Source organism: Scyliorhinus canicula, chromosome 5, assembly GCF_902713615.1.
Source record: "Scyliorhinus canicula chromosome 5, sScyCan1.1, whole genome shotgun sequence".
Lineage (NCBI taxonomy): Eukaryota > Metazoa > Chordata > Chondrichthyes > Carcharhiniformes > Scyliorhinidae > Scyliorhinus > Scyliorhinus canicula.
In genome coordinates this window covers 142,951,230-143,174,581 of record NC_052150.1, presented here as the reverse complement: position 1 = coordinate 143,174,581, position 223,352 = coordinate 142,951,230, and the positions used below count along the sequence as shown (strand labels likewise).

General features: G+C 45.7%; 1 protein-coding gene and 1 non-coding gene across 2 annotated transcripts; both read left to right on the top strand.

Annotated features, from left to right (window-relative positions):
• Positions 1–51,743: 51,743 nt before the first annotated feature.
• LOC119966306 (cullin-1-like) lies at positions 51,744–212,760 on the top strand. Its single transcript, XM_038797782.1, is given in 28 exon segments — positions 51,744–52,112; positions 91,910–92,209; positions 108,262–108,436; positions 118,233–118,400; positions 122,417–122,470; positions 125,745–125,829; positions 125,964–126,044; positions 126,047–126,070; positions 126,073–126,125; positions 135,474–135,636; positions 143,412–143,556; positions 146,741–146,793; positions 146,796–146,813; positions 146,816–146,847; positions 148,584–148,596; positions 148,599–148,663; positions 148,665–148,690; positions 152,276–152,324; positions 158,899–159,030; positions 160,355–160,472; positions 160,891–160,967; positions 161,081–161,212; positions 182,602–182,694; positions 183,008–183,055; positions 183,141–183,223; positions 183,297–183,402; positions 190,465–190,578; positions 212,112–212,760. Coding segments are annotated over 27 exon segments (2,328 nt in total). The 5' UTR covers positions 51,744–52,112; positions 91,910–92,069; the 3' UTR covers positions 212,193–212,760.
• trnaf-gaa lies at positions 205,718–205,788 on the top strand. Its single transcript has one exon. It is a non-coding gene; the product is annotated as a tRNA-Phe (tRNA).
• Positions 212,761–223,352: the final 10,592 nt, after the last annotated feature.

Genomic DNA, 223,352 nt, shown 5'->3' with positions numbered 1-223,352 from the left:
GGGATGTTAGAATCCCATGAGACCCACAGGGACGACCCGATAGATCTCCCAGTAGAGCTTGTGGAATACGAGCCCTCCCACTGAGGGGCGGTGACCCAACAACAGGCTTGTTAATTCCTTGAGATAAAAGCTGGCCCAGGAAGGAGCCGGCATTGCACGATGGTCCCGGCTGGGACTTGGACTGTTGTTTAGTTGCAGTATTTCCTAGTTGGGAGAAGGAAATAAACAAATTTTGACTCACCATTTTGGGATTCTTCATTGACGACAATACAAGTATAGTGCCTGGTCATTAGAAAGGATATACAGTAATATGCCTCACACAACATTTGGAAGATTAAAATCATCCAACACAAGAATAAAAATTGTTCCATTCTTTATTTTTCTTTTAATTAAAACAACAATATTTTCAGAGGGATTCTTGTTAATGCATAAATTTACAGTGAAGGGGAGGATAGAAACTCCTTCAAATAACATAATATATCTGAATCTGCTCCATGATGCTACACTCAATCAGGCAGGCCCAACACGGGCAATTTTAGAAAATCTAGGTGGTGTCTCCCATCCAGCATGGATTATTCTTTACAGGAATTTATTTCAGCGTCGTCGCTTGCAAATGGTGGCACAGGAGCAAAGCCTGGATCCTCACTAGATTTTCCTAAGTTCAGTCACCAATGCTTCCAGGGCCATTATGTGGACAATTAAGGTAGGCTATGAGACACAGGGACAACAGTTCTGGTGCACATTTGTAGCATCGTTCTCTCCCTCCATTTTGCCGGAAGCACCTACTAAAGGTTCAAGTGACATCCAAGGCTTTCAATGGGATACGTATTCTAACTTTTGGAATGCTTCTTCCCCTTTAACACCTTTAATGAGTGCAGTGGAGCTCCTTTCTTAGTAATGAAGATCCTACCAGAAGCCTCCCAGTTGGCTGTGTCTTTCAGTCTTTACCCATGAGGTGCTAATGAAAATTTTAACTGCTTGTTATTCGTTCTGTGGAGTGTCATAGCACATCAATTGTATTGCAAGAAATGCATCATGATATTGTGATCACAATATAGCATAATATGTTCTCGAACCATAATACAAACATATGAACATACAAAATGCGAGCGCAAGTAGGCCATTTTGCCACTCGATTCCGCTCTGCCATTCAATAAGATCATTGCTGATCCTTTTGTGCTGGAATCTACATTCCCATCTACCCCGGTTGACCTGTGATTCCCTTGCCCAACAAGAATCTATTCTACCTTTGCCTTAAAAATATTCAGTGATGCTGCTTCCACCACTTTCTGAGGCAGAATTGCAAAATCGCACAACTCTCTGTGAGAAACAAATTCTCTTAATCTCGGTCCTAGAAGGGCGAATCCTAATTTTGAAACTGTGCCCTCTAGTTCTAGTCTCACCCACAAGAGGAAACATTTTTCCACTTCCACCTTATCAATATTGTTCAGGATCTTATATATTTCACCTAACCTTTTGGACACTAAGGGGCAATTTAGCATAGACAATTCACCTACACATCTTTGGATGCTGGGAGGAACCCGGAGCACAGGGAGGAAACCATTGTCTATTTCTCAGTAATGGGAATTTAAGGGATCAGCGGATGGTGAGGGAAGGATCAGCAGATGGCTCGCCCAGAAGTTGTTGATGGGTTCCATACAAGATGCCATTGTCACCAGGGATCTCCGAATACAGTGGCACCTCACCTGGGCCACCATGAGGAGCTCACAGCAGGTGTATGGCGAGGAATCATGCCTGAGCTTTTAAGTGAAGTACATCCATGGCCAGCATCCCTTAAATTCCCATTACTGAGAAATAGACAATGGTTTACCATCTCAATCAGAAAGGCAAGAACCTTACTTAATCAAAAAAGATGTATCATCAACCTGGGCTTTTCTTGATACATATCAATGGCCTGGACCTTGGTGTAGGAACTTCTGGTTTTGTATCTGATACAGGTGGTAGGGTATAAATGAGATTGACATGCAGAACTACATCTTCAGCCATTTCATGACTAATGGTTTGTATCGGTGCTTTAGATAATGCATCTTCTTTAAATTGTATCTCGTTGGCGAATGGTAGTGCACTAAAATCAGTGAACACATCACTGAATTTGCTGATAATGTTCTCAGAATCGTTGGGATTGTTGATCCAATCCTTTTTGTCAATCTTCACAGGACTGATCAATAATGAATACAAGTCCTCAGATACAATACAGAATGGGATGGAATAAACTGTGTTCTTCACCACCACACTCAGGTCACAAGCACCATAACATTTAACGCTTGAGCCATCATAATCTCTCAGAGATATTTTGTGATTTCTTCTAATCGGCTGAATTTGTAGGTTCTTTTAAATCAGTCATGCTGATTCAATTGGCTTTGGCACCAGTGTCTAACTTCAATTGGACCACTGTACCATTCACTTAAAGTGGTAGCAGCCATTTGTCCTCATCAACCTCATTTATTTTAAATGGAGTATCAGTTTGCATTTTTAAGTGCTGGAAATTTTTTTGATGTCTAAAAAAAATTCTTCTTCTCTGTTATTACTCCAAACAACAATGATGTTTCATCACTGGAGATTGTATCTTCCACTGTGCTGACTGACCTGGGGGTGAGCTTAGAGTAACAATTCTGAACAGTGATTTTCTTTCCTTTGCACCTGCAACAAAACTTGCCAAACGCTAAAGAACAAAGAACATTACAGCACAGGAACAGGCCCTTCGGCCCTCCAAGCCTTTACTAGTCATGATACCACCCTTGGCCAAAACCCTCAGCACTCCCTTGTGCTGTATCCCTCTATACCCATCTTATCCATGTGTTTGTCAAGATGCTTTTTGAATGCTGTTAATGTATCTGCTTCCACAACCTCCCTTGACAACGCATTACAGGCACTCACCACCCTCTGTGTAAAATACCTGCCTCGCACGTCTCCTCTAAACTTTGCCTCATGGACCTTAAACCTATGCCTCCTGGTGACTGCCCCCCTCCACCATGGGAAAGAGTGCCTGCCCATGTACTCTATCCATGCCCTTCATAATCTTGTAGATCTCTATCAAATGACCCCGCAACCTCCATCGTTCCAATGAAAATAGTCTGATTCTATTCAGCCACTCCGCATAACTAACACCCTCCAGGCCAGACAACAGACCTGGTAAACCTCCTCTTCACCCTCTCCAAAGCCTCCACATCCTTCAGATAGTGCGGCAACCAGAATTGTGCGCAATTTTTTCAAGGTTCTATACAACTGTGGCATGACCTGCCAGTATCTATATATTCGATGTCCCGTTCAATGAAGGCAAGCATTCTGTATGCTTTCTTGATGACCTTGTCCAGTTGTGTTGCCACTTTCAAAGATCTGTGGACCTGCATGCCCAGATCTCTGACTTTCTATATTCCTAAGAGTTTTGCCATTTACGGTATATTATTCCTCTATGTTAGACCTACCAAAATTCATTACCTCACAATTGTCTGGATTAAACTCCATTTGCCATTTCTCTGCCCAAGTCTCCAACCTATCTATGTCCTGCTGTTCTCTCTGACGATCCTCAACGCTATCTGCCACTCCACCAGCCTTAGACCAGCTACATTTCCTCCAAATCGTTTATGTATACTACAAGCAACAGAAGCCCCAGCACAGATCCCTGTGGAATACCAAAAGTCACAACTTTCCATTCAGAAAAGCACCCTTATACTGCTATCCTTTGCCTTCTGCGACTGAACCAATTCTGTATCCATCTTATCACCTCACCTCTGATCCCATGTGACTTCACCTTTTGTACCAGTCTGCAATGAAGCACCTTGTCAAAGGCTTTACTGAAGTCCATGTAAACAACATCCACAGCATTCCCATCAACAATCATCTTTGTCACCTCCTCAAAAAACCCGATCAAGTTAGTGAGGTACGACCTCCCCTACATAAAACCATACTGTCTTTATCTAATGAGTCCATTTGTTTCCAAATGGGTATAAATCCTGTCCCTGAGAATTCTATCCAATAATTTACCTATTACTGCTGTGAGGCTCACCAGCCTATAGTTTCCTGGATTATCCCAGCTATCTTTATTAAACAGCGGTACCACAATAGCTATTCTCCAGTCCTCTTGGCTCTCACCTGTCGCCATTGGGGAAATAAAATTGTCAGTTAAGGCCCAGCAATTTCCTCCCTTGCTTCTTTCAGTATTCTGGGGTAAATCCCATCCGGCTCAGGAGACTTATATACCTTAATGTCATAATTTGTGCCTATGACCACATCTTTTACAGAGAAATACTTTGTCCTGATCTTCAACTTGTTTGTTGGTGTGTGAGGAAGTGCAGGAACTTTCCTGCCTTTTTTGGAAGTTTCCCCCCTTTTTCGAAAAAGGGCAGCAACCAGAGTTCTTTCCTCCAAGAAGATACCGCCATTACTGAGAAACATTTGAGACCGCTGTGCTGCTTGCTCATGAGCCTGACAAATCTTAACTGTTTGTTCCAAAGACAGCTCCGATTCCCTCAGCAATCTTTCCCTCAGCTTATTTTCATTCACACCAAACACAATCTGATCCCGAATCATGGATGATTCCACCACAGCAAAATTACAGGTTTTAGCTTTTAACTTTAAATCAGTGATGAAACGATCTATGGACTTTTCTGTCTTCTGTAAACATGATCTAAACACATAGCATTTATAAATGTCATTCTTTCTGGGGCTGCAATGTTCATCAAATCTTTGAATTACTTTGTTAAAAGTTTCTTTATCTTCATGGTTTGCAATTAAACACATATTAAATACAGCAATTGCTTTGGGCCCTGCCACAATTAGGAGCGAATCTGATTGATCTCCTAAATTTACTGCAGTAATAAACAGATTAAATTGTTGTTTAAACACACACCAGTTGCTGTCCACATTACCATGAAATCTGAGACTCATTAGTGACTTCAACGACTTTATGTTGTTAATTCTTGCAGTCTGAAAAATCTTCAAATCTCTGTGGACCTTGTGGCAGGCTGATAGTTTTTTTTCAGTGTTTAATACCATCTAACCCTGGTACCATGTAATATTCTTGTTGGATGACCTGATTTATATTTCAAGAACACTTGGAGCTAAAGCTATAAACAATTTATTAACATAAACTGTGGTTCAACTATATACAAAACAACAGATGAATAACAGTATGGTCATGCACAAGCAACCTCTCTCTTCCAACTCTCCAGTCAGTCTGAGGTCATCTGACGCTAACATTAACTTATATACTAATAAGACTCCTAGTGGTCAGTTGGTGAATTACAACACAACCATGATATCACTACATCAACCTCAGTGGGAAATGTTAGTGGCTTCTGGGGCACAATCTGGTGAGTACCACACTGCTGCAAAAGAACAAAATGTTCATTGTGTGTTTTCTCACTAAGATTGAGTCCTTTTATTGACCTGGTTGAGGGTTGGATCAATTTCATATTGATAGATCCTAATGCAGCAACGTGCATTGAGACATTCATTTGGCACCTTGCAGCTCCGTGAACAGATGTGAATGAGAACAGTACATCAAAATTGCAGCCACCTTCTCATTGCAAGCATGGGTACTCAGTTAACAGACACCTGTGGTCAACTGACCTAAAGTCAAAACCAACCCATATGAGAGGAAACCAATGTGCTTAACTGACTGCAGTCATTTTTGTGTGACAATCAACAAGAGGCAATGTGCCAATGTTATGGTTCAGGATTAGGATATGATGGCTAGAAGAGAAGAGCAGAAATTTTACATCGCCAATTGAGAGTTTGGTGAGAGAACGTAGATCTTTGATGGACTAAGACTTCCAAATTATAGTGGTCAATTCATCTGTGTAAGTCTGCTGAGTGAGCCGTTTGTGTATCTAGCAGTTATTGCCATTGCACCTGCTTCCTATTCATTGTGTGTGGCTAATAGCATCAGCAGCATCCTCTGAGAAACCAGTGATCCTTTCCTGATTGCAAAGATGTAAAGCAGACAAGATGCTACCACAGTTGGTGAGATGCCCGGGGCACATTCTTCAATGTACTCTAGGACATGTCCAAACACCTCGTCCCAATGGTCTGCTCAATTCTTATCTGGTCTAATTCTTGCCTGGGTGTAGGGTGTAGATGCTGCACCCGACACCATCCATCTCAGGCTATGCTTGTCAGCTTTCTATAGGAGCGTGAATCACAGCAGTTGGAGGCATTCCTTCACAGCTACTCATTCAGCTCTTTGACTCTGTTGTTCAATTTGAGCAGAGACATTAGACGGACAACATAGAAAAGCATCAAGACATCCCTCAGTATGTTGTGAAATGGAATGCAAATAGCTGTACCTATGAACAAAAATAAGCTGCAGATTCATATTCATATCACCAGAAAGGCGGACCCCATATTTGTGGCATGCAATGCCACATTTATGTGATCAATAGTGTTGGTAACCCTGGGAATACAGCATTTGTGAAAGGTTTGATGGATCTGGCATTCATCTAATTGGGAGCACAATTAAATTGTATAATATGAGCTGCTCTGGCAATAGAGGTTGTTGATTTATACAGGAGAGCACTGCAAATTGGCTGTTCTGACAAATGTTCCCTGTGACTCCCTGAAATGGGTCTGTAGATGACAGTTGAGTCAAAAGAGTCTTCTGAACTAAAAGGATGCAATGTTCAAAAATGAAATAATTGATTTATGGAGGCTGGAATTTTTAAAAATTTCATCTGGGAAATAATGCCATTGAATGAAATATCTCCAGGTGGATATTACATAACTGAAATGAATTAAATGACCTTTTTATCAAGACATGAAAATACAGCACAACACACAACTCAGGATAATACTGTTTTCCTTATCTCCCAGGGTTTGAACAATCCTTAATTCTATCACTGTTTATACTGATAGATGTGTTGCTAAGCAACTGTGTGCAACTCCTGCCATGGTGTCTATGTGTTTCATTTGTGGAGGATGCTGATTGTGACACTGTTCCTTGCTATTTAAAAACAGAATCTTGCAGTCACCAAGACCCCAAAAATAGCTGCAGACCAGTAAACATCATGTCCCACAAAATTATAGTTTTATTGAAAAACGCATAATTCTTTTAATCCCTGCAAACAAATTATGTGTTTACCTTGAAAGCACAACTACAATTTTTTGATTGCTCCTCGGTAAAACACTGGGATTTCCTTCCATGTTATAGACATATAAATTCATGATCTTTGATAAATCTTTGAGCTTTGACAAAGGGTCACCTGGACTCGAAACGTTAGCTCTTTTCTCTGCCTGCAGATGCTGCCAGACCTGCTGAGATTTTCCAGCATTTTCTCTTTGGTTTCAGATTCCAGCATCCACAGTAATTTGCTTTTATAAATTCATGATGTTGTTGCTGACAACAATTTTATCATTAATCTGCACCCTACACCATCCATCTCAAGCTATGCTTGTCAGCTTTCTATCCATTGCTGGGGTGAGAAGGAATAAAATTGTAATCACCAGCATGGGACATACAGTGTGGGGATGATTGTTTTCCCCGTGCTCCTTGAGAAGTACAAGCTCCCCCACTAGGGGCGGCCTAGCTTGCCCATGCTTGAATGAAAGGTCGGCCTGTCTGGAAATGATCAACAGGAGAGAGTACCTGGTGAGGTTCTACTGGTACTCATGTATATAATTGTTGTAAAATAGATGTTATTTACTTTTGCTTACTTCAGGCTCCCTGAGCTTTATTAAACTGGCAACGAGGTTAAGCCAGGATCTGTTGATGTGCAACCCATTCAGCTGAGCTACCTCCCTGTGTTGATTTTTTCTCTTCTGGATCTCGCTACCAAGTTGAGTGATTGACGATGCCTCAGCTTGGGCATTTTGATGCCTTTGACCCTGGTATGGAAACCTGGAATCAGTACACAGAGCAAATGTGGTATTTCTTAAGAACCAATAATATCACAGAAAAGGAATGCCAGACTGGCTGACAGCCTGTGGAGCTGATAAGTTTGGAGTGATCCGGGGCCTCACATTTCCGGCAGTGCCCGACTCGATAATGTTCAACCCAACCCGTCGATCATTGTTCACCGCCATAGCTTCAATACGGTGGAGATGTCCATTGGGGAGTCAGTTGCAGAATTTGTTTTGTGTTTTCACAAGATCCCCGAATATCGTGAGTATGGCACTGTTATAAGAGATATGCTCCGTGACAGTTTGATCTGTGGGGTAAACTGTAGCCACCGAAGTTGGCCATTCCCTGAATACAAAATGGAGGAACGCAAAGCATATAGGATAAAGTGGACATTGTTTGCAGCGCCAGCAGGCTGCACCTAGCAGGTGTGGATTCTGTCTGCTAAGAAAGCAGACAGCACCGAAACGAACATTCCACATACTAATGAGGCAATCTCCGGGATAGTTTACATGTTAATGGAACGATTCCAGAGACAATGGGCACAAATGGGGAAGCAACTGCAACATTGTAAAGGATACCAGACACTCAGGCACCAGCAAGGTTCGAAAACAAAGAGCCTGAAAGCCCGCCCAGTAGCTAAGGAACAGCCTCAGTATTGGGGGGATTCAAACATATCGATTGGGAAGAGACCCAATCGATTCCAAGCAGGTAAGGGAGTCCGCCCAAAGGGGCGCGGATCCCTGGGACCTATAAAAGACAGGTCCCACACATGGTTCAGTCTTGTCGTCCAGCCCTCCTCTCTCTTTGACCAGCACTCCTCCGTGGACCAGCACCTTGACCAGCTTTTGCCAAGACGACCCTGAAGGAGAGAGAGAGAGGTTCGGACAGCAGCCGCCAGCAAGTAAGTGTCTCACAACGATCGCTACCAGAGATAGACACTCCTGACCCCTTTTAACTTATACCAACCTGAAGTCTGCAGACCAGAGGGGAGCAAGAGGCCTTGTTCCCTGACCCGGCAGTTCCTTCGAGATAAGTATTAGTTTATTTAGCGGTAGGAATAGCTTAATCCTTTTAGCGTGTGCCTGGGTAGTTATTATAATTGTATTAAAATAAACTCAGTTGTTTGAACTTACTAATTGGTGTATTTGTTTTATTGCTTTGAACTTCACCTTGGACTTGTGGCGGTATCTTAACGATACCTGGCGACTCCAGAGCTAAGTAAAAAAACAGAGCCAAATTGAGTGTTAAGCACACTCACCCAGAACGACCAACATTTAGTGGTGACATCCTAGACGGGACTCGATTAGAAGTGGCCCCCCCACTCCGAGAGAACCCAGAAATTTGAATTGGAAATCCAATTGGGAAAAGGAAAAACCACAAGTGTTCAAGGAGTTCAAATCAATAGTCATAATTCGGAAGTGTGTTTTTGCATGCGTAACTAACAGGGTTGTAAGATTAAACCGAGAGATTTTTGTTGCGTCAAACTGTCGGGAGTTTTAAAGTCGGAACATAGCGAAAGCCGTACCCGTATTTAAAAGCATTACCTTATCATCCCTTGTTCTAAATTAAGAGAGCATAGAGAAAGAGAAAATGGCCATGCAGGCAATGTAACGCTACATGAACCCAGAGCAGTTCGTGGTCGCAGCGACCAACAGCAGCAGAGTAGGCCAGTGTCCCGTATGGGAGCTGGAACTCAGGAAGTACCTCAAAGGTAAAGGATGGCCCCTTTGGAGTGAGTTTTGTTTGAATGAGGAGACAGGTCCCGGGAGTATAGGACATACTTGGTGGGAGAACCTATCTCAAATTCATAAAAAGAATTTAAGTAAAGCACGCAAGCCGATGGCAATTGTGTCCTGCTTGGTACAATTGCGAGGCCGTTCGGACGCTACGCGCAGAGTTAGAGGAAAGGAATAGGATGAGCAAAGTGGATGTCAGGGACATCGAAAAGGAAAACCTAGAGTTAAGAAGGAAGCTGGCAGAAAAGGATATAGAGGTGGATGATGCCAAGAGGGCACATCAGTCTTGTCTAGCCCATCTGAGCAGTTCCCAAACCCAGTATGAGAAAGCCTATCAGGATGTGCAGCGAGCAGTTCTGAGAGGGGAAAATTCAGAGAAGCAGGTAGAGGCACTGCAAAGGCAATGCTCTGACCTAAAGACAGCTTTAAGAGCACTCCATGCTGCCACCACTGAGCAAAGGCAAAGCACAGTGGATCACGCTAAGTGTAGGAAGCAGATTGCGCAGCTGCAATCTCTGCTTTCTGTGCAGAATGGGTTCCAAGAGACATTTGGAACCCAGTTAGATGAGGAAAATGCCCCAGATTGGCAAGAATTGAGCGAAACCACGCAGCGCTATGTTCAGGGAACATGTGCGCCAGCAGCGCAACAGAAAAGGAAAGCGCCCCAACCCCCCACAGATCAGATAGCACCCGCACCTATGAACCCAGTCACCACCCAAAGAAAGACAACCACAGACGGTGCACCCGACATCACCTACACCACCCCCTTAACTGTAACACAACTCAGGGACGCGTGTGAGAAAATTACCCCGTTCCTCCCCACTGCACACCCCCACCAATTTGTCACAAAAGTGAAGCAACAGGCTACCATGTACGGCCTGGATGAGCGAGAGCAAGTAAAGCTCACAGTTTTGAGCTTAGACCAATCTGTAGTAGCAGTCCTCCCCGACCCACAGAACGTTGGAGGAGGCACACTAGAGGAAATGCATACATCTATTTTAGACGCGATAGGGTACAACAGAGGAGACCCAGGTGAAGGCCTAAATAAGTGTAGGCAGAAGAGGACAGAGCATCCCACAGCATTCGCAGGAAGGCTGTGGATTCATTTCACTGCCGTTTTTGGCGATTTAGACCGAGCTCATTTAACCCGCGATAATATGGTTAAATGGACCCGCACCATAATCTCCCACACCACAGATGCAGGACAGAATGTCTGCTCCAGTTATGACCCCTCAGAAGAGGCCCATAATGAAAAATGGGTTTTGAAAAGATTGTCCCGCGCTTCTGTCCAAGGCAAAGTAAAGGTAAAGTCCCCAGAAGAAGCTCAGACTGCAGCAGATATTCAGGCAGTAAGAGCGCACCAAAACCCCGCATGGGTAAACGAAGGAAAGAACAGCCACCCACAGAAGTCGCAGGAATGCTACAACTGCGGACAGTTAGGGCATTTCGCAAGGGAATGCAACGGCCCACAGAAATCTCAGAGAGGCTAGCAGACAAGCACTCTGACCAGGCACAAAGCAAAGCCAATCCATAGTATAGAGACTCAGTCAGGACAGACCAATGTGGACGGAACGGACTGACGGTGTTCGGGCTCCCCCACTTGGGTCTGTGACACCCTCTGGGACCGATCCGGAAGACTGGTGGTCACAGCAAGAATTAGAGGGAAGCCCATAGAATTACTTTGGGACACAGGAGGGTCCCGCACAACCATTAACTCATCCACTACAGCACAGGCAGACACGTGGCCCACCACATCCACAATTACACTCAGTGGATTTACAGGTCACTCACAGCAGGGACTCATTACAGCCCCTGTATCAATACAACTAGGGAATATCTCCACCAGACACCCCGTCGTTTTAGTTAGTCTGCCCCGCACAGCAGAACACATACTGGGTATTGATTTTTTGAATGCCCACAGCCTGTCGTTCGATCCAGTCAATCAGTGTGTCTGGAGAATGGCAAAATCTGACAGAGCACCCGCAACTCTCACAGTGGGAGAGTATGTGAACAGGATTAGCGCAGTAGGCGACTATTGTTTCGACCCGACCACGCTTAGCACGGACTAACAGGTTAGGGCAGTTTTGAACCAACACAGGACAGCATTTGCCAGTCACCGGCACGACTGCGGTAGAATGACTGGACAAGTTCAAGTTACTGGACCTGACCCGAGACCACAGCGACAGTGCCGATTTCCCCTCAAAGCAGAGGGAGAAATTGGAAAAGTTATAGAGAGCCTATTAGAGCAGGGTGTACTTAGGACAGTAGCCTCACTGGCACCTATTTGGCTAGTGAGGAAGCCCGACGGATCATGGCGTCTGACCATTGATTATCGGGAACTCAACAAAGTAACTCCAGCAGTAGCCTCCACGGTAGCAACAAGTCCCGAGACCATGCTCAAGCAGGGACTCCACTCCAAATATTTCACGGTATTGGACATTAGCATTGGCTTCTGGTCAATCCCATTGGCAAAAGCGTGCCAGTACAAATTTGCCTTCACATTTAAAGGACAGCAGTATACGTGGACATGCCTCCCACAAGGATTCCACAATTCACCCTCCATTTTCCACCGACAGCTGGCAAATGGAGTAGCAAAATTTTCCCGACCCGAATGTCTGGTACAGTATGTGGACGACCTATTACTGCAGACAGACACCAAGACAGAGCACATCACGCTTCTGTCCGAGCTCCTGGAAATTTTACAAGAGATTGGTTCGATTCCCGGCTGGGTCACTGTCTGTGTGGAGTCTGCACGTCCTCCCCGTGTGTGCGTGGGTTTCCTCCGGGTGCTCCGGTTTCCCCCCACAGTCCAAAGATGTGCGGGTTAGGTGGATTGGCCATGCTAAATTGCCCGTAGTGTAAGGTTAATGGGGGGATTGTTGGGTTACGGGTTACGTGGGTTTAAGTGGGGTGATCATTGCTCGGCACAACATCGAGGGCCGAAGGGCCTGTTCTGTGCTGTACTGTTCTATGTTCTATGTTCTATTGGATGTAAAGTTAACCCCAGGAAGGCCCAGATATTGGAGAATCAAGTGATGTATTTGGGTACAGTCATCACGCACGGCAAACGCGAGATCGAGTTCAAAAGAATTGAATCGATTGTCAAATTGCCCCTTCCCCAGAACGTTTCAGCCCTCTGGTCGTTTTTAGGACTGGTTGGGTATTGTCGGAACCATATCGATGGTTTTGCGACAAAGGCAGCCCCACTCTCAGACCTCCTTCAGAAAGGAGCCCCTTGGGAATGGCTTCCGCAGCATACAGAGGCTGTGGAAGAGTTTAAAAAGGCCCTTAGCGCAGCACCTGCGCTACAAGTTCCACACCAACTCTCCCCCTATGCAATAGAGGTAGCTAGCACCGATCTGACCCTCTCGGCCGTGCTCCTTCAGGAACGGCATGAGCAGCTACGACCAGTGGCTTATGCCTCACGACTTTTAGACTCCGTAGAACAAGGATTTTCAGCCTGCGAGAGGCACCTACTAGCAGTTTTTTGGGCAGTTCAGTACTTCTCGTACATTACCGGACTTAATCCCATCACCATTTTGACCGAGCACACCCCCACACAGTTACTTTTAGACGGTCGACTGAAGGACGGTTCAGTGAGCCAGATAAGAGCAGCTAGGTGGACACTACTGTTACAAGGACGGGACACAACAGTTAAACGGACCAAAACACACACATTTTTAGCGGACAACCTCCAATATCCAGGACAAGCCCATGAATGCGAGATAGTAGCACCCCTACACAACACAGGACCCTTCATTGCCAAAACACCCCCCAGGAAGATAGGGAATTCAAGCCAGAGCCCCCAGCACACAGACACGTGTGCCCCATTGAAAATATATGTGGACGGTTCATCCACAGTTTTAGATGGCGAACGCATCACAGGATACGGGATTTATGTTGAAGATGCGCAGGGCCGCGCACTAGAAGAGATTGCATTAAAATTACCAGGTCACTTAGGCGCGCAGGCAGCAGAGCTCGTGGCCATTGCATATATAGTGGACCACCCAGATTCGTTCTCCAGCCCAGCAGACATATATTCGGACAGTTTATATGTCTGTAACAGCCTGACAGATTTTCTACCCCTGTGGAGGACAAGAGGTTTTGTCTCCACAGACGGGAAGCCCCTTCCATCAGCCCCATTACTCCGCCATATCCTAGAAAAGGCAAAGGATAGGACGTATGGCATTGTCAAAGTTAGAAGTCACCATAGGTCATACCCCCCTGGAAATGTAAAAGCCGACGCACTGACCAAAGCAGGTTCCAGGTGAGGTCACTTTTGGACACCCCCAGCTAACGCACCAGCTAGCGCCCCTGTGAGTGCAGTTCAGGTCTCACAGACAGAGATAGAAGATTTAGTACAGGCACAGAAGCAGGACGAAAATCTCCGGGAGATTTTTAAAGGAAACTTTGTGGCTCAGTACGATAAATTCAAACACGCTTTGACCACACATGAGGGTGTGATCATAAAAGATAAATTGTATGTGGTTCCTGAACAGGACAGGAATCAAATGATTGCCTTATTCCATGACGGTCATGGACACCAAGGGATCGACCCTACCACAAGACACCTTAGACAACTCTGTTGGTGGCCCAACTTACGACAAGATGTAACCCACTACATAGAGAATTGTTTGATTTGTGCACAGAATAACCCGGAGAGGTATTCAAAGAAGGCACAACTCAGCCACACTCACCCCGTTAATGGCCCCTGGACAAACCTCCAGATCGATTTTATAGGACCATTGCCCCCTTGCAGGAATGGCTATAAATATGTTCTGGTGGTCATAGACACCTTTACCAAATGGGTAGAGGCATTCCCTTCACGCACCAACACAGCAAAGACAGCTACAAAGATCCTGACCCACCACATCTTTACGAGATGGGGTCTCCTCAGAAGTATAGAGTCAGATCAGGGATCTCATTTTACAGGAGGGGTCATGAAGAACGTCCTGACTATATTCGAAATAAAACAGAACTTTCACATTGCGTATCACCCCCAGTCAAGCGGGATAGTAGAACGCATGAATCAGACCCTAAAACCGACCCTTAGGAAGATGGTACAGGAGAACAATTCGACTTGGGATTCAGTGCTCCCATTCGCACTAATGTTCATCCGAAATACAGTTTCATTATCTATAGGTTTAACCCCACACACACTCATTTTTAAAAAAAAATAATTTTTATTGAAAAATTTTGAAATTTTTATTGAAAAATTTATACAACAATAACGCACCATAGTAAAATACCAAAAATAACAATAATATATTACAATCATAAACATTCGCCCCACCTCCATGAACAACACAGCATTTTAACAACAACGCAAATTAACACAATATAAAGTTACAGAATAGACAGTACAATAAGGAACACCCCCCCCCCCCCCCCCCCCCCCCCCCCCCCGGGTTGCTGCTGCTATTGACCAAGTTACCTATCTTTGAGCCAGGAAGTCTAGAAAAGGCTGCCACTGTTTATAGAACCCTTGTATTGATCCTCTCAGGGCAAATTTAACCCTTTCCAATTTTATAAATCCCGCCATGTCACTGATCCAGGTCTCCACACTTGGGGGCCTTGCATCCTTCCACTGTAGCAGAATCCTTCATCGGGCTACTAGGGACGCAAAGGCCAGGACACCGGCCTCTTTCGCCTCCTGCACTCCCGGCTCTTCCGCAACTCCAAAAATCACGAGTCCCCACCCTGGTTTGACCCTGGATCCAACCACCCTCGACACCGTCCCCGCCACCCCCTTCCAGAATTCTTCCAGTGCTGGGCATGCCCAGAACATATGGGCATGATTCGCTGGACTCCCCGAACATCTGGTGCACCTGTCCTCACCCCCAAAGAACCTACTCATCCTAGTCCCGGACATGTGGGCCCGGTGCAGCACCTTAAATTGGATGAGACTAAGCCTCGCACATGAGGAGGAAGAGTTGACTCTCTCCAAGGCATCCGCCCAAGTCCCGTCCTCTATCTGCTCCCCAAGTTCCTCCTCCCATTTAGCCTTCAGCTCCTCCACTGACGACTCCTCCACCTCCTGCATTACCTTATAGATGTCAGACACCGTCCCCTCTCCGACCCACACCCCCGAAAGCACTCTGTCCATCGTCCCCCGCGACGGCAGCAGAGGGAATCCCTCTACCTGTCGCCTAGCAAACGCCTTTACCTGCAAGTATCTGAACATGTTCCCTTGGGGAAGGCCAAATTTATCTTCCAGTTCCCCCAGGCCCGCAAACCTCCCGCCAATAAACAGGTCCCTCAATTTGCTGATGCCCGCCCTTTGCCACCCCCTAAATCCCCCATCCTTGTTCCCCGGGATGAACCTATGGTTGCCACCCAGTGGAGCCTCCATCGAGCCCCCTGTTTCCCCCCGATGCCGTCTCCACTGTCCCAAGATTCTTAGGGTCGCCGCCACCACCGGGCTCGTGGTAAACCTCTTAGGGGAGAGCGGCAACGGTGCCGTTACCATGGCACCCAGGCTCTTACCTCTACATGACACCATCTCCATTCTTTTCCACGACGTCCCTCTCCCCTCCATCACCCATTTACGCACCATTGACACATTGGCTGCCCAATAGTACCCCAGAAGGTTGGGCAGCGCCAGCCCGCCTCTATCCCTCCCTCGCTCCAGGAACACCCTCTTCACTCTCGCAGTCCCATGTGCCCACACAAAGCTCAAAATACTGCTAGTCACTCTCCTAAAGAAGGCCCTGGGGATAAAGATGGGCAGACACTGAAAGAGGAACAAGAACCTCGGAAGCACCGTCATTTTGACGGACTGTACCCTCCCCGCCAACGATAATGGCAGCATGTCCCACCTCTTGAACTCCTCCTCCATCTGATCTACAAGTCTGGTGAAGTTATGCTTGTGAAGAGTCCCCCAGTCCCTGGCCACCTGCACCCCCAGGTACCTAAAGCTCTCCCCTGCCCACCTAAGTGGGAGCCTACCAATTCCTTCCTCCTGGTCTCCAGGGTGCACCACAAACACCTCGCTCTTGCCTAAATTTAATTTATAACCTGAAAAGGTCCCAAGCTCAGCTAGCAACTCCATCACTCCCGGCATCCCTCCCACCGGGTCTGCCACATCCAGTAACAGGTCATCGGCATACAACGACACCCTATGTTCCTCTCCACCTCGCACCAAGCCTCTCCACCTCTCTGAATCCCTCAACGCCATCGCCAGCAGCTCAATTGCCAGTGCATACAACAAGGGGGACAGGGGGCAACCCTGCCTGGTCCCTCGGTAAAGCCGGAAGTACTCCGACCTCCTCCTATTCATGGCTACGCACGCCATTGGGGCCTCATATAGTAGCCTTACCCATCTAATGAACCCTTCACAAAATCCAAACCTCCCCAACACCTCCCATAGGTACCCCCACTCCACTCTATCGAAGGCCTTCTCCGCATCCAGCGCCACCACTATCTCTGCCTCCCCCTCAATCGCCGGCATCATGATGACATTCAACAATCTCCGCACATTCGTGTTCAGCTGCCTTCCCTTCACGAAACCTGTCTGGTCCTCGTGCACAACCCCTGGCACACAGTTCTCTATCCTGGTGGCCAGGATTTTTGCCAGGACCTTAGCATCCACGTTGAGGGGAGATATGGGCCTGTATGAACCACACTGCTGGGGGTCCTTGTCCATCTTTAAAATTAACGAGATCAGCGCCCGCGACATCGTCGGGGGCAAAGTCCCCCCTTCCCACGCTTCATTGAGTGTCCGCACCAGCAAGGGGCCCACTAGGTCCACAAACTTTTTATAAAATTCCACCGGGAACCCATTCGGCCCCGGTGCCTTCCCTGACTGCATCTGCCCGATCCCCTTATCTAGCTCCTCCAGCTCAATCGGCGCACCCACCCCTCCACCTTCTCCTCCTGCACCTTCGGGAAAGAAAGCCCATCAAGGAACCTCTCCATTCCCCTCCTCTCCCCCGTTGGCTCCGACCGGTACAGTTCCCCGTAAAGTCCTTGAAGACCTCATTCACCTCTACCCCCTTCCGCACCACATTCCCACTCTTGTCTCTCACTCCAGCAATTTCCTTAGCCGCATCCCGCTTGCGGAGCTGATGAGCCAGCATCCTACTCGCCTTTTCACCATGTTCATACACTGCCCCTTGTGCCTTCCTCCACTGTGCCTCCGCCTTTCTAGTGGTCAGCAAATCAAATTCAGCCTGCAGGCTGCGCCTCTCCCCCAACAGTCCCTCCTCTGGTGCCTCTGCATACCTCCTGTCCACCTCCAGCATCTTTCCCACCAGTCTATCCCTCTCACTCCTCTCGCTCCTCTCCCTGTGTGCCCGGATGGATATCAGCTCCCCACGAATCACTGCCTTCAGGGCTTCCCAGACCATCCCCACCTGAACCTCCCCCGTATCATTCACCTCGAGATACCCCTCAATACTTGCCCGGACCCTCCTACACACCTCCTCCTCCGCCAACAACCCCACATCCAACCGCCACAACGGACGTTGGTCCCGCACCTCCCCCATCTCCAACTTTATCCAATGCGGAGCGTGGTCGGAGATTGCAATGGCTGAATACTCGGCCTCCTCCACTCTCGGAATCAGTCCCCTACTCACCACGAAGAAATCTATCCGAGGGTAGACTCTATATACGTGGGAGAAGAAAGAGTACTCGCGTGCCCTCGGCCTCACAAACCTCCATGGATCCACCCCACCCATCTGATCCATAAACCCTCTCAGTACCTTGGCCGCTGCCGGCCTCCTACCCGTCCTAGAGCTGGACCGATCCAGTGAAGGATCCAACACCGTATTAAAGTCCCCCCCCCCCATGATCAGACCCGTCCCAACATACGCCTCATAAAGCCCGCATCGTCCCAATTTGGGGCATACACACTAGCCAGTACCACCTTCTCTCCTTGTAGCCTGCCCATAACCATAACATACCTACCCCCCTTATCCGCCACCACCTCCGATGCCTCAAACAACACATTTTTCCCCACCAGAATCGCCACTCCCCGGTTCTTCACATCCAACCCAGAGTGGAAAACCTGCCCCACCCATCCCTTCCTCAGGCGGACCTGGTCCGCCAACTTCAGATGGGTCTCCTGAAGCATTGCCACATCTGCCTTTAGCCCCTTCAGGTGAGCCAGAACCCTCGACCGCTTCACCGGCCCATTCAACCCTCTCGCATTCCAGGTGACCAACCGGATCAGAGGGCGTCCCGCTCCCCCGTTGACTAGCCATAGCCCGTCGACTGCCCGCCCCAGGCCAGCACCCCCTGCCCGACCCAGTCCCCAAAGCGACAACACCTCTCCTCTGTCCCACCAGCCCCCACCAGCTCCTTCCTGACCCTACCAGCAGCAACCCGGTATTCCCCTTTCCCCCCCTCCCTTCCCACCCAGGCTAGGAGCCCTCCCAGCCGCGTACCGTCCTCCATTGTACTTCCGTGGGTCAGTTAACTTCTGCTGACCCCGGAAACTCCCGCCAATAACCCGACCTCTCCCAAAGTGGGATCATCCCCCAATCTATCCCTCCCCGTCACCGTCTCTGCCCCCCAACCCCGCAGCGCGGGAAACCAGAAGAAAGCCCGCGCTTTCGCACTGCCCCACCACACCCTTCTGACGCAGCTCCCAAATAACAGCCCCACTCCATACCCCCAACCCGACATAGAATACAACAAACCCCCCAGACCCTCCCCGCAAGATACACAACTCAACCAATGCCCCACAGCAGAAAAAAACAGCAGAACAACACCCCCATAAATAACCATATCAAAATTGCAAAAGTACAAAAAAAAAGAACATAGCAACAGCAGAATCCAGCGCTAAGATATTACAACCGACCCCGCAACCCCAAACCCCTAGTTCAAGTCCAGTTTCTCCGTCCGCACGAAGGCCCACGCCTCCTCCGGGGAATCGAAATAATAATGCCGGTCCGAATAAGTTACCCACAGGCGCGCGGGCTGCAACATTCCAAACTTTATCTTTTGCCTGTAAAGCACCTCCTTCATCCGATTAAATCCGGACCGCCGCTTAGCCACCTCCGCACTCCAATCCTGGTAGATCCGTACTACCCCATTCTCCCAGTTGCTGCTCTTCACCTTCTTGGCCCAGCGCAGCACAGACTCCCGATCACTGAACCGGTGGAACCTCACCAGCACCGCACGCGGGGGTTCATTGTCCTTAGGCCTCCTGGCCAGTACTCTGTGTGCTCCCTCCAGCTCCAAGGGCAGATGGAAAGACCCGGCCCCCACTAGCGAGTTCAGCATTATAGCCACATAGGTTGTCAGGTCCGACCCCTCCAGCCCCTCCGCAAGGCCCAAGATCCGCAGGTTTTTCCGCCTCATGCGGTGATCAAGCTCCTTGAAGCGTTCCTGCCACTTCTTGTGGAGTGCCTAATGCCCCTCCACCTTACTCACGAGGACCACGGCCTCCTCCTCTCGTTCAGTGGCCTGCGACTGCAACTCCTTAATGGCAGCACCCTGGGTGGTCTGAATCTCCGACAGCCTTCTGTTTGTTTCCTGCAGAGAGCTCAGTACCTCAGCCTTGAAGTCTGCGAAGCAGCGCAGGAGAGTAGCTAGTTGCTCCTGGGCCCACTGTTTCTACTCCTCTGGAGCTCTGCCGGTGGCCATCTTGGATCCCTGCCCCTGTTTTTTCTGGGGAGCTGCTGCTGCTTTTTCCCCCTTTCCACTCCGAGTTCGAGTCATGGACTGCGGGGAAAGTCGTTCAGCACACCTTCCCCCACCGGGAGACGTCGAAAAATTTCCATTTTGGGCTCTAAAAAGAGCCGAAAAGTCCTTTTAAAATGGGAGCTCCCAAATGTGTGGCTTCCTACTTCATCACAGCCACCGGAAGTCCCCCACACACACTCATGACCGGACGCCCTATGAAAGGATCAGAATTCCTTTTAGGACTGGACATGACCAGCCCAGAAGTGACGGCCCTCACACACAAGAAAGCAGTAGAAGAATTAGTTGAGACTGTGAGGCACAGTTAGCAGCCGCAGTAAAATTGGGAAAAAGACGGAAACAGAGCAGGGCCTGTTTCAACAAGAATGTACACCCCACAGATTTTCAGGTTGGGCAACAGGTTATGCTATCTGTTTATAATCCCAGCACATTTTTGGCTCCTAAATTTTCAGGCCCGTACTCAATTTCGGACAAAATCAGCTCCTCAGTATACAGAATAAAATACCCAAACGGTAAGACTGCGTGGTTTCATATTAACCAGCTAAAGGCTTATGGAACACAGTTAAACCACTCGCACCATGTCCTACTCGATGCAGCAGAACACCTCGCCCCGCCCACAAGAGACACATTTCCACCCTCCCCCTCACAGACCAGTTCCTCATCGGACTCGACCTCGACTCCGCCCACTGACTTCAGACCACGCCCCGGAACGCCCACAAGCTGCCACAGCAGAGACAGTGACAGTGGCTATGAGACTGAGGACAGCCCCAGCACTCCACCCTACAGCCCCCACTTCAGCGACTACGACCCCGACTCCAGTGACCCCATGGAGATCATCTACATTAAAAACCCAACACCCAACACTGACGACCCCAACAACGCCCCTTCAATTCTAGACTCCACGATTTGGCACAGGGACAATTCATGGAGACTTGTCCGTAATGACGAGAGTGACCCCCGGTCACACAATGCAAAGATTGCATGCCTGATCCATACAAGGGTATGGGATCCGGGAGAAGAGAATGACATGATGTCTGACTCCCGACACGGCAACCCCTTTGCGACCCTGTTCGCACAGAATGAGGAGAAGTGAGGTGTCCAGATGATGTAAAAAGAGGAACCGCTTGAGAGAAGCGCTGACCTTTCTGATGGAACCTGCACGTATGTTTGTTTGTATGTATGTTAAATGTTTGATTTGGAGATTGGCCACTTACTTTTCAGCTGAAAAGCTTGTGACCACCTCACATGCACATCTGAAATGTCTGGAGTCCAGCTCAACTCTTCACAAGGAGCATCTTGGCTCCTCCCCTTTTTTTTTAGGTGCCCCTCTATTCTGGGAATAGAGACGGCAATTCCACAATGCCTACATTCTTGCCCGTTCATTTCAGGTTGCTCAGGCAGTGGAGAAACGGCATTAAGGACCCGCCCTGTCTGAGGACCCCCCTCTGGTCAGCTAAGCTTGGGTACAGCACAGCACGCCCTACCCGGGGATCCCATACAACTCACACCCGTCGCGGCCCATACGCAACTCATTAGACCTTTTATTTCCAAACCTTGGTTTCATTTTTGTTTAAGGTAGCCCTTCGGCCGCCACTCCATATGCTATTTACATCCAAGAACATTTTGGGATGGTAAATTTCAACACTCTGCGAGACGGCTCGCACTGGTTTAAGATAAGTATATGTCTGGTCCTAAATCCGTTTTTGAAAAAAGAAATGAGGGAGTCACATGGAGGTGACTATCATAAAGGGAAACTTGGAACAAGAGGACAGATATACTTAAAGTTGAGATATTAAGCTGAACACTAACAGATAATATGCTTGATCCCCTTAGCTTTCGGACGTTCAGGAAAGGAACCGAAGCAACAGCACAGCAAGATCCCAGAAGAGAAGAGAAGAGAAGGGAAGAGAAGAGAAGATGAAGAGCACTCGAATTGCTATGGTTTTAGCTATTGTGGCATCTGTGTGGTTGCACATGGACGCGGGCCCCCTTTCGCACAGTACAACGTTTGCTAACTTCTCCCAAACCCAGACCACCCCCAGCCCAATCAATGGTAACAGTACCCTGACCTGGTGTACCAAATTTCTGACATGGTACTCCTTGTCATATGTAATAGAATCACTCTTGGTGATTGCAGTCCGATGTATCATAGTCCAGACCCTTAGGATGAGGAAATGGAGGAGAGCCCACCGCTCGCGGGCCTCAACAGTGTACAGAGTACAATCCCCCATTTTCAGATTCCACCAATCCCCCCAACCCCTTGATGTATAATAAAGGATTTAATTTTGATACGATCTGTAAATAAAGATTATTGCAGATGTATTATAATATTCTGCGCTCGACTGCCGAGTCAGAAAAAGAAATGTAAAGATGCTGTGGTATGAATGAGTAAGGGTTTAGAATGTTATAGAATGTTTTAAATGTGAGATGAGAATAGTTTATTGAGATAGTTAGAGGTTCCCGATTCGAATTGGTAATGCATGTCCCCTTTGACATAGTGCCAATCAGAAACTGTTAGTTAAAATTTTTTTTGCCATAGTTGAGGATCGATAGAAGCAATGGAACTCGCTGAGGTCAGGGGACCCAAAGACACCATAGTTAGATGATCCTTCATGATTTCTCATGAGGATCACAAGGAGGGAGTGTGGCCACCGAAGTTGGCCATTCCCTGAATACAAAATGGAGGAACGCAAAGCATATAGGGTAAAATGGACAATGTTTGCAGCGCCAGCAGGCTGCACCTAGCAGGTGTGGATTCTGTCTGCTAAGAAAGCAGACAGCACCGAAACGAACATTCTGCATACTAATGAGGCAATCTCCAGGATAGTTTACATGTTAATGGAACGATTCCAGAGACAATGGACACAAATGGGGAAGCAACTGCAACATTGTAAAGGATACCAGACACTCAGGCACCAGCAAGGTTCGAAAACAAAGAGCCTGAAAGCCCGCCCAGTAGCTAAGGAAGAGCCTCAGTATTGGGGGGATTCAAACATATCGATTGGGAAGAGACCCAATCGATTCCAAGCAGGTAAGGGAGTCCGCCCAAAGGGGCGCGGATCCCTGGGACCTATAAAAGACACGTCCCGCACATGGTTCAGACTTCTTGTCCAGCCCTCCTCTCTCTTTGACCAGCACTCCTCCGTGGACCAGCACCTCGACCAGCTTTTGCCAAGAAGACCCTGAAGGAGAGAGAGAGAGGTTCGTATAGCAGCTGCCAGCAATAACTTAATCCTTTTAGCGTGTGCATGGGTAGTTATTATAATTGTATTAAAATAAACTCAGTTGTTTGAACTTACTAATTGGTGTATGGTTTTATTGCTTTGAACTTCACCTTGAACTTGTGGCGGTATCTTAACGATACCTGGCGACTCCAGAGCTAAGTAAAGAAACAGAGCCAAATTGAGTGTTAAGCACACTCACCCAGAACGACCAACAAAACAACAATGAAACTCTGAAGAAACCTCTGAGTGAAAGTTCCCTCACCTTTCAACAAGCGCTACAAATCTCTCTTTCTGAAGAAACGCGGAAAGGTGTGTTCAAGAGTTACAGGGAATGGAAGCGAATGTTGTCCGGTTCCAGCCCCCACGTGGTTCCACTATGGCTCAGAAAGAGTGCCACGGCAATACCAGGCTTTGGTCACAGGACCAGTCGCTGCGCTGCACGCAGTCCCAGGACTCCGCTGACAGCGATTCCATCCCATGTGTGAAGTGCAGACATCGGGCCAGACATAGCCGATTGCGGCAGGGGAGCCGACACCCCAGAAGCTCTGGTTGTGGTAGTAATTGAACCCATGATAAGGCATTGTGCTTGGACGACCTGGAAGAGACTGAGGATGTGACCGAAATGGATCTCAATTGTGTCGGCGCCCTGTAAAGCCCTGATCTGTATTCTGATGCAGGTCAATGGACATTTGCTCTCGATGGAATTGGACATAGGAGCAACTGTTTAGGTAGTGGTGCAATACACCTTTGACCAGATCAAGCAGGGAGTGAGTACCTTGTCACTAATGGGCACGGCAGCTCGATTGGTCACGTATGTGGGTGAGCATTTACAGATAGTGGGGTCTACATTCTCTCCAGTGGTTTACGGAGGTCCGTCTCTGTGCCTTCCCCTCATCATGGTCAAGGCAATGTTCCTAGCTTCTTGGGCCACTTGAAGATCGATTGGCAATATGTTTATCAAGTAGGGACAGGGGGGCTTAGGCTCGGTGCTGAACAAGTTTTCTGAATTTATTGGTGCGTGGCTACTATCCAGGTGGACCCTGAAACCCAACGCCGATATTTTCAGGCCTTCCAAGTCCCTTACGCCATCGTCGAGAAGGTCACGCCTGAGCCTCGATGATTGTAAAGTTTGGGGATCATTCGGCCGGTGCGTTTCGCTGACTGTGCAGCGCTGGCAATTTCGGTGCGAAGCTGGGTCAGATGGTTCCCCTTTGTGGCGATTACAAATTAGCAGTGAACAGGGCTTCTCGGTTAGACCATTACCCATTGCCCAAGATAGAGGATCGATACGCTACATTGGCTGGTGGATTAACGTTTACAAATATTTGGGAAAGGGCTCGAGGAAGTATGTGACTATTAATACACAGAAGGGTCTGTACAAATACACCCGGCTTCCGTTTGGCGTATTCTCAGCATGTGCTATGTGTCAGCGTGTGATGGCAGGCATTTTGCATGGCTTGCCATGCTGTTGCCATCTATCTTGATGATGCTTTAATCATGGGGGCCATGGAGAAGGAGGCTCTGTGGAAACTTGAGGCAGTGCTACAGAGGTTCTCCGAGTATGACGTTCACCAACGCAGGGAAAAATACGTCTTTCACGCCAAGGAGGTTGGGAATTTGGGATACCGGGTCGATCGCAAAGGGTTATACCCGGTAGCAGAGAAAGTACAGGCAATTAAGATGGCCCCAGCACCATGAGACGTCATGGAGCTCCATTCTTTTTTAGATCTCATAAATTATTACAGGTGTTTCTTTCCAAATCAGGCTACCATCCTAGCCCGCCTTCATTTGCTGTTTAAGAAGTCCCACCCCTGGGTTTGGGGTGCGACCCAGACAGCGGCCGTTTAAGAGGTAAAGCACCACTTATCCTCTGTGAAACTGCTGACTCATTGCAACTTGTCCAAACTGCTGTTTATGACATGTGACGCCTCGCCATATGGCATAGGAGCTGTCCTGTCCCATCGTATGGGTGACGGCCTTGACTGTCCAATCATGTTTGCCTCCCAGACATTGACAGCTGCCGAGAACAACTATGCACATATTGAGAAGGAGGGCTTGGCTGTGGTTGTTGGCGTCTAACGTTTTCATCAATACATCAAAGGTCACCATTTTACCATCATAACTGACCATAAGCCTCTACTTGGTCTCTTGCATGAGGACAAGGCGGTCCCACTGATAGTGTCTGCATGGATCCAGTGATTGGCTTTGCTGAAAGCTGCATATGAGTACTCTTTTGAATACGGTCCAGGGACACAAATTGCGAATGTGGTCGCATTGAGTCGTCTTTCCCTGCCAGTGGTAGCCACTGACCCACCCACGACAGACAAAGTCGTCACACTCCTCAACTTTATGGATTCTTTTCTGTGACTGCTTCTTGTGTCCGGAGTGGAAGCGGACCAACCTTGTGCTGGCTAAGGTGCATCTGCTGCTGTTATACGGGAGCAGTGACACCAGCTTCCAGGAGAGTTGAAGGCGTTTTCTTCCAAGTTCTCAGAACTAACCGTCCAGAACAGTATCTTCCTATGGGGCACAAGGGTCATCATCCCTGCAAAAGGACAGGCTTTGTTATTGAAGGACCTTCAGACGGGGCATCATGTAGTATCCAAGATGAAGATGTTGGCTAAAAGCTAAGTTTGCTGACCAGGGCTAGATGTGGCTACCAAGGCGTTGACCCAGAACTGCCCCATTTGTCAAGAACATCAAAACTCCCTGCGGCGGCGCTGTTACATCCCTGGGACTGGCCTGGTCACCCTTGGCCTCGTGTTCATGCAGATTTTGTTGGTTCTTTTTTGGGCACGATGCTTTTAATCAAGGTGGACGCCCACTCAAAGTGACTAGAGGGCTACAGAATGATGTCCATCATATCTCAAGTGACCATAGAGCATCTACGTACTTTGTTTTCGGTCCATGGCATACCCGAAGTGCTCATTACTGATAATGGAGTCTCGTTTACGGGCGAAGAGTTTGCCACTTTTGCAAAGCGCAATGGGATTCTCCATGTCCGCACTGCCCCTTATCATCCGGTATTGAATGATTTAGCTGAGAGAGCCATGCACACAGTGAAAAGGGGGCTGAAGAAGCAGGCTGTGGGCTCAATGGATATCAGGTTGGCACAATTCCAGATTTCGTACAGGACTACTTCTCACCTCACCTGGAGACTGGGGTGGCCCTTGCCGAGCTGTTAATGGATTAACGGCTTCGGACACAACTGTGTTTGCGAATGCTGGACATTGGCATGAAGATGCGCCATCGCCAAGAATCACTAGGGCGTGGCCCAGCTCAACATCGACCTCTTTGATCCTTCGTATCTGAAGACGCTGGGATGGTCGCCTGTCAATCGGATCCTTTGCCTTACCAGGTCCATGTTTGTGGACAACCTATGCGGTGCCACTTGGATTGTATCCGTTCCCAGCAGTCTCTTTTTCATCAGATGTCGCAAAAGAGCTCTTCCTCGGATCCTCCGTTTCCATAGCCGGTACGTGCTGCTGTGACATCTTTGTTCCCACTACGCAGACTTCAACATGGAGACTCAAATATCTGAGTCGTGGTTCCGCTGCCCTCAGCCAATGATCAGCCCAGGCATTCTAGCCATAACCGTCGTTCGCCAACAAAGTATCGATGACCTGCTGGAGCCAAAACAACTTTGTCATCCGACTGATGCGAGTGCTGCACGGATTTCTTCTTCTTCTTCATCAACGGATTTTGCAACTTTGTCATCTTCTCCTCATCATCATCCTTCAAGGGGGTCTTTGGACTTTGGGTGGGAGGTGTGTAATAACCTGCACAGGAAATATGGTGTGGGGATGATTGTTTTCCCCGTGGACCTTGATGAGTACGAGCTCCCCGGCTAGGGGCGGGTAGCTTACCAATACATGTAAAAGGTCGGCCATACTGGAAACAACCGACAGGAGAGAGTACCTGATGAGGTTCTACCGTTACTCATATATATAGCTGTTGTAAAATAAATGCCGTTTACTTTGGATTCCTGAGGCTTATTTGAAAAATCTTTAACAGTCTTATGGCCCTCAAGCAAGTGAAGAGGCTGGCAGACTGACATTTGGAAAGGAAAATGGGAAGTTGGATTATTTAACTTATTCACCCTCTTCCGTAATTCTTATATCTCAGAACATCAAAATTAAGGGGCGGGATTCTCCGTTTCGCCAGACCTTTCCTTCCGGAGCGATGCACCCCGCCGGTAGGGGGATCCTCCATTCCTGCAGCCGGCTATTGGGGTTCTCCATTATGGCCATCCCATGCTGCCTGGAAACCCCCGGGCGTAGGCACTGCCGGCGAAACAGAGGATCCCGCCAACGGAGAATCCCGCAAGAGGTTTCTCATCCACAAGAAGTTGGGGAGGAGGGCAGAGAGAAGAAAGACATCACAAAGAAATTTGAGGTCCAGATCGGGTGTAGAGACTAGTGTTAGTGGAGTGTAGATTGTAGATTACTAGATTATCGCTTGCTATAGGAGTAAGTGGTCAAGCTTTAATAAGTAGTGTAATAACTGTTAGCTTTGTTATTGAAGTTAGCTTCTGTGGTCTTTGCGAACACTATAAAATCCATCCTGATAATATGAATTACAAAGAACACCACAGAGGCTATGGGCTCGCAGGGGGAGGATGTGACTCCCACAGGGGAGGTGCCAAACACAGCAGCACCTTGGACTCCCGCCCCTCCTGTCCCTAGTGCATCTGGTGGGATGTGGGTGAGAGTGAGATGCAGTGTCCGTGCCGCTGGCCAGTGGCCCCCCCACCCAGTTGGTGAACCTGGAGGCAATCAGAGCATCCCATGTGCGTTAGCCCTGGCGCCATGTCCTGCCCATCTTCGCCCTTCCCCGCATCATCCTCGGCAGACGAGGACGGGTGTTCTGCCTCCAACACATGGCTGCTCTGCTGCGCGATGTTGTGGAGGACACAGAAGGCCACCATGATGCGAGCGACCCTCTCAACGTCAGACTGGAGGGCCTCTCCAAAGCAGTTCAGCAACCATCAGTCCAGGGTGCTGAAGCACTGCTTGATCACACCGCAGGTCGCTGTATGGGTGTTGTTGTAGCGAGTCTCCACGCCAATCAGTGGCCTTCAGATAGGCGTCATCAGCCACGACTGTAGTGGATAACCCTTGTCACCAAGGAGCCAACCCCCGAGCCAGGGATGCGCCTCGAAGAAGCCGGGAATCGTCGAGTGTGCTAGGATGAAGGCGCCATATACAGTGCCTGGGAATCGGGCACAGATGTGCATGATGCGCATCTAAACGTCACACACTAGCTGCATGTTCATCAAGTGGAACCCCTTTCAGTTTGTGTAGAGCGGCTTGTCATCTGCAGGTGCACATAGGGTGACATGCATCCCATCGATCACAGCTTGGAGCATGTCGGCGATGGCGGCGAACCCCGCTGCCCAGGTGGGCTCGGTCCACATTGAAATGGATGCATAGTGCTGACTGGACATATAGGGCCACCGTGATGGCACGTATACACCCAAAATCCTGACAGGTCCGCATTCGATGCCTGTGAGGAACCCATGGCATAATGTTCAGGGCGACTGTCACCTTGATGGCCCCCGGAAGCTGGCAGCCTGAGTCTTGCACGGCATGCCCGGTCTGGCAGGTCCTCGAATGACAGGCACTGCCGGTACACATGAGGCCTCATGCAGCACCTGCTTTGCACCTCCTCCTCCTCCTCAGCCAGTTGGGCGGCTGGCTCTTCATCCTCACAAACCGAAGGGTGGAGGGGTTTGCCTCCTCATCAACTACCCCTGGTGCTCGGATGTGGCGACCCTGGCTAACCGGACTTGGAATACCTGACTGTGAAGTGCCGCTCATACTACCTTCCACGGGAGTTTACTTCAGCCATTATCACAGCAGTCTACAACTCACCCCAGGCAGAAGTGAAGAAGGCCCTTGACGAATTGTACACTGCTATAAATAACAACGTCACAGAGCAGCCAGAGGCCTTGTTCATTGTGGCCGGGGACTTCAACAAAGCCAACCTCAAGATTGTGCTGCCGAAATTCTACCAACACATCTTCTGACCATCAGGGACGCCAACATTCTTGACCACTGCTACAAAGAAATCAAGGGCGCCTTCCAAATCATCCCAAGACAGCACTTTGGAAAATCGGACCATAAGTCAGTGTTCCTTCTCCCGGCATTCCATCAGAAACTTCAGCAGGAGGATCCGGTTAAGAAGGTCGTGCAATGGTGGTCCGAGGCAACAGAAAAGCTCTTACATGACTGCCTGGAATCAGTGGACTGGTCCATATTTAAGAACTCAGCAACCAACCTAAACATGTATGTCACCACCGTTACAGACTTTATCAGCAAATGTGTGGATGGCTGCATGCCAAAGAATGTAGTACGTACATTTCCCAACAGGAGACCATGGGTTAAACGGGAGATTGATTCCCTACTGAAGGCCAGTTCTGAGGCGTTGAAGACAGGCGATCCTGATCTACACAAGAAATCCAGGTAAGACCTCCGTAAAGTCATCAGGAATGCCAAGAGACTATCGTCAATGACTACCATCTGGTGGCCTTGACATTGATCATTATGAAGTGCTTTGAAAGGTTGGTCATAAGGCACATCAACTCCATATTTCCAGAATGCTGAGATCCACTGCAATTTGCTTACCACCACAGGAGCAGCACGGTAGCATTGTGGATAGCACAAATGCTTCACAGCTCCAGGGTCCCAGGTTCGATTCCGGCTTGGGTCACTGTCTGTGCGGAGTCTGCACATCCTCCTCGTGCCTGCGTGGTTTTCCTCCGGGTGCTCCGGTTTCCTCCCTCAGTCCAAAGATGTGCAGGTTAGCTGGATTGGCCATGGTAAATTGCCCTTAGTGTCCAAAATTGCCCTCAGTGTTGGGTGGGGTTACTGGGTTATGGGGATAGGGTGGAGGTGTTGACCTTGGGTAGGGTACTCTTTCCAAGAGCCGGTGCAGACTCGATGGGCCGAATGGCCTCCTTCTATACTGTAAATTCAATGAAAAATCAAAAACCGATCCACAGCAGATGCTCCATGGCCCTACACTCATCCCTGGAGCATCTCGACAACAAGGACTCCTACGTCAGACACCTATTAATTGACTACAGCTCCGCCTTCAACACCATAATCCCAGCCAAGCTCATATCAAAGCTCCAAAAGCTAGGACCTGGCTCCTCACTCTGCAACTAGATACTTGGCTTCCTGACCCATAGACCACAACCAGTAAGGATAAACAACAACAGCTGCTCCACAATAGTCCTGAATACCGGAGCCCTGCAAGGCTGCGTACTTAGCCCCCTACTATACACACTAAAGTAAGGAAATTCAGCATGTGCACATTGAATCTTCCAATTTTTACAGATGCACATAGAAAGCATCCTATCTGGCTGCATCACAGCCTGGTATGGCAACTGCTCGGCCAAGACTGTAAGAAACTACAAAGAGTCGTGAACACAGCCCAGTCCATCATGCGAACCTGTCTCACATCCATTGACTTTGTCTACACCCACTTGTACACGCCTTGGGAAAGCGGGCAGCATAATCAAAGACCTCTCCCACTTGGCTTATTGACTCTTCCAACCTCTTCTTCCGGGAAAAAGTCTGAAAATACGCATGAACAGATTCAAGAACAGCTTCTTCCCCGCTGTTACGACTCCCAAATGACAGTCTTATGGACTGAACTGATCTCTTCGCACATCTTCTCCATTGTGTAGTACTCCACTCCTGTATGCTTCAACCAATGCCTTTGTCTATGTATTTGCATTGCATGTTTATGTATGCCCTATGATCTGTCTGGACTGTACGCAAAACAATACTTTTCACTGTACCTCGGTACACGTGACAATAAACAAATCCAATCCAATCGTCATCAGCTGCCTCCTGTTCCGCTGCTGCATGCTCAGTTGCTGCAGTTTCCTCCTCCATGAGCAACTCTGGCTCGTGCAGCTGCAGGCCACCCCCCAGGACTAGTTGTATTCCAATATCCATTGTCTGCAGGAGGTGAAGGACCGACATGTTAGCATGGTGCATAACTCCATGTCCAACCAGGTCCAACGGGCTACATGGTGACCCAGTTGGCACTGCGGATTCTGCCCCCGCATGCCCCCACCCCCCCCCCCCCTTCTTCGCACCCCAGGCCCTGTTGGTGCCCGGCACCATGGGGGCCTGTGGTCCTGGTGATCGTCCCTGCTGCTAGGATTTCCATCAGCAGGCACTGCCCATGCCAGCTGTGTGCTTCACGGCCCATATCCGGTACCGCCCCTGTCGGAGCTACTGTGGCCGTTGCCCTGCACGGGCCGCGTAATTCCCTGCTGGTGGGTGCTGGCCGGTTGGGGGCTGGTGTGATAGAGTGTGGGGTGTGAGGTTGGTGGGGGCACCCAGAAGGCAGGTGGCACTCTGCAGAACCTGGATCCAAGGTAGGTGGTCAGTGAGGTGCACAGCAAGATGGTTCCCTTGCCAGCCATTGCAATGAGGTCCGTGCCTGGACACCACCCATGCCCGTGAGAGGTCACCCTGGCCCCCTGGTCCCCCGGCCCTTCCCCCCAATACCCACTGGCCCTGGTAGGGCCCGGACCCCAGCCAGCCCAGCCAGTGTTAGGACCGGCAGCCCATGGTCACGCCTCTCTGTGTCCGACCTCATCTCTCCCTCATCAGCCACGGCGCCTGTTTTACGATTTTTAAAAGCACAAGTCGACCTCGCTGACGGGAATTTGTCCTGGTGGAGAGTTGTGGGATGTATGTGGCAAGGAATAAAGTGCCTAATAGCTTTAATACAACCAGAGCAAAGCCCAGAGATACAAGGTGGGTCTTCTAAACCAACCAGCCTCGACACCCACTCTGTCTCCTTGGCCACCTCCAAACTGCCTCCGGAGGCAACAGGCCTGACTCCAACCCCCCCCCCGAATGAAAATATGGGCATGGAAGGGCCCTTTTAAAAACATTTTTCCAATTAAGGGGCAATTTAGCATGGCTAATCCACTTACTCAGCACTTATTCAGGTTGTGGGGGTGAGACCACGCAGACACGGGGAGAATGTGCAAACTTCACACAGACAGTGACCCGATGCCAGGATAGATGGTGTGAGATTGAGAGTGGCGTGGGGTGAGAAGGTGGTGTGGGGGTGAGGGTAGTGTAGGTATGAGGGTAATGTGAGGGTGGTGTGGTGTTGAGGGTAGTGTAGGTATGAGGGTAATGTGAGGGTGGTGTGGGGTTGAGGGTGGTGTACGGGGGGTTGACACACGTGTCATGGGGAACCACAACTCAGTGGGGTCTCACTTCCTCGCCCGACGCCGATCTCTAACCCAGTGACTGCCCTTTCCTCGGGCCCACCGACCATGCCCAGTGCCCTCTGTTCTGCCATGTTGAGGGGCTGCAAGGCCAGCAGTCCCCCTCCAGTATTTTCCCTCTCCGGCGGTTATGGGCAGCCTTCTCCGGCGGGGAGGGGGGAACAGAAAATGCACAGTGTTAGACAGTCCGACGCATGCACACAGGGGGTCAGGGGGTGGGTAGCTGGTGGCTTCAGTGGGACACATACAGCATGAGAATTTAATCAAGGACTTGATCCTGGCCGCCTGCTAGCCCTTAAAAACAGCCGTGATTAAGGTCCAGGCTCATCGGACAATTGAGAATTATGCGCAGCAAGGTAATAGTTGGGCTAATCAGACAGTGAAAGACATAGTAGAGCAGGAATGGGTGGGGATGCAAACTCCAGGAATAGCAGCAGTGAAGGCCGCTGTAAATGTTATGAGAGATACCAAGGGGATGAGTGTTTTTTATTATGACGGGACTCAGGATGTATGCACAAACGGGACTTTATACGTCCCATGGGGCAGTTTATACAAATGACTTGCAATTCCCAAATACCTAGGCCCTGTATCAGTTGGGAACCCAGGATCAAGGGGATATGGAAAGCTGGGACACAGGACCTTTGTCCCCAGGCAAGATGACATTGTTTTATAAATTGACTTATCAGAAATCGCCCAATTATGAAATATAAAGTTATAGGGGACCATCTGGAGATTCACTGTATAGATCCCTGCCAGCCACCTAACCGTACTAAAGATCATGAGATGATATGTGATAGATTAACAGTTTTGTATCAGGGAAGTGAGGCAGGCAGCCAGTCAGCACAGGAGCCCGAGAATCAGTTGGGATATTGTAGGAGGCAAGGACCCCACCAGATAAGGGTGGGGACCAGACAGAAGCCTACCACATCACTAGCCGCACTATGGGTTTAGTTCTGACCTCCACTGATTAATCAGTGATGATAGTACCAGGATATGAACATGTAAAAGTTATGATCAATCTCACCAGCCTACACTGACCAGCCTATTGCTATTGTCAAGGATTGTTTGTAGCCTTGGAGAGGGAGATTTTGGATGGGAGTGGATTGAAAACACGTAAGTGACAACAGAGAGACATAGTGGAACTGGCGGTTGGGGTTTATGGGGCACGAGTTTCGACTGTCAACACCCTAACATTGCTGAGATAAGTGAGGAGATTGAGATCATGAAAGGGCAAATAAGAGTGGCAGTTAGGGTTCCAGACATTGTAGTAACAGCTACAGACCTTAGCCAGCTCGTGTGGATGGAGCTTAAACAGTTGCAGCCATATCAGACAACAATTAATGAGCTACGTCGTATAACAACTATACCAAACGAGGCATTGTGTATGAATTGCTTGGGCATAATGTTGTTCTAGCCATTTTAACTGAGTCTATTACCATTGATCATCCTGAACTGACTCCATACAGGGATGTGTCGATCGTGGAAGAAGATGACCTCGAGTGAACTGACGATGGCCAATCGATTCACCGATACGTCCAGAAGGGACTTACACACACCTTGCACTTGTGGGCCGACTGGGAAGGACTTAAGAAGGAGGCCATGCAGATTGGCCACCTCTAGAACAAGGAGTGGGAGCTCATTAAGACTCACACTGAGAAGGCTGAGGAACTATTTAAATCACAGAACTGTTTCTCTAAAATATGGAATTAGGGACTGAGTACCAATATCCATCCATGGATACGTATTATATCGCACATTGTTGTAATTCTGCAGCTGTTTATATTGCTCGTCTTTTTGTATTACGCTCTGTTGCCTCAGACGCCGCTTTAGGGAATGGCAGAAAGACGGTCGCCCCCCAAGATGAAAAGGAATTGTTACAGCTCTTACCTGTTGACCATTTCACACCTAGGCCTGACTCCAACAAGTTCAGTATATCTATTTAATAGCCTATTCTTGGGCTAGCCAAGGGCCAAAAGGGGGGATTGAAGGGGATGTCCAGCGATGAGACCTCTTGAAACTGAATAGCTAGGATGCCACTAGAGTAGTTCTACATAAATTAGTTTATTAAGGATTGAGATTAATTATAGAAAGTATGCCCAGTAATCATTATTAACCATTAAACCTGTATTTTAGGAAATAGCAGTGATAATCATGTAGGCTCTGGCTTCGAGCAATGGCCAAAATGCATGATGGTATTTAGACTAGCTAACTTGCCCATGTTTTTGAGACACACGAGATGTGTGGCCAGCAGATTGCATAGTGGACGTAAACTAGTTTTACCAGTGGCCCCCAATACCTTCTGAAACAATCCATGGAGTAAAGAGGAAGCCAGTTCTGACATCCTGTCCCTCATGAACAATGGGTGGACAGGATCTGACTGCAATATTTGGATGGGAAAAACAACTTAAAATGGACACAGAGCCTTGGTAAACAACAGGTGGGGTTAAATCATAGGTTGGTCACAATTTTATTGGATAGTTTGAATATGACAGCTTCAGGGATTGGATCAAGTCCAACTGGGGTGGACTATTGATTTTTGGAAATCGGATAATTGATGTGTTTTTTCAGTGTTCAGCAGATCGATCCAGGTCCATCTCTCGTGTACACAAAACCAAGCTTGGGTTAATAAAGCCATCTTAACCAAGTTGTGTGGCTGCTCTGTTTATTAAGCTAAGGACTAACAAGGAGGAAGGAACCCCGCGTAAAGGCTGGGTTAATATTCAGTCCTTGGAAACACTCCTTCAGGTACCAGGGCCGGGATTCTCCTCTACCCGGCGGGGCGGGGGGTCCCAGTGGGACGGAGTGGTGTGAACCACTCCGGCGTCAGGCCTCCCCAAAGGTGCGGAATTCTCCACACCTTTAGGGGCTAGGCCCGTGCCGAAGTGGCCCCCGCTCCGCCGGCTGGCGCGAATGGCCTTTGCCGCCCAGCCAGGGCCGAAAGGCCTTCGCTGGCTGGCGGAAGTCCGTGCATGCGCCGTGCATCAGCGGCTGCTGACGTCATACCAGCGCATGCGCAGGGGAGGGGATCTCTTCCCCTGCCATGGTGAAGGCCATGGCGGGGCGGAAGAAAAAGAGTGCCCCCACGGCACAGGCCCGCCTGCCGATCGGTGGGCCTCGATCGCGGGCCAGGCCACCTTGGGGGCACCCCCCAGGGCCAGATCGCCCCGTGCCCTCCCCAGGACCCCGGCGCCCGCCCGCGCCACCAATCCCGCCGGCACCAGACCAGTGCTTTGATTCCCGCCGGGTGGCGGAGAATTCAGGCCACGGCGGGGGCAGGATTGAAGCCGGCCCCGGGCGATTCTCCGACCCCCCGAAGACAGATGGAAAATTCCAGTGATGCTGAATGCCACATTGATAAAATGCAAGCTTGACACGGGAGCGAGGGCCAACCTCCTCAGTCTGTCTGATTTGAACTGGCTGCAAGTTAAACTGAAAGTCGTCAATCAAACAAGCCTACTGAAAGACGACAATGGGAATTAGATTGAGGCGCTGGGTTCATGTGAACTCGAAGCATGGGTACACAACAGAAATCACATTGTTCCATTTCCATTGTGGACATAGAACGCGAGTCCATCATAGGTGTGGACGCGTGTGAGGCCCTGAACCTCGTTGAGCGGCTGTACATTCCAGACAGCGCTCCGATGGAGGATCATTACAGCTGGCAATGAGATATAACGGCGCTGTTATCCGATGAGATACAAGCAAAAGTTAAAGTGGAGGATGACGTACCAGATGAAGAGATGGAGGAGCCAAAGGGAATTCCAGAATTCTGGTTAACAGTCTTCAAGAATGTGAATTTGCTCAGTGGCATGATACAGGAGCATGATAAACCTATCTTAAAGCATCTACAAGATGTGAATGTAAAATGTTCATACTTTACAGAAGCTATTCCAGATGATGATAATGACTTCGATGATGATTAAGATGATGACAATTATGACGACCATGATTATGATGAGGAAAGTGGAGACTCAGATGATGAACCCGAAGAGGACAACTATGAAACACTATTGAGGTGGTTTTGCTCGCCAGCAAAAGATGAATCATATCAAGTAAGGATGAGCCACAAATTGGGGTCAAACACAAAATGAAGAAGAAATGCCTAACATTGAGGACATTGATCCAGCCAAGACACCAGAGTGCGAGGGTTTGAAGATTGTTCCTGCAGTTGCAGTCTACACAGCAGACGATCCAAAAACAGTTGCAATGACAAAAGCACCTCATTAGTCCCATGGTGGAGTCCAGCAGCAAGAAGGATGCCATTAAAGTCAAAAGGAAAAGGAGATGCAGTCAGAGGATCACTCCCATGAGAAAGAAGGGGAAGAAAAGAAGAGTTGAGGATACAGTGGGCCGATTGGGTAGCACCCTCGACACTGAAGAGGATGGCATCAGCAATGTGGCTGACAGGCAAGAAAGCACACGAACAAAGAATAGGAAGCATCGCATTGGAAAATTGAAAAAGTTCATGATGCAGAGAAGACTAGCAAGAAAACCAATCTTCAGGATGCATCGCATCAAAAAGCGATACAAAAAAGACCAGCAAGAAAACCAGTCTTCCGGAAGCTGAAGCGATATCGAGTAGCCGATCAAAGTACAGAAGACCAACGGGAAGAGAAGGCCCCAAACTCTTCCAGGAGCTTCCTGATTTCATTCAAGCCATTCTGTGGGTCCGAGACGTAGAGGAGCAGATCATCAGCATAGAGTGAGATTTTGTGCTCTCTGCCACCTCTTTGGATACCCTTCTAACCTCTCGCATCTCGCAGGGCGATTGCCAGGAGTTCAATTGCCAGTGCAAACAGAAGCGGGGACAGTGGGCATTCCTGTCTGGGGCCTCTGTACAACTGGAAGTATTCAGAGATGGTGCTGTTGGTCCGAACGCTCGCCTTGGGGGCGTCGTACAGGAGTTTCACTCATGAGGTGAACCCCGTCCCTAGCCCAATCCGCTCCAGTACTTCAATGAGGTACTTCCATTCGACTCTGTCGAAGTCCTTTTCTGCACCCAGGGAGACGATCACCTCTGGTGTTCTCTCCCCAGATGGGGTCAGTGTCACATTCAGCAGTTGTCTGATGTTCGCAATTAGCTGTCTACCCTTGACAATGCCCGTCTGGTCCTCTGTGACCACTGCAGTTCTCCAATATCTTGGCCAGGACTTTCCTGAGTATTTTTGCATCTACATTAGGAGATGCCCCTTGCTAGCGGGTCTGCGAACATATCCCGTAGATGTGGGGCAAGAGCTGGTGCAAATTTTTTGTAGAAGTCTGCCAGGAACCCATCCGGTCCCCTGATGTTCCAGGTGATAACCCTGGGGGTTTTTTGTCGCTCTCCCTTTCCTGCGGGATCAACCATGCTTACCTGATGGACACACCCCTGCACTCCAAGGTTTCCCTTTGTTAAGGCATTGTCCAAAATGGCCGCAGTCACCATTCTCACCATAAGGACCAGGCTCCTGCGCTCCAGGATTTCCTTTTGTCCAGGGGGCACACAACATTGTCTCCAACTGTGTGTACGCCACATGGGTGCGCCCCTGCGCGCCGGGGTTTCCCTTTGTTCAGGGACCCTCCAAAGTGGCTGTTTGTGGTGCCATCTTGTTCCCTCAACCTGTATCTTACTTGCTGAAGCCAATCTGAAACCCATCCCTGTCTTATCCTTGTATGCTCCTTGTGGTCCCCCTACCCCTCTCTGTCCCCCTCCCTCCTCTGTGTCCCCCCTCCCTATTTCCCCCTTACATTCACCATCACTGCCCCTGTGGTTCTCCCCCCGCCCCTCCTGCCAGGAGATGTGCCGCGGTCCCCTTGCTTTCATGCTTTCTAGTGCTAGCTTTCCCCACTAGCTTAGCGGACCCCTCCCGGGGCTGATCTTACCCCTTTCTTATGCCTGCTAGATAGATGTTCCTCTCTGTCTCCTCTTCACCCTCTCCTGCACACCGCTGCCCTTGCCCATTCCTGCAATCTGTGTGTTTTTGCTCAAAGCGAGGCAGTACTGTCCTGTGCAAACATTGTACAAGCCCATCAAACTTCTTTTCTCTTTTCTTCCTCTGTTTTGTCCTCAATGCTGTCTTGTCTGTCCCTTGTCCAGGCCATTTGTCCACACAAACGCATCTGCCTTTGCCGGGTTTGGAATTGGGCTTCGGTCGGAGCGTTCTGTGTGCACTGTCGATCTCTGGCGGCTTGTGGAAGCTGTCCCTCCCGACAAGGTTGCCCAGCATTGGGCCACATAGTTGGGTCCCTGCACTCGATCCCCTCTGTCAGGCCTACAATCTGGATATCTTGCGCTGAGACCGGTTCTCCTGGTCCTCGACCTTCCCCTTCAGGCACACCTGGGTCACCACCAACTTTTTATTTCGGCCTCCAGAGCAACAATTCTGGTGCTCTGGTCCATCGACGCCTTTTCAAGCTCCAGGATCATCTTCCCCTGAACTTCCAGTTTCCTCCCCATTCCGCCTATCACTGTCTGCATGGCGACCAACGTCACCTCCATCTCCAGTGTCTTCCCTATTTCGCCTATCATCGTCTGCATGGCGACCAACGCCTCCGTCACCTCCATCGTGGTCTCCTTTAAACCCCTCTCTTATTGTCATCAATTCCTTTGTCAGGAATGTCTTCCACCCAACTCCAGGCTGGGGGGGAGGGGGGCATTGTTCGAATCGTCAGTTTCGCTCTCTCCAGGATGGCTGGGGACCCCTCACTTCGTGGTCCGCCGACTTGCTCACCCACTGCTCTTGACCTTTTCCTCAGCTTCTACCTTCGCTGCGGTCTTTCGAGCTACCATTCGCTGGCATACTCCACCTATTCTCTCCCTTTCTTACTTGTGGGTGAAGTCTGTCTTTTAGGGCCAAACTTGTTTAAGAGTTGTATTCTGGAGGATAGCCACCTGATGTGCGACTGCTCAGCGCATCACCGTCATCAATAGTCCAATCAATCTTTAAACCTTTGAATTCTTGATGGTGTCGTTGCAAGCTCTTTCATATTCAATAGTGTGACTTAAGGTTTATGGTCCATTTCTGATGCACTGACCAAGTAACCAAGAAACCTGATTGTTGGCTGCGAAAACTCGCAATTACTGTTGAGTGTCAATTTTGCCTCTTGTCGTCTTCTCAGCACTGCTCCCATTCCCATGTCAGGCTCAGTTTTAGGGGACCCAATAAATCAACACATCATCCATATGGCAATCAACTCTGTGTAAGCCCTCTAAAAGATTTGATTTTGTTCTTTGAAAGATCGCTGTTAAAACAGAATCGTACAAATGGTGTCAAGAAAGTTGTGAGCTGGGATTCCTCTTCTAGTGGCATTTGCCAGAATCTGCTGTTCATGTCTACCATTGGCTGGAGTTGTCGTTTCACAGCTTTATTGAGTTGCATGTGACCAACAGATATTCTTATGGAACTGGTACCATCCCTGAGCACCAACCCGTTCACTCTTTTACAGATTAAATGATTCCCTGTCTTATCATTGAGTGGATCTGTTTCTTTACCTTTGGAAGCGAAGGGTGCGGAACCTTTCTGGTTGTATATACTCGTTTCACTTCTGGATTTAGGTTACACGGTACATTGGTCGGGATTCTCCCAACGGGAGACCAAGGGCGCGATTCTCCACACTCACGACGGGGCGGAGAATAGCGGGCGGCGCAAATTTTTACGGCGACGCTGGTCCGACGCCCTCCCGCTATTCTCCCCCCCCTCCACGCCCGCCCCCCGACACGAATCGCTGCTTGCCTTTTTTTTACGGCGAGCAGCGATTCTCCCCTGGCCGATGGGCCAATTTCCAAGGTCTTTACGGCCGTTTTCACGAATTTGAATACACCTGCTATACAAGTTCGTGAAAACGGCGCCATGTGCCATTCTGCACAACCATGCCACCGATTGGCACGGCCGCACCAAGGGTTGCATGGGCCCGCGATCGGTGGGCACCGATCGCGGGCAGCGGGTACTTACCCCGCGCACTCTTTCTCCCTCCGCCGCCCCGCAGGATCAGTCCGCGGGGCGGCTGAGGGGCATTACGGACCGCGCATGCGCGGGTCTGACGCAAATGCGCGATGACGTCATCCGCGCATGCGCGGGTTGGAGCTGTCCAACCCGCGCATGTACGGCTGACGTCATCGTGCGCGTCAGCCGCCGTGAGTCTTGGCGGCCGGGTTTAGTGAACGTTCGCTAAGCCCGCGCTGCCGTTCTTCCCGGGGCCGCGATGCTAGCCCCGACCGGGGGGGGGGGGGGGGGGGTGAATCGGGTCCCGGGAACGGGCGTTAAGGCTGCCGTGAAACATGGCCGGTTTCACGGCAGTCTTTACGACACTTTGCATTTGTGGAGAATCGCGCCCCAAGTGCCGACGCCGGAGTGAAAACCGGAGTGCTTCACTCCAGTGTTGGAGGCCACTCCTCGCCCCCTATTCTCCCACCCCTGGGGGGCTAGGTGCGGCACTGCACCATTTACGCGTGCTGAGCCTTGGTGCCGCGTAAATTACGTGGCCGGCGCCGCGTAAATGACATCACCCGCGCATGCGCAGGTTGGCCGTCCTCCCCACGGGTGCCCCGCAAGAAATGTCGGAGTGATCTTGCGGGACGGCGGAGGAAAGGAGTGCGTCTTGCAGAGAGGCCGGCCCGCTGATCGGTGGGCACCGATCGCAGGCCAGACCTCTTTTGAGCGCTCCCCCCCCGGTTCTCGATCCCCCCCTCCACCCCACAGGCCGCCCCCGCAGCGTTCTTGCGCTGTTCATGCCGGCAGCGACCAGGTGTGGTCGGCGCCGGTGGGAACACGTCGTATTGGGCAGGCCGCTTGGACCATCTGGGCCGGAGAATCGCCGCTCGCCCGTTAGAAGCGGCGAGCGGCGATTCTCCGAGCGGCCAGCCGTAAATCTCGGCACGCCAGTTTGGGAGGGGGGGTGGGAGAATTGCGTGGGGGTGCCGGGGCGGCGTGGTGAGACTCGCCCGGCCCCCCCGCGATTCTCCCACCCAGCGTGGTGGGGGGGGGGGGGGGGGGGGGGGGGGGGGGGGGGAGAATTGCGCCCATTGTTTTTAGCTTTCTGAGTCCAGTAAATAACTTTGGGAATTCTGTTTCGAAGTCTGCTGATTAACCTTCACCATTCTTTATTTATTTTATTCTGTGAATTGGATCCAATGAATCAGATCCAATTCCAATTCCATAAATGTCTTCCTATTTTAAGGCTCAACAATTCTAAGCTTGAATTAAGTGTAATACTTCAGTAATTACTTTCTGCCTGTGCTTTAGTGTAGTTTTTAATTCTCCCAGAATGTCAGCTGTTCCTCCTGGTGTATGCAGCTTTTTGTAGGGTGTTTGAAGAACTCTCTTCAAAGAGGGGCTGGTTTAGCACAGGGCTAAAGAGCTGGCTTTCAAAGCAACCAAGGCAGGCCAGCAGCACGGCTTTTCACAGTAACTTCATTTGAAGCCTACTTGTGACAATAAGCGATTTTCATTTCATTACATGTTTAACCATGGCTCAGCATCTGAGCTGAAACTGCTGATCCAGTATCTAATTTAAAGTGTATCCTGTGTTCTTCTACCAGGATCGCTGGACTCCAATATCCATTTACTTCTTTAATCTCTCTCTAAAAAGGGTGTCTCATTGTCTTGTTAATCTTCAATTTCATGGACTCTGCTTCCTTTTAAAACATTTTCTTTCTAATTGTCCTGTCTGGTTTTTTTGCTGTGACATACTGGTTGAAGATGCCTTTTACTTTTGCACCAATGGTATTGCTCGTCTTTGACAGGACAATTGTCAACAATTGTCAGGACAGCTGCCTTCTTGAAAGTGAATCCGCGGAAAGCGACGGACCCCGACGGAGTCCCTGGGCGAGCACTCAGAGCCTCGCAGTTACCGAGTGTATTCGCAGATATCTTGACCATCTCATTCCTCCGCTCTGAGGTCCCCACCTCCTTCAAGAAGACCATCATAATACCAGTACCAAAGAAGAACAAGTTAGCCTGTCTCAACGACTGCCGACCGGTGGCCCTGACGTCTAGTATCATGAAATGCTTCAAGCGGCTAGTCATGAGACGGATCACTGCCAGCCTCCCAGACGGACTTGATCCACTGCAGTTTGCGTATCAACGCAACCAGTCCACAGCAGATGCTATCTCCCTGGCTCTACAATCAACACTCGAACACCTCAACAATAAGGATGCCTATGTAGGACTGCTGTTCATCGACTACAGCTCCGCCTTCAACGACAGTATCCTGACAAGGCTAATAACCAAACTCTGCAATCTTGCACTTGACCCCTCCCTGTGCAGCTGGATCCTTGACTTCCTCATTAACAGACTGCAATCTGTCAGGAAAGGCAACAGCACCTCCTCCACAATAGTCTTCAACACCGGGGCCCGCAAGGATGTGGGCTTAGTCCTTTACTGTATTCCATATACACACACGACTGTGTGGCAAGATTTAACTCCAACTCAATCTACAAGTTTGCGGATGATACAACTGTGGTGGGCTGTATCTCAAACAACGACAAATCAGACGACAGGAGGGAGATAAATCACTTGATTGTATGGTGCACCGTAAATAACCTCTCTCTAAATGTCGGAAAGACCAAGGAACTGATCATCGACTTGAGGAAGCGTAGCACGACACACACTTCCTTCTGCATCAATGGCTCCGAAGTGGAGATGGTCGAAAGCTTTAAGTTCCTGGGGGTCACCATCACCAACAGTCTGTTCTGGTCCACCCATGTTGATGCAACAGTCAAGAAAACCCAACAACGTCTCTACTTATAGAGAAATACAGCACAGAACAGGCCCTTTGGCCCATGATGTTGTACCGAACTTTTGTCCTAGGTTAATCATAGAATTTTGGACACTAAGGGCAATTTATCATGGCCAATCCACCCAACCTGCACATCTTTGGACTGTGGGAGGAAACCGGAGTTCCCGGACGAAACCCATGCACACATGGGGAGGATGTGCAGACTCCACACAGACAGTTACCCAAGTCGAAATCGAACTTGGGACCCTGGAGCTGTGAAGCAATTGTGCTATCCACAATGCTACCGTGCTGCCCTTAAGAAGAAATTAATCTACACTCCATTATTCTACCCTAATCCATGTACCTATCCAATAGCCGCTTGAAGGTCCCTAACATTTCCGACTGAACTACTTCCACAGGCAGTGCATTCCATGCCCCCACCACTCTCTGGGTAAAGAACCTACCTCTGACATCACCCCTATATCTTCCACCATTTACCTTAAATTTATGTCCCTTTGTAATGGTTTGTTCCACCCGGGGAAAAAGTCTCTGACTGTCTACTCTATCTATTCCCCTGATTATCTTATAAACCTCTATCAAGTCGCCCCTCATCCTTCTCCGTTCTAATGAGAAAAGGCCTAGCACCCTCAACCTTTCCTCGTAAGACCTACTCTCTATTCCAGGCAACATTCTGGTAAATCTCCTTTGCACCTTTTCCAAAGCTTCCACATCCTTCCTAAAATGAGGTGACCAGAACCGTACACAGTACTCCAAATGTGGCCTGACCAAGGTTTTGTCCAGCTACATCTTCACCTCATGGCTCTTAAACTCAATCCCTCTGCTAATGAACGCTAGCACACCATAGCACCATAGGCCTTCTTCACAGCTCTATCCACTTGAGTGGCAACTTTCAAAGATCTATGAACATAGACCCCAAGATCTCTCTGCTCCTCTACATTGCCAAGAACCCTACCGTTAACCCTGCATTCCGCATTCATATTTGTCCTTCCAAAATGGGCAACCTTACACTTGTCAGGGTTAAACTCCATCTGCCACTTCTCAGCCCAGCTCTGCATCCTATCTATGTCTCTTTGAAGCCGACAACAGCCCTCCTCACTAGCCACAACTCCACCAATCTTCATATCATCTGCAAATTTACTGACCCACCCTTCAACTCCCTCATCAAAGTCGTTAATGAAAATCACAAACAGCAGAGGACCCAGAACTGATCCCTGCGGTACACCACTGGTAACTGGGCTCCAGGCTGAATATTTGCCATCCACCACCACTCTCTGACTTCTATCGGTTAGCCAGTTCGTTATCCAACTGGCCAAATTTCCCACTATCCTATGCCTCCGTATTTTCTGCATAAGCCTACCATGGGGAACCTTATCAAATGCCTTACTAAAATCCATGTACACTATATCCACTGCTTTACCTTCATCCACATGCTTGGTCACCTCCTCAAATAAGTCAATAAGACTTGTAAGGCAAGACCTACCCCTCACAAATCCGTGCTGACTATCCCTAATCAAGCAGTGTCTTTCCAGATGCTCAGAAATCCTATCCTTCAGTACCCTTTCCATTACTTTGCCTACCACCGAAGTAAGACTAACTGGCCTGTAATTCCCAGGGTTATCCCTATTCCCTTTTTTGAACAGGGGCACGGCATTCGCCACTCTCCAATCCTCTGGTACCACCCCTGTTGACAGTGAGGACGAAAAGATCATTGCCAACGGCTCTGCAATTTCATTTCTTGCTTCCCATAGAATCCTTGGATATATCCCGTCAGGATTGGGGCTTGTCTATCCTCAAGTTTTTCAAAACGCCCAACACATCTTCCTTCCTAACAAGTATCTCCTCGAGTTTACCAGTCTGTTTCACACTGTCCTCTCCACCAATATGGCCCCTCTCGTTTGTAAATACTGAAGAAAAATACTTGTTCAAGACCTCTCCTACCTCGTCAGACTCAATACACAATCTCCCGCTACTGTCCTTGATCGGACGTACCCTCGCTTTAGTCATTCTCATATTTCTCACATATGTGTAAAAGGCCTTGGGGTTTTCCTTGATCCTACCCGCCAAAGATTTTTCATGCCTTCTCTTAGCTCTCCTAATCCCTTTCTTCAGTTCCCTCCTGGCTGTCTTGTATTCCTCCAGCGCCCTGTCTGAACCTTGTTTCCTCAGCCTTACATAAGTCTCCTTCTTCCTCTTAACAAGACATTCAACCTCTCTTGTCAACCATGGTTCCCTCACTCAACCATCTCTTCCCTGCCTGACAGGGACATACATATCAAAAACACGCAGTACCTGTTCCTTGAACAAGTTCCACATTTCACTTGTGTCCTTCCCTGACAGCCTATGTTCCCAACTTATGCACTTCAATTCTTGTCTGACAGCATTGCATTTACCCTTCCCCCAATTGTAAACCTTGCCCTGTTGCACGCGCCTATCCCTCTCCATTACTAAAGTGAAAGTCACAGAATTGTGGTCACTACCTCCAAAATGCTCCCCCACTAACAAATCTATCACTTGCCCTGGTTCATTACCAAGTACCAAATCCAATATGGCCTCCCCTCTGGTCGGACAATCTACATACTGTGTTAGAAAAGCTTCCTGGACACACTGCACAAACACTACCCCATCCAAACTATTTGATCTAAAGAGTTTCCACTCAATATTTGGGAAGTTGAAGTCACCCATGACTACTACCCTGTGACTTCTGCACCTTTCCAAAATCTGTTTCCCAATCTGTTCTCCACATCTCTGCTGCTATTGGGGGGCCTACAGAAAATTCCCAACAAGGTGACTGCTCCTTTCCTATTTCTGACTTCAACCCATATTACCTCAGTAGGCAGATCTCCCTTGAACTGCCTTTCTGCAGCTGTTATACTATCTTTAATTAACAATGCCACCCCCCCCCCCCACCTCTTTTACCATCCTCCCTAATCTTGTTGAAACATCTATAACCAGGGACCTCCAACAACCATTTCTGCCCCTCTTCTATCCAAGTTTCCGTGATGGCCACCACATTGTAGTCCCAAGTACCGATCCATGCTTTAAGTTCACCCACCTTATTCCTGATGCTTCTTGCATTGAAGTATACACACTTCAACCCATCTCTTGCCTGCAAGTACTCTCCTTTGTCAGTATTACCTTCCCCACTGTATCAGTACGTGCTTTGGCATTCTGAATATCGGCTTCCTTAGTTGCAGGACTACAAATCCAGTTCCCATTCCCCTGCCAAATTAGTTTAAACCCTCCCGAAGACTACTAGAAAACCTCCCCCCCCAGGATATTGGTGCCCCTCTGGTTCAGATGCAACCCGTCCTGCTTGTACAGGTCCCACATTCCCCAGAATGCGCTCCAATTATCCAAATACCTGAAGCCCTCTCTCCTACATCATTCCTGCAGCCACGTGTTCAACTGCACTCTCTCCCTATTCCTAGCCTTGCTATCACGTGGCACCGACAACAAACCAGAGATGACAACTCTGTCTGTCCTGGCCTTTAACTTCCAGCCTAACTCCCTAAACTTGTTTATTACCTCCACACCCCTTGCCCTACCTACGTCGTTGGTACCAACAACTTCTGGCTGCTCACCCACCCCCTTCAGGATCCTGAAGACACGATCCGAGAGATCCCTGGCCCTGGCACCCGGGAGGCAACATACCTTCCGGGATTCTCGTTCGCGACCACAGAATCTCCTATCTATTGCCCTAACCATTGAATCTCCTATTACTATTGCTTTTCTATGCTCCCCCCTTCCCTTCTGAGTCCCAGAGCCAGACTCAGTGCCAGAGACCTGGCCGCTAGGGCCTTCCCCCGGTAGGTCATCCCCCCAACAGCATCCAAAACAGTATACTTGTTTTGAAGGGGAACGGCCACGAGGGATCCCTGCATTGTCTATTAGTTTTCCTTTCCCTGACTGTAACCCAACAACTCTTGTTCAGTACCTTGGGTGTGGCTACCTCCCTGTAACTCTTCTCGATAACCCCCTCTGCCTCCTGGATGATTCGAAGTTCATCCAGCTCCAGCTCCAGTTCCCTAACACGGTCTCTGAGGAGCTGGAGTTGGGTGCACTTCTCGCAGGTATAGTCAGCGGGGACACCAGTGGTATCCCTCACCACCCAGATCCTACAGGAGGAGCATGCAACTGCCCTAGCCTCCATCCCCTCTTACTTTACAGAATTAGGTGCCCCGTAGACCAACTGGACCTCCGCCCTCCGACTCTTCTTCCAGTCAGCTGTACTCTAAACTCCTGGCTCCCTTCACACTCTGTGATAAATATAGGAAATGAATTGTAAGGAGCACCTTACTCCCTCCTCACCTAACTCCCTCAGTCACCAACTCTCACTGTAGCACTCAAATGCCACAAGCTCAGCACTCCCTCAGTCAACAAACTCTCACTGTAGCACTCAAATGCACCAAGTTCAGCACTCCCTCAGTCACCAAACTCTCACTGTAGCACTCAAATGCAACCAGTTCAGAACTCCCTCAGTCAACAAACTCTCACTGTAGCACTCAAATGCACCAAGTTCAGCACTCCCTCAGTCACCAAACTCTCACTGTAGCACTCAAATGCAACCAGTTCAGCACTCCAGTGCAAACAAAGTCTGCACTGCAACTAGCTCAGATTTATACTGTGACTCTAGCCTCTGAAAACTGGCCTAATCCAATTAACTAATTAACAAGCCCCAGCTGCAAGTACCGACAAGTAGAACCTTGTTTAAAGCTGATTCAAAATTCACCTTCTTATAGACCAAACAGCTCCCTACGGAAGCTAAAGAAATTTGGCATGTCTGCAATGATTCTCACAAACTTCCATAGATGTGCCATAGAGAGCATCCTATCTGACTGCATCACAGCCTGGTATGGCAACTGCTCGGTCCAAGATCGCAAGAAACTGCAGAGTGTGGTGAATTCAGCCCAACGCATCACACAAGCTTGCCACCCTCACATTGATTCTGTCTACACCTCCCGCTGCCTCAGGAAAGCAGACAGTATTATCAGAGACCCCTCCCACCCAGGAATTGGCTCCTTCCAGAGCCTTCTATCAGGCAGAACGTACAGAAATCTGAAGACCTGCACATCCAGACATAGGAACAGCTTCTTCCCCACAGCTATAAGACTCAACGACTCACCCTCAGACTGATCTGTTCCCTGTAAGAACACTATTCACAACACCCTATGCTGCTCTTGCTCATGTATTTGCTTTGTTTGGCTCCTTGTTCTGCACTGTAACCAATCACTATTTGTCTGTACCATTTGTCAATGTTCTTTGTTGATTTTTTTTTGTCTACTGTGTTCATACTGTGTACCTTCCCTTGGCTGCAGAAAAATAATTTTCTCTGTACTTCGGTACATGTGACAATAAATCAAATCAAATCAAATCAATTACTGTGCCCCTGCCTTTCTGTGAAGATTGAAATATGCCTCCCATGCATAGATGGCTTTCGCGTCATCGATTCCCAGGATAATTAGAATGTCAACCATTACATACAATCATCTCAGGTCAATCATCTCAGCTCCAGGACATCCACTGCAGGAGTTCCCCAGGGCAGTGTCTTAGGCCCAACCACCTTCAGCTGCTTCATCAATGATCTCCCTTCCATCATAAGGTCAGAAGTGGGGAAATTTGCAGATGACTTCACAAAGCATCATTTACAACTCCTCAGAAAATGAAGCAGTCCATGTCCAAATGCAGTAAGACCTGGACAATATGCAGGCTTGGCCTGACACGTGGCAAGTTACATTCGCGCCACACAATTGCCAGATAACGATTGTCTCCAACAAGACAGGATCTAACCATCGCCCCTTGATATTACCATTGCTGAATCCCCCACAATCAACAACCAGGGGGTTACCATAGATCAGAAACCGATCTGGACTAGCCATATTGATACTGTGGCTACCAGAGCAGGTCAAAGGCTAGGAATTCTACCATGAATAACTCACCTCCTGACCCCCCAAAGCCTGTCCACCACCTACAAGACACAAGTCAGGAATGCAATGGAATACTCTCCACTTGCCTGGATGAGTGCAGTTCCAACCGCACTGTTGAGTTTCATAGAAAATAATTTATAGTGCAGAAGGAGGCCATTCAGCACATCGAGTCTGCACCAGCCCTTGGAAAGAGCATCCTACCCAAGGCCACACCTCCAGTGACTCCACCTATCCTTTTTGGACACTAAGGGCAATTTAGCATGGCCAATCCACCTAACCTGCACATTTTTTGCACTGTGGGAGGAAACCGGAGCACCCGGCGGAAACCTGTGCAGACACGGAGAAAAAGTGCAAACTCCACACAGACAGTGACCCAAGCCAGGAATCGAACCTGAGACCCTGGAGCTGTGAAGCAACTGTGCTACCACTGTGCCCCCAGTGGTAGCATGGTGGTAACACAGTTGCTTTACACTCCAGTTTCTTGAATGTTGTTCCAGCTGCACTCAGCCAGGCAAGTGGAGAGTATTCCATCACACTCCTGACTTGTGCCTTGCAGACGATGGACAGACCTGGGACAGTCAGGTGAGTTATTCACCCCGTGTTTGTATGACTAGTCCAGTTAATGTTCTGGCCCATGGTAACCCCCAGGATGAGGGCAATGCAGTTGATGTAGTCTACATGGACTTCAGTAAGGCTTTTGACCATGTGGGGAGTATGTGAATGTGGGGAGTATGATCAGTAAGTTTGCAGATGACACAAATATTGGTGGTGTGGCAAATAGCGAGAAGGAAAGCCTTAGATTACGGGGTGATATGGACAGGCTGGTCAGAACAATAACACATGGAATTTAACCTTGAAAAGTGTGAAGTGGCAGGGGCCTCATCAAGGTGTACAAAATTATGTGGGATTATAGATAGGAAGAAACATGGGCAGCACGGTAGCACTGTTGCTTCACAGCTCAAAGGTTCCAGGTTCGATTCCTGGCTTGGGTCACTGTTGGAGTCTGCACGTTCTCCCCGTGTCTGCGTGGGTTTCCTCCGGGTGCTCTGGTTCCCTCCCACAAATCCCGAAAGACGTGCTGTTAGGTGATTGGGACAGCCTGAATTCTCCCTCTGTGTACCTGAACAAACGCTGGAATGTGGCAACTAGGGGTTTTTCACAGTAACTTCATTGCAGTGTTAATGTAAGCCTACTTGTGACAATAAAGATTATTAGTGTTCCCCTTAGTAGATGGGTCATGGGCTTAAGGCAAGGAGCAGGCAATTTAGAGGGGATTTGAGGAAAAACCTTTTCACCCAGAGAGATTTGGGAATCTGGAATTCAGTGCCTAAAAAGCTGGAGGCAGGAACCCTGACAACATTTAAGGTGTGGAGATGCTGGTGTTGGACTGGGATGGGCACAGTAAGAAGTATTACACCAGGTTAAAGTCCAACAGTTTGTTTCGAATCACAAGCTTTCGGAGCGCAGCTCCTTAATCAGGACAGCATTTAGATGAGCACTTGAAATGCCATAGTATACAAGGCCAAGGACCAAGAGCTGGAAAATGGGATTAGAATAGATAGGTGTTTGAGAGCCGGCACAGACATGATGGGCCTCTTTCTGTGCTGTAAAACTCGATGACAGTGGGGGAATACAGTGTGGGTAATGCTTATAATGGTGGGAATTCAGAACAGGGAGCATAGAATCCCTAGTGCAGAAGGAAGCCATTCGGCCCATTGTGTCTGCACCGACCCTTCAAATCATCTTTTAAAATTACAGCTCTGGCAGCTAGAGGTGGTGAAATCAGGAAAACCAATAGGTAATGGGAAATCTCTTCCAAAAATCTGTGAATGCTGGGTTCATTGAAGTAATCAACACATATAGATTTGTTTTGTTAGCTAAGGGTTCCAAGTGGATCACATGTGAGTAAATGGAGTTGAAGTACAGATCAGTTGAAATCTAAAAATGGTGGAATAGGTTTGAGGACCACTGCCTTATTGGGAAGATGACCGCGTGGTAAAACTGCCTTCGGGTTATTTTAAAGTCACAAATAAGAAGTCGAAAATTTCTGCCTATATTTGTTATGAAGAGAGAACACATTGACTGTTTGTGGGGTATGATGTCAGACCCTGAGGCCGATATTCATTTAACATTCACAATTTTGTTGCTTGAATCCTTGAGTTGGTATTGAGTCTCATCTCGCAGATAAGATCAAATGGATCCAAACGGGTTAGAGTTGGCACCTTGCAGAGTCAAAGCAAAGGTTGAAAATATTTCTGTCATTTTTTGCATTCAATTTAAATATAGGGTTGAAAATTTGATTTTTTTAAAAATCAACCAGCCGAGCGCAATAATTGTCAGATTAGCGTTGTTGGATTGAAGCCAACGATTGGCGCTTCTCAAAATAAAACAGTCGCAATCGAGATTTCCCGGAGAGCCCGGCAGCTGCAGGTCGATTCTCCTCCGAATAAACAAACAATCCGTTCTGCAAATTTTTTTTGTCTGTGTCGGGGAAGAACGACACGTGTTTGGTTCCTCGTCATTTTAGTAAAAACAAACAGTTGGGGAAATAAACCAAGTGGCGGCGGTGGAGGAGGGAGAGAGCGGCTGGATTGTGGGCGACCAGCGGAACTGTTGTGTGAGGAATTAGTTGCAGGCGGCGGGGCGGAACCTGCGGAGCGGAGGCGCCGGCGAGTCGGTTGGAAAATTAAATCGGAAGAAAAGAGGCGAAGCGGAGGGAGCGGCAGTGACGGGGCGGCCATGGTGAGTGAAGCAGAGGCGGCGGGAGGAGACGGAGACGAGCTGGAGGGGAGCTCGATCGGGCCTCCAATCCTTCTGACTCACCGTGACTCGGGCCATTTGCCAGAGGCCGGAACCGCCGCCATGTTGTTGTCGGCAGAGCCCGAGGCCCAGCTCTCCCTCCCCGGCTTCTACCCCGCGGTCTGAACTGAAGCCATCGGAGATATGGGGCCCGGGAGGGTCGACGTTGTGAAGCGGGCTCTGACTCAGGGCTCCCGGCTTTGCTTTTCGCTGATTAAAGATGTGAGAGTCCGGGCTGTTATTCTGGGCCCAGTTTGGGGCGAGGGAGCCGGGCCGGGCCCTGGGATTCCTCGTGTTTGTGGCGCATTAACGATCAGTGTCCGTGGACAAACCTTTGCCATCCCCTCTGCCCTGTTGCTAGCCCCCTCTGGGTCTCCGGGAGCCAGCCCTTGGCCTCGCATTGCATTTGACTTTGTGTGCGGGATTAGCGGCGGCTGTTCGGGATCCGACCGGATCCTGATCCTCGGCCGTAAATAATCCGGTGCATTGATACCTGGTGAGTTTTTAAAATTGCATGGATCCGGGTTTCCACATGGAACCAACATTTTGGTGCTTTCTTTTTTTAAATGGTCACGGAACGTCGCACGGTCGCCGCTTAGATCGTCACCTTTCCAGTTCTAAGACCATGTCTATTCCAATAAAACTAATTTGTATTTGTACGATTTGCGTTGCATCAAGAAATCACTTACAATAGTTCAACCAAGCCGTTCTGCTTTGTCGAACTTTGTTTTGTACAATGACGCACTGTAATATTTGCTTCAACTCTTAACTATAATGGTATAATGAGTGCAAATAAAACGAGTGATCTCTTTATAACTTGATCTTTCCAGCGCGGAATAGTTTTAGTCGCTAGGATGTGTGAAGTGTTATTACTTCATAATTTTGTGGTACTTCCAAGAACTGTGTGATCTGTACTTTTAAAAAGGACGCCAGAGCAACAGTGTAAGCACTTTATGTTTACAGTTATTTAGATTAACCAAGAGCTGGTATTTTTTAAATAGCAGTTGAACAAAGTCAATCCCAGTCCTCCCTCAGGAAAGGGTAGGAAGGCTTGGGATCGAGCGGAAGCCAGTGTTTCATATGGTGGCTATATTTGGTTAAACCTGTACAGATTTGGGATATCTTGGCATATGTCAACCTGTGCTTAAGTTCTCTGAGCAGATAAGTGGATGTGCTGCCTGATCAGGATGTAGAAACTTCCGTGTGACAATTTTTGCTTAAGTTAGGAGCATGATGGTGTGTTTCTTTGGGTGTTAATTCTATTCTGTGGCTCAGATGGTAATTTGTATTTATTTTTATTCTTACATAGGATGTGGGTATTCCTGGGAAGGTCAACATTTATTGCTCATTCTTAATTCCACTTGAACTGTGGCTTGCTAGGTCATTTCCAGAGGGTAGTTAACAGACACGCTTCTGTGGATCTCGAGTCACATGTAGGCCAGAGGTACAAACTAAGAAGCAGGAGTAGGCCACTCGGCCCCTTGTGCCTGCAAGATAGATAGCTTGGAAACAGGCCCTTTGGACAAGCTTGTCCATGCCACCCAGTTTCTATAACTAAACTAGTCTCGCTTGCCCGCATTTGGTCCATATCCCAGCTCATGTAACTGTTTTTTAAAGGAAAGAATTGTACCCGCCTCTACCACTGCTCTGGCAGCTCGTTCCGGGTGCTCACCACCCTCTGTGTGAAATTTTTTTCCCTCTGGTCTCTTTTGTATATTTCTCCTCTCAGCTTAAACCTATGCCCTCTAGTTCTAGACTCCTCTACCTTTGGGGAAAGATGTAGACTATCTACCTTATCGATGCCCCTCATTATTTTATAGACCTCTATAAGATCACCTCTAAGCCTCCTGCGCTCCAGGGAATAAAGTTCCAGTCTATCCAGCCCCTCCTTATAATTCCGACCATGAAGTCCTGGTAGCATCCTCGTAAATCTCTTCTGCACTCTTTCTAGTTTAACAATATCCTTCCTATAATAGGGTGACCAGAACTGAACACAGTATTCCATGTTTGGTCTTGCCAAAGTCTTGTACAACTTCAACAGGACGTCCCAACTCCTGTTTTCAATATTCTGACCAATAAAACATAGCATGCAGAATGCCTTCTTCAACACCCTGTCCACCTGCGGCACCACCTTCAAGGAGCTATGAACCTGTACCCTTGGATCTCTTTGTTCTGTAACTCTCCCCAACTCCCTACCATTAACTGAGTAGGTCCTGCCCTGATTTGATCGACTAAAATGCATCACCTCATGTTTATCCAAATTAAACTCCATGTGCCATCCATCGGCCCAATTGGTCAAGATCCTGTTGCAATCTTGTATAACCTTCTTCACTATCCACTGTGCCACCAATCTTGGTGTCATCTGCAAACTTACTATTCATGCCTCCTACTTCGGCCACCAAGCCAATTTTGTATCCAATTGGCTACCTCACCCTGGATTCCGTGAGATTTAACCGTTTGCAACAACCTACCGTGCGGTACCTTGTCAAAGGCCATGCTAAAGTCTACGTAGACAATGTTGACTGCACTTCCCTCATCTACCTTCTTGGTTACCCCTTCAAAAAAACTCAAATCAAATTTGTGAGACATGACTTTCCCCATACAAAGCCTTGCTGACTTTCTCTTATTAGCCCTTGCCTGTCTAAATGCCTTTAGAACCTGTCCCTCAGAAGACTTTCTAACAATTTAGCCACTACAGAAGTAATGCTAACCGGTCTGTCATTCGAGAAGATCATGGTGGATCTGATTGTAACCTCACCCCCATACGCCTGCCTACAAATTATCAAAAATGTTGATAGGCTAAGAGTAACAGATTACCTTCTCTAAAGTGAACCAGGTGGTGGTTTATGGTATTTTGATGGTCACAAGCTTTGAATTCCAGATTTTATTAATTGAATTTAAATTCCAGTTGCTGTGGTGGGATTTGAACCTGTGTCCCCAGAGCACTGGCCTAGGCCTAGTGATTATTTGTCTCCCCTTCTGGTAGTAATACCTGTATTACAATATGTTGCATGTGATTTTAAGATGGTGTGTGACATGTAGTGTAACCTGCTGGTGAGGAGAGGTTGAAGGTTCAGGAGATGCTAATACAGAAACCTTGGTGAGTTGCTGCAGTTGATCTTGTAGGTAGTACATGCTACAGCCATGATGTCCTGTTGGTAGAGGGAGTGATTGTTTAAATTGGTGGATGGGGTGTTAGTCAAGTGGGCTGCTTTCTCCTGGATGGTGTTGAGATTTTTGAGTATTCGAGATGCATTCATCCAAGCAAGAGGGGGCAGTAATGTAGTGGTATTGACTCGTAATCCTGACATCCAGGATTACCCTCTTGAGGACCCAAGTTTAAATCCCACCACAGCAGATGGTGACATTTGATTTAATTAAAAGTCTAATGACCAGATCACCATTGTCAATTGTTGTACTGTATAAACAAATCTCATTCACTAATGGGAAGGAAATCTGCTGTCCTTAGCTTGTCTGGCCTACATGTAACTCCAGATCCACAGCAATGTGGTTGACTCTTATGGGCAATTAGGGATGGGCAATAAATGCTGGCCCTGTTAGTGATGCCCACATCCCATGAAAGAATAAAAAAAAAGTCTTAACACTGATTATGACTTGCATGGCGTGGAAAGATGTTGGAGTTCGGAGCTGAGTCACCGTCTACAGAATTCCCAGTCATGAACAGCCACTGTATGTATATGGCTGGCCCAGGTGGAAGCTTTTCCCTTTAGTCCCATTGGCTTGAATTTTGCTAGTACTCCTTTCCCAAATGTTGTTTTGATGTCAACGGCAGGTACAATTGATTCACCTATATAATTCAGCCCCTTTGTCCATGTTTGGATCGACGTTGTAATGAAATTTGGAGTCAAGTGAGCCAGGTGGACCCCAAATTGAGCATAGGAGTAAGCCATGCAGACCCTTGGGTACCTGCTCACCATTCAATGAGATTCATGGCTGATCTGGCCTAACTTCATATACCTGCCGTTGATCCATATCCCTTAATACCAATCTCCGATTTAAAATTAACAACTGATCTAGCATCAATTGCCGTATATGGAAGAGAGTTCCAAACCTCTACCACCCTTTGTGCGTAGAAGTGCTACCTAACGTCTCTCCTGAATGTTCTGGCCCTAATCTTTGACTGTGCCCCTTAATTCTCGAATCTCCAACCAGTGGAAACAATCTTTTATCTACTCTTGTCTTTTCCTGTTCATATTTTAAATACTTTGATCAGATCAACCCGTAGCCCTCTAAATTCGAGAGAAAATTTCTCCTCCCAATTTAACCCAATCCAGGTTATTGATAAGTAACTGGTGCTTGATAGTACTACCACCAACACTTTCAGCACTGATTGAATGGTCTGATGGGGCAGTAATTGGCTAGATTTGATTTATTCTGGTTTGTGTCTCTGGTGGCACATAAGCCAGGTTTCCTTTCCTTAAAGCATATTAGTGGAATTTGGCAGTTTCACGGTCACCGTTACTGATCGGTTCAGAAATTATTTATTTTTGTGCATAGAAAGTTTTGTTTAGTCATTCATGAAGGTGGATTAAAAAATATGCTGATATGATTTCCTGGTTCATTGTGGGGATGATGGATGGGGAGCAGTTGGGGTGATCTATTTCTACTGTCCCAAGTTAAATTGAGCAGCCTTGTAGATGCTGTAATTGTATTGTAAACGTTTTTTGTAAAAAGATTGGATGATTTGTGACTTTTGCATTCATTTATTAGACTTGGACCAGGAAGCTGCTAAACTATGAACAGTGTGTTGTGCTACACCTTATTAATGCGCTATTCCTTTATTAATGTATTACAGCTCTCCCTGCAAATAGAAATGGAAAGTCATGAAGCACGTTGTGTGTCTAAAAAGATGGATTAATACCCGGTGTGTGTGTGTGCCAGCATTTTTTAACATTTCTGATACTTGTTCTTTTTGCTTATGCTAGTTTTAGAAAGGAACAAGAAGGATGTTCAATAATTAAAAATATATTTTTATTCAAACAAAATTTTCAATTTACAAAATTAACCCCAACACAACACAGCCTATCCCAACCTACCAAGACTACCCCCCCACACAAAGAAGACCCTAACCCTCTCTTTTCCCCCCCCCCCCAATAGCTGACAGTAACCAGCTCCCTGAAAAAGGCAATGAATGACTGCCACATTGAGTAAAATCCATCCACCGACCCCCTCATCGCATACTTGATTTTCTCAACGTTCAGAAATTTCAATAGGTCCCATAACCAGGCCGAAGCATTACGCCACACCACTTCTACCCAAGCAAGACTCTGCTCCAGGTTGTTAGTGAGGCACGGTAGCACAGTGGTTAGCAGCTCCAGGGTCCTAGGTTCGATTCCTGGCTTGGGTCACTGTCTGTGTGGAGTCTGCACGTTCTCCCCGTGTCTGCGTGAGTTTACGGATGCTCCGGTTTCCTCCCACAGTCCAAAGATGTGAAGGTTAGGTGGATTGACCATGCTAAATTGCCCTACGGTTAGGTGGGATTACTGGGTTCTGGGGATGGGGTGGAGGTGTGGGCTTAAGTGGGTGCTCTTTCCAAGAGCCGGTGCAGACGCGACGGGCCGAATGGCCACCTTCTGCACTGTAAATTCTTTTTTTTTTTTTTTTTTTTTTAAATTTAGAGTAGCCAATTATTTTTTCCAATTAAGGGGCAATTTAGCCTGGCCAATCCACCTACTCCGCACATTTTTGGGTTGTGGGGGCGAAACCCACGCAGACACGGGGAGAATGTGCAAACTCCACACGGACAGTGACCCAGAGCCGGGATCGAACCTGGGACCTCAGCGCCGTGAGGCGCTTGTGCTAACCACTAGGCCACCGTGCTGCCCTTTGCACTGTAAATTCTATGATTCTGTAAAGGCCAAGACATCTGTCTTTGTCCCCACTGGCGAGTCCGACACTCCAAAAATATCCACCCATGGGCACGGCTCCAGTTTAACACCTCGAGTCCTTGACATCGTTTCAAAGGAGACCCAACAATTAACAAACTTGGGGACAGCCTCACTGCTCACATGTCCTCCACCCCTGCGAAGAAGCACTCATACCCGCCTTGATCAGGTGTGTCCTGGGGCAGCACGGTGGGCCAGTGGTTAGCACTGCAGTCTCGCGGTGCCCAGGTTCGATCCTGGCTCTGGGTCACTGTCCATGTGGAGTTTGCAAATTCTTCCTGTGTTTGCATGGGTTTTGCCCCTGCAAGACACAGGTGCAAGGTAGGTGGATTGGGCACACTAAATTGCCCCTTAATTGGAAAAAAATGAATTGGTACTCTAAATTTACTTTATAAAAAGTGTGTCCTGTGCACCATTGTGACTGTATTAGACTTAACCTTGCACACAAGAAGGTAAAGTTAACCCTATGAAGTGCTTCACTCCACACGCCCCTCTCTAAGACCAAACCCAGCTCGTTCTCCCGTTTCTTCTTTACTCCTTCCAATGATGCCTCCTCCATCGCCAGCAACTGCCGATAAGTGTCTGATATTCTTCCCTCCCATAGTTTGTCCAAGGACAGGACCTCAGTAACTTCATTGCAGTGTTAATGTAAGCCTACTTGTGCCAATATTAAAGATTATATGATTATTATCCATAAGCGAGAGAACTGGCACCAGAGGGCATAAAGGAAGCTCCTTGCGTATAAAATCACACATCTGAAAGTATCCCAATGTGTTTCCTCTCGGCAGCTGGAACTTCTTCAGAATCTCATCTAGACCGGCAAATCTATGCTCCAGAAACATATTCTTAAACCTCCAACCCCTCCCTCTCCCATGCCCTGAATGTTGAATCTAAACCAGATGGCACAAACCTATGGTTCCTACAAATCAACAACATAGAGCCTAATTTAAAATGCCTAAATTCATTCCAAATGTTTAAAGAGGCTATTACCACTGGACTCAATGAAAGTTTTACCAGAGAGAGAACAGGAGTGGAGCTGTAACGAGGGCCTTGATTCTATACCCAAAGCCTCCTCCAACCGCCCCTATATAGAGTCCGGATCTTAAACCACCCCTGCATTGTCTCCATGTTTGCTGTCCAGTAATAACACAGCAGATTAGATAGTGCCCACCCCAATTGTCTTATCCCTTTTCAGAAATTCCCAGCGAACCCGAGGGGTCTTACCCATCCAAACAAAAGTAAATATTAGCTTATTGACCCTACAAAGAAAGCCTTAGAAAGAAAGAAAGACTAGGAGACACTGGAACAGAAACAAAAAATGTGGGAAAATATTCATCTTCACTATCTGTATTCTTCCTGCCAAATTCAGAAGAAGGACATTCCACCTCTTCAAATCAGCCTTCTCTGTCCACCAGACTAGCCAAGTTAAGTTTATGGAGCAAGGCCCAATCATGGGCACCTGAATTCCCAGATACCGGAAACTAATTCTGGCTGGATAAACAGTAGCCTCCCCAGATATGCTCCCCTCCCCAGGGAGTTCACCGGAAAACATGCATCTTGCCCAGGTTTAGCTTGTACCCTGAAAAGGAGCCAAACTTTCTGAACACTTTCATTATCTTACCCACATTGGAGAGGAATCTTGATGTATAATGGCAGATCATCTGCATATAAAGACGACACCCTATGTTCCCTCTCTCCAAGCTCTATCCCTTTCACAATGGCTCAATCGCTAAGGCAAACAACAACGGAGATAATGGGCACTCCTGTCTTGTACCCCTGTTCTGTTGAAGGTGCTCCGAGCTCAGAGCATTAGTATGGACACTTGGAGTGGAAGAGTCTATTATGAGGGGACATAGGTTTAAAGTGTGAGTGTCAAAATTTAGAGATGTGCGAGGGACGTATTTTTACACAGAGGGTAGTGGGTGCCTGGAACTCGCTGCCGGAGGAAGTGGTGTAAGCAGGTGCGATAGAAGCATCTTGACAAATGCCTGAATAGGATGGGAATAGAGGCATAAGGGCCCTGGAAGTGTACAAGGCTTTAGGTTCGACAGCATGGTCGGCACAGGCTTGGAAAGCCGTTGGGCCTGTTTCTGTGCTGTACTGTTCTTTGTTAATCTTGTCAAATGCCTTTTCCGCGTCCACCAAATAATAACCTTTGGCTCGGTCACTGAGGAGGGTGACAATATCGTGTTTAACAAGGGACAGATTGTCACGAACATATCTCGTAGAAGTGGAAAGAACAGACCAGCAAACTATTCATAAAATTTAATATGGAATCTGTCCGGACTCGGTGCTTTGCCCATCTGCATTAAACAAATGCAATTCAAGATCTCCTGTCCAATCAACGCCTCCAGCTCCTGCCTTCTCTCCTGTTCCACCACCTGAAGGTCAACCTATCCAAAAATTGTAACATTATCGAATCCTCCTCTGGAGACTCAGACTGATCTAGCCCACCGTAAAAGGCCTCAAACACCTGATTAACCATCTCTGGGGCAGAAACTAACCTGCCACCTAAGTCCCTAACCTGAACTATCTCTTGGGAGGCAGCTGGCACCTCAGCTGGTGAGCTAACGTGGATGGCCATTCTAAAATGTCCCCCACAAGCGATGCAGCTAGCCCACTGTCTTCCCCATGGTGTCAACTTGATATCCATCTGCAACATTCTTCTCTCTGCCCAAAGCTCCGTGCTGGGGTAACCGAGTATTGGCGGTCCACTCGAGGATGGAAACCACAGCCACTGCCTCTCTTTCCTCCTAGATTTATCCCTATAATAAAAATAATCTTTATTGTCACAAGTAGGCTTACATTAATAATAATCTTTATTGTCACAAGTAGACATTCATTTACACTGTATTGAAGTTTTGTCAGTAAATGAGCTGGCGCAGCGGGCTAATTTGGGGGGGGGGGGGGGGTGCCATTTACGATAGCAAGGGATTTAGGTATTTGGCAATGCAGGTAGCGAGGGAATAGACGGGGCTCCATAAGTGGAACTTAACGAAGGTGGTGGAGGAGGCTAGGGAGGGTCTTAAGAGATGGGATACACTGCACTTAACGCTGGCGGGGAGGGTCTAAGTGGTGAAAATGAATATTCTGCCGAGGTTCTTGTTTATCTTTCAATCTCTCCCGATCTTTATACCAAAGGCCTTTTTTTTTTTGGAAAGTGGATACAATTGTGTCTGACTTTGTATGGGCGGGGAAGGTGACGAGGGTGGGGAGGACCCTGCTTCAGAGGCAGCAGTAGGGGTTGACTTAGTCAAACATCCTTCATTATTATTGGGCGGCAAATGTGGACAAGGGGCGGCGGTGGTGGGAAGGAAAAGGGGTAGAGTGGGTTAGGATGGAGGAGGAATCTTGTAAGGGGTCTAGTTTGAGGGCTATGGTGACGGCAGCATTGCCAATGGCTCAGTAGGTATTCAAGGAGCCCCGTGGTGCAGTCCACAGTGAAGATATGGAATCAGTTTTAGGGTGGCAGGGATGTCAGTGCTAATGCCACTGTGTAAGAATAATGGGTTTGAGCTTGGGGGTGGATAGTGTATACAGGAAATGGAGGGACGTGGGGCTGGTCAAGGTGAGGGATCTGTATTTGGAGGAAGGGTTCGCCAGTCTGGAGGAGCTAAGGGAGAGGGTAGAGCTGCCATGGGGTAGTGAGTTCAGGTATCTGCAGGTTAGGGACTTTGTGCAAAACATCTAGAGGAGATTCTCTACTGCCGGGATATACCCTGCTGGAGCGACTGCTGCTTCTGGATGTGGAAGGGGTGGGAAGAATTGGGGATATATACAAGTGGCTGGGGGAGCAGGGAGGCGAGCGGGTGGTGATGGATCAAGGAAAACTGGGAAGCGGAGTTGGGAGGGGAGATCAATTGGGGATTATGGAGTGAAGCACTGCGTAGGGTAAACGGGACCTCTTGTGCAAGGATGAGCCTGATACAGTTTAAGGTGGTGCACAGGGTGTATATGACTCTGGTGAGAATGAATGGGTTCTTTCAGGGGGTAGCAGATGAGTGTGAGGTGTGGACAGGGGCCAGCGAATCACGCACAGGTTTTGGGGTTGTGAAAAATTGGGAAGATTCTGGGCGGGAGTGTTTGCGGTCTCAGCCAGGATAGTGGAGGAGGAGGTGGGCCCGTACCCTTTGGTGGCGATATTTGGGGTGTCAGAGAAGCCGGAGCTCTTGGAGAGGAGGAAGGCTGATGTCTTGGCCTTCGGCTCTCTGATTGGACGGCGATGAATTTTGCTGGAGTGGCGGTTGGCCTTGCCACAGGAATAGCGGCTTGGTTGGGTGACCTGTACGACTTCCTGCGATTAGAAAAGATAAAGTATGAGTTTGAGTTAAGGGGCTCTTCAGGAGGGTTTGAGGAAAGGTGGGGGATGTTTGTGACCATGTTTGAGTGGCTGTTCACCGGGGTGGAGGGGGTGTGCAGAAAAGGAGAATAATCTGTACAGACTGTATAGTTGATTGTTGGGAAGTATGTTTCCAAGGGTGTTTATTTGCTGTAACCTGTTTTGATACATGTTTGTAATACTGTGAAAAGCCCCTAGTTGCAACATTCCGGCGCCTGTTCGGGTACACGGAAGGGGTTTTTCAGCATGTCCAATTCACCTAACAAGCACATCTTTCATAACTTGTTGGAGGAAACCAGAGAAAACCCACTCAGACACTGGGAATGTGCAGACTCCGCACAGACAGTGACCCAAGCCAGGAATTGCACCTGGGTCCCTGGCACTGTGAAACAACAGTGCTAACCACTGTGCTATCGTGCCGCCCCTATACGCCTTATAAGAATTGAGATTTCTCCTAATAATTGCCTTCGGTGCTTCCCAGAGCTTGGAAGACAAAACCATCTCGTTCTTATAAATTCTACATACTCCCCAGTAGTGGAGGATACATGCTCACAAAATCCCTTATCAGTGTGCACCGTCGTGCCCAGCTTCCATAGGGGATCGCTGAGGGCGGCCGAGCACCAGGAACAGGTCTTCATAATATGGGGCATGATCTGATATATTGATCACTGAGCCCCCCCGCCCCATTCCCTTCCCCCAATCTCTGGGAGTAGAGACCTACCCACCACGATTAGATTTATTGTGTACCGTGAAAAGTATTGTTCTGCGTACAGTCCAGGCAGATCGTTCCATGCATGAAGAAACACAGGACATATGATAAATACACAATGTAAATACATAGACATCGGATGAAACATAATAATTTAAGAATAATTTTTATTGTCACAAGTAGGCTTACATTAGTACTGCAATGAAGTTACTGTGAAAAGCTCCTCGTCACCACATTTTGGCACCTGTTCGGGTACACAGGAAGAATTCAGAATGTCTAAATTACCTAATACAGAGTATAGTGCTAACAACAGTAGAGAAGATGCGTGGAGAGATCAGTTCAGTCCATAAGAGGGGAAGAGGCTGCTTTTGAATCTGTTGGTGCATATCCTCATACCGTTGTATCTTCTGTCTGATGGAAGAGAAAATAACCAGGGTGGGAGTGGTCTATGATTATGCTGCCCGCTTTCCCAAAGCAGCGGGAGGGGCAGACAGAGTCAATGGATGGGAGGCAGGTTTGCGTCATGGTCTGGGTTGTGTTCACGACTCTCAAGAGTTTCATTTGGCCTTGGGTGGAGCAGTTGCCAAACCAGGCTTTGAAGCATCCAGATAGGATACTTTCTATGGTGCATCTGTAAAAATTGGAAATGCCGAATTTCTTAGCTTCCTGAGGAAGTATAGGGGCTGTTGTACTTTCTTGGTTGTAGTTATGACATGGGTGGATTTGAAAAATGAAAATCACTTATTGTCACGAGTAGGCTTCAATGAAGTTACTGTGAAAAGCCCCTAGTCGCCACATTCCGGCGCCTGTCCGGGGAGGCTGGTACGGGAATAGAACCGTGCTGCTGGTCTGCTTTAAAAGCCAACGATTTAGCCCAGTGAGCTAAACCAGCCCCTAATTTGGACAATCCAGAACAGATTGTTGGTGATGTGTACACCTAGGACTTTGAAGCTGTCAACCATCTCCCCCTCGGCACCATTGATTCTCTTCCAACCCCCCCCCCCCCCAAAATTCTGTCAACCCAATTTGGTGTGTACATGTTGACCATAACCACCGGTGTGCCTGCTAACACCCCACTGACAGTTACATACCTTCCTCCCGAATCTGATACAATGTTAACCTCAGAAAAAGCCACCCTCTTGTTAATCAGCAACGCAGCCTCCCGTGTCCTAACATCAAAACTTGAGTGATGCACTTGCCCCACCCATCATTTCCGCAGCTTTGTTTGATCTTGGACTCTCCGATGAGTCTCCTGTTTATAAAAAACACATCTGCTTTCAACGTTTAGGTGAGAAAACACCCAGGACCTTTTTAACTGGGCCATTTAACCCGTCACATTCCGTAACCAACTGGACAGGGGACTCTAAACCATACCATATCCTCCCCCCCCCCCCCCCCCCCCCCCAAATGAGGCAATCCAGCAGGGCCCCAACCTGCGCCAGCCCCAGGCCCATCCAAGATGGCTGCCATTAGCCCCATCAAGTTCAAGAAAACAAGAACCATCCCGCCGCCACCATATCACCTCCCTCAGCACCAAACAACCCACCGAGAACAAAAAACCCTGCCCCAAACAAAAAACCTAAGCTTGTTACCTTGAGAAAGAGAACAACACCAAATCCCCCCCCCCCCCCCCCCCCCCCGCACAGCTCCAACAGTACAATAAACACTTAATTTCATCCAGATACATGCCCCATAACAACACCGTGCCCTCCCCCACTTCACAACATTCCCACACAAAAATATGGAAGAATTTTACAATGAAAAAACAGCAAAGACCATAGTCCTCAAGCACTTCAGTCCGTCCCCCACCCCTGCCAATATGTGTCTATTAACAAAGTCACTTGATTTCCCCCAGCGCATCAAAATAATATTCTCTGTCCTCGTAGGTGATCCGAAGATTAGTTGGGTGCATCATCCCAAACAGCACATTGCTCTTATAGAGCGCAGCCTGAGCCTTATTTTTATTTTTAAAAAAAATTTAGATAACCCAATTATTTTTTCCAATTAAGGGGCAATTTAGTGTGGCCAATTCACCTACTCTGCACATTTGTGGGTTGTGGGGGCAAAACCCACGCAGACACGGGGAGAATGTGCAAACTCCACACGGACAGTGACCCAGAGCCGGCATCGAACCTGGGACCTCAGCGCTGTGAGGCAGCTGTGCTAACCCGTGCTGCCCAGCCTGAGCCGTATTAAATTCCGCATACCGCCTTGCCACCTCTGCCCACCGTCCTGGTATATTCTGATGGCATGGCCTCCTATCTATCATCTCGGCGGTCCTTTGCCTATTTCGGGACCCGCTCCTTGTCCAGGTACCTATGGAATCTGACTATGATCACTAGTGGTGGATCCCCTGATCTGGGCTTCTACCTCAACGATCGATGGGCCTGGTCCAAATCAGCAAGGGTCGGAAAGATCCCCTTCCCCACCAACTTTCCACACATCTTAGAGATGCAATCCATGGTGTATCTTCCACACCCTCCCGCAGCCCAACAATTCTTAAATTCTGCCGTCTGGAGTGAATGCTACCTCTACTTTCTTGATCTTCGCCCCATGTACCGCTACCCACTTATCGATCCTGTCCAAGGATACAAAAAAAAGGTCATGGCCCCCTCAATTGCCTTCACCAGATTCTCAGCGACCGCTTGTTGCTGCTTCTTAAATTCGCTTGTTAAGAAGTACACCAACTTCTCTGAAGGGCCATCGCCACAGAGACCTCTGCCATTTTTTCCCCTTCTGAAGCTCTAGGACCTTCTGAATCCGATGAAGATCCCTTGCTCAAATTCAGCCATGCATCTACGAGACATCACTCGCAAGAGGGGATCTTATTCTATTATAATGCACTAATTTCTTCCCATAACTGGGCAGAAGGGCCAAAAAAAAAACAAATCTCCAGGCAGGAGTCGTAGCTTGTGCAACAGTTCACCTCATAATTACCACCAGAAATCGAAAGATGCTGAATTTTGTTCGGAGCTCTTTAATATATTTCCTGTCCGAAAGTCTGATGTGTGAGCATTTGTATATCATTCAAGTATAGGATAGCTAGGGTAGCACGGTGGCGCAGTGGATTAGCCCTGCAGCCTCACGGCGCCGAAGTCCCAGGTTCGATTCCGGCTCTGGGTCACTGTCCGTGTGGAGTTTGCACATTCTCCCCGTGTTTGCGTGGATTTCACAACCCAAAGATGTGCAGGGTAGGTGGATTGAACACGCTAAATTGCCCCTTAATTGGAAAAAAAATGAATTGGGTATACTAAATTTATTTTTAAAAAGTATAGGATAGCTGATGTATGTTTGGAGGCTTTATTATTAATTTATAACATGTGGACATTGGCCAGGTCAGCAATTATTGCCCTCGAGAAGGTGGTGGTCAGTTGCCTTCTTGACCCTCTGCAGTTCATGTATTGTAGGTACACCCACAGTGCTGATAGGGAGGGAGTTCTGGGATTTTGATCCAGTGAAGAAAAGGCAATGTAGTTCCAAGTCAGGCTGGTGAGTGACCATCCTGACTCAGTGCTGGTTGGCTGAGTGAGTGTGCTTTTGAAGTTGGGTGGAAACGGGGAGTTCCAAGTGGTGAGTTATAAGGAGGTAAGTAGTAATTAAACTTGCTTTCAGGGTTAGCTATATTAGCTAGTTAGTTCTTTAATTGGGTAATTAAAAGCTGCACTTTGGTTAGTTGGATTCCTGAAAGGGGTCAGCTGAGCAGCAGTAGCCAACTTCATTGCGACGGTTGTTTCTGCTGCAGAGGGGAGGAATAAAAAGTGAGAATGCACTAGTTATCGGGGATTCAATTGTAAGGGGAACAGATGGGCATTTCTGTGGCCGCAAACAAGACTCTAGAATGGTTTGTTGCCACCCTGGTGCGAGGGTTAAGGATGTCTTGGAAGGGCAGCATGGTGGCGCAGTGGTTAGCATTGCTGGTTCACAGCTCCAAGGTCCCAGGTTCAATACCGGCTCTGGGTCACTGTCCATGTGGAGTTTGCACATTTTCCCCGTGTTTGTGTGGGTTTCGCCCCCACAACCCAAAGATGTGCAGGGCTAGGTGGATTGGCCATTCTAAAATTGCCCCTTAATTGGAAAAAATGAATTGGGTACTCTAAATTTAAATTTAAAAAAAAAAGGATGTCTTGGAGCAGTTACAGGACATTCTGGAGGAGGAGAGTGAATAGCCAGTGGTCGTGATACACGTCGGCATCACGGATAAAAAAAAAAAGCAGATTATAGGGAGTTAGGGAGAAAGTTGAGAAGTCGGACCTCCTAAGGTAGTGAACTCAGGATTACTACCAGTGCCACATGCTAGTCAGAGAAGAAATAGCAGGATATATTGGATAAATACATGGCTGAAGAGGTTGTGTGAGGGGGGAAGGTTTCCGATTCCTTGGACATTGGGACTGGTTCTGGGCGAGGTGGGACCAGTACAAACTGGACAGGTTGCACCTGGGCACGATCGGGACTGATGTCCCGGGGGAGTATTTGCTAGAGTGGTCGGAGAGGGGTTTAAACTAATATGGCAGGGGGATGGGGACCTACGCAAGGAGTCAGGAGGAGGAAATATGGACAGAAACAAAAAACGGAAAGGGGAATAAGAAAAGTGATAGGCAGAGAAACCAAAAGCCATATTCAAACAGGGGCCACAGTGAATAATATTGGGAGCGGGACTAGTAATGTTAAAAAGACAAGCTTCATGGCTTTGTGCCGTAACGCGTGGCGCATTCGCAATAAAGTGGATGAACTAATCACACAAATAGACGTGAACGCATATGATATAGTTGGGATTACGGCAACATGGCTGCAGGGTGACCAGGGATGGGAACTGAATGTCCAGGGGTACTCAGTATTTAGGAAAGACAGCCAAAAAGGAAAAGGCAGTGGGATTGCATTGTTGGTTAAGGAGAAAACTAACACAATAGTTTTAAAAAAAATTTAGAGTACCCAATTCATTTTTTCAAATTATGGGGCAATTTAACATGGCCAATCCACCTACCCTGCACATCTTTTTGGGTTGTGGGGGCGAAACCCACGCAAACACGGGGAGAATTTGCAAACTCCACACGGACAGTGACCCAAAGCCGGGATCGAACCTGGGACCTTGGTGACGTGAGGCAGCAGTGCGAATGACTACACCACCGTGCTGCCCTAAATTAACACAATAGTGAGGGAGGATATTAGTTCTGAAAATACAGAATCTTTATGGGTAAAGTTGAGAAACGATACGGGCAAAAACGTTAATGGGCGTCATATGTAGACCCCCAAATTGCAGTTTTATTGCTGGGAATGGAATTAAACAGGAAATTAGAGGTGCATGTGATAAAGGAACAACTGTAATGGGTGATTTTTAATATGCATATAGATTGGGGAAAATCAAATTAGCCACAATACCATAGAGAAGGAATTCCTGGAGTGTATGCGGGATGGTTTTCTGGATCAATATGTTGAGGAGCCAATTAGAGAACAGGCCATAACTAGATTGGGTACTGTGTAATGAGAACGGAATTTTTAGCAATCTAGTTGTGCGCGACCCCTTGGGAATGAGCGACCATAATATGACACAATTTATCATCAAAATGGAGAGAGCAGTAGTTGATTCTGATACAACGGTCCTGAATTTTAACCAAGAAAACTACGATAAAATGAGGCGTGAATTGGATATGATCGATTGGGGAATGTCACTTAAAGGGATGACAGTGGATAGGCAATAGCAAACATTCAAAGAGGCATGGAGGAACTGCAACAATTGTTTATTCCTGTTTGGCACAAAAAGAAAAGGTGGTCAATCCATGGCTTACAAGGGAAATTAGGGGTTGTATTCGATCCATGGAAGTAGCATATAAATTGCCCAAGAAAAACAACAGGTTTGAGGTTTGGGAGCTGTTTAGAATTCACCAACGAAGGACCATGGGATTGATTTACTGTGGCAAATAGAGTACAAAAGTTAGCTTGCAGGGAACCAGCAAACTGATTGTAAAAGTTTCTATAGGTACGTGAAAAGAAAAAGATTGGTGAAGACAAATGTAAGTCCCTTGCAGTGAGAAATGGGGAAATGTATTACAGGGGACAAAGAAGTGGCTGAGCACCTAAATACATACTTTGGCCCTGTCTTCACAAATAAGATACCAGGAATGTTGGGGAATGCAGTGTTTAGTTAGAAGGAGGAACTGAAGGTGATCAATATCAGTAGAGAAATGGTGTTGGGGGAATTGATGGGATTAAAGATTGACAAATCCCCAGGGCCTGATAATCTCCATCCCAGGGTACTGAAGGAGGTGGCTCTAGAAATAGTGGATGCATTTGTGGTCATCTTTCAGGATTCTAACAACTGCGGAACAGTTCCTGCAGATTGGAGGGTGGCTAATGTAACTCCACTATTTTAAAGGAGATCGAGAGAAAACGGAGAATTATAGACCAGTAAGCCTGGCTTCAGTAGTGGGGAAAATTCTAGAATCCATTATCAAAGATTTTGCAGCACTGCACTTAGAAAACAGTAACAGCATCGGGCAGAGTCGGCATGGATTTATGTAGGGGAAATCATGCTTGACAAATCCATGGAATTCTTCGAGTACAATTGATTAAGGGGAACCAGTGGATGTGGTGTATTTCGACTTTCAGAAGGCTTTTGACAAAGCCCAGAATAAAAGATTAGCATGTAAAATTAAAACGCATGGAATTGGGGGTAGTGCATTGAGATGGATAGAAAACTGGTTGGCAGACGGGAAACCAAGAGTAGGAATCAACAGGTCTTTTTCAAATTGGGAGCCAGTGACTAGTGGGGTACCGCAGGGATTGGTGATAGGACCCCAGCTATTCACAATATAAATGATTTAGATGAGGGAACAAAGTGGCATATCTCCAAATTTGCAGTTGACACCAAGGTTGGGTGGGAGGGTGAGCTGTCAGGAGGATGCAGAGATCCTTCAGTGTGATTTGGACAAGTTGAGTGACCAGGCAAATGCATGGCCGATGTCGTGTGGATACATGTGAGATTATTCACTTTGGTAGTAAAAGCAGGACAGCAGATTATTATCTGAATAGCTATAGATTCTGAGGGAAATGTGCAACGAGACCTGGCGACCTTGTAAACCTGCAGGCTGTAAAGAAGGCAAATGGCATAGTGGCCTTCATAGTGAGAGGTTTCAAATACATGACGAGGCATGTCTCACCAAGTCCCTGTATAATTGCAGCAAGACCATACCTGGATTATTGTGAGCAGTTTTGGTTTCCTCATCTGTGGAAGGATGCTCTTGCTAGAGAAGGAGTGCGGTGAATGTTTACCAGACTGATTGCTGGGATGACAGAACTGATGTCTGAGGAGATTGAGTCAGTTGGGATTATATTTTCTGGAGTTCAGAAGATGGCAGGGGAGTCCAGAAACAGGGCTTACAGTTTGAGGATACAGGGTAAACCATTTAGGACTGGGGTGAGGAGAAATTTCTTTACCCAGAGATTGGTGTGTCTGTGGAATACGCTACCACAGGAAGCAGTTGGGGCAAAAAACATTGTATGTTTTCAAGAAAACGTATGTTTTCAAGAAGAAGTTAAATTTGCTCTTGGGGCTAAAGAGTATGTGTGGGGAGGGGGTGGGGCGCTGGCAAAAGTGGGAACTGGTTACTGAGTTGGGTGATCAGCCATGGTCAGACTGAATGGTGGATCTGGCTTGAAGGGCAAAATGGCTTACCATGCTCCTATTTTCTATGGTTCTATTCCATTTGCCTTCCTAATCATTTTCTGTACCTGTATTCTATCTTTGTGATTCATGTCCCAGGATACCCAGAACCCTCAATCACTGAGTTCTAATTAAATAATATGCTGCTTTATAAATTCTTGTCAACAAGTTCACATTTTCTTACATTATACTGCATCTGCCAAATTTTTGCCCACTTGCTTAACCTATCCATTTGCAGACTCCTTATGTCCTCTTCACAACTTAATTCCTTACCTATCTTGTTTCATCAACAAATTTATCAACCATACATTTGATCCTTTCATCCAAGTCATTCATATAAATTGTAAATAGTTGAGGCCCTAGCATTGATCTAAGTGACCCACTACTCCCATCTTTTCAATCCGAAAAGGACTAATTTATCCCTACTTTTGCCTTCCTGTTAGCTAACCAATCCACTATCCATACTAATAAGCTACTCCCTACACCAGGAGCTTTTATTTTGCATAGTAACCGTTGATGTGGCACCTTGTCAAATGCTTTTTGGGATTAAGTACAGCACACGCACAGGTTCCCCTTTGGCCACATTGCCTCAGAGAACTCAGTAAATTAGTCAAACATGATTTACCTTTCGCAAAACTATGTTGACTGGGCTTCACACTTCTTTACATTAAATTTAATCGACCATTTATCAGGTTGACGCTACCACCAAGAAGCGCTTTTCTTCCTAGGGAAACTAAGGAAATTCGGCATGTCCACATTAACTCTTACCAACTTTTACAGATGCACCATAGAAAGCAACCTATCTGGTTGGATCACAGCCTGGCATGGCAACTACTCGGCCCAAGACTGCAAGAAATTTTAGAGAGTCGTGAACACAGCCCAATCCATCACACAAACCCATCTGCCATCCATTGACTCTATCTACACCTCCCGCTGCCTTGGGAAAGCGGGCAGCATAATCAAAGACCCCTCCCACCCGGCTTACTCGCTCTTCCAACTTCTTCCATTGGGCAGGAGCTACAAAGGTCTGCAAACACGCACAAACAGATTCAAAAAACAGTTTCTTCCCTGCTGTTACCAGACTCCTAAATGACCCTCTTATGGACTGACCTGATTAATACTACACTCCTGTATGCTTCACTCGATGCCGATGTCTTTATATTTACATTGTGTACCTTGTGTTGCCTCATTATGTATTTTCTTTTCATGTACTAAATGATCTGTTGGAGCTGCTTGCAGAAAAATAGTTTTCATTGTACCTCGGTACACGTGACAATAAACAAACTCAAATCTTAAATGCAAAAACTGATGTTTTTGAAAGGACCCTAACACGAGTTGACACAACATTTTGCGTGGGAAGTCTTTTGACATGAAGCCAAATGAATCTTGATGACCAAACCCGACTTGTTTTTTTTTTAACTATAATTTTCATTGAAATTTTTACAAAATATAAACATCTCAACTCTATTAACAAAACAACCACAGTAACACCCCCAGAACAATACCCACCCAACTTCAAAAGCAACTACAAACAAAAGAAAAAAACAAAAGAACACCCAAACAACAAAAGGGAAAGAGATAACACCCGCCACATCCCACAAACCAATGTACACAGTTCTCCCTCCCACCGATCCAAACCCCCCTGGGGTTGCTGCTGCTGCCGGCCTATTTCCCTACCGTTCCGCCAATAAGTCCAGGAAAGGCTGCCACCGCCTAAAGAACCCTTGTACTGATCCCCTTGGGGCAAATTTCACCTTCTCCAATTTAATGAACCCTGCCATATCATTGATCCAGGTCTCCACGCTTGGGGGCCTCGCATCCTTCCACTGGAGCAAGATCCTCCGCCGGGCTACTAGGGACGCAAAGGCCAGAACACCGACCTCTTTCGCCTCCTGCTCTCTCGGCTCCACTGCAACCCCAAAAATTGCGAGTCCCCAGCCTGGCTTGACCCTGGATCCCACCACCCTCGACACCGTCCTTGCTACCCCCTTCCAAAACTCCCCCAGCGCTGGGCATGCCCAAAACATATGGGCATGTTTCGCTGGGCTCCCCGAGCATCTAGCACACCTGTCTTCGCCCCTGAAAAACCTACTCATCCTCGTCCCAGTCATGTGGGCCCTATGCAGCACCTTGAACTGTATGAGGCTAAGTCTCGCACAAGAAGAGGAGGAATTCACTCTCTCCAAGGCATCCGCCCACGCCCCCTCCTCAATCTACTCGCCGAGCTCCTCTTCCCATTTACCCTTCAGTTCCTCCACCGAGGCCTCATCTACCTCCTGCATCACCCGGTATATGTCCGAAATCCTCCCTCCTCCAACCCACACCCCCGGGAGCACCCTATCTCGCACCCCCCGTGGGCAGCAAGGGGAACCCCTCCACCTGCTGCCTGGCAAACGCCCTCGCCTGCATGTACCCCGGGGGAGCCCAAATTTCCCCTCTAGCTCCCCCAATCTCGCGAACCTCCCCTCTGCAAACAGGTCCCTCAACCTCCTAACCCCTGCCCTGTGCCAGCCCAGAAATCCGCCATCAATGCTCCCTGGGACAAACCGATGGTTTCCCCCGTATCGGGGCCTCCATCGAGCCCCCCACTTCTCCCCTATGCCGTCTCTACTGCCCCCACATTTTGAGAGTAGCCGCCACCACCGGGCTCGTGGTATACCTCGTTGGAGGGAGCGGCAACGGCGCCGTTACCAGCGCCTCCAGGCTCGTGCCCACACATGACGCCGCCTCCATCCTCCCCCTTCCTCGTCCATTACCCACTTACGCACCATCGCTGCGTTGGCAGCCCAATAGTACCCACAGAGGTTGGGCAACGCCAGCCCCCCCCCTATCCCTGCCCCGTTCCAGGAACACCCTTCTCACCCTCAGAGTCCCATGTGCCCACACAAACCCCGTGATGCTCCTGTTGACCCACCTAAAAAAGGCCTTTGGGATAAGGATGGGGAGGCACTGGAACAGGAACAAAAACCTCGGGAGCACCGTCATCTAAACGGACTGCACCCTTCCCGCCAGTGACAGCGGTAACATATCCCACCTCTTAAACTCCTCCTCCATCTGCTCCACCAACCTTGTGAGGTTGAGCTTGTGCAGGGCCCCCCAACTCCCAGCCACCTGGACCCCTAGGTACCTGAAGCTCTTTCCTGCCTGCTTCAGTGGGAGCCTACCAATCCCCTCCCCTTGATCCCCCGGATGCACCACAAACAACTCACTCTTGCCCAGGTTCAACTTATACCCCGAGAAACCCCCGAATTCACTAAAAATCCTCATCACCTCCGGCATCCTCCCCACCGGGTCCGCCACATACAGCAACAGGTCGTCCGCATAAAGCGACACTCTATGCTCCTCCCCACCCCGCACCAGGCCCCTCCGGTTCCCTGACTCCCTCAATGCCATGGCCAGGGGCTCAATCGCCAACGCGAAGAGCAAGGGGGACAGGGGGCACCCCCTGTCTCGTCCTGCGGTACAGCCGAAAGTACTCCGACCTCCTCCTATTTGTGGCTACACTCGCCATCGGGGCCTCGTAGAGCAGCCTCACCCACTGGATAAACCCCTCCCCAAACCCAAACCTCTCCAACACCTCCCACAGGTACTCCCACTCAACCCTATCAAAGGCCTTCTCCGCATCCAATGCCACCACTGTCTCCGCATCCCCTTCCACGGCCGGCATCATAATGACATTGAGGAGCCTTCGCACGTTCGTATTCAACTGCCTTCCCTTCACAAACCCCGTCTGGTCCTCATGAATGACCCCGGGCACGCAATCCTCTATTCTGGTGGCCAGGATCTTTGCCAGCAGTTTAGCGTCGGTGTTTAGTAGCGAAATCTGCCTGTATGACCCGCACTGCAGAGGGTCCTTGTCCCGCTTCAGGATCAAGGAAATCAGCGCCCGTGACATAGTTGGGGGCAAAGCCCCCCCCCCCACTCCCTTGCCTCGTTAAAGGTCCGGACCAACAGGGGGCCCAACAGGTCCACATACCTTTTATAGAATTCCGCTGGAAACCCGTCCGGCCCCGGCGCCTTCCCCGACTGCATGCTCCCTATCCCTTTGACCACCTCCTCCAGCTCGATCGGCGCCCCCAGTCCCTCCACCTGCTCCTCCTCCATCCTCGGGAATCTCAGCTTGTCCAAGAAGCTCCCCATTCCACCCCCCTCCACCGGGGGTTCCGATCGGTACAGTTCCCCATAGAAGTCCCTTTAAGACCCCATTAACATCTACCCCCCTCCGCACCACTTCCCAGCTTTATCCGTCACTCCCCCAATCTCCCTGGCCGCGTCCCGCTTTCGGAGCTGGTGTGCCAGCATCCTGCTCGCCTTCTCCCCATACTCGTACACCGCCCCCTGTGCTTTCCTCCACTGAGCCTCCGCCTTTCTGGTAGTCAATAGGTCGAATCTGGCCTGAAGGCTACGCCTCTCCCCCAGCAATCCCTCCTCTGGAGCCTCTGCATGTCTCCTATCCACCCTCACCATCTCCCCTATCAGTCTCTCCCTCTGCTCCTCCCTCTCCCTATGGGTTCGGATGGAGATCAATTCCCCCCTTGTCACCGCCATCAATGCCTCCCAGACCGTCCCCACTCGGACCTCCCCGTTGTCATTGGCCTCAAGGTACCTCTCGATACACCCCCGAACCCTCTCGGCCACCTCCTCGTCTGCCAGCAGCCCCACCTCCAAACGCCAGAGCGGACGTTGGTCCCTCTCTTTCCCCCAGCCTGAGGTCCACCCAATGCGGGGCATGATCTGAGATGGCAATGGCGGAGTATTCCACATCCTCCACCCTCGAAACCAACCCCCTGCTCAGGACAAAAACATCAATCCTCGAGTAGGCCTTATGCACGTGGGAGAAAAACGAGTACTCCCTGGCCCTTGGCCTCGCAAACCTCCAGGGATCCTCCCCCCCCCCCCCCCCCCCCCCCCCCCCCCCATAAATCCCCTCAACACCTTAGCCGCCACCGGCCTCCTACCCATCCGGGACTTGGATTTATCCAATGGGGGATCCAGTACCGTGTTGAAGCCCCCCCCCCAACTTGCTCTGCCAGTTCCCCACGGCGGCAACTCTTCCCCCACCCCGCCCGGCTAGGACCCTCCTAGCCGCGCTCCTTCCTCCACAGCACTCCCGTGAGCCAGCTAACTTCCGCTGACCCCGGCGTCTCCCACCCTACCTCCGACTCCTCCCCACGTGGGACTACCCCATCTCCATCGTGCCCGTCAATGGGTCTCCCCACCCCGCTCTTGCGCGGGAAAAGAAAAAAGCCAGCAACGACCCGCACTTCTCAGCCCCGACCCCACCATCTCCCAGCGCGGGAAACCCGCAGAAAGCCCGCGCTTTCGCCCTGCCCGACCCCGCCTCCTCTAGGGCAACTCCCATTGCAGTCCCCCCTCCCCCCCCCACCAGCTCCCTGAACTCTCCGTTCACCCCCCTGCCCGAACCCGTCCACCAGACCCCTACAGAAAAACCCATACAGAAAAGACAATAACCCAAGCAAATACAAATACAGTATTATACAGCATTCCCCATCTTAGACTCTCAGTTTGAGTCCAATTTCTCGGCCTGCACAAAGGCCCACGCCTCCTCCGTGGACTCAAAATAATGGTGCCGATCCTTATAGGTGACCCACAGACGCGCCGGCTGCAACATGCTGAACATCACACTCCGTCTGTGGAGTTCCGCCTTCGTCCGGTTAAACCCGCCCTCCGCCTCGCCACCTCCGCACTCCAGTCCTGGAAGATCCGCACCTCCGTGTTCTCCCACTTGCTGCTCTGCTCCTTCTTGGCCCACCGGAGCACACATTCACGGTCCACAGAACCGATGAAACCGCACCAACACCGCCCGCGGCGGCTCGTTCGTCTTGGGCCTCCTAGCCAGAATTCTTTGGGCCCCCTCTAACTCCAGGGGCCCCTGGAAGGACCCAGCCCCCATCAGCAAGTTTAACATAACCACCGCATAGGCCGCCAGGTCCGATCCCTCCAGCCCCCCCGTGAGGTCCAGGATCCGCAAATTCTTCCTCCTCGGCCGGTTGTCCAGCTCCTCGAACCGCTCCTGCCATCTTTTATGGAGCGCCTCGTGCATCTCCACCTTCCCCGCGACGGCCACGGCCTCATCCTCCCTTTCGGAGGCCTGCTTCTGCAGCTCCCGGATCGCAGCCCCCTGGGCTGTCTGGGTCTCTATCAGCTCCCTGGTGGTTACCTTCAACGACTCCAGCAGCTCCAACTTAAGCTCCTGGAAGCAGCGCAGCAGTGTCGCCTGCTGCTCCTGAGCCCACTGCCTCCAGTCCTCCGGATCTCCGCTGGCTGCCATTTTGTCTTCCTTCCCCCTCTTTTTCAGGGATGCTTTCTCCGTTTTCCTCCTTACCCCACTCCTGGTCCGGACCATAGGACCGTAGGGGTCGACTCCTGTCCTCTTCCCACATCGGGATTTGCCGACACAGCTCCGTTGGGGGCCCTGAAAAGAGCCCCATAGTCCGTTTTCAGCGGGAGCTGCTGAATAGGGGCTGGTTTAGCTCACTCGGCTAAATCACTGGCTTTTAAAGCAGACCAAGCAGGCTAGCAGCACGGTTCGATTCCCGTACCAGCCTCCCCGGACAGGAGTTGCGGCAGCACATTCATTTTAACCGCCGTCCCGCCAGTGACAGAGGAAGACCATCCCACCCTGCCAAATTGGCTTTCATCCTCATCAAACTGCAAATGTTGTATCTATGGAGCCCCCCCAATCCCAAGCAACCTACACCCAGGTATCTGAAGTGAATCCATGCCCTATTAACGGGCAATTTTAGCATGGCCACTTAACTACCATGCACATCTTTTTGCATTGTGGGGGTGAGACTAACGCAGACACGGGGAGAAGGTGCAAACTCCACATTGTTAAGCTATTCATGTTCAATGCTTTTTCTTGTTAAAAGTAATTAGAGGTCCTGTGACGCTTCCTCTACGTTTTATATTTTAAAAAGTTAAACTTTTGAGCCAAAGGTTCCATTCTGGGATCTTCCCATCCACAAAAAATCCTTTTGCTTGCAATGTGGATATCTTAGTGACAGAACACCTCTTTCAGATGATGAGGTGAATGTTGCTCGATGACGATTTGATAAGTGCCAAATAAATCAGTTTTGCACTTCAATCTTCATCTTTTGTGTTCGTGGTGAATTGATGAGCTTTGTGGCATCATCATCGCTGGATTTAAGTAACTTTGATTTGCTGGCTTTTATTCCTGAAATTGAAAAACCTCTCAACTAAGATCTCTAACTATACTAGGCATCCCTGTTACTGCGAGGTTCTAGTGAAGTGCTTTATTGAAGCATTACTGGGCACGACTGTCAAAACCTAGTGTTTTAAAAAAAATAAATAAAAAAATTCATTTACGGGATGTGGGTGTCGCTGGTTAGGCCAGCATTTATTGCCCTTCAGAAGGCGGTGGCGAGTTGCTTTCTGGAACCACTGCAGTCGTTCAGGAACCATTGCAGTCCTTCAGGTGTAGGTGCATGCGTTATGCTGTTGGGGAAGGAGTTCCAGGATTTTGACCTGTGACTTGGAGTGGAACCTCCAGGTGGTGGGGTTCCCAGGTATCTGCTGCTCTTGTCCTACTAGATCAGGGGTGAGCAAACTTTTCCGTGCAAGGGCCACATTCAGAAATTCACAATTTTAAAGGGCCGCATAGTATATTAAGTAAAATAATTACTTCACCCGGTTATGATTCTGGGCGCCTCATATAGAACATAGAACAGTACAGCACAGAACAGGCCCTTCGGCCCTCGACGTTGTGCCGAGCAATAATCACCCTACTCAAGTCAATGTATCCACCCTATACCAGTAAGTAACCCAGCAGCCCCCCCCCCCCCCCATTAACCTTAAAAAAAATAATAAAAAATTAAAAAAAATTTTTTTTTTTTTAATGACTTGGTGGGCCGCATAAAGACCTTTGGCGGGCCGCATGCGGCCTGTGGGCCGTAGTTTGCCCACCCCTGTACTAGATGTAGTGGTTGTGGGGTTGCAAGGTGCTGCCTAAGGAACCTTGGTGAGTTATTGCAGTGCATCTTGCAGGTGGTACACAAGGCATCATTGGTGATGGAGGGTTTGAATGTTTGTGGAAGGAGGAGAAATCAAACAGGGTGTTTTGTCCTGGAAAGTGTCAAGCTTCTTGAGTGTTGTTGGAGCTGCAGTCATCCAGGCAAGTGTAGAGTATTGCTGCCTTGATGTCAAGGGCACTCACTCTCACCTCACCTCTGGCATTCAGCTCTTTTGTCCATGTTTGAACCAAGGCTCCAATGAGTCAGGAGCTGAGTTACCCTGGCAGAACCCAAACTGAGCATCCATGAGCAGGTTATTGCTGAGTAAGTACCCTTGATAGCACTGTTGATGACTCCTTCCATCACTTTGCTGATATGGTGGTAATTAGTTGGGTTGGAGTTGTCCTATTTCCTGTGCACAGGACACACCTAGGCATTTTCCACATTGCCGGGTAGATGCCAGTGTTGTAGCTGTACTGGAACAGATTGGCTAAGGGTGCGGCATGTTCTGGAGCATAAATCTTCAGAACTATTGCCGGAATATTATCAGGACCCATAGCCGTTGCAGTATTCACTGCCTTCAGCCGTTTCTTGATATCATGTGGAATGAATTGTATTGGCTGAAAATTGGTGTGTGCTTCTTCCCTTGAGAAGCTTGTGGTGAGCCTCTGCCGTGACTCACTGCAGTCCATGTGGTATGATTGCACCACAGTGCTGCTTGGGAGTTTCAGAATTTGACATGGCGACAGGGAAGGAATGGCAATATAGTTTCAAGTTAGGATGATGTGTGACTTGGAGGTGGACTTGCATGTCTGCTAACCTTGTTCTAGGTGGTAGAAGTCATGGGTTTGGAAGGTGCTGTTGTGAGTTGCTTTAATCATTTTGTAGATAGCACACACTGTTGCCACTGTGCGTCGGTGGCAGTTGGGGAGTTGATAAAACGTTTTGCTTTACTTGGGTGGTGTTGAGTGAGTGTAGTTGGAACTGCATTTATTCTGGTAAGTGGAGAGTTTTACATCGTCCTTCTGATATGTGTCTTGTAATGGTGAACTGGCTTTGGTGAGTTGAGAAGTGAGTTACTCACCTCCAACTTCCCTGCATCTGATTTGCTCTTGTATCTGCAGTTTTTACATGGCTGGCCTATTCAGTTCCTGGTCAATGGTAACCCCCAATATATTGATGGTGTGGAATTCAGCGAGGATGATGCCATTGAATGTCATGGGAGATGGTTGGAGGGGAAGTCATTATGAAGCAGCTTAAGATGGTTGGGTCTAGGAAATTGCCCTGAGGACTTCCTGCAGCAATGTACTGAAGCTGAGATGATGCCAAGGACAGTCCCATGCTTCTCAGTTCTGGAATTTGGCTATTTTTTCTATCTTTGGGCAAGGCAGTAATGAGGTCTAAAGTTGAAAGGCTGAGTCCATTGCTGAACAGGTTATTGTGGAGTTAGTGCAGCTTGATGGCACTGTGAGCAATACTTTCCATCACTGAGAATAGGCTGATAGCATGTCAATTATGATAATTGATGGGATTGGAGTTGATCAGCTTTTTAGGCCGGAATTGAGCCCTGGTCCCTGGCACTGTGAGGCAGCAGTGCCTGTCACCGTGTCACCCAGCTTGTCTTCCGCTGATTCTTGATATTATGTGGAGTGAACCAATTTGCTGAACACTGGCATCTTTGATATTTGCCTTGGATAAAGGGATTGAATGTATGGTTGCTAAATTTGCTGATGATACAAATATAGGTGGGAATGTAAGTTGTGAAGATGGTGCAAGGAAACTGCAAAGGGATATACATAGATTAATGGAGTACAATGTGGGAAAATGTGAAATTGTTCAGTTTGGTAGGATTGGAGAAGCTTGGGATTGGGCCTGTGTTTGTGACATAGGTGAAATTGTTATATAAAGATTCAATGACGTGTGCGAACAAATGGTATGAATTCAGGGGTACTTTCTGCTGCATTGGCGAACAAGACCGGAATGCTCCCCCCCCATCTCCTCCTCTGTTTGCACTGGTGATTGAGTCCTTGGCCATTGCATTGAAGCGCTCAAATTTATGGTAGGATAGTGGTGGTTGGGGGTGGGGACAGGAAGAGACCACAGGGTATCTCTCTGTTCGCAGATGATCTATTATATATTTCGGACCCGAGCTCTGTGACATAATGGGTCTGCTTAAGGAGTTTTGGGGTGTTTTTGGGATACAAGCTGAATTTGGGGAAAAGCGAGTATTTTGTGGTGTCTTCTCCGGGGGTGGCCATTTCGGGTGCAGCAGTCCATTTCAGGCATTTGGGAGTGCAGGTGGCCCGGGATTGGGTGCGGCTTCATAAACTGGGCTTCTGGTTGGGATGGTGAAAGTGGATTTATTGAGGTGGGACAGTCTTCCCATGTCGCTGGTAGGGTGCAGGCAGTTAAGATGAATTTTTGCACCTGTTTTATACTTATTTTCAGTGCCTGCCAGTCTTTTTGCTAAAGTCATGTTTTTAAGGGGGTGGACAGGTTGGTTTTGTTTGTTTGGATGGGAGGGTGGCGAGGGTAAGGAAGGTGGCACTTAGGCCATTGGAACTTGCTGGATTATTACTGGGCGGTGAACGAGGAGAAGGTGCGGGGCTGGAGGAGGCAGGTGGAGGCTTTATGGGTGTGGATGGAGGCGGGTTCTTGTAGGAGGTCCAAATCATTCAGTGACTTCATGAATATTATGGGCATGGTAGCACAGTGATTGGCACTGTTGTTTCTCAGCGTTGTGAGGATGTAAGTCTACTTGTGACGCTAATAAAGGTTATTCTTATTGTGGGCATTGGCGATGGCATTGCTTCTGTTTTCCCCACGGAAGTATTCGGGAAGTCCTGTGGTGGGTGCCATGTTGAAGATTTGGAGGCAATTTCGGCAGCACTTTAAGTTGGGAGCGGGGTAAAGGCTGATGCCAGTCCGGGGTAATCATGGATTTGAGCTGGGGTGTATGAATGCAAGGTTCGGGGGTGGGAAGAACATGGTGAAGCAGATGAGGGATTTTTAGAGGGACGGTTCGTAAGCTTGGAGGAGTTGAGCGGGAAGATTAGGTTTCGGCCTGAGGAGGATTTTTGGAAATGCAGATGCGGGATTTTGCTAGAAAGGTTTTTCCAACCTTTCCATTAACATCTGCCTCTTCATTGTTGGAAGAGGTGCTGTCTGTAATGGGGTTGGAGGGTGAGGTGGATGAGGTGGTCTCGGTGATCTATGGGAGGATTTTGGAAGAGGATAAGGTGTCTATGGAAGGGGTTAACGCCAAGTGGGAGGAGGAGGGCCTGTGGTGTGAGGTGCTGTGGGGGGGGGGGGGGGGGGGGGGGGGGGGGGGGGGTTGTGTGAATGCCTCCACGTCGTGCGCGAGTCTGGAGTTGATACAGTTGAAGGTGGTGCACATGGCGCATTTGACAAAGCCAAGTTGAGCTGGCTGTTTGAAGGGGTAGAGGATACTTGCGAACAGTATGGCAGGAGCCCGGCTAATCATGTTCTGGTCCTGCCTGAAGCTGGAGAAATTTTGGGAGTCATTTTCAGCACCATGTCGGCGATCCTGCATGTGGATTTGGAGCCAGGTCCCCTTGGGGCCATATTTGGGGTGTTGGACCTGCTGGAGTTGCAGACTGGAGCGGGGGCAGATAGAACATACAGTGCAGAAGGAGGCCATTCAGCCCATCGAGTCTGCACCGACCTACTTAAACCCTCACTTCCACCCTATCCCCGTAACCCAATAACCCTTCCTAACCTTTTGGTCACTAAGGACAATTTATCATGGCCAATCCACCTAACCTGCACGTCTTTGGACTGTGGGAGGAAACCGGAGCACCCGGAGGAAACCCATGCATACACAGGGAGAACGTGCAAACTCCGCACAGACAGTGACCCAGCAGGGTCCACTTGTGCTACCATGCTGCCCTGTTTTATTTGATTTTTTTTTGTCACGCTTACCGAGATACAGTGAATAGTATTGTTCTGTGTACAGTCGAACCAGATCGTTCCGTACATGAAAAACATAAATATACAATGTAAATACATAGATGCAGGTTTCGGGTGAAGCATACGGGATGTAGTATTAGAGAAGATGTGTGAAGAAATCAGTTCAGTCCATAAGAAGCTTCAGGAGCTTGGTAACAGAGGGAAAGAAGCTGTTTTTTGAACCTATTAGTGCGTGTTCTCAGATATTTGTTCCACCTGCCCAATGAAAGGTTGGAAGAGAGAATAACTCAAATGGAAGGGGCCTTTAATTAAGCTGCTCGCTTTCTCAAGGCAGCGGGAGGTGGCAACAGAATCAATGGACGTGAGGTGGTTTTGCATAATGGACAGGCTGTATTCACGGCTGTCTGTAGTTTCTTGCACCTTGGGCCGAGCAGTTGCCAGACAAGGCTGTAAAAATTGTTAAGAGTCAATGTGGACATGATGAATCTCCATAGTTTTCTGAGGAAGTAAAGGCGCTGTTGTGCTTTCTTGGTCGTAGCGTTAACGTGGGTGGCCCAGGACAGATTACTGGTGATGTGTACACCTAGGAATTTGAAGCTGTCAGCCATCTCCACCTCTGCACCATTGATGCAGACAGGGGTATGTATGATACTTTGCTTCCTGAAGTCAATGACCAGCTCCTTAGTTTAGCTGATGTTGAGGAATAGATTGTTGTTGTTATACCATGCCACTAGGTTCTCTGTCTCCCTCCTGTACTCTGACTCATTGTTCGAGATCTTACTACGGCCGTGTTATCAACAAACTTGTAGATGAAGTTGGAGCCAAATTTTGCCCTACAGTCATGTGTGTACAGAGAGTATAGTAGTTTTAGCCTTGGATCACTCACAGGTGGGCTCTGTTGGGGTAGAGGTCAGCTTCTCCACCCTGTGCCTCTGTGTGGAGTTCATCTTGAGAAGGTGAAATTTGCCCTGAGCAATTTGCATTAATTTTGCATTTCAAAACAATTTACTGTCAGCTGTTCGGGGGGGAGGGCAGGGGCGTAGTTGTGGGAGGGGGGGGGGGGGGATTGCGGTGGTGGGACTGAGTTTTGGGGGTGTTGGTGCAGGGTTTATTGTATTTGATGGTGTAATGTTTTTGTTTTGTGAAATGTTAAAATGCTAAAATTTTGAATAAAGATACTTTTCTATAAAAAGCCAGCATTCCATTTGCTTTCCCCATTACTGTCTGCACCTGTTTGCTAGCTTTCTGGGTTTCATAAACAAAACAACCCCAGTCCCTTTGTGCTACAGGTTTCTGCAGTCTCTCCATTTAAGTAATTTGCATTTTCATTCTTCCAAAATGAACAATCTTGCATTTTCCCACATTGAATTCCAGTTGGCAATTTTCTGCCCACTTAACTTGTTAATATCTCTTTAAGCTATATCCTCCTTACAACCTGCCTCCCTTCCACCTTTGTATCATTTGCAAATTTGGCTACAGTACACTCTGTTCCTTCCTCCAAATAATTTATATATATTGTGAAGAGCTGTGGTCCTAGCACTGATCCCTGTGGTACTCCACTGGTTACTGTCCTCCAATCTGAGAAAGACCCTATTATTGCTATTGGCTGCTTGCAGCTAATTATCCAATCCTCTTTCTAAACCCATCTCTGGATAATAGAGCCACTGTTTGTTTTTGCCTTTTATTCCCATGTCTTCCTCCTTTGCTTTCACTTTTTCTGTCTTGTTTGTCATCCAGTTCCCATCTCCTCAAACTCCCTGCTTCAGTACCCATCCCCCACCATACTAGTTTCTAGCCTAAAAACCCCTGCAAGGATATTGGTCCCATTCCAGCTGGGGTGTAACCCATCCAGTTTGTACAGGACCCAATTTTTCCAATACCTCAGGAATCTGAAACTCATCCTCGTACGGTATCCCTACCTATCATCTTATTTCTACTCTCACCAGTGCACTGGAAATAATCCTGAGATTACTACCTTCGAGGTCCTGCTTCTTAATTTATCACCAACTCCCTGTATCCTGCTTTCAGGACTTCATCCCTTTTTAAACTCGTCATTGGTACCAATGTGTACCACGATACTGCCCTCTTAAATGTTCTTCAGCTGCTCTGTGACATCTTGGACCCTAGCACCAGGGAGGCAACATACCATCCAGGGATCACTTCTGTGGTCACAGAAATGCCTATCTGTTCCCTAATTAAATCCCCCATCAGTATAGACGGACCCCTCTTTTTCCATCTCAAATCGTAGAAGATTTTATGATTCAATTGGAATGGTTTTGTCTAAATTTTAGTGATAACGACGGCAAAACCCAACGTTTGCAGTCATAGAACATAGAACATACAGTGCCGAAGGAGGCCATTCACCCATCGAGTCTGCACCGAACCACTTAAGCCCTCAATTCCACCCTATCCCCATAACCCTTCCTAACCTTCTTTTGGTCACTAAGGGCAATTTATCATGGCCAATCCACTTAACCTGCACATCTTTGGACTGTGGGAGCACTTGGAGGAAACCCATGCAGATACAGGGAGAACGTGCAGACTCTGCACAGTGACCCAGCGGGGAATCGAACCTGGGACCCTGGCGCTGTGAAGCCACAGTGCTATCCACTTGTGCTACCGTGCAGTGCTGTGAAGCCACAGTCCTATCCACTTGTGCTACCGTACTCCACTGAAACTGACAGCAATATCTGGAGTTGCTTGTATGCAGAATAACGTGGAAACCAGCAGATGTTGTCAATGATTCCTCAGGGTGTGCTGTTGTGGTAAGAGCAGACCGCAATCAATGAATTGAGAACTTCCAGTATTCAGTTAGTGCCACTGTAAAAGCAAATCCTTGGAAAAGTTACCCTCTTGCTGAATGAGATCTTGTGAAATTGTAGATTTAAACTGTCATGGGAAAGGGGAAAACCACGTCAGGTTGCTGGATCTTTGTGGACCGCTTTCTTCAAGGGCCATTAATGCTGTACTCATTTATTACTATAAATGGTATAATTATTTCTGAAGCTGGTTTGCCCATTTCTAATGATGTTTCCGTAGGTATTCTACATTGTTATACTCTTGTATGTTGGAACAATAATTTTTTTGTAACCTTATTGTCTGAGTTTATATTTTCTATTCCTCTCTTGTGGCCCATTGGCTCTGTATCACAAAACTGGGTATTTTACAGAATTTTTCTTTCACATGGTCATTTGCATCATAAAGGCTATCCTGCTGTCTGTCATTCCTGTCACGTCATGTTACATACTCATCAACCTAAGGTAAATTTTGGCATACAATCTTAGTTCATAACCTAACTCAGGTTGTAACATGCCTTATTCCAATTATTATCTGTGTAACAGAGGATATAATCAATGAGCCATATGATACATGTCACCTGATAAATGACCAGCAATGAACTGAGTGGATTGATATCTCATCGTTACCCCATATCTTGGGTAGGTATTTTAATGTAACTCTTAAATGGGGGCAGTGCCATGCGGTCTGTTTCTCATGACATCACTAAACCAATGCTCTGTCTTTCTAATTATGACATCATTATGAAATGTGCTCAAAGGTACCGGACACAATGATGTGTTATGAAAAGTCTTGGGCATGGTCAATAATTTGGATTTGTTAATGTCCAAGAGTGAAGTTCATATGATTAAATTGTAACACTACTGCTTATAGTAGGTCCAGTAAGAATTTGGCTTCCTTAATTGAGTCTTTATTTTTAAAAAAAAATTTAGATGACCCAATTTGTTTTTTCCAATTTAGGGGCAATTAGCATGGCCAATCCACCTGCCCTGCACATCTTTTGGTTGTGGGGGCTAAATCCACGCAAACATAGGGAGAATGTGCAAACTCCACACAGACAGTGGCCCAGAGCCGGGATCGAACCTGGGACCTTGGCGCCGTGAGGCAGCAGTGCTAACCACTGCACCACCATGCTGCCCAATTCAGTCTTTATGATTAGTGACTATTATATCAATGTGACAGAGATAACTGCCTTTATGATACAAGTATATGGCAAGTTGGTATTGTAACCAAGTTTGTTATCGTGTAGAATTGCAAGAGAAGAGCAGATTTAAAAAAAAATCTAATGTTTTGTATATCTATTTTACAAGTATTAATTCCCAATGTGGAGCTTTGTCCCGAGTTCACACTGGAATATTGCGGGTATGTTGCCCATGATGTTTGTCATTTTGGGAGATCAACCTTGATTTCCTAATATGTGCTTACGATCGATGAAGCTCCATGTTTAGCACACATATTCATAAAATTGTCCCAATAATTTACATAATGCACACCTAAGATTCCCTTGCTGAGGTTATGTTCCGGCCCGTGACACACTTCTGTAACTTTTTATGTATCTGACTTTTTTGTTAATAAAAATATTTACCCAAATGGAAAACTGAGTTTCTGATAGAAACATGACCAGAACAATACAGCACAGGAACAGGCCCTTTGGCCCTCCAAGCCTGTGCCGGTCATAATACCAACCGTGGCCAAAACCCTCAGCACATCCTTGTGCTGTATCCCTCTGTACCCATCCTATCCATGTATTTGTCAAGATGTCTTCTGTTTCCGCAACATCGCCAGGCAACGCGTTCCAGGCACTCATCACCCTCTGCATAAAAAAAACAGCCTTGTACATCTCCTCTAAACTTTGCCCCACGGACCTTAAACCTCTGCCCCCTGGTGACTGACTCCTCCACTCTGGGAAAGAGTGCTTGCCAATCATTATCTTGTAGACATCTATAAGGTCACCCCTCAACACCTAGGAAGTGATTTAGAATTTGCAGAACATAGTGGTTTTGCAATAGTTGGATCACTTTTGTGTGGTTTTGGAAATGACCAGAGGAAGGATATTCAAATCATGGAAAGGTACCGTGACGGTATTAAAATGACCCTAGGTATGAGGGGTTACCGTTATGAAGAAAGGTTGGGAAACTTGGGCAACTTTCAATTGAATGGAGTAGGTTTGGAGGAGAACTAATGAAAGTTTTCGTAAAACTGAGAGGCTGGTTGGCGTTTTACTGCTTTGTGAATTGGTAAACAGGCATACATTGAGGATTGTTGTGAAATACAAAATTATTTGTGAAACTTGGTATGCTTGACAAGTGGCTACTTGGGTACAGACTATAAAATTTTTTAAAAGTTAATTGGATACGTATTTGTAAATGAAGAGTATGCATCAAAAGGGGATATCTCCAAGTTCAGTGAGGTAGCATAAAATGTTTTAACGCGATTCTAATAAGCTTTCTAACCAGCATTACCTTTGTATTAGCAACTGTTGGTGGAAGTTGGGTGGGCACCAAGCAAGACGAGGAGATGAAATGTTTTCACTAAATTCTTAGAACAATCTGCCATCAAACGTTTGAGTGGTCAGTGTTGCATTTGTTTTTTCTTCATTTGCCTGAATAGGATATGCAAACATGCCATGAAAGTTGGTACAATTGGGGATGTATCAAAACTGGGGCTGTTCTCGGACCATTGGGAATAAATACTGATCGGTCAGTACTGTACGAGGATACATACTTTGAGGGATCCTAGGCTTTAGCACTGGGGAAGGGTGAATTAGGGAGAGATCTTTGGACTCCGCCAAAAGTTCCATTCCCTGACCGTTGAACCTGGTGTTGCGTTCAAGACTCTGGTGAGGCCCTGACCACTTATCGAAACCATCATCAATACTGATGTGGAGATGCCGGCGTTGGACTGGGGTGAGCACAGTAAGAAGTCTTACAACACCAGGTTAAAGTCCAACATGTTTGTTTCAAACACTAGCTTTCGGAGCACTGCTCCTTCCTCAGGCGAATTACATACCTCTTCTTTCATCAAATCCTGTTGCATCATGTCACTCGTTGGGCCAAATGGTCTCCTTCTGCACTGTAGGGATTCTATGGTTCACTCTACCGCTGTTTCAGCTTGTCTACTGCTGAAACCATAGAATTCCTAGAGGCCGTTTGGCCCATCGAATCTACACTGCCCCTTTGAATGAGCACCTTACCTAGGCTAATCCACCCTAATCTGCACATTTTGGATATGAAGAGGCAATTTAGCCTGGCCAATCCACCGAGCCTGCACATCTTTGGACTGTGGGAAGAAACCCACACGCGCATGAGGAGAAAGTGCAAGCACCATGCACACAGTAACCCAAGGCCGGAATTGAACCCGGGTTCCCTGACGCTGTGAGGCAGCAGTGCTAACCGCTGTACCGCTGTGCCACCCCAGTCCTAATCAATGCTTTTGTTAACTCGAAAATTGACTATTCCAATGCTTCTCTGGCTGGCCACCCATCTTTCACTTTACATAATCCGTAGGCATTCCAAAACTCTGAGGGCCCTTCCTTAACTCCAATCTAGTCTTATCCATCTATTGACCCTGTGTTTGCTGACCTGCATTGACTCTCAGTCTGACTACACCTCAATTTTAAAGTCCCTGTGCTTGTTTAGTATATCTCCTCCCTCCTCTGATTTTAATTGCTGTATCGGTCAGGACAGTGTCCCCTAGAATCACGACAGTGTAGAAGGAGCCATCTGGCCCATCGGCTCTGCACAAACCCTCCGAAAGAGCACTCAACCTTGATAACATTGTGGCCAATCCTCCTAACCTGCACATCTTTGGACCGTGGGAGGAAACCGGAGCACCCGGAGGAAATCCACGCAGACACTGGGATAATGTGAAAACTCCAAACAGGCAGTCACCCGAGGCTGGAATTGAACCCGGATCCCTGGCCCTGTGAAGCAGCAGTGGCAACCACTGTGCCACCATGTTTTCAGTGCCTTAGCCTGCACCTCTGAAATTCCCTATCTAAACTTCTGCCCTTCTGCTTCTCTCCTCCTCCAAAGTGCTCCTTAATATGCACCTCGTTGGCCAAGCTTTTGTTCATCTGGTTCTCTTTGTGGCTCTGTGCCTGTGTTTTTAATAGCAATATTCTTACTAAATGTGTTTTGCAATGCTAGTGGCGCTAAAGTAATGCAGATTGTTGATAGGCTAAATGGTATGTTTTTGTGTTTTAATTGCAATATTCCTGTATCTAATTTTCCCTCTTTTTATGTGACAAAGATAATCTGGTTTAAAAATCATATTTTCTACTATACTATATTAAAACTGAGAGTCAGAACTTTCACTGGTTTTCTTTGTTTAAAATGTAAACTTATCCAGATAATAAGACTGTTGAGGCAATCTATGCTCAGAAGCCCTGTTTTGGGTCTCCCACTGGCTGTTCAATTCAGCGTGTATCTTTTTATTGGTTTTTGACAAATGTGCAGTCATTTGAATTTGTCATTTGATTTCCAATTTTGGCCGCAAAGATAGTCCCTTTTGCTGTAGTCCTGTCTCCGCCACTCACTGTGGTATCAGCAAATTTTACAAACTTGCATTTTATTTCAAATTCAAACCTTCAGTGTAAATTGGAACATGCAGGGACTCCACTTCTCATCTGCCCTGCCTCCCATGGCTTCGTCCATTCAGATCTGAAATTATGCCATATCAATTATTATATAGTTCACATTTCCTACTCTAAATTCATACAGATTGAATTTGTTTCGAAGAGTACAAAAATGTTCCCACCTGCCTATAAAATGTTTAAATTCATGAAGTATGTCAGACAGAAAGAGCTTTTTTAGTTGGTGTTGGCGGTAAGTTAGTTCTTTCAGCCTAGCTTTTAAAATAGTTGCAATTACTTTATGGTTAACTTTATCGATGGACTGATGTGTCATTAAAAATATGATTTCCTGTATATGCATTGATTTCTCTTGATAAACAGGCAGAATTGATGCTTGATTCACAGTGCTTAATATGAAATTGGCTGAGACTTATGATAGATATTTAGTTAGGAGTGTAATTCCTGAATGACCAATTATGGCCAATTTCAGAAGTAGGTCTTGCTGCTTGCATCTTTGAAAGTTGAAAGTTTATGCTCAGCTCAATTTTGGGGCACAAATTTATGGAAGTGTAAGTCAATAATGACATGATGAGGTCAATGAGACATCTGGGAACATGGTGAATGATGGCACCAACAGTCATTGTAACCAATGTGATTTAAGAACACAAAGAAACAAAGAAGGTGATAGGAAAATTTAGTCAAACGAGAAACAGCAGGGGCGGCACAGTGGTTAGCACTGGGACTGCGGCGCTGAGAATCCGGATTCGAATCCCGGTCCTGGGTCACTGTCCCTGTGGAGTTTGTGCATTCTCCCCATGTCTGCATGGGTTTCACCCCCACAACCCAGAGATGTGCAGGCCACACTAAATTACCCCTAAATTGGAAAAAAAATAATTGGGTACTCTAAAATTTATTTTAAAAAACGTAGAAACAGTAGACTATATAAAGGCGAAGGACATTCTGGAATAAGAGAGGAAAGAAAGAGAAAAAGGATTTACTCCCTGCAGCAATAAGATTCCACAATTTCATTTATTCTCTTTCTCTGCCTCGGAGATTGAATAACATTGCAGAAACCTAAAACATGTCTTTGCAGAAACTTAGGGTTGGTATTTAATAGTTGAACGAGTGAGAATAGTTTTAACAGTGCAGGTGTAGCAACTTCTTGTCATTCTTCAGTGGACTGAAGGCAAGGTTCAGTTTTTCTGAGGTTGATGGCAGAGCTGTGCGAATCACCCAGCAACACATGGCAATTCGCAACTCACACACATCTTCATTTACATTTGTTGCTTTCCTAGAAATTTGTGACTATATTTAACAATCCTTTTGAACGATTAAGTACCACTTCAAATTCCCAATATTAACACTGGCAAAATTAAATGTGTTACAGTTTATGGATTTTGTTTTATTTAAAATATTCTCCCAGTTGTATTGATGCCATACATTTGTTCAAAATTGTACTTTTAAGTATTTAATATGTGGCATTATTTTGTTAGCACCACAGGGACCTAATATGATGTCATCAAATAGCATCAATGATTGATGACAGCATGGACTGAACAAACTTTGCAGGGCTAGCTATAAACTGAGATAAGATTAACCTGTTAGCTATGGTGCTTATATTTTAAAACTTGCTAGTTGCTGCTAGCTGGCATCAATTTGGTTCACAAAATGTTACAAATTTCATATTTTGAATGCACAATATTGCCATCATAAGCAGGTATAAAAATTCTGTCTTCTAAAAGAATAGAATAGAATTGAGAAAAATATACCGTTGTAATCTGAAATATACAAACATTCAGATATTTTTCTTACTTAAAACTGTTATTTTTGTTACAGGTTGGATGAGGTACTGTCCGTCTGATCAATTCTGGAGGAAGTAAAATTCATTGGCAATTAACAGCAGAAAGTTGAAAGGTGTCGATACTGCTACATCTCATGGAGGCATAGCTTGATTACTTGTGAACTTTGCTGTCAAAAACTAAAAGGAAAACAGAAAATGTCATCAAACAAGAGCCAAAACCCCCATGGGCTTAAGCAGATAGGCCTGGATCAAATATGGGATGATCTTCGAGCAGGAATTCAACAGGTTTACACCAGACAAAGCATGGCAAAATCAAGATACATGGAACTATACACGTATCCTGCAACATGTTCAGCATTTTTGATAGCTGGCATCAGTTTATAACCTACTGCTTGCTTATTGTCCCAAGAGGTCAAGTGTAAGCAGCAGATTGCCTTGAGGTAGAGTACTGAAAATATCTTGATTAGTAGAGTTCAGGAATCCATTTGTATAATAGAAAACCTACTAGTGAAGTAAGAGGTTTTAGTCTAAGTTTCATAGTCATTAAAAATACAATAATATGTGGTTTTGAGTATTGCTGAAAGAAGAGAATGCTGTTGCAGCTTTTCATCTCGCACTCATCAGGATCGATGCAGGAACATTTCAAAAGCAGCAACTGTTTGTACCGCATGAGGATAAAGTTGCTGTTTGGTTGAGGCGTTGACATGGAAAGTGCACTGGGGAACTATGATTCCCCCATGCTTTTGTTTAATTTAGAAGAGGGGCTATGTGCCTCCATGACAATGTCTCAACCAATTTGTCTTGCCAGCTAATCATCATCCTTTTTCTTATGTGGCATAAACAGTTCCATTCCTTTGAATTGTGGCTTACTTACAACTATTGTGACGAGTGCAAGATGAATGCTTCAGCATTATGTCTATTTTATTTATCAGCAATGTGTGGATGGTTTGGTAGGAAACAAAGACTAACAGCAGCTTTCCAGAGCTGTTCTTCAGTTTATTTTATGCAAGAAAATGGCTTTCTTTGGTTCTCAGAAATGTGCAAATGTCACCTTTTCTTGAATCGGGCTGATGGTGGTGGTGGTTGGGGTGCATATTACAGGTTGGGAAATTTTATACTGCTAACCTGGATTGGGGTTACTATGAGCTTTAAAGAGTACTCGAGAGTACTATAGTGTCATGGGCCTTGCTGTTTACTTTGGAGTTACATGGAACTTTTCTCTGAGATCAGTGAATTGGTTTACATTTCTGTAATTTTAAAGTGCTTGAAGCTAGAAGTTCATTGTGAAATTGGAGAATATTTTGAACAAAAGAAATTGCCCTTGTCTGACTTGCCCTCTTTTAAGTATAGTTTAAAAACTGTAATGTCACTCTTATTAAGAAAATCTGTTCCAGGTTGTTAAAGGTTAAAAGTTTATAATATTTTAAGAAGTTGAACTAAAAGTATAATGCCGAAAATCTGGTGATCCGAAAACCGGATATTTTCTGAAGCCGGCATTATAAACTTGAATTACTATTAATGAGTAAAATGGTACTGAATGGATCAACTGGATGTTGCATTGGTATGGTGGCATACCGTCCCGTTGTTGCCTTTGTGTGGTTGTCTTCTACCATGTTCCAAGTGGTTTAACCAATCCGAAAACCATCAAGATCCAAAATTCGCCATGCAGTTCTTTCTGAGGTTGCCAGTTTTTGAGACATTGCACTGGGAAATTGTCAATTCCATTTTATCATTATGATTGAAAGCAGACATCAAAGAATAACAAAGTGAGTTGTGCTCACACATCCTTTAATCCTAACCTCTGAAGCAAATACTGCGTTGATGTGGCATTTTCAATATTTGATTTTGGCTATCCTTTTTACCAGCTGAAATTGGCAGTTCAAAAGGGGATCACATGAGCGGCACAGTAGCACAACGGTTAACACTGCTGCCTAATAGCGCAAGGGACCTGGGTTTGATTTTTTGCCTTTGGTGACTGTCGGTGTGGAGTTTGCATTTTTCCTCAAATCCGCGTGGGTTTCCTCCCACAGTCCAAAGATGCATTGGCTATGCTAAAAATGTCCTTTGGTGCCCAAAGCTGTGTAGGTTAGTTGGGGTTGCGGGAATGGGGCGTGGGAGTAGGCCTAGGTAGGGTACTCGATGGGTCGAATGGCCTCCTGTGCTGTAGGGATTCTATGGATTTGACCTATGAACATTGTTCATCCCATTTCCTTGTAGGTGTGGTGTGGATGCAAGTCGCATCAGAAGTTACACCCAACAATGCAGATGTAACCTCAACCACTTTCTTTTGAGCATCAACTAGTCATATGATCAACTTGTTGGAAATTGGTAATCTTCCCCTGACCATTAGGATAGCTGCCATGGGAAATGGACATTATTCTAGTGCAATTATAATAATCTTTATTAGTGTCACAAGTAAGCTTTTATTAACACTGCAATGAAGTTACTGTGAAAAGCCCCTAGTTGCCACATTCCGGCACCTGTTCGGGGAGGCTGGTACAGGAATTGAACCGTGCTGCTGGCCTGCCTTGGTCTGCTTTCAAAGCCAGCGATTTAGCCCTGTGCTAAACCAGCCCCATATGTTATAATCATTCTGAAGTATTCAGTTAAATATATTTCTCATTATTTATATTTTATTGTTTATTGTTATCTCCCTGCAATTTCTTGTCATTCTGTTAATATTGTTTCTCTTGTAACCTCTATGAAAGTTGTTTTCTATCCTATTAGGGGCTGGTTTAGCTCACTCAGCTAAATCGCTGGCTTTTAAAGCAGACTATGCAGGCCAGCAGCACGGTTCGATTCCCGTACCAGCCTCCCCAGACAGGTGCCGGAATGTGGTGACTAGGGGCTTTTCACAGTAACTTCATTGAAGCCTACTCGTGACAATAAACGATTTTCATTTTTCATTTGCATCTTGATTGTGAATTTGCTACCTCTCCTAAAGACACTGACTGATGTTTTGTTTACTCATTCTTTCCTCCAATTCTACCTTCAATGATACTGATAAAAATATCACTCAATTAATTGCTTTACTGTATTTTGCCATTATGACTCAGTCTTATCCCTGTCTTAATAATCCTTCACTCCAATAAGACCTAGCTCTAATCATATCTCTTGTATCTTGCATAAATAAATCCAGTGTATGATCCCTGGCTCTCAAAAAAACAAGTTGATTTCAGAAAGCATCACAGCTCAGCATAAATCAGTCTTTCCACAAACATTTCAGTAGGGAGTATTACATTCTGATAGCTCATATAATATAAATGGCTATTGTCAAAATATAACGTGTAATTTTAGTTTTGGAAAAATGCAATGTAATTTGAGCAGTCTTGTTTCTTTTTGGGGAGGATGGTTTATGGGGTTCTGTGAACCTACACTTTAATGGTAAGTTATTACTTCACGTACTTAAGTGTTGAAAGTCGGTTTTGTCATTGAATTTTTATTTGGTAGTTTAACTGACCATTATGTTGCCAATTATGTGCACATATTGATGTCTTAATTCAAGTACAATTTATTTAATGTCCAATTTTCCAAGTTTTTGTTGTGTAGGTTTGTTCAATGTTTGCATGTTCAGAGTTAATATTAAGACTAAAATTTGCATAGCATAAGTAAGTTTACGGTGTCGAATGCATGGCTCAAAGATTGATGTGGGCGAAATGGAGTTGATTCATGGGACGTTGGCAGCAGTACTGGAGAGAAAGTGGGAGGTGGGGTACTGTTGGGATGGTCTTTACCTGAACCATGATGGGACCAGTGTTCTGCTGAGTCACACGAGTGGGATGGTAGTGAGGCCAAGGGATCAAATGTGGGAGGATGTGATTAGAACAGAATCAAATCACAGAATCGCTACAGTGTAGAAGGAGGTCATTCAACCCATCGAGTCTGCACTTACCTTCTGACAGAGCACCCTACCTAGGCCCAGTCCCCCACCCTATCCCTGTAACCCCACCTACCGGGCAGCACGGTAGCATTGTGGATAGCACAAATGCTTCACAGCTCCAGGGTCCCAGGTTCAATTCCGGCTTGGGTCACTGTCTGTGCGGAGTCTGCACATCCTCCCCGTGTGTGCGTGGGTTTCCTCCGGGTGCTCCGGTTTCCTCCCACAGTCCAAAGATGTGCAGGTTAGGTGGATTGGCCATGATAAATTGCCCTTAGCGTCCAAAATTGCCCTTAGTGTTGGGTGGGGTTACTGGGTTATGGGGATAGGGTGGAGGTGTTGACCTTGGGTAGGGTGCTCTTTCCAAGAGCCGGTGCAGACTCAATGGGCCGAATGGCCTCCTTCTGCACTGTAAATTCTATGATAAATTCTAACCGTTGGACACTAAGGGGCAATTTAGCATGGCCAATCTACCTAACCTGCACATCTTTGGAGGAAAGAGGGCAAGAAAATAAGATAGTAATAGGGAAGTGATAATCAGAGTGTGGCAGGAAGGGAGAGAGCGTACAAACTTGAGGGTTGACAGAAGATAAAGCTAGAGGTTACAAAAGTAATAAAGAGACAGAACTAAATGCTCCGTGTCAGAATGCTGGCAGCATTCATAACAAAACAATGAATTCACAGCTGAAATAGAAGTAAATGTGTATGACTTGATTGCCATTAGAGAAGCCTGTGTGCAGTATGACAAAGGATGGGACTTTAATATTCTAGAATGCATGAAATTTCAGGACAGGAAGCTAAGAAAGGATGGACGTTGGCTTTGTTAATTAAGCGTGACCATTAATACAATAGAACGAGATGACCTAAGGATCAAGATGTAGAAACAGTTTGGGTAAAAATAAGAAATAGGAAAGGTAGGAAGTCTGTTGAGGGAGTAGTTTGCAGGCCCCTGACAGTAACCAACTGTCGGGAGGAGTTTACAATAAGTAATAATTGGGGTCTTGTGAGAACGGTACTGCAGTAGTCATGAGTTCTTTTAATCTACTATAGATTGGGTGAGTCTGGGGAATTAATAATGAAAAATAAGGACATGGATGTGAATTGAACAAATCTTGTGTCTGTGTTCATTGTAAACAATACAAATATCCGAGAACTATTTGTGCAAGAGGTGAATGGGAGGGAGTACTTAAGACCATTACAATCTCCCGAGAAAGAGTACTTGAGAAAATGTTTGGGTTAGCAAGATGTAATGAGTACCACAGGGATCAGTGCTGGCCATGAACTATTTGCAATCTGTATCATGCCTTGGATGATGGGATCAAATGTGTTGGTAAATTTTGCTGATGACACGAAGATAGGTGGGAAAGTAAGTTGTGCAGAGGACATGAGTCTGCAAAGGTAGAAAATTTGGCAGGGAGAATATAATGTGAGGAAGAGGTGAACGTGTTCACTTTGGCAGGAAGAATAGAAAAGCAGAATATTTATTTAAATGGGGCGAGATTGCAGAACTCAACCGTACAGAAAGATGTGGGTGTTCTGATACATGAATCACAAAGTTAGTATAATCTTTATTGTCACAAGTAGGCTTACATTAACACTGCAATGAAGTTACTGTGAAAAGCCCCGAGTTGCCACATTCCGGCACCTGTTCGGGTACATGGAGGGAGAATTCAGAATGTCCAGATTACCTAATCGCATCTTTCGGGACTTGTGGGAGGAAACCGGAGCACTAGGAGGAAACCCACGCGGACACTGAGAACGTGCAGACTCCCCACAGGAGGTGACCCAAGCCAGTAATCGAACCTGGGACCCTGGCGCTGTGAAGCCATAGTGCTAACCACTATGCTACGATGCTGACCACGGCAGGTACATGTATGCAGCTCCAGCAGTGATTCAAAGGCAAATGGAATGTTTTTTTGAAACATACAAAATCCTGAGGGAACTTAACAGAATGGACGATGAGAGGGTGTTTCTCCTTGTAGGCAATACTTAAAACTCGGGGACACAGTTTTAAAAAAAAAGGGTGTTTTCCATTTAAGTTGAAGGTGAGGAGAAAGGTCAAGTCTGTGGGCAGAGAGGGGTGGTGGTGGAATAGTGGTAATGTCACTGGACTAGTAGACCAGAGACCCAGAGTAACGCTCCGGAGATCAAGGTTCAAATCCCGTCACTGCACATGGTGAAATTTGAATTTGATAAAAAGAATCTGGAATTAAAAGTCTAATGATGACCATTAAATCACTGTCGGGTTTTGTAAAAACACATCACTAATGTCCTTTTGGGAAGGAAAGTTGCCGTCCTTACCTTCATGTTACTCTAGATCCGCAGCAATGTGGGTGACTTTTCACTGCCCTCTCAAGCCCATTTAGGAATGGGCAATAAATGTCGGCACAGCCTGCAATGCTCATGTCCCATGAACTAATTTTTTTTAAAAAGCAGTGGAGGCAGCGTTATTGAATATTTTAAAGGTGGAGTTTGTTTCTTTACACGGGAATCAAAGGGTATCAGTCAGGGGTAGGATGGAAAGTGGAGGGAGGCCACAATCAGATCAGCCATTATTGTATTGAATGGTAGAGCAGGCTTGCGGAGCTGAATGGTTTACTCCTGCTCCTCATTGATATGAGTATATGAATATATGAGAGTTTCAGGGAAGAAAAGTTGATACTTTAGTGAGCAAGGTTGACATTGTTCTTTAATTATAGCTACTGTAACTGCCAACCTCAAGGATAAAATCATAATTTAAGAACGACTTTTCAGGAAAGGTCTCCACCCAAAACTTTTATTCATTTATTTTGGGCCTACTGTGCGTTTTCAGAATTTTTTGCTTTTATTTGAGGCAAATGGTATTCCTTCTTTTGGCAATTCCTGAGGTTGAGGATGATTCTTGTGGATGGCTTGGTAGAAGGGAGATCTCAGTGTTGGCTGTGGATTCGCAGATTAACCCTATCTTAGCCTTGCAGGTGGATTGTTGGCATGAGCAGTTGCCCTCTCTGTTTTATTCTCTCTTCTCTCTCAGTGGCTATTCTCTCTCGGTGGCTTTTCTTGTTGTTTGGAAGGTCCAGACATTTTTGAGGATGAATCTCCATTTTGGTTGGGATTTGGTATCTGCTTTCCATGTGTTGATGTGAATAGAAGACCTTCATTGAAGCTTCCAGATTGTCATTGAAATGTTGCTTTAGCACCTTGTTGAAGTTCTGGGTAAATCATTTGGTTTGGGCAATCATGAGTCTGTCACCTCCCTGCCCATCTCAGTTGATGTGAGATTATCAGGACCTCCATAACTGGCATGCAGGTGTGTTGGATATTGATCTTTGTCCTCCCACTTTATGCTCAAGACCGTTCTAAGATGCTGTTCCAGGACCTTGATATCCTATCCATATGTTTTCCAAGCTTCTGCACCACTGTGTGTGGACTTTGAGTATAGTATTCAGTCTGATATCACAATTCTTGAACTTGAGTAAGCATTTACCGTAGACTGAGCTGGCATATTGGGTTCAGTGGTGTAAGCCTCATTGTTGTTAGCTTTTTGGGATCGATAGCTTCCAAGATATCGGAAGTGAGGGACATTTTCCAATACCTCACCATGAATCTCAATTTGAATGCATTGGATTTGATATATTTGGTGTAAATTGGTAGAGAACTTTGGTCTTGATGCTCAGGGCAAATTACATGATTTCATGGATTTTGGTTCATACTTTGGCTGGGAACTTATTGAATGTGTGGTGAACTTTCAGACATTTGCTGTTGTTTATTTAAATATAAATTTGGAGTACCCAATTCTTTTTTTCCAATTAAGGGGCAACGTAAAGTGGCCAATCCACCTACTCTGCATCTTTGGGTTGTGAGGGTGAAACCCACGTAAACACTGGGAGAATGTACAAACTCCACACGGACAGTGACCTGGGCTGAGATCGAACCCGGGTCCTCGGTGCCGTGAGGCAGCAGTGCTAACCACTGTTCCTCCGTGCCACTTGACATTTACTGCTGTAGACCGTTGGGCCAGAGAAATTCCTGAAACACAATTCCTGAAGCATGCGTATCCATGCTCCTTAACCTGGGAATTTCAAACTTCTAATGGTGTACGATAGGTTGACTGGAAATCAGCATGGATGCATCTGACATTGACTCTGCCATTGTGGACTTGGACCCAATACCCTGAACTTTCCCAGAAATGTACTCCAGGATACTTGTCCTATTAGTCATAATGTGGAGATGCCGGCATTGGACTGGGGTGAGCACCGTAAGAAGTCTTACAGAACCAGGTTAAAGACCCCGCTACTTGCCATCAAACAACCGCGGAACCTCAAACAAACCATTGTTTGCAGCAAACTACCCAGTTTTCAGAACAGCGACCACGACACCACGCAACCCTGCCAGGGCAATCTCTGCAAGACGTGCCAGATCATCGACATGGGTATCACCATTACATGTGAGAACACCATCCACCAGGTACAGGTACATGCACGTGCGACTCAACCAACGTTGTTTACCTCATACGCTGCAGGAAAGAATGTCCTGAAGCGTGGTACATTGGCGAGACCATGCAGACGCTGCGACAATGGATGAACAGGCATCACGCGACAATCGCTAGTCAGGAATGTTCCCTTCCAGTTGGGAAACACTTCAGCAGTCAAGGGCATTCAGCCTCTGATCTCTAGGTAAGCATTCTCCAAGGCGGCCTTCAGGATGCGCGACAATGCAGAATCGCCGAGCAGAAATTTTATAGCCAAGTTCCGCACACGTGAGCACGGCCTCAACCGGGACATTGGATTCATGTCACATTACATTCACTCCCCATCTGGCCTGGGCTTGCGAAATCCTACCAACTGTCCTGGTTTGAGACAATTCACACCTCTTTAATCTGGGATTACCCCTCTGGATCTGGAAAGACTTAATTACCTGCAAATGCTCGCATTCAAATAGTGATTTGAAACAAACCAGTTGGACTTTAACCTGGTGTTTAAGACTTCTTACTTTAATCATAGACATAGGACTTGGGCTGAAAGTGATGAACAGCAGAAGCTATTTCAGGAAGACCTCAAATGCATTTAAAAGTAAATGTTGAACAATCTACCACCAATATCACTCCACCCATCTGTCTTAAACACTCTACCCCACTTGTAAACAGCCTTGCCCACTGCTGATCCATCCCTCGTGTCTATCAATGCACTCAAGTCCTAATAATTTTGGGAATAGCATTGTCCACTTCCAATCTATAGGATAAACTTCTTTTTTTTTTAAATGCGCTTGGAGACTTATAATGTTTTTAAGAGCAGCTGTGTCCATTTATATTTCATAGGCTAAACAATGAGATATTTTAACAAATCAATGCAAAATATTTCAGCAAAATGTAACTCAATTCAAAACTTTTCCATGTTTACTTAAAAGGCTACACAATCACAGCATCACCGCTGGCTGAAAGATCTGAACTATCAGCTGCTGTTGCACCTCTTCTTCAGAGTCCGCAGTGATTTCTGCATTTGCAACATACTGTAGTTCTATTGCAGAAGTAGTTGTCATCTTGTAGTTTTATTTGTGCAATAATTTTGCACTGCACCTTTGTGGAGCCTTTCAGTAGCAAGTTGCAGTATTGCTGCGGAAAGATTAAGAATCCTGTTGGTGCAATGTCACACCTGTTTCCTTCTTTTAATAGAGAAGGGGTATATATTGGAATCATTGCTTAGTACTGTTCATTGTATGTTGTACGGAGATGGCTGATGTTTGTAAGCTTAACTGATCATCCATATCACTAGTATATTCCAAAAGGTGGATCAACTCCCCAAGATGAAGGCTTTTGTGAAATAGGCCATGTACAAATTGTTGTCCTGCTCTCTGCGCTTTTCTTGAAGTTGGCATGCTGTGAAAGTCATGAGAGTTGTTGGAAGTCACATTGTGAATCTGGAAGGACTTCCTTTGCAACTAGGTAGGCAGTTATGAAGTAACCTAGCTAAGACTTTGCAACAGCTGACAGCTTGACTTGTCACCTTTCTTGAAAATTGTGATCACCATGGTGTGCCGAAGGTAATTTAGAATTTCTTCATTCTGTTAAAACTTCACAATAGGGCAGGTATCTGAAAGATATGTGTTTCAGTACTTCTGCAGGAATATTGTCGGGACAAGAAGCTTTGTTGTTTTTCATCTGGTTGATAGCAGTTATGACCTTTAACTTTTTGGATTATCATAACGCTCGTTTATTGCACATTACTCCAACAGATGCATTACTCATCCAACAGATGCATATCCACCATGGAATTCTGAGTAGTTTCCTAGTGCTCTTTCCAGTGGACATTGGTACTTTTCCATTTCTTCGAAAAGAGTTTTGCCATCTTTGGTATTACAATCAAGAGATTTATAAGATTGTTTTGGGACAGTCTCTGTGAGATAAAATGAAAGTCATGTGACCTGACAGCAAGCCTGGGTGGTTTGTTTGCTGGGGACTAAAGGGGGCCCAGATTTACTGGGAATTAGGTACAAGGTGTTTATGCTGGGAGACGATAGCATGAGCATGTGCTACAGTGAATTGGCTAAATCTTCTAAATCAGAGAAAAGTGTTGAGAAAGTTGGTAAACATCTGTGTTATTTGCTGTCCATTTACTTCCATGGGGTACACAATTTGGGGTCTAAAGGGTAAGTAATGAGCATTTCCATATGGATACAAGGCCCATGTGATTTATGTTGTCATGGAATTGGGCTTTGGGAAGAGAAGTGTTTCTTAAAAGAACCTGAAAACTCTGACTTAATCTACCCTGGCCTGGGAGGGAGGAAGAGAGATGCTGAAAGTCTTTATGGTTCACCATGCATTAATGCAAGTGGGAGCGTGCACTCTGGACAGACCAAAATCGTGGGGAGTTAAAACGGGAAGATTTGCCTAGCTTTGGCTAGAGTCCACAGGAAAATTTGCATTGCGAAAGATAGTTTGGGAGGTGGAAGTTTCTAGACTGGGAAAGTAAACGATCAGAAGTAAACCCCCAGAAGCCAAGAAACATTTTAGATTAATTCTTGGAGAACTGAATGTCGACTTAAGGGGCAGTGTAAGGTGTAGTGTGAAGTGTGTTTTTTGAGTTGCGCTAAAAGTAAAAAGGGAAAAGTTTTGATCTGTGGTTTAAATTATACGCTGGCTACAAAAAAAATCATGTTTAGCCAATAGTGCTTTTATTCTGGTGTCACAATAAAAGTCTTTGAAAAGCGATATTTTGTGTTATCCTTTTAGCCATCAAGTGGAAATTCAAATTTCTTTAAAAAAAAAAAATTATCAGCCTCTGTGGATTGTAGCATTGGATCTTTTCTTAATTTGTATTTGTTGCCTTGAAAAATACGCATGTCATGCACGTCAGCATAGCGTTCATTTTCCTCAGCCTTTTCTGATCACCATTTGTTCTTCAAATCAAGGGTTCTTCTTGGAACTTCAACTTTGCAAGTGTAGTGAGTGAATTTTTCTGTGGAGTTTGTGTCTTCTTGCTAGGTTTGGGATAGAGTCTGCTTATGATCGATGAGTTTGTATATCTATGATGCAGTGGAGTTGTTGGAGTTGCACTCATCCAGGCAACTGGAGAGTATTCGATTACACTCCTGATTTATGCTATGCAAATGGTGGACAGGCTTGGGGGAAGCAGGAGGTGAGTTACATGCTGCAGGATTCCTAGCTGTTGACCTGCTCTGGTAGCCACGATATTTATATGGCTGGTCCAGTTCAGTTTCTGGTCAATGGTAACCCCCAAGATGTTGATAGTGGGGGAATTCAACAATGGTAATGCCATTGAATGTCATGGGGCAATGGTTCGATCCTCTCTTGATGGTCATTGCCTGGCGCCTGCGTGGCATAAATGTTATTTGTCACTTGTCAAATTGTCCAGGTCTTGCTGCATTTGGACATGGATTGCTTTCAGTATGAGTGGTGAATTATACTGAACACTGTGCAGTCAACAGCCAACATCCTCACTTCTGAGCTCATGGTGGAAGGGAGGTAATTGATGAAGCAGCTGAAGATGGGTGGGCCTAGGACACTACCCTGAGGAACTCTTGCGGTGATGGCCTGGACCTGAAATGATCAACCTCCAACAACCGCAACCATCTTCCTTTGTGTCAGGCTGTAAGAGGCCAGGAGCTGAGTGGCCCTGGTGAGACCCAAACTGAGTGTCCGTGAGCAGATTATTGCTGAGTAAATATGTTTGATACTGCTTCCATCACTTTACTGATGATTGCGACTGGAGTGATGGGATGGTACTTGGCCGAGTTGGATTTGTCCTGCTTGTTTGCATGATATACCTGGGCAATTTTCCACATTGCTGGGTTGATGCCAGGATTGGGTGAACGCCTGGTAAATGGTGTTTAATATTGGGAGGTAGGAGGAATCAAAAGTCGATTATTATCTAAATGGAGAGAGACTGCAGGTGAGTGAGGTGCAGAGGGATCTAGGTGTTCTAGTGCATGAATCACAAAAAGCTAATAGGCTAACTGTTGAACAAGCAGTTAAGAAGCAAACTGCATTTTGGCCTTTATTGCAAAGGGGTTAGAATTTAAAGATAGGAATGTTTTGTTCGAATTGTGCAGGGTGAGGCATCACATTGAATACTGCATACAGTTTTGGTCCCCTTACCTAAAAAAGGATATTGTAACATTGAACCATAGAATCCCTACAGTGCAGGAAGAGACCATCCAGCCCATTGAGTCTGTAATCTTTGAAAGGGAACACTACCCAGGCCCACTCCTGTCTTATCCCCGTAACCCTACCTAACCTCCACATCCCTGGACACTTCAGGGGCAATTTTATCTTGGCCAATCCACCTAACCTGCACATCTTTGGACTATGGGAGGAGACCAGAACACGTGGAGGAACCCCACGCAGACATGAGGAGAACATGCAAACTACACAGACCAAAGGAGATTGACCAGGCTAATTCAAGAGAGACTAAATAGTCTTGATCTGTACTCCTTGGAGTTTCAAGTGAGGAGTGAGCTTATTCACACATCTAAGTTCCAGAGGGGGCTTGACAGGGTAGATGGTGAGAACAAAGGGGTATAGCTACAAGATAAAGGACTGGTCATTCAAAACTCGTGTGCGTAGAAAGTTCTTCTTGCTGAGGGTGGTGAATCTCTGGAATTCTCTTCCCCAGAGGGTGGAGGAGGCTGGCTCATTAGAAGTATTTAAAGCGGAGGTGGATCAATATTTGATTGATCGAGGAGGAAATAGCACAGAAAAGGAGTTGAGGCCGGCATAGATCAGCCATGATGGTATTTGGTGGCCCACTCTTGCTTCTATTTTGTGTGCTCTTGTGAAAAGCTTGGCTAGGGGCACGGCAAGTTCTGGAGCACAAGTCTTCAGTACTATTGCTGGAATATTGTCGGGGCCTATAGCCGTTGCAGTATTGCTTGCTGAGCTCAGTCTATTACTTGCTGCTTATGCTGTTTGGCACACGAGTAGTCTTGTGTTGTAACCTAATTTTTAGGTTTGCCTGATGATGTTACTAGCATGCTCTCCTGCGCTTTCATGAAACCGGGTTGATCCGCTAGCTTGGTGGTAATGATAGTGTGTGGGATATGGCGGGCAAAGAGGTTACAGATAGTGTACATTCATCCCACAGGTCTTTTTGTTCTTGCACCTGCTTTAGAAACTCTATTTTATTTTACCCCTCGTTCTCTGACCAGAATGTTTCACTTCATGATTTCCTGCATTAAATTTCACCTGCCATGTATCTGCCCATTCCACCAGCCTGTCTATGTTCTCTTGAAGTCTGCCACAATCATTGTTTCCTATACTTCCAAGTTCTGTGTCGTCTGCAAATTTTGAAATTGTGCCCTGTATGAGTTATTCATATAGGTCAAGAAAAGCAATGGTCCTAGTATTGACCCATTGACAGCCCTACTGATTATATGGGTGGCATGTTAGCACAGTGGTTAGCCCTGTTCTTTCACAGCTGCAGGGTCCCAGGTTCGACTTGGGTCACTGTCTGTGTGGAGTCCGTACGTTCTCCCCATGTCTACGTGGGTTTCCTCCGGGTGCTTCGGTTTCCTCCCAAAGTCCAAAACTGCAGGTTAGGTGGATTGGCCATGTTAAATTGCCCTTAGTGTCCAAAAAGGTTAGTTGGAGCCACGGGCTTAAGTCAGGTGCTCTTTCCAAGGGCTGGTGCAACTCAATGGGCGGAATGTCCTCCTGCACTGTAAATTCTATGATTCTATATCTTCCTCTGTCCAAAACGACCAATCAGTCACCGAACCCTAAACCTTCCCCAAGCACTATACCTATCACATCTGTAACAGTTTTCTATTTCTGAGGAAAGGTCAGCCTGAAATGTTAAATCATGTGGCAATGATGAAGAAAATATCGTTGTTAATTGTAATTCCTCCACTGAAACTGATTTCGGGAGTTCAGATACGACCAAAATCCAGTGATGTAGAAATTGCTGTTAGTGAGCCTATGCATCTCCATAGGGTGTGCTTTGGAGGTGTTCTACAATTATGAGTTGATAAGAACTTCACTCTGTTAATGTTAGTCTTGCTGCAAAAGCCGTTTGAATAAAATTGCACCTTTGTAGGTATAACTAGGTGTTGAATAGCTTAGTAACTTCATGATCACTGCCAATCCATCTTACTGTATCTATAATATATTTATTGAATATCAAATTTATTTAGTTTTTAAAATTCACATTTTCTTTTACAAAAGTAAATTTATTTTGGCTTTGCTATCTGGAAAATTAAATTAAAAGTCAAAGATTTTATTTGCTTTTAATGTCCTGGTTTGTTGTGTGTGAATATTTCAATTTGCTTAGTTTTCTACCTGCATGGTGCACAACTCAAATTGACGCACCTGCTGGGGGGTGGGGAATGAAGAAGCAGGAAGCCCCTGGTAATACCCACTCCTGCCCCTGTAAAAAATTGGACTGAGATGAATAAGCATTCCAAATTAATAATCCAAATACAAAGATTGTAAAAAGGAATATCTTTAAAAAGGCAACTTGAGAAAGGATCGAATCTCTGTGAATTGAGGTTAAAATGATACTAATTGACCTACTTTATTGGAAGCTTAAACCACTCGTTTTGTGACTCTACATGTCCAAACATTAATTTTCTCTTTCAGTTTAGGTTACATCTGTGAACGAATTGCATTGTTCCATGAATGTTTTAGGACTCATTGAAATCACATGTACAATATTAAATGTAATTTGCAAAGCTAAAATAGGAAGGTTGTGAAATAAGCAGAAGAGTTTAGTGGCTGTTTAAAAGACTTAACATAATTGAAAGACCCGATGCGGTTTTTCTTTGGAGCTTATTTTGGTTTTGTAGTAAACACTTATATTCCTATAATTGAATAGGAACTGTGTCCTCAGTGGTCAAGAGCAAAGGGTGTTTTTAATATAAACTACTTTAAAAGATGCCTTAATCAAAGGAAAGAAAAAAAACAAAAATTGATGTAGGTCTTGGACATCGACTTGTTTGGAAGAGGTATCCATCATATGTGGCTGTTGGATGGTGTTCGCCTGAGCAAATTTTGAACATTTGTTGTGGTCAAATACATTACTTGCACTGACAAATGCATTCACTCATAGACCTTGTTTTAGTAGTAAATTACAAGTTAAATATGCTGTTGAATATCAAGAAAGGAATTTTAAATACAAACTTCTGTGAATGGAGTATTTCAAACTATAAAAGCAAATTACTACGGATGCTGGAACCTGAAACAAAAACAGAAAATACTGGACAATCTCAGTAGGTCTGACAGCATCTATGGAGAAAGGAGGGATTTTTCAAATTGTGATTACTCGGTGTTACATATGTAAACCATTTGTTTTCAGTGTATTGTTCAGATCAATATTCATTTGTGTGGTTAATATAAAGTAAATAGCAGTTTAATTTTCCATATTATTTAATCTGTACTGAATTTGTGTTTAGCCAACCCAAGGGAGTGTAACAGGGTAGTACTTCGCAGAGAAAACCTCCAGTGTTGCAATGCTGAAAACTCTCAGCAGATTAGTCAACCATATTTGAGCCTTTCTTTAGAACTGAAGAATGAAGTAGAATTAAATTAATAGAATCAGGAAAAAATGAAAGGAAAAGGGAAAAAAAACCCAACAAGGGAGTATTGGTAAATTGCAAAAGTTCATTTCAGTCAACCAAGGAAAAGAAAAGAATGTTTAAGGGACTAACAGACACAAAACGGGAGAAATCCAAACTGGAGAAATCTGCAGGTCTGAGACAAAATAGTAACAAACCAGATACTGGCACTCTTTGGGATAGTTAAATATGCTGGCTGGGTTTTTGCACTTGTGTGTGCCTTGAGTTCCATGTCTATGCCCAAGTGAAAGAGACGATCTGATATTTACACATTCCAAGCTTTGTCAGCCATAATCTATGAATATATATTTAGTATAAGATTATTAAGTAATAAAAGATTAAACTGGAATGAATGCAGCTATACACAAATAAAACTATAGGGGGTCAATCTTGGCGGGTTAACGTTTTATTTATTAATAAGATGTAACCACTTCACTTGTTCAATTCCCTTAACTTCTGCTACAGTCACGTTTATAACTACTGTACCAGTGTCCACCAGTCAAATCAAGCGCGAGGAGGAGGAACAGCTGCTGCCAAAAAACAGAAGGGTCAAACCCCAGGTGGAGCCCAGTTTGTAGGGCTGGAACTCTACAAACGCCTAAAAGAGTTTCTGAAAAATTATTTGACAAATCTTCTTAAGGTAAGACTACTGTTTTCTGTGAAAATCTATTTTAAAAGAAAAGTTCATGCAATTAATTTGTAATTATATCCTTTTTTTTAACCGAATGTTCAAAACCATATTTTTTAAACCAAACCCAAATTTATAGATGGGGCTCCTTCATTTATTTTTAATCCTGTAGTGAATTTGGGAGGGTGCTCCAGCTTTTTTTGATTTGATTTATTATTGTCACATGTATTAGTATACAGTGAAAAGTATTGTTTCTTGCATGCTGTGCAAACAATGCATACAGTACATAAGGAAGGAGAGACTGCAGAATATAATGTTACAGTTATAGCAAGGTGTGGGGAAAAGATCAACTTAATATGAGGTAGGTCCGTTCAAAGGTCTGATGGCAGTAGGGAAGAAGCTGTTCTTGAGTCGGTTGGTACGTGATCTCAAGCTTTGGTATCTTTTTCCTGATGAAACAAGGTGGAAGAGAGTAGGGCAGCACGGTAGCATGGTGGTTAGCATAAATGCTTCACAGCTCCAGGATCCCAGGTTCGATTCCCGGCTAGGTCACTGTCTGTGCGGAGTCTGCACGTCCTCCCTGTGTGTGCGTGGGTTTCCTCCGGGTGCTCCGGTTTCCTCCCACAGTCCAAAGATGTGCGGGTTAGGTGGATTGGCCATGCTAAATTGCCCGTAGTGTCCTAAAAAGTAAGGTGGGGGGGGGTTGTTGGGTTACGGGTATAGGGTGGATATGTGGGTTTGAGTAGGGTGATCATTGCTCGGCACAACATCGAGGGCCGAAGGGCCTGTTCTGTGCGGTACTGTTCTGTGTTCTATATTCTATGTCCGGAGTGCGTGGGGTCCTTAATTATGCTGGCTGCCTTTCTGAGGCAGCGGGAATTCTAGATAGAGTCAATGGATGGGAGGCTGGTTTGCGTGATGGATTGGGCTACATTCACAACCTTTTGTAATTTCCTGCGGTCTTGGGCAGAGCAGGATCCATACCAAGCTGTGATAAAACCAGAAAGAATGGTTTCTATGGTGCATCTGTAGAAGTTGCTGAGAGTCGTAGGTGACATGCCAAATTTCCTTAGCCTTCTGAGAAAGTAAAGTAGTTGGTGGGCTTTCTTAACTATAGTGTCGTCATGGGGGACCAGGACAGGTTGTTGGTGATCTGGACACCTAAGAACTTGAAGCTCTCGACCCTTTCTACTTCGTTCCCATTGATGTAGACGGGGGCATATTCTCGCCTACGCTTCCTGAAATCGATGACATCTCCTTCATTTTGTTCACATTGAGAGAGAGATTATTGTCATTGCACCAGTTCACCAGATTCTCTATCTCGTTCCTGTACTCTGTCTCATCATTGTTTGAAATCCGACCCACTACTGTGGTGTCATCAGCAAATTTGAAAATCGAATTGGAGGGGAATTTGGCCACACAGTCATAGGTGTATAAGGAGTATAGTAGGGGGCTGAGAACACAGCCTTGTGGGGCACCGGTGTTGAGAATGATCATGGAGGAGGTGTTGTTGCCTATCTTTACTGATTGTGGCCTGTGGGTTAGAAAGTTCAGAGTCCAGTCCCAGAGGGAGGAGCCAAGGCCATGGAGTTTGGAGATGGGTTTCGTAGGAAGGCTGAGCTGTAGTCGATAAATAGGAGTCTGACATAGGTGTCTTCGTTATCTAGGTGTTCCAGGGTAGAGTGCAGGGCCATGGAGATGGCGTCTGTGGACCTGTTGCAGCGGTAGGCGAACTGTAGTGGATCAAGGCAATCTGGGAGGCTGGAGTTGGTTCGTGCCATGACTAACCTTTCGAAGCACTTCATGATGATGGATGTCAGAGCCACTGGACGATAGTCATTAAGGCACGCTGCTTGGCTTTTCTTTTTGGTACAGGGATGATGGTTGTCTTCTTGAGTCAGATAGGGACCTCAGATTGTTGTAAAGAGAGGTTGAAGATGTCTGCGAATACCCCTGCCAGCTGATCCGCGCAAGACCTGAGTGCCCATCCGGGTACACCATCCGGGCCAGTGGCTTTCCGAGGGTTGACCTTCAAGAAGGCTGCTCTGACATCTGCAATGGTGATCCCAGATACAAGTTCATCCGAGGCTTCTGGGGTGGAGGGTTTGCTCTCGCTGACCTCTTGTTCAAAGCGTGCATAGAATGCAGGGAGCTCATCAGGGAGGGGTGCATTGGAGCCGGTGATTTTACATGCCTTCATCTTGTAGCCTGTTATGTCTTGCAGACCGTGCTGTAGTCGGTGGGGGTCCCTGTGGGACTTGAGCTTTGTCCGGCACTGTCTTTTGGCATCTTTAATAGATCTCGTTAGATCATATCTGGTTTTCTTGTATATGTCAGGGTCGCCTGACTTGAACGCCTCAGACCTAGACTTCAAGCAGTGCTGTTCATCCTGTTCATCCAGGGTTTCCGGTTGGGAAACACGCAGATTTTTTTCTTTGGCACACAGTCTTCTACGCACTTACTAATTAAGTCAGTTACTGTGGTGGCGTACTCGTTCAGACTGGTCGCAGAGTTTTTAAATATTGACCAGAAGTTTTGGAAGTTCTTACTGACTAATGAGGCTGTTGCATGCAGCTTATTTTGTAATGTTACAACAATTATAAGGAGCAATTGCACTTGTATAGCACTTCTAACATAATTAAACATCCCAAAGATGTAAAAACCAAAACTTGATAATGAACCACATAAGGCGATATTAGTTCACATAGCCAGACCAAAGTGGCGGGTTTTAAGGAACGACTTAAAAGAGGAAATAAAGGTTTCGGAGGGAATTCCAGAACTTGCAGCTGAAGGTACGACTACAGTGGTGGAGTGCTTAAAACCAGGGATACTCAAAACAGGCTAGAATAAGAGGAGCACAAATATCTTGGGTCGTCAGACTGGAGAAGATTGTAGAGTGGGGAGTCTGCCGAGTCATGGAGGAATTTGAAAACACAAATTGGGAGCTTTAAAATTGGTTCATGGTAAAGCATGCCTCAAAGTAGGGCAGCATCTACAGGGGTGATGGCTGCATGGGATTTGATGTGAGTAATTAGGGTAGGTAGTGGTGCAGTGGTATTGTTGCTGGACTAGTAATCCAGAGTAAGATCTGGGGACCCATGTTCAAATGCCGCCATGGCAGATGGCGAAATTTGAATTCAATAAAAAGCTGAAATTAAAAGTCTAATGGTGACCATCAAATCATTGTCGATGGTTGTAAAAACCAACCTTGGTTCACTAATGTCCTAATAGCTGGTCTGGTCTACATGTGACTCCAGGTCCATAGTAACGCCCTCTGAAATGGAGGGCAGTTGGGGACGGGGAATAAATACTGGTCCAGATAGTGACGCTCATGTCCCATAAAATGAATTTTTTTCCAGAAGTTGCAGAGAGTTTATGTGGGAGGCTGGTTTAGGAGTACATTGGAGTAGTCCAGTCTTGAAGTAACAGAGAGGCCTGGATGAGGATTTCAGCAGTATATGAACTGAAGCTTCGGTTTTCCTGATATTGAGAAGAGATTTTAGCTCATCCAGTATAAGATCTTGGGCAAACAGTCTGATCATTTAGCAGCTGAGATGCCATCAGAGTACATGTAAAAACTGAAGCTATTGTTCAACAATGTCACCAGTATGTAGCTGGTGATACCCTGGCTGCGATTGGATAAAAGTGTGGTCCCTCATAACTGGTTGAAGGTAGAACGACTTTGGAGGAGGATGGTGTGTGATCAATCCAGTTAAAAGGCTACAGAAAGGGATAAGGGGTAATTGGCCTTTGTCACAGTTGCATAGGATGCCATTTGCAACTTAAAGCCATTTTAGTGCATGGGCAGGGCAGCAAGGAGAGATTCAAACATGGTGAGTTCCAAGAAAGGTGGCCATAGATTTGGAGCTGACAACACCTTCAAGACCGTTGGACGTCAGTGATCACCAAAATCTGCAAGGAGTCATGAGAGTCCTTTTCAGAGTCTTGGGTTTGAAGCTGCGCTGCAGGCATAACAGGAATGAGTGGCTGTGATAAGTATTGTGTTAAACCAAGAATTGTATTGAATAATGATGGTCCTAATTGAATAAAGGGGCAGCACAGTAGCATTGTGGAAAGCACAATCGCTTCACAGCTCCAGGGTCCCAGGTTCGATTCCGTCTTGGGTCACTGTCTGTGCGGAGTCTGCACATCCCTCCCCGTGTGTGCGTGGGTTTCCTCCGGGTGCTCCGGTTTCCTCCCACAGTCCAAAGATGTGCGGGTTAGGTGGATTGGCCATGATAAATTGCCCTTAGTGTCCAAAATTGCCCTTAGTGTTGGCTGGGGTTACTGAGTTATGGGGATAGGGTGGAGGTGTTGACCTTGGGTAGGGGGTAGGGTGCTCTTTCCAAGAGCCGGTGCAGACACGATGGGCCGAATGGCCTCCTTCTGCACTGTAAATTCTATGTAACTATTATATGACCATTATCATTGATAATGTATATGAAAATATAGGAAAGATATGTATCAAAAGGAAGAAAGATAATTTATTGAAAGGACAAAGCACTTATACTCTTCAGATATTTACACAGCTGTTTGTTTAAAGACAAACAGTAACCCCCTAATTTAGTCTATTCCCTCCAAATTGATGTACATGTTACCATCCCCATGGTACAAATATTACCAAATGGCTAAGTAACTCCAATGGGTGGGCAGTTAGGCCAGTACAACGTTCCTGGCCCTTCCAGCCAACATCTGTGATTGGCTGCTGCAGTCCCGAGTCCCGCAAGCAATAAACTGAATTTCTACCTGCATTTCAGCCTCTATAAGCATGGTACACTGGTCTTTCCCGAAACAAATCTCAACTCTTATCAGTCTTGCCCCAGGGACCACAAGGCTCAGCAGACTTTGCAATATTTGGGTTGTTTACATAGTTCTCGACGGTGTCTTCTCATCTGCAATCGGGCATTATGTCCATCAATTAATGTTCATCTTCTAATGCTTCAGATGACCACATTAGGTATGGTTACTCAGTGACTTGGTCTGTAGTCTAAGCGTCACAGAATGCAGTAGAATAGTACCTCTGACACAAAAACAACTTGTTTTAGTAGTCTAGCTTGAGAAAGTGGAAAAACAAAAGATTTTGTCTCAACACCAGCTGTGTTGGTCTAGGAAAGCGGGTCATTACTAATTATTATTGATTATTTAATGCACAGCCATAGCTGGGTTTTAAGATCAATAATCTTTACCATGTCACAAGTAGACTTACATTCACACTGCGGTGAATTTACTGTGAAAATCTCGTCGATCAATGTCTACCAAGTGAGAAAATGCAAAATTACTTTAAATTCTTACTAAAGTTTTAAAACTAAAGTAAAGCAGAAATAAAATGCAAATTACAAATTGAAAAATTGGTGGCTGCAGGTCTCTGGTCTACAGAGAGGAAAGGGAGGTTGGAGATGGGGTATTTTGCAAGAATGGTGGTTTGACCTTTTGGTTTTTGAGTAGAGGGGTAATGGCTGATTTGGAGGAGAAAATGATGCTTGGGAACTAACGTTGAAGAAAACAAGAAAAGTAAAGGACGTTTGTAGTGCTACGATGAGTGGAAGCCCGTTAAAACTATTTTTGGGAGTTGGATTTTCTTGGCTTGCCTATTATTGCCTCTTCCTATTCAGGCGTTCAATTGGAGCAGCAATAGAGGAAGCTATAATAAAAATAGAAAATGGTACCTAATACCTTGCCCAAAACACTGGAGAGAGAGAGAGAAACAAACAAAACAATTTAGCTCAGTGATCTGAAAGATGGAGGCAGAGAAAGGAAACCAGGAATGAATAAAAAGGAAGGTCTGTGACCGGCTGAAAGGTAGTGGTAATCTGTTCAAGGGTATGTTCTCCCCTCCCATTTGTCTACCTTGCAGGCCTGCACTTACCTCTTTAGTTGCGAGTAAAAGCATCCTATTTTTAACATTGAGCAATATGACCTGCAGAAAGAATACATGAGATGGTTTCCCATCGCCTTCCTCATTTGGCACAGTGGTTAGCACTGCTAATCCAACGATCTGGCCCAACATCTTTCTGTGGTCGAGAATTCCACAAATTCATAATTCAGAAGAAGTTCTTCCTCTTCTCAGTTCTTCATGGTTTGCCCCTTATTCTTAGGCTGTGACCCCGAGTTCTGGATGTTCCCATCATCGGGAACATTCTTCCCACATATAGCCTGTCCAGTCCCATCAGGACTTTATATGTTTCGATGACATCCCCTCTCAAGTGAGTACAAGCCCAGTCGATCAGTCTTTCTTCATGTCAGTCCTGCCATCCCAGAAATTAGTCTGGTGAACCTTCGCTGGAAACCCTCAAGAGCAAGAATGTCATCCCTCGAACTGGGAGCTCAAAACTGCACACACTACTCCAGCTGTGGCCTCACCAAGGCCCTGTATAACTGCACCAAGACATCCCTACTCCTATACTCAAATACCCTCGCTATGAAGGTGAGCATGCCATTAGCTTTCCACACTGCCTGTTGTACCTGCATGCCAACCTTCAGTGACTGTTCCACCATGACACCCAGGTCTCATTGCAGTTCCCCGTTTCCTAAACTGTCAACACTGATAAGCTGCTTTCCTGTTTTTTCCACCAAAGTGGATAGACTCATATTTATCCACATTTTATTGTATTTGCCCACTCAGCCAGCCTGTCTAAGTCATGCTGCAGCCTCTTTGTATTCTCCTCACAGCACACACTGTCAGTCAGCTTTGTGTCGTCTGCAAATTTGGAGATATTGCATGTGCCAGGTGATGGAAGAGTTGGCACCATATGGGCTGGGAGGCCCTTAAATCATGCTGCTCTGAATGTCTATGCCAGCAGCTTGTTTCAAGGCAGCATTGGTGACCTGTGGTCAGCCGTGCGCAACATGCATAAGGGAGGTCACAGATGTGCTATTTGTGAGCGCCCACATGTACATCAACATGGACTGGTTTCAGATGAGCCAGGATGCCAGGGCCATCAGGTTCACCCAGATTGGCATACCCCAAGCATAGGGTGTCATCGACTCACCCATGTGGTTCTGCGGTCTCCATGGTGGCATGGGACACCATTTGTGTACTCAATGTCCACTGGTCTGTGACAACTTCATGTGCATCATGCAGGTTTGTGCCCATTTCCTGGGGATCATCCATGATAGTTACATCTTAGGGGCAGCACGGTGATGCAGTGGTTTGCACTGCTGCCTCACTGCACTGAGGACCCGGGTTCAATCCTGGCCTCGGGTCACTGTCCGTGTGGAATTTGTACATTCTCCACAGGTCTCTCCCCCGAAACCCAAAGATTGCAAGGTAGACGATTTGAACACACTAAATTGCCCCTTAATTGGAATTGAAAAAAAAGATAGTTATATCTTACCATGCTTGCAGATCTCAGCCATCTTTGAGGGAGAGCAGCAGCTGGAGCAATGGCTCCTTGGGGACAAAGGGATGCTCCTCTCCTCCTCAGCTCTATGTCTGACTCCTGCCTGACAGAGAGCTGAATCAGCAGGTTCAGAGATGCTGGATGATGAATCTCAGCTATTGCTACCCCTTCCATGAGGTGGGCAGGCTCTCGACACTTTTTCTGTCTTTGACATTGTCATCATTAGAGAAGTGCCTCGGGTCACACGTGCTTATGAGGTGACTCTGGTTTCTTACTCTTTTCTCACCCTCCTACATCTAGATGTATCCCTCGGATCCACAGCTAAGGCTGAGGTGGCCTGCTGCCTTCCACGTCTTTGCCTGAGACTGCCTTGTGGTTGTCCTCTGGAGGACCTCGACCTTGAGGATCCGGGTCTACCTTTGGGCTGCACTGATGTTACAATGCTGCCTTCCTCAGTAGGTGGGCTGGAGGTGTCAATCACTGGGCGGGGGGGTGTCTGATGGAGCAGCAATCGATCCAGCACGATATACGCTGGCAGCTTGGGAAACCCGCTCCATTCCTTCTGCGCAAAGTCCCTCACTTGCAAAAACCTTAATTTGCTTCCCTTCGGCAGCTCCACCTTCTCGCGCAGCTCTTCCAGACCTGCAAATCTCTCTTCCAGGTACAAATCCCTCGCTCTCACCAGCCCCATCTGCCTCCACTTCCTATACATGCCATCTATCTCCCCCAGCTTAAACCCATGATTCCCACACAACAGTGTCAGCACTGATATCCCTCCATCCTAGAGTGTCTCCTCAACTGGTTCCACACCCTAATCGTGGACTGAACCACCAGGCTCAACGTGTACCTCCCTGGCGCATGTGGAAGCAAAGTCGTCACCATGGCCCTCAGGCTGGACCCTCTACAGGACTCCTCAATCCTTTTTTAAAAAATAAATTTTGAGTACCCAATTAATTTAGCATGGCCAATCCACCTATCCTGCACATCTTTGGGTTGTGGGGGCGAAACCCACCCAACACGGGGAGAATGTGAAAATTCCACACGGACAGTGACCCGGGGCAGGGATTGAACCTGGAACCGTGGCGCCGTGAGGCAGCAGAACCACTGCACCACCTTGCTGCCCTAGAACTCCTCCAACCTAACCGGCTCTCACCCGTCTTCCCACCACCGTCTCACCTTCTCTGCAGGGAGGGAAACAGAATCAAGAGCACATCAAGTCATATTGAATGTGAAGTATTAACTCTGTTTTTTCACAAATGCTGCTGTTGAGTTTTCCCAGCAATTTTTTATTTAAAATCTCTAGCATCTACAGTATTTTGCTTCTATTATGCCAGTTTTGAAATGTGGAAAGGACCACACTTATTCAATCTATTCAATCTCAGAAACTAAAAGTAGATTATCTTTATTTGATTTTGGTAAACTTTAGTTTGAAAGGAATGAAAGGCTGTGATACCAACTCACCTGTCTTACCTTCTCTTTGGTCAGCATCTTCTCTTTGGTCAGCACCTTGATATTAGAGTAAGCTTGCAATGCTTTTAGATTTGTGGAGAAGAATATTGACTCTCATTGTTTAGCATAAATACCATGCAATAATATTCAGTATCTCTGGAGCACTTCCAAAGGCACGATATCTTCATTGCAAGATTGACATCTAGTGATTTCATAGAATTTACAGTGCAGAAGGAGGCCATTCGGCCCATCGAGTCTGCACGGGCTCGTGGAGAGAGCACCCTACCCAAGCCCATACCTCCACCCTATCCCCGTAACCCCATCTAACACTGAGGGCAAGTTAGCCTGGCCAATTCACCTAACCTGCACATCTTTGGACTGTGGGAAGAAACCGGAGCACCCGGAGGAAACACGCACACACTGGGAGAACGTGCAGACTCCACACAGACAGTGACCCAAGCCGGGATTTGAACCTGGGACCCTGGAGCTGTGAAGCATTTATGCTACCCACTATGCTACCGTGCTGCCTTATCAATGGCCTTATCATTATTTACATTTGCATCTTATTGCAAAGTTAGTGGGGACCTCAGGAAAATGTTCTTCACCTCAGCATCTATGACCAAAACTATGCTCTCTTCTAACACCACCTCCATCTGGCCATCGTACCGGAGTTATTATACAAGTGCTTATTCTATATCATTATTTACTTGCGTGATAATGATGAAAAAATAACATTTTAATTGATACTTGCTAAAATGAAGTTGTTTAAAGTGTTAGGAAAGGTGCGATAGGTATTTCAGATGGAATAAGCAATTTCATTTTTTTTTGCCCTGATGTAGTTTATGAAAGTATTAAAAATTATCAACTGAATAAGGTTACAGACTTCGTTTTCTGTGAGATGCAGCAATGTGATCTAAAAAATGTAATTTGTAAAAAAAATTTCTCTTTGATACATTTTTCCTGACTGAATCATGTGGCAGATGGTTTACAAAAGAGAAAATGTTGTTTTTCTCCTATAGGATGGTGAAGATTTGATGGACGAGAGTGTATTGAAATTTTATACCCAGCAGTGGGAAGATTACAGGTTTTCTAGTAAGGTATTAAATGGAATCTGCGCCTACCTCAATCGACACTGGGTCCGACGTGAATGCGATGAAGGACGTAAAGGAATTTACGAAATATATTCAGTAAGAAACCATTCTTGTTCCATTTTTGAGGGCATTTATTATTGATGAACAGGTTGTATTGCTTTTGTCTATTGCCATAAGTCTTGAAATAAGTAGTTGTGATATTGTAATGGCATTGTCCTTGTAGATAGTGTTGAACCTAAGACTTTATCTGTTAGGGCACTCTCGAGCATTGTGAAAATGTGCTGTAGCCTTGCACTCCCTTTTCTTTCAGAAACCCAGAAGTGCAGTTTATCCCTGTTTAATATAAAACTTTTCTCTAATATTCTTGGATGCTCTCTAACGAGCATAAATAAACTTAATTGCACCAGCAGGAATCAGAAATCTGTGATGTCCTTGAATTTAGCTTTCTGCTTCAAATTGCTCCAAGGCCGTCACACCTTTCTAATGTGCTCGGGTTTAAAAAGTAATTCTACCAGAGAATTTTGTGCATGGTAAGAAAAAGTACTATGTTGCTCTTGCAACATGGTACTTTTTTCTTGCCCCACCATGCACAAAATAGGATAACATAGTTTGTCCCTTGAAATCTAAGCTCTCTCCCTTTGTGGATAACTTCTGCCCTTCTCCCTCCCCCATCAGTGAGCATTTTCTGGTGGTTCGTACAATAGCCATTTCCCTCTCCACCTGCTATACTGTATTTGGGGCTGGGTCCATGTCAGCATTACCACCAATGATTAAATAAAATACACTTGACTGTATGCTCTCTCCAAGTGTGCTTTATTAAACTAGAAATATCAAAAGAATTTGAAGGTTAGGGATATGAAAAGATCTTTCCCCATACATTTTAGAAGTGCTAAGTGTTAAACTATATGTTGTTACGAAACTCCGCTGATATGTGTAAGTGTTTGTGGTAGACCGTATTATATGTATTACGATACCTGTGTTGGAGGCACTACTATATAAGAGATACGTGGGTAAATCCCTGTCTGCTGGCTCCGCCCAGTGGATGGTATAAAGAGATGTTCATCCCCGGCTGCAGCCATTTTCTGTTACGAGCTGCTGGGGAACACATCTTGTCTAATAAAGCCTTAGATTATTCTCTAATCTCGCTTTCGCAATAATTGATTGTACATCAGTGTTCCAACCTGAAACACTGGTTTTGCGTGGTGTATTTCTTTTGGATATTAATGCGAAACATCTGCGGAAACGGTGAGAACTCAAACCTCTCATCAAACGACAATAAAAGTATTCATTAAAGTAGAAGGAAGATAATGAAACGCTGCAAAGAACAATCTTGTACTTTGGCGCATTAACACTAAGCACATAGTCCCTCAGAGACTGCAAACCCAAATGCATCCGTTCCCACACAATCCTAAACTACTAAGATCTCTCCGTTTCCCAACAACCAGTCAAATCTAACCAGTGACTACCTCACTGTACGGCCAGGACTTGGGAATGGTCTTTGGTTTAGTGAAGAAAATGATCTTTTGCACTAAATTGCTTTTGTCTTCAGCACTTCATCTCTAGTTGAGCTGTTTCCTGAGGTGTGTCTGTCTGTCTCTCTCTCGATATTGTTTCAGCAGCTCATTTGTGACGCTGGTTTCCTGGCTCACAGCACTCTGACTACTATATGTGTCAATTGCAAAGAACACCCTGTGCCCTATTCATTCCTGTGCCCTATTCTTTCTTTCTCTCGCTGTCCAGACATAGCTTGATTTTACTTGTGCAAAAGATAATATATTCATTTTAATAACATACTACCATCTTGTGACAATGTTTTAACATTGCTATAGAGCAGGTAGACTAAAGAAGTAATTCTTTATATATAATAGCTTGTATGTATTTCCCTTTTTGCGGAATTGAGTGAAATTGATTTTTAGTCATTTTGGCAAGATTCCTCATCATTGACATGGGATTTCTCGAGAATCCCCAGGCATAGATAGGAAATTTCTACCTGAATTGGGAACATTAGAGTTATTTGCTTTGTGTAAGGGTTGTCATAATATCGCTGTGTGATTTCCGTGGTTTTCCAATGTAATGCCTGGCATTTGAATCTTGGGCATGGTGGCCTTCCATGGAAGATTGCAAGGTCTGTAAAGGGGCTGCTAACTCTTAATTAGACACACCAAACCTGATGGACATCATTCTTGATTTTGAGGGACCGCTAATAAACATCTTCAGATGGGTAAGTTTTAAATTGTAATGGGGCCAGCGAAGAGTAGCAGTGGAATGGGTGCCCATCTGATCATTCATGGCAGAAAGCACTAAAGATTGTGGGAATTAAATACCTCCATAGTGGAACCACTTCCCACTCAGATACTGGGTATCTATTCTTGAAGAAAATTCATGCATGTGCGACAGCACTGGATTGCAATGGAATGTTTTCACTTTTTACTGTTGCAGAATGTAGTAATTTAGATTTTCTGTGCTGATGCTCATTCTGAGAGTATTGGGCAGTATACATCACCATAGAGTTCTTGCGAATTCATGGAGTGCACTTAACAGGTGGCAAGTATAAGTGAAATGTAATACAGAATTTGAATGAATCGTCATTGGGTTAACCCATGAGCTTCTTCAGCTCTGAAGTAATGGGCAGGCTACAAATTTTATTTTTGCATCTTTCTTTCTCCTGTTACTCAGAAGTATCTTTTGATGCCTGAGACAGGGTAGATGCAGGAAGGATGTTCCCGATGGTGGGTGTGTCCCGAACTAGGGGTCACAGCCTGAGGATACGAGGTAGACCATTTAGGACAGAGGCGAGGAGAAATTTCTTCACCTAGAGTGGTGAGCATGTGTTGTAGCTTCACCAGGTTAACACCTCATGTTTAGGTGTGCCTGGTTATGTTCTTGGCATGTCCTCCTGACCTCTTCATTTGACCAGCCTTCATTGCTATATTGATTTGTCAAATAATTTTGCATCACACACAAGCCCAATTGCCTTATTGTACCTATATTTTACTTCCATTCACCGGGGCTTTCCACAAAAGCCTCAACTCAATTTTTCGATATTTTTTTAGAAGCCAATGTGTTTCTGCTACTCTTTTGGGTAGGCATCTAAAGTCTTCTCCATTTAAAAAAAATCTTCTGCCTCACCTTTTTTCTTGTGCTAATTTTTCAATGTTCTCAAGATATGAACTTGCCACCGTGGAAATGAAGAAATTCTAACAAATCTAGAGTATCTCTAAGATTTTGACTTAAACCTTTGCTCTAATGGAAAAATTAATCCTCATAACTAAGATCTTATTCCTCGTGTTGTAGTGAATCTCTTCTGAAACCTAAGGCACAATTCAGTGGCCTTGTCGCACCTGTATGAGGCTGTTGAATCTCGCGAGAGGCCCCTTACAAGATTCGCAACTATCAACATTGTGAGATTCCATTGAATCTCATGAGATGTTGCGATCTGGTGGCGAGATGTAGATAAGCACATTATGGCTTATTTAAATTGTGTTTGCTGAATTTTCCTGGCGCCCAGGATTCACTGGCTATGTCTGGAAGACCTCACTGAGGCTCTGCCAGACTGCCATGTCAGGGGTCGGGCCCCCTGAAGCGGTAAGTTGTGTGAATTGGGCGGGGGCTGTCCGGGGAGGCTCTGGTGGAACCACTGGAGGAGGAGGAGGAGGAGGGGGGGGGGAGGAAAGAGAATCAAAGATCAGGGGCTGTCTTTAAAAATGGCGCCCTGATCGACGAGTAGAAATGACTAAAGTGTGGCCTCGGCGGGGTGTTCCTCACCGAGGCCAAAAAAAATGGCAAAGTGTCATTTAATAGCCGGTGTCTAGCGCTGAGAAACACCTTCTAAACGTGGCCCAAAACCGGACATAGGAAATGTTTTATTTGAATAACGTTCCCACTTTCAATTTTCAGCCTCTCAAGACTGCCGTTGGGTACTAAAACCTTTATTAATGGAGGTTTAAAAAAAAATATTGTAAATCTGTGGTCTTCAATGAATAAATATTAAACCGATCATTGTTTCTAGTTTTGGGATATTTTCAGATTAGGTTTTTTACCATTTAGTGATCATAATTAATCCATTTATAGTATTCAATATTTACATTAAACCTCGTTTAAAATTCTTACAGCTTGCTTTGGTGACATGGCGCGATTGCTTGTTTCGACCGTTAATAAACAGGCAAGTATTTTCCTTGGCTATTTTAAAATGATAAAAATTCATTATTTTGGGGCTGCACAGTGGCGCAGTGGTTAGTACCACTGCCTCACAATGCGAAGGGCCAGGCCCTGAGTCACTGTCTGTGTGGAGTTTGCACATTCTCCCCTTGTCTACATGGGTCTCACCCCCACAACTAAAGATGTGCAGGGTAGGTAGATTGGCCTTGCTAAATTTCCCCTTCATTGGGGGGGAAAAAAAGAATTGGATACTCTAAATTTATTTTTAAAATTTCATTATTTTGTTCATAAGTGTTTTATCAAGGTGTGCCTTAATTGTAAATTTACTTCAAATTTAAAACAGGACTTCAATTGTTTGTATTTAACACCTGATTTTGCAGCATTTTTGCAGCCACAGAAGTGTTCTGTGACCTAACTCCATATATTGGTCTTTTTTCTAATCCCGCAGTACCTTAGACTAATAGGAATCTATCAATCTGGGATCTAAAATTAACAATTGATCCAGCATCCGTTTGCCAATTGTTTCCAAACTTCTACCACATTGTGTAGAAGTATTTCCTAATTTCATTTCTGTAAAGTCTGGCTCTAAACTTTACAGCTGCCCTCTGGTTCTCTATCTTATCTATCCTCTTCTGTTCTCCTTAATGTTTTGAAAATCAAATTACTCTTTGCAACCATCTAATTTCAGAATAGCAGCCTAATTTGCATAATCACTCTTCATTTAAGCTTAGTCCAAACCTATTCAGCACTCCCTCCAAGGTCAATTTATTCTTCCCAAGTACTCACTGTCCAAGACTGCTCACAGTACTTCAGGTGTGGTTTAAGTAAGGCATTATATAACTGAAGTATGATATCTCCAGATATAAAGGCCAGCATTCCATTAATAATCATTCTGCATTTATTCACAACGTTTAATAATTATGTACATGGACCCTCCAAGTGTCTTTGAACTTCCATTATTTCTAACTTTTACCATTTAAAAGTACTTTCTGGAAGTAGGAGGCTATATAGGGAGGGATTTGCAATAGTATTCAGATGGCACACCCCATTGGTGTGAGTGCTGCTGGGGAAAAGGAAGACTCGGGTGTACCAAAATGGAGATGGTTAGAAAGATGGCAAAACAACATCAGGATGGAGGTTGACCTTCAAGAACCCCTATGGCCACTCCTGAACTCCTGTGATAACTGGCACTCCTTGATGCTGCCAATTAATTTGGCCACCCATGACCTGTGGAACCTCCCAGTGAGAGGCTGTCCCTGAACTATTGCCAGCCTTCCAACATATGAGCATGTAGGTAGGAAAATTGGGAGAAAATGGCCCATGATTCGGGCCACCGAATTAGCTTTCCGCTTGTCCATTTCTGTGGAGCGGGTACAATTCCAATTGATGGCCCAGCCCTGGAAAATTCGTCCAGAGGTGGAACACGTTGGGGAGGTGTCCTGACAGGCTTTCCCAACCACCACTCCCAACCAAGTTTGCTTCCAAAGGGTCAGTAAAATTCATGCTGCGAACTGTGTTTTTCTGCTTCTATCTGCACTCATTACAGTACTGCCCATCTTTGTTAAAGTTGTGTATGTGGGCTTTCTATCCCAGCACTGAGGTCATTGATAAATACAACATGAATAATTCTGGTCCAAAACCATTCCTTGCAGATATCACTAGCTGCGTCCTGCCTTCTCTGATCAGCTGAAAATTTTCAAGGTGTTCAGTCACCTTATCCTTAATTGTAGTCTCTAGTAATTTCTTGACAGCTGATACTGGGCTAACTGATCTATAATTCCCTGGTTTCCCTCTAACCTTTCTTAAATAGTGACATGATGTTTAGTTTTCCAATCTGAAGGAGTGGTGCCTAAATCTACAGAGCGGTGGAAGATACAGTTAGAAGCATCTGCAATTTATTTTAAAACGTGGGATGGAAACTGTCTGGTCTTTAAGATATTTGTCTGTCCCTGATTCAACATAGTTTTGAGGATTTTAATTCTAATAATCAAATAAATTGGAATTGAAAGCTAGTCTCAGACCATGAGAAATTATCAATGATGTTGTAAATCCCATCTAGTTCACTGATGTCCTTTAGGAAAGGAAATGTGACATCTTTGCTTGGTGTGGCCTATGCATGACTTCAGACCAACAACAATATGGTTGACTCCTAACTGTCCTCTGAAATGGCCTGGCAAATCACTAATTTGAAGGAGAAATTAGGGTGGGCAACGAATGCTGATCTGTGGCCTACTCCATATACCTGCTTTTGGCTCATTTTGCTTATTATCTTTGCTTAACAAAACTCCATCTATCTCCGATTTAAAATGAACAACTGTTCCAGCTTCAACCACTGCTTATGAGAGAGCGTTCGAAACCTCTACCACCCTTTGCGTGGAGAAGTGCATCCTAGCCCCTCTCTTGAACAGTGTGGCCCTAATTTTTAAGACTATACCTCTTAGTTTTAGAATCTCCAATCGGTGGAAATGGTTTATCTTTATCTGCCCTGTCTTTCCCTGTTAATATCTTGAATTATTCCATCAAAGAATTGTAAAAACATCATTACCTGTTTTCAAGGGGCCCACATTGCATCTTGCCAACCCTCTTTTTTTTCCCCAATACAAAACATGTCTGTTAATTTTTATATCCTTTTGGAAGTTTCCTTTCTTATTGTTTTTGTAACTCTGTTACCCGTTTGCTGTTTTGTATCTTTCCCATTTGCTTAGATTTGTGCTTTTTCCCATGTTTGTATGCTTTTTGTTTAAAGCTATGTAGTCCTCTTACCTCTTTAGTTGTCCGTGTTCTCTGTCTTGGCAAGTAAAGTTCTTATTCCTTGTGGGTATAAACTGATTCTGTACTGTTTATCCATTAACAGATTTGCCCAGTTAACTGAGCTGTTTTTGCAACAGGTGCAAGAGCATGTATTGCTTCTAGTTTGCATACTTGCATCTGACTATTTTATGTTCAAGCACTTCATTTAATGTCACTTTAGTAATGTTTTGTCATTGTATAATGGAATAGCCCTATGCACCAAGGAGCTCATACTCTCTAACTGCTGTCAAGTTTCTGGATTTCAGCTGGGGAAATTGGCTTGAACTAAGGATGGCTAAAGATTTGAGTTTGTGTTTCTAATTTCTTTAAGCAGACGTCAGCCAGCTCTGATGAGCATGTCAAGTGGCTCTTGTTACAGTCTGCATGTGTATAAGTGAATCTGCACAACTAGAGTTTATAAGAGAGCAGTAATATTACATTAATGAATTATTGATATTGCGTAACCAACATACCGTTTTTCTTTCCTGTCAGGTTACAAATGCAGTTTTGAAACTCATTGAAAAGGAGCGAAATGGTGAAACCATCAACACCAGGCTGATCCGGGTGTGGTTCAGTCGTAGGTAATTTGAAGTTCTTGTACTTCCTTAAATGTAATACTCTGATATTTGTGGTCAGGTGTATCAGATGAACCGTCGACTGAAAATTTATCAAGCTGTGTGTTTTTGTTCATTGCTTTTATTTTGCTCACAGTGGAACTTGGGCTGAATGAAGATGATGCTTTGCAAAGGGGACCCACATTAACCGTGTATAAAGAATCATTTGAGTCACAATTTTGGCTGACACAGAGAGATTTTACACAAGGAAAGCACTGAATTTCTGCAGCAAAACCCTGTAACAGAATACATGAAAAAGGTAAGTAACTGCAGATTTGCATAAGTGGATAGTATATAGTAAAAAGGAATAAGGGGGGAGAAGATGAAATATGAGTGTAAGCTAGCTAGTAATATAAAAGAAGATAGGCAGAGTTTTTTTTCAATATATAAAAAGTAAGAGAGGGACTTCCGGGGTGCATTATGGAGGTAGTGTGCACACAGAGGCAGCTCCTGCCTAATATTGCAGAAAAGAGCTCTTTTTTGGGCAGCACGGGTTGGAATTTCGATGAAAAGGCGTGGGTGAAGGTTCAAGGAGTATTTTCCCCCAGGAATAGGATGTTTCTTGGTTATCAGACCCTTGGAAACAGTGCAGGATTTGTCTGAACAGCAACAACAAAAGCAAGCATGCTAGCGGGGGAAGGGCCAGCTTATGGTCTCAAGCTGACCTGAGGGCCTTTATGAAAGCTGAATTCCAGCAGCAGAGGGAAGAACTGTGAAAAGATCTCACCAAGGCCATTGAAGAAGCGGAGACGGACTTCCGGTAGTGGTGATGCGGAGCTAAGCGCACGTTCAGGTGGCTCCCACTATTTTCGGACTTTGGGGCTCTTTTAAGGGCTCGCAGTGGTGCTGTTTGGGCTTTTCCCCGTGTGGGAACACTCCTTCTCAGATTCTCCACCGGTGGATGGCCTGGACTAGGAGTGGAGCGGTCAGAAAATCGGCTTTGTAGGTGCGGCACCGCAGCTCCCGCTACTTAAGGACTTTTGGGCCGATTTGAGGGCCTCAAACGGCGCTGTCTCAACGAATCCCGGTGGGGGAAGGTGTCTAGAGGCGCATTCCCCATAATTTATGGTGCTCACCCGGAGTGGGGCAAAGGAAAAAGCTGCAGCAGCTCCCCAAGAAAAGCGGAGGAAGCAGGACAAAATGGCGGCCGGCGGAACACCCGAGGACTGGTGGAAGTGGGCGCAGGAGCAGCAGGCCTCTCTTCTGCGCTGTTTTGCGGAGCTGAAGGCTGAGTTGCTGGACTCCCTGAATGCGACTACCAACAAGCTGCTTGGGACCCAGGCGGCCCAGGAGGTGTCTATTCGAGAATTGCAGCAGCAAGCCGCTGAGCGGGAGGAGGAGGCCGTGGTCCTCGTGGGAAGTGGAGTGCACGACGGCACTTCACAAAAGTGGCAAGACCGCTTGGAGGAGCTGGACGTTCGCACGAGGCGAAAGAATTTGAGGATCCTGGGCCTGGCAGAGGGGCTGGAAGGGTCGGAATCTCCCGTCGTACGTGACCACGATGTTGAGCTTCGTTGATGGGGAGGCGGGTCCTTCCATTTGCCCCTGGAGCTGGAGGGAGCTCACAGAGTGCTGGCCAGGAGGCCTAAGGCAAATGAACCCCCGCGGGCGGTGCTGGTGCGGTTCCATCGATTTAGTGACCGGGAGTGTGTGCTGCGCTGGGCCAAGAAAGAGAGGAGCAGCAAGTGGGAGAATTCGATAGTGCGAATCTACCAGGACTGGAGTGCGGAGGTGGCAAAGCGGCGGGCCGGGTTCAACCGGACGAAGGCTGTGCTGCATGCCAAGCAGGTCAGATTTGGAATGCTGCAGCCTGCGCGTCTGTGGGTGACATATAAGGACCGGCACCACTACTTCGAGTCCCCGGAGGAGGCGTGGGCCTTTGTACAGGCGGAGAAGCTGGACTCGAACTAGGGTCTGGGGACACGCTATGGCCGTTGCTGTTTTTGCTGTTGCTGTTCTTCAATTTTGACACGTGTTTTTTTTATGCTGGTTTTCTTTTTGCTCTGTTTCCGGGTGGGTTTGTCTGTTGGGTATGGGTGTGGGGTAAGTGGGGAACGTTGGGGGCATGTGCTTTATATGTTCTCTTCGGTACGGGGCTGGGGGTTGGGGTGAAACTGGATTTTGAGGAGCTGCGTCAGAAGGGTGGGGTGTGGCAGTGTGAAAGCGCGGGCTTTCCTCTGGTTGTCCGCGCTGCGGGGCAGGGGGGGCGGAGCTGGAGGTGGGGGCGTGGCCTCTACTGGTTTTCTTTCCCACGTTGAAGCGGGGCCAAGGAGGTGTGGCAAGAGGGGGATGACCCCATGCTGGGAGGAGATGGGTTTTGGCAGGAGCAGCCGGGTCAGCAGAAGTCAGCTGACTCACGGAAGTACCATGGAGGGTGCGTCGCGGCTAGGAGGGGTCCTAGCCTGGGGGGGTGGGGGGGGATACCGGGTTGCTGCTGGAATGGCCAAGAAGGAGCTGGCATGGGCCGGGGGGGTAGAGGAGAGGCGTTATCGCCATGGGGAACGGGTCAGGCGGGGCGAGCTGGCCTGGGGCGAGCAGTCGATAAGCTATGGCTAGCCGGCGGGGGAGAGGGGCGGGTTGCCGTCTGATTACCTGGAACGTGAGGGGGCTGAATGGGCCGGTTAAGAGAACTAGGGTAATTTCTCATCTGAAGGGGCTGAAGGCGGACGTGGCTATGCTCCAGGAGACCCACTTGAAGGTGGCGGACCAGGTTCGTCTGAGGAAGGGGTGGGTGGGGCAGGTTTTTCACTCAGGATTGGACGCGAAGAACCGGGGGGGTGGCGATTCTGGTGGGGAAGAGGGTGGCGTTCGAGGCGGCTGAGGTGGTGTCGGACAAGGAGGGCAGATATATTATGGTGAAGGGTAGGCTGCAGGGAGAGAAGGTGGTGCTGGTTAATGTATATGCCCCGAATTGGGATGATGCCGGCTTCATGAGGCGCTTGTTGGGCCGCATTCCGGACCTAGAGGCAGGGGGCCTGATCATGGGGGGGAGACTTTAACACAGTGCTGGATCCCCCACTGGACCGGTCCAGTTCAAGGACGGGTAGGAGACCGGCGGCGGCCAAAGTAATGAGGGGGTTTATGGACCAGATGGGAGGGGTGGATCCCTGGAGGTTTGGGAGGCCGAGAGCGCGGGAGTATTCCTTTTTCTCCCATGTCCATAGGGTCTATTCCCAAATAGATTTCTTCATCCTGAGCAGGGGATTGATCCCGAAGGTGCAGGATGCAGAGTATTCGGCCATAGCAATTTCAGACCATGCTCCGCACTGGGTTGATCTGGAGATGGGGGAGGCGTGGGACCAGCGCCCGCTCTGGCGACTGGATGTGGGGCTGCTGGCTGATGAGGAGGTGTGTAGGAGGGTCCGGGGAAGTATTGAGGGGTATCTTGATACCAACGACACGGGGGAGGTCCGGGTGGGGATGGTCTGGGAGGCTCTGAAAGCAGTGATCCGGGGGGAGCTGATCTCCATACGGACCCATAGGGAAAGGAGGGAGAGGAAGGAGAGGGAGAGACTGGTGGGGGAGCTCCTGGATGTGGATAGGAGATACGCGGAGGCACCGGAGGAGGGGTTGCTGGGGGAACGGCGTAGTTTGCAGGCCAAATTTGACTTGTTGACCACCAGAAAGGCAGAGACACAGTGGAGGAGGTCGCAGGGCGCGGTATATGAGTATGGGGAGAAGGCGAGCAGGATGTTGGCGCATCAGCTCCGCAGGCGGGATGCGGCTAGGGAAATTGGTGGAGTGACGGATAGGGGTGGGAATGTAATGCAGAAGGGGACAGAAGTAAATGGGGTCTTTAGGGACTTCTACGAGGAACTGTACCGGTCAGAACCTCCGATGGGGAGAGGGGGGATGGAGAGCTTCATGAACAGGCTATGCTTCCCAAGGGTTCAAGAGGAGCTGGTAGAGGGGCTGGGGGCGCCGATAGAGTTGGAGGAGCTAGTCAGGGGGATCGGGCAAATGCAGTCAGGTAAGGCGCCGGGGCCGGACGGGTTCCCGGTGGAATTTTATAAAAAGTATGCGGATCTGGTGGGCCCCCTGTTGGTGCGAGCCTTCAATGAGGCATGGGAGGGGGGGGCTTTGCCCCCGACGATGTCGCGGGCACTGATCTCTCTGATCCTGAAGCGGGATAAGGACCCCTTGCAGTGTGGATCATACAGGCCTATCTCGCTCCTCAATGTTGACGCTAAGTTGCTGGCGAAGATCCTGGCCACCAGGATAGAGGACTGTGTGCCAGGGGTGATACATGAGGATCAGACAGGATTTGTCAAGGGACGGCAGCTCAACACGAATGTGCGGAGATTACTAAATGTTATTATGATGCCGGCAGTGGAGGGGGAGGCTGAGATAGTGGTGGCGCTGGATGCGGAGAAAGCATTTGATAGAGTTGAGTGGGGGTACCTGTGGGAGGTGCTGGAGCGGTTCGGATTCGGGGAGGGATTCATCAAATGGGTGAGGCTGCTCTACGCGGCTCCGATGGCGAGTGTAGTTACCAATGGAAGGAGATCGGAGTACTTTAGGCTCTACCGTGGGACCAGGCAGGGGTGCCCTCTGTCCCCCTTGCTCTTTGCACTGGCGATTGAACCTTTGGCTATGGCGTTGAGGGAGTCAGGGAGATGGAGGGGTCTGGTGCGGGGTGGGGAGGAACATCGTGTATCGCTGTATGCGGACGACCTGCTGTTGTATGTGGCGGATCCAGAAGGGGGAATGCCGGGGGTGATGGAGCTGTTAGCGGAATTTGGGGGCTTCTCGGGCTATAAGTTAAATTTAGGCAAGAGTGAGGTATTTGTAGTACACCCGGGTGATCAGGAGGAGGGAATCGGGAGACTCCCATTTAAGAGGGCAGTGAAGAGTTTCAGATACCTGGGGGTGCAGGTGGCCAGGAGTTGGGGGACTCTCCATAAGCTTAATTTTACCAGGCTGGTGGAGCAGATGGAAGAGGAATTTAAAAGGTGGGACATGGTGCCGCTATCGTTGGCGGGTAGAGTGCAGTCCGTCAAAATGACGGTTCTCCCGAGGTTCTTGTTCCTTTTTCAGTGTTTGCCCATCTTTATCCCTAGGGCCTTTTTTAGAAGGGTGACTAGCAGCATCATGAGCTTTGTTTGGGCGCATGGGACCCCGAGGGTGAAGAGGGTCTTCTTGGAGCGGGGTAGAGATGGTGGGGGGCTGGCGTTACCCAATCTCTCGGGGTATTATTGGGCGGCCAATGTGTCGATGGTGCGCAAGTGGGTAATGGAGGGGGAGGGGGCAGCATGGAAACGGATGGAGAGGGCGTCCTGTGGCGATACAAGCCTGGGGGCCCTGGTAACGGCGCCGTGGCCGTTCCCTCCTACGAGGTATACCACGAGTCCGGTGGTGGCGGCTACCCTCAAGATTTGGGGGCAGTGGAGGCGACATAGGGGAGAAGTGGGGGGCTCGATGGAGGCTCCGTTAAGGGGGAACCATAGGTTCGTCCCGGGGAACATTGATGGGGGATTTCAGGGTTGGCACAGAGCGGGCATCAGACAGCTGAGGGACCTGTTTATTGATGGGAGGTTTGCGAGCCTGGGGGAGTTGGAGGAGAAATTTGGGCTCCCCCCGGGGAACATGTTCAGGTATCTGCAGGTAAAGGCATTTGCTAGGCGGCAGGTGGAGGGATTCCCTTCGCTTCCCGCGAGGGGGGTGAGCGACAGGGTGCTTTCGGGGGTCTGGGTCGGAGAGGGGAAGATATCTGATATCTACAAGGTTATGCAGGAGGCGGAGGAGGCGTCAGTAGAGGAGCTGAAAACGAAGTGGGAGGGGGAACTGGGGGAACAGATCGAAGACGGGACATGGGCTGATGCCCTGGAGATGGTTAATTCTTCCTCCTCGTGTGCGCGGCTTAGCCTCATCCAATTCAAGGTGCTGCACCGGGCCCACATGACTGGGACGAGGATGAGTAGGTTCTTTGGGGGTGAGGACAGGTGTGTCAGGTGCTCGGGGAGTCCAGCGAACCATGCCCATATGTTCTGGGCATGCCCGGCACTGGAGGAGTTCTGGAAGGGGTGGCGAGGACGGTATCGAGGGTGGTGGGATCCAGGGTAAAGCCAGGATGGGGACTCGCGATTTTTGGGGTTGGGGTGGAGCCGGGAGTGCAGGAGGCGAAAGAGGCCGGTGTGCTGGCCTTTGCGTCCCTAGTAGCCCGGCGAAGGATCTTGCTACAATGGAAGGATGCGAGGCCCCCAAGCGTGGAGACCTGGATCAATGACATGGCGGGTTTCATTAAGCTAGAGAAGGTCAAATTCGCCCTGAGAGGGTCGGTACAAGGGTTCTTTAGGCGGTGGCAGCCTTTTCTCGACTTTCTGGCTCAACGATAGGGTACGGGGACAGCAGCAGCAGCAACCCGGGGAGGGAAAAGGGGAGGGAAAGGGGGGGGGGGGGGGGGGGGGGGGGGCGACAATGACTATGTTTGTTATTTAATTTTAATATTTTTTAAGTTCTTTTGTTGTTCATTAGGGTTGGGGGGGTGGGGGGATGTGATACATGCGCCGATACGGTCTGGGGGTGTCACAGTTATTATGGGTTATTGTGTTGCATTTCATTGTTTGTCGTTATGTTTTATATTTTCTGTAAAAAATTCCAATAAAAATTATATAAAAAGTAAGAGAGGCAAAAAAAAAAAAATAGACACTGGACACTGGAAAATGAGGCTGGAGAAGTAATAATTGGGAAACAAAGAAATGGCAGAGGAACTGAACAGTTACTTTGCATCAGTCTTCACGGTGGAAGACACCAGTGGGATGCCAGAGCTCCAGGTGAATCAGGGGGCACATGTGAGTGTAGTGGCCATCACAGAAGTAGAAGGGTCTAGGGAAACTGAAAGGTCTGAAGGTGGATAAATCACCTGGAGCGGATGAACCAAACCCCAGGGTTCTAAAGGAGATAGCTGAGGAGATTGTGGCGGCATTGATGGTGATCTTTCAGGAATCACTGGAAGCAGGGAGGGTCCCAGAGGACTGGAAAGTGGCTAATGTAACACCGCTGTTTAAGAAGGGAGAGAGGCAGAAGATGGGAAATTATAGGCCGGTCAGCCTGATATTGGTCATTGGTAAGATTTTAGAGTCCATTATTAGAGATGAGACCACGTTGGAAGTGCATGATAAAATAGGACTGAGTCAGCATGGCTTCGTCAAGGAGTGGTCATGTCTCTCAAATCTGTTAAGAGTTCTTTGAGGAGGTAACAAGAAAGTTAGAAAAAGGAGAACCAGTGGGCATGATTTCAGTTGATTTCCAGAAGGTCTTTGACAAGGTGACGTATAGGAGACTGTTAAATAAATTGAGAGCCCATGGTGTTGAGGGTAAGATCTTGACATGGATAGAGGATTGGCTGACTGGCAGAAGGCAGAGAGTGGGCAGCACAGTAGTGCAGTGCTTAGCACTGATGCTTCTCAGCGCCAGGGTCTCAGGTTCTATTCCAGACTTGGGTCACTGTCTATGTGGAGTCTGCACGTTCTCCCTGTGTCTGCATGGGTTTCCTCCGGGTGCTCCGGTTTCCTCCCATAAGTCCCGAAACACGTGCTGTTAGGTAATTTGGGCATTCTGAATTCACTCTCCATGTACCAAACAGGCACCGGGATGTGGCGACTTGGGGCTTTTTGCATTAACTTCATTGCAGTGTTAATGTAAGCCTACTTGTGACAATAAAGATTAAATTAAAGGAGTCTTTTTCAGGATGGCAGCCGGTGACTATTGGTGTGCCTCTGGGGTCGGTGCTGGGACCACAACTTTTCACAATATGCATTAACGATCTTAAAGAAGGGACTGAAGGCAGTGTTGCTAAGTTTTCAGATGATACAAAGAGATGTAGAGGGACAGGTAGTATTGAGGAAACAGAGGATCTGCAGAATGTCTTGGAAAGGCTAGGAGAGTGGGCAAAGATGTAGCAGATGGAATGCAATGTGGAAAAGTGAGATTATGCACTTTGGAAGGAGGAATAGAGGCATAGACTATTTTCTAAATGGGAAAATGCTTAGGAAATCAGAAGCATAAAGGGACCTGGGAGTCCTTGTTCAAGATTCTCTTAAGGTTAACGTGCAGGTTCAGTCGGCAGTTAGGAAGGCAACTGCATGTTAGCATTCGTGTTGCAAGGGCTAGAATACAAGAGCAGGGATGTTCTCCTGAGGCTGTATAAGGCTCTGGTCATACCCCATTTTGAGTATTATGAGCAGTTTTGGGCCCCATTTTAAGGAAGGGTGTGCTGGCTTTGGAAAGGTTTCAGAGGAGGTTCACAAGAATGATCCCTGGAATGAAGAGCTTGTTGTATGAGGAATGGTTGAGGACTCTGGGTCTGTACTCAAGAGTTTAGATGGATGAGGGAGGATGTTATTGAAACTTACAGGATACTTCGAGGCCTGGATAGAATGGACATGGAGTGGATGTTTCCACTTGTAGGAAAAACTAGAACTAGAGGACATAATCTCAAACTAAAGGGACAATCCTTTAAAACTGAGAATGAGGAATTTCTTCAGCCAGAGGGTGGTGAATCTGTGGAACTCTTTGCCACAAAGGGAAGCACGGTAGCATTGTGGACAGCACAATTGCTTTACAGCTCCAGGTTCGATTCCGGCTTGGGTCACTGTCTGTGCGGAGTTTGCACATCCTCCCCGTGTGTGCGTGGGTTTCCTCCGGGTGTTCCGGTTTCCTCCCACAGTCTAAAGATGTGCAGGTTAGGTGGATTGGCCATGATAAGTTGCCCATAGTGTCCAAAATTGCCCTTGGTGTTGGGTGGGGTTACTGGGTTATGGGGATAGGGTGGAGGTGTTGACCGTGGGTAGGGTGCTCTTTCCAAGAGCCGGTGCATACTCGATGGGCCGAATGGCCGCCTCCTGCACTGTAAATTCTATACAAATTCTATGAGAAGGCTGGGGAGGCCAAATCACTGAGTGTTTTAAGACAGTGATAGATAGGTTCTTGAATAATAAGGGGATTAGGGGTTAACGGGAGAAGGCAGGAGAATGGGGATGAGAAAATATCAGCCATGATTGAATGGCGAAGCAGACTCGATGGGCTGAGTGGCCTAATTCTGCTCTTATGGGGTCTCTCTTTTAAACAGTTATTGATTTGAACATTTACAAGCTTAGCTGTTTGGAAATCCCTTTTTTTTAAACAAAAAAAATTTAAAAAATTATTTTTTTTTTAGAGTATCCAATTAATTTTTTCCAATTAAGGGGCAATTTAGCATGGCCAATCCACCTACTCTGCACATCTTTGGGTTGTGGGGATGAGACCCACGCAGACACTGGGAGAACATGCAAACTCCCCACGGACAGTGACCCAGAGCCGGGAGTCGAACCCGGGTTATCGGCGCCGTATGCAGCAGTGCTAACCACTGCACCACCGTGCAGCCCCTAGGAAATCTCTTTTTAGAAGATGCTCTGCTATAAATTATTTTCCCGGAAAGGGGGGGGTTTGCGCACTTTCTCTCAATATTACTGTTCCCCCTCCCAATATTGGTCTTGCCCCTCCCCACACACACATGTGTATATATATGATTCCAGGTACTTATTTTGTCAGCTGACTGAGCCCGTTGAAATTTGTAGATCAAAAGTTGTTGGAAGCATTCTTGCGGATGACAGATTTTGTTTTGCAGGCGGAAGCTCGGCTGCTAGAGGAACAACGCCGCGTACAGGTTTATCTTCATGAAAGTACACAAGATGAGCTGGCTCGTAAATGTGAACAAGTACTTATTGAAAAACATTTAGAAATTTTTCATACGGAGTTCCAGAACTTATTAGATGCTGATAAAAATGAAGGTAAGGCTCTTGTTTATTTGTATAATGAGGGGCATCTATGAGACTGACTGGAATACCATTCATCTTTGCCTAGTATCTACCCTTGTAGAACAAAAGTATGAGCCCAGTTCCAGGTAACTGGTAATTACTGACAGCAGTAATTGGAATTTTTGCTAGTATGACTGCAGGAGGCTTTTGCTAACACATGGCATAAGTAGCATGGAATCCAGTTCTACAGAGTGCTGCACTTGGGGAATTTTATGAAAAAACAAGAAGCAAGAGGAGAGGGAATGGGAGATGATGGGAGTCCAAAATGTGTTGCCTGCCTGGTGTCAGGATTAAAGTCATCCCCTCGGTCTAAAGAGGAACTAGAGTGGGAGGGAAAGGATCCAGTTATCGTGATTCATGTGAGTACCAACAATATGGGTAAAACAGATATTACGCTGAGGGAGTATGAGCAGCTGGGGGCTAAATTAAAAAAGTATAGTCACAAATTTAATAATCTCTGGAATACTACCCGAGTCAGGAGCACATAGATTTGAGTAAAATATCATAGACGGTGGATTGGTGGGGGAGAAATGGGTTTCAATTCATGGTACACTGGCACCAGCACGGAGAAAGATGGAACTGTGCCAGGCCACAACCACCCTCTGTGTAAACAAAAAAGAAACTCCCCCTTGTAATTTTCAATTCCACCCTGGGAAATAGCCTCTAACTGTTCATCCTTCACCCCTATCTATACCTTTAATAATTTTATAAACTTAGGGGCAGCACGGTGGCACAGTGGTTAGCATTGCTGCCTCACGGTGCTGAGGTCCCATGTTCGATCCTGGCTCTAGGTCACTGTCTGTGTGGAGTTTGCACAGTCTCCCAGTGTTTGCATGGATTTCGCCCCCACAACCCAAAGATGTGCAGGGTAGGTGGATTGGCCACGCTAAATTGCCCCATAATTGGGAAAAAATTAATTGGGTACTCTAAATTTATTTTAAAAAGTAATAATTTTATAAACTTCTATCAGGTCGCCCCTCGGCCTCTGTCTTTCTAGGGAGAAACATCCCAGTTTATTCAATCTCCTCATAGTTATTTCCGAGGCTACTGAAGAAGGTCATTGAGAAGATAGCAGATGCTCTAAGGCTGATTTTCCGATCCTCGCTAGACACGGGGGAGGTACTGGAGAAATGTAAACATGGTACCATTGTTTAAAAAGGGATCGAAGGAAATGCCCTTCAATTATAGGCCAGTTACTCTTGCATCAGTGGTGGGGAAATTAGTAGAATCAGTTCCGAGAGATATGATTAACTGTCACATAGAAAGGCATGGATTAGTCGGGGATAGTCAGCATGGACTTGTTAAAGGAAGGTCTTGCCTGACAAATTTGATCAAATCCTTTGAGGAAGTGACAAGAAAGGTTGATGAAGGTCATGCAGTGAATGTTCATGAATTTTAACAAGGCTTTTGACAAAGCCCCACATGACAGATTGGTCAAGAAAATGAAAGCCCATGAGATTCAGTGCAATGTGGCAAACTGGATAAAAAGTTGGCGTAGTAACAGGAAACAAAGGGTAATGGTCAATGGTTCCTCTTGTAAGTGGAAAGTTGTTTTAAGTGCTGTTCCACAGGGCTCGGTGTTGGTGAAGTGACAGACAACAGTCGATTGAAAGTAAAGGCAGTGAATGTTGTCCACATGGTTTAAGAAAGTCTTGATGAAATAGCACAGAAAATGCAGTTTTAAAGAAAAAGATTTCAATTGGATGTAGATGGTGCCGGACAGACCAGCATTTATTGCCCATTCCTAATGTGGTGGCCACTGCTTTAAATGACTTGGATATTACAGTACAAAGCAAAATTTACTGTTTAAACCAAACTTCAGAGGTGATGCAAACAGTGCGGATGATATCAATCGACTGCAATAAGACATCGCTAGCCGAATAGGTAGATAAGTGGCAGATGTAAAGTGATTGGAGAAGTGAAAGGTGATACATTTGGGCAGAAGGGCTGGGGGAGACATTGTATACTTAATGGCACCATTTTAATCTTGTGCAGGTAGAGACCTGGAGGTCATGTATATGGATCTTTCAAGGTGTGGGACATATTGAGAGTACTAAACGCGTGTTCATCTAGGGCTTCATAAACCTAGAATTGAATATAAAACTTATACAGCTCTGGTTGAGACCACGATGACAGTATTGTGGGTCTGTTCTGGTCACTACACTTTAGGAAAGATGTGAAGGTCCTTGAGAGGAAACCGGAGAATGTACCAGAAGGGTCTAGTTGAGGGAATTTAGTTGGGACATAGGTTGAGAAACTGGAGTTGGTCTCCTTCGAACAAGGAGATGCGGGGAGATATGATAGAAGTGTACAAGATAATTGGTTTTAGCTAGGTAGACAAAGGACGACTGCTCCCATTAGATGATGGTTCAAGGTTTGGGGATACTGATTTAATGTTTAGGCCAGAGGTATTTAAGGTTTTAGGCTAGATAAACTAAAACGCACGGAAGTCTCTGTGAGGAATCACCAACAGAAAATGTTTGTAAAGAAACTAAGCATTGAGTAGTATGAAGTGCTATTGCAGAGAAAGAGTGGAGCAAGTAATAAAGGAAACTGTAGATGAGGTTTGTAAATGTAAATAATTGGAGACTTGGGAGTTGAGGCATAGATTTCCAAAGAGCATAGTGATGGGGTGAATAGGTTTTGCTGTAGAATAAGATGTATGCAATGGACTTTAGGATGAGTAGAAAGTTTGTGGAAGGGGAAACACACTTCCTGTGACTACCTTTGTTGAGCCCTGTAAGAATTTCATGTTATTAATATATTTCCTTGGGTAAGGAGACCAAACCTGCGAAACATATTCCAGGTGCAGTCACACCAAATCATATACAATTGCAGAAGAAGCATTGTTACTCAAAAGTCCCTATAAAGTTCAGCTCTTCACAATTTTTAAAATACCCTGTAGTTCTGTTTTCCTACTTAAGACTATAATCTCATATTTCTCCACATTGTGAGGATTATTATCAGAATTCTCTTTGCCCACTCGTGTAGCCTCTCCAAAATCCCCTTTAAAAAGTGGTGTGCGTTCCTCCACACAAATCACCTGTTCATCTAGTTTTGAGTCATCTGCAACATGGAATATTACCGTTTTATCCCGATAGCCACATCATTTATATCGGTTGTGAATAGCTGGGGCCACAGCATGTTCCTTGCTCTACCCCAGTAGTCACGACCTGCCAACCTGAAAATGACCCATTTATTTATTACTGTTTTCCGTCTGTTAACTAGTTCTTCCATGCCAATGTATTCCACTCTGGAATGTTATCAAAAACTTACTGAAAATCTAAATATACCACATCCACCATTTCCCCCTTCTGTATTTTGCTAGTTACATCCTCATAAAATTTCAGATTTGTCAAAATTGATATCCATGTTGACCGTGCCATTTTGCTATTTATTTTCTGAATGCCATCTCATCGCACCCCTTATAGATTGTAGCATTTTCCCTACTATTGATGTCAGGCTGGCAGGTGCCCTGTTTCTCTGAATACTGGGGTTCTATTTTGCCACCTTCCAATCTGAAGGAACCATTCCAGACTTTTATAGAGTTTTTTAAAGATGGCACCCAATTTATCTATTATGCACGCGGCAACAGTGGTTAGCGTTCTACTCAGTCCAAAGATGTGTAGGTTAGGTGGACTGGCCATGCTGCATTTCCCCTTAGTGTCCAAAAGGTTAGGTGGGGTTACTGGGTTACAGGGATAGGGCTGGAGTGTGGGACTCGGTAGTCCCAGTCTCTCTCCAAGGGTCAGTGCAGACTCGATGGGCCAAATGGCCTCCTTCTGCACTTCAGAGATTCTATGATTCCACCTTTTTCAAAAACCTCCAGGGAATTTTCGTCCCGTTTTTTGGAACTAATGACTCTCCGTTCCACATTAGCACTAGTCCCTTGATTCTCCATTAGTTCCTGGAGGTTTAGTATTTTCTTCCATGAAGAAATGCAAATATTTGTTTAGCTTCTCTGCCCATTTCCTTATTCCCCATTATAAATTCTCCTTACACCACTTGTAATGCACACACATTTGTTTCTGCTAATCTATTTGTCTTTCCATACCCTAATAGAGGTTTTTTACAGTCTATTTTCTATATTCTCAGCTATTTCACTAGTGTCCTACTTTCCCTTCTTAATATTTTTCTTCCTCCTTCTTTTTTTTTTTCTTCTTTTTTTTTTTAAATTTTAGAGTACCCAATTATTTTTTTCCAATTAAGGGGCAATTAGTTGTGACCAATCCGTCTAACCTGCACACATTTTTGGGTTGTGGGGGCGAACCACGCAGGAAACGGGGAGAATGTGTAAACTCCACACGGACAGTGACTAGAGTCGGGATCGAACCTGGGACCTCAGCGCCGTGAGGCAGCTGTGCTAACCACTAGGCCACCGTGCTGCCCTTTCTTCATCCTTCTTTATAGAATCTAAAATGCTCCCAATTCTCAGGTTAACATTACTTTGGGCAACTTTATAGGCCTTTTCCTTTGATGTAATATAATCATTGGTTATTTTGTTAGCCACAGACTTCCCTTTCTGGGATTTTATGCATTAAAGGGATGTATTTTTGTTGTAAAATATGTATTAGCTCATTAAATGTCAGCTATTTCTGGTCTACTGCCATACCTTTTAACATGGTTTCCCTGTCAACCATAACCAATTTTTTCCCTCATAGGTTTCTTCGTTTAGGCTTAAGACCCTAGTCTCTGATTGAACTACATCACTTTCAAAGTTAATCTAAAATTCGATTATCATATGGTCACTCTTTCCTAAAGGCTCCTTCAGATTATTAATATTAAGATGATTAATTAGCCCTTTTTCATTGTACAGTACTAAATCTAAATAGCCCGTTCCTGAGTTGGTTCATCGACGTACTGCTCCAGAAAACCATCTATATGCATTCCAAGAGTTTGTCCTCCACAGCATTAGTACTAATTAGGCATACCCAGTCGATATGTGGGTTGAAATCCCCTATAATTACTGTAATACCTTTGTTACTGGCACCTCTATTTTCCTGATTTGTATTGTGATTTGCATTAATACTGCTTATAAACAGCTCCCACCAATAGTTTTTGACCATTACTGTTTCTAATTCCACTCAAATTGATTTATGTCTCTATCTTTAGAACTAAGATTGAGTGGGATTCTCCAGCTGCGTCGCCCAGCAACTGGAGAATTCCACTGGAGGTCAAGTGGGATTCTCGAGCTGTGTTGCCCAGCGACTGGAGAATCCTGCTGGAGTTCAATGGACTTCTCCATTGCCTCACCCCTTGGAGTTCTTGTGGCGGTCAGGGCCAGAAGAATCCAGCCCTATCTCTCACTACATTACCTTTTTAAAAATTTAAAGTACTCAACTCATTTTTCCAATTAAAGGGCAATTTAGCGTGGCAATGCATCTACCCTGCACATTTTTTTTGGATTGTGGGGAAAGCCCCATGCAAACACTGGGAGAATGTGCAAACTCCACACGGGCAGTGACCCAGAGCCGGGATCGAACCTGGGACCTCGGCGCGTGAGGCCACAGCGCAAACCACTGCGCCACCGTGCTGCCCTACTCTAACTACATTACTAATGTCCTCTTTCATAACAGAGCTATCCCACAACCTTTTCCAGCTGCCTGTCTTTTCCTGACTGTCTCCTATCCTTGGATATTCAGGGTCCCCAGCGTTGGTTTCTTTGTAGCTACATTTCTGTAATGGCTATATAGGTCATGCATATGAATATTTATTTGAGCTGAGTGTTCATCTGTTTTATTGCGAATGCTGCGAGCATTTAGGTGGCCCTATCCACTGGAACATATTTGTGTTTACAATCACTATTTGTGTGTACCATTCTCTGATTATCAGTATCATTACTGCAGCCATGATCTCTTGTCTTGTCATTTTCCTTTGATTTACTCAATCTCCCCATTTTTTACTTAGTTTAAAGCCCTCTCTACTTCCCTAGTTGTATGACCTTGTTAGAACACAGGTGCCAGCACAGTTCAGGTGAACAGTACAACTCCCACTTTCCCCAGTACTGGTGCCAGTGTCCCACAAACTAGAACCCACTACCCCACACTAGTCTTTGAGCCATGCATTCATCTCTCTAATCTTATTTACTTTATGTCAATGTTTCTGTCAACTGCTACCGAGTTGGAAATATAACACCGTTCCTTCACCGTTCTTGGGTCAAAATCCTGGAACTCCCTCCCTAACAGCACTGGGTGTAGCTACACCTGAGGGACTACAGTGGTTCAAGAAGGCAACTCACCACCACTATCTTAAGGGCATCTACGGATTGGCAATACCTTCTGGCCTAACCAGCCCACATCCTGCAAATTAATTAAAGAAAAACTTACTGTCCCCTACTGCTACGACATTCTTTTAACTCCCTCCACTTGAATGGCTTCCAGTACCATGTGCCATGGTCAACATGCTGATCTACACTTTGACCCTCACTCTTGTTTGTAAAAGCTGTGAGACCCTCAAACTTATTGCTCAGTTATAAGAATTGAGTCTTCTCCACTCTCTCCTTTTTCAATCCCCTGACCTGCCTGACTCACAGTAGCATCTTCTTGATCCTGACCACTGACCAAGTCACACAAAGCTAACCTAAAGGTGTCACTGCCTTCTGGAACAAAGCTCCGAGGAAACTTCCTGCCTCATTTTTGCATTGCCTCTAACTCTGTATCTCTGACCTGAAACTCAAACTGCAAACAATTACTCCAGATGTAGTTGCCACGGACTGCAGTGGCTCCAGAAGCTCCCACGTGACCTGCTAGTTTTATTGCATTGATTTAATTTATTTTCTTAATTTATAGTTCCTGTCTTCACCTAACTGTCTCACTCACCAAACTCCCAGCTTGATATTCTTGTGACATTTTATGAAGAACAGAAAGGTACAATTAAGAATGATAAATTAGATCTGTGTTCATTTGGTTCAGTTTATAGCGCACTCGCCTCTTGAGTCACTCCAGGGCTTGAACACAAATCAAGACTGCCACTCTAGTGTGTTACTGAGGGGGTGCTGTACTTTTGGAGGTGTCTTTGTATGATATTTGAAAGTGAAGCCATTTCAGCCCCCCTCAGATGGACACAAAATCCAATGGCATTATTTTGAAGAAGAACAGGTAGTTTATCCCCGGTACCCTCGCCAATATTTAGCCCTAAATGAACATCACAGAAATCAATCATTTGGTCAATATCACATTACTGTTTGTTGGAATTTGCTGTGAACAAATTGACTGCCACCTTTCCTATGGGTAACACTGACTGCATTTCTTCAAAAAACTTAATTAAATGTAGAGCATTTTAACATTCTAATGTTGTGAAAGGCGGAAATCTTATTTGCCTTCTAACTTTCAAGCATGGTATCCAAATATTACCATTGTTGGTTAAATTATTTAACAGATATTGAATTTAAAGCTGAGCCACTCCACAATGGAGAAACCAGCATTGTAGAAAACATTATTTTCTCCATAACTAGATGCTGTGAAATATAGTTAAAGGTCAGTTCTTTTAACTATTTGGTATGCATTTTTCTGAGCTTACTATTTGTTTTCTAATATTTGCACCCATTCCTGATGTATAATTTTCTTAAGGATAGCTAGTGGCCAATGCATGATTGCAGATTCTGGTGTGTATTTTTCTTTTGAGACACAATGATTTTTATTTATTTTTCTGAAGAGTCAAATAACATGTCCCAGATTTTGGAATAATGGAATATGAAGTCTAATTTTTTTTTTGACATTTTGATCATATTTGTCTTTTCGATTTGGCAGATCTGGGTAGGATGTACAACCTAGTTTCTCGAATCCAAGATGGTCTTGGGGAGCTGAAGAAGCTTCTGGAAACGCACATTCACAACCAGGGTTTGGCTGCCATTGAGAAGTGTGGAGAAGCTGCTTTAAATGTGAGTTATAAAATGTTAACTGCAATCCCCTTGTTACTTGGCCCTCTGGACCACTATCTTGTGTTTACAAATATTGCTGACATCTGATAACTTATACCTTTCATGCTTTTTAGAAGCGCATTACTTTGTAAGTTCCCTCGTTTTCCTCCCCCTCTAGCCCCATGCACCCCTCTCACTACGATATCATCCTTTCTGGGGACGGTGAGGATTTTGGTTCTTAGACAATCTGTAATAATGTGGGTGGGAAGAAAAGAGCACCAAAATGTATAGTTTCAAATGGTGGCAATGTTTATAATTATTTTGGTGGTGATTGGATTGTGTTTTGAAACTCAAAAAATTCTTCAAATTTATGGTGCTTGCTGAATGAGTTCCTTTTCTTGTGATTGTAAGCTTTTTCTTTTGCTCCATTTTTTGAGGAGCAACTCAATTATTACTGTCATGAATCTGAACAGTTTCCATCAGATTCTTTCTGGTGAGAGACAGAAGATGATGGACCCTTCCAAAATTCTGGGTGTAGCACTGAAGACTAGCTGCACTGATATGCATGCCATTCCAGTACAGTTGCAACCGTCCGACAAGGATAATTGATAATGTTGTTCTGGCGACAAAAGCAGGACAAATTAATCCAGCCAATGACAGCCCCATCAGCCTACTCTCAATCATCACCAAAGTGATGAAATGTGTTTTGACATTGCTGTCAAGTGGCATTTACTTGTCTAACTACTTATTGATGCTCATTTTTGTGTCCTGCCAGGGCTGCTCCGCTCACACTTCAATTTAGCCTTGTCCAAACATGGAAAAAAAAGCGCATTGTGTGACCTGCCCTTGACATCAAGGTAGCATTTGACTGAGTGAGGTCAGGGTCCTAACAAAACCAAATTGATGGATATTGTGGCGAATACTGTAAGTGGTTGGAGTTGTGCATAGCAACAAAGGAAGATGGTGGTGGTATTGGAGGTCAATCATTTCAGCCCAGAATCCTCGCTGTGGGAGTTCCTCAGGGTTTAGTGTTCTCGGCCCAACCATCTTCAGATGCTTATCAATCACCTTCTTGCTATAAAGTCAGAGTGTAGATGGTTTGCTGATGATTGCCTTATTCAGCCGGATACTGAAGCAGTCGTACCCATATGCAGCAAGACCTGGACAGCATTCAAACATGTGTTAATAATAGCAAGTAACATTTATGCTATACAAGTGCCAAACAATGCCCATCTCCAACAAGGGCAAATCTAACCATTTCCCCGTGACATTCAAAGGCATTACCATTTGATGAACATCTAGGGGTTGCAATTTACCAAAAAATTAACTGGACCAGCTATGTAAGTACTGTGGCTACAAGAGCAAGTAAAGGTTGTGAATTCTGCAGCGAGTAATTCACCACCTGATTCTCCCAAGGTCTGTACTATATCCACAAGGCACTTTGTTGGTCGAAGAAGGAAACTCACCACCCTCTCGTGGGCAATTATGCATGGACAACAAATGTTGGCCTTGTCAACAACATTTATCCCATGGAATTCTGAATAAGTTGGATGTGTGATTCAACTTGCCTGGATGAGTGTCCACTCAAGAAGCTTGATAACACCCAGGTCAAAGTATCCGCTTGATCGGCACCCCATCCGTCACCTTAAGCATTCACTCCTTTACTAGCAGCACACAGTGACAGCAGTTTCACCCAAAGGGTTGTGAATCTGTGGAATTTCCTGCTCAGTGAAGCAGTTGACGCTACCTTGTTGAATGTTTTTGAGGCAAGATAGATAGATTTTGACACATTAAAGGAATTAAGTGAGCAGGCGGGTAAGTGGAGCTGAAGCCACAAAGATAAGCCATGGTCTTCTTCCTGGCGGAGCAGGCTCTTGGGGCCAGAAAGCCTACTCCTCCTAATTCTTATGTTCTTATGGTTGGTATATGTTCTATGTGATACGGATGCACTGCAACAAACCGCCAAGCCTCCTTCAACTGAATTTGCCAAACTCAAATCCTTGATCATCTGGAAGGACAAGAGCAGTAAAAATGTAAACGCCACCACCTGCAAGTTCCCCTCCCAAGTCTCTTGACATGGAACTATACCATCGTTTCTGCACTTTTGCTGGAACAGAATCCCTTATCTTTACCACATGGTTTGCTTGCAGCAGTTCACCACCTAAGGGCAATTAGGATTGGGCAACAAATGTTGGCATTAGCAGTGCTGCTCACAATCCAAGAACAAATAAAAAAGACAATTAATTAATACAAACTAAATTTCTGTAATTTCGTTTTGAATTGTTGGAGAAAGTCTGCCTGCAAAATAACCAAATTTAGGTTTGCTTGGCATAAATTATGAACAATGTGAATGTTAAAGATTTTGCTGGTTAATTACGGATCCTTGGTCTTGTTATCACAGTTCAACAACATGTTTACGCATGCAGCATGACCATTATGTTCATACTACCAAATTGACGTTAAGGGAGCCATTGCAGTTTAGCACTTATGATCTTAAAATATAGGGATTAACTTTACAGGACTTGGGTTTGCAAGATCCCTATTCGGTGGAGTAAACTAAATAATTTAGATCCTTGGTAATTGTCCTATATAATTTTAATTTGAAAATTAAACATTTTCAGTCCAGTTATGTTTCAGTATGAGTCACAAAGCAATAGCAATTTTAATTAAAATGTCCTAAACCTTAAGCTGCAAGTGTAGTTGGCATGTATCACCATACTGATGCTGCCAAACGTCTTTAGCAGCCAGGTTAAAGAAGTGCGGATTCAATGGTGGAAATGTGTTTCACAAGTGGTAACGTTTTTGCACACATCTGCATTAATCTGCTCATTCGTGTTAATTGTGTTTTGTGCGCAGTGGCAACAGCGCATGGAACTATCACTGTATATTAAAAACAATTTCCCATTCTTTGGGGCGACTAGAAAGTGGGACTGGGCCAGGAGCAGGGTGAGTGTGCTCTCCCAGACGTGAGCTGCAATACCACTCACTGACAATGACTTCTGTGTAAGGCGATGTGCTGCCAACCTCCCACCCCAACCTGCCCACTTTCAATCTCCCAGCAGTGACCTAGGCTTCTAGACTTGTACATGGGTATGTCTTGAGTCCATCCAAATAAACTTGAGGTTGTTTTAATGCTGTTATTAATTATTAAGTTTCAACCTTCACATCTATACAATAAATGTGTTTAGTGTATTCATATCTGTTGTTGTTTTGACCCAGGATCCCAAAAATGTATGTACAGACAATTCTGGATGTTCATAAGAAGTATAATGCATAGTCATGTCAGCATTTAACACGATGCTGGTTTTGTGGCTGCATTGGATAAGGTAAGGTGTTGCTTTGTAGCAGTTGATCTAACTGTTAATGCTTTCTATTCACAATTACCGCGCAGAAAGGAAATAAATGCAATGCTTGGGGGGTGCGTGCGTGTGTGTGGAGGGGGCATGCTGATCTGCACTGATCAGCAAGTAATTAAGTTTAAAACTGAAAATTAAATAGCTGGATGCTGTATTTCCTTTGTCCCAGCTTCTAGACCCCTAGATAAGTTGAAGAGAGTCCGATAATACTGGGTTTTAACTGATGTAACAATGCAATTATTTTGATCCAGCTAGGTTTACTTGATTTTTTTTTCATTCCTCAACTTTACAAATTGAAACCAATGACATTCTTGTATCGGGGAACAGGTTTGTAGGGGTTAAACAACTTCACGGTGCTATCCTGTCAAAAGTCTCCAGAGGCAAAAGATCAAAAACTCTCAAGCTCAGGAGCCACTCCATCGGATAATTGATAATTATTGACTAATTTTCAAATTAAATCAAGTTGATGGGAAGAGACTGATGATTTTAGTCCACTGAATTCTGGGCACTTGGTCACTGGTGGAAGCTATGCTGTATAACAATTTCATTCTTTCAGAGAAAAAGTTTATGATGCTGTTGCTCCTTGCAAACAATAGCAGTTCATGTGCTTGAAACAGCTATGCAATGCAAAATGTCTGATGTGTAGTGCCTATGTGATGATTGTAAGGAGCAGTGGCATGAAAGCTTCCTGCCATGGTAACCTTCACTTAAGAACAATCATTCCTTTCCAGATATTGTTTGCAGGTTGCGCTTAGCAGATGGTTACAACTCTGACAACATTTCCTTGTGAAATAGTGACAGCCAAGGCAGGTCTCTAGTGACATGTCCAGGTAGGTTTGGTGGGATCTTTAAGCAGGCCCTGATGTAGGATAGTTGACCAAGTGCTGCATTGTACTTGAATTAGTCCATTTTTGTTTTCCCATGACAGCACTTTTATGCAAAGGTAGTGGAAATCTGGAACTTGCATGTTTAAAAGGTCATGGAAGCAGCGACAACTGAAATTTTCAAGACTGTGATTAATAGAATTTTGTTACGTAAGGTTATTGAAGGATAGGAACGAATGTAGTTAAATGCAGTTGAGGTACATGACGTAGCTGAATGGTGGAGCAGGCTCAAGGGGCTGAAAGGCTGTTCCTGCATTAGCCTGAACAGCAAAGTCTGTTGGGTAGCTTAAGAGGCTGTTAAAACATTTATTAATAGATAATAAAAACAGAAAACGCTGGATAAACTCAGCAGGTCTGGCAACATCTGTGGAGAGAGAAACAGTTTTGGATCTAAAAGATCCTACAGAACTGTCCTGTAGAAGGGTCATTTAGATCCGAAATATTAACTCTGTTTCTCTCCACAGATGCTGCCAGACTTGCTGAGTTTATCCAGTGTTTTCTGTTTATTACTCTTAATAGGTAGAGGAGTTTTCTCATTATTCATGATTCTATTCAAATTAATTAATGAATTAGAATAGAATTAGCATCAAAATCACTGTACAAGGATGGGAATTCTATATTTGTAATTTTAGTATCAACTATTTTCAGAGACTTGTTAAATTGTGGAAAGCGTGTACTAGCAGCAATTGATTAGAATTCAGATAAAAATTATGAATGTCAAGATTTAAAATTGTTGACTATCACTTGTAATGCCCAATTGAAAGTGTGAATACCTAACAGCCTTTTTTATAGTACTGAAAAATGTTGCTTGCTTTTATGCAGGCTTGTGGCCGTTTCTAATAATAATTGCAGTGACAAAAATGGCTCAATCGTCAAGTAAATCCCAGAACTTTTTGGCACGACTACTGTGACTCGTTACTAAAGAAAAGGTAGGATCTATGTACAAGTGCAGCATCCTTTCCAAGTTGGAAATGTTATTCATTATTGCCCACAAGTTGAACAGTTAATAAACAGTAGAAACCTACAGCAGGGCAGACAGCATCTGTGGAGAGACGCAAAGGTGGCTATTTCATGTTGATGACCATCATCAGAACTGGTTCAGTCAGCCTTGTTTCCCCTGCTCTATCCTCTAGCCCATCATGTTAATTTCCCTCCAGTGTCTCCCAAATTTCCTTTAAATTGACTGATCGTCTCCACTTTCACCATCCTGTAGATCATTAACTTCCATGTCCTTCTCATTTGCTGCATAAAAGAGAAAAGTTCTCCCTCGCACTCCTGTGCCTCTGCCGAAAACCTTAAATCTCTATTCCCTAGCCCATAAACCATCAGCTAATGGGAAAATTATCTTTTTATTATGTAAACCGTTCATCATCTTAATCAACTATGTAACTGATCACCCATTCGATCTCCTTTGCGCAAAGATCATCCTAGCTTCTCCAACCTAATCCTGTAAATACCCTAATTTCTGGAACCATTCTGGTATATCACGTTTGTACCCTCCTAAAGAACCTTCACATCCTTTCCTAAACTGTGGTGTCAGAACTCAGCGCAATATTCTAGCTGTAGCCTAACTAAAGCTTGATAAAAATTCAGCATAGGTTCCCTACATTTGTACTTGATGCCTTTTTTAATAAAACTCGAGATCCTATAAGCTTTGCTAATTACTCTCATGTCCAGTCGCCTTTGAAGATCTGCATTCTGGAACCTGTAGGCTGTCTGTCCCTGTCCATTTTTTAGAACTGTGCTATTAAGTCTATATTGCCTTTGCCACATGTATTACCTCGCATGTCTCTGTATAACATTCCAGCTTCCTCTTGTCTACCCATTCTGCTGGCCTTTCAAGGTCCTGGTGCAGTCGATTGACCTTTCATGGAAAATAACACCATAAACCTGAAAGGTTAACTCTGTACACTCTGACCTGTTGGATGTTACCTACAGTTTCTGATTTTAATTTTGGATTTTCCAGCATTTGCATTATTTTGCTTTGATATCATCCTCAATTGTTGTAACGTCTCCAAGTTGGAGGTTTGCAAATTTTGAAATGGTACCCTGTATTCCAACGTCCAAGACATTACTTGTATCTTTTCAGGCAATGCTTTCTAGATTACGACTTCACATTTCTTAAAAACAAAGAATCCTTGGCTGCCAGCTGGCATTTTGCCAGTCATCTTAAATCTTTCTCCTTTTGCTACCTGACCTCTTGCCAGTGGAATGAGTTTATCCCTGTCTACTGTGATCATGTGAATTATTAAATCTCTGCCTAAACTCCTATGCTCTCATGTTGACGATGCCAGCTTTGCCAATCTTGCCAAATACCTGCAGTCCCCTCATGTCTGATGTCTGTCAAACCTCTGCACCCACACCAAGACCTTGACATCCTTCCCAAAGTGCGGTGCCCAAGAATTGGACTTCTCTTAACAATACAGTGATTATGACCCATAGTTTATAATATCTAAGTACATCTTCCTTGCTTTTATACTCTTTGCCTGTTTATAAAGCCAATGATCGCTTGTATTGTTTCTCTGCATCGTGCCATTGGATCTCTTTATATCTATCGGAATTTAACAACCTCTACAACGACTTACAAACACATAATCCAGGTTAACGAGGCATGTTGAGTTCAATAGATCTGAATTCCAGCCTGAGAGATGACAATGCTTGGGGTGTCTATTTAGTTGTAAACAACATTATAAACAAGGTTATGTAAACAACATTATAAACAAGGTTATGTCAGCCTGAAAAGGAGCAGGATGGCAAAATGAAGGATTAGTGGTTTTTGATGATTCTTCATAGATTTTCACTGGGTAAAATTGATATTGCAATGTGGTAAGAACATTGTTATTTTATTAACAATTCGTAGCCTTTATAGCCTTTATGCTCCTTGGGAAGGCAAGAAGGCAGTGTGTTATGACACACTGGGCTAGTGTGTGGTCAGTTGCAGCCCCACTTGACCAGGAGTCACAACACCAGTAAAATTAGATATATTTAAATACCTGAAAATTTGGTTGAGTCCAATAAACTACAGTCACCAGGTTTGTAACTTTACAACAAGACTAACCTATTATGTACCTTTAATTAAACAGACAGAAAATATAGCTGGCTGTCTACTACCCCATTCTCATGGGCAATCCACCTACCCTGCACATCTTTGGGTTGAGTGGGTGAAACCCACGCAAACACGGGGAGAATGTGCAAACTCCACACGGACAGTGACCCAGAGCTGGGATCGAACCTGGGACCTCGGCGCCGTGAGGCAGTAGTGTTAACACTGTGCCACCTTGCTGTCCTCGTTCTTTATACACATATACATAGATAAAATACATATAGGGGAAAGAATGGTGAAAAGAGAAAGAAAATATTAATTAAATAAATAAAAATATGTGCAGGCAAGGTTGGTTACCTTCCCTGCAGATTCAGCATAATTTCAGGTTCACAGCAAAGGATACTGGTAGACATTTACTGCTTTCAAAACAGTAGTTAAGACCAGAAGACCTAGAAGCTGATTTAGGGGTAGCACAAGTGGATAGCACGGTGGCATCACAGCTCCAGGGTCCCAGGTTCGATTCCCCACTGGGATGTTGCGGAGTCTGCACGTTCTCCCCGTGTCTGCGTGGGTTTCCTCCGGGTGTCCCGGTTTCCTCCCACAGTCCAAAGATGTGCAGGTTAGGTGGATTGTCCATGATAAAATTGCCCTTCGTGACCAAATAGGTTCTCTCTCTCTCTCTCTCTCTCTCTGGGGCCTTAAACTTCCCTTTGTGCTTCTGATTTCCTAAGCATTCCCCATTTAGAAAATAGTCTATTGCCTTCATTCCTCCTTCCAAAGTACATAACCTCACCACTTTTCAGCAATGTATTCCATCTGCCACTTCTTTGCCCATTCTCCTAGCCTGTCGAAGTCATTCTGCAGCTCCCTGCTTCCTCAATTCTACCTGCTCCTCTGCATATCTTTGTATCATCTGCAAACTTAGCAACGGTGCCCTCCGTTCCTTCTTCCAGATCATTAATGTATATTGTGAAAAGTTGTGGTCCCAGCAGCGACCCCTGAGGCACACTGGCTGCTGACCTGATTAAAATAAAGATTATTATTGCTTCACCCGATGCCGGTGTCTATGTATTTACGTTGTGTACCCTATGTTGCTCTATTATGTATTTTCTTTTAATTTTCTTTTTCTTTACTTTTCACTGTACTTCGGTACATGTGACAATGAACAAATCCAACCCTGAAAAATACCCCATTTTTCCTCGGTCCTTTTAGCAACAAATTGCTGGTTTTGATACACTTAAATCTTCAGCTTTAGGCATTTCCCAATTATTGATCCACAAAACAAAATAAAAGAAATAGGAGCAAATTAAATAGACAAAAATTACTCTTCCAAGTGCATCGTTGATTCTTGCAGTATTTCTAGAGTACTAATTTCTGTTTAGTTGAACATACTTTAATACTGCCCCAATGTTACATAAAATGGATAAGTGTTGTGTATGGTTTAACAAACATTTTAATTTGTGTCCTATAGTTCCAAGAATCCTGAGGAGGCTGAGCTTGAAGATACACTTAATCAAGTGGTGAGTATTGCTAAACAGTCGCTACGTTTCAAAAGACTTGTTTATCCTTGATGGGTTTGGAAAGTTTTGCTATTTTCCTCAGAGATTGCTTTATTTTCGGAAGCGGTGCAGCAATTTGAAACTATCCATACAACTTGTAAGGAAAATCGGTGTTAAAAATCTTCATTATCCCCTCTTACCCAATCTGATCAATCAGTGTTAATTGTTTCGGATACCTGACCTGCATGCAGCAGGATGTAATTAATGTCTTGATTGGACCGACAAGTGGCAAACAACAATTGCACCACAAAGAATGCTAGGTAGTGACCTAACCAGGCAGAGCATATAACCATCCTCCCTTGATCTTCAATGGCCTGCTATCATGAATCCCCATTCTGGATGTCACCATTGATTAGAAACTCGGCTAAACCAAACGCACAAATGCAGTAGCTACAAGAACAGGTCGGATACTGTATTCTGCAGGCTCTCAACCGACTCTCCCAAGCCTCTCTACCATCTAAAACCACAAGTTAGGAGTGTGATGGTATTTTTTTCCAATTACCTGAATAGGTGTGGCTGTAACCACCCTCAAAAAGTGTGGCACCATCCAAGACAAAGTAGTCCTTTGATTTGCGCTTGTGGTACATAGAAGCATATATAGAAAAGAGGCAGGAGAAGGCCATTAAGCCCTTCAATCCTGCTCTGTCATTCATTATGATCATGGCTGATCATCAAGTTCAATACCTTGATTCCCTTTAGCCCAGGAACTATATCTAATTCCTTATTGAGATTACACAACGTTTTGGCCTCAACAGCTTTCTGTGGTAGTGAATTCCACAAATTCACCACTCTGGGTAAAGAAATTTCTCCTCCCCTTCGTCCTGAAGGTTTACCCCTTATCCTCAAACTATGACCCTAGTTTTGGACTACCCCTCTTAATTTTTTTTTGTGGACCCCCATAGCCATTCCACAGAAAAAAAGCTTCTTATATACGTGGTAAACTAATCCTGATATTTTGTCCGATGACTAAAGTCCATCTACCTTACCGCGAGGGTTGGAAACGGATTAGCGGTATTTTCGTACGTTGCCAAACTTATTCTAATATGAAAAGTAATGAAAAAAACTTTTTACTGACTAAATTGAATTAAATTACTCTAAAAATAACCAATTCATATCAAATATACACAGTTTCTAGTGATTACTGTTATAAATCATTCATTAAACTTGTCAAGGAGAAACGATGGGTGATTTTCACCTCCGTTTGTTCTAGGTAACTTTAAATTTACGACACTGTCAAATGTAATGTTTTTTTCTTCTACTTGATTGCCATAAAATTCATAGCTACATGAATATTTCTACTTTTAGTATTTTAATATGGCGTAGATTACTGTAAAAAATTTAATTCTCAGTAATAACAGTTGTTCTGAAGTAGAATTGCTCTATGGACCACTAAAATATCACCGTGGACCCCCAATTCGGTATTTTTTTTTGTGTGGACCCCCAGTAATGTTACATGGACCCCAGGGTCCATGTGGATCCCGGTTGAGAACCTCTGCCCTATACAATTACAGTAAGACATCTCTATTCATATACTCATCCTCTCGCTATGCAGGCAAACATACCATTTGCCTTCTTCACTGCCTGCTGTACCTGCGCGCTTACTTTCAGCGACTGATGCATGACCCATTCAGATAACAACCTGCCTTCCTATTTTTGCTACCGATGCGGATAACCTCACATTTATCCACCTGATACTGCATCTGTTATGCATATGCCCACTCCCGCTGAAGCATCTCTGCATCCTCCTCACAGCTCACGCTCCCACCCAACTTTGTATCATCTGCAAATTTGGAGGTAATACATTTAGTTCTCTTGTCCAATTCATTACTATATCATGTGAACATTTGGGGTCCTAGCTCCGATCCCTGTGGGTACCCTACTAGTCATTGCTTGCTAATCAGAAAAAGACCCATTTATTCCAATTTTTTTTCTTCCGTTTGCTAACCAGCTTTTTATCTATCTCGAGACACTACCCATAATTCTATGCGCTTTAACTTTACATGGTAATCTGCTATATGAGACCTTATAAACACGGGCATCGGGTGAAGCATACGGGAGTGTAGTGTTACTTGGTAGAGAAGATGTGTGATGAGATTAGATCAGCTCATAAAAGGGTCATTCAGGAGTCTGGTAACAGCAGGGAAAAAGCTGTTTTTGAATCTGTTCGTATGTGTTCTCAGACTTTTGTATATCCTTCCCAATGGAAGAAGTTGTGAGAGTGAATAAGCCGGGTGGGAGAGGTCTTTGATTATGCTGTCTGCTTTCCCAAGGCAGCGGGAGGTGTAGACAGTCGATGGATGAGAGGCAGGTTTGTTTGATGGACTGGGTGATGTTCATGACTCTCTAGTTTCTTACTGTCTGGGCCGAGCAGTTGCCATACCAAGCTGTGATGCAGCCAGATGGGATGCTTTATACGGTGCATCTGTAAAAGTTGGGAAGAGTAAATGTGGACATGCTGAATTTCCTTAGTTTCCTGAGGCAGTATAGGCTTTGTTGTGCTTTCTTGGTCGTAGAATTGATGTGGGTGGACCAGGGCAGATTTTTTGTGATGTGTACACCTAGGAATTTGAAGCTGTCAACCATCTCCACCTCGGCCCCATTGATGCAGGCATGGGCGTATATGATACTTTGCTTCCTGAAGTCAATGACCAGCTCTTTAGTTTTTAGTCCTATTTTTGTTGAATTTCCACAGCTGCATATCTTCTATGTATTATCTGAAACTTTAGCTGTCTGAGTCATGGCATAGACAGATATGATCTGTGTGCCTGTGAACAATTCACATTGTTCAATTTCACTACCAAAGATACTCTACCATTTTGGTTGAGAATTACTCCAGGTAAGGGTGGCACAATGGTGCAGTGGTTAGCACTGCCGCCTATGGCGCTGAGGACCTGGGTTGGCTCCTGCCCCGGGTCACCATCTGTGTGGAGTTTGCACATTTTCCCTATGTCTGTGTGGGTTTCACCCCACAACCCAAAAGACCTGCAGGTTAGGTGGATTGGCCACGCTAAATTGTCCCGTAATTGGAGAAAACTAATTGGGTACTCTAAATTTATTTTAAAAAAGAATAACTCCAGGTAGCCAATGCTGGTTACTACCAAAATTCCTGATATAAACACAATCATTCGGGTTAAAATATCTCTCCTTAGCATGATAATCATGTCTCTCCTGATTTTCTTGTCTCATCCCCACTTTTGCTTTGACATCTGGATGTAGTGGATCCAGGTCTTTGGTCTTCTACCCATCAATAATTCAGCTGGTGCGAGTCCGGTAGTTGTTAGTAGTAAGTAGTTGTTAGTGGTTGTGATACAATAGCGAAATACGAACCTCAAGAGCTTAGTCTCTAAAGTATCACCTGCCATCCCCTTCAATCCTTCCTTCAATCTCTGAACAGCTCGTTCTGCCAGACAAACCATTTGAAGCAGATGAAAAGGCGCTGTACACAATTCCTTTGCATAAACTCTTGGAACAACTTGATCATAAACGTTGTACCATTATCAGAACCGAAAAAATCCGGTAACCCATGAGTTGCAAAGACTTGGCGTATCTTCTCTATGATATTGGGAGCTGTAAAGCTGCTCATGATGTATACTAACTACTTAGAATCTATTCTTGCAGAGGCCATGGCAGGAATACATTTCGACCACTGAAAAGGCTTATCGATGGCTTGTGGTCAGCACATTTGGTGAATGAAAGATTGTAGAGGCACTGATGGAATCTTTTAACTGAAAAATAGTAGCTAGACCATTTTTGTCCAACTGTGAATGTCCCCTTTCTGCCTTTGTCAGTGTTTTGGATGCAAAGCCAATGGGTCTTTTCAGATCTGTCCTCCATTACGTGAGGAAGTCATCGCCGATCGCTCCCATAATAGGACGATGCACACACGACAGAATAAGTTCCTTGTCTGGATGAAAATTGGCTAGCAGATTTTTCGATTGCAGTAGGTTTTTTTCTATGCAGACACTTCCCATTTTGTTTCTTTGTGCAGAAGTAGGTATAGCAGAGCTAATACTAGACAGGCCTGGCATAAACTTTCCATAATAATTTATCAGACCTCCAAATGACCTGAGCTTGACCATGTTCCTGGGCTCCAGAGCTCCCTTAATCACTCAGACCTTTTCTTCCAATGGAGATGAGCCTTGTGCAGTGATTCTGTGGCCTAGATACTGCATGCTCAGTACCTGAAAAATGCTCTTGTTCCATTTCAGACACAGTCGTGCCTCTGAAAACCTTTTATAACCTTGATCCATGTTGCTGAGATGCTCCTCAGTCTTATCCAAAATTAAAATGTCATTTAAGTCGACTAGCATGAGAAGTGCCTAGTAACAGGTTATTCATTATCCTTTAAAGATCCCTAGACTGGAGGATACGTCAAAAACCAAATTATTATACTTGAACAGCCCTTTATGCATGTTGCTTGTCACATACTGCTTCACGTTGTCCACCAGCAAGAGTTACTGATGGGTCTGGTTCATGTCCAGTTTTGAAAACATCTTGCCTCCTGCAAGGGTTGAAAAATCTTCTATCCTCAACAATGGGTAAGCGTCCAGCTTGGAAACCTGATGAATGATAAGTTTGTAATCCCTACAAGACCATTTAACCACCCAACGTGAAAGCTGACTGGGCTCAATGATTCCTGGCCTTTGCAGCTACTCCAACTCCTCCACTTTGCATTTCATTGCGTAGAGCACTGTCCTCCGTTTGAAAAAGCAAGAAGTAGCTTGAGGATCTAAGAACCATTTAACTGTAATGCCCCGCATTGTACCCAGTTTATCTTTGAAAACCTCAGGATACTTCTGAATGACATCCTCTCACATTTGTGTTCTTTATCTCACCCCAGTTCAACTGAATTTTCCTGAGTCAGTCACTAGTCCCATGCTCTTTTACTATCAGGAGCCGTTCTCTTGCTTCTTGGTTGTTATATGCAATGTCCCCCTCTTAACGGGCCACGTATTTGGCATAGTTTCGCCGCTGTAAGTCCAAAGGTTGATTCCTGGCTAAGTGAGGGCTGGTGCCTGCTTAGAGCCCCCTTCCCCCAGCTGCCAGGTTGGCATTTTCACAGTGTCCAGGGAGAGTGCCAGGGCGCTATCCAACCAAGTGGTTGAGTACCTGGAGTTACAAAGGCCTCCAAGCCCCTCTGGTGTGGTCATCCCATTTATCCAGTGCTTTCAACAGTGGCTTGAAGAAGGGTCTCATTGAGGAACCATTGCAAGTCAATATCTGAGTGTTGCCAGCTGCTTCTATGGTAGAAAAGTGCAGGCATGCTGTTCAGGTATCAGAGGTTGAAAAAGAACCAATCTAAAAAAAGCTGTCCGATTACACACCACTTTTTAGAAAGCACTCCATGTGGAAAAAAAAAACCACAATGTGCGGAGATAAAGAAGTCCAAGAGAGCACGTGTCTTTCTAGGAAGGCCTTCAGAACAGACCAGCAGATAAAAAAAGCAGACAGAGAGCCTGGTCTTTCTCAGAAGGACTTCAGAATAGAGGACCATGATCATGCCAGCTGGAGTGGGCGAGAAGAATGGGAAACTGATTTGCGCTCGGTGGAAATTCTGTTTTGGCACTCTCCCACAATTCTCCCAACATAGCAGGATTTGTGCCGGGTATGTAACGTGGCTGGAGAATTGCCCCCCAGGAGTGGAACACTGGCTAATGCTCAAAGCTGGAGAAAGTGCCAGATGAAAAGGAAGACATGCAAATGAGTGAACAGCCATATCACCACCATGGTGATCTTAGTGGGAAAAGTGGTAGAAGATGTGATTTGGTGGGGAAGTATTATTAGAATAATAATCGCTTATTGTCACAAGTAGGCTTCAATGAAGTTACTGCAAAAAGCCCCGAATTGCCACATTCGGGCACCTGTTCGGGGAGGCTGGTATGGGAATTGAACCGGTGCTGCTGGCATTACAAGCCAGCTGTTTAGCCCACTGTGCTAAACCAGCCCCTCAAGGTCAATGACCCACAGCCAAATGTTAATGCTATCATCCACAAAAAGGTCATGAATGGAAAGGGTCTTGTTCACAAGTGATCAGATATTCTGGAGGGAGATGGGGAGAGGGGCAGTTCTGTTGTCACGATTCACGGTGAGTTTTTCAGGAAGGAGATTGGCAAGATCAGAACCCAGGAGGTGTGCTGAGCAGACATTCAGCAAGAAAATAAGGTGAGTCTTGGATTACTGCTCTTAATGAGGCAGTGCAAATTGCCTCAATTAACTCTTCTGAGGATGCCAAAACAAAACACAGATGGAGGCCATTGACTTAGCTTGGAGGGAGTCAAGGGAGTTTGACTTGGCTGTACCATTGTTGTATTGTATCAATATTTTGGCCCCAAGTTCTTTTTAGAAGGGAGATAATTGGCAGTGTTTAATGTCATATGACCTTCTTGCAACATTATTGGAGAACTGCCTCTCCATCTGTGTAATTTTTTTTCCTGCTATTTGTTATCTCTGCTTTTGTACTTACTTTATACCTGCTGTGATAAATTTCCATCCGTTTGTAATATTTTAAACGTTGATTGGATTGTTTGATTTTCAGATGGTGGTCTTTAAGTATATTGAAGACAAAGATGTATTCCAGAAGTTCTATGCCAAGATGTTAGCAAAGAGACTGGTTCATCAGAACAGTGCTAGTGATGATGCCGAAGCCAGTATGATCTCCAAGCTAAAGGTCGGTAGGAGTTAATTTAAATTTGGCTTGTAGTTTTGTTTTCCATTAATAGATCCTGCCACGCAGGAGGCATGTGGCGCAGTGGATAACATTGGGACTGCAGCGCTGAGGACCCGGGTTTGAATCCCGCCCCTGGGTCACTGTCCGAGTGGAGTTTGCACGTTCTCCCCATGTCTGTGTGGGTTTCATCCCCACAACCCAAAGATGTGCGGGTTAGGTGGATTGGCCACGCTAAATTGCCCCTTAATTGGGGAAAAAAAAATAATTGGGTACTCTAAATTTATAATAAAAAAAATAGATCCTGCCACTCTGGTTTAGATTGGCCAACTCTGCAAAGATCAGAGGGTAATCTGGATTTTCTTTGTTTGTTTGGCTCATTTTCCTAGGAGGTGCTTAATTTACTAATTGAGACATTACAAGAATCTAGACTTCTTCAGCATTTTTAAAAGTCATTTAGTAATGATGCAAGTGGTGGGACATTGCTGAGCTGAGTATGGGTGTGTGAAGCTCTTATTTTATAATATAATCTTTTGTCACAAGTAGGCTTACATTAACACTGCAATGTAGTTACTGTGAAAAGCCCCTAGTCGCCACATTCCGGCGCCTGTTCGGGTACACGGAGGGAGAATTCAGAATGTTCAAATTACCTAATAGCACGTCTTTTGGGCCATGTGGGAGGAAACCAGAGCACCCGGAGGAAACCCAGGCAGACACTAGAAGAACATGCAGACTCTGCACAGACAGTAACCCAAGCCGGTAACCGAACCTGGGACCCTGGCGCTGTGAAGTCCTATTGCTAACCAGTATGCTAATGTGCTGCCCCTTGCCCTCAACTTCGAGAGGGCAGGCTATCGGTGACTATCTGGTTTCTGTTTTTGCATTGCTCTGAAAATCGAATCCGTGTTACAGTTTGTGTGCTCTATAAAGTGACAGTGAGTCAAAATAAAGGCTTGCAGTTATATAGCTCATTGTTTCGTGAGCAGCCAAAACAATTTTCAAACTGGGAATTTCTTTGAAATATTAAGGCAAACTTTGTAACTTTCCACACATGAATGGCAGTGGGATGACATTTGTTCTTTACTGCTGCGCAATGACTTGGCTGAGAGATTCCTCCATGCTGCTGTCCATCACAATTCCACTCTATTTGCCTCCTTTGTTTTCCAGGCTGCATACTTAATTGGGATAAATAAGAATTTAATTGAGCTTAAGTGCTAACAGTTTCTACAGAATATGCAGATTTGCCCAGAAAGCATTTTTATTCATCGTTAATCAAAACACTAAGCTGAATTTCAATTTCCTGATTAGTTTTTTCTTCATATTTCAGCAAGCCTGTGGCTTTGAGTATACCTCCAAACTCCAACGTATGTTTCAAGATATTGGTGTGAGCAAAGACTTGAATGAACAATTCAAAAAGCATTTGTCTAATTCTGAGCCTCTTGACTGTAAGTATAAATTATGAATAGTCTATCAAGTTGAAGGGATGTATATAGCATTTTCCTGGTAATGACAGGTTATTTAGATATCAGCACTACGTTAAATATCTACCATAAACTAAGTATCTACCATGTGATTTCTGGATATGTCTGATCCTCACAGCATAGGCTATATAGTAAAAGGGTTAACCCATTCATTGTGGGTGGATTGCTGTTTCTGTTATAATGGAGGAGGAATTCCAGTCAAGTATAACTGTACATTAACATACCACCAGCAAAATTTCAGGGCCTGCATACTCCTATTTTTCCTTCATAATTTGACTTGTTTATTTTCAACCATGATGTGGTTTGATGTTTTGATTCAACAAATGTATGATAAAAATAGGATTACATTTTGAAAAGGGCTTCTTTTTCCCCTTCTCCCTAGTGGATTTCAGTATTCAGGTTTTGAGTTCCGGTTCTTGGCCTTTTCAGCAGTCCTGCACATTTGCACTCCCATCTGAGGTAAATTTGATATATGTTTCCTATTTATTTTGCATACTATTACAAATGATTCATAAGTAGTAATAGAAGTTAATAAAATTCATTGAATAAACATCAGCTTTGTATTACTTCAGTTGGAACGTAGTTACCAGAGATTCACAGCATTCTATGCTAGTCGACACAGTGGTCGGAAATTGACATGGCTCTATCAGTTGTCCAAAGGAGAGTTAGTTACAAACTGCTTCAAGAACAGATATACTTTACAGGTGAGATGTGTAACAATTTTAAAATAATCAATTTTCAATAGCTGTCATGTTTTAAACCGAGGAAAGAAAATAAGATTAATTTATTCAAATAAGGTGCAGAAAGGACATTAAAATCATAGAATTTACAGTGCAGAAAGAGGCCATTCGGCCCATCGAGTCTGCATTGGCTCTTGGAAAGAGCACCCTACCCAAGCCCATACCTCCACCCTGTCCCCGTAACCCAGTAACCCCACCCAACACGAAGGGCAATTTTGGACACTAAGGGCAATTTAGCATGGCCGATCCCCACTTTATCGTTGATTAAAGTCCGGAAAGTTCTTAAGTTTTGAATTGAGACAAAGGTTGACACAGCAATCTCCTTTTTATATCATCAAATTAACTTCATAATTGATGTCAGTGTGATAAATTTTAAATTGTGACAGTTTAAAAAAAATATTTAGTGTACCCAATTCATTTTTTTCCAATTAAGGGGCAATTTTAGCATGTTCAATCTACCTACCCTGCACATCTTTGGATTGTGGGGGTGAAACCCACGCAAACACGGGGAGAATGTGCAAACTCCACACAGACAGTGACCCAGAGCCAGGATCGAACCTGGGACCTCGGCGCTGTGAGGCAACAGGGCTAACCTACTGCGCCACTGTGCTGCCCTAAATTGTGACAGTTAACAGTGACATTTATAAGATAGAAATTATTTGTATGTATGAACCGAAGACAGAATGGTATACTTTCTCATGCAAACTGTTATTCATATGCAACACAGCATGCAAATGTACTTGTGTTGCACAAGTAATATGACGTACCAGTAGTCTTTTTAAAAAATGAATAATGCATAATTTTGCCATCAGCAACTTTTCAATCATTGTGTTCCTTTGTATAAATGTTGTACATTAGGACTTAAACTTAATTTGCTCTTATGGAGGTAAGCTTGCTCTGATATATATTGCGCCTTTAAAACATGGCTTATTTACCTCCTTCATCAGCATCCGAGGAACGCTAAGTATTGGTTGGACTAAAGTGATGACTTTAATTACTTTGGATAATGGTAAATTGTCATACACTTACATCTGCAAACCCATATAAAAGAAATTATTTGTATTACAGAAAATAATGACTGCTTTATTGTCGAGCATTGTAAACAATATCATCAATTGGCATCACCAGAATTAAAGCAACGACAATATATTTCCAAGTCAAGGTGGTGAGTGACTTTGAGAGGAACGCCCAGGAAATGGGGTTCCCAGGTATCAGCTGCTTTTGTCCTTCTAGATGGTAGTGGTCGTGTGTTTGGAAGGTGCTGCCAAGGGAACCTTGGCGAGTTCCTGCAGTGCATCTTCTACATGGTACACATGGCTGCTACAGTTCGTCAGTGGTGGAGGGTTTGAATATTTGTGGAAGGGGTAGAAATCAAGCGGGCAATTTTGTCCTGCATGGTGTCGAGCTTCTGGAGTCTTGTTGGAGCTGCACTCATCCAGGCAAGTGGAGAGTATTCCATTAAACTCCTGACTTGTGCCTTGTAGATGATGGATAGGCTTTGGGGTGGGGAGGGTCAGGAGGTGATTTACTCTCTGTAGGACCTTGGACCTGCTTTGGTAACCACTGTATTAATATGGTTAGTCAAGTTCAGTTCCTGATCAGTGGTAACTCCATGATGTTGATTGTGGGCGATTCAGCTCTGGTAATGCCATTGAAGGCTAAAGAGCAATGGTTGGATCCCTTCTTGTAGGAGATGATCATTGCCTGGTACTTTGGCATGTAACTTGCCACTTGTCAGCCTAAGCCTGGATATTGTCCAGATCTCGCTGGATTTGGACGTGGACTGCTTCATTATCTAAGGAGTCTCGAATGGTGCTGAACATTGCTCAGTCATCTGAAAAAAAATCCCCATTTCAGACCTTATGGTGGAAGAGAGGTCATTGCTGAAGCAGCTGAAGATGGTTGGACCTTGGACACTATCCTGAGGAACTCCTGCAGTGATGTCCTGAAGCTGAGATGATTGACCTCCAACCACCACAACCATCTTCCTTTGTGCCAGGTATGACTCCAACCAGCGAAAGAATTTTCCCCGAGTCCCTTGATTCTAGTTTTGCTAAGGCTCCTTGATGCCATAATCGGTCAAATGCTGCCAAGATGTCGAGGGCAGTCACTCTCACCTCATTCTGGCATTCAGTTCTTTTGTCCATGTTTGAACCAAGGCTGGAATGAAGTCAGGAGCGGAGTGATCCTGGTGGAACCCAAACTGAGTGTCCGTGACCAAGTTATTGCTGAGTAAGTGCCGTTGGATAGCACTGTTGATGATTCCTTCCATCACTTTACTGATGGAGAGTAGGCTGATGGGGTGGTAATTGGCTGGGTTGAATTTGTTCTGTTTTTTTATGTACAGGACACACGTGGACAATTTTTCACATTGCCGGGAGATGCCAGTGTTGCAGCTGTATTGGCTAGGGGTGCGGCAAGTTCTGGAGCACAAATCTTATAATAATAATAATCACTTATTGTCACAAGTAGGCTTCAATGAAGTTACTGTGAAAAGCCCCTAGTCGCCACATTCCGGCGTCTGTTCAGGGATGCCGGTACGGGAATTGAACCCGCGCTGCTGGCATTGTTCTGCATTGCAAGCCAGCTATTTAGCCCACTGTGCTAAACCAGCCCCATGTTCTTCAGTACTATGGCGCGAATATTCTCGGGGCCCATTGCCGTTGCAGTATCCAGTGCTTTGGCTGTTTCTTGATATCCCGTGGAGTGAATCGTATTGATTGAAGACTGACATTATGATGCTGGGGACCTCTGGAGGAGACCGAGATGGATCATCCACTCGGCACCTCTGGCTGAAGATTGTTGTAAATGCTTCACTCTTGTCTTTTGCACAAGAGGTGCTGGACTCCTCCATCATTGAAGATGGGGATATTTGTGGAGCCTCCTTCTCCAGTGAATTGTTTAACATCCACATGGCTGGATGTGGCAGAACTGCAGAGCTTGGATCAAATGCATTTGTTGCGGAATCACTTGCATGTCTATTACTTGCAGCTTATGCTGTTTGGCACATAAGTAGTCCTGTGTTGTAGCTGCACCAGGTTGACGCCTCAATTTTAAGTACACCGGGCGTTGCTCCTGGCATGCTTTCCTACACTCTTTATTGAACCAAGGTTGATCCCCTGGCTTAATGGTAATGGTAAAGTGTGGAATGTGCCAGGCGATGAGGTTGAAGATCGTGGTTGAGTACAATTCTGGCCCACAGCACCTCATGGATGTCTAGTCTTGAGTTGCTTGACCTGCCAGTCCAGTGACAATACCACTACGCAACCGCCGCCTCTTGTCAGAAAATCAAAATTAAAAGAGATCAGGGTCCCTGGATTGTTTTATGTTCAGTAATCTTGAATCTTAAATTATCTGTGAAAAGGAATAAAAGCATTAAAACGGGCAAACGTAGAGTGGATTTTCATGTGCCACAATATTTTTTATATCCATCAGTTTGCTCAACCCCTTCCTAATGAGACTTTTCGCAGTAACTTCATAGTGTTAATGTCAGCCTAATATTTTTTTTAAAAAAATAATGCTTACTCTTGCCCTTGTCCCCAGCAAAACCATTAATGCTAACATGGAACCAGTTGGAACAAATATCTTGTTCTGTTGTAATTTCTATGCATCTATGAAGAAAATGTGAGGAACTCATGGATTTCTTTGTCACTAACATTGAGATAATCTATTCAGCTATCTATGCTACTGCTTCCTCATCAGCCCCATGTATCCCCCTCCCTCAGATTAGCTAGGGATTGAATAGGACACCAAAGATGCAAACAAGAGATGAAATTGTGTAGGTGGATTGATAAATCATCATTGGAGCAATGCCAAAGAAATTACAATAAACATTTTAAATGAAACAAGTAGAACATGCTTTAGTGCACTTTAAATAAGCCTATTGTGGAAACAGGGCAGAGTATGTATTTGCAACCCAACTAATGGTTCAGATATGCTTTTAACAGTTATGGGGCAATATCCTAAAATTATGATGCTGTCAAAGCAATGTAACTTAATGTTATCTCCTTGTTTTTCTTCTGTGACAAGCTCTGTTCACTGCTGTAGTACGTGGAAGGTGTTCTTTGAAAATGACCCATCAAACCTTGTCAAAGGTTCACAGGTGCCATTCTGTACCCTTTGAAGGGCTTAAGGAATTGTGCAGAAATATTAATGCTGGCTTAGTTTCATTTGGATGGCAATTCTGCAAACTACCCAGTTTGAGTGATGGGCTCAATTTAGAAATCAGGTATTTGGTGTGGGCTACATTTAACAGAAGTTATTTGGATACACTGGAGTTTAAATTATTCTGTTTTGTCTCTTTTTGGTGGTAAAGTGGGCACAGAGCGCATCAGTTTCTGGCACAAGTGCCTGCATCACTTCTATACAATGGGAAATTAAATCTAATTTGTACAAAAACCTTGGTCTTTGCTGTGTTTAGACATAATTGCTAACTGTCTAAATTCATTGTTGGATCAATAGAGTGTGTGAAGAGCTAGAAGCATTGCTGAGAAAGCGACATACTGTTTAAGCTTCAGTGGGGGGGGGGGGAAGGAGGAAAGAGAGAAAGAGGGGAGAAGGGGCGGACACCAGCATGTCAAACTTGAAAGGGAGTAATAGTTTAAACTGCAGGAGAGAAGGGTGTTAATTTGTTGCCAGGTCGATTCTGGTTATGGCATTGCATAGAGAATGCACAAGGGAACTGTTGCTCTTTAACGCTTTGTTTAATTCAAAAATGGCATAAATGCCTGGACATGATACTTTGGTCTGCAGTGGACAAGTCTCTGCACATGAACATGTGTACCTTCCAGCAAGTGTAAATGAGCCACATTGCGAACCCAACTGATCATGTTGAATTGGTTGTTAGTGTAATTCCTAGCACATTTGGGAATGTTCAGTAAATGCTGTCTGGTTGTAGAATCACATCTAACAAGAGAGTTTTGCAAGCACAGGTTGGTGAAGGGAGATCATTATTTGCCTAGTGTGAATGGCCAAAGGGGCATCCTATTTGATATGAAAACCCCCCACCCCAAAGTCTGGAGCCTACATACCTGGCATCACACTGGCCCAAAAATTCAGACACCCATATTACTGTTTTGTGTGGTTGGTAGAATGTCTTTCTTAGCTTGATGACCTGTTAATGGACAATATGTAGTAGCAGGTCGCTTTACCTGTTGCTCAAAATTTTGAGATACTTTGAGTTGCATCCTCCGTTCAGATTCACCTTTTGTAATGGAGCAGTCTAACAATCTCCTGTTCCTCAACATGCTTGTTCATAACTCACACTAATGGGTTATCTAATATTGCCTACTGCAATCCATTTTCACTGGTTAATATATGCACTGGGATTTCTACAGCTTCACATGGCCGTATCAGCAGTCTCATCAGTTGACCCTGAGCTATTTGCTCACTGCAAGCTAGACACAAAAATGGGATGTTTCAGAGCGGTCCTGAAGGATAATGGCTCCCCTAATCATTTCATTGCTTGCTGTATACCATGAATGGGCCCAGGACTGCCATTTTCGGACCAAAAAGTCCCTAGTATACCACAAATTATTCTGGAAGGGTAAGGTATCTGAAAAATCTGAGCAACAGGTGAAGCTACCAGTTTCATGCTGCTACTATACAGTAGTATCATGAGTGGTATTTTCCCCTTACAGGATTCTGCTATCAAGCCAAACAGTTATTCTGCCCACTGATGTGGACTAACTTCAGTACTGTATGTAGGCCATAATGTCCCAACAACTGCCGATCGTATCAAACGTCTTGTTCCTCCAGCTTTCCGCAACAGGCAGAGTATTGACTGTACTCAACCACCCCCTGCAAAACTCAAACATTGCTAGATGTGATTTTGCGATTGGACAGCACTTGCTGAACAATCCCAAATGTGGTACGACTTGCACTTCTTGTCAGTCGGGCTTGCTAAGTGGCACACATACGCTTGCTAGAAGCTACGTATATTCATAAATAGGTTGTCCTCTGCAGGCAAAAGTACTGTGTCCAGGCATTACATTGTATTTTTGATTTAAACAAAGTTGGGGGGAGGCAATACTTTGGGGGCATTCTCCAGAGCAATGCTGGGATCTATTGGCATCAACTTGCCAAATAATCAGCATCCTTTTCTCCTGCAGTATAAGTTTTCCCTCTTTGAAATGTTGCCATTCCTGCATCTGTCCTAAGGAGTGCAAGATAAAAAAACTTCAGCATATCGCTTTCCAGCAGTATTCAGTGCAGGTACTATCAAAAGATGATTAGAAGCATGTGCCATAAAAGCTTGACTAATTTAAGGAACTCTGGAGATGACTGAAGAAACGGGAGACAAAGCTTTTTTTAAAACTCCTCCGGAGCATGGAGGAGCAGCAATGTTCTTCTTCCATCGCACTGTGGTGAGCTGTTACTGGACCATACTCGGCCCTCCCGCATATCAGTCCTCCAAAGAGAAAAGGAGGTATGATGTTTGCATTATCACTTCTTACAAGTAAAATCGGAAGTCTTTAGTTATCCAATGCCTGTCAGGGCAGCACGGTGGCGCAGTGGTAGCACTGCAGTCTCACGGCGCTGAGGTGCCAGGTTCGATCCCGGCTCTGGGTCACTGTCCGTGTGGAGTTTGCACATTCTCCCCGTGTTTGCGTGGGTTTCGCCCCCACAACCCAAAGATGTGCAGGGTAGGTGGATTGAACACACTAAATTGCCCCTTAATTGGAAAAAATGAATTGGGTACTCTAAATTTAAAAAAAATAAATTAAAAAAATCCAATGCCTGCCATTTGGATAGTGATTAAGGTTTTGACTTTCAGAGTTTTTAGATAAAATCTACAAGAAAGTCGATCTATTAAATCCCCGTGGGCATGTTCAAACTTCGATAGATTTCAGTAAACATATGGGAATAATATAGAAGAATGTATCATGGATGTACAAAAGGTTGGTGAAATTAACTTGCAGATCCTTGGATCATTTTTAGCATTGCAGTTGCTTGATTGTGTAATGGATAGGCTGCTTTTAACTGATCTGCTATCTTACAAAGTCCTGGTGGAACAGTCATTTTCTTAAACCTTCATGGAGCAAGTAAGGCATTCCACTGTGATTGAAAGAAGAGACGGCTCAATGATTTCCATACTTCAGGGTGGACCACATATTGGATGCAAGTGCCAATACAGTAATGGTTAAAGATAGGCAGAGTAGGCGGCACGGTGGCACAGTGATTAGCATTGCTGCCTACGGCGCTGAGGACCCGGGTTCGAATCCCGGCCCTGGGTCACTGTCTGTGAGGAGTTTGCACATTCTCCCAGTGTCTGCGTGGGTTTCACCCCCACAACCCAAAGATGTGCAGGGTACGTGGATTGGCCACGTTAAATTGCCCCTTAATTGGAAAAAATGAATTGGATATTCTAAAAAAATTTTTTAAAATAGGCAGAGTGAGAATGAAAGCATCTTTAGCAGATCTGGCAATTGCAGCAGTGAACAGAACTGGAACAGCAATAATAGATAAATTAATCCTAGGAATGTACAAGGAACAGTCGATAGCTGCTTCAAGTGTGACAAAGTATTGTATGTGATGTGTAAAGTAGAGACTCAGATCCTCAACATGATGCAGAGAATTCTGAGGAAAAGGATGAAAGTAATAATGAACCTTAACAAATGGTGTGGATAAGGAGTTTTAGTATTGTCAGGGATGTGTTAATCACAGACTTGCTTAACTGCAAAGTGCTTGCATTTGCGAAAATATGTGCAACACATTGGCTAAAATGTTACTTTGGTTCACTGAGTCGTCAACGCAAGCTTGTGGAATACAGAAGTAATACTTGCTTTAGGTTTAGTGATGACAATGCATTGACGTTACTAAGGAGAGTTGTAATTGTATGCAAGCAACTTGGAGTAAGTCATTTTATCAATCCTGATGTAACCTCTAACGAGATACCTATGTTGTTGATTAAAGTTTTGAGAAGGGCACAAATAAAACATGACATTGAGCTTCATTCGCTTTGGAAAGTCCTTCTGCAATTTGCTGCAATTATTGTATTCCCGTAACAAAACTGGATGTTTCTTGTTAGAGTGTGACATCAGGTGATAACAATAGGAACAGACAGAAAATTTTCTTATGTTGTATCAATAATTTGTTCATGTTGCTGGAGGTTAAAAATCCTGTTCAAGGGGCAGCAATGTGGCGCAGTGGGTTAGCCCTGTAGCCTCACGGTGACGAGGTCCCAGGTTCGATCCCGGTTCTGGGTCACTGTCTGTGTGGAGTCTGCACATTCTCTACGTGTTTGTGTGGGTTTCGCTCCCACAACCCAAAGATGTGCAGGCTAGGTGAATTGGCCATGCTAAATAGCTGCTTAATTAGAAAACATTAATTGGGTACAGTAAATTTATATATTTTTTAAAAATCCTGTTCGAGTGGGGTTGATTGACTATAAATGGCTAATTGGTGAAGTGTAAAATTTGTAAAGAGAGTGGCCACATTTTATTGTAAGCCTTCCAACGGCATGTCACTTCAGCGGTCGAGAGGAGCAGTGCAAGGGGGGGGCGAGGGGATCAGCGCAGGAGGGGGCGAGGGGAGCAGCACAAGCAGGGACGAGGGGAGCAACACAAGCGGGGGCGAAGGGAGCAGGGCAAGTGGGGGCGAAGGGAGCAGGGCAAGTGGGGGCGAAGGGAGCAGGGCAAGTGGGGGCGAAGGGAGCAGGGCAAGTGGGGGCGAAGGGAGCAGGGCAAGTGGGGGCGAAGGGAGCAGGGCAAGTGGGGGCGAAGGGAGCAGGGCAAGTGGGGGCGAAGGGAGCAGGGCAAGTGGGGGCGAAGGGAGCAGGGCAAGTGGGGGCGAAGGGAGCAGGGCAAGTGGGGGCGAAGGGAGCAGGGCAAGTGGGGGCGAAGGGAGCAGGGCAAGTGGGGGCGAAGGGAGCAGGGCAAGTGGGGGCGAAGGGAGCAGGGCAAGTGGGGGCGAAGGGAGCAGGGCAAGTGGGGGCGAAGGGAGCAGGGCAAGTGGGGGCGAAGGGAGCAGGGCAAGTGGGGGCGAAGGGAGCAGGGCAAGTGGGGGCGAAGGGAGCAGGGCAAGTGGGGGCGAAGGGAGCAGGGCAAGTGGGGGCGAAGGGAGCAGGGCAAGTGGGGGCGAAGGGAGCAGGGCAAGTGGGGGCGAAGGGAGCAGGGCAAGTGGGGGCGAAGGGAGCAGGGCAAGTGGGGGCGAAGGGAGCAGGGCAAGTGGGGGCGAAGGGAGCAGGGCAAGTGGGGGCGAAGGGAGCAGGGCAAGTGGGGGCGAAGGGAGCAGGGCAAGTGGGGGCGAAGGGAGCAGGGCAAGTGGGGGCGAAGGGAGCAGGGCAAGTGGGGGCGAAGGGAGCAGGGCAAGAGGGGGGCGAAGGGAGCAGGGCAAGCGGGGGCGAAGGGAGCAGGGCAAGCGGGGGCGAAGGGAGCAGGGCAAGCGGGGGCGAAGGGAGCAGGGCAAGCGGGGGCGAAGGGAGCAGGGCAAGCGGGGGCGAAGGGAGCAGGGCAAGCGGGGGCGAAGGGAGCAGGGCAAGCGGGGGCGAAGGGAGCAGGGCAAGCGGGGGCGAAGGGAGCAGGGCAAGCGGGGGCGAAGGGAGCAGGGCAAGCGGGGGCGAAGGGAGCAGGGCAAGCGGGGGCGAAGGGAGCAGGGCAAGCGGGGGCGAAGGGAGCAGGGCAAGCGGGGGCGAAGGGAGCAGGGCAAGCGGGGGCGAAGGGAGCAGGGCAAGCGGGGGCGAAGGGAGCAGGGCAAGCGGGGGCGAAGGGAGCAGGGCAAGCGGGGGCGAAGGGAGCAGGGCAAGCGGGGGCGAAGGGAGCAGGGCAAGCGGGGGCGAAGGGAGCAGGGCAAGCGGGGGCGAAGGGAGCAGGGCAAGCGGGGGCGAAGGGAGCAGGGCAAGCGGGGGCGAAGGGAGCAGGGCAAGCGGGGGCGAAGGGAGCAGGGCAAGCGGGGGCGAAGGGAGCAGGGCAAGCGGGGGCGAAGGGAGCAGGGCAAGCGGGGGCGAAGGGAGCAGGGCAAGCGGGGGCGAAGGGAGCAGGGCAAGCGGGGGCGAAGGGAGCAGGGCAAGTGGGGGCGAAGGGAGCAGGGCAAGTGGGGGCGAAGGGAGCAGGGCAAGTGGGGGCGAAGGGAGCAGGGCAAGTGGGGGCGAAGGGAGCAGGGCAAGTGGGGGCGAAGGGAGCAGGGCAAGTGGGGGCGAAGGGAGCAGGGCAAGTGGGGGCGAAGGGAGCAGGGCAAGTGGGGGCGAAGGGAGCAGGGCAAGTGGGGGCGAAGGGAGCAGGGCAAGTGGGGGCGAAGGGAGCAGGGCAAGTGGGGGCGAAGGGAGCAGGGCAAGTGGGGGCGAAGGGAGCAGGGCAAGTGGGGGCGAAGGGAGCAGGGCAAGTGGGGGCGAAGGGAGCAGGGCAAGTGGGGGCGAAGGGAGCAGGGCAAGTGGGGGCGAAGGGAGCAGGGCAAGTGGGGGCGAAGGGAGCAGGGCAAGTGGGGGCGAAGGGAGCAGGGCAAGTGGGGGCGAAGGGAGCAGGGCAAGTGGGGGCGAAGGGAGCAGGGCAAGTGGGGGCGAAGGGAGCAGGGCAAGTGGGGGCGAAGGGAGCAGGGCAAGTGGGGGCGAAGGGAGCAGGGCAAGTGGGGGCGAAGGGAGCAGGGCAAGTGGGGGCGAAGGGAGCAGGGCAAGGAGGGGGCGAAGGGAGCAGGGCAAGGAGGGGGCGAAGGGAGCAGGGCAAGGAGGGGGCGAAACGAGCAGCGCAAGGAGGGGGCGAAACGAGCAGCGCAAGCGGGGGGTGAAAGGAGCAGCACAAGGGGTGGGCAATGGGAGCAGTGCAAGCGGGGACGAGGGGAGCACCGCAAGAGGGGGGGTGAGAGGAGAAGTGGCGGCGGGGGGGGCGCGGGGAGCAGCAAGGGCTGGTGGGGGCGAGTGGATAAGCGGGGCCGGGGGGAGCAGAGGTGAGGCTGCAAGACATGAGTGAAAATGACATCACCCGTTAAAAGTGACGCCACTGTCAGGCAGGCAGATGAGCGGAGGATGATGAGTTTGTGTTACTCCCCATCCTACAGCAAAGCTTGTTAGCCAGTGGTCTTGGATTTCCCTGATGTGGAGATGCCGGCATTGGACTGGGGTGAGCACAGTAAGAAGTCTTACAACACCAGGTTAAAGTCCAACAGGTTTGTTTCAAACACGAGCTTTCGGAGCACTGCTCCTTCCTCGTGTGAATGGAGAGGTATGTTGGATTTCCCTGCCACTGGGCCAAGACCTCGCTCCGCTGGGACCGTATGGTGGTTGGTGTGCAACATAGAACTTGCCTGAGCTGGAGCAGCTGGAGACCCTCCTACACTCATGACGTGAAATGTCCTGATATTCTCACATGGCACAGGAATTGTAAGCAACAGCTCACAGATGCCCATTGACGATCAAAAAAAAATCCAAGTAAGTATCCTTGTACGAAGAAATAACATTCCAGTTGTCCATTAGAACATAGAAGAGTACAGCACAGAACAGGCCCTTCGGCCCTCAATGTTGTGCCGAGCCATGATCACCCTACTGAAACCCACGTATCCACCCTATACCCGTAACCCAACAACCCCCCCCTTAACCTTACTTTTATTAGGACACTACGGGCAATTTAGCATGGCCAATCCACCTAACCCGCACATCTTTGGACTGTGGGAGGAAACCGGAGCACCCGGAGGAAACCCACGCACACAGGGGAGGACGTGCAGACTCCACACAGACAGTGATCCAGCCGGGAATCGAACCTGGGACCCTGGAGCTGTGAAGCATTTATGCTAACCACCATGCTACCCTGCTGCCCCTACTACCCTGCTGCCCCGATCACCCAATGTTAAAAGAATCAATGCACAGGCATCTTCCATCCCCCAACCAAATGAATTTTGGGACCTGGACCGTTAAGACCCTTATGGACAACACCAATATCAACAGACCTGAACTTCGCACCGCTATCATAGTCCAGGAACTCCGACGTCACAACATTGACATAGCTGCCCTGAGCGAGACACAACTGGCAGGAGTCGGCCAGCTTAAAGAATGAGGTGGCGAGTACACCTTCTTCTGGAAAGGAAAACCAGAAGAATGCTGACTCTACGCGGTCGGATTCGCCATAAAATGTGAATTCGTCGGATGTCTCAACGAACCCCCTACACCATGAGCAAATGGCTCATGACTGTACGGCTCACCCTGTCCCAGAAGCAGCACATCAGGCATCAGCGGCTCTGCCCCATCCCTAGCTGCAACGGACAAGGGAAAAGAGGCATTTGCTCCAGCCGCGACCAATCGCTGTTCCACATCCCAAAGGCAGCAAGCTGATTCTCAGCTGGAGTCAGGAAGGACAGAAACCTTTGGAAAAGCGTGTTCGGCAGGGAAGGCGTGGGAAAGCAAACGACAACGGAGTCGTCTTCCTGACAAAATGTTTAGAACATCACCTGGTCATCATGAACACCCTGTTCTGCCAGGGGGACGAGCAGAAAACCTCATGGCAACACCCCCACTCCAAGAACAGGCAGCTAATAGACTATATCGTTGTCCAAGCAAGGGACCGGAAAGATGTCAGTATCACCCATGCCGTGACTGGAGCCGACGACTGCTGGACTGACACTGACTAATTCGCACTACCATCTCCATCACCCTAGCACAGTAGCATTGTGGATAGCACAATTGCTTCACCGCTCCAGGGTCCCAGGTTCGATTCCGTCTAGGGTCACTGTCTGTCAGAGTCTGCACATCCTCCCTGTGTGTGTGCGTGGGTTTCCTCTGGGTGCTTCGGTTTCCTCCCACAGTCCAAAGATGTGCAGGTTAGGTGGATTGGCCAAGATAAATTGCCCTTAGTGTCCAAAATTGCCCTTAGTGTTGGGTGGGGTTACTGGGTTATGGGGCTAGGGTGGAGGCGTTGACCTTGGGTAGGGTGCTCTTTCCAAGAGCCGGTGCAGACTCGATGGGCCGAATGGCCTCCTTCTGCACTGTAAATTCTATGAAACCCTGGCCCCCAAACCGGCACAAACAGGCAGGAGACTCGATGTCGCTGGACTCGATCTGGAGAAGAAAGCGCGACTCAGTTGGTGCCTCACAGTTAACCTGCCGATGACCAACGAGCCAGGGCCATAGAATGCCCACAGTGCCTGGTCCGTCTTAATAGCCACTACAGTCAGCACCTGCAAGGAGGCGCTCGTGCTCTTGACCAGGAAGCACCAACCCTGGTTCGACGAGAACCATCAGGGGGACCAGGATCTCCCTTGACCAAAAATGCAAGGCATTCCTGATCTGGCAGCTCCACCAAAACTCAAGTCAGAGGAAACAAGCCTACAGACAACTGAAGGCCGAGGTGCAACAAAGAACTTGCGACTTAAAGAACAGATGGTGGGTGGAAAGAATAAAGGAGACTTGGGAACCCACTGACGAACACTGTGCGTGGCTTCATCATCTTAATTAAAACCATCTGTGGTCTGACTACCCAGGGGCTCGCCTCACTGAGAGCCAAAAGCAGGAAGGCGCTCATCAATGATAGAGAGGCAGTCGATAGCCACTGGAGACAGCAGTTTGAATGCTCCTCAACGAAGAGACAGCCTTCAATGCAAGTGCCCTCGATACTGTCCCACAACACCTTACCTGCCATTATCTCAGTGCATCCCCAGCTTGCCGTGAGGTCAAAGTCCATCCGACAACTGAGAAACCTTAAGGTCTCTGGCGCAGATGGAATCCCCACAGAAATATTAAAATGCGGCAGACAGGAACTCTTGAGAAGAATCCACAACCTCCATCACCCTTCTGGAAGAGAGCATGCTCGGTGATCTCAGAGATGCCTCCAATCCAGCACCACGCTCATGGTCTACAGCGCAGCCATGGTCCCCGCCCTCCTGTTTGCATCAGAAACATTGACAGTATATAGCAGACATCTCAAATCCCTGGAGAGATATCACTAACGATGCCTCCGCAAAATTCTGCAAATCTACTGGCTGGATAGTGGTACCAACGTGAACTTCTTTGCCCAGGCCAATGTCCTAGTATTGAGGCACTGGTCATGCTTGGCCAACTGCAATGGTCAGGCCCCATTGTCTGCATGTGACTCCCAAAACAAATGCTCTACTCCAAGCTCCGCAATGGCAAGCGATCACTAGGAGGGCAGAGGAAACGCTACACAGACACTTAAAAGCCTCCCTAAATAGCATGTGGGAATCATGTTTGTCTTGGAACGCACAAACTGGAGAAGAAGCATCCGTGCAGATGCCAATCACCTCGAGCATCGCCGGTGGAGCACGCAGAAGCCAAATGTAAACAGCAGAAAAACCGAACAGAATCCAGAGTGTCCCGCCCACAGAGTGTCAAACACAACCTGCCAAACTTGTGGCACAGTCTGCGGATATGGGACTAGACAGGATCGATAGGGAGCAACTGTTTCCCTTAGTTGAAGGGTCAGTTATGAGGAGACACAAGTTCAAGGTGAGGGGCAGGAGGTTTATGGGGGATTTGAGGAAAAACTATTTTACCCAGAGGGTGATAACGGTCTAGAATACACTGCCTGGGAGGGTGGTAGAAGCGGGTTGCCTTACATCTGTTAAAATTTACCTAGATGAGCACTTGTCATGACATAATATTCAAGGTTATGGGCCAAGTGCTGACAAATGGGATTAGGTGGGCAGGTCAGGTGTTTTTCATGTGTTGATGCAGACTCAAAGGGCATCTTCTGCACTGTATTATTCTTTGACAATTGAGTGACCACAGTACCCACCTCCCTGGAGTGGAGGCAAGTCATCCTCGACCCTGAGGGACTACCCAAGAGAAGAGACTGAAGTGAGATAGTTGCCATGGATCTAATGATCTGGGGCAAATAAATATTTTAATTCTACATTTAATAGACCTGAAAACTAGATTTGATCTTTCTGTCAAAGTTGCTTGTTTAATGGTTATCCAAAGAAGCAGCCAATCCATCTTTCATCCTGGTTGCAAGGTGACCAAAGCTGAGAAGTGAATATTCGGAGGCACTTGATATTTCGGATGAGTAGGCAGAAAAAAGAGGAGGCAGGGAACCTCTGTTAATCAGGAATGAGATCAGTACGGTAGTGATAAATGATGGGTCATAATCAACATGAAGAATTAACTCTGATTTTTGCTACAGATGCTACCTATGCTGAGTATTCTCAATATTTCCTGACTGAAACTGGTATTTGGGTTAGGAGATATGCATATAATATGTAACTGTAAATAAATATGGAAGTGTGTATGTGGGGGAGGTAGGAAAGCGGGTGGTGTGAAGCGCTCTCGGGAACGAATTCATCTCCGTTGATGACCGTGCGCACTGCCTCTAGATGGGGTGGGTGGAGGTCCACATGTGGCATGGGCACTTTGCAAGTGATCGGTTGGGCATGTTCCCCATAACAACAATGGAATCCAATATTGTGGGAGGCTGGAGAACAGCAGGAGGCAATTCTACATTTACATAGCGAGGCTCCAGGTAAACCTCAGGCACATGGACGGTGAGGGAGGGTGTGTCGAATTCTTTCTTGAAGTAGAGGTCTGGAAGCACCATTTTGTGGTCCCGCAGTAATGGCGTTTGCTGAAAGCTAAGGTATCAGTGATTCTGTCTGCGAAGGGTACAAGGCAGTGTGGAAGGAGCACTCTGATGGTCCAAGTTGGGATGCTCCATAACATGGTGCACCAAGATTGGACAGGATTCGGGTTGGCTATAAATGTGAAAGCCTTGTCCAGAAGCAACTGGTAGCCAATCCTTTCATTTGGGCGGTTGAAAGGATATATCTAATTCACTGACTTAACATTACCGACGTATTATCGAAAGACTACAAGGTAGGAATGCAGTCTTGGTCATTGCAGGCAATAGTGTATGGGGCACAGCTTCCATTAGAGAAGATCAGTCACGAGTTCACCATAAATGCCATTCTTAACTGGCCATATGGCTTCCATTCATTGACGATGAGCAACTGATAGGTCATTGGTATGACATTTCAGAGAATGGAATGAAGGATTACTTTGGATTGCTCACTTTAATCAACGTCAGTGTGTACTTGTGTCTCGGGGCAAGACTGCATCAGCCACCATGCAAGGAAGGCAGCAAAAGCTGTACAGCCTTGTATTTGCCATAGGTTTCTAATCCATAGTTTCACTTTCTGAACCGTTAGTCATTCTTGTCGTCAATGTTTCACTTCAAAGTGAAGGCAGACGACAGATGAATTCAGGGCTCAAGCTGCGTTTGTCAGTGCTATTGCAATGGAGGAGGTGAAGGAAGGAGAGGTGTTCCCGAGTACCGCTCCAACAGGAGGCACCACCTAGGGTATATGGTCAAGGAAAGCTGGAGTATGAAAGTAGGATGAGGGGAAGAGATCCAGACAATGGAGGCAATTTGCCAAACAGAAGCTTTATCATCGAAAAGTATCCTGTTTACAAATGAGTGAGAGGCAGTGCCGGGTATGCTCGCAGTTGTGCTGAGATCTGGTACATCACATATGCCACATTCTTCAGAAAGACCTGATGCCATGTGGGGTTGGAGGCTTACCCTGCTCGTGACTTTGAATGTGGCCGCAGCACTCTATTTCTTTGTCTCTGGGTCTGTTCCGGGATCAACAGGGGACCTCGCTCGGTATGTAACACAAAGATGCATAAAGGAGGTCGCTGATTGCCTGTTACAGGAAGGCCCATCATTATGTCAGATATAGATAGCCAGGCTGCGAGATTCAAAGGGTCATCTGGACTCAAAACGTTAGCTCTTTTCTCTCCCTTCAGATGCTGCCAGACCTGAGATTTTCCAGCATTTTCTCTTTTGGTTTCAGATTCCAGCATCCGCATTAATTTGCTTTTATTTATGTGAGATTCACTTGCTTTGCCGCCATTGGAAAGCTTCCCAAGAGTGCAGGGTACAATAAACTGCACCCATGTGACTATTCCTGCTCCATGGCAGCAGCCCCTAATTTTTATAAATGCAAAGGCTACAATTCCATCATTGTAAAATTGGGGTGTGATCATCGGAAGCAGATCCTGCAAGTACGGTACCCCGCCATGACTCCTGTATCCTGAATCACACAGGTGCCTGAGATTTTCAAGGGGCCAGAACATTTGCAAGGATGGCTGCTTTGGGATAAAGGGTTTCCACTGAAACACTGGTTAATAATTCCGGTGTGTCGCCCTCGCAGCCGTGCTGAGGTGAGGTACAATAACGTTCAGTTTCACACGCTCCTTTTCAGAACACGCTATAGGACTTCTTAAGATGCTTGGACCGCTCAGCTGGCTCACGCAATAGGGTTTCCTCACAATTGGTGTGTATTGTGCTCTTGACAGCCTGGCTATACAAAGAGGCGAGGCCTATCCAGATGGTGAACTGGAGAATGATGGGAGCTCATCTGGAAATGAAGAGGCCCAGGTAGCTCAAGAGGTTTTTGAGAGTCGATATTAGTGTGGTGATGCTGTGGAGGAAGTGCCCATGCTATTTTAATTGTTGACAGATTCCAGGAAGAATGAAGTTAAATGAGGTAATATGGTTACATCTGTCCGAGCCCAAGCCATTCCCTGTCACCTCTGTCAATGTCTAACCAATCACTGAGAGAACAAATCCTGCCATCACAATTATGCGTTCTGGCATGGTGACTTATTAGGGCAAGATTGGGATGCTGCCCTGTGAATGTGTTCACTCTGTGAACTTTAAAGTCCACAGAGCAACAAGAGCGATGTGAAAGAAGACCTCATCCTTTTGCAACCATCTAATGATGAAAACACTGTTGCAACTGAGATGAAGACCTGCTTCAGGATCTCATCCCAAAGTGCATGCCCTGTGGCCAGGCACTACCACTGTGGAACATTGCTTCTATTGTATCAGTGATGATGAGCTGCCCTCTCTCAATGGTGTTCCTGGATGTAGAAGGGTTAGAAATGGTTCCATTGTACACTTCTAATGAAGATCTAAACACCTCTTCCTGACAACACCCCAGGATACAGAGACTTGTTTGACTGAGGTTGACATCACTTCGATATTGATCTCAGTGAGGCACTATCATTGAGTGAGAGGATGGCTAAACCTCGACCGAACAGGATTGCAACTTCAGATTCAGAATGTCTTTAGTTGACCTGAACATTCAAATACCCATCAAATGATTTCAAAAAAGAGTAATTTATTTAGTGATAGCATACCATTAACCAGAGGGGACAGCAAATGTTTTTTTTTTACCTTAAAACCTATTGCTCCACCTAGCTAAAGCCCTACTATTCGCAGCAGAGGTGGGGTCAGTCTGCTGACTGCTACATTCTGATGCCTGTGATAACCTTTGTTAACGTCCTCCGGTGGCCTGAGGCTAGAGGGCCCCAGCCCGGTGAGCATCCCTAGCTTGGGCAGAAGCACCATCGGTGGCCTGCATTGGTGCGGCCATAGGCAAAGGTAATGTGAGCAGCTTCACACTTGAGTCCTGAGAGCAGGCTCTCAGGGTGTCTAACTGATGGCCATCCTCCCTGTGGGTGCCTAAGGGTCTGGGCCTAACTCCTGAAGGAATTGGTGCAGCTGGAGGGAGTTCAAGGTTTCTCATCCCCAGGTCGCCTGCTCCCTGAAGATGTTCACCAGGGAGTGCAAATCCGGCAAGACCTGCTGGACCAAGGTCTCTATGGTGGTCAGCAACCTTCCCATGGTAACCTTGAGGTGTTTGCATGGCCGGGACTCCTGCATTGTTCGCTCTAGTCTGCTGAGTAACTGCTGGATCCTGACGTTCCACTGCCAGTCATTGCATATCCAGCATCGAGTTAGCAGCCTCTTCCAGAGGCTCTTCATCTGACTCTGACTAAGCAGGTGGATGCTTCCCCGCAACCCTCCATGTGCTGGAGACCTGCGTTGCCCCTGCTTCCGACTGCTGTGGGGATGGGTCAATGAGGTGTTCTTCAGACAGTCGGCATAATGACACAGTGGTTACTGTTGCCATCTCACAGCATCAGCGACCCGGGTTCAATTCTGATCTTGGGTGACTGTGTGGCGTTTGCACATTACTCCCCGTGTTGAGTATGTTTCCTCCGGATGCTACAGTTTCCTCTCTCAGTCCAAAGATATACAGATTCGGTGGGGGTTCAGGAATAGGGCAGTGGTAGGCCTAGGTAGGGTGCTCTTTGGGAGGGTCAGAGCAGATTTGATAGGCTGAATGGCCTCCTTCTGCACTGTAGAGATTCTGATTCCAAAGTGCCCCTGAGTGCAATCTAGAGCTGTATCTCTAGGTATGCATCTCTGCTATGATGGAGGGTGCAGGTGAGTGCTGTGACGGTGCTCTGTGAGCTTCCTCGTCCGCTGACATGGTCTGGGGACTTGGAGTGCTGCTGAGTTACGAGGAGGGCCTTGATCTGCTGGTGCCCATAAAATAGAGTCTTGATTGCTGAGTATAAGCTATGTGTCTGCACCATGACTCGGTGGTTGTCAATATTTGATGAAGTAATGGAGCTGTGATCCGTACTATGTTGTTGGGAGGAGGCCGATCTCCCCTTCCCCACAGGAGCAAGTCCTGTCAGTCAGCTTAACTGCAGACTCCTCAAGTTCACGGAGGGCAATGATATCCACTGTCTTCTCTCTCTCTTCTCTCTCTCCCGCCCTTCGATCGGGGCACTACCCTGCTTGTGTGCCAGCTTGGTGTGTATGGAGACAAAAGAAAGGCATGTGATCAGAGGGGATGGAGCAGAGATTGGATGAAATGTATGTCACCAATGTGTGGTTAGCAATCCCCAGAAGGGTCCATTGGATGGAATGTGAGCAACACGATAGATGGGATGATGGTGATGTAATGTTGTCCAAGAGAGAATATGTTTCTCCCACTCATGGATGTGTAAGATCTGTGAAGAGTGCAGCAGAGTGTATGATGAAAATTTGATATTGGAGAGAGTTGAAGGATGACCTACCTTGACCGAGCGGGAGGTATCATTCGTCCGCTTCAGGTGCGGTTGCCAATCATGCTGATCTCCTGGGTCATGGTTTCCCAGATGAGAGGTGAGGCTGCGGTGCTTCTTTGAGCTATCCCTTAGGTAGAGGACATGCTTGCGTGCCCACACTCCTTGGATCAAGGCCTTGAGGGCCTGGTGGCTGAATATGAGTGCAGCTGCCGCCTTTAAGCTGCTAGTCTTGTTCTTCTGGCTTCCTGAAATGAAAAATGAAATGAAAATCGCTTATTGTCACAAGTAGGCTTCAAATGAAGTTTACTGTGAAAAGCCACTAGTCGCCACATTCCGACACCTGTTTGGGGAGGCTGGTACGCAAATTGAACAGTGCTACTGGCCTGCCTTGGTCTGCTTTAAAAGCCATCTATTTAGCCCTGTGCTGAACCAGCTCCCGATATCTTGCACAGTTTTGTGACGACGGGTGTGCTGGAAAAAAAGTGAGATTGAGGTTGCCTAGACCTTTGAACTCACCAGCTGATGGAGGGCAGATGAATTAGTTCCTAACCTGCCAGATGGCCCAGAACACAACCGTGCATAATTAATGAGCTTCGAAGCGTGGAATAGGGTGCTCATTTCCACCATTCCAGCCAGCGGTAAGGGCATCGCCAGAATGCCCGCCATCGCACATAGTCACAAAAATGTAAAATTCTGCATAATGTACCTATTTCTGACTGTGTATGCTGAAATTCTTTGTAGGAGTTAATACTCCATCCCACTGCACAATTTTCAGCACGTTTTTGCTGGAATTGTGGCAACCAGAAAGATGTCTGCCAAATTTAAAGAGTTTGTTTTGTAGGTTTGTTGGTTTTATTCACTCAACAGAATTTGATTGGCTGCCATGGAGTTATTTTCTTTTACAGCTGCTCTTTTAAAAATGTTCTTGCTATTAGTCATTAAGTTGTCCGTTTCTAGGGAGGCAGTGAAAATAACACCGGGGCTGGTTTAGCACAGGGCTAAATCCCTGGCTTGGAAAGCAGGCCAAGGCAGGCCAGCAGCACGGTTCAATTCCCATACCAGCCTCCCCGAACAGGCGCCGGAATGTGGCGACTGGGGGCTTTTCACAGTGGGCAGCACGGTAGCATTGTGGATAGCACAATCGCTTCACAGCTCCAGGGTCCCAGGTTCGATTCTGGCTTGGGTCACTGTCTGTGCAGAGTCTGCACATCCTCCCCGTGTGTGCGTGGGTTTCCTCCGGGTGCTCCGGTTTCCTCCCACAGTCCAAAGATGTGCAGGTTAGGTGGATTGGCCATGATAAATTGCCCTTAGTGTTGAAAATTGCCCTTAGTGTTGGGTGGGGTTGCTGGGTTATGGGGATGGTGTTGACCTTGGGTAGGGTGCTCTTTCCAAGAGCCAGTGCAGACTCGATGGGCCGAATGGCCTCCTTCTGCACTGTAAATTCTATGATACATTTGTGCCTCCCTCATCATTATGCAATATGTACGGCAGTAGTTTGTCAGGCCCTCAAAATAAATAATCAGGATGTCATTGACTACTTTTCTTTTCAAAGGCATCCACTTTCCAGATGGCAATCCTACTTCAGTATAACACCGAGGATGCCTACACTGTTCAACAGTTAACAGACAGCACTCAAATCAAAATGGTAAGAGCAGGAGTATGACAAAATAGCTATCCTTAATAACCTTTATGTATGATCCAACAAGAACGGGGAGTTTTAATGGCACTGCACTTTGACAAACAGAAAATTGTGATGATTTTGAGATAATGCTAGAAAAGAAAAGTCCTAAGGTATTGTAGTTAAGCAAATTGCTTCTTGATAGTTTCAGCAGCAGGCATAATTACTTAAATTTCATATCTCTCTAGCTGCTTTTGTATGCGTTATTTTGTTCAAAATATGTCAAGGTGTTTGACCGCAAACTTGAAATTGGAGTAATTTTCATTATTATTAATTGCAGGACATATTGGTGCAGGTTTTACAGATATTGTTGAAGTCCAAACTGCTGGTTGGTGATAATTTATTATTCAAAGGCAATATTCATTGAATAATCAAATATAACCTGTCTTAATCAGTTTCTTTTTTTAAATTAGGTTTTGGAAGATGAAAGTGCAAATGTGGATGAAGTAGAGATGAAGCCCGACACATTAATCAAACTGTACTTGGGGTACAAAAAGTAAGTCAGTAATAAACATAGCTGTTGAGCACATGTTTGGATCATGATTCCTAAACTGAACTTTTTTTTATAGTAAAAAGCTGAGGGTGAACATTAATGTGCCGATGAAAACTGAACAAAAACAAGAGCAAGAGACCACACACAAAAACATAGAAGAAGATAGGAAGCTGTTGATTCAGGTAGGCCCTTTTTGAGATAAATATATTGATTCATAACTTTTTCTTCTTGGCCATTACCTGATAACCTGTAACCCACATTGCCAAGGCCATTTCAAAATTATTTTTTTAGAAAAGATTAGCAATGAGCAATTTAATCAACTTACAGGATTTCTTTGGTGGTTAGTTTCTATCACAACATTGCAGTATAAGAACAGTCATTTTGATAAGACCATAGCCTCAATCTTTCCATTTCTTATTCTTTGTGTACTTCTGTGATAGTTACAAACCTTGTTAACTTACAATATTTTCACTCGTCTTATTGCTGCCATTTGTACAGTATTAGTGTTAGTAGATGGGTTGAAGATTTCATTTGAAATTTCCATCCAAATGTTTGTTTTACATGTTCTTTGAAACAAATCCCAGTTTTATTGCATCAGCAATAAGATGGCCTGTACCATTTAATAGTAATTCTATCAGGATTGCATAAAGGTTTTGAAGAAGCCTTTAAACGTTTGACAAATTATCCTATCTTGTATGGCCACAGTTAAGGTTTTCAGTTTTTTTAAAAAATCACCATTTGGATACCCAATTAAACGTGGAGAAGTACTGAGAAGATTGTTCATCCATGGCTCTGAATGGAATTGTTTTTGATCTATAGCTCTTCCATTAACAAAAGCTAAAATAGCTGACGTTGATGTGTATATGCTGGGAGGGCTACATGAGGAAGGAGGCAATTTGAAAGTTCCTTGGGATGTCATTAGACAGGAGGACATAGTGTGGCTATATTATTGGCTAGCAAATATGTTGGATTAGGATGGAATATCTAAGTAAAACCAGGATTATTCCTGTAGGCGCCATACAAAACTTGCATCTCAATGTATAACAAGGACATGTAGTGTGATATTTCGATGTATATCAACACACCTATATTTAAAACAATAAGCAGTGGGGGATAAAAAGATGTGTGCAGCTCCGAAGAATTTCACAACTTGTCATCCAAATTTTTAAAAGTAGAATTCTGCTCCATGAAAGCTTTTGAATTTTAGCCAATTAAAAACCTAGATTGATCAGTGTTACAAAAAGTGGGCCTTCTATAATGTTATCTTTAGTTGGTGTGCACTTGATCTTTTCCTTGGGGGAATTTGCATCCATCACAGTTGGGAGTTTACTTTAACTACTCTGGACATCGAGAGTGTTGGCCTAACCTTGGGAGTGGGGGGTGAAACAACATTATGTGAACTAAACATAGTAATCCTTACACATGGACTTTAATCTTTTGAACAACAGATGAACCAATGCCTTAGACCAGACACAATTTGTTAAGACCAGTTTTACAATCACCGAATGACTGTTGGGGCTACAGCAAATCTCGCATTAATATTAAGTTAATTTCAATTTGTCCCTATAATTATTGTTTTTAAAAAGGATGCCTTTTTATTGGAGTCCAAATAAACCACTTGTGCAAAGCAAAATACTGGATGGTAGAAATCTGAAATTAAAACAGGAAATGCTACTGGATGGTAGAAATCTGAAATTAAAACAGGAAATGCTGAAAATGCATGATGAAAGGTCACAGACCTGAAACGTTAATTTGGTTTCTCTTTCTATCAGTCCTGGTTTAGTTCTAGTATTTTCTGTTTTATTTAAATTTTCTTGGACTTCTTCAATACCCTGTACTCTGCTACTTTGGTGCTAAAACCCTCGGTAACAATTTTATTGCTGTTAGACATTTACTGTCCTGTTTTCCTGGCTGGCCTCCACCCTCCAACACGCTACCTCAATAACTTCAAACTCCTCCAAAGTTCTCTGTCCACATACTAACTTGTCATAGAGGGAGTGCAACAAAGGTTCACTAGACCGAGCCCTGGGTTTTATGCTGGAGGAGAGATTGAGACTACTTGGTCTGCATTCTCTGGTTCAGAAGAATGAGAGTTGATCTCATTGAAGCACACAAAATTCTTAAGGTAGATGCAGGAAGGATGTTTCCCTTGGCTGGGAGGCTGAGAACCAGGGGTCACAGTCTCAGAATAAGAGGTAGGTCATTTAGGACTGAGATGAGTTTGAATTTCTTTACTCAAAAGGGTGAATGTTTGGAATTCTCTATCCCAGAGGTCTGTGGAGGTTCAGTCAGAGGTTGACGGATTTTTAGATATTAAGGATATCAAAGGATACGGAAATATTCGACCATATGAATTAGGAGCAGGAATCATAGAATTCAGCCTGTTGAGTCTGTACCGACCCTCCGAAAGAGCACCCTAACCCTGCCGTAACCCCACCTAACCTGCACGTCTTTAGGCAATGGGAGGAAACCAAAGCACCTGGAAGAAATTCACGCAGATACGGGGCGAACATACAAATTCCACATAGACGGTCGCCCAACGTCCGAATTGAACCTGAAGTGCTAACCATTGTGCCACCCTGCTGCCACTCGGACTTTCGAGACCCTGCTCCTCCATTCAATAAGATCATTGCTAATCTGATTGCAGCCTTCATTCCTGCCAACCCTTGATAGCCCCTCCCGCTCCTCATGCTTACCAAGAATCTGTCTACCTCTGCCTTCTCCTGACTTTTGGAAAGACTCACGACCCTCTGGGAGAAAAGAATTTCTCCTCATCTCTGTCCTAAATGGGCAACGCCATATTTTTTAAAACTATGGTCCCTTGTTGTAGCTTCTCCCACAAGAGGAGACATTCTCCTTGCATAAATGCTTCACAGCTCCAGGGTCCCAGGTTCGGTTCCCGGTTGGGTCACTGTCTGTGCGGAGTCTGCACGTCCTCCCCGTGTGTGCGTGTGTTTCCTCCGGGTGCTCCGGTTTCCTCCCACAGTCCAAAGATGTGCGGGTTAGGTGGATTGGCCATGCTAAATTGCCCGTAGTGTCCTAAAAAGTAAGGTTAAGGCCCGGGGGGGGGGGGGTTGTTGGGTTACGGGTATATGGTGGATACGTGGGTTTGAGTAGGGTGATCATTGCTCGGCACAACGTCGAGGGCCGAAGGGCCTGCTCTGTGCTGTACTGTTCTATGTTCTAAGACCCCCCAAGATCTTGTATGTTTCAATCAAGTCGCTTCTTACTCTTTTTTTAAACTCCAGCCGATACAAACCCCGAGCCTATCCAACCATTAACCATCAACGTTAAGACAATTAACCCATTCCTGGCATTAGTTTGATAAACGTTTTCTGACCTTCCAATACATTTGCATCCTTCCTTAAATAAGGAAACCAATACTGTACACAGTACTCCCAAGTATGTCTCACCAATACCCGGTACAACTGAAGTTTAATCTCTGACGTTCATATTCACTTCCCCTCACAATAAACAATATCACTTGTATTAGCTTTCCTAATTAATTGCTGTACTTGTATATTAGCCTTCTGTGATTTATGCATTAGGTCACCCAGATCCCTCTAAACCTCTGGTCTGCAATCTCTCACAATTTTGATTGTACTTTTATATTCTTCCTGCCAAAATGGACATTTTCACATTTGCTCATGTTATACTTCCATTTGCTTGATCTTTGCACACGTACTATCTATTTCCCTTTGTAAAAGTATAAATTTTGCCAGAGGATCGTTGGCTGTTCTCCCCTTGAGAGCTGGCTGTGGGTGATTTAACCTGAGGGTCACCGCTCCTTGGGCTAAAAGGAAGTCTAAAAGAAGTCTAAAAGTCTAAAGGAGAAGGGGGGGGGGGGGGGGGGGGCCTTCATGAATAACCTCAGCCAGTGCGGCAAATGAACCTGCACTGGTAGGGTGGCTCCGCATCACTAACCAGTCATTTAGCCAACTGAGATAACCGACCCCCATGTCCTTTTGTAGCCTGCTTATGTCCTCTTCGCAACTGGCTTTCCTATCTATCTTGGTATCAACAGTTTTAACAACCATAATCCAAGTAATTTATATTAATTGTGAAAAGTTGAGGCCCCAGTACTGATCCCTGTGGCACACCACTCATTACATCCTACTAAAGAGAAAAAGACCCATTTGCTACTTTTGTGGTCAGACTTTTTCAGTCCAAATATTGATTAAAATCCCCATGATTATCGTTGTTAATGACATGCTCCCGTTATCTCCTTATACTCTGTCATACCATGTAGTTACAGTTCGGGGCCTGTACACTGCTCCCACACATGACTTCTTGCCATTATCATTTCTCGTCTCAACCCAAACTTTTTCTACTTCTCTAGTTAATGCAGCTCAGTTCAGGCGCAGACAGTTTCAACAGTAGAGCCCTGACTTCCCCAATACTGCTGCCAGTGCCCCACAAACTCAAACCCACTTCTCTCAGAACCAGTCTTTGAGCCACGTATTCAAATCTCTAATTTTATGTACCTTGTGACAATTTGCATGTTATTTAGGTAATAATCCAGAGATTGTTACTGTAGAGGTTCTGCTTTTTGAATTTGCTACCCAGCTCCTCAAACTCCCGAAACAAATCTTTCCTAGTTTTACCTATGTCCTGCGTACCAACGTGGAACAATGGGTCCATCCCCTCCCACTACAAGTTCCTCTCTAGCTCTGAGCAAATACCCCAAACCCTGGCTCTTGGAAGACAACACAGCCTTTTGGACATTCACTCTTCGCTGTGGTCAATCCTCTTCATTATAATACTGTCCCCTGCTACCACTACATTTCTTTTTGCTCCCCCTAGTTGAATGGCTGCCTGTTCCATAATGCCATGGTCAGTTTGCTCATCCACCCTGCAGCCACCACACTCATCCAGATAAGTTGATAGAATCTCCGATCTATTGGACAATTGCAAAGGCTCCTGCCCTTCTGGGTCCCCTTAACCTGCCTCTCTCTCAGTTGCAATCTCATGCCCCCTGATCATTGACAAAATCAAAATCGTAAGTGATGTGACTGTCTCCTGGTACAAAGCATCCGGTAAATTTCCCCTCCCTGATATGTTGTAGTGCCTCTGTTAGGAATCATTCCCGTAAAAATAATTTCATCAGTATCAGCCAAATCAGATTCACTACCATTGCCATTTGATATGTGATTGATGTCTTTCAACATTTCTTTCTTTGAGTCACTTGCTGCCCAATGGGTTTTCTTAACTCTCAACATGCGCTACCGTTGGCATCTCATATGCGATCTGCAGTACTTTTCTCGGACTCTCTGTAATCATGGCTGAAGCTACAGCCTTCACTCTGCCAAATCATTCCCCTGAATGAAGTCTACTCTGGCCGCTGTGAATTCCTTAATCACTCTGACAACTACTGGACTTGACACTAAATCTCATTTCAATTGGATTGGTTTATTGTCATGTGTACCGAGGTACAGTGAAAAGTATTGTTCCGCCTGCAGCTCAAACGGGTCATTCTGTACGTGAAAAGAAAATACATAATGGGGCAAACATAAAATACTCAATGTAAATACATAAACACAGGCATCGGGTGAAGACGTGTGAAGAGATCAGATCAGTCCATAAGCCCATAAGAGGGTTATTTAGGAGTTTGGTAACAGCAGGGAAGAAGCTGTTTTTGAATCTGTTAGTGCATGTTCGGATACTTCTGTATCTCCTGCCCGATGGAAGAAGTTGGAAGAGCGAGTAAGCCGGGTGGGAGGTATCTTTGATAATGCTGCCCGCTTTCCCATGGGAATGGGAACGGAATTGTATATTATACAATGGAGCTGGGATATAATCTTCATCTATCCCCATCACTAATACCTCCGCTCTCTGGAGGGCAAACCAAATCCTTCTCAAGTATGAGAGATTGAGTAGCACCTGTGTCCCTTAGGATCAGTTGAGGAAAATGTGGTGATCCCCCCCCCCCCCCCCCCCCCCCACCCCCTCGGCACAAACCTGCCATACCTCTCATTTACCTCATTTCCCACACCTCCCAGTGTTTAACTCTGATCTCCTAAGTCCAGTTAAAGCTACAGTCTGCTCTGTTGTATTCTCCACTTCTTTTGTTCCCTTTTCAGAATCCTCCTTAGGAACTCCCACAAGTCCCATGGGCTTTCCTTGCAACTGCCAACACACTGAATGAACTGGTCCCTTAGTCCTGATCTGAGAAAGAGATCGCGGAGCACTTACAGCTATCCATTCTCTACCTTGGCTACGTGCCTTCCTTTCACTCTCCCACTTCCTATCCTTTTCAAAAGAATCCACCTAACCTGCACATCTTTGGACTGTGGGAGGAAACCGGAGCACCCGGAGGAAACCCACGCACACACGGGGAGAATGTGCAGACTCCACACAGACAATGGCCCAAGCGGGATTCGAACCTGGGACCCTGGAGCTGTGAAACATTTGTGCTAACCACTATGCTACCGTGCTGCCACGTTTAAAATTCTTAGATGGCTTGACAGGATAAGTGGCTGGAAAGTCTAGAACATGAGGTCATGTTCTTAGGATAAAGGCTCAGCCATTTAGATGAGAAATGTTTTCTCTCCGCTGTGGGTGTTAGTCGTTAAGTATATTCATGAGCGATTCATAACAACTTGGAAATGGGGTATGGCAAGAAACAAAAGGTTGGTTGATGTAGATCAGCCATGATCTTATTGAACAGCAGAGCAGTCTACTGACGATGTTCCTTCTGCATAGCAACCTGAATGTCCCCATACAGGCTGGGTGCAAGTTGGCTGCTTTAAATTACCATTACCATGCAAAAAAAACTTAAAGGGGCCATGCTCTGAAATCAATTGTCTATGAACTCCAGAAAAAAAATAGGGGGAGCATTGTCTACTGCTGCTTTTGTAAATTATGAAGGACTTTAATGGAATCAATAAATGGGAGGTGGATCAGTAACCAGAGGGCACATTATTTAGAGCAATTGGCAAAAGAAACGGGTAAATTGAACAGACACTTTTTTGTATGTACACTGAGTTATGATCTGGAATGTACTTCCTGAAAGGGTGATGGAAGCAGCTTTAGTAATAACTTTCAAAAGGAAGTTGAATAAATAGCCAAAGGAAAGAGCTAGCAGGGCCTTAAGGAAAAGGGAGGGCACAGGGATTTCTGTTCAAAGAGCGGGCACGGCAACATTGGGCTAAATAACCACCTCCTGTGCCATAGCATTCTATGATTCCAATCTGCTGTTAAACGAGTGGTGTAATCTTCCATTCCCTGATCTTTCTATTTCCAAGGCTGCAATTGTACGAATAATGAAGATGAGAAAAGTTTTGAAACATCAGCAGTTACTGGCAGAGGTACTGAATCAGCTCTCTTCAAGATTCAAGCCTAGAGTCCCAGTCATTAAGGTAGGTTCATCAGATAAATACATTTCCTTGTATACTAACTATTCCTTAATCAAGGTATTTAAATATGTGCACGGGCAGTGGAGATGGACAGTTGCAACCAATTTCTCTTCTTCCCAGCTCAATCCCTCCACTTTTAATACAGTCTTTGCAGTCTTCTTCCTTGGAAGCAAAATATGAATGGTTATTGATGACTTCTATGGAAAACAAAATTTAAACTACATTTTTTAATGGCTTCCATTAAGTTTTAAACTCTCAAAGTTCTTAGATTCCTTGGATTGGATTATTTAGAGACTTCAAAAATAGGTTGTGTAGTTGTTTGCAGCACTATTTAAAAAGTAAAATTAGTGGGTCATGTGATGTGAGTGTGGGTTCAGTGCTCCGACACTACTCGTCTTATAATCCGTCATTTCATCCTGGTGCATAATTCACACATGTTTTTTATTGGGGTATGTGGCATGTTGGAAGTTTCTGATTGGTCTTTTTGCAAGAAAGAGTCGAGATAAAAATTTTAAAATGTTGTTTGTTCGTGGCGGTCGGAGTTGGCTGGAGTGCGACCCAGCTTGTAGTGTGCACAGTTGCTGCTGAATGAGCTCTCACCTTGGCGATGCTGTGTGCATCATATGATGCCACCATTGAAGAAGTTGCCTTGATTGAAAATTTTGGCTCTTGTGGTGCAGGTCGTGAGAGCTCACTTCAAGGTACTTCAGGAGACCTTGAATTGCATGAGAGGATTCTTGCACTCTAAAGAGCACTGTCCCTGATGTGGCCACCTTTGTGTCATTGAAATCCTGCTGCATTGTGTGTCATCTTTCCTGACGAGTTTGGGAGATGGGGCCTCTGTGGGATGTCCGCCTGAGTCCGGTCCCTGGTGAGAGATGGGAAATGAATTCCCAATTGAGTTTTGAGAATTGGCTGCCATGTTTTGGTAATCTTGATTTGGATGCTGGATGCATCAGATTTGATGGAGAACTAGCTGTCTAACCTAGCCAAAAGGTTGGGAATTTTATTCACTTGCAGATGTTCCTGAAGCCAAGCTTTCATGTATGGTAACAACTAATATCCATAGCTTTTGTCAGCTCTGAAGATACCCTCTTGTTGCTTGAGTGGCTTGTTCTCCTTTCGCAGATGGGTGATGGCATCTGGTGGGGTAGCTCTGGGAGGATTTTTTTCCGCTCTACTTTTCATCCTTTCATCCTTTTCTACTTTGGCAGGCCCTGAGGGCTTGACCATAGTCTGAACATGATATTATTGCTGCCGCTCCTCTCTCCCTCTGCGCTCTCTCTCTCTCTGCGTAATTGTGGTTCTGCCCTGGGCCTGTTTTGGGGGGCTCTTGTTTCATTATGCAATTTGTATGTAACTCCCCATCCCATAGATCTGGGATTTCCGTGTATTTTCTTTTGATTTTACAAGAGTGGATATGACACATCTGCTCTGGCTCCTGCATGGGTGCAGATAGTCTAGAATCCAGAAACTGAGGGCTATGTTGGGTCATTGGTGCCGTTGGCACTGCTCGAGTTGAGGGGGATATAGGTTATGGCATGGGCAGTTTACTGTGGTGTCAGAGGGTGTGCGCCATTTTATCTTGTTTTCATTAACCTATCCTGTTTCTCCCTCGGACACTGATGTGGCGATATGAGTATCTAGTTCTGATTAATGATGGTAGTAAGCTAATTGCGATGTTGTTCTCCTGTTCCATGCTGTGTTCATGTAGGTTAAGTGGTTTCTGATTTTTATCTTTCCGTCCTTGCTTATGGCGATGTATTATTTTGTAACTTTGTGTTTTTTTTGTAAAATGTAAAACCTCACTAAGCATACTGTTTTTAAAAAGTAAAATATTTTTTGCAAATTTGGTATCTTCAGAGCTGACAAAAGCTATGGATATTAGTTGTTACCATACATGAAAGCTTGGCTTCAGGAACATCTGCAAGTGAATAAAATTCCCAACCTTTTGGCTAGGTTAGACAGCTAGCTGCCACAAATAAGGCAGTGCCTGAAAGTAATAATGAAGCTGTCTTTAAATTAGATTTGGATTTAATACAAAAGTGATACCCTGCAATTATTATTGGGGTTCTGCAGTAAATAAGGTTAAATTACATCCCGTGAGATTCAAAGCATCCTGTGTTGACCAAAGGACTTTGCTCTTTGTAATATGCTTGGAATCTATTTCATCCTTTGCAAGTGTTGCAAATTCCACATTCGTAGGACTGTCCATCATTTAAAGTACTGGTTCCCAACCTTTTTTTGCAAGACTTCTTACTAACCTTTTTATGTCATGACACACCTTAATGCTGTAAAACGTTTGTGACAGACCTCCTATTTTCTCCAACTGAGCAGCTCTCTAGCAAAAGCCCTTTATCTAAAACCTTCTTTAAAAAAAGGAAAGGCAAACTACAATAATACAATTTTCAATCGTTTAAGAATTTTACAATGAAAGCCTTATCACCAGTTGAATGTCAAATACAATATTTGTTATTGAAAATTTACACAATTTAAAATTGTTTTCTATGAAACGTCAAAAGTCTGCGTTTCTGGGGACATGGCATGTAGGGAGTAGTTGCACACGAGGTGGCTCCCGCCTGGGCACTTTATTTGTAGCCCTCTTCGCCCAGTTTTTGGAGAGTGTTTGGGTTAAAACTTAACGAACTTGATGGGTTAAGGTTTCCATGCAGGAGAAATGCCCAGAAGGTCAAGGTCAAAGAAGCTAACAAGTAAAGAGTTGTCGATGGATTCGGAAGCCTCTCGAGGCTCTTCCGCTGAGAAAATGGAGCAACTCGGGTCACTCCACGGACGACCGAGATGCTTGCAGGCGTCTTGGCAGAGGAATTTAAGAAACAACGGCAGGCTATCTCAGAGGATTCCATGGTCCTGGCTCTCATTCGATCGACACTGGCGATTGCAAAGGCACATTGGCGCGGTTCTATTGGTGGGGCAGTTTCGGTTAATGAAAGGGTCCCTTTTTCAGCTGTTGAGATTCTAATGGACCCGAATGGGAGACATGTGATTTTCGGTGGGTCTTTCGCGGATGCCTAGGTGGTCCTAGTTAATGTGTATGCTCCAAATTGGGATGATATGGCATTCATTAACAAGTTACTGGGTTCTACTCTTGACTTGGATTCACACCAGCTATTTCGAGGGGGGGGGGGGTGAGGACTTGTGTTTTAGACCCTTGATTGGACCATCAGGGGTGGCAAAAGCATTATTGGCTTTTATGGAGCAGGCTGGGGTGGGGGGGGGGGGGGGGGGGGGGGGGGCAGATCTATGGTGTTTCTTGCATCCGAGCCTTGGGGATTTTTCTTTTTTTTTTGCCCCATGTCCTTCAGGTTTAACCTCAGATTGACATTTTTGTGGTGGATAAGATTTATTCTCGGATTGACGTTTTTGTAGTGGGTAGTTCTCCCCTTCCTGGAGTGAAGAGGGAGGGAGACACGACAATTGTTTTCTCAGATCATGCCCCACATTTTGTGGATTTGGTGTTGGAGCCGGGTTCTTCTCGATGCTGTCATGGAGATTGGACACAGCGTTGTTGGGAGACAAAGGATTTTGTGAACACATATCCTCTACCATTGTGGAGGACGTTACATTTAACAAGAGCGAGGCTGTCTTGCCTTCTATGTTATTGGAAGGCCCTAAAACCGGTCATTAGAGGAGAGGGAATTTCCTACAAGTCGCACAAGGAGAGGAGAGTGAGGGTAGAGTGGTAGCAACTGCTGGATTTCATCCCAGAGGTGAACCGCCAGTACTCGCTTGCCCTTTCACCAGAGTTGCTGGCGAGTAGGAAAAAATTGCCATTGTGGTGAGCCAGCTGTGACACTTGAGGGGAACATTCCATGAACATGGGGAGAAGGCCAGCCATCTTTTAACACATCAGCTGAGGTGGCAGGCTGCATTCTGGGCGATTGTGCAGGTAAGGGACTCGGGTGGCAGATTGGTTTCTGCCCATTGAAGATTAATGCTACATTTGAAACGTTTTATCGAAGTCTGTACAAGTTGGAGTCCCCAGAGGATAAGGGTAAGGGCCCTAGCTATTCAGCTCTCATCTCTTCACCCAGAATAGTAAACGAACACGATTTCAGAGGATGTGATTTCACATAATTCACTGCTTTCACTGTTTGGTCTAACAGTGCAATTAGCTCAGATGGTACTGTTTTGGCAACAGTTGGGATACTATTCTTCTGCCTTACTCACAGATTCATTGACTTTTCCTGTCATGGAAATGGATGCTATTGCACTTGGTCCAGAGTTTTTGGAAGGGTTGTCCTTCCCGTGGTGAAGAGGGAGAGAAGGGAGGAGTTGGAATCCCCGTTAGGCCCTGATGGGGTTATGAAATATTATTGGCTTAATGTAGTTTAGTACAGCTCTGAGCCCAGATGGATTTCCCATCGAGTTCTATAAGAAATTCGTGGGGCAGTTGATCCCACTACGATTGGACATGTTTAATGATTCCTTATCGTGGGGGTTATTGCCGGTTACATTGACGCAGGCATCTATTTCACTGATTTTAATAAAGGGTAAGGGCCCTAGAGAATGTGGGTTGTATTGGCCTATCCCATTGTTGAATGCTGAGGCTAAATTGCTGGCTAAAGTTTTGGAAATGCGATTGGAGCCCTTCCTTCCAGGGATGATTTTGGAAGAACAGACTGGTTTTGTCATGGGTCGGTAGTTGTCGGCCAATATACGTTTATTGTCCTATTTCCCCTCTTTTGTGCGAAATTGTATGGGTACTGCTGTAGTGCGATCTGAAATAGATGGATATTCTTGTCTCCTAAATAACCAAAATGTGTCTAGAGGCATCTCTGGCAGCTTTGCTTACGATCCATCCTGAGCTCTGCGAATTCCTCTTGTTCTTTTGATGCCAATTTCTTTGCTGATTCCAGAGAAAGTGAACTCAATGGATCACATACTCAGTCAAAGCCATCATACTCGTGGAGAGGAACTAACATTCAAACTTGTAGCGTTTGATATGTGTGGAGAGGACGTTTACGGCTTTGCCAGTATGATTTGTTGGTGCCAGCTTGAACATGCCAGTCAACCCACTTGCTACTTTTTCCTGCCAAAGGACCAGTTAGTTTTAATTTATCAGTGGCAGTCAGAATGTTCTTGTTTATCCCCTGCATTTAACATTCAGCACATTCAGGTGGCTGAATATATCTGGAAGATATGCAAGCTTAGCACACAAAGAGCCATCACATATTAAATCTTTGTGTGTCAATTTGTACAGAGATGAAAAATTAGTCTGTTAAATAAGCACGAGAGGACATTTCCCCGAGACAGCAATCACACTTCTGTATACATGAGTAAACCCTGCTATTCAGCTCTCATCTCTTCACCCAGAATAGTAAACGAACACGATTTCAGAGGTTGTGATTTCACATAATTCACTACTTTCACTGTTTGGTCTAACAGTGCAATTAACTCAGATGGTACTGTTTTGGCAACAGTTGGGATACTATTCTTCTGTCTTACTCACAGATTCATTGACTTTTCCTGTCATGGAAATGGATGCTATTGCACTTGGTCCAGTTAGGATTGTTTCCCTCCAGAGAAGCAGTTGTGACAGAAAAGATTTCTCCAGTCACATGACCAGGTAATTCTTAGAAAAGGAGGAATTATTTGATAGAATTCCCATCAACAAACCTGACGTTGGCTAAGAGTTGGCAGTGTCTGCTAATATCTGTGGAGTCATCAATCTGCAGGGCACATTTTCCATTCATTTCTACTGAAATACCTGTTGAGTATCAACAGACATTTTGTCAATATGCTGTTTGATTTTATTATCAAAAAGAGGAACTTTGTCGATTTCTTTGGCAGCATCAGCTCCCAACATTAACCTCCTAATTCTTTTGTATGCCGATGAATTAGGGTTTCAGCAATGGTGTGTGGCTTCTTTGATTTCACCAGGAGCTCAGCTACCAGGTAACTTTCCTCCTGCACATTATCTAAATCTTGCAGACACTCCATCATACATTGGTTTGGCTTTGTTTTGTTCTCTCAGGCATTTGAAATCCTCTACATCCTTAAGGGAGACTGAACGGTGTTTTGTGTTGAAATGGTGCTTCAACTTACCGTGTTTAAAAGTTTCTCTCTACAAATCCTGGGATAAGGCAAGAGGCATTACCAGTGCATGAAAATCCAAAGGCCAAGTTGCTGTGGTCTGTGCATGAACTCACTTTTTTCTCTTGAGGTTCTGTTCTTTCAGCCACATCTGAATCTGAGCAGGATTCTTCACTTCTCTCCATGGTGAACTGTGGTCAAAAACACCACACTATATAATAAATACCTTCAAGCATCAACTTACAAGCACAATTTCAGCCCTTCGGCCACGCCAAGCTGAAAACTAATTGGGGGTGACAGAAGCCATGGCTTAATGTTTCTCTTCATTTACAGGTTTTTTTTTTTTACTCATAATTTGTAAAAGCTGTCCTTTGGCTGTTGTCACCTACTCACCTTGATAGTTGTCGGCAGTATCCTCGGAAGTGGCAAAAAGCTGAGTTTTATCCTTTTGATTTTTTTTCTCTTTAAAAATAATTCTTGAATCAGTACCATGTAAATCATTTTGATGTTTCTTTTGAAAAGACAATAATTGTTGCTGAAGTATTGACATTTATTGTCCATGTAATGCTTTTAGAAAATAGTGTTCACCAAATTTTGAATGAACCAAACTTGGGTAGACAATTTTGATTCTGTTAGTTAATCAATATTTTACATAGGAACATAAGACTGGGGTGCAAGAAGGCCCTTTGACCATTAGACAAGGGTCTATACATTATTTGTCAGGAATATTTGAGATCCCCGCCAGCTACTGATTTCCAACTTTGCATCAAAATCCTTTTTGCAGGTGACTTAAACTACATGCTGTACTCCAGGATTACTCTTCCTGTAATTATTAGAATTTTGACTGGTACCTGATTTAGACTATTAATGAAACCTGCCAAACGTGAAGATTTTATCACTCCCAAGACCTTGCGCTTTTCAGTCTCATTTATATTACTCATTTGTTCCAATATGTATGCTGTACGCTTATCCAAATTTGAATCCCTATTAGACATATTTCACCTACCATAACTCAACATATTTACATATAGGTCCAGTTCTCAAGATAATAAATGTTTATCACCTGCCCATTCAACTTTTTGGCATTGCTGACATTAAACGACAGGTGGCTAGTTTCTTTTTTTTTTAAAATTATTTCTTTTAAAGCTTTTTCCAACCAGGATTTTTACATAACAAAAAGAAAAACAATAAACACAAAATATTTAACAAAACGTGGTGGCTGCTATCATTATACAAAATGAAAATACATGTTATATCAACAAGTCCTCCCACCTGAGCCCCCCCCCCCCCCCCCCCCCCCCCCCCCCGGTTGCTGCTGCTGCTGACACTTTACTGCTCCCCTAGAAAGTCAAGTAAAGGTTGCCACCGCCGGGAGAACCCCATCAAGGACCCTCTCAAGGCAAACTTTATTCGCTCAAGGCTGAGAAACCCAGCTATATCGCTAACCTAGGTCTCCACGCTCGGGGGTTTCGAGTCCCTCCATATTAACAGGATCCACCTCCGGGCTACCAGGGAGGCAAAGGCCAAAACCTCGGCCTCTTTCACTTCCTGCACTCCCGGATCCTCCCGACGCTCCAAATATCGTTATTGTTGGACTCTACTTCACCCGCGTGTCCAGACTCCTGGACATAGCCCTCGCAAAGCCCTGCCAGAATTCTTTAAGCGCCGGGCATGCCCAGAATATATGGGCATGGTTCGTTGGACTCCCTGCACATCTCGTGCACCTGTCCTCTACCCCAAAAAACGTGCTCATTCTTGCTGTCGTCATGTGCACCACCTTAAATTGAATCAAACTGAGCCTGGCGTATGATGCGGACGAATTCACCCTGGCCAGGGCATCAGCCCACAGGCCCTCATCTAGCTCCTTGCCCAGCTCCTCCTCCCACTTGCCCTTCAGCTCCTCCACTGAGGCTTCCTCCGCCACCTGCAGCTCCTGATATATGTCTTGACACTTTTCCCTCTCCTATATATTTCGCGGGGGTAACAGCGGAAATGTCCCCACCTGTTTCTTGAGAAAGTCCCGAACCTAGAGATATCTGAAAGCATTTCCCGGGGGCAGGCTGAACTTCTCCTCCAGCGCCTGCACTCTGGGCGCAGTCCCATCTATAAACAGGTCCCCCATGCTTCTAATGTCTGCCCTATAAGAGGGAAAATCGACCGTGGATATCTAAGGAAATAAGGGAGAGTATCAAATTGAAGAAAAAAGCATACAAAGTGGCAAAGATTGGTGGGAGACTGGAGGACTGGGAAATCTTTAGGGGAAAACAGAAAGCTACTAAAAAAGCTATATAGAAGAGTAAGATAGAGTATGAGAGTAAACTTGCTCAGAATATAAAAACAGACAGTAAAAGTTTTTACAAATATATAAAACAAAAAAGAGTGGCTAAGGTAAATATTGGTCCTTTAGAGGATGAGAAGGGAGTTTTAATAATGGGAGATGAGGAAATGGCTGAGGAACTGAACAGGTTTTTTGGGTCGGTCTTCACAGTGGAAGACACAAATAACATGCCAGTGATTGATAGAAATGAGGCTATGACAGGTGAGGACCTTGAAAGGATTGTTATCACTAAGGAGGTAGTGATGGGCAAGCTAATGGGGCTAAAGGTAGACAAGTCTCCTGGCCCTGATGGAATGCATCCCAGAGTGCTAAAAGAGATGGCTAGGGAAATTGCAGATGCACTAGTGATGATTTACCAAAATTCACTAGACTCTGGGGTGGTCCCGGTGGATTGGAAATTAGCAAACGTGACACCACTGTTTAAAAAAGGAGGTAGGCAGAGAGCAGGAAATTATAGGCCAGTGAGCTTAACTTCGGTAGTAGGGAAGATACTGGAATCTATCATCAAGGAAGAAATAGCGAGGCATCTGGATAGAAATTGTCCCATTGTGCAGACGCAGCATGGGTTCATAAAGGGCAGGACGTGCCTAACTAATTTAGTGGAATTTTTTGAGGACATTACCAGTGCGGTAGATAACGGGGAGCCAATGGATGTGGTATATCTGGATTTCCAGAAAGCCTTTGACAAGGTGCCACACAAAAGGCTGCTGCATAAGATAAAGATGCATGGCATTAAGGGTAAAGTAGTAGCATGGATAGAGGATTGGTTAATTAATAGAAAGCAAAGAGTGGGGATTAATGGGTTTTTCTCTGGTTGGCAATCAGTAGCTAGTGGTGTCCCTCAGGGATCCGTGTTGGGCCCACAATTGTTCACAATTTACATAGATGATTTGGAGTTGGGGACCAAGGGCAATGTGTCCAAGTTTGCAGATGGCACTAAGATGAGTGGTAAAGCGAAAAGTGCAGAGGATACTGGAAGTCTGCCGAGAGATTTGGATAGGTTAACTGAATGGGCTAGGGTCTGGCAGATGGAATACAATGTTGACAAATATGAGGTTGTCCATTTTGGTAGGAATAACAGCAAACGGGATTATTATTTAAACGATAAAATATTAAAGCATGCAGAGAGACCTGGGTGTGCTAGTGCATGAGTCACAGAAAGTTGGTTTACAGGTGCAACAGGTGATTAAGAAGGCAAATGGAATTTTGTCCTTCATTGCTCGAGGGATGGAGTTTAAGACTAGGGAGGTTATGTTGCAATTGTATAAGGTGTTAGTGAGGCCACGCCTGGAGTATTGTGTTCAGTTTTGGTCTCCATACTTGAGACGTACTGGCACTGGATGGTGTGCAGAGGAGATTGACTAGGTTAATCCCAGAGCTGAAGGGGTTGGATTATGAGGAGAGGTTGAGTAGACTGGGACTGTACTCATTGGAATTTAGAAGGATGAGGGGGGGATCTTATAGAAACATTAAAAATTATGAAGGGAATAGATAGGATAGATGCGGGCAGGTTGTTTCCACTGGCGGGTGAAAGCAGAACTAGGGGTCATAGCCTCAAAATAAGGGGAAGTAGATTTAGGACTGAGTTTAGGAGGAACTTCTTCACCCAAAGGGTTGTGAATCTATGGAATTCCTTGCCCAGTGAAGCAGTTGAGGCTCCTTCATTAAATGTTTTTAAGGTAAAGATAGATAGTTTTTTGAAGAATAAAGGGATTAAGGGTTATGGTGTTCGGGCCGGAAAGTGGAGCTGAGTTCACAAAAGATCAGCCATGATCTCATTGAATGGCGGAGCAGGCTCAAGGGGCCAGGTGGCCTACTCCTGCTCCTAGTTCTTATGTTCTTATGTTCTTATATCAGCCTTGGAACCCCCCCATCTATCCTGCCCGGAGCAGATCTGTGGTTGTTCCGTATCGGGGTGCAAACTGAGGCCAGACGAATCCCGTGATAATCCTGTTTACCCGCTTGAAAAAAGGATTTGGGGAAGAAAATGGGGAGGCACTGAAAAACGAACAACAATCTGGGAAGAACCATCATCTTCACAGTTTGCACTCTTCCCGCCAGTGAAAGCGGGAGCATGTCCCACCTTTTGACGTCTCCCTCCATCTGCTTGACCAGCCGAGACAAGTTGAGCCTGTATATATCATCCCAGCTCCTAGCCACCTGTATACCTAAATATTGAAAGCTCCTCTCCACTATCTTGAGTGGGAGCTCACCCAGTCTCTCCTCCTGGCCCCTGGCGTGGATTACAAACTGCTCACTTTTCCCCAAGTTCAGCTTGAACCCCGAGAAGCTCTCAAAGTCCCCCAGTATCCGCATGACCTCCCCCATCCCCTCTAGCGGGTCCGAAATATACAACAGCAGTCGTCCGCGTAGATGGAAACCCGGTGTTTCTCCCCCCCCCCCCCCCCCCCCGAACCAGCCCCCTCCAGTTCCTTGCAGTCCTCCCACTCCACCCTGTCAAACTCCTTCTCCGCATCCATTGCAGCCGCTACTTCTACGTCGTGCCCCCCCACCCCCGAGTGCATCATAATATTCAGGAGCCTCCTCACATTCATGTTCAGTTGCCTGCCCTTAATGGAACCTGTCTGGTCCTCCTCAATCACTCCCGGAAAACAGTCCTCTATTCTGGTGGTCAGAATTTTTGCCAGCAATTTGGCATCTACATTCAGTAGCGATATCGGCCTGTAGGACCCACACTGAAGCGGATTCTTCTCCTTCTTCAAAATGAGCGAGATCAATGCCTGCGACATCGTCGAGGGGGAGGGCTCCTCTCTCCTTCGCCTTGTTAAAGGTTCTGAGCAGGAGTGGGCTCAGTAGCTCTGAGAACTTCTTACAAAATTCTACAGGGAAGCCGTCCGGACCCAGGGCCTTGCCCGACTGCATACTTGCCAGCCCCTTAACTACCTCCTCCAACTCAATCGGGGCCCCCATCCCTCCACCCGCTCCTCATCCACCCTTGGGAACCTCAGCCGATCCATAAATTGCTTCATCCTTTCCCTCCCCTCGGGGGTTCTGACTTGTGTAGCTTCCCGTAGAACTCCTTGAAGACTTCATTGATCCTCTCTGGGCTCAACACTGTGTTCCCTTCCTTATCCCGCACTCCCCCCGATCTCCCTGGCTGCCTCCCTCCTGCGCAGTTGGTGCCCCAGCATCCTACTCGCCTTCTCCCCATACTCGTAGACTGCCCCTTTCACTTTCCTCAACTGTGCCTCCGCCTTCCCCGTGGTCAGCAAATCGAACTCCGCCTGTAATTTCCAGCGCTCCTTTAGCAGCCCTCCCTCGGGGTCCTCCACATACTTCCTGTCCACTCTAAGTATCTCTCCCATCAACCTCTCCCTCTTCTCTCTGTGGGACCTAATAGAGATTAAACCCCCCCCCCCCCCCCCCCCCCCCCCCATGATGACCGCCTTCATAGCTGGTGGCTAGTTTCATTTGCCATTCAGAAGAATGCAGAACACGGAGGATACTTTCTCCAGCAAAACCTCTTCTACTTTTCACCACCTTCTGTGAAATCAGTTCATGATATTTAGATAAGTTTCATTAATCCAATAAGATATATCCTTTACTAGTTTAGTGGTTATATTTCAACACTCACTCCTTGATAAGTTTTGTGTATCAACCGTGTAGACTATTCTATCCATCACTATCCAACTTTTAATTACCTAACGGCTAAAGCCACTGTCTGTGTACTGAGTTGGTGCTGTTCAGCTGTTTTTCATGCTTTTACACTTGGTGCTACTGATAAGAAAACAAAGGTAGATTTAAGAGATTTATATTTGTATTGGTAACTGTAGGATCTCTTATTTTTCTCCCAAATAAGGTAAACAGTCCGGTTGATTGAAGGTGTCCAAAACACGATTTTATTGCTAAATATTTATTTAATACACTTGCATAAGAACTGAAGTGGGCAGCACGGTAGCATTGTGGATAGCACAATCTCTTCACAGCTCCAGGGTCCCAGGTTCGATTCCGGCTTGGATCACTGTCTGTGCGGAGTCTGCACATCCTCCCCGTGTGTGCTTGGGTTTCCTTCGGGTGCTCCGGTTTCCTCCCACAGTCCAAAGATGTGCAAGTTAGGTGGATTGGCCAAGATAAATTGCCCTTAGTGTCCAAAATTGCCCTTGGTGTTGGGTGGGGTTACTGGGTTATGGGGATAGGGTGGAGGTGTTAACCTTGGGTAGGGTGCTCTTTCCAGGAGCCGGTGCAGACTCGATGGGCCGAATGGCCTCCTTCTGCACTGTAAATTCTATGATCTATGAATCAAAATTTAGATCAAAATAATACATAAACTTGTCAAGACATAGTAAAAAAGTGTTAAAACATAAACACAAGAAAAATGTAAATAAGTTACTTTGAAAATAGAAGTAATTTAACAGATGCTTCAAGAATTCCGGAAAGCTAGAATTCTGCAAATAAATTAATTATATGATCTTATTCTTGAAAAAATCCTTATCTACGGTTTAGCCCCTTGTTCATTTTTCATTGGTTTGTAACTCCCAGCTGAGATTCCCTCATTCGTTCAAAAAGGTATCAATCACTTAACAGGTGGTTAGTTAATTAAATATTAATCACTTACTCAAGATTAATTAATATTTCCCTGGCACAATCTTTCTCATGGCTAAAGTCTTTGTCATGACTAGCCACGAGCCTTGTTATAGTTACTTGTTTGTTTCAATTTGTTAAGTGTGCCTTCAATGCAATGGTATATCCATATTTTTCTTTAGGTAAACCTTGCATGGAACATTTGCAGAAATGACCTGAAGAGTTCAACAGTTCATTCATTATCCAGAACAAATAACTTTTTGCAGACTTTGTATTTCTAAATCTCATTTTAGTTCTCAGTATATATTTAGTTAATTTCTTAAAAGACCCCAAACAATTAATAAAACCAACAGTAACATTAGAAATAAGGTATAGTTTTAATTGTTTAATTTAATATTTTTGTGCCTGGAAGGGTAAAACCTATAGTTTGATGCGTGGTTACGTTCCCACTGTGTTTCTATTGTGCTTAGAGAGGACTATGGTATGAAGAATAAATAGAGGTAAGTCGGTACTTAGCAACAAGAGGCCGGATGGGGCGTTCCTTTGTTCTTAGAAACAAGAACAGTTGGAGACAGAACACTGAGGACTGAACAGCTTTCAACTCTGCCAGGAGAAGCTGGAAGGGCAAGGTAGTTGCAAAGATGCAGGCTTCCTTAGGAACAAGAGACAGTCCAGAGAATTGGGTCGGAAAGCAGTCTGGAGTTGAGTGAACAGAGACCAAGGTATTCAGAAGAGCTCAACAGTGTTCTAGGTTAAAGAGTCAATAGCGGTAACTAGATTTAAAATAAGAGCAGAATTTAAAGGCAAATGAAAAATTTGATGTCATTTTAATACAATTTGGGAATTGAGAGTGAAAGCAACTGTGAACAATTTGCACAGCAGTGAAGACCAAGGAATCCTAAAGGGGTTGGTGTGAATTCCTGGATTGGATTCACTGTTAAAAGTGGAGCAGAAGCTTTGTTTGAAAATGTCATTTGTAAAACCTGTACTGCATTTTGGAATGTAAACCACCAAGGGAAAGCATTTATTATGAGAGGATTTTAAAGTCTGCTTTGGGGAGTGTGATTTGGACACCTTCATGTGCCGATCATCTGGGGGGATTCTGAGGAGAAATTCATACAGACTAACTTGGGTTCAGAGTAGAATGTGTGCGTTTGAGCACAGTCATCTTATGTTCTTAAAAGGGACTTTTTGTGTTAATGAGGCCATTGTAGCTTAAGATGTACTTTGTAACCATGTTGATCCTAAAACCTGCATGCAACTGTTAAGTAAAGGGGAGAGTAAAAACGTATTGTATCATAATCCAGTACTTTCATGCTTAATGCATGTTTTCATGTTAAAACTAATTAGTGGTCCTGTTCCTCTACGCTTTATAAAAACAAAAGTTGTGGTCTTTTGAGCCAGGGTTCCATTCTGGGATCTCCCATCCAGTAATAACATAAACTGAGATAGTAACAGCAATGCCAGAGTAAAAAGTGGGATGGGGAAATTTAACTGAACAAGCTGGGAGTTCAAAGGGATATAGGCACAAAAAACAACCAAGACCCCTAATGTTTCACAGGCTATATTGGTGTCAGTGATTGGGCCTTAAGAGCACACTGGATTCGGCCACAATCACAGGCCAAAAAACAAAACTATGCACATTTAGAGTCTCACAGCCAGGCCTAGGGCTGTCCAATCAGAGTCTCTGCTCCACAGCTACCATTTCTACCTTGAAGCTTGCGACCCAGATTGTTCACACTGCAACCCAACTGGGAATCGTAACCCAAAAGTTGGGAATTCCTGTACTAAGGTCTGAGTATTTGGTTACAATTTCAGTTTGGATAGTGTTAAAGACACTTCTATTGTGGCGGCATACGGAGCAGTGGTTAGCACTGGGTCTGCGGCGCTGAGGACCCAGGTTTGAATCCTGGCCCTGGGTCACTGTCTGTGTGGAGCTTGCACTTTCTCCCCGTGTCTGCGTGGGTTTCACCCCCACAACCCAAAGATGTGCAGGGTGGGTGGATTGGCCATGCTAAATTGCCCCTTAAAAAGAAAAATAATTGGCTACTCTAAATTTATTTTAAACAAAAAGATACTTCTATTGCCTTCAATGTGAATAGACTAAGGAGAGGTTTAAAGGTTCTGACTTTAGGTTTCTGCAGGTAAGATTGCATGAATATTTGGTGCAAGTCAGAATTTGGTTTGGCTGCATTGAAAAAAAGACCAGCTGAAATAGCTCAGTTGGGAGTGTTAGACTGAAAATCTAAAGGTCCCTGGTTCAATCCCGGGTTTCGGCATCGCAGTGAGTGCTGTGTTTCCTTGCTGTCTGTCAAGTTGCACTGCTTTTCATGGTCTTTTCACGGCTTCATGAAAACTGGCAATTTGGACCTGAAAATGTACACCCCAGTGAGTAGAAGAGAGAACATTAATGAGTATTGATCCCTTAAATGCCATAGTAGATATCAAAAATAATCTCGTACATGGTCCTTTGAACCCTGATGTGAGATCATAGCCTTTCAATTGTTCCCAATTAGCCGCTGTTCTGAAATGCTGCTCAATTATTTCAGATATAAGCGAATCACTGCAGATGCTGGAATCTGAAACAAAAACAGAAATTGTTGGACAATCTCAGCAGGTCTGACAGCATTTGAAATTAAAATGAAAATCGCTTTGTCACGAGTAGGCTTCAATGAAGTTACTATGAAAAGCCCCTAGTTGCCACATTCCGGCGCCTGTCTGGGGAGGCTGGTGTGGAGAGAGAACAGAGCTAATGTTTCAAGTCTGGATGACTCTTTGTCAAATTTAATTTAAAATGAAAGAGTAAATTACATTTAAAATAACCTTTAGAAAGTATGCAATAAAGTGTTGACATAGAACGTACAGTGTAGAAGGAGGCCATTTGGCCCATCGAGACTGCACAGACCCACTTAAGCCCCCCCTTCCACCCCTATCCCCGTAACCCGAGCACGACCAATCCACCTACCTGCACTTCTTTGGACTGTGGGAGGAAACCGGAGCACCCAGAGGAAACCCACGCTGACACGGGGAGAACGTGCAGACTCCGCACACAGGGACCCAGCAGGGAATAGAACCTGGGACCCTGGCGCTGTGAAGCAACAGTGCTAGCCACTTGTGCTACTGTGCCTCCAGAGGGAGATACGTGCTGCCAGAATTCTACAATAGGGAATTTCTTCTGAGTGATTTCCTTCTGGATATGTCCTTTGCTCTTGCATTCATGCAGTTTTTAATTTTAAATTCAGTTTTATATTTGGTGTGGCAGCTGTTGGGTACTTTTGCAGTATGTTAGAGTAACATTCAGGTTGTATGCAGCCCAAGGCATCTTGTTTCTCAAGGTCTACAATGCTTGCATAGAAAAGTAAATCTAATATGGAGTGTAAAAATGGTTGTGATTCACCATCACTCACCCATTTTGCTGTGTTGCCCAAGATAAACCAGTGTGCTAATTGAAGTAAATTTCACAACGGATTGCAATTTTTATCTCCAGTTAAGTCAGTTCATGAGTAAAAACTGAAGTCCAACTGGAGATGAATATTTATCTTGTCTAGTTAGAATCCAGAATAAATACAATTTTTAAATGCTTAAGAATAATTCATAATACAGTATTTCTCTTCAGGACTGATAACCATATTTGCTGACCACAGTTAGTCACTGAGCTATAATATGTATTTCCTCTTGTGTTGCTGCCAAAATTTTTTAATCTTCCCTGTGTCAGCTCAGCAATATTTGAATATTCCAGAAGTTGATTGTCATAGGTTTCATATAGATTTCGCTTGTGTTCAGGATTTGTAAATCAGTTGATACTTGATGATTTTAGTGATGGTTGGACTTGTTGATTAGTTGAGGCTTTGAGTCCTCGAATCTTCTAACACCTGGAGCAAATCAGCTATTCAAGTGATTAATAATTTAAAATGAGCTGTCATTGAGATAGGGTGGCATGGTAGCACAATGGTTAGCACTGTTGCTTCACAGCACCAGGGTCCCAGGTTCGATTCCTGCTTGGGTCACTTGCACGTTCTCCCTGTGTCTGCGTGGGTTTCCTCCGGGTACTCCTGTTTCGTCCCACAAGTCCCGAAAGACGTGCTTGTTAGGACATTCTGAATTCTCCCTCTGTGTACCCGAACAGAGTGGCGACTAGGGGATTTTCACAATAATTTCATTGCAGTGTTAATGTAAGCCTACTTGTGACAGTAATAAAGATTAAATTGTATTATACATGTGATTAATTAATGACCTTCCAAAGGAGCCCCGAGGCAACAATGATCATAACATGATAAAATTTCACATTCAGTTTCAGGGTAATGAATAGGAGTCAGATTTGTGTCTTAAATAACAAGGTTATGAAGACTAAGTTGGCTACAGTGACCTAGGAAAGCTGGTTAAAACTTAGGACAGCAGAGAACTAGTGGAAAACATTTAAGGGGTATTTCCTAACCTGTATAACATTGAGAAAGAAAGACTCAGTGAGAAAAACGTCCATCCTTGATGGTAATAAATTGGGGAAAAAAGGAAAAATCTTGGCTGTCCTGTCTTGAGACATTGGGTGCATACCGGTGGATTGCAGATTGGTTTGGCAGTCTGGTTCTTTCTTTGAGGTGTCGTCTCATGTCTTGCCAGCTACTTTGTCTCTTTTCTTCATCTCTTTCCATTCCCTCCTTCACTGCTGTACACCAGCTCTGGCGATCGCGGGCAACATGCTCCCAATGGTTGTGGTCCATGTCACAGGACTTCATGCCATCGTTTCAGATGCCTTTGAAGCGAAGGGAGGGGAGGAAAGTGAGTCTGGTGCCGTTGACATGTTTGCTGCATAATATGTCCTTGGGAATCCTGCTATCCTCCATCCGGCTCACTTGTACAAGCTATTTTGAGCGGCGTTGGCTCAGTATGGTGTACATGGTGGTGATGTTAGCTACCTCGAATACTTCGATGTTGGAGATGTGGTTCTGCCACTGATGTCAAGGATTCGTCAGAGGGAATGAACAGAGAATACGTTGATACATCGTTCTTGGCTGGCATACATTGTCCAGGCCGCCACTGCTGTAAAACAGGATACTGAGGACGCAGGCTTGAAACATTCAATCTATTGTGTTCCGTGTGCCATTTTCCCACATCCTCTTGGTCAGTCTGTACATAGCAGGAAATGCCTTTCTGATACGCCTGTTGATTTCTGTCGAGAGAGAGAGAGAGCTGGTAATGGCTGAGCTTAGGTCGTTAAAATTCTTGGACCACTTCCGGTGTGTGGTCACCAATGTTGATGGATGGGCATTTCTAACATCCGGTGCCATGATGTTCACTTTCTTGAGACCGATGGTTAAGCCAAATTCATTACAAGCAGTCAAGCCTGTCGATACATCTCTGCAGATATGCTTCCATGCGGGATGTTAATGTAACTTTGTCAGCATAAGGAGTCTTTGATGTGAACTTTTCATACTTTTGTCTTGGTTCTAAGAAGGGCAAGGTTGAACAGGCTGCCATCTGGTCTTGTGTGAAGGAAAATTCCTTCTTCTGGAGGCTTAAACACGTGAGGGAAGCAGTGAGATGAAAATCCCAAACTGTGGGTGAGAGTACATAGCCCTGTTTCATGCCGCTCAAGATGAGATGGGGGGGCTGATCAGGCACGATTGTACTGGACTATGCCTTTCATACAGGCATGGAATGAGAATGCTTAGTAACTTTGGTGGACATCTGATCAATTCTAATAAATTGAAGAGACCACGTTTGCTGACTATGTCGGTGGTAAGATTTATGAAGGTGATGTAGAGGCGCAACCTGTTGTTCACAGCATTTCTCCTGTAGCTGGTGAAGGGAGATGACTGGCGTGTCAATAATGGATCTGTCTGTATGAAAGTCACACTGTGCCTCAGAGTAGACATGATCAGCCAGCTTCTGAAGTCTGTTTAAAACAACTTTGGCGTAGGCTTTCTCTACTGTGCTATGCAGGGAGATTCCATGGTAGTTGTTGCAATCACCGCAGTCACCCTTGTTCTTATAGAGGGTGATGATATTGGCATTGTATGTGTCCTGTGGTACTGTTCCCTCATCCCAGCACAGGCAAAGCTGTTTGTGGAGTTTTGAGAGTGTAGGTGGTTTGGCACACTTGACTATTTCAAAGGTAATGCAATCCTTTCCAGGCACCTTCCTGCTGGCTAGACAATCAATGACGTTGCTGAGCTCCAGTTTTAGTGGCTGTTCACCTAACTTGTCCATAATTGGCAGAGGCTGAACTGCAATCAGGGTGACATCAGTAATGATGTTTTTTCTGGTGTACGGTTCTCGGTAGTGCTGCACCCAGTGGTTCATTGCTTTGGTCAGTGATTATATCCCCTAATTTAGACTTGAGAGGTTAGGTTTTCTTGCTGGTTGGCACAAAAGTTTCCTTGATACTGTCATATGTTTCCGGTATCAGAGGGCAGCTGAATAGGACTGCATAGATGTTGCCGGTAGTCATTTGAACAGTGCTTCTAGCTGCTTTAAGTATTTCCTCGCTGGGGGCTTGCTTATAGTTAAGCAGTGCGGTATACTTGGCGACTATGACTGGTTCCATCTCTTCAAAGTGGGCCCGCAAGCAACTGCTTGCATTTGCCAACAGTAATCATTGCTGTGTTATGAATGACATTTCTAATGTGAGTCCACTTGGTCTCTGCATCCCTTACAGGGGTATTTTGAAGGGCTTATTCAAGGGAATCGAGAAACTCCTTTAACAGTGGTGAGAGAGAAATTCTGGTCATGTGATGTACAGGTGACCATTTTGCTTAAAATGATGTACCTTCTTTGATTGGAGTCTAACTTTGCAAACCAGGCAGTGGTCAGTGTGACATTCCGCGCTGTGGAAGCTGCGTCTGATTGGAACACTGTTTAAAGGCACTCCTGGTGATAATGAGATACCTCCATGTCATAAACACACCTGGCGGCAGGGTTTTGTTTGAAAGAACCAGTTGCTCATGCAGAGGCTGTGATAATCACACTGGTCTCTGTCTGTTCTCGTTCATCCTTCCAATGTCATGTTGCCCGAAGCAGGGGGGCCATGAGTCATGGTCGACTCCAACCCTGGCGTAGGTCCCCAGGAGGAACAGATGTTCGGTGTTAGAGATGTTGCTGATTTATGATGTTGTGGAGTTCCTTGTAGAACTGGTCTTTAACTTCAGGTGAGGAACAAAGTGTTGGGGCCGAGATGCTAAGCAAGTGTATTTCTACGGGCGGCATGCAATTGGATGGACAGTATGTGTTCCAAACCATTTGTGGATGGCTGTATCATACTGAGCAAGGAGTTTCTGATAGCAAAGCCCATGCTGTTTTGGATCTCTACCCTGCCAGCAGTAATATGAAGGTTATTGGTAGGTCAGAAGATTAGGTAGATTTTAGAAACCAACAAAGAATGACTGGAAAAATTAGGGCAAAATTAGAGTGCGCGAGAAAGCTAGCTAGAAATATAAAAACGGATGGTAAGAGTTTCTACTAATATTTAAAAATAAAATTAGTGAGTATTTCTCCAAAAATTTAAAAAGAAAACAAGTGAATGTTGGTCCTTTAAGAGGGTGAGATTGGGGAATAAATAATGGGAAACAAGATAATTACAGAAGTGTTGAACAGGTATTTTGTGTCTGCCTTCACTATAGAAGACTCAAAAGAATTTGCCAGAAATACTTATTAATCAAGAGGTAAAGGGGAGGGAGGAACTTAAAACAATTCCAGACACTCTTAACTGAAGGCTGACAAGTCGCCTGTCCTTCATTCTAAGGTTTTAAAGATGTGGCTGCAGAGAAAGTAGATGCATTGGTTATGACCTTCCAAATAATCACAAATGTAACCACGTCTATTCTTCAGAGAGGAAAAGTTCAGAAAGCAGGAAACTGCTAGCACAACATGTCATGGGAAAATACTCGAATCAATTATTAAGGAGTTAATAGCAAGATGTTACAATCAGGCAGAGTCCGGATGGTTTTGTGAAGTGGTATTGTGTTCTTTTGAGGAAGTAATAAGCAAGATTAATATAGGAAAGCCTGTGGATGTGATATTCTTGGATTTAATTAAGTGCACATCAAAATAAGAAACAGAAAATACTGGAAGTACTCATCTGGTAAGGGCAGCATCTGTGAACGGAAAAACCGTTGCATTGCAGGTCTGTGACCTTTCATCAGAACCTTAAACGTTAACTCTGTTTTTTTCTTCGCAGATGCTGCCAGACCTGCTGAGTATTTCCAGTATTTTGTTTTTATTCTAGATTTTCAGCTTCTCCAATAATTAGATTTTGTAAAACTGAGTGGTTGAACTCCCTACGATTATATGACAACAAGGTATTTCATAAATCTACTTGCATTCACACACACGTATTAGGAGTTCCAATATTTGCTCAGCTGTGCTCTGTGCCAGTCAGATGTGGATTATTGCTTTTATTAAAATTATCTGCAAATGTGAATGTGGTACTTGGTAAGAGTTGTAACTGTAAGTCCCTATCCTTCGAGGTTTTTGATTAGAATATTGAGTTAGAATCTCTGCGCATGTTCCTGTGGTCAGACACCTGCCTGTTCAATGTTTAAAATCTGTATATAAAGGAAACATTATATTTGCATTGTACTGAATTGTCCTAATTTTTCCTTTGCAGAAATGTATCGACATACTGATAGAAAAGGAGTATTTGGAGCGTGTGGATGGGGAAAAGGACACATACAGTTATTTGGCTTAATAATGTAACAGTGTCTGAATAAAACTTCATTCCTAAGACATGCTGGCTTTGAATACAGAGAATGCTATTAGTTTTGTGATAAAGATGGGAATGTAAAAGATTGCATTCTTGAACTCCATGCAGCCAGCCTGCTGCACGCTGGACCTCCAGTAACTGTGAGAGCGGAAACCACCAGCCAGTCACATTTACTTTACAGAACTGTTCTCAGGATTGCTACATTTCAATATGTAAATATCGAAAGAAACCCCTAACCTTAATTCAGTAAAGTGATTTAAAAAATAAGGAATTGAACCTTCTACATAGGGGTTGCATGCTACTGCCTATCTGCATTTAAAAACCTTACTTCAGCTATACATGGTCACCACTGCTCTGAATGTAAGGGGCAGCAGGAAACAAAAACTAATTTATGAATGCAATGTTGGCAGCACTTTCCAAAAGCATACTAGTGAATTTGAACAAGCCCTTTAGAAAATGTGTAATCTGCATTATCTGCTATGAGAGAAACCATTTGTATAGTGTGGTTCATTTTTTAATGTGTGATAAATAAAAATTTAATGATTTCTGTAAATGGTGTGACTTAATTTAAATCTGCCAAACTGTTATCAGACCTCACAAACAGTCCCTCAGTGTAACATTTATGTAAAAGTTGTATATTGTGCTTACAAAAGGAAACTATCCAAAGGAAACTATCCAAGTTTCAATGAAACCAATTTATTATGTATTCACATTGACGATGGTTAAAATCAGTATATTCTTCATGTACCCATTTTCAGTGCTTCAGAATACTTTAACTTGCAATTTCAGTAATGTCTGAGGGGTGGGCTGTTTTGGGGTTAGTAAATGGATATAATTATCCTCCTCTGTTTTGATGTAAACTTGGTGCTAAAATGGAGTAGTTGATAACGAATGGCAATAACTTTCTTAAACATGCAAAGTTGCAGGAAAAATTGAATTGGTGTTTGGTTTAGGATGTAATTCTCAAGGTGCAGCTGTGCAGTGTTTTTAAAATGAAATACTTTCTAATGTAACATCTTTCAACAGCCTGTTTTGAGCCAGGTTTTAATGAGTTTAAGTAGATTTTAGGAAAGAAGAGTGATAGTAAATTCCTAAATTTCTGCATCTGGAGGGATGGAGATGCTTTAAATTCTTGTTTTGTGAGCACCAGATAGATCCTGCTCCCCCAAGACGAGTGGTTGGAGAGTACGATCTGGAAGAATCCTCTTTAATTGTCAATGATTGATTGGGGAAGGAGCATTGCCTTAAATGGAGGAACGATCAATATCTAAAGGAGTTTGAACAGCGCAGGGCTGAAATGGAAAAGAAATTGAGCGGGGTGCATTAAAAAAAAATTGGCAAAAAAAAAATCAAGGAAAACATGTTTGATAATTACATCACAAGCGGATAACTAAGGACTGTGGCTATTAAAGATCACAAAGGTAATTGTATGGAGGCACAAGACACACACATGGTTCTCAATGAATATTTTATGTCTTCACGAGAGGAGTAAGCATGCTTGCCTTTATCAACCGAGGCATTGAGTACTGGAGTTAGGAAACCATGTTGCAGCTGTAAAAAAACCTTGGTTAGTCTGCATTTGGATTGGATTGGATTTGTTTATTGTCACGTGTACCGAGGTACAGTGAAAAGTATTTTTCTGCAAGCAGCTCAACAGATCATTCAGTACATGGGAAGAAAAGGGAATTGAACAGAATTCAAGAAAATACATGAGAATACATAATAGGGCAACACAAGATATACAATGTAACTACATAAGTATTGGCATCGGATGAAGCAGACAGGGTGTAGTGTTAATGAGGACAGTCCATAAAAGGGTCATTTAGGAGTCTGGTGACAGTGGGGAAGAAGCTGTTTTTGAGTCTGTTCGTCCGTGTTCTCAGACTTCTGAATCTCCTGCCCGATGGAAGAAGTTGGAAAAGTGAGTAAGCCGGGTGGGAGGGATCCTTGATTATGCTGCCTGCTTTACCCCGGCAGCGGGAGGTGTAGATGGAATCAATGGATGGGAGGCAGGTTCGTGTGATGGACTGGGCGGTATTCACGACTCTCTGAAGTTCCTTGCGGTCCTGGGCCGAGCAGTTGCCATACCAGGCTGTGATGCAGCCCGAGAGGATGCTCTCTATAGTGCATCTGTAAAAGTTGGTAAGGGTTAATGTGGACATGCCAAGTTTCCTGAGGAAGTAAAGGCGCTGTTGTGCTTTCTTGGTGATAGCGTCGACATGAGTGGACCAGGATAGATTTTTGGTGATGTGCACCCCATGGAATTTGAAACTGCTCACCATCTCTACCTCGGCTCCGTTGATGCTGACAGGGGTGTGTACAGTACTATGCTTCCTGAAGTCGATCACCAGCTCTTTAGTTTTGCTGGCATTAAGGGAGAGATTGTTGTCGTTGCACCACTCCACTAAGTTCTCTATCTCCCTCCTGTATTCAGACTCGTCGTTGTTCGAGATCCGGCCCACTATGGTCGTATCGTCAGCAAACTTGTAGATGGAGTTGGAACCAAGTTTTGCCATGCAGTCGTGTGTGTACAGGGAGTAGAGTAGGGGGCTAAGTACGCAGCCTTGCGGGGCACCGGTATTGAGGACTATTGTGGAGGAGGTGTTGGTGTTCATTCTTACTGACTGTGGTCTGTTGGTCAGAAAGTCAAGGATCCAGTTGCAGAGTGGAGAGCCAAGTCCTAGGTTTTGGAGCTCTGATATGATCTTGGCTGGGATTATGGTGTTGAAGGCGGAGCTGTAGTCAATAAATAAGAGTCTGATGTAGGAGTCCTTGTTTTCGAGATGCTCTAGGGATGAGTGTAGGGCCAGGGAAATGGTGTCTGATGTGGACCGGTTGCGACGGTATGCGAATTGAAGTGGGTCAAGGCGTTCCGGGAGTATGGAGGTGATGCGCTTCATGATCAGCCTCTCAAAGCACTTCATTACAACTGACCTCAGGGCCACCGGGTGGTAGTCAGAGGCACGTTGTCTGGTTCTTCTTTGGTACCGGTATGATGGTGGTCTTCTTGAAGCAGGTGGGGACCTCGGAGTGGAGTAGGGATAGGTTAAAGATGTCTGTGAAAACCTCTGCCAGCTGTCTGCGCCGGTTCTGAGTGCACGACCAGGGATCCCGTCCGGGCCCATCGCCTTCCGTGGGTTCACTTTCAGGAAGGCCGATCTGACTTCGGAAACTGTGATGGTGGGTATGAGTGAATTATGGGTTGCTGGGGCACTCGATAGCGGGTTGTTGGTTACCTGCTCAAACCGAGCATAGAATGCGTTAAGTTAATCGGGGAGGGGTGCACTGCTGCCAGAGATACTGCTCGGCTTCGCTTTGTAGCCCGTTATGTTGCTTAGTCCTTGCCACAACCGCCGAGAGTCTGTCTGTGACTCTCACAGATATTCTCTCTTGGCATCTCGGATGGCTTTGCAGAGGTCGTACCTGGATTTCTTGTATAGGACAGGGTCGTCTGCCTTGAACGCCTCAGATCTGTCCTTCAGTAGGGAGTCAATCTCGCGGTTGAGCCATGGTTTCCGGTTGGGGAACGTACGTACTGCTTTCTTTGGTACACAGTCGTCCACACATTTGCTGATGAAGTCTGTGACGGTGGTGACATACTCATTTAAGTTAGTCGCTGAGTTCTTAAATATGGACCAGTCCACTGTCTCCAAGCAGTCACGTAAGAGCTCTTCTGTTTGGAGTATTTTGTGCAGTTCTGGTCAAATTATCAGAAGGATGTTTAAACTTTGGAGAGGGCTAAGAAGGTTCACCAGGATGTTGTCTGGTCTCGAGGGTATTGGCTATGAGGAGAGCTTGAATAAACTAGGATTGCTTTCACTGGAAAGACCGAGGCAATGGGAAGACTTGATGGAGGTCTACAAAATTGAGAGGCATAGATAGGGTGGATAGTCAAGCTTTTTCCAAGGGTAGAAGGGGGCACAGGTTAAAGGTGAGAGGGGGAAAGTTTAAGGGAGATGTGTGGGGTAAGTTTTTCATGCAGAGTGGTGGGTGCTTGGAATGTGCCGCCAGAGGATGTGGTGGAAGCAGGCACATTAGCAATGTTTAAGAGGCATCTGGTACATGAGTAGAGGGATTATGGACCAAGTAAGGACAGAAGGTTTTTTTTTAGTTAGGGCATCATGATCGGCACAGGCTTGGAAACTTGGCGGGATGAAGGGCCTGTTCCTGTGCTGTACTTTTCTATGTTCTATGTATGTAGCAGATGGTGCAGTTGTGAAATGTTAGATGAGATAAAAGGTAGAGAGGAAATAAGGTAGTTAGTATCCTTGAAAGCAGGTAAATCTCCAGGCCTGGATGATATGCATCCCAGCTACCAAGGAAAACTAGGAAAGAAATGACAGACACTGGCCAAATTTTCAAGTCCCTGGTTCCAAATGTGATACAATAGAGGACAGTAAACCATTGTAAATAAAGGAAGGAAAGAATCACCTGTGTAATGCTGGACTAGAAAACAGTTAAGTGAGGGAATCAGTAGATTAGTAAGAAAGGATCTTGGATTGAAGGATCAAGACGTAGAATCAATTTGGATGGAGCTGGGGGCATCATGGTGGTGCAGTCGTTAGCACTGCTGCCAACGGCACTGGGGACCCGGGTTTATCCTGGCCGGCCCCGGGTCACTGGAGTTTTCACATTCTCCCTGTGTCTGCGTGGGTTTTACCCCCCCCCCAACCCCCAACCCGAAGATGTGCAGGTTGGGTGGATTGGCCACAATAAATTGCCCCTTAATTGGAAGAAGAAAATAATTGGGTACTCTATATTTAAAAACAATTTGGATGGAGCTAAGAAACAGTACAGGGCAGCAAACATGGATGTTCAATAAACCAATGCTGATGGGCTCTAAGTGAATAAATTATTAAAGACTGAGACACATTATCAAGGACACTACATTGATTGAATTTCTTTGAGGAGTTGAGGATAGATGAGGGTTGCATATTTAATGTATGGGAATACCCGCAGGTTCCTGGACTTGGAACTATATTGCATTTCCTTCACTGCTGCTGCATCAAAATATTAGAACTCCTTTCCTAACAGCACCATGGATGTACCTACACATGGGATTGCAGCAGTTCAGGAAGGCAGCTCACCACCACCTTCTTGAGGACAATAAGGATGGGCAATAAATGCTGGCCTAGCCAGCAATGCCCAATCCTATGAAAGAATAATAAATCTGGAAGTGTGAGGTCATGATGCATTTAGGAAGGGTTAAAATACACGATGACTGATAGATTACTGGGAAGTGTAGAGGAGTGCTTGTCCATAGATCCATGAAGATGAAGTGCTCAAGAAGGCATGCCAGAGTGATGTGTATTGAGGCAGACTTGATTAGGGAACTAAAGGTGAAAGAACCCTTAGGGTTATCTATCAATATGATAGAACTTACCTGCAGTTTGAGAGGGAGGAGCTGCAATCAGATGTAACGGTATTACAAGAAATCAGGGTAACTACAAAGACTTGAGGGAGGAGCTGGCCAGACAGAGTTGATTAGAAAGGGGGCCGAGCAGGGAAGACTGGAACAGCAATGGCAGGAGCTTTTGGGGGTTATTTGGGAGGCACAACAGAAATTCATCACATGGAGGGGGAAGCATGCTGGATTTCCAGAACTCCTTTGACAAGGTGCCACATGGGAGACTTAAATAAGTTAAGAGCCCATGGTGTTAAGGGTAAGATCCTGGCATGGATAGAGGATTGGCTGACTGGCAGAAAGCAGAGTGGGGATAAAGGGTTTTTATTTGGGATGGCAGCTGGTGACTAGTGTGTCTCGGGGGTTGAAGCTGGGACCACAACTTTACACAATATACGTTAATGATCTGGAAGAACTAAAGGCACAGTTGGTAAGTTTGCAGATGATGCAAAGATCTGTAGAGGGGAGTCAGTGAGGAAGCGGGGAGCTGCAGAAGGACTTGGACAGCCTGGGAGAGTGGGCAAAGAACTGGGAGATGGAATACAATGTGGAAAAGTGAGTATGCACTTTGGAAGGAGGAATGGAGACATTATTTTCTAAATGGGGAATGCTTGGGAAATCAGAAGTACAAACGGACTTGGGAGTCCTTGTTCAAGATTCTTTTAAGTTTGGAAGGCAAATGCAATGTTAGCATTCATGTCGAGAGGGCTAGAATACAAGAGCAGGGATGTACTTCTGAAGCACTATCAGATCCCATTTGGAGTAGTGAGCGCAGTTTTGGGCCCTGTATCTAAAGAAGGATGCGCTGGCCTTGGAAAGGATCCAGATGAAGTTCACAAGAATGATCCCTGGAATGAAGAGCTTGTTGTATGAGGGACGATTGAGGACTCTGGGTCTGGACTCTTGAAGGATGGGGGGGGGGGGGGGGAATCTTATTGAAACTTGCAGGATACTGCGCGTTCTGGATAGAGTGGATATTTCCACGAGTAGGAAAATCTAGAATCAGAGGGCATAATCTCAGACTAAAGGGACGATCCTTTAAAACAGAGATGAGGAATTTCTTCAGCCAGAGGATGGTGAATCTGTGGAACTCCCACAGAAGGCTGTGGAGGCCAAATAACAGAGTGTCTTTAAGACAGATAGATAGGTTCTTGCTTAATAAGAGGATCAGAGTAAGATTGAATGGGCTGGAATTATTATCTGGGAACACAGGAGGTTGAGGCAATTTAATTGTGTATAAAATATGAGGCCCACATAGATAAATGGGTATGATATAATTGCTGTTATGTCAATGTGATAATCTGCATTTAGACGGAGAGGCAAAAAGGAAAAGGTGGGGAAACTGTTAAGGGACAGAATCAGTACATTAGTAAGAAGGGATCAAGATGTAGAATCAATTTGGGTGGAGCCAAGAATGAGTACGGGGCAGCAAATATTGGTAGGACTTGTTATAGGCCACCAAACTAATGCTAATATTGCGCACAGTATGAATCAGAAACATGGGTAATACAAGAATAATTGGTGACTTAAATTTACCAACTTACTTTACCAAATAAGCACTGGAGGAATTCAGTGTACGAGATGGGTTTTTGGAGAAGTACATTCACCCAACTAAAGATCTGGCTATTTTGGATCTAGTGTTGTGCAATGAGAAAGGGCTAATTAATAACCTTGCTGTAAATGAGTCTTTGTTATTAAATACATTTTCTTAAGTTGGTCTTAATTCTGAAAGGAAGTTACAAAGGTCTCAGGGGCAAGTTGGCTATGGTGGATTGGGAAAATACACAGGCAATGGCTAGTATTTAAAGAAATGGTTAATGAAAGTTACAAATTGCAGTAGATCAAAGGAAATGGCTGAAAAGGATGCCAGTCAGTGTTAAGCGTGAGCATTCGGAGAAATTTAGAACACAACAAAGAAGAACCAAAAAACTGATTTTGGAAAACAATATCAATGCAAACTTGTGAAGAACATAATGGACTGTGAAAAGATTAGCTAGGACAAATAAATATACACTAGTTACAGGTGGGACAGGAGAATTTATAGTGGAGAACAGGGAAGTGACGGAGAAGCTAGTTTGTATCTGTATTCATGGAAGAAGATACAGAAAGTCGCCCAGAAATACTAGGCAACCAAGGTACTTGTGGAACTAAAAAAAAAAGACTCGAGAAAGTAGCAAACATAAGGGGCGCGATTTTCCCAAAGGGAGACAAAGTGCTGACGCCAGAGTTGGTACTGGGTAAGAGTATTCTCCCACCCCCAGGGGGCTAGGAGCGGCGGCGCATCAATTTCGCGTGCCAGGCCTTGCCGCCCACGTCAAAGCGGCGCCGCCTGAATGATGCGGCCGGCGGTGCCCAAATGACGTCACCGGCACATGTGCAGGTTGGCCGGCGCCAACCCGCGTATGCGTGGTTGCCGTCCTCCCCTCTGCCGCCACACAAGAAATGGGAGGATTGATCTTGCGGGCACCGATCACGGGCCAGACCCCTCCTGAGCACCCCACTGGTGCTTGGTCCTCCCTCCCCCCCGCCCCAGACGCAGCAGTCGTGCGTTCAGCCAGCAGGGACCAGGTGTGGTTGGCGCCGGCGTGAACTGGTCAGATTAGGCAGGCCGCTCGGCCCATCTGGGCCGGAGAATCGCCGCTCGCCGTTTCTAACGGTCGAGCGGCGATTCTCCGAGCGGCCTGTCGTAAAACGCGACACGCTGTTTCGGGGGTGGGTGGGGGGGGGGGGGGGAGAATCGCGTACGGGTGCCAGGGCAGCGTGGCGTGAATCACCCGGCACTCCCGCGATTCTCCCACCCGCCGTGGGGGGTCAGAAAATCACGCCCCCCATCACTATAAGAAGGGAAGAATGAGAATGGAGAACTACAGATTAGTATGGAAAATGTGGTGTGGGGACCAATTCCAATACTTCCAAATGTGATGGTGACACCAAACTGGGTGGGAACAAAGTTGTGAGGAGGATGGAAGGAAGAGGACTTGGACAGGCTAAGTTAATGAGCTGGAATATGCTAGATGGAATATGGGAATAAATATGAAATTATTCACTGATGTTAAAAAAAATGGCAGAATATTTCTTAAAGGGTGATGTGTGGGTGTCCAATGAGACTTGGGTGTCCTTGTTTGAGTCATTAAACGCTAGCACGCAGGTGCAGCAAGGAATAAGGCGAATGATATGTTGGCCTTCAGCACGAGGGGATTTGAGAACAGGAGTAAAGATGTCCTGTGTAGTTTCTTGGTCCCCTTACCCACGGAGGGATATACTTGCCATAGGGAGAGTGCAATGGAGGTTCATCAGATTCATCTGGAGTGATATTGGGTCTGTATTCACAGAGTTTGGAAGAAGTTTGGGGGGGGCGGGGACCTCATTGAAACTTACGAAATTCAAAGAGAGGGTGGATGTAGCCGTTACCCCCGCCTGGTGAGTCTAAAACAAGGAAACATAATCTCAGGGTTTGGTAGGCCATTTTGAGAATGAGGTGGAGGAGGAATTTCTTCATTGAGGGTGGCAAACCTTTGGAGTTCTCCTGAAAGCTCGATCATTATGTTCAAAACAGAAAACTAGTGATTATGGAGTTGTATGGGAAAGCAGTGTTGAGGTAGCTGATCAGCCATGATATAATTGAATGGTGTAACAGGCTCGATAGGCTGAATGGCCTGTAGATGGGAAGGGCCTCTTTCTGTGAAGTTGGTGGGCAATAACCAGGGGGCATAGACTTAAAGAGCAACGTAATATTTTCACCCCAAGGGTAGTGGGGATTTAGAACTCATGGCCTGAAAGGATGGCAGAGGCAAAAATCCTCATTTGCATTTTTAAAAACTTGATTGTGCCCTAACGTCATAGGCTACAGATCAAGGGATGGAAGGTAGGGTTAGACTGGATAGCTTTTGCATGTGATATGGATACGATGGGCTGAATGGTCTGTTACAATGTTTGTATCTTTAATTTCCCAAATATTGAGCTTCTCCTTACCCGCCAGCAGAAAGGGTGGACCAAATGCCCTTGCTCCCACAAGCCATGAAAATAAATAAATTTAGGGGAAATTATTTATTTTTGCACCCTAATCAAAGTGAGCAGTGTATGGAACATCATAATGAGAATGTGACTGAAGATGACTGCTCACCATTTTGTTTTACAGAATCCCTACAGGCAGGCGGACAACATTTGACACATCAAGTCTGCACCAACCCTTTTGAAAGAGCGTCCACCCAGGCCCTCACACCCTATCATAGAAAAATGAGGCCACACTGCCCATCGGGCTTGCACTGGCCCTTGGAAAGCGCATCCCATGCCTCCAACCTATCCCCTTAACTGAGTAACCCCACCTAACCTTTTGAACACCAAGGGACAATTTAGCAAGGACATTCCACATAACCTGCACATCTTTGGACTGTGGGAGGAAACCAGAGCAAACTCCACACAGCCAGTCACCCAGGTCCCTAGTGCTGAGGCAATAGTGCTAACCACTGCCACCATTGCAGATTAGTTATCAAAACTGCTTCAAGTCTTGTTACTTGGTGTTCTGAAGGGAACAGTCATGGATGTGTCCAGTCTTAAAACAGTGCTCTGCATTTTATTAAAAATTGGAAGCTGTGTTTTATCCATTCTTTTATTTTAAAGCAGACTGCAGTGACACTGGGAACAGGAATTTCTAGGTAATAACTTCCAGCAAAGTTTATATTCTGTTTTATTACACATCACAACTCTTCCTTTTGTAGTCTAGAATTTAAATCTGGTTTTAGAATAGGATGAGAGGCTTGTCATGATGATAGGCCGAGTCAATTTTATCTTGTATGTTTCAATGTGACAGTCTTTTATTCCAAAGTCCAGTGAATACAAGATTCTGAAGGAGTTCGTTGGGCACATGGGTTGTTCCCCTGGCTAGATAATCTAGAACATGAGAGCGCAGCCTTGAGATAAGGGGCCAATCATTTGGGGTTGTGATAATGAACAATGTCTTCAAACAAAGGGCTGAGTGTCTTTGGAATTATTTATCATGTAAGGTGGCTGCTTAAGCATTGAATATATTTCAAGCTGGAAAAGTGGATTTGAAGCAGAATATTTTTGATTTAAGAAACATAAATATGTATATATATTAGATCGTTTTCTGTTACATGTGATTGGAGCGGAGAATTTGCCTGCTTCAAGCTAGAATCTGGGGAGATCTTGGTTCTGGTCGGGATTCCACTGTTTTACCATTTTCTGCTGGTGGTAGGGACTTTAAACACATATAGAACATAGAACAGTACAGCACAGAACAGGCCCTTCGGCCCTCGATATTGTGCCGAGCAATGATCACCCTACTTAAACCCACGTAACCTGTATACCCGTAACCCAACAATCCCCCCATTAACCTTACACTACGGGAAATTTAGCATGGCCAATCCACCTAACCCGCACATCTTTGGACTGTGGGAGGAAACCGGAGCACCCGGAGGAAACCCACGCACACACAGGGAGGACGTGCAGACTCCACACAGACAGTGACCCAGCCGGGAATCGAACCTGGGACCCTGGAGCTGTGAAGCATTGATGCTAACCACCATGCTACCGTGAGGCCCCAATATCTGGAGAGTTTCCAGGCTACTATGGGAATTTTACCCTTCCAAAAGCCTCAAGTGGAAAAATGAACAGCAACGAACCGGCATGAATCTTTTCAAAGATTGAGGCAGGTAATACCCAACACTACCTTTTTAACTAGAGGCAGAATGTCTGAGCATTCACAGCTTTCTGCACTCAGA